The sequence below is a fragment of the Strix uralensis genome, chromosome 9 (genome assembly GCF_047716275.1).
Source record: "Strix uralensis isolate ZFMK-TIS-50842 chromosome 9, bStrUra1, whole genome shotgun sequence".
Lineage (NCBI taxonomy): Eukaryota > Metazoa > Chordata > Aves > Strigiformes > Strigidae > Strix > Strix uralensis.
In genome coordinates this window covers 26,645,763-26,894,649 of record NC_133980.1, presented here as the reverse complement: position 1 = coordinate 26,894,649, position 248,887 = coordinate 26,645,763, and the positions used below count along the sequence as shown (strand labels likewise).

Below are 248,887 nucleotides of genomic sequence, written 5' to 3'. Positions count from 1 at the left end.
TCATAGAAATCCAAAGCAGAACCAGAAGAGAAGGGAAAAAATTAATTCATCATCTAATTACAACACAACACGCAACCTTCTCTAACTAACCTAGTGGCAGGAGGCAAAGCGATCAGATAAGAACAAGCAGGACTGAATAGCAAAGATATAAAAACGATGCAGAGAAAACCACTGTGGACTCACGACCTGAAAGCAGATACATTATTTATTTCAACTATTTATGTCCTTTTTGATTCCCTCTTGGCTCTAATTTGCTGTCACTGGTGAGTTACGAGGTTATTAATAACGCATAGCAATGAATAATAACAGTCACACCAACTGAATTTTGTCTGTCTGTATGGCCCAGTGAGTATTTATAAATTTATTATACTTGGGGCTTTTTCTGAATGGTAGCTAAGACATAGACTAGTGCAAACCTATAAAACAATAAAAATATTTTGAAGTAATTTCTGGAGGAATAGCAAGCACAGTAGTAGTGAGTTGTCCATTTCAGTTCAGACAGCTGCCAGGAAGCATGAATCAAGACACCAGAGCTTTGGTTAGAAAGTCCCATACAGAATACCTCTTCTGTCATTCAAACAGTCTTTTGGAGCCACAACTTACAAAAACATTTTCAACTGTTTCGATTTATTACAAAAAATGAACACCCCCACAAACCATACAATCCACCACCTCTCATCTTCTGCAATTGAAAGGGAGTTTCACGGCAGCGAAAGAGCTTCTCAGGAATCCAAGAAGTACTATTCATTTAAAGGCTTGTTCCACATACTACCATCCAGCTTCATTGTGAAGCTTGGTGGAAAAGAACCCCCAAAAACATAGCCCAAGGACATGCTAGAGAGTGACCCTTAACAGCACAGTTACCTCCTGAGCTGCTCAGGATTCCTAAGCCCTTGTATAGGAGAAGATAAAATGCAATATGGACAATACCATATTCATTCATATAAAAGCAACATCATGTGACCATACTTACGTGTCCAGAACCAAATAAGAAGTATACAATAAGAACATAAAATAGAGACATCCTAGCTTTAGAAGGTGAAATTTGGGTTTAAAAAAACCTACCAACCTAGCACTGTACTAATGCTTTTTTTAATTATTAGCAAAGTTGTAAATCAATCCCTTCTGAACATCTCACTGTGAGTAAACTGCAGGATGGAGTAAAACAGGTGCAGTCTGACCTGTATCTAGCTCAAGCATAGTCCCAGAGAGGGCTGGTCCCAGCTCCCTTCCTATCACATACAGCATTAACTACACACCTTGAAAGCAAACAAACTCAGCAAGCAGATCTTATGAGAATAAATGCTTAGAGTTTTTTTGATGGGGTTGTTTTTTGCCAGATCAACTTTCCAAACAGTCTGATTCTAAGGCCATATCATCACTATGTGTAATGGAAAGAAAAGCAGTGAGAGCACACGAATTTAAAAAAAAAAAAAATCTATCTGTAGTGGAAGGGCAGTGAGGGGGCGGTGGGACGGGACTAAATTTATTTTCCACAGCTGCTGACAATTACATAAAATTAGATGCAATGTAGAAGCAAACCTTTAAAGTAAAAGTAAGGAATTAAATGAAGCAAGCCTGTAGTTGTTATTGAGAATACAAATGAACTTCTTGATGCCTGAGCCAAGTCACTGCATTAACAACTGTTAGTTCCATTAAATCTGTAAATAAGCAGTCTAGAAAAAATCCTTATGTATTCCTCTGGTGCCATGTGATATATTCACATTCTAATTATTTACTGAGCAGTCCACACCTATTATTTAAACATGTTTGAATATAGCACAGCAAAGTATGATCACATTCCAGAACTGCATCAACTCCCTCCTACGAAATGCAGAGAGAAAGACTCGTAAGCTAATTGTCATTGAACTGTGAGTTAATAAATGAGGAGAGGAGCAAATTATAAGATCAAGCACAACACTGACAACAAATTTCAAACTTAACAATTATGACGCAGCTGTTTCTGCATGTGCAGAAACAATATTTATTTGGACAGTTAAAAAGCAAAGGAAAGTAATTTAACAGAAATTCAGGGCCCCGCTGCTGCTTTAAGGTCAACAGAGAAACAATTTGTGACTGAACTAAATGTTGCTTACCTGCAAGGAGAAGACTGTTACATCAACAGGCACCAGCTTCCAAGCATTTTCTGAGACCAGATCCAGAAGAGGTGTCCACTTTCTCTGTCATCATAGAGCCTGTAATGAAAAACAGAGCTCAGTCTAATCAGCAGTTTCAAGGTAATACTTTCACACCACTCAGCTGAATCAGAACTTCACAGCTCATCAGGTAGCAAGTGGAAAAATGATTTTTGTTCTAAATTAGTTTCTGCTCCCCTAGTGAAGATACCAGCAAAACCCCTGTCATCAAGTTTTATTGGAGGCCTGTCTAGTGCACAGGCCGTGCACAGGAAAGGATTTCATCATGGAGCTCAACACTCACACTGACCAGTGACCACGAATTCTCACTTTCACTCATCAGTGCTCTGCAAGGTACTAAAATACGTCATTATGCATAACGGCCTGTGTATGTATGTTCTTAATACAGGACATATACATGGTCTGTGCACAATAAATGGAGCATGTGTTCAGTTGTAACACAGCAAATAAAAAGCCCGGATTACCTCTGACAGTCTATATCTCACAGTGCAGGCACTGAGACACCTTTCTAACAGCTGTGCTACCTGAAAACGTTCCCATCCTGTGTTTATTTTTTCTGCAGTTCAACTAACAAAGATGCTCACATAAAACACTTCAGGCAAAGCCTGCATGGTTAGGACGTTTCAAGCACTCCGTTAAGGCAGAGGCAGGTTAGGAAACTCCATGCAAACCACTCTAACCTATAGGGATGCCAACTCCTGCAATCACTCCCTTGGCAAACAGCATGGGGAAGCATGATCTGATCTGAAAATGGTTAAGTTAGCCACAGCCTTCAATAAAAATCATTACGCGTCCGTGATCGCTACAGCTGTCAGCAGTGATTTTTAAGAAATTGTTTTTATTTAAATCTAAACTGGTGACATTTAAACTGACCAGGGGTGGGGTTGTCACTTTAACAGATAATAAGCTTCTGGAATAAAAAGCTGCAAATAACAAAAAATTCAATCCTGCAAGGAGCTGCACGCTGCAGCTCAGTCATGGTAAAGCCATTCAGCGTGTACCACCACATGAACAGCTATATCAAAATTGAAATATCCTACTCTGTTATTCTGATCTGACAGCCTGCTTTATAAGCAGAATCCACAGACTCCGAGACTCGCAAAGTTAACCAACAAAACACAAGTCTGTTGCTTGTACAGTTAAAGCATGCCATAGAGTGGTAAACAACTATCTTGGAAAATAAGAATTATTAGCCTGCAAAAATAAAAAATTGAATACTACTGCTCTAGACCTTTCCCATACTTAAGGTAGCAGGCAAACTGTGGCTTTGCTTACATTTGTATCCCAAAACAGTAGGGAATATCCAGAAAAAAAGATGCGCAGTAAATTCCCTGAAAACTGACTGTAGTTCTACCTTGTCTCTGTAACACTGGCACTCTATTACCTCTTAAAATCTAGTGCAGCAACTCCAAAGCAACATGTTTGGTCAGACTCCTACAGACATCAACATCAACAATGGGGAGGGAAGTCAGGGCATTCTGGGCATCAGAGAAATCCCCAGATTCAAACTAAGAGAGAGGCTTTGCTAATTCCAGCCTCTTCCCACTCAGCAAAGATGGGAGCTTCGGTGCCCCTCATCCACTCTCTTGCAAATGCTGTAATCTCAACAGCATGACATGGGATTTGGCTCCAGGGGCAGAAAAGATGAAGGTAAGAGTCAAGCTTTCATGCACAGCCTGAAATATGGACCAGCTAGGAGACCTGTAGCACCTTTGGTGGTGCCCTGACAGCTGCTCTTGGCAGCCTGGGAAGGCATGTTTGTGAACTGCTCTGTTCTATCCCAGAGGTATGGGGAGACGGGCTTTGCACAGAGTGAAATCATTCCTGACAATTTAAATAGCTTTTGGATCAGGAACTTAGCTTCCAAAAAACACAAACACTTGTCTCAGACTGTTCAGGAGAGCAGAACCCAAAATTAAAAGAATGGGAGAGAAGAGCTTCCTAAAACCTAGTCCATAGGACCTGACACAATGCTTACGTGGTGTACAGAGACAGTAACTTTTCCAGCAGAGCTACAGAGAAAACTACCCAATTCTGTACTATACTGTGCATTGGCTGAATTGTATCTTTACTGGCTGAATTGTGTCTTTTTATGCAGAGCCTGAAATTGAAAGGGTTTACTCAGATTTTATGCCATGTACATTGCTCTATATGTAAGCATCTGACTACACTGACAAAGTTTTTCAGACACCCTCAACACTTAGATGGATTTAGGATCTAATTTTCAGTACTGGACTTGCACTTTCTTCCCTTACTGCGGGGCCAAGTTCACATGGCTCTGTGCACTTGAGTACTTTGAGAGCAGCAGCACAATCACTCAGCAGGATGGGCAGACAGGCTTCCAGCCAGGTTAGTTACTCAATCTACTTTTAAATACTCTTTTCCTTCTTCCCCCTCCCTCCTTTTTCAGAGCAGAGTTGTTTTTCTCCCTCTCGAAGTGAAGGGCAGGGAGGCAGTCATGCATGCACACATCTAGCAGCTAACTGTGCATGATTCCCTCTGGCAGCTCTGTCAGGACCTCGGCGTTTTCATGTATGAGATGTCACTCCAAGAAAGGTTCTTACACCTGTACTGAGCCCTTTCAAAATTCAAAACCAAGAAACAGTCATTACAAATCAAAAGCTTTTTCTTTTGTTTTCAGTTCTCATTCCTGGCTGGGGTTTTTTTGAGAGGAGCCCAAGATAAAAGTTGGGCCTGGTCTTCCACAAGATCACATGCAGATGTCCTGAAGATTTCTGAAAAAAATTCAAGTCGTCCAGCAAAATGCATCACCTCTCCCTCACCTCAGAAAACACACAGCTTAACACCATGCTCCATCCGGCTGCACCGGAGCAGCAGTCTACAAACTCCACCTTAGCATTACTGTGGGAAATGCCCTGATCTGTAAAGGAGATTACTCCTTGGAGCTCCAAACAGAGCAGATCACTTTCCTTCTCACCAGCACACTTGTAAACAGGGAAGCATGAGTAATTTCTCAGCTCTCTTTTCCTTTTTAAGCATACTTACTAATGACCCAGTTGGGCAAAAGGCTTTGAGGACTGAACACAAGCCTCTGTGTTTTCAAGTCTGGCAACAACTAGCAGGATACTTCCTCAGGGCTCCCAGGGAGAAGCCCTGAATTACTGGTTACCTTTGTGAGCCTGCAGCAGGAACAGCCTCGTGTGAAGCAAGTGGAACTGCTCTCAAATATATTCTGGAGTCCCACAAAACACTTTAAGTGCATGAGCACACGCTCTTGTCACCATGTCACTGATGAGATAGAAACATGGCAGGTATTGCACAGAGCAGCGCCAAAGGGAGAGGCAATCAGACAAGACAGCTTCTGCTGCCAAGGGTTTATGGATGGAGTAGTCCCTACTGAACTGTTGCCTCTGAGAGCAGGTACTGCCTAATCCTTACTTAAACCCTGGCTCCTTCCCTCTCCCACAGGATGCAGGCTCACTTTACCTTCCAGAAAATTCACTTATTCCCCTGCCTTCTGTATGGCCTTTGTCCAGGAGGGTCAATCTGGATTGGTAATACCTTCAATATTGTGTGCTACAATATAGTAAAGCATGGGGTAATTAAAAGGAGCAGATAATTTTGACTGACAGATAATGAAACCTGAGCTTTGAACAGAGCAAGGAAGGATTCATCTATAAGAAGCTCTGCTATGATAAAAACCTTTAAATAAGCAGGTAGCTTGCAATAGGATAATGTGCTGTTGAATAGACTGGTTACTCTGCATAGCATGCTGATAGCTGTAAAAGCTTTGGCTCCTCACACAGAACGTGCCTGTAACAGAACAGATTCATGTCCTATCACTTCTTCATTTGCAACTCAAAAGCTACACAGGTCTGGCTCCCCACACCTTTTATCAGCAGACACAAATGAACATGACTACTGAAAACAGTCCACGTGGACTTTAATTCTTGAATAAAAACGTGGAAGCAACCTGTTTTTCTCCAGCTTCACAACTAAAACTCCTGCAGCTGGGGTCGTCAGGACCTCCCAGCTTGATTACTACAGCCTCCCCTCCCCAGGCGCTCCCACACCTACACTGCCCTCCCCTGTCCATAGGGACAGCTGTACCATATTCAAACTTGTTGCTTTAAATCCCAGGACCAAGCACAATTTTACTTCCCTCAAAGGGTCCTCTGTCACATCCCACCCTCTGCCCAGCTAACAATATGCACCTTCCTTAAAGTCACCCAGGTCTCCTCCTGTCTTGCACAAAGCAATCCAGATGTACATTTTAAGAGCTGGTCCACAACAAGTTTCTTTGTAGTATCTTACTAAAATCACACCATAATGCTTATAAAGCAGACAGCTGGATTTGGGTGATTGTCTAACTATGCTATCTCCAATACTTTCAATCCCAGGATTTTAAAATTATGTAAAAAATATAAATTGAACCCTCACATTCTTCACCACCCCTCTACATTTTGCATCTTTAGGGTGTAAGAAATCCTCTGCAACCTAAGGATCTAAAATAACAAATAAATAAATAATTTTAAAGAAATCTGTTCTGCTTTAGGTAAATTATTTCAACTTCCTTTTATCATATGCTTCCACACACTGAAGTAGGAGAGAAAAAAAAAAAGACAAAAACTCCGGCCAAATCAGTGCCAGCAGCATTGTGAGAGGCACAGTCCCCCCCTACCTATCATTAAGATTTTACATCATACTCGTGCTTGTTCCTCAAACCTAGCTTGCTCTAGCACTGTTAAGAGATTTGGAAATGCAAACCAAGAAACTTCTGTGGTTGTTAGAGTGGGTCAGTATTTTTCAACTGCACACAGGATATGGAGATGGGGTGAGCCTCTGCAGACTTGGAAGGAAGATTTCTCTGTAGAGAGCAGCTGCTACAAGAAGTTAATTTCCAGCTCCCTGAGATATCCCACATTTTAAAAAAGACTCCATCAAAATAATGAAAACTTCCCTCCAACACTACCAGAACAAACAGTGGATGTCCCCACAGACAGAAGCCTTGCATCCAGTGCATCTGCTAGTAACGGAGATGACTTCTGATACTTCAGCCCAGCTCTCCCACCAATATCCAAGAAGAGTCTTGGCCATCCTCCCCCAGATTTCCCTGTGATCTAACAGCACAGCCAAAGAGCATGACTGGCCCCTGCACTGTGCATGTGCTCACAGCATATTCATAGCATGGAGGGGCTTTCCCAAGTGGAAGTCCCCAAATATATTACTGAGGCAGCTCTGTGGCTGGAGAAGAGACACCCACATCACCTCCAGCAAGCAGCACTGCAGAAGTGCAGGTGGGAGCCAGTGGCTCCAAGAGGGAGAAAGCACTGGGGCTCTCCACTAAATACCCAAATTCCCTCCCCTCTGCAATAAGCCCTGTGCTCCCTGCTTGGAAGGACATGTCAGTAGAACGCATGGTCCTAACCCTCCACAGCTCCTGCACTGCAGCACTCATTTGGCAGCACTGCTCAGTGAGTGGCAATTAGTGACATTCAAAATTAACTTCTGCTTTTAAGTCAGTAACTGATATTCAGTCAGGTTCTAATACCCTCTATCTAGTGCGTAAATCAGAACTCATCATTTTCTGTGTGTAATTGCCTATGAAGCTCCAAGCTGTAGTTTCAACTCTTTACTTGTGTGAAATAGAGTATAGCCTTAGAAAGTTTTTACTCAAAGAAAAGAAACTAATATTTTGTACACTTATAAAAACCTCGCCTCATAATATGAGAAAGTTTGGGGGGAGGAGAAAGAACAGTCCATCTGGAGATAATAAATCTGACAAGAGAGAAATTCTAGGATCAAAGACAGAACTTCATTATATTAGGAAAAATGACTAATTAACTTGTGATTCATGCACCCTGATGCAGTTTGAGAGTTCAGTCTTCCCCATCAGTGTCATCAAATCATTGTCCCCTCAAAAATTATGGCTCATTCCCTGCTCTGTAGATCAGGAAAGCATGATAGAGTAATCGGGTATTTAAACAGGGTGACAATAATTTTAAGGAGGAATGTTGTATTCTTACATGCCCCAATAGGACATTTTTAAAAATACCTAAGGAAAATCTTTTGAAGTTAGTAACATTCACTTTTGGTGGGATTAAATGTAGATCTGAAAAGAGCCAGCTTTTATTTATTCTTAACGGGACAAGTTTGCAGGGCCTCAACAGTGAAAATTCCTAATCTTACCTTACCTTTAATGCAAAGATTAGTGATTATGCCATAGGCCAGGGGTGAAGCCTATTCTCCTTTCTCATGATTTAAGTTACAGCATCCTGAGACAGGGTCTCACTGTGTCTGTGTTTTTATGGCACAGGGAGGGCATATTTGATCAACTAGGAGACACATGCTGCAGCATTTCAAAGTAATAAGACACCTGAAAACCCGCAGCATTTATTATATATCAAAAAACCCAGACAAGACAGGTCTTTTTGTTGTTTTTTGTTTGGTTGGTTGGTTTTTTTTAAAACCAGAAGCTCTGCAGAGAGGGGAAACAACTGAGTTCTTAAAGAGATGAGAAAAACACCCCTCCTACATCAGCAATTTAAGCATGTTTCCCTGCAATTCTTTATTACCATACACCACCATTTAACAACACGAAGGACCTTAAATATACAGTAGGAAGAGTAATTTGGCTTATTCTCAATATTTAAATGGAGGCTGCCTGACATGGCTGATGAGTTAGACGTGCCTGCAGTTATCAAGATGGCAGGGAGATGAAAATAGAGTAAGGGTGAGAAGAGGTGGGCAATTAATCAAGATGACCTTTCCATTTATTTTATCACAGAGCATCATCTCTGCCAGCAGTCTGTGTATCAGCCTGTTTTGGTGTATTTCCAATTAACTGTAGATAGACACTTCTCTGTATTACCTGTTTTATGAACAACATTGCAGATTGTCTAGAGCACAGCAACTATGGACACCTCTTGGCTTCTGCTCTTCTCCACTATTCCACACTGAAACCTGCATTGTGTCACTTTCATGTAATCCGCAGAAGAAAAGTAAAGGATTAATGTGTAATAAATGGTCTTTTATGACAATGACTGGATAGTGTGCTGCCTTTTTGTAAACCCCCTCCTTGTACAAGGTGAAGGAAATGGAATGGACACCTATGCTTTCTTGGCAGGAGCAAGGAAGAGCTCACGCTTACCGCAGCCTCACTCTCCGGGAGGTGGTAGCCATTTTTTGGATATGGTTCAGAGCATGGAAGAATCTATGTACTCCTCTTTAAGGGCATGTAAGAAAGGAAGGTCAATGATCTTGCTACAGTTATTAAAGCTGTGGTGTAACAGCCCCATTTGCAAGAAGGTGCTTGAAGTCAAGTTCCACCACAGAGCCTCTACACTGGCTCTGACACAGGGAACTTCCCGTACGAGGTCTGACACCAGGGTGAGGAAGTGGCAGCACATCGCACTGGGTTGCAGTGATGGTGCCTTTGCTGCCAGTACAAAAGAGTGGAAGATCTTTGGGTTCCATCCTACCCTTAAGAAGGATGACATGGTTTGGTGACCACCAGCTTGTCTGTCTTTATCCCCTTATGCTCATCCTCTCCAGTCTTCATCCTCCAGCTTTCCAAACATTTCAGTATCACTTCAGTTGCAGAAACTTCTGCTTTAATTACTGAAGCTAGTATATGAGTGAATATACGTAAGTGCAGAAAGCATCAGACACCTCACAGACAAAATCACTACTTCTTCCTATAAGGCATAAAAATAAATTAAAATTATTTTAATAAAACCCAAATATAATATCAGTATGAGAAGAGGGGCTCAGGGGAAAATACTACACACAACTTGAAAACAGACTTTGGAGAGGGAGAAACACACCTAACCCACTTTTAACACACAAAAGGCAGCTCTGGACTACCTAAGAAATGAATGATAGAGGCAAGGGCTGCTGTAAGGAACGTATCACTTCCCACCCACGATCTTCCTGTCCCCCTCCCCATCCAAGAAGATGACCAGAAGAGGTATCTGCTGCCTCACGTCCCCTCATTGCCAATTACTGTGGCTTTTGGCTAACCCAGGCCTGCAAGCTACCTTTACAAAGAATGAGGAAGAAAGACAAAGCAATTTGTTTTCACAAAGAAACTACATGAGGGTGGGGGGAACACAACCAACAACCCACAAACAAAAATGTAAGACGGTTAATGAGATTCCCAAACAGAGAGAAAACAAAAAAGTAAAATATGCTGATGTGCTTTGTAATTCTAGTCCTGCAACAGATGTTACAGGCATTGTGAATTGTAAGTCCTTCTACTTAATAGAGTTCTTTCCCTTGTCAAGATGACTAAAATATACACAAAACCAAAAATGCGCCTAGAGGAGAAAGACCCTAACAAGCAACTGCTAACAAATGGCAGATCACTTGATGAGGAGACAGTGAAGCCTGTTACATTGGCATGCAGGCAGAAAGCTTTATTTATTGCTGTAATTGTTCCTCCCAACACACTGTCCCTGCAGATGTATGGTTTGATTTTATTGTGAAAGTCCTTAAATGTACATACAAGAAGTCAAAGCTTACAGTCTCAAAGAACTAGAACCATTTCTTAACTTTAAGCATTGCTTAAAAATAACAGTGAAATAAAGACCAAGCAAAACCTTCATGCATAGGTCTCGTATGCACCTAGAATGAACTATTAATTTACAGGTGTTATTTGGTCTTACAATGGAGAACTGAGGGAGTACAAAATAAAGCCCAACATTCCAGAAAAATAAAATGCTTCTAGGGAAGGGAAAATCCTCTCCAGGCTTATTAGGGAATCACATGAACAACATCTGTAAAACTTAGCTGCCAGGCTAACAGCCATCTCTTCTGGAGGACATCACTGTACCACAAACAATCCACACCACAACTGCTCAGTTCGTCACTGTTTCGGACCCTCCTACACTTTTGCCCACTGAGGCATGCCCCTGTTTTAGCGTGCTGCCTTGGCACAGCTCATCTTAGGTTTGTCCCTGCATGGCAGAAGGCAGCCACGCTAGTGCCTTTCACTGCCTCACTAGCTGTGGCACACAGAGCAATGGCATGGCACATGGCACTCGCCGGGACAGAGGTAGACAGGCAGATGGACAGTTCAAATGACCTCCAAGTTATTAAGATGTCGCAAAGAAGAAACAAAAAGCCTTACCATTTGCTCAGATTGAATGCTGTTTCCAAAAAGGTTATTGATTTTTCTCCAAGGGTGACCATGGGAGAGGCCTAGAGACGAGGCCATGCCCAGCAGGGACAGGTCTTTAGCCAGGGAGTGCTCTGGCTCCCAATTTTACACACTTTCCTTTGACAAGTTTTCCAAGTGGAAGAGAAAAATAATTCACCTCACAAAAGCATTCAAAAATAAATGCATGAAAACAATGCAAAACAGTTGTGATAAAGGATCCCATGATAAGAACAGCTAGGTTCCTATCAAGAGTCTTCAAACAGGACCGTTGCCTGGACTCCCAGCCCCAAAAGAACTGAATGTCAGTCATTTTAGCTGCTTCAGAAGGCTAGATTGCCCTCAAAACAGATAACCATATACTCTTGAATTCTTTTTCTTGAATTCTCTCCCCACTTGATCTTGACCAAAACCTAAGACACTTTAACAGACCTACAGCAGGTTTCTCAGTGCAGAAGGTCTCTCAGTGCATCTCTCTCTGTGGCACTGTTCTCCAAGACCCAGTTCTCCAGTCTGGGAGCAAAGCCTCCATCATTCACCCCAGAGCCCAGTAAAGCCATCAGGGCTTTAGTATTTCCAGTAACACAAAAGGTTTGATCATGCATTAACGTGGTAAAATTTAATAGCCTACAAGAAGTTGTGGCTGATTGGTATAAGTTTAAAAATTCCCATTTAGCATCAAAATATTTGAGATTAAGAAAACTAAAGAACACATGATCAGTAGAAACATGTACTGATGGGGGCTGTTGTAGTATGCAAAACATCTGAGCACTCACTAATTTGGCTGCAAGCTCTTGTTCCCAAAACAATGTCTGGCAATAATAATATGATCCCAAAGAAAGGGCTCTACAGGGAAGTTATTTACTCTCTCACAAAGGCCGTATGATTTATACATGTTGTCACTGCCTATGCCAGAAAATTGATGACTGATTACCGCATATTCATTTCAGTATCAGGTATCCAGCCTGAATTAACTAGATTAGGTCACATGGAATTTCTTTACTATTTACAGCACAACTGAGTATAACATTTGGTTTAAGTCAATAAAAAGAAGGAGGTTTTAAATGGAATCCAGTAAGAACTAGAATATATTAAAGCTGCATGAATTAGATGTTTATTATTATTTATCACTATTACTCATTTATTGCACAAACATCTGGATTCCATAACCATAGCCTGATAGAATGATATTATTAGTGGGGAGAGCAATATAAATATATCAATAGCATCTAGTTTGTTAAACATCTGCAAAGCACTATCACTCATCCATTCCCAGCTCCTGGAGGACAGGTACTCAACTTTTCCCTTGTGTTGTTGACTGGATATTGATTAAAAAGTTTTGGTATCTCAGTTCTGCAGCTCCCTGTGCGAAGGGCACAAGATTGCCGCTTGAGATATTGCATGTCCTCCATCACTAGGGACAGACCTTCTGTGTAGCAGGACTAGGGAGCGGGCAAGAGTAAGGCAGGGACATGAAAACACTCAGAGTAAAAAAAGCTTTTGAGAAGAGCATCAACAAAGAGAGAAATGGGTAACCAAAGAGAGAAATGAGTCTAATCATGTCAGGCAAAGAATTTCTAAGACCTAAGAAGCAGTATCACATACCAAAGTACCTCAATATGCTACAGTATGGTCTGATTAATATTAATAGAGACTGATAATTTTATTCATTTTAGGCTTATAGATAGTGGTTGCAAAATATGAACATGTATGGTTTCTTTTCCAAACCGCTTACTTCTCAGATCAATTAAAGCATGCAGGGCCTTGCTAGCGAAGCCCTTCTCACTTGCAACCTCTGACTGCTTTAACAGATACATAGCAATGGTCTATTAAATACTGTTCAATTAATGAATATTTCATTGACTACCCCTTTTAATTTGAAGTTTATGAAATAATAACTATAGTAAAGCTCAAACTGCTTTACTGTTAAGTCTGTATTTTTTTTGAGTATACACATGCTCATCTTACTTTCCCTCTGCAGCAAAGAGGGTCTGAGCTGATGTACCTGAAAGTCACGAACATTTCCAGCCACAGAAAGCCCAGAATTTTATCTGTATATAAATTTATTCGCATCCCTACTGTAAGAGCCACTGAAGTACTGCATCGTAAATTGTTATGAACTGCAATGCATGGGGCTCTCCTAAAGTCTGCCCACTTTTACAAAATCCTTAGAAACATGCAGTCATTGCTAGATATACATTCAATTATGTAAGAATCTCCATCCCTCTTGCTGCTCTTTTTGACAAAGAGGCTGTTCAGCATTATGTGGACCCACACATGTTTCCTCAACAAGGAAAAAAGGAACCTGTACTACCCAAAGATCAATCAATGCAGAAAATCTTTGGTATTACAGTGTTAAAGCAGACTTGCTCAGCTTTTCCTCCTCCTGTAGACAGTGGCAAGAAAGATGTTATTAAAGTAACTCCGTGTGAGTGTGTGAGCCAGAGAAACAAAACAGAACCCTCTGACAAGAGCTCAGCACCACCTCCTCTGATATGGTACTGTCAGGATCAGCTTTTCCGTTCAGGAAGAGTGGGCTGTCACCTGGGGCAGCAGAGCAGCCAGGGGCTGCTTATTGTTAAGGTAACAGCAGGATGTAAAGGAGGGCACTTTCCAATTAACCTGAGGCAGCACATCCCCCAGAGGCAGTGCTGGATAGTGTAAAATGACCAAATATAATAAGAACAGGAACATCCTGGACTCAAGCATAAGGAACCTGAACAATCAACAGTGTAACCAAGAAAAAAAACCACTCTGGAGGCTCTCCCCTCAGTAACTAATTTCCCTGCTTCTTTTAACCCTCCTGCAGCATCCTTTCTGCTCCTTTCCCCTTCCTACACCAGTTCTTGCAATAAAAGGAGCCTTCCCTCCACGTGCTTGCTAGCCATCCTCCCTCCTTTTTCTGGAGGCTTCTAGCACTGATGGAGAGGAAGAACCATATTAAAGACGGTACAGAAAGAGCACATGCAAATGAAAGCATTTTGCCTGCACAGACTTCTGACAGAGTATCTTTCAGGCTTTTGGTAAAGGAGGTGAAAATCAGCGCTTTCTAACAGGAACACTGCTCCTGACAGGACCCTGTGTAGCAGAAGGAGCTGTGTCTGTACCTGGGCTGCCGCACCCCCGTAGAGCTCTGGAAGGTCCACGGGCCGCCCGTCCCTGGTGCTCCAAGCTCCTCATGGTCTGCACGCAGAAGCGCCCAGGTCTCAGCACCAGGAGTGCCCCGGCTCGTGGCACAACCTGCCCCAGTTAAGGTAGCCGGGCTCTTTGGTGCCCACTCTGCTCACTGGTAAAGTGATGCCGGCGGGTACCATCCCACGCGAGCAAACTGCAGGAGGGGGCTCAGCTGCTACCCAGAGCCCCTCAGAGAGGGGCAGCGGGGCTGCAGCCACCCGCAGAGGGCCCTGCAGAGCAGCCATGGGCACAAACCCCAGCAAGGTCTGGAGAGTACACCCCGGAGCCTCTGGGGAGCCCCTGCTCCAGCTCTGAGGGGACGCCGGGCCCTCCCCCCCGGTCCCACCCCGAGCGGGAGTTCATGGGGCGGGGGGTGCCGGTGCTCGGCCCTCCCTGCCCGTGCCTTCGCACCCGCCCGCCCTACGGGCCTGGGTGGCCCCTGCCAGAGAGACGGGACGATGCTTACTGGTGGGGCAGAGACGGCTGCCAGCATGGGGCCGGACCCCGAAGGAGGGAGATGAGGCCGCTGCGCCGCCGCCATTTTAGGGCTGAGGGGGCAGCGGCGTGTGGGGCTCCCAGCGCCTCAGGGAATTTCTGCCTGTGCGAGCAGGCGGCGCCGCCAGCAGAGAGCGGCTCTTGTTATTCTAAAGTAAATAAAATTAGGAGATTAATAAAATCCTGGTTCCTTTGGAGCGTGGCTCCTTTTTCAGGCAGTAACGGCTGGGAGAAGACGCCAATGAGAGGTGAAAACTGATGATTTGATCAAGGAACCGTTACCTCGCGGTTACAGCAAAAGGCTGCGAGCCAGAGGAGCGGGATGTGGAGGTGCCTCCTGCAACAGGTTCATGGCATGGCCTGGAGTAAATGGCTGCAAAGTTTTTGTGCATTTGCTTCCCCTTGAGATCACGATGTTACCCTCACCTGACACTTACCCGGACCTTCCACCAGCACCTGTGCTGCCCAGCAAGTAAAATGAGGAACGCCTCAGCAATACGGATTGATGCAGCATTGTGTTCCTGCTAGTTCATACATTTTACTTGGCAGGGCCTTCAGTAACTTGGGTGGGATTACTTTCACAGGTGGAAGAGAAAAAACACCCAGGCAGCCTAGCTGGGAAGGATCATATGCTGCCTCGGTTCATATGCTGCCTCCAGCATATATGGTGGAAAGTGTGAAGTGTAATGATGCTTGGGTAGAATAACAGTGGCATTATTCGCTACACTTGCATAAACATCGAGTTGTTCTCACTGAGGATACTGTAAAGCACTTGTATCATCATTTTCTTACTCCCTGACTAACTCTCAATGTATCAAAACCAGGTGCACACCTTATTTCAGTTCTGTAACTGGAGAACACTTTCACAGGTCACATTTGGTGAAAGCACTTCTGAACATGAAACAAAAAAATTTATTAATTATTCTGTAATATTTAGTATAACAACCATCATTTATTGCCTGCAAATCTGTTCCTTGCAATGACTCTGAAAAAAGAAAACTAAGAGGACTGTACAGTGTTAAAGGTAATTAATTTTTAAAATACGATAGGCTTTAGGTTTAAGGGCTTTTTGTACTGTTGGCTCGAATGTAACAATGGGAATAAACAGACTGCAGTTTCTACTTGAATATTTCTGTGTTAAGAGTATGTTTTTTTAGTAGAAAACAAATACCCTCCATCAACACCACTCTGTAATCCAAGAAGGCAAGACATATTACACTGAAACAGCATCCAGAAGCCAATGCAAGGACAACACACACGACAGATGCTCAGTTTTAGGGTTTATTTCATCTGCTAACACTCATTCTTGATCTAGACAAAAACAATTAGATGGGGTTTTTTTTAAATCCAATTTTTCTTGTGGAAGAAAAACCTTTTAACACTTTTTGTAAGATGCTATAAATAAATATATAAAGCTTTAAGTGTTACTTGGCTCAAGTTAAACAGTTGTCTTTTTATTTTTTGTTTTTAAGTTCCTGAAGTGAAAAAAAAAAGTGCAAACCATACACATTCAGCCCAATGGAATGACTCCAGCCACAATCACTTTCAGAGAAGCTGAATCTGTTTGATCTACAATACGGAGGATGGAAGGCGGGTGGGGGACAGTTGTATTTTTTTTACCCTCAGTCACACAACTCCTAGAAGATAAGAACTGAGTTCCTTGGTAGGTAAAGCACACAAGAAAGGGGAGAGGGAAGAAAAAGGAAATCCTGCCTGCATTGCCCTTTCCCTTCCCTGTGCAGACTGTGCAGCAAAGAGGAAAGAACGGACAATATAAGCAAAGCCTCAGACAAAAACATGACAATGAAAAATAAAATCGGATACCAATAGGGATGGTGAGAAATCCTGTGGCTGTTGTGTGTTTGCCTAGCAGACTACACACAAACACAGAGGAACCTCACATTGAGAGAGGGTGGGGATTTTTGTTTTCTCCTTATGAAAAAAAGATGAAAGGGGCAATAAAAATAAGTTAAATCATATTCCAATATGTACAAAACAAATCATGCTCAGTAAACCATTTGAATATAAAATTATTCATTATAGTACAACTCTCTCAATCCAGTCTGCAGAATTGACACCTGGGGGAAAACAGGGAGGGGGAATTGTGGGGCTTTGAGGGATGAGACAGACTCATTTAAATCTTGGGTTTTTTTCAGCTTGCATGGCTAAAAATTACAGAGAAAACCACCTGCAGCTGGGACAATACAGGCTTTAATACCCACGTGCTTATCAGGACTGCATTCACCTTGGCAGAACTCCTGTAGACCGGGCAAAACAAACAGCCACAGATAGCTCGGATTGTGTGCACGGACACAAGCTCCTGCTGCTCGCTGGTTTACCTGAACTGCTGCTAATTGACCTGTGTTTTAAAGGCTTGGCTCTACTGCTGATCAGGCAGCGAATCCTGCATTCGCTTCTGCCACTGGAACATGATTTGCTAATATTAGTGAAAACAAGAACAAAGAGGTAACGCAGCCAGCCCTGTGATTTGAATCCAGCAGATACTGAGTTGTTTTCCAAGCTATAGGCTTGGAAATACAACATTTAGCATAGTCTGTGTTGCGATTTCCTGTAGCACTACCCATTTTTGTGACACTTGGAAAATTCTACAGGACAGGAGGGGGTGTGAGTAACTCTAAATGCCAGTAAGAAGCTAGAGATGCTTTTAACCCCGGGATATAAATCTCAGTCAGGCCCTGTACTGTAATGTTAGTTGTTACCTTCTGTAGCTGTTCAGTGGTCTCTGTGAAGTGATTTGATGGTCTCAGAGTGAAAACTTTCTAATTGATATGTGTCTGTACTGCCACTGTGGTGGTCCTTCTGTCTTGCTCATACTCTCAGCAACTGCACTGACCTTTCTGCTCCTACAGGACAGCCCTGGGAGAGAAGATTCAAAAGCTCATTGGGATCTTCCTTATGCTGCTTCCATTGCCATCCCAGTTTTGTAAGCAAGTAAGGGACTATGGGGTGCAAAAACATCAACCTGAAGCACTCCCCATTTATTCCAAAATGGGGCACAAAGGAAGAAATTCAGGCAAGCCAGAAATTCACACTGATCCTTTGTTGAGGGGTTTTTTTTGTTGATGACTTTGGACCCCATGACAGCCTGGGTCTGCAACCTTACCAGTCAATCCTGCTTTTTGTGACCTGGGTGGGGTACAAGGTGGCATCTGACTGCCTGGAAAACTTTGGAGGAGGCAGACTCCTTCAACAGAGCAAGCTGGGATGGAACAAATGAGCAAAAAAGTTTTCTTCAGCAACAACACCCACCAAGCAGTGAAGTTAACACTGTTCAGGTGACTAAAAGCAAAAAAGATCTCCTTCTTAGCACTGCAGTGTGTCTTGGCCTTTCCACCCTCCCAGAGCAGGAATGGAGTGTGCTGGGAAATCCCTGCTCAGAGCATCACCCTCGTTTGTGGGTGTGCAAGGGTCAGCACAGTGTAAGATGGCAGAGGCTAAGAGGTAACAGGTACTGCCAGTCCAAAATGCTTGTTCACACTAGTACTGCTGACTGTATAAACCCTTAGAAATACCTTACACAGCCCCAGCTTTTGTAAAGGCTTTTCACAGGGTATCCCTGGCACCACGGCAGAAACACTGTGGGATGGACAAGCATCTGATTAGGTAAAATCTGAATTCGAGGGGAACTGCCTCACCAACTCCAGCAAGAGACAGGTCGCAATCCTGCATCTGCCCTCACCGTACCCAGCACTCACCTACCCTGACCTGGATCATGATGCATGGACAGGCCCCCTGAAGAAACACTTCATGTAGTGAAGAAGGTCTCAGTGCGTTTGGAAGTCACAGGAAAAACATTTTGGAAGAAAGGGGCAGATATTGAACAAGAATGTACTATCTGGCCACTACTTCTGCCGGAGTGCCTTAAAGCTGTTGTTCTCCACTAACTTTAAAAACACACATATTTTTCATGTTATTGTAGCATCAAATAATCAATCCTAAAAATAAAAGAAATTGTACCACTTCAAACTGTAGTACATAGAAATCACAAAAAAACTACATTCACATTATGTTAAAAAAGTTCCCTTAAACCCACTAAAGGAAGAAGGTAGTGCCAGGTACGTCCTGCAACCCGTGCTCTGGCACATGGCACTTACAATAAATTAACGCATGGCCTACAGCTGTAAACAGACCAGCAGAGCAGCCAGGGTGAGGGGTGGCTTTTGGGTCATTCTCATAATTTCTGATACTTAGAATCTGTTTCAAAGTGCCCTATACTTTCCATACCTTGGAGTACCTCTTTAGAGTGTGTAAATTTGTTATTCCCAATGTACAGGGGGAGGAACTGAGGGATTTGCCAGGCGCAGGATTCGGATTAAGAAATTTCTGCCTCAGTGCTAAACTGAGGTCAGCCCTCCTTTTGTGGGTTGAAGTGAAACTGTTAACAAGACAGTTTTCAAGATAGCTTCATTTCTTTTGCTTGTTACTGTAATATATTACAAAGCAAATGTTGGAACAAGGTCTTCTACTGACATGCTTCTATGGGTCAGAGGCTGCCTCTGATTTAGAGAACCCTGCAGATAGATCCATTAAAATCCAGCTGGTTACTCAGAGCCCATAACACAGAAACAACTCAGGCAAACCAGGCCAAATTATGCTGGTCCTAATCGTACACAGTCCCGTTTACTGTCACCCTTTGGTAGATGAGAGCAGAATTTGGCCTTCGGTACAGAACGGCTCTCCGAAGTCAGTGCCGGCATACGCAGACCTGCCTGGGCGCTCACCGCACGGCCCTGACGGAGCTGCGCCCATGTGCACCTCGAATATGGATTAGCTGCAGAAACCATTTGTGCATTATGGATCCATAACGCAGGATGCACAGTGAAAAGCCTTTGGGTAAAGCTGGAAACTGTGCATATAAAACAGTTGCTTTTTATATCCTGTGTATTGGTTTTGTGGGTAAACAGCCTGTAAAATTGCATTTTTTAAATATAAATGTTTTCTTTAGTTACAGCAACACATAAAAGCGCTGGGAACTAGCAGACATAGCTCCTCCCAGTCTTGGAATTCAGAGATGAGCAAATGGATTTGTAATACCTTCTGCCCCCAAGCCAACGACTGAAATCGCTTAATTTTGCTTCCCACTTTTCAGCTAGGAGGAAATGCTTATGGCGAAGATACACATCTCTGGGAACAGTGGCCATTTTGTGGCAGAACCTTAAAGACAGCAACACCACTAGTATATATTGGTACCAGCCAAATGCATGGGTTACAACGTCCCACTGTGCTTGTAGATGGATGAGCGTGTGCATGGGCACCTTGCAGCACCAAGATGCAGACCCGATCAAAATTCATCTGAAATCAATAGGAAAGACATCCTTCGACTTCGGTGGACTTTGGATCGGGGCTGTAACAGGGTTGTATTTGAGCACAAAGTGCTGTTTGTATTTTCTGTTCTTAAGTTTTCAGTCATCTTCACTCTTCTGGAGAAAAACATCTCCAAAAGCAAGGTGTATCCCCCAGGGTGTACACAGAAGAAACAAGGCAGCTCCTCTGCTTAAGGCAGCCACCTCCTTTGCAAAACTTAGCCTCAGTCTGAATTTGAAACTGTTGGAAACTGTACAGAGGCAGAGAGAGCGAATTAAAATACAAAACAAGCAGCACTCCAGTGGATTCGTGTGATGGGAAAGGGACACCGTAAAAACGACATGCTAAAGCTGAATGCATCAGCTCTCTGCCTCTCCTCTGGTGATTTCAATGCCATATTTGATCTGCAGTTAACATGGCCTTTGAAAATCAAATCATATTCCATTTGGTTCATAGTTTACTCTAAACAATAGCTGTTTCAGGTCTTACAGGCTGAGTAATAACGGGGTGAGACATGAAACAGGCAGAAACTGCTTCATTTTTATGCTTCCAGCAAAACAAAGAAGTGCTTGCAACAGCAAGAAAATAAGCCATACTTTAATTTGGTGAGTGGGAAGAGGAATTAGAGAAGTCATTGTTGTTCTATGACTCAAAAGTCAGTAAGCAGAACCTGGTTAGACTGTCACCACACTGGAGGATTAAACTTACATGAGTCCTTAAAAAACATCATTGAAAGAGAAAGAGTTCTGCTTTGAAAGTCGTCTGAGACTAAAAAAACATTATCCATGATTCCCCTTTCCAGTTTTATGAACACAGCTTGTTCATTTAAAGTAAGAGCTGCAGAACAGGCACTCTGCCAAAAGACAATGCGCACTGTCTCATAATTAATTCAGACCCATAGTCAGAAATTTCACAGCTCTGGAAGAGAGCCCCATCCTGTTCCCACTTAAATCAGTTCTAGTGACTTCACTGGAAGCAGGCTGATGCCCATTATTTCTTGATAAACACAAGTAAAAATAACTGAAAAAATACAGATAGGGGTATGTCTGTATGCTTGTTCTAGTTCAGTGTTTCACACAGCTACAAACAAAACAAAATCGCCCCCTCATCATGTTCCCATTAATGACTGATTATTTGCAGGGTCTTCCTGGAACTTGCTGTGCAGATTTATGAGGGAGTATTGCTATTTAACGTCTTCCTTTATTTTAGCATGTAGGATAGGGATTTCATGTGCTGTTAACACATAATACTGATGAAGGCATAAGCGGCAGTTGTGTAGGGTGACAGGATGGCATGTGAATGCACGTTTGAGCCTATGTGGAATTCAGTTGGCTTTTAATTTGTTTTGGGACCTGCCTCTGAAACAAATCTGGAAGGTCTGTATACGAATTCCCTATTATTTTTGTGATGAAGCTGCGTATGTATATGTGATACCAGTGCAATGTATCAAAACCACTGTGCTAAGTACATATCCTAGGCCATAATCAATTTGCTTTAATGTTTCTCATCCTCTGATGTTTTTCTTCTTTTATTTTTATGGTGCTCTACTTTCTGGCAGTGGCTGCCAGCTGAAACAAACTGGCCACCCTCGTGCTCAGATCACAGCCTGACAGGATAGCACATCCTCAACTTGGTCACGTTATCATTTACTTGCAAGCATTGCAAGTCCCATCCCACCTTCAAAAACACCCACAAAAGAAAGCCTCAATGTCCTTGTTTTTTAATTATGTATCTTTATATCATTATGCTCAAGGGATAAACAGATTTTAAAAATCCTACTTCTGCCATTTGTGTTCGAATTGTGAGGATAAGAAACATTCTTCTGTATTTGGCCTTAAGAGTGGGTAACTGCATTTGTGCATTTTTCACCTCTGCATTATAATGTTGACCCTTTTTTTATTTTTATGTATTTATTTATTTTTTTTAAGAATCTCATCGGTCTTGTAAGAAACAGTAAAAAGACCCTATGCTTAAGGAAGCAATCTATCTTCTGTTTTACAGACTTGCTTTTAAATAAAATATTTTTTGTTGTTTTTGTAATTTTACTTCCATGATCTTTTAAATGGAAACCCTAGAATATCATTAATATAAAAGTCTGCCTAGGCTACCACTTCTCTATAATATGGCTCATGTAGTCCTCAGTGGGCAAGCGTCCTTGCTCTTCGGTCTCTTCCTTGGGAAGTGCTTCATTGGACCGGTGAAGAAGCCTCTCTTCCCGATTCTTTATCCTCTGCTCCATCCTCTCTAGCTGCCGTTTGTACTGGTAGCGCTGTTGGAAGAGGTCCTTTGCATAGTCATAGAGCTGCATGTCCAAGTCATTGAGCTCCTCAATCCGCCGGATGGTGTCATTATCCACCTCCACCCCTCCGGCCCTGGTACTGTTGTACTGCATAAAGGGCCGGATGAATTTCAGATTAAAAGTTCTCTCAAACAGGTACTGAGTCTTTCTCTGGAACTCCGTCAGGCCAAAGAAGGCCATGTCTTTGAGGTTCTTTTTTGCGCTCTCCAGCAGGATCTGTGCTCGCTTGTTCTCTGGGATGAAAGACATGTTGTAGCAGCCCACTAAGCTCAAGTCAGCCAACATCCTCACTTGGCGGTTGTTGGCCAAATTATACGGGCAATCCATGAACTCCTGCAGCGTGCAGCCTGACCAGTCCGTGCCTTCATAGCACGACGGCAGCTCTTCAGGAGTTGGTGTCCTGCCATCACACATATGCAAGGAGGTCTTCCAAGTAGCTCCTCGTTGAACATGACGCCATTCGCTGAGGTAACGAGATACAGGGTCTCTCAGCAGTGTGATGTAGTAAAATTTTCTACAAGAAGAAGAGAAAATAAAATAAATACTCTGATAATAACAAGAAAGATGCTTGGCAAGCTGACATTTAGTGCAGATATCAGAAAGATAAATCAATGTCACAGCATCCATTCCACTGTACTCTTGGATTATTTTCTTCTTGCAATATCTCATGCAAAGTAGTTTGTGCAACATCAGACACATGTTTCTCTTTCTCATTGCCCACCATTTCAGTCTTGCGAAGTACCAGCGATTTCACCGAGACATTCATTTCCAGCAACAGACTGCAATGTCAGAACAAATCATCAGGATTCAACCGATCTACCAGCTTCAGAGGGCAACTGTGACTTCAGGGACTGCCTGGCCTTTCACACGACTGTGCGCCCTCTGAATCAGCCAGGACTTGCTCTGCAGGACAGCCCAGCAACTGGTCTGTTTATGAGCTGGGCCTATCATTTTCACTTCATGCAGATGCTGACCAGGACACCTACTGCTTGATTGATCTGGCTGCTGAGCTGAAATTTGGGAGTCTGCAGTGAGTAGCAGGATAACACCACAGGAACATAAGTGAAAAATAATGGGAAATCAAGAATACAATATGCTTTGTAGAAAGAGAAGGCATGAGTTGACAACCAGCGATAGTAGCAATAGGTTATTCTTATTTCAGCTAATCTGCTATCAATTCAAACAAATTTAAGGCACACTTTTGATACAAGAGAATAAAAAGGAGGAAAAAGCAAGACAATTAGGAGGAACACACATAGTGACATGGGGCATTCTTGCTCTTCCAAGTACAATGAAGTCCCCAACAATACAAGCTGTCCCTTGAACTGAAAACATGACAACTATCTTGTCCAAAGAGACTCTCCAGCTTCAGTCCACCTTGAGCCTGGATAAAGTTTTGGGATTGACAGCGATTGCAGTCTGCAACAGCCCTCTCCGGACAGAGGGAAACAGGCCTTTCCCCCCCAGCTTCCAGTAGCTTGGGACTATGGTGTCTCTGAGTGTTTCTAGAACAAGGAAATACCTTCTCTAGTTGTTAAAGCTGGCAGGGAATTAAATACACATGTGCTGCCTGCACATGGGGCTGTGTGACACTGTGTACAAACGGGAACACCTGGCAGGGTAACACACACACGCTACTGGAAATGTTTCATATAGGGGTGGTGGTGGATTCACTTCCCCATCAGAAATGTGTCTTTGGAATGCTGCTGTGGCTCACTGCCCTGCCGGCACGGCTTGGGAGAGCGGAATGGGATGGCCATTGTGAGGGCACTGCACAATTTTTTGGGGGGGGGGGGGGGGGGGGGGAAGTAAAAAAATTCTGCTTTGGCTAATATTAACACACCCATGTTTTCCTAGCACCTTCAGTATTACTCTTCCTAGCAGTAATCTAAATTACTGCAATAAGAGTAATTTAATTTTAAGAAAATACATCAAACACATTGCCTGGGAAGTCTGATTTTAAGGAATGTTTGCCTTCCCAATTTATTACTAACTTGCTGAAGGGTTGTTCCAAAACAGTAAATTTTGGTCTTTCCAACAATGGCAATGAGTGTCCCCTCTGGCTCCAACTCCTCTCCTGCTTTTTGCCTTCAGAACTAGGGCTGGTAAAAACATTTGCTATTTTCAGAAACTTTTCCATCTCTCTTCATAGCAAGGGTATCACGCTGTCTAGTAGTCCTGTCTAGTAACATCTGTGTACAGGGAGAGGGGAGAAGGAAGGGGAGCAGAGTGCATAAGAGAAAAACTTCCCTTAAATTTACCTCTTTTTCCTTCATTTACATTGCAGCCTGTAATGATTCAACTACCCAGACTGAGATGCAGCTATGATTTATATAGACAGTGCTAAGAAACCTCTAACAGATGGGGATAAAATATGACAGTGGAAGGAAAAGGAAAGCAATGATGAATGCCAGATGTTCAAGTGACAGACATTGATGCTAAACACTACCAGCATTTTTTGACTTGTGAACTGTAGCGGACTTTTTATTTACACCAATTTAATCCAAAGGTTTCATTTTTTCCTGAAGCAGGTTGAAGGCAATTTTTATTATGTGGCTTACAGAAGCAACTACAAGTTTCACCTAAGATCAGGGACTCAATTGTGAGGTATCCAAAGACAGGAGGAGCTGATTCCTGTCCAAAGCTGCAGTCTATACAAGTATGGATAGGGAAAAAAAGAAGAATTAGTATCTGCATTTTGTAGACGAGGGGAAACACAAATATTATATGATGTGCATAAAGTCAAATGGGTGTCTGTGGCAGAGCTGGCATGAATTGGATTCCAAGTCTGAGTCCAGTTTATCTTCTCTCTCTCTGTTTAAACTTTAGGAGTCTATTAGTAAATCAGATTCATAAATATCATGCAAAGCTTCTAGGGTCCATTGAAACAGAGACAGCTTGAACAGGACATGGATTGTAAAAAGGTTATGAAGCAAGTATTTCTTTCTTCACACCTGCACTATAAGAGCTATTATCTTAGTTGAGTTGATACAGTGGTAAATATTTTACCATGAGCGATCTCTCTCTAAGATTCATCTCAGTGAATAGAAAGCATAGGAAAATAGGTTACATTTTTTGAAATTATACTGAATTTGACGTGCCCCTTTCTAGGTCTGTCACATAGAAGAGTGTTTGAAGGAGGGAGCTTGCCTCCTAATACAGAAATAAGATGTATCTTTGGAAAGTGGAATACAGGCAGTGGAACCAGGCCCTTGGAAGCTGCCCCGATGGGGCATAAATAAAAAACCAACCCCAAACCAAAGACTGCAATGCAAAAGAATAGTTTAAACCACCTAAGTTAAGATGCACCACTGACATACTGAAAGTTAGGCTCCCAAACACGTATTTAGCTTTCTGGAAGGGTATTAGTTTCAGAAGTGCAGATTCCCTCAGCTCTTAGGGAAGTGAGCAGCACACCTTTAGGAAGACCAGGGCCTCAGGAAGCAGAGAGGTGAGCCACTTTTGTATTAAATAAATGACCACGGCCATTTTCACCCAAGGTACTTAAGATACTGAAGTTTCCATTCTCAAACTGTAACAGAGATTGCCTTTAAGTTCAGAGAAAAGTTAGGTATCTCTCTAAAGCATCATCCATTAGCAGTATCATTATTAACATTGCGAGCCAGAAAGTCGGGGGAACTTTGTGCCAGCATGGTTGAGAACACAGGCAGTGCCACTTGTCAGCAGTGGCTTGAAATTTATGAGGAACCACATGACTAGTAAGTTCTCTTTTGTCATCAGAGATAAAATAAACCCATAAAATACATGCAGCTGTGAGTGCCCTTCCTTTCAGCATGGTGCCCCAGACAGCTACTTAAGTATTCTGAAAGGCTCATTTCAGAAGTGTGGTCTTCTCCTAGCCCAGATGGTTCCACTCACTACTGCCTCATAAAAAACCCAAATAGCCCCAGTTTGGTCATGCAATGCCAAGTCTCACTGGCCTTCCTGGAGTTAACAAGCTTGATCAAGAAAAATGGACCTTCTAGTTAGTAAGGTATTTCTTTGCTTTTTCTTCCCATGTGAAGCTGGGCAGAACAGCATTACTACTCTTGTAGGCTCCCCTTCTACATATCCATGGGGATGGGATCCCCAGGAGGTCAAAGAAAAGCAGAAGCTGAAGTCACACCTCTGCCTTTTCTGCAGTCCCAATGTGAAAATCCACCTGAAGGTCCCTGAGGAATTTGCAACTTCAGCATTGCAACTTGGATCTGCATGCAAGCTGCACAGTTTTGTCTGAGGAAAGAATCACGAGCATATTTATAAAACAGAGCAAAATGAAATCATGTTTTTGATAAAGAACCCTGTGTTAGAACTGAAGTTTCAGGGAGAAAAAAATCCAACACTAGAAAGGAAGGGCAATCTTGTGGTTGTAGTACACAAATGAATTCAGGAAACTTGAGTGTAAGTACCCCTTCTGTCAAAATTAGCCTATGTGCCCCAGACAAATCTCTCTCTCTGCCTCTGTTTCCCATGTGTGAACGGCTGACAATGTCTCCTTTGTCTATTTTGGCAATTCAAAACATAACATCTTTTGGAGCAGGAACCGTCTCCTTCAATGATTATGCAAAGCCCCTGTTTCAGCATAGATTGAGGTCAGAGGACAATAGTTAACTTGAGGCATATTTTCATGACACAGGCATCAGGGGCACTGTTGCCCTACAGGATTTCCACCCCGGACCTCTCCTTCCCATTCTCACATAGCACAAAGCAGCCTTAGTTTTGCCAGCAGAGGTTTTTTTTTTTTTTTTCTGCGAGGCCATGCTGCAAAAGCAGTCACTGAGCAGATCTGGGTTAAAAATAACCCTTTCTTGCAGACATGAGGGAGTGGCTGAAGCCCCCATTTAGTAATACTCTGCCTTAATTCCTGTCAGCAGGTTCCTCAGCTAATGAAGGGGAAATGAAACCCTTCTTCCTCTAAAAAACCAATTCCTTCTCTTTTGCTAATACCCAGTCAACATAATTGTGATAAAGTGACAGATTCTAAATATTATGCTATTATCTCTCTTGAGTTCATTTCCCTTTATGCTTTCCTATACTCCTATTCGATACACCCTTCTTACTTCCCACTGTTGATCTCTAAAATCTGCCAAGAACTGCTTCTTTGACTGTGCAACCCCCTATTCTTTGCTGTGATTAAATACTTCCCTCCCACACAACCAAAATATCTTAATTTTTACTTCTACAGGTTCTTCACTGAGCTTTCAAGTGTCCCTCACAGGAAAAGCAAAATCTATAACAAGTTCTTCTTGACAACTGTGGTGGCCTTCCATCAGATAAAGAACAAAATAAGGATAGCCACTTCCAATCATACATGCTTCATCCCGCCTGCCAGGAGGGGGAAGGGGAAGAAAGCTGCATAGGTCAACTTCAACCATATAACCCCAATCTGTCAAAGCAACATGCCCTCAGGCTACAATTTTTCTATTGCTAACGAAAAAAAAAATAAAAAAAATCTTTCTATGTCCTTGCTAAATTAACTGAACTGAACAGGGTGTCTGCCAGCTTGCAGGAATGAGAAACATTCTGTTTTGTTTAAAAGAAATAGTAATGTCAAATTTGTGGCTGATTTAAGGCATCTTTGCAAGCCAAGCCTATGTATTATGCACTCCTCAAATAATTTGTGAGGGTTCTTATTCAATTCATACTGGCTCTCACTGTTTAGTTTATCACTAAAACAAGTAGTGATTTTGCCTCCCACCAGCGAAATGAAAACCTGCACCTACCCTGCCATTAGTCTGCAGGGAAAGACGATCTGGAGCTGCCAGCACCCCTACCGCGATCACGTAAACCCTCACCTTATAGAGACAATTAAGGGGATTATTAGGTAACGGTTATCTCCACTGAAAATGGACAGTGTAGCCTAAAGGAGCAGTTCCAGCAATGACTTACAGGTAAATATTAAGTAAAGGTGAGTCAGGTGTCTCTAATGACGGGTGAGCTGGGAATGTGGCAGATGAAAGTTTCTAAGGAATTTATATTCTCATTATAAAGTCATACTAAATGTTACCTACAACTAACAGATGCATGAAAAACTGTCTTACCCTTCTGCACAGAGCCACAAAATGACCTTCTGCTATGGTGGGAAACTCTGGGGTGCAGACCACTCTCCAGCCAAACCCTTCCAGACTTCCTTCAGTGAAAGTTGCCTCCTGCCTTATTTATCATCAGTACATCAAACCCAGCTTACCACTTTTAAACCCCAAAACTGGGAAGACTCCACATATTTCCCCCTTTACTTTACAGCCAGATTTCTTGCATAACAAAACACACTCTCAGTTAGAGATTGGAATTTAATATATGTACAATGATTACTTCCTTTGGTAGCAAATAGCCCTAATTTTCCTCAGTCTATTTCCTCTCATCTGGTGTTCATTTAGACTCTTCCTGCATTTCACACACAATAAACTCTTCAGCCCTTTAAAAGTCATAGAAAAAGAAAGAAAACCCCAAACAAACAAATAAACAAAATAAACAGGTCTCTTCTGTCCCCTATGTTTAAATAAAGGTTGCCACACAAAACAGCAGAAGCCAAGAAACTTAATAGTAAAGCCAATCCTCCAGTACTCAGACTGTGTAAACACCTACATGAATGTTTTTCTTTTTCAGTAAACGAGGGGGGTGTCTTTACAGCGAGTCAGTGCTTGCTTTGGCAACTGAGTTTGTTTTGCACAGTTGTGTTTGTTTTGCCTGATGGTCTCCGCTCTTGGGACTCTGCTGCACTAAAAGATAGGATGTTTTGAAATGTAACAACCAACCATTACACAGGCTCTGCTCACCCTCCAGATCTTCACTCAGGGACTCTTCCTAGGGTCTGATTTCACCATGGGCCAATTCCTGATGCAGCGATGCCTGGGCCAGGCCGCTGACAGCCCCCTGAGAGCTCGCCCCTAAAAACAACCCTCAGGCTGCTGCAGGAGTTGGAGGCAGAAGAGAATACTCTTGTACTACAGACAAATTGACATGCTTTTCTTCCAAATGGAAAAACTGAATTCTCACAAGACTCTCTTGGCTGGATGCAATCCAAAGCACAGGTTTCTAAATACACAAGGGTGGGTTTCAGCAGGTAAAATCGGGTGTTTCAGTCCAGCTACCCCTTCTTGAAAAGGAAGCTGAGTTTTGGGGAGGCTACACCCTTTAACAATTGGGCTGTATTTTTCAGAGTGTTTAAACAAAAAGCTGCTATATGAATGCCTGTCCAGAAACCACTCGCCTGCTTATTCTAATCTCAGGCATATGCAAAGTGGAGTCTCAGATATCACACCAGCTCCAAGAAACCACTAATAATTGATTGGCACCCCCTGCTCCTGTTAAGGTAACGAGGGAGTAAGAAGGGCCATTCTTCCAGCATAGCTTAAATGCAGTTTAATACAAACACACATTCCTCCATTCCCAAGAAAGGGGTTTCAAAGCAGATTCTGGAGTCTGTGGAACACCCTGGCCTAGCAACCCAGCATCTGAGTGCCTGCTGGGTGCCTGGAGCTTTGGATCCTCGCTGACATGACATGTCTAACTCCCTCTGAAACACAGGGTGGGGTACGAGCATCAGCAGCCCCTGAAAAAATAGCATTTCCATAGCTGGCAACATTTATATGGCTTTTGGGGCTGCAGCCTTACCTGCTGCCCTTCCAGTTCACAGTTACTGCCCACGAGAATTGCAGTTGGACTAGATGATTGTTGTAGGTCCTTTCCAACGGAACTATTCTATTCTATTCTATTCTATTCTATTCTATTCTATTCTATTCTATTCTATTCTATTCTATTCTATAAAACTCTTGGGGAAGAATAGATTAAAAATGGAAAAACAGAGTAGCTACAACAATACTGACTGAGGGTGTAAATAGATCTGTACCAGATTTCAGAGTGTAAATGAACCTGAGATTACTTAGGTCTGGTCTTTTGGATTTAAATACCTGTAGAGTCAGAATCCAGTACCTGCTTCTATCTTTTAGGAGGAATTAAATTGTTTTATATTCATTAAATATACACTTAAAAATACCAGTACTATTCAACCCAAAAAAAATTAACTGTGAGTAAGCATGCATGAAAAGCCACACCTCTTTTCTTCCTTGTGTATTTCACAAAACGTGGAGGATTTTGATGCTTCACAATTCTGGTGATGCATCATACCATGAACGATCACGCCGCAGTGCCAGCCAGGCAGTGTGAAGCTTGTGCGTGTGTGTACCCGTTTCTACCAAACACAACACATCTTTCTTGAGAAGGCAGTAGAAAAGATAACAGAAGCTAACAGTGAAGAAGGAAACAAGAGAGCAAGCTGCAGCTCAGGCATTTCACAAGAGGAACAACCACCCCTCCATCCACTCAGAAGAACTTTAAACAAAAGCTCTCCTTTTGGTGTTCGCAAGACACACGCAGGCTCTGAGTCATAGCTTTAAAAACACTGGATAGAGTCTAACACCATTGCAAGGGCCTTCTCCAGCCTGGTGGTGAAGAAACCCACAGACATGAAACCACAGAAAAGATCCATCCGTGTGCTCAATCCAGACATGCTGCAGCAATCCAGCCTTCATTTTGGAAGCTGTAGGAGCAACAAGGCAGTGTGGCTGCACGTGCCTCTGCACACATGGTGGCTGCAGTGCAGGAACAGCTCAATATGAGACGTCTCTATTTAAAGCTGACCTACAAAGAAAGGTGGGTCTGCAAAACAATAGTTGGAATACTATTACGTATATATTCCTTTTACATAGATAGTCTGAATTGTACTGGCAAAGGCTGCAGAGCTGGAGTAGAAGTACAAAGGATGTAAGTCAGCCTCAAGGGCAGATGGGTGAAACCATGGTTTGTTAGAAAGCTGGGAGGACACATGTGGCCTTGATACCAACACTGGGAGTGGCAGTATGATACAGACTATTCCATACCGATGAGATATGTATGTTAATACAAGGGAGCATTGCATGTCTGGAATCAAATGAATCAAGATAGATATGGTTGGGTATTAATTCCTCTGAAACCACCAGAAATGGACAATTTCAGTATCATTATCTCTATACATGAAATGAGGGTAAGCTTGTACCTTAGATCTCAGTGTTGTGCACTACTGACACTTGCTGTGTTCATAATAACACACGTGCAGCCCCAGTTCAGATTTGTTAGCAATATACTACTGATAGGCTTTTACCCAGGAACCAAGTATGGTCCTATCACCCTTATGTCTCATGACTGTTTTATATCCAATTAGTAGAATAGACACAGACTATGAGTTTTAACAACATCTCTGCTTTTCAAGAAAATTGAGCTGCTGTGTAAACACAAGAATTTCCTGTTGCACTGTCTCTTGCAAACAAGTTAATCTAAAAAAAGATACAAGACATGTTATGAACCTTAGGAGTGAACTGCCAGCTCATTTTTCAAAATGACAGATGTGATGAAAATTGGCCAAAGGCTTGGGAAAAAAAAGTGGGGGTCAGGGTGAGGGGAGCAGATGGGGGCGGAGAGGAAGGCATTCCAGAGCCCTCCGGAGCCTTGGACTCCTCTAGGACCCATTAAAAGCTTATGTTACTTGCACCGTTTATAAACAAGTGCTTTCTTTTGCCATCATAACCTTCCTCATATCAAGTGCTTAGGAAATGTTGACTGCTGTCTTCTACTGAAGCAAGGCACCAAAAATGACGGCAAGTTACAAATCAAATACCTTTGATTTATTACCTTTCCCAAGTTTCAGGAGGTTTGTTGTGATTCCTTAGTGACCTTAGTAAACTGACTAATCAATAGCACATCTGAATGCTGACAGACTGCAATGGAAAGTTTCACTGCCAGAAGGATTACATCAGTGCTGGCAGAGGACAGACGGTAGAAATGTGGCCTGCAACCCATGCCTATTCTTTGCATTCTTTTGCTTTTATTATTGCCCCTGCTGTCATCAAGGTAGGAAATTTCAGGATGAAAAAACACTGCCATTCTCCTTAGAAAAATTTTCACTCCCTTTGCTTATTTGCTCTATTGCAGAGACTTCCATTTTTATTGGTTTTAGCATTATACAAAATACAGATTTTAGTAACACATTACAGCCATGTTTACTGTAAATATTTGCCAGAAGGGTAATGTATCCTATTTTCTGAGTTTCTCCCTGTATGTTAGACATATTAGAATGAAGCAAGGAACAAATCAACCCCTGAAGAGTCATGAGACATTTGCAATGAGACGCTGAACTTTTCATCTCTGTGTCGGAGACCAATTTGTGCTGGGTAGGTAGCATAAGAGAGCAGTTGTCACCCTATCACTAGATAATATAAGTGAAAGCATTTGGGGTCTCATTCTAGCTCCAGGAGGTAAAGTGCTGTCCCCTAATAAACTGCCAGTGCAGGATGCCATGTTATCAAAGAGGCTGAAATTTAAGTCTCTCACTTGTCATCAGGACTGAGATGCACAGAAATCTACACAGCTTCGTACTGTCTTTGCCCTGGGAAGAGAGAGAATGCCAGGGATTCAGCCTCCCCAGGTGTCAAGATGGATACAATGAATAAAACAAGTGCATATTTTACCTAATAAAGCAGGATTTCTGCATATGATTCCTGCACACTTCAGGATGCAGAAGAACGAACCATTGGGATATTGCCACACAGAAAAAAGAAAAACGAGAAGCAAGCTGAAATAGTGCAAAGACGAAGCAGAAGTAGCTATGCAATATGCAAAGTTATTTATCCAAATCAGCTGCAAACAAAGTAGATAGGCTGAATTTGCATTTTCTTTTGAACTGTAAGCCAGCTTCTCTTGCAAATCACAGGATCTCCACTGGCACTGAGATTCAAGAAAGATTCAAGAAAAGGGTAACAGCATGATAGATAGGAAGCATGTCTCCTTGAAGAAGATTAAATTATAAAGAAACCATACAGGAAGATTAAGGGAGTAAGAGTAGTCAGAGGAGCAGATATTGATCGCTTATGCAGGACAATTGAATTCTTTGGCAACTGCCTGCCTCTGCCGAAAGGGATGCAGTATTTGTGTCAGGCAGCTGCAACTGCAACACAGAGACCCGTGAGTTGCTCATGGATCAATCTTGTTCCAATCGAAAACTGATGAATAGCTACTTTTATTGATCAGAGTGGGAAGACTCAGGAAACAGAATCAAGATGCACAGAATTTTGGAACTAGATTGACATGTCCTGGTCATACAAGTCAACATTATAACTTTCAGCCAGCCAGGGTACATGAAGAAACAAAGACATCCCAAGGAAGAAAAACACAAAGAGCAGCACAACCCGTTCCTGGAAGCAGCCACAGCATGAGCTGTTGCAAGGACTGGTTTCCAACGAGCTCCTCTGTGAGCCACGCAGGGCTGCTAGCTACTGCCCAGCAAAGCAAACTGATGTGAACTACGTACTGCGACACACCTAATGGCATGAGATAGGTGACTGGTCCTAATTCCATTTACCCAGTTCCTTCTTAAAATTAGTGCTGGGAGAGGTTCCCACATTGCTTCTTTTCTTGCAAGTAGTCATATTAGTGGCTTACAAAGCTCCCTCTTCTCAATTAACTGGCTCTCCTTTGCTCAGGGATAGCAGATCCTGTCAAGCAACAAATAGATAATCCTCAAGAAAGCAGAGCTACTAATCAGTCACTTTTACATTTAAGATCACTTGGAGTTGCCCCTGCCTTATACTGTTTTTCTAATTAATTGCACTGGAATGCACTTAAGCAAGCCCCAGATCAAAGAATCAACTGCAGAGATTGAAATAAATCCTGTCTGTGTTGTTAATGCCTTGGAAATGGATGACTTGCTAAGCATTCAAAATCCTGGGTACCAATGGTTTAAAACTACAGATAGTGTGAGACACTTTGAAAGGAATAGATTTGAGAATAAAAAGGAAAAAGCTCCCTTCATTTGCTTGTAAAAGACAATTAAACAAAGGCAATTGTTCAACTAATTTATTGTGAAGTTTGTGTATCTGAAGTTCCTTATTCTCCACTTTCCTATCACCAGAAATCACAGTGCAGGAGTGTCAATTTTCATTACAGTAAAACTTCATCATCATTAGAGATTTCTTTTTTTAATTTGCTTTTATGAAGGGTTGAAATCTTTTCAAAATAATGATAAATAAAAATGACTGGGGATGGATGTGTTACCAGTTGGTGCAATAAATCACTGTCTCTTCCTGCATGAGTTTCTCTCTCATGGTTTAGAATATCATCAGAATGCCTTTGATTGATTTACAATTTAGTAATCCAGCCATCATCATCCATAATTCTACAATAAACCACGCCACTTAATGTAGCTGTTACAGATGTTCAGAAGTTCATTCCCTGCCTTTTAGGAGGTGATATCTAGACAGCAGCTGCAGACACCAGGATTAGCTGGAGAAGAAAAATCTGTCTTCAGCCCAGGAAAACATCCCATTTTCCTATAACAATACCCTGTCTTTAAAGCTGAAAGACATCCTGCCAACCTCGATATATCCAGGTTCAATTATTAAACACCAAATATCTGTATGCATACATGCACCACCCTTGCCAGTTGGCAGGAGTAACAAGATGCCTGGCTTCTGTCTAAAACACATTATTTCCTGGGAAATCAAGACATTACTAAAAGCCGTATCCAACAAATCCGTCAAAGGTTATGCAGCAAAAAGCAACTGATCTCACACAGGCCATGCCAGCATTCAGAAACCCATGCTGCAGTGCATTCTGCATGTGGCACAGCACCCAGAGTCGGACCTAAGGAAGTGCTTAGAGTTTGCTCTTAAGAACACCACAGAAGTTGGGCTGAGGCAGGTGGGAAGGGCTGCAGCCTGATGAAGAGGGTGCTATTCATTGTGCTGTTACTGTAACCAATCCCAGCCCTTCCTGACAGCACAACTGGAGGCTTCATGGGCATCGTTACTCATTTTTTCACAAATTGCTGATCTGAAAACAGTAGGTTAATTCTTGGTTTCAACTTCTTTTGCTTGAGCCTGAAAACAACACAGCATGAGCTGGCCTGCAATTAACACTTTTGTTAACACTGTTTCTTAAAAAAAAAGAAAAGTATGTAACATGCACAGTACAAGGTGCAGGTATTTTATACCAAACAGCACTAGTACTCTGCCAAACTCAGCAGCCACATTTTTTCTAAAGCAGGCATACAGAAATACCCAACAGGAATTGTCAAAGTGATGGTCTAGGTCACAGAAACAATTTCTCTCCTAAGTTAATCACCATACTGAGGAAGCTAACAAAGACTGCAAAATTCATTAGCTGAGCAGTGCTGGAAAGGTCTGCTCCAAATCCATCACTGATGTGTCTAGGCCAGCCAGCATCCTGTCTCTGACAGTGACCTGTCCCAGGCGCTGTGGAGAGAGGTGCAAGGAATAGCAAAGCTATTTTGAATTACAGGAATACTCCTCTTTCCTCTTAGGTGCACTCACAGGAATCACAAATCAAACTTCTGGTTTGTGTCTTCAGAGGGACATTCGAGTCTTCAAAACTTCAACAACCACAGGATTGCTCTGTTGGGTGATCCCTCAGATCAACACTTTATGAGGCTGAAAGAGTTATCAAATCTGAGTGACTGCAAGGTCCAATGAAATACTAAGTGGCTACTTCACAGGGGCAGCACCCCTGGACTGTGAAGAAGGGATACTGTGCCATAACAAACCACAGGTTCTTCTGCTTTTAAGGGTGGTAAATGAGATCCCTTGCCCTGTGGCTAGCAGGAGCACTTAGCAGTAATGTGTTGAATGTGATTTTGAAAAGCAGCTTATGATTAATAAATCCTTGAGAGACAATTTTTTTTTTTTAAAAATACAGACCAATGTTACTGCCTCACCTTCCATTTGAAGGACTCTGGAGGTGTCCTAGCTGGCTGAAAGGCACCCAAGCTCCTCTGCCACTCTACTGCAGACAAGTCTAATTACATGCTTGAAAGTGTATGTTGCAATTCTCCAAAGCACTGCTTTCAATTCAGAAAAAGCCTTCGCATCTCTCCAAATAAGGTGCCCAGTGGGACTCTACCTCCTGCTTCTCTTGTGGCCTGGGACTACCCCACCGTGCCAGCGCAAAGGGACAACCCAGCTCTCCCCGAGCCCCCACCAGCTGTGGCCCCAGCTCCCACTGGTAGTGCCTGCCTGCCGGGGAGCCCTCCTCAGGGCAAGATTTCTCTTCCCTTCTTATGGGATTTGTTATATCGCACATATTAAGGCCACAAGTGCAATTTCATTTAATTGGGGGACACACACACACGGACAAATGACAACGGGAATTGGTAATTGTGACTATTTCCCTTTCCATACTGAGGCTGGAGACAGAGATGCCAATGTGCCACCTGACGGCACCCCACGCTACGCTGAAGTCACCACAACTGGGTACCAACCGCAGCCTCTGATGGGGTAGCATAACCAAGGATGAGAGTTGGCACAAGTGCATCCTCCCAAGGCAATTCTCTGCACAGGCAACTTTCCTTCCAGAGGGACTTACAGTACTTGCCACTGGTATTTACATTTCCAATTCAACGGCATATATTCACTGCTTACACAAACATTGCATACGAAGTGCCCCCTGGCCTGCAGGTGATGTTGCATACACAACCGTGGAGCGCTGGGTTTCGCGTTGTGAGATTACCATTCTGTATCTATAGAGCCTTTTACTTACGTCTCTGCCTCAGGCTTGACTACGAAACATCACCTCCAAAAAATTTACAGAGGAGTTTTCTCCCTTGTAGGCTTAGGTTACATGGCAAAGTTTTGCTGGCATAGCTGTACTGTGAGAAGTAAATAATAAAAGAACATTGTCAGCCAAATAGCAATGCCAGCAAAAAGTTGTGGGTAGCTCTATATACAGTTGTGGGTATAGCTTATTCTGTCCAGAGAAATGGGTTAACTTATAGAGGCAGAGGAATGCTTGCCAGTGTGAGTTCTCTTCCAGAACGGGTTTATCAGCACAGCTCTACTGAAATAATCACATTTTGAACGCAGGCATGTGCTTAGTCTCTCTGTCAAAACAATTATCACAGAGAAAACCTTTCTTGTGTTTGGTAAATTTCGAAATAAGAATGTGGCAACCCACATCCCTAGAGCATGCTGTGATAAGTCTCTGCCCACTGGGATCTGCTGGGCTGAGGCCATTAGTCCTTTCAGATACTCTGGCAAACTGCTGAGCCTGGAGAGGCTTTCAGTCACTACCAACCTGGGATGGATGAGAGCTGGTGATCTTGTTATATGAGGCTCCATATCTCACAGCCCTGAGTCATTCAATCTCTCAACTGTCTCTTCACATAAGAATTTATCTCTTCTTTGAGTATTTTGCCAATGGGAGCTGGATGGTAGCAGGGTCATTGCAATCCATTTCTTTGAATACTCTGTGGGATCTCAGCTTGGCATATTTAATTTTTTCATCCCAAAGAGAGGGTGTGTACAAAAGCAAGAGGTCTGCAAAGCTTTTAGCATCTCAGGAACTGCCAGCACTGTTTCCTTTGTTTGCTCCATTTAGCCTGATGACGTTTTTTATTATCAATTAGCTCAAACACAGAAAAGCTACATCTCTTAGTTGACTGTGGGACAGAGGTATTGGGGTTCAAATTCCTCTTGTCTTTCTGAGAAGCTGGGCTGATGCTTGTTGTGTATCCTGTTATTCCAGTCAGCCTAGAGACAAGTGCCAGAGCTGGCATGAAAGGCATGTATCAGAGACAGAGAAAACCAAAGGTAAATTCCTCCCACTCCACACTTGGGCTTGGTGTACCTGTTACTACATGTGTACCCTCCTTATGCCACAGATAACAAAGGCAGAATCAGTTGTAGAGAGGGACAGAAAAGGGATTGCTAATACAGAAAATTAATACTGAAAGAACCAGTACAGTGAAGACTCACAATGTTCACTCTGGGAAGACAAGGTCTTCCTTCTGGAGAATTCCCTGAAGGGAAGAACAGTAGCAATAGATTTGAAAAAGAAAAAGAAAAAAAAGAAAGAAAGAAATCCAATCACATACTTTATATTTAAAAATTAAAAAGACTACCAGATGCAATTACATTCATGATTAAAAGATCTAACAGAGGCATATTTAAATTCATTAACTTAGTCCACACTTTACTACCTCAGGAGACCAGCTGCTCCTGGAATACAGGGCAGCAAAATACAAACTACATCTTGCTCGTATTTGATCAAAACCTTTTGGAAGTTTCAATGATCTGGCTGTTAACATCTCTTAGGTGATAATTAGGCTCTTGGGGCAGCAAACATTGTTTGGGAGAGAAAATGCACTGTGGAAACATAAGCAGTGGAGCTTTCTGCCTTGCTGAAGCCAGTTATTTCACTATATAAAAAAAGGCAGGCAAGGGCAAAACGAGGCCATTTTCAAACAGAGACTCATTTTGCCTTTGTCTATCAGCCATCAGCAGATGCTCACCTCTGTGTAAACTGTTTACTGTATGTTTTGCTCATTTCTTGCAACATATGTTTTAAGCAAGAGATTTTAGCCCTTGTGCACTGCGACTCATGAGCATGGCTCTCCTCTGGAAAACAGATGCTGCGTGTTTTTTCCATCACTGCTTGACAGCTGTTTGGTAGCAGGTACCAGCTGGGGCTGAGCAGACACTTCTCCCAGTTCCTGTCCTCCCAGGCAGGGTCCCCCGTCCACCTCAGCCTCCTGGTTTCTCTGCTGAGGGGATGCTCCAGGGCCTCTGGCTGCGGGATGAGGCTTCAGGGCACCCTCAGAGGCGCTGGGAAGAGCCAGAACCTCTCCGTAGGATGAAATCTGTTAGCAGGGCAGATTCACAACAGTATTCCCCATCTGTCCCAGGAGGGCACTAAATTAACAGTGGATGCACTGGCTGACTTCCTTTCTGTTATTGCCAGGGGACCTATTTCCTTGTGACTGGACAGGAGGAGACTTAATTAAAGATAACTGGGAATTTCTGTTTATTGTTGGGTCCAACACGTATCTGTCCTCCTGAAGTCTTTCTCTCTCTCTATGTGCTGTGCCTGGTTTTGGTCTCCATCCTGCAAGGCAAAGCTCACCTCCTCTGGATAAAGACCTTCCTTCTCAAGAGTCTTTCCTCTCCTTCCTGCACAGTCCCCCATAAGAAACATCAAAGGACAGAGCTGACCTTTCAGACAGCCAGCGACACATGTGTCTGAACTGTCAGGCAGACAATTTTAGGGCGCATTTCAGGATTTTACTCTTGTGGGTTAGTTATGATCCACAGCAGAGAGCTCTGCATTATCAAAGCGTCTGCTCTCCCTCCGTGCCTCTGGGAAGTTGCACCATTCCTGAAGGGTTGTAATTCAGCTTGAAACCAGCAGATTTAGACTCCAGCTATTTGTGCCACATGAATGTTATTTCCTCACTGTCTGCAAAAGTAAATGAAGTGCCCGGCATCTTCCCATACCACCAAGGAAGCCCTGATGATATGCACAGGAACAGTCTCCTGCTGTCTGTGTCTCTTAATTCAAATGAAGTCAGTGGAGATGTGGCTACACTGGCAGTGAAACGTCCCACTCAACTTTATATCTCCTTTGTCACTGAAGGACTGGAGAGATCTATTTTATTTTGCTTTAAAAGCCAATATAAGGCAGCTGACCTCCCTTGACAAAAATCTGGAAGCCAAGAATAATTCAGGTATCAAAGTCACAGCTTCAGAATGTTCCCTGCTTGAGCACTAGCCTGGCAATACCTCACAGCTGAGGTTATGGAGGTGAGAGCTCCTGTAGGGGCTGGAGAAAGATGCTGTTCCATGACTCAACAGCCATCCCTCCAGTGAACAAGGACATAGTGACAGGATTAGTCAGAAAAATTGTAGCTGTAACCAAAAGCAAGAAGAAAATAGAGGAAAAAATAGGGAAGAGGATGGGAAATTGCACCGGTCTGAAACCACTCAACACCAACTTGCAATTCTAAAACTATTTGCTAGTAACTCAACTCTAGACATGTGATTCTGGACATGTTTCTATCTTATAATCGGAATTAAATGCAGTCTCAGATTCTCATTCTGATGACTAGTAACTACATTTTTTCTTGTTATATACGGGAACACATATCATACATATTATATTGTGTTTCCAATACATTGGAAGATTCCCCTTATTGATGTATTTTTGGGACAATGCTTAATAGTGCTCCAAGTCAAAAAAGTACATGCTTAAGTCCATTACAATATGAGATAGCTTTCCTGAATGGGACCTGGAATTCAACCTGAGCTGAAGTTACTTACAGCAAAACCCATACATATTTCATGCAATACCTGTGCTGTGCATGTGACTTGGAAAATAATGGGATTATATTTTGTGAGGAATTTATATTGTGAGTGGGTTTTTATCTTTCTAGAGTACTCAGTCTCAGAGAAAAGGGAAACTACTTGCATCCAAGAGCAAAATGCCCATTAATACCATGAACACACAAAACTACGAATGAGGCTTCTGATGGCACTTACAGAGATTGGGTGCCAGAAGTCCCTTACAAAGAGAGATGTGCTGTATATTGTTCTTATCATCTAGGAGCCTGTAAAGGCTTGAGATTGAAGTCTTGAGATTGGATAGTGAAGATGGTGGATGGCAGATTTACAAATCACATTCCAATTTTTTAACCCAAAGAAGCTTCAATACCTTTTACTACCCTCTCCCTTCATCAAAAAGTTACCGGTTATCCTTCACAACAGGTAACTCCATCTGCACTTCTATTCATCCCCAGTGAATACGCAGCGTTTCTTTAAACACAGATTCTCACGTGTCTAAACCTTAAGGAGTAGCAAAATATTCTGAGAGAAAAACTTGGAATGATTCACATGACAGTATAGGGAGGACAAGGAAGGAAGACAAGAAAAGAGGAGCTTGAGATGAGTTGTGCTTAAATTTGTTAAGTATAAATTTGATTAAATTTCTTTGATTAAATTTGCAAAATTACTTAAGAGTATTGAACATACCAGCCTTGAGTTCACCATCAGGTCAATCTGGTTGTAAAGCAAAAGGGCTTCCCTTTTGAAGAGGTAAAATAAAAAATATTAGACATTTTTAAAATCAGTTTGTGCAGGAGGATATGTTTTGGCTGCAAATGACATGATTAATTCCCTTTTTGGGGAATATTTGGGGTGAGGTTAGCTGTATATGTTATAATCCAAAAGGTTTATTTTAGACTCATATCTACTATAATCCTACCTTTCTTTTTTGTTTCTGTGGATAAGGTTTTCATAGGTCTTCTTTAAAAAACTGCATTAATTCCAAGTGAGAAACAAGAACTTTTCAAAAGATTACCATTAATACAGATGAATTACAAACATACCTGGCCTTGTCGCAGGCTGAAAGCTGAACACCTTAAGGGTCAACTGTCACTTTTAGTATGCTGAACGTGCCTGTACTTTGATGAAGAATTGCAGTCATGACAAGTGCCTTCCCCAGCACCAGTGCTGACCTCTCCCGTTCCGTCTGCCTTCCCATGCTCGGCCTGTTGCACTCATATTAAGCTGTTCCAGTCAGTCTTGGTTTGCTGAAATCTTTTTGCCTGACTCTTAAGTCACAACTACTCCATACACTCTTCTGCCAAATTTTCATTCCATAATGGCACGATCTAAAGCACACTGAACTCAAAGGAAAGATTTGCACTGGTTCCTAGGGATTTTGGATCATACTTTACCTGCCTGCCTACAACATGCTTTCCTTGAAGACAAAGCAAATGCTGCGTGTGAGCTCTCTTACGAAAGAGTGACAACTGCTAGGGGAGGACACGTGAGGAAAGATGTGGAGAGAAGCCTGAGGAGACATGGGGAGGGATAGACTGCTGAGGACACAGGGGGCTGGAGCCATGCTCTTGGAAGGAGGGACACCCCTGAGGAACTGTGGTGCATAGAGGACTTGGGCCAGGGCGGGAATTCTCCTGAGGGACAGCAGCCTGCTGGCAACCCATGCTGGAGCAGCAACAGTCAGAAGAGCAGAAGAGAAAAACAGTAAGAACTGTGGAAGAGGGGTAGACAGAAATGATAACACCACTACACATTACAACAATCACACACAATCCTGCCATTCATGCCCAAACTCTTAATTTAGAAGAATAATCTCTAGGTAAAGTAGGAACTTGCATCTCCATGTTGTTTCAATGCTAGGCCTTTCTCAGAAAGGGACAACTAGAACCCCAATGGTGATATCACCTTCCTGCAGACAGGTCAGATATGTTTTATTGAGGACCTGTAGACCCTTCCCAATTCATCTTCAAAGAAAGAGCTTTTGGAAACTATCAGCTGGAGCTACTTTGCTTTTTGTGCCTCCACTAGTTCTCTTAGGCTATGTCTGTGCCATCAGACCCAGGAACTCTCCAGGTGGGATAACCAGTTTGTCCTGACATCTAGGGGTGCCTCAGCCACCCTGTGCTGTGGTTTCGATGGGCTAGAGGAGAGCTATGGGCTGCTCCAGGCAGGTACTTTGTTAGCATGACAGAGGGATCACAGTCTAAGGGATTGCCACAAAACCCACATATCCCATACTTCAGACAGAAGCAGAGTGACCCACATCCTTTGGAAGAACAATTTGGGAAAAAAAGCGATTGTCAAGCCTTGTTTAGGGAGCCAAATACTGTTTTCTCTCCAGAATTATGTCTTATTTGTCATTATCACCATGTCAGCCTTCTGTGCCCAGTTTGGCACCAGGGACTCTGCTGATCTTATTGCCTTCAGCAGAAGCACTGGGGACTCCCAACTGTTCAACAACAGACAAGCTAACTGAATACTTCTCCCTTGCAAATTCACTAAGAAGCTAAAAGGTAGAAAATAAAAGTCACAGTATAAAGTTGAGGCCTCTTGGTTCGGTCAGTGCTCTGCCATGAAAACACCAGTCTCTCAGTCCATTCAACGGCACCTAAATTCCCTCCTGTCCACATGTACATGCAAAGCAGGTTTTATGCTGTGTGCGGCTGATGGTTATAAAAGCCAAAAGATTTACCAATTGCCAGATTCATGCATTCAGAAAATTTGACTCAGGCCCCTGGAAAACCACCGGACCAGCTGAAAAATTCCACCACATTAAGCTGACCTCATTCTGCTTAACTCCAAGTACTCTGGCAGCAGAGCTCAGGATCCTTCCAGCTCCAAGTCATTCGCTCTAGTAACTACACGAAAGCTGCAGGAGGTGTTCTCTGCCAAACCTCCTTCTCTCACAGCAGTGATGCCTCTGTTCATCAGCAAGCAGTCATGATTTCTGTTAGTTATGGCCCAGTTCTGGTCTATTTTAGGATTTCTAGAAGCTGTTAAAAACTAATATCCTCTCACTCGCTCCTCTTAGAATCTCATTTATCTCTCTGCCTCCTGCACAGTTACACTTCTCTCTCTTAGCTGGCAATTTCTTTTCTATGATATAAGTTTTGGATGACCCTAAGGTGTTGTAAGCACATGGATGCAGTGGACCAGACTACAAAGTGACAGGGAAAGATTTAAGCGATTGGGACTGCTAGGCAAGGAGGAATTGTGCTAATTAAAAGGAAAAGGCGCAGTAAATAGCCAGAGACAAAAAGCAAAGATCCTGAAGCAAGAGCGCTCTGGCAGTAGAGGATCTCCTTGTGATCTGTCCTGCTTACAGTGCAGCTCTCCTCCGAAACAGGGCTATGCATCAATTTAGTGGTAAATAGATTCACTCTCCAAGTGTATTCAGTGTCATGTCTGATGAGTTGAGGTATTTTCAGTACATTTTTACAATTGTTTGCACTACAGTCACCATATTTACAAGCATGTCACTTAAACTCAACTTTGTCTTGTGTCTCACAAATAGAACTATTGTTAATTAAGCTTGATAACCAAGTTCTGTCCCAAATGGCACTTGGTTAGCCACATGGTGGTACAGAGATGAAAACAGTGCATGCGGAGAGTTTGCAACTATGAAAAAAGTAGAATATTTTGGCTTACAGAATCTGCACAATAAGGAAGGATGCTTAAAGACAGTGTGGCTTGATGATCAAATACCAGGCTGCATTTGTTGGGCCAAGATAATAAGTTCTACCTGCAATCTCAGTGGATCCACACATGACTGCTAATCTCATTTATAGGTATTTTTAAATGTAAGCAAATGCTAACTACAAATAAAATGTGGAACTAAGAATAGGTGTCTAGAAAGGGAGTTAGCACAGGAGGAAAGGAAGCTTTCCAAAACCACTGGACTGATTAAACTATATTGTTTCTAAATGTCAACTAAAGTTACTGAACCTTCCCATATGAACAGCTCAACTTTGCACTAAAATATCTATTTACCTGTGTGCATGGGTATGAGTGTGCACGCACAAGGAGGAACTCAGAGAGCCTCTTCCAGGGCAGCTGCTTCTCAGGCTGGACTCTAGCAAGTAAATGAATCTCTCTCCAAATCTATCAGGGGCTTTTTCTCACAAGTGGCACCAGTCTTGATACACTGACAACCCACTGGTACAAAAAGTCAAGGAACACAACTGCTCATGGGACTGTCATGTGGTATAAAGCATCTGTACACTGTGAAACACAATGGATCACCAACCTGTTCTGCCTCCAAGCACTATAACACATCCGTGGCTACAATCAGGAAATGTGTAGTACAGGTCAAGAAAGGGCCAGAGGTAGCTGCTGAATGCCACTGATCCCAAATCTGCCTTAGGCCTAGTAGTAAATGGCAATTGTACAAAATTTGGCTTAAGTTTACAGGCTGTCAGTGGCTCCTGTGGGCCAATAAAGCACCAGGGGATCAGTGGTAGCACGTAGAGAAACCCACTCTGATTCCCTTAATTAACACTGGGGACCCACAGTAAAGACTCAAGCATGCAACAAGGTTCCCCTCTGCTGAGATGATAATTCAGTGATCAGCTGCACTGCTGTAAGTCCCTGACCTAGTACTAACGCAGATCAAAGTTAGCACTGCAAGATGTCTGTCTCCATCTGGAAGGGCAATGGAAGGTATATGCTACAGAGGCCACCTGGCGCTGAAACGCCGCGTAATGTCTGACACACTGATTATACCACCAAACATCACCAAGCATCCCATTTCATGCACAGCTCACTGTCTTGCTTTCAGACAATCAATATTCCTTCTGTTTTTTGTGCACATTCACACACACAAAGCAAACAGACAAAGCCAAATTTTCTCTGCTTCTCATCTCATTACTGAAATTTTCCTTGCAACTCACTAATTTTATTCTCTCTCAGGTATGAGCACTCCCAGCAGCAGGTTTCCAGCAGCAAATTAGGCAAGCTAAATTACTGGAAGTTTACCAAAGGAAAAGGAAATAAAGACCTCAAACACCTTGTGGACTTTTCTCTCCCTCAAATCAGTAGCTTGTTTATTCTAATAATAATAAAGCAGGCAGAAGGATGTAATTAATGTCAAGCACAATTCATTCCTGTTACTTTGAGGTAGTAAAATCAAAACCAGAAATCCTGACTTTGAAGCAACATACACACAAAAACACAAGAAAACTTTTATATGTATGATTTTCTAATTCAGGAACATCCATGTGCAATGTGAGCTGCTCAGCAAATTGAGACAGGAAATACATTAACTGGAAGCTAATTTAGGGCAGAACTATTTTACCTCATATTTCAAACTGTTTCACCAGGTTATTTCACTGCAGAAAAGCAGAACATTTTGGAGAGGAGCATGAGCGTGCTAAGGGGAAGAGAGAAGGGAGGAGATTTTGAACTGTGGGGTTTTGGCTAAAATGGAAAGGAAGCTATTTCTGGTGAAGTAGACTCTCTCCCACACCCGATTAATGGATAAATTGTGTAAGAAAAATGTCTCCATCCCAAGGCAGACCCAATTATGTTCTGCATTAACTGAAACATATGGGAACATTTCAGTATAAACAAAAACTTCACTGTATGAGCTTTTTTCTATGAGCTTTCCAGTTCATTTAACCCTTGCTATGGTGCACATTAAGTACAGCCTGAGATTACTGGTATAACACTCCACTGAGTATTTTTTGGCTCAGATAATGCAGCTGTAACTCCCAGCTTTTATATTGACAAACTGGAAGCCTACTTGCATTTCAAAAACACTGTGTGCCCTCTTTTTTATGCCAATTTTTTCAGCCGAAGGAGGTGGATGTTACAGTGAGCTTCCTGAGAGCACCCATGTTGAACAAAAGCCCATCTTTTGAACAGAAGGATGGCAACACTTTAAAATCATCTATGGGAAAGATGATCCTAAACACTATTCATGGGAGCTTGAGCTCCCAAATTACCTGACTGCTTTTGAAAATGCTGCCACTGAGTAATCCCTAGTTTTTGCTTCTTCAATTTCCTGACTGTGCCCTTATTCACCTTCATGTTGGGATTCCAGGAGCACTTTTTCCTGGTTGCAACAGTGAACACCAGCGGTCGTGGTGAATCACCGTAACCCAAACCTCTGCTAAAGTTCACGTCCCTCTGGGGTTCCAGAGCAGCCCAACCCGGCCGGGCAATGCAGCAAGGCAGCCTGCTTTTGGCTTGCCCTTTCATCTTCTTGCTTTCCTTGTTGAGATCTGCCCTGCTGAGATGATCAGCTGCACCATCACTTTTTTGTCAGGTAGATGAATATCTATCAAGATTTATAGACCATTTTCTTATGATAACTAGTCTACTTATGTTTCAATATCAATGGTTACTATGTCAACTAGTTTACTTTTTTCTTTTGAGAGCACGCTGACATTAAATTGGTAAATGTACTTCCAATCTCTCATATCTTCCTGACTGCTAAAACAAGCACACACCAGCAGCTTGGACATAGCTGTAATGAAAAGCTTCATTTTTATATTTTCATACTCTGTGTGTGCCAGGAAAGAAGCCTCCCAAATCAAAGTGGAAGGTCCTTCTGCCATGGAAAATAAGGGGAGATATCTCTCCAAGTCAATGCCATGGTATCAACTGACAGGATATACATACTGGTTTTCATTTCCTGACCAAATCTCAGCGAAACCAGGAATTTATTCATCGCACTGTCATTCCTAGAAAGCAAAACCACAAAAAACTATTGCAATTTTGACTTCTGAATTATAGGGATCACTGGGCTTCTATGACTTAGTTTTTCCTTGAATTCAGCATGTATTCTTGAAATAATCTTATTTCAACTTAACAATTGTCAGTAATGCTCAACCCAGTACAACCCAGTGAATTTTCCACAATCTTCAGTCTGAGTTTGTCTAGCTTCATGTTTCTTTTGTCAATTAGTCTACTGCCAGCTTGCTGTTCCCCTTACAGACTGCAAATCAATGGCCCTTTAGACTTAAGCCTGAACCCAACAGACTGTGCTCTGCAAGTTTCCTCTCAGGGCCTGGTTTCCAGTCTTTTTCCTTCACACAGTTTTTCAATGAATCCTCCTCTATTTATTTTCCGCCTTCTCCAGCTGTGGGCACCAGAACTGAGGATGGTGAATGTTACACTCTAAGCTGCAGGAGATGCAGTCACAGCTCCTGGGTGGATATCTGTTGTGTACCTGTAGTACAGCTCACACAGGAGGATCCCAGCAGCAGACCCCACTACAACCCCTGACCCACTTTAGATGTTGTTAGGATGAGCCTCATGCTGCTGTGTTTGGGTTATAAACAGTGCTCATAAATTGATTCCATCTCAGTGAACAGACTAACTTTCTCAAAAAAGAGGATAAATAAAGTAACCATCAAGAGGAAAATACTGACAGGGATATTCTGCACAAATTTCACATTCTGTTAACACTGAGAAACAAGGACCTGAAAATGAGATGTTACAGCATTTGATTTCTCGATCAGGAGTTCAAATCAGCAGGAGGAGGGTAATGAACAAAACCTCATTATCATCTAGCAGCCACTAATGAGTGTCAGTAGCTAGACAAATACAGGACTTGCTGACTGTCCATGGCAGCTCCTGTTTTAGAGAGAGATGTCTTTGTAAGAAGGTCTGGAAAAAATTCTGAAACCAAGTAATCCTGGGGTACAAAATGACTTGCAGGATGGTAAGTGAGGGGCAGAGACTTTACTTCTAGGTTACGTGCTTATAACCAGACTGGAAAAACAGTAATGGGAAGCAGTTAACGTTTAGTATCCTGTGTGTAAGTCATTTACTGCTTCGGTCCAGAGGGCAAATACCGAGGATGACTACCACCAGGAATGGTTTCACCAAAAGCGACAGAGGGGTAGATATGCCCAACTCCACACTGGAGTCAGCGGGGAGACACAGCAGTGGTACCTTCTGAGGAAACCTGTGGCACAACTGCTAGTGCTGCTCCAAGCCAGGAAGTCCAGAAGCCCGCAGGCCTTTCAGGGTTTCACAACCATCAGCTTTTATGATTTTAATTTGGCTGGCTGAGAGGAGATGTCAGTATGTACCTGTCCTCCAAGCAACAGTTTCATAAAGATAATTGTATTCTTACTTTTAAAGAGTACTTTCATTCCATAAACAATGTCTTTCTCAAAGACCTGTGATACAAATGAGGAGGGTGCCCGTTCTCCCTCCAAAAGCTTGGACTGCTTTGACAGTGCTGTGACACAGCGCAAGACCCCTTCCCTCTCCCTCTGTGTGCTCTGCCCTCACTGTTCAACTGCCTGAGATATTTTCACCTTTTTTTTCCCGAACATGTTTTCCTCTTCGGCTACTTTTTCTTTCCTACATAAAGCAAAAGCCCAGTAATATTCAAGAAGATGACAACTGTCAGACCTACAGTGTTCGAGTCAGCTAAAGCTTTGATGAAATGATTTTGCTTGTCCCTGATCTCCACTGCTGTCAGTTCTGGTACTTTTCACACAGTCTAAGATTCACTTTCAAATGTGTCATCTTGGCTGAGGCAGGCTCTTTGGCCTCAAAATGACACCCAACCACATTAAATCCTCAAATCTTTGTACCCCAGAGTAAACTTGCTGCAATGGAAAAGCCTTGCCTGGTTTACAGACAGAAGGGCTGGCTGCCCTACTCCACCGAACTCCCACAGATACCCTCTGCACTGGGTTAACGGATGAAGGGACCACGCATTTCACTGCTCAGCCATGGCTGGCTGTTGACAGCAATAATAAACCAGGATAAAGAGAATCAGGAAAATTCCTGGGCAGAGGAGCCATGGCAGAAAGCGTGTGGGTGAGCCGCGTTGCAGAATTTGCAGGAGAGGATGTAAACTGGAGGGAGAGCGTACGCAATCCGTGTAACTCTGCTGGAGCACTGGGACAGCCTTGGAAAGAGGAGCAGAACTTTTTCTAGATACTAAAAATGCGTTAAGAATCTTCTCATAACCATTTCTCTATACTCCTTAGTTAAACTTTCCTTGATGACCTTTCCCACTCCTGAGACGTGGTGTAAATCAGAGACATAAAATTACATGCAGTTCTGTGTGAGCAAGCATTTCTCACTGCAAGTCCAACTCACTCCCAAGGTAACTGGAGATATTAAGAAGTTAAATCCTTCAAACTACTGTTGCGAACAGCAGCACTTGACATGGTGACCCGAGACCGGAATAATCTTGGACTCTGATCTAGTTAAACATCCTTGTCTAATAACCGCCTGAGGCTTTCAGACTGCAAAACCGGGAAAATAAAGCAGCATCACAATACCAAAAAATCTTACTCGTGAGATTCCTGGCTAAGAACCTGCTCACCTTGAGCTGCCAGGTCAAACAGGCAGGTAGGAAGAGCTGGGGGTATTGATGGCCAGGCAGGAATGGACAATTCAGGCTGCAGCTCAGCTCTGAATGAAAACAATTACCCTTCCAGTGCTCTCAGCACTTTTGTTTCAGCCCGTTACATCTGTTCTGTAAAGTGTGCTTCACTGTTCAGTGAGGTGGGCTTTACTGATGGGGGGAGGCAGGCTCTTTGTCTCAGGCCTGCCAGGCTTCACATCTACGCTCACAGCCTGTTTCTGAGATGAATTTAGATGAATTTTTCTGGAATATGTACAGGAAATCCCTGGATGGTGACATTTGGAAATGGGGTCAGGAAAGACTGTTATCTGCAGGTCTGGGAGCACACAGCCCTTTTTGGAAGCAGCATGCTGCCAGCACATTTGCGGAGAGAACTGCAGGATAAGCAAGAGCCTCCAAGCAGAGCTATGTTACACATCAAATGATCCACAGAGAGTATGAGAAAGCTTAAAAGCAGTTCTTAAATAAATAACAAAAAGAAATCTGGAGTAAATGAGTAAATAAACTGAGGCCACGCTCAAGGATGGAAAAAAATGCATGACAATAGGCCATATTTCCTATTGGTTGCGGCTGTCTCTCCCAGCTTGCTCTGCCTTTCAGAGCCAGAGCGCTTCTTCCTCTTTAAAATGCCATTTCAGCGGATTAGCCCTTTGATAGCCGCTCCCAGCCCTGCCAGCCTTGGTTAGTGTCCGCCTTGCTGTCAGGCAGAGATTTTCAAAACTGGAAAGCAACACTGGACCAGACACATGCCATCCCACCAAACTCCTGGGCCCCTCAGAGGGGGAGACTCCAGGACATCCCTTTCAGCTCCCAGTCCTGCTTCAGTCTGATGTGGATTACAGTACAGTGCCATGTCAACCACTGGGATAGGATGGAAAAATTAAGGCCTTTGAGGTCCATTTACCACATGACAGGTGTAATATTCAGCGTCGTTAAGAGACCTTTCTGTTGCTTTTCAGCAGTGGCAGCAGTTCAAAAAGACCCTTAAAATTCTTTTTTGTGCATGGTCCTAAAAGCTGCAACTATACACACCCGCTCCTGGACAGGATCCAGAAGTGTCAGCAACAGCCTAAGGGTTAAGTCCCTTCCCTTCTTATTGAAAACAATAGTCTAAAGCTCACCATGAAACTCTTTGTTCCGTATCCCCTACAATGAGGCCGAATGAGACCCCAGGGCATCCCACAGTGATAATTCAGCCTCATGTAACTTGCCTGAGGGTTTGTGAATTAACATTTGCAGTGACTGGGTAGGTAAAAACTTTCCTCACAGCCCTTTTTTGGCACTGCAACACCCATCGGAGCCTTGAGTATTCCTATGGTGGCCACACATTGTGTAATGTTTATTGTGGCCTCTTACAAATGTGCACACATTTTGGTAGATATCCAGTATGTGATTCCTCCTACTCCCTTCCATGTTTTTCTGGTCTTCTATCAATTAACTTTCTTATAGATACATATCCAGCTTCAAAGCACATTTTTAATGTAGAAAAAACAATATTCCTAACAAGTTTTTAGTCTGTAATGGGCATGAACAACCACTTCCTCACCACAACCCAGGAACCTTAATGTAGTTGATTTAATTTCTTGTGACACACTTGCAGTTTCTGTAATTTTGCCTCTAGTGCTGGCATCCAGCCACAGTGGTGAGTCATTGACAATTCCATTTCAAGGGTTAAATTTACATGTTTTACATAATGAGTACACACATTTTTCCTTTCCTACTAATTAAATTCATTGAGTCTTCTGCAACTCCACTGTCACTATGTAAATGGAGGCAACCTACCATTGTTGAGAGAGGCGCAAGGCGACCAGGTCCAACCCTCTCTGTCAGTCACTCTCTGGAACACAGCCAGGCCTTTGCAGGGCTGCAGAGATGACCCAGACACTACAGCATGTATTTCTGGACCTTTGAGAGGGGGGAAAGTATAAAGTCTGGAAAAATAATAGTATCTTCCAGATCTGTCAGAGACCAGGACTGTCTCCATGCAAGCTGGGAAGCATCAGGACTTGACTATTTACCACTTGCTGATTGCATAAAAAGTGGTCATTAAAACAAAATTCCCTACTTTAGTTTCTGTTGCTTGTCTTCAGCGAAATTCTGTACTCGGAAATTGTCAGAAAATACACAGTGCATCCTCCCAACATCTGCACATTTCTGAATTCCTCCTGCAAAAAACGGTTCTCACCCCTAAGTGTCCTGGTTCCTGAGGAACAGAAGGTACTGAAAAGGCATGAAAAGGCAGTAAGCTCTGGGAAGGAGTGGTTTGGAGGTATTTCACCTCAGACTTGGCAGACTCCTGAAAGCGCCAGAAAAATGCAGTCTAAACCAAAGACATACTTGTAACACAGCAATAGAAAGAAAACACTGCAAGCTTTCAGGGAAGAGACAATGTCTCTGCCTGTCTTTGTACACCTATCACTGTATATTCTGATCTTGATTGGCATCCTGTCTCTCTATTGTAATTTGAACAAGCAGATATATATGTATCTTTAAATTCACTGAGCCCCTTCTTGACAGCTGAAATTCTCTGGAACTCCTGAGTGAAGGGAAACTTCAAGTGACCTTGTTTTGCTCCTTGCAGTCCTGGGCAGATTTGCTGTGCCAAGGGTGCTCCAGTGCCCCTGCTAACCTTCCACTTGCTTCTCCATTGCAGTCAGGGAAGTGCTGGCAGAGCTGAGAAACAGCAGAAGGGAGACAAAGCCCAGTGTGGCACAGTGGCACCACGTACAACACGCTGTACCAGGAAAACCCGAGCCTCCTCTATTGAGAGCATCCCTACTTGCAGCCAATGGCTAGTGAAGACAAAATACAAAATGTGCTTCTTAATTGGGCTTCTTGCAATCCAAATGGCCACTAATTATTTTGCCTCCTTACTAACGTCTTCCCCAGATGGCTTTCAAGTTGTATTTCTGTACCTCTGATACCTGTAAAATACTGGCTGAGGAAATAATGATCTTACCTTTAAAGTAATGAAGAAGAAAGGATCACACAGGAATATCAAAGCCACCAAAAGACAAATCCAGGTTAAATGAGAAAAGGAAAAGAGAAAAAACACAGTTAGATTTGTATTTCACTGCAAGCACATCAGCTAAACAGGAAAAAAGACATTTTAATTCAATCTAGTTTGCTTTCTCCACGCAAATGCTAAAGTAAAAACAATGGAGCAAATGAGATAGAGTGACACAAAATGCTTTTGTCAGTGGATAAAGATTTCAAAGATTTATGCAAATAATTTTTAACCAGCATTCCTTCGTGACACTGATTTGCTGTCATCAAAGTAGTAACAGGAAGATCTTTTATGTACTACGAAATTTAACACAGACACATACCATTCCACTACACAAAGTATAAGTAATGGATGCAGATACAGAGAAAAGGTAGGGTATGTATCAATATATCTGTCTGCACGCACTTAACAATATTAACGCCTTGGCAAAACTCCAGCTCTCGGTGGTACCAGCCAAGCCCACTGCATTTGCCATGTTATCTCAAAGCCCCGGGCGCAGTTTTAATATCCAGTCACTTTTCTCTATATTAGCAGTATACTTCCGGCACTCAACCAAGGAGAATGCTTTGGAGACCTGTTAAAGCTAAAACAAAAATCCATAAAACAACAGAAGTTTGGTGCAACGAAGGGATAAAAAGGGGAGGGGAATAATTACTTGCAAGAAAAGAAACAAAGACTGTTCTGAAGTCAGAAATTCTGTGAGTTTCCTGGGGAATTCATCAGAGAGACAGAAAGATTTCTAGAGCTACCGAAGGAAGCAAGCAGGAGGCTGAAGCCCTTTAACTGTCTCTTCATTAGTGCTCTAACACTGTAGTAAAAGGTTTGACATAAGCGTCTGTGAATAAAGGAAAAAACCCAGAAAGAGGGGAAATTTGGTCTCATGTCTGTGTCCCCCCCATGCAAGCCTACAGGTTTCATGAATCTGGCATGGCATGTTTGAATTATTTTTACAATGCTTTCCATTTTCACTAATGATAAAATTACAACCATAGTTGGGTTTTTTTTTTTAATATGAAGAGGAACCTTTTTCAGGAGTTGCAAAATCAAGCTTGCGTTTATATGAAAAACTTTAACAAAATGGTGTCATAAGGTATCTCCATTTTTTCTACTCAAGCTCCAATGCTTGACCCTAAATGGCACATGTATAAAGAGATGTTCGTCCAGAGAAATTAAGATCACAATGTAAGAAAAAAGAACACAGACAGATACAGAAAGCAACTGTAATGTGCTGGGGTAGTACAGCAAACGCGTCTACCATGGTGGATGGAGGAAGGAAGACATGCACCCACTCTGTTCATCACAACCTTGCAGGAATAGGTTAACTATGTACCTGCTCCAGCTTGGTTAGTCAGGGTTGTGATTACTCAGTGCTGCCTCCCAGCTAATTAGCCCTACTGATGGCAACAGGCTGCTTCCTCCCTGGGTGTCTCTGCGCTGGCTCCAGTTCACAGGGTAGAAATACTCCGTGATAGCAATGAGCTTTGAAACTCCTCTCCTCCCCCAGGCCAGAGCTGGGTGCTGAGAAACCGGCCCTCCAGCCATGAAACACTTGTGAGGACAGGCAGCAGACAAGTTTCAGCTATGACACTTGCTCTCACTCATCGTGAGGCTATGATGAAAATAAGGGCCTTCCGCCAAAGCACTTCTGCCAAGCACTTCTTCCATCCACCTTATTTCTGTTTATGAAAAAGGGCAGGGAAGAAATGAAATCTTGGATAAAGTCACTCTGCTGATGGACCCAACAGGGTGGAGAGACCATAGCTCTAAATAAACTCCGATTATGACCTCACTCCTCAGTAACTACTGAGCAAAGATGAATGAGAAATGAGTAAGCACACGTGTCAGGAGACATATGTTTCACTGGGTTCATATGGTCACAGAAGTAAGTGGGAACATGAACTGTCTCTGACTTTCACCCCCAAACCATTACAGGCTGTCTGTTAATGCCTCGCTACTCATCAACGTACTGAATTCACTCGGTGAATTCCATTTTTGATAAGGAAAGCAGTGAGAATGGAGGAAAGTGGTTAAAAAAACCTTGTGTAAGTGGAAGAGCGAGCTCTGTAAGGCAGGAGAACCCAAAGGATCTGGAGTTTGGGCAGAGGCTTGGTCTGAGGGCTCTTCCCTCTCACTGAGATCTGCCCCCAGGAGATTTCTTGTCTCTGGGTTGGGGGGGTGAAACTGCTGGTTCAGGTGGTCCTCTGAAAGCAACAGGGAGTTTTCCAAGAACTTCTTCAACAAAATTATTTATCTTTTCTTCTGTCTCAACAGGGCCCTGTAGCTCCATTTCCCCAAGGAGAGTTGGAATAAACTATAAAGCACATGTCCTGCTGCTGCAGGGGACTGGCACACTGCGCAGAAATCAAGGACATTTACTCTCTGTATTTCTAAGATACTCTGATGCCCTGAGGTGCAATATTAAGGCTGCACTACACAATAAGCAGAAGAGTCCTGCACAACTAACTCCAGAAAAAGATACTCTTTTCTAGGTGCATGCATAATGCTTTGCATCGTACCAGTTTGGCTTTGAACTGTGGGCAATATTACACTATTGGAAGATTAAACAGAAAGACAAAATGGATTTACTAGCCCCTACTCCTGTGTCAAATGCTAGATGAGCTGTATGCACATACTTGTTTATAAAGGTAACAATATAAATGACAACTTCATGACACTGAAGAGCACCTACCAGTGTAGAGTCAAAATGAACCTCATAAACATCAGTAAATAGAGCCCTGAAGCATCCCTGAGAAACTGGCAAAGACTAATAATTCCAGTAGGCAGGCAGGAAAAATGAAACGTAAGAGAGCCATAATTAATAATACATAGAGGCAGGTGTCATAGAGCTATATCGTCGGCAGTAAAGCCCCTAGCCCCAGCCCTGGCTTCTGTCAGGCTCCCGGGGCTGGTGCTGGTGGGTGCTAACGCCCTGTGCCAAGCAGGGGAGGGGCAGTCGGATCGTGGGGAGGGGCGAGGGATGGAGGGAGGGATAAGACACGGTGGCAGGTGAGACCTGTCGCTGTGACCACTCCTGCTGCCTGCGTGCCCACCACACACAGCTTCCTCTGGCTGCTTCCACCCTTGCGATGATGGCTGGAAGAGGCCAGAGGGGACGGGGGAGCTGGGAGCCCTTGGGACAGGAATACTGCTCTCATAGCGTCCTTGCTGCTGTTCTGGGAGCCCCTCCCACGTTGTAAATGAGTAGCTGAGATATAGGAAAAGGGGTGACCCTTGCCATGACAGCAGTTCAGTTCAGGCTATTTTAAGCATCATCATTGCGTTTGTCTGGTCCTGCCACACAAGCCAGCACAGGTATTTATACCGCAGCCTTGATCTCAAGAGGACTGTAGCATGACCGTAAAGATGGCTGAGGTATCAAAGAGACTTTTAACTTTTTTTATCTTGAATGGCACCGTACTGATGGAAATATGTTCTGTTACTAGAGATGAACTGAAGATAACATTGTTTGTATGGAACTGGACATGTACTCTGTCTTCAGTGCTTGCTCTTAACAAAGCACTGCTCTCTGTCTGCTGCACTTCGTTCCCTGCTGAGCCCAGGGCAGATTCCAGTCATTCCAAACTTAAAGACAGTTTTAAGGGCCTAAGATGCAAGCACATCAAAACTCAGATTTCCTTTTATTTTATTTCCTTTTACCCTGTACTTATGGGCACAGTGTCTGCTATCAGCAAAAACAAGAGCATCACCCAGTAAATCTCTTTTCAGGGGTCAACATGAGAGCACAGAACAATTGTCTAGGGAGAGCAAGATTCTGTGCTTAATTCAAAACCACTTTTTTCTCATTAGCTGGCAGAGAAAGGGAAGGCAGTAGAAAAATCAATAAATATAATAACTTTAATAATAATCACATAGGGAAAAGTTGAAATGAAGTTAAATAAATGAAGTTTAATAATGATTTTTAATTACAGGGGCTTTCATTTCACTTTTCAAATGGATCTTAAAAACCTTGCCCTTGGAAGCCTCACTGTATTTATGAAATAATGAATAATTCAACACAGCTGCAGTTGACACTTTACACACCACTGATGGTAATAGCATTACTGTGATCAATCTGCAGAATGCCTTACTTTAAAGTTCCTACATCTGGCTGTTAATACAGCTCTGAATCACAATGCCTTTTGCAGTCCCTAATTTTGTGAAGAGATGCACGCAAGCAGAACTGAACTACTTCCTAAGCTTCTGCGTGCCAACTTACAAAGGCTGGATTGCTCCATACAACATCTCATTCAGGGCTGGAGTCAGAAGCATGAAAGAGTGGTCTTGGAAATTACAGCAGGATGGTATCCTGGCCGTTAGCATCGGGAAGGGAGATGAGAACGCTCAAGAATGTGTCTGCAGGAGAAAAGAGCTTAGATGTGCCCTGGCACGCCACCTGAACAAGGCAGAATTTTGTCTCTCCAAAGACAATAATTTCTGGAATCTTACAAATGGCAAATTGTTCTTAAGATCTGAACAGGAGAGTAAAGCAAGAGAAACTGCCCGCTCATTTACCATACAAGAAGTCTGCCCCAGCCCCTTTTCCTGGAATATCCCTCCACCATCAATACCCTGAAGTACTGCTTGTTTGCATTCAACAGGGAGAAAGCTACATACTGCTGAAGTGAGCTTCTCACAGGCTGCTGGGATTGTCAGCAAAGCCCCAGGGATGTACAAATCCAGAAGCATGAAAGAAATGAAAATAGTACCATTAAAAAAACCACAACAACAGCAAAGCAACCTCCAAAAAACAACAAAGACGTTCAAACGTCAGAAGGAAGTTTTGCAGTGAGTGACAGAGCTGTCACTATGTTTCATGACAGTGAGATAGGATATGGCTTTAAAATTCTGCCTTAATCTGAGCGAAGCAATGACTTGAGAGAGTATCATCTGCACTTCATGATACTGTTTTTAAGGGACTGCAAAATTATTAAGAAATTGTGTCATGTTACGTATTAATGCAGTTTTTCAGATGTTGGACTTGGAACTCTGGGGGAGTACATTCAGGGGACAAACTCAAGCCACTTAAATCATTTACGCACATCAATTTCTGGACTTTTGAATCTGTGGACACTTGGAAACTCAAATGTACATGTGATGCAGACAGAGTTCTGCAAATAGCCATGTGGTTGAGTAACTTCATTCACATGATTTGTTTCACTACCAAGTTAATGTGCAAAATAGTCTCATTCATTTTGACTGGCAGGATAGGGGTGCCTTGATGTAGACACTGGGGGAAACAGGGTGTGATTATAGTTCCGGGGGTTCAGAAAACTACTCACAGCTTATTAGCAAAATCTGTGGTTTTTATTCTCATTCTCCTTTGAAATTATGTTTGACTCTAAAATGTTGTTTGCCATGCAGAAGTGCCAGAAGCTGTGCTGTCTGTACATACATCATTTTGTGAGCCCCTTCCAAAACCGCATCCTGCAAGTACCAGGTTGAGGAGGAGTTCAGATTTCTTTCAGATCCCACTTGCGTGGGAAATCCCACAAGTCTTCAGTTCTGCTGAAATTTGGTCACTTATTCCTTTCAACTCACTTTCTTGACAACTAAACAGAAAGGGCCTTCAAAATAACTTGTACACTTAACTTTCAATCAAAATTTTAAAAGATATCTAGAATATACTTAGGAAATAGTCAAACAGTAATGGCCTTTTCATTTGGGGCCAATCCTAGGAAAAAGCCCTAGGTCTCTCGGGAGATTTCAGGTTTTATTAGTCATTTGGAAATTTAGACATTTTAATGTAATTCATAAAAAAAATTTGGAAGCTTGTGCTCTCATTACCTGCCAAACCTAAGAAAGAAGTAGTATTAAAGCTTAGCAGGCAGCAGAAAAAAAATATCCTTAACAGCTATAGGAAAGAAATCTGTGCTGAGAGCCCTTAGGCATGCTGGAGGGGGATGAGAAGAACCTGCTTTGTGGTGATATCTATCAAGATGTCCCTGTGGTGGACTCAGAGGCTTCTGTAATGTTTCCCTGTACTGAGCTCAGAGCTATCCACTCATACGGCAGGAGGAGAGATTGTGCCTTTGGATCCTTCCCTAAAGCCACCTACATTGGACCACCAACTCCAGCAGGCCAGTGGGAGGGAGAACAAACTGTACTCCCCACAAAGATTTTGGATTTAACCATTTCTGTTACTTTTTGCAGTGTCTCATGCCAGCAAAACAGGATTTCCTCTGTTACAGGGCGGGAATACAGTCTTAGTCCTAAGGTTTGGCAGGTGAACATAGGAAAAGGTTGGAAATGCTCTATTTTCCTTTCAAAATTAAAAAAAGAAACAACAAAAAGCCCAACAAGGTGAGATTTAAAAATTAGTCCTGCTTTAGGTGTTAGACCTGCTATTGGCCGTACTTGTCTTCTGTGTGAAGTCACTGTTAAACCCTGGGGGAATGCTTTCAAAGCATGGAAGACTACATGCTAACTGATAATTCTGTCATTAACTAGGGATCTTATTGTTACAGTTTGGGTTTGATATTTAGAAAATACCTTTGAAACCAATCTTAAATGTTAAGAAGATAAATAGCTCCATAGAAAGCCTTCCATGTTGAAGATACTGTATCAGTTTTGCTACAGCTCCCCTCAAGAGCCAATACAATAGTCTCTTTCAGCCAGGGTTTTTATCTTACAAAACACAGATGTGCTGTTCCATTTGCTAAGTTATTTACTTAGTGATGCAAAACCTGGGCACAAAACTGCCATCCTACTGCGTTTAGGCAGACCCATGTATTAAGCAAATCGTCCCTGAAGTCACTGAGATAGTGCAAAGCACTGAGGTCCTGTGAAAGCTGAAGTGCTGTATCTCTTACAAAGAAAACACTCACTTTAAAAGAGTGCAAATACCTGTAAAACTGCCTTTAGATGGAAGCTGAGTACATGAAAACTCCTGCTTGGGAGGCAAGCTTTGGTTCTGCAGCACTAGCTTCTCTGCAACCTGATTTTTCTTAGCCAAAGAGAACAAAAAGCAGAAAATCTTGATTGAACAGATTTTGTTTTGTTTCTTTTTTCTCCGTCCTTCAAAAGAACTGCTGATGTCAAAAAGTGTCAAAACACAATTAGGGAGGCCTTTCCCCCTCTTCTGTATGCTTTCTGACAGTATTTAATCATTACCTTCCAAATTAGTTTCAGAATGATGGCAAATAAATGGAAAAAAGAAAATACAACCAGGGATACGGAGCTGACAGGGCTAATGCTTAAGTTTGAGCCTGTGCCTCACGTTCACTGATTTCAGCCAGTCTTTTGCACATACTTTGGCATTTTCCTGAGAGGTGATGGACTGCTCGCTTCAGATCTCATCTAATTTTGGTATTTCAGTAGAGCCTATCATTATACAAGCTAAATGGATGTTGAACCAATCTACAAATAGCAAACCTAATCCTGCAAACCCCTTGTATTTTGAGAAAGACAGATGTTGTCTTTAAGGAAACCCTGCAGGTTTCAGCCCAAAGGTAGTAGCACTAGTGCAGCAAAGATCAAAACGCAAGCCTAACCTATTGCAATGTCTGACCTTTGATTATAAGGACTCTGACAAAGGCTACCATCACAAGAAGATCTGCCATACAATAGAGTTTCAAGAAAAGCTAAAATAAATAAGTAGGAAAGCACTGACAGGAATTTGGGGCTGGAGCCAGCATGGTGTGATTGATGTGGCTTTGCCCACGTGCAGCAGACTAAGAAACTGTATTTTGAAAAAAATCGACAGAGGGTTGAGAGCCACATAGTGCTCTGTTTTGGGTTCAGCATCAGGACTGAGAGTCAGGCCAAACCACACTCTGCATCAAATCTGAGTGAAAAAGAAGTTGGCTTTCACCCACTTTTATTTTTCCCACCTGCAGGCTTAGTCTGCTGCAGACAGTTGCAATGAGCCACCACTTGAGGGATTAATTTCTGGCAGATAGGAATCCCTGACAGCACTGAGCTGCTTTCCAGCTATGCCTCCTTCCCCACCTGGAAGGTCCCTGCAGTCCATCCTCTGGGCTAGCAGAGCTTGTCACATCTCATGCATCTCGTTAGGCTGTAAGCAGTTGGATGTGGAATAGTGCTACATGTCTTCTAAAGTACCTAGTTCATCCAGGTTGCCATATAAATCAAAACAATCACTTCATTTGGTGTAACTTTGTCTTTCTGTTGCTAAATGGAAATGTCAGGGAGAAAATGGCGGGGGGGGGAAGAGTGCTGCTTTTTTTTAACACCATTCAAATTGCTTGGGTCTACAGGAGGGCACATAGCTTACGCAGGGGTTGCAGAAACTGTTTTCTTTCCTCCTATCCCTTTAGGAAGTCTTTCTTCCAACACTTGCAGCTCCAGCTTCACAAATGCATTAGCCTTCTTCTATGTTCCTGTCTCTGAAATCCTAGTTAGAGGAGAGAAACCTACCCAAAGACAGAGCAAAGTGTGCAGCTGGAGGGGAGAGAAGCAGACAAGCATCTCCCCAAAGCTGCCTGCCCTGCCACCCTGTGTCTGCTGCCTCTTGGCCTAGAAGAGGGCTGCCTACAAAGCTGAGCTTGCAGTACAGGTGATGACAGTAGTGCTGCTGATAATAGATTTGGTGTTAAGGAGCTCTGTCACTTAGCTCTCAAAACCTCTTAATTTTACAGAGCGGGAAATAGATAAAATCTGATCAGCTGGATAGTGGGCCTTCTGCACACCACTGGGAAGAGTGGTGCATGAGCAGTGACTGGATTTTTTTCCCCTCACGTTACTCTACCATATAGATTTCAGTGAGAATTTAGGCAGATTAGATTCCCCCACTGTCTCCTCTTTGCACACCCAGGTACAATAGTGCCAGGCCAAGTACAGAAAAAGTGAATGAGTTAGGACCTGCCACCTACAGACATGCATGCACACAGTCATAGCTTTTATGAAGTATTAAGTTCTGAATTTTGAAACTGTTCCTTCCTCGCTATAGGAGGAATCAAAGGTGATCATGTAATTTCAGCAGCTGAGATAGAAGAAAAAACACTACAGTAGTACTACTTAAAAAGCTTCCAGTTAGCAATATTGCTATAAACACACATACTAGTTCCTGATTCTTGTACATACTTCAACTATTCCGACTCAGTTTACTGAAATTCAACATAACTCCCCTGTCCGTGTACAGTATATAGCAATATAAGCATTACTTCTTACAGGTGAACTCAGTGTAGTGAATAATTAAATAAATATCTATCTCTCCCCTCCCCCCTCACTTATAAAAGGCTTATGAATTTAATTTTGTTTTACCGATAACTCACAGCTGTTTTCTTCACAAAAATCACTGGCAGGATAAGGTGACTGTTTTTAAAGCTGAGCTGTAACCTGCAGTAACAGAGTTTCTCCGAGTTGGTTCTTTAGTCAATTCAGCTGCAATGCTGAAACACTCACTCACCTGCAGAGCTCAAGACCAGCCTCGACCTACACTCCTAGGGCCTCTTCTTCCTTCCATGAAAAAGGCAGAAGTTTCCTTGGAATTCACAATCTCTGTTGCTGAGGATTTCAGAGAGGGAGGAAAGGCATTTGGGTCAGCAGGTCTACCTTTGCTGAAATAACTCCAAAGAGGTATTACCCTACAATACCCAGGGATGTAAACTCTGGCATGTAGTACCTTACAAGAAGAAATCTTCTCTTTGGAGAGTGGGAAAGAGAAATATCAGCTCTGTCAGTCAGACTGACTGAAGCATGGCTCTTCCAAATGTAGCATCTGACCTGGCTGCCGTATGTAGTATGCGGTGCTTAACAAAGGTCAGGAGTTTGCTGCACATACCTGCTGACCAGATCGCAAAGACTGGTGTGTTTCTGAAGCAGACAGGAGATGCTGTCTGTCTTTCCAAGGAAAGCATTCCAACATTCAGAGAGAAGGGCTTGCCAGCCAGCTGACAGCACTGTAAAAGAAACCTTGGGATCCATTTTGAGATTCTCCAGGATAGGACTGTTTGACTTTCCAATTTCCAGATACAACCAAAAGGCAGGGAAAAGACTGACCTGTTGAAGCAACAGGGCAAAGTTTGGGATATGTCCTGACAAAATGCTTAGGAATGATAACTGATGAAATGACAGACTGCTCAGGTGGAATTTCCCCTTGCGGGTCAATTTTTTGGCAGTTTCATCACTAACTGGTCCCTGCAGAAAGATATAATTAAATCATTTTTAGGGACGGAGGACACAGAAATTGTTTAGCTGCTTGATGGGATGCTGAAATGTGCTTAACCACCAGGAGAATTCAGGAGTTGGGGTCTATTTTCATGTATTGTTCCTAGATCTGCAACTGCATTCTTCTATCTCTGACAAATTACAGGTGTATTATGCATCTCTTGTTTCAAATCCAGGAATCCTGCAGGTAGAAGAGGCACTGAGAGTTCCCGTTCTTCCATGTATTGTGAGACAGTAAGCAAGCCCCAAAATCTGCATGTTTAGAGACCACTGCTGGGGAATGCGGAGCAGCAGAAGTGGCCAACACACATCACAACAGGAGAGTGAGAATGTCCCAAGGATTCTCAAAAGAAATTTTGAAGGAATTTGGGCAAACATATATAAAAGTTAGATATCAGTGAGGCTCTGTTCTGAGCTCTAGAAGAAAGAGAAAGCATAGATAGAAACAGTCAAAGCTGCCTTGCACTTTACGACCTCATTTAGAATCATGTTTTCTTATGCACCAGAAAATATTGGTCCTGCTAAGGACTCACAAAACCACTTTCCTGAAGAGCTTCCCATTTGTTTGCTAAAGGACTTCTATCCACCTCTTTCTGTAACTCTGCAGCATTGAGAGGAGATGAGCACATTGTATTATAGCTTCTTCTTTTCCCTAGAGACACTTTTGGGGTTAGTGAATGATGACACTACAAAATATATGGAAAGGAAGAGTGATCTGCTGGCACCGAAACATGATTTTTCTGGCAAGTTTTGATGAAAATTAATGAGAAATACATGCAGTCATGGCCATATTAGCCAATATTGACTCTCTTGGACTAGTTACCAGATTAAATCATGCCCTGGAATGCAGTCTGCTTTGCCAGAAGCATCATTTCTTTCTGGAATTCAATTTTTCAACCCAAGAAACAACCACGTTTTGTCTAAACTAAAAATACCAGACAAGAGTGTCACATTTTAAGTGTGTACTGGAAGTTTGAGTAAAAAGGAAAACAAACAACCCTTCTGCCTCTTTACCTAGCTCTGTCACTTAATTCAAATACTCCTTTCTGGTTGCAAAGAAAAAGACGAACACTTCAACGATCTGGGTGGCTTCCAGCACTGTCAAAAGTCAGTGGCAATGACTATTCTGCTGCCACATTTCCCTCAAAATGAGAGGTCTTCTGGCGTGGGACCAGTTGGGGACACACTAAAAAGTGAATTCTCTTGACCCTGATTCAGAGAAACACTCAAGCTCACCCTAGATCCATTCCCAGTTGGGGTAGGAAGCCTTTAAGTGGATATTTAATTTCAGGCATGTGTTTAAGCCATTTGCTGTCCAAGAGTGAACTGCCGAAGTGGGAGAACGCACCTCCACATGTGCACAGGGTGGTGGACAGTGCCAGAGCTGGCATCTTAAAGTCCTGGCCAGAGGACTGGCATAGACCTACACTGCCAGGTCTGGGAGAGGCAGCTCTGGGGTGTCCTGTATCAAACCCAGGGTATAGCCACAGCTGCCGTTTAGCAAAGACCTTGGAGTGTCTGGAAACCAAGACATCAACAGGGTGTCACCTAAAGGTGTAATAGAGTAGTTTATCTCTAAAAACTGTACGGTTATATAAGGATATATGTTTGCCCAGGGAATGACTGAATATAGGCGGGTAAGAACTAGTGTATCATTTTGCGAATTGTAGAACAGAGACATATGAGTGAAAGCTGTGATGCTGGACTTTCTTTTAAAAAGACTGCTGGTAAACTGCCTGTGAACCACACTGTGAACAACAGTAAGCTGTTTCTGGTCGCTTCATCAGGAAAATCAAAGCCCTAATGTTTGCAGGTTATTCTGCATCTATTTGCACGAATGGGAATAAACTTACAGGTCAGAGAACGAGCGAGCTAAGAAGCAAAGCAGAGAACAACCAGGCTGCTGAAGGATGTGCCAATCCATGCACCGTGAGTGTGTCTGCAAAAATGAACGTGCTTTAGTTCTTGTCTTAAATTTACAATTTTGTTGGCTTGTCCCATACCTGAAAGCTACTAGAACACGAACAGAGCAGGGAAATCACTGATATTGGCCCTACATCTGCATTCAAACCAGTATTTGCTTTCTTTGAATGTAGTCGCTGCATGCAAGTAAAAATAGGACACTTTTCAGTGGGGATGCAGTATTCAGAGACTGCCACGGAAAGACTGAGAGCATGAGGCACACCTGCCTTACACTTATTTAGACTGAGTACAGGGACGTGAAGAGCAGCAGTATCGCTGGGCTGCGGAGGGGAATGCTCTCTGCAGGAGCTGTTTGCTGGAAGGTTGTGCTGTGGGAGCCAGGGTGAAAGAGGGTTTTGGGTTTCCACTGAGGTAGGTGGCTGGCACTGACTTGAGAATACGAGAAAATTTGCAGTTCTTCTTGCGAGATTTGCTTGAAGTGAGTGAAAAATGGGAGTGGGGATAGGACAGCCTAATGCGGAATTCAGAAGTGCTCTGCCCTGGCCCAATTCAGTTACTGCTGAACTCAGTGGAGTTTTATCAGTTAATTCAGTGAGAGTGAAGCCAGTACTGAATGTTACTTTATTTGTGGCTGTGCCTTAGGAGGGACAGGTCATCCTTTACATTTACCTCTCTGTATTACAATAAAGCACCACACAAAGGCACTTAATCTTCACTTGGGCCAGCAGGAGCTTTTTTGCACTGATTGGTATGTCAGAAATGTGCTGTCTTTGAAACTGAAAGGGCAGCGATTTCCTTGCAACAAATATGCATATATGTCATGGAGGTGATGTGTTCAGAATAGGGAGACAGGAAAGAAGGAGAAAAGGGAGCCAGCAGCAATCTTGCTTATCTGTGCCTTGCTGTGTTCACAGTCCAAGAGAGCTGATATCTGTATCACTGAGATATGGCCTTGTTCCTCTTGGGACTGCAGTAACCATCTTCACATGGAAAATAGCTAACAACATGCTACATATAAAAGAGCTTGCCACAACTGATACTCAACTGCTCCACTTGAAGACTATTAATCTAATTTCTTTATGATTATCTTTTCAGAAATTGGATCCAGCTGTTCAGCAATCTTCAGCGGGAGGTTAATGAATATTGCTGAGCTTGCAGAACAAAATGTTGAGCTTCAAAAAACTTCTGGGTTCATTTTTAATGAAACGTTTTAAATTATTGGCTTTTATCTATTTTGCAAGCTTCAGAAGTATCCCTGGCACTCTTTTAACTTGCTTACTTGATATTTTTTGTTAGAAGAAATTCAAAATGCGTGTATCAAAATGTATCGTATTGTTGCCCTTTTAGCCCAAACAGTATGCAAAATTCAAAGCCTTTCTGTCTTGTTTCCATGAAAAATTTATATGGCTCCAATATTTCTTTGTAAATAAGTAAGACTGTACAAGAATCTATAAAAAGTCTTTTTTTTTCTTTTTTCTGAACACAAAAGGGGAAAAAAAGGAATAAAACTACTCTTGGAGGGTATTAGGGGCAGATATTCTACATGCCTGACATATTCCTGGCCATCCCACTTCTAACTACACTACTAGGAGAAGGTGGATTTGGCTTGGCCCAGTGTGGGTCTCCTTCGCCTTCTCCAGAACTCACCCTTTTACCTGCGCTCTGTCTCAGGAAGCCCTGCCTTACCATCCTTCACAACCAAACTTATCCTGTTTTCCTTCTCCCTTTCCTTCATGGTTGCTTTCACAGGAGCAGCCAAAGAGAAGCTGAGAACTCACTAACTTAGTGGCCCTGTCCTGCTAAGCAACACCCACAGAAAACATTTAGCTTTGGTTCTGGCCTTCCTTGCTGGATTGCATTGTTGGCAGGGCCTTCTCATATTAAACTGTTACCAAGAAAGGAGCATTAAATGACCTCATTATTTAGGCTCAATGTAGAATGCTTACTACATACACAGATGTTTGCCAGGTCTGTGACTGATGGCTATTTTTATCTTTCACCACTGCAATGTATTTTTTCCCCCAGGAAAAAGAGAACGCAGCAGCATAACCACCTCTTTGTGAAGCATTTTGCTTCTTGTCAAGTACTGCATGCCTGCCTTCCTCAATGCCCAGGTGAGATGAACAGCACAAACACACAGAAAGGTGGTCCCTGGCTCTGGGAACTTCTCACCTTAACACACAACACAGCACAGCAAGATCTCTTCTGAAGATGTCAGAAAGAAACTTCTGTCTGAGGCCCCAGACCAGATGATATATATAGGCTCTACCTCCACGAAGCCCTCCATTAGTGTGGGTTATTTTGCTTCTTATTTTATGGGTGGCTTCTGCTTCACATCTACTGTGTATACTCAAGCTACACAATTCTAGCACCCAAATATTTACCAGTAGGGTCTAGTTATTCACCTGTATATCCACTGTGGTATTTCACCCCGTTCATCTCCTCCAGGAAAAGACTGGTTGGGCGACTTATTACTATACACCCTCAGTACAACTCTGTTTTAACTCTATATTCTCCTTCTCATTTGCATCACTATCTGTGAAGTTCAAAGGAAACTCTTAAGGGTGGAGACAAACTTTTATACAAGGAGCATCACTCCCTTGCTCACCTTCGGGACCACTCCAGGTACAGCAATACAAATGGCCGTGCTGTCTGTTCTCTCAGGCCAATTTTTCACGTAGCCGTCTTGCCAGCCTTACAAAACCATTTTGCCAAAGAAGCCAGGAACAAATCCAAACTATGCTCACATGTATTGCTTTTGTATTTTCCAGCATTAGGCATTTACTGACGGACCTTTGTGACAAGTTTATGAATCCCCATGTTTATGTCCTAGGCAAATGCTAGCAGGATAAGCATGCCATTTGCTTCAGTCCCCACTTGTCTACTTCTCGCCAAAATAGTTTTGCAGGATCTGAATGCCTTTGGGTCAGCTCCACACTCTCTATGGCAAGCTGGTTCTCTTGCCTGTTTATCCCCTAACTAAACACTGGCAAATACAAAAATGACATGCCACCTTTTTGAGGGAAGAAATAAACTGGCCTTCAGTCTGGCCTCGCCCTTTGCTGTATAAAATACTAAAAAGAGTAAGAAAAAATATGTACTTGGTGCACAGTCCCAGTGACCTTTAGGCAAACCTTAAGCAGATCTGTAGTGCATGAGTAGACATAGTTTATTACAACTCTGGCATTTTTACATCAGTTTACTATCAACAGGAAGCAAACTGTTTGAGAAATGCCAGACAAATGGCTTTGTGAAATCTTGCAGCCTCCTAAAGTAATGCTTTTAAGCAGCTAAACTGAGGAAATCTCTCAAATGAAACTAAGCAATAGCTTGCCGTCAGATGTGCTGACAGAAGGACAGAGCACTGTTTCAACCACAAGAAAATCCACTGTACTATTGAGTTAAATGCTGCACTATGCTAATTATGAATCTGGGTAATAATCGTGAGAGGAAGCGGGAGAAACTGTTCCTTACAAGTTGTAAAATGCATTTATCCTGCATAAAGCTCCTCTTGCAGCTCTATAGGCACATGGGCTTGCATTCAAATGGCCTGTATTCCAGCTTAGGCTCTGGGGCTAGTGCTTCTTTGCTGGCTCACTCACCTCTAACTTGTACCCCATCAAATCACTGTTTAGGGGTATAGCTTTCACCACCAAAACCAAGATGAAAGCAGAAATTCAGGCCGCCCCAATAAAAGGCCCAGCTCAAGAACCAGCTTTACATAATTGCCTTTGAAAGGTACAATAGCCCTCATATTCAGACTACAAGTTTCATGCTTTGCTGGGAATATGCTGCATAACACCCTGATGGATCTCATATACAGAGATGTAACATCCTTTTCTGAGATTGCAAAAGTCACATTTTTGTAACCTCTTTTCTCTTTGACTTGGACTGTTGGACAGCAACTGTGGGAAAGGGTGAGCTTTAAAATATTGTAAAGATTTGCAATGGGAAGGTATCATTAACTTGCATTTCTTTCTTGCAAATTGAGAAATCCAGTTCAAAACGCCCCTGTATGTAATGTTCTCCTCCTTTGTAATACCCAGGATATCTCTACTGACTGCTGTAACAGTACTGGGCACTGCAAATTAATTACAGGTAGACTCCAATCTTTCAGTATAATTGCTGGATATTGTGGTATTATAAACATTGGCAAGGACATCACAAGTGGAAAAAGCTTCCACATATATAAGGCTTAAAAAGATCTTACTCTAAATTGAATTTAACTCCTTCATAATGTTAATAAAAAGCTTCACAAGCAGTATCGTTTTAACACCAGCTCTGATACGCAAGAGTAGGCGCACACATTTAGAAAGATATAATTTACACTTTGATTCTGAGTACATGCAACACTTACTGTGTAAAAGAGTTGACTTGTCCTCTATAAATATTTTTGAGGTAACTTCAAAGGCCAACTGGAATCTCTTTTATGGAAAATATGCAAACTCTAGGATTACACACATAGGGAGGGAGACTCAGCTCAGGGGAAAGATATTGAACAGCCAGGCTCTCCTTCCAAGGTCACAGCCTCATGTCCAGCCCTGATAGATGTTTCTACCTAGAGACTGATCAGTGCTTGTCATGAACTGGGGCACTCCTAATCCAGTCCCTAGGCAACAGATATCTAGAGTAAAAAACAAACCCTTATGCAACTTTGTGGACAGTAACTGGCAAGGCCAGGAGAGATGCAAAGGAATGAGGACATGCGAATTAATGACCACTTTGACCTATATGCATCCTCATCATTGTAATAGCTCAGCTAATGTTCTTAAAAGAGTTTCTTCATGCTAGAGAGGAGATGCTGTGCTTGAGAACTGCAGGGAAAACTCTTCTTCTCTCCATAATGAGTCTAGATGGTGAAGAGGGGAGCCCCACACACCAGTGTTTTCAAGGCAGCACTTCTCAGCTGTGCTGCATTTAGGTGGAAGAATGATCTCCACTTCTTTTGTCAGCAAGGTCAACTGAAGTAGCTCCTGCCCTCCCTCCTTGCCCCACACAGCTCTTTTCCACCCCCAAAGCACTCACTTATGTGATGCCAGAACAACTGCTTCATGGGGCTGAATGCTGATCAGGCAACTGAGCCAAGTTAAAAATAACCCAGCAAAGAAACGAGCCCTGACCGCTTTCCTGATCCAGTTCAGCATGCAGCCCCTGAGCCAGCAGCCGCAGCAGGCTGGGGAGAAAGGATGGGATAGCAAAGGAGCTGTTAGCCAGTGAAGCCACCAATAATCAGATTTCCCAACCATGCTCTAATTTGATCCCCGCATCCTCCAACCTCATGGAATTGCACTATTTTTTGCCTCATTTTATATATTAAGAAAAGAATGAGCTAGTGAAATAGCCCAGTGTGAGTGCCCTGCCTGCATAACTGGAGAGCTGGGAGCTGATGGGGCCAATATCAAACATCTGTATACACCCAGAAGTGCCAAGAGTCCTGGAGAAGTGGAGAGATGGCACAGGAAGGAAGAGACATCACAGCTGATCCTTAGCACTGGGCCCAGACACTGGAGAACAGCTCTGATGGGGCCGCACACCAGCAGTGAGCTTGGATCAGGGACGGGATGCTGCAGTACTGGGCCCTACTCCACAGGGCCTCAGCACATCCCTGAGCACCTCTGAGTCTTCCTCACATTGCCTCTTTAGCAAAAAAACGCTCCTGTCAGCTGCCTGCTATCTGACTGTACTTCAAACAGGTGATTTCTCCATTAGGCCTTCACCAATCTCAGACATGCTGATGAGAAACTGCCTCTGCAGCGCTCCTGTGGTGTGCAGTGCCATGGGTGTAGGGGACAGAGCGGCTCCTGCCCTAACAAGGGACCAAACACGGAATTATAAAATTAAATTCACCTTGTGCAGCTCCAACTTACTAACCAGAAGATAACTCCACAAACATATGAAACTATAGGCTACTTCTTTTCACACTTTTTTGGGTTTCTCTCAGTCAGGAGAACTGTGTATCTCTCCTTGCAGTTCAGTTGTACTTCCCCTATATGTGAGCTTCCCCTGAGTCCAACAGAACTCATGGGACAGTCACATTATAAACATTTACCAAAAAGATACAGAACTTCCAGCAAACTCTACTGTCAGCCTGCTATAGCAGTACATCCCTTTTCTAGATTAAAAAAAAAAGGCTCAGAATTGTTAAACAGATACCCAAGAGACTGTTAAGTAGCAAAGACTCAGAAATACCACAACACGGAGTATCACAGTCCATCTCAACACAGAAAAAGTCTGTTAAACATCTAGGGCTACATGCCAAAACACAGACACCCACCCAACCCATGCTCCCACTGTGCCCCGTATTTCTGAGGTTTGCTATGAAATCCTGTGCATAGCAAAGCAACACCCAGTGACATGACGGTCTGTTGTGGGCAAATATCCAACTAGCAGTCAAAGTGACCAACCACAGGACCTCAGCAATCTCCATTGTTAGAGGTTTTAAGAAGTTAGCTAAATATCTGTCAGGAGAAGTTTAGTTGGAATTGATCCTGCCTGGGGGCAGCAGGATGGAGTAGATGACCTCTTGTCCTTCCTAGGTCGATCTTATGCAATTCTGATGAAAGCAGAGAGAGCAGAAGCCTGCCTGATTCCAATTCTGTCTCTGACAATGACTTTTCATTCATCATTGCAATTACCATTAGCTTCTCAGACTGCTCCGCTTGCCATAAAACTCTGATTAAAGCACTTCCTAATTCATAGGAACATGTAAAGTGCATATACACACAGACAGAAATGCATACATGATGTACATCTCTAGCTATATTTTTATCTATAACCCTTTATCTACAAAGCATACATCAACTGTTTCTATAAACAAGAGTCGTTCCAGATAATCACGAAAACAGTAGACAAGAATGAAAAAGCAAAAGCAAAGCATTAAGGCTAAAGATATCATAACAGTAATTCCAAAGCTGCTACTCATGACTGCTATTTTTAAAGCAAAAAGAGTTTACATGTCAGACTAGTTGAACTTTTCATATAATATAAATGAGTGATTACAACTCCTGAAGCCAGAACAAATAACTGACTACCATGGTATGCTGTAACTATCGTATTCCAAAACATCATGTGTATCAGTAATATCTCCCTTTTGTGCCAGTATGTGCCAAACTGAGTAAAACGTAGGCTCTAAGATAGAGGAATATTCTCCAGCTCATGTCATACTGAGAGAAGCCATAGGAGAGGGACAGACTTATATGACAAAACTTCTATGTGAAGGCCCCAGAAGGCAGAAGAAGCTAGCTGCATTTTAGTGGTTGCTTTTCAGTTAATGCCTGAGCAGAGTGGTGGTTTAAACTTCACTAAACCACACCAGAGAACAGAAATCAAAACCAGAAGAATCTTTCTTGACTTATCTGTTGAGCTATTGCTTCAATGTGCTCCATGCCAGCAGCTGAACTATAATATATGGTCTTGCATCTTACATATAAAATACGGTTTACTAAAATATATTTTGCAGGTAAGCGTACACAATATAGGATTCATACATAATAACCAGCCTCCACTTAGGTTTCTACAAAATGCAGGGCAGCCAAACCTAATTGCTGCTTGTTGAATCACATTCATTTTATCTCAAAATATGCTTCTGCTCTTTGAAGAGGATGCATACACAGATACTGCAGGCACATTCATCAGGGCCAGCTGAGATATATGGTGTCCTGCGTGCATCTACATACATTATCTATGACTGTGCAATAGCTGAATATGTATAGACAAGTTTTAAACACTATGTAACTATTACACACACACATTTCTGCAGAGATTAGACGTCTGTTCTCAAGAAATGACAGGAAATGACTGGGGAAAATTTATGAAAACTGAAATAATCACCATGCAAATCACCAAAGTGGGTTTGAGATGCAAAGGGATTTAATTCATCAATTTGCACAGATTAGGCAAAACTGAAATTCACTGCATTAAGAGCTCCTATTTATTTCTTAAAACCTTTCTTGGCTGGAAGCCATTAGGTACTTGTAAAAGATTAGAATTATTGGTGTTTGATGGGCTCTCCTAAAAGGAATGGAAGGGAGAAAATGGCAGATTTCAGTCATTAGGATCATCTTCTGTTAACTCACGTATTTTACAAAAATATACTTTTAAAAGCATAAATAGATGACAAATTGCCTAACTATCACCTAGCATGATTCCCGGCCATTTCCACTCTCGGTAAGCACACTTCCAGGCAAACTGCCTGCACTTTGCAAGTGTTCCTCCTTACTCACGCTGACACATACCATAGGCTGAAAGATTCATATTACAGGACATTTTGTTTAGTCCTGCCACGTGAATGCTCAACAACTCTTCCGTAATAGCAAACCAGCTATTACAGACCGTTAAGCTAGATCTCTCTTCCTTTTAAATAATGTAAGTGGACTGACTTTATTCAAGATGAAGGACAAGCTATCCTGACAGCAAGACACCATTCATTAGGATGTCTGCAAATCTTCCTCACACAACATCTGTCAATTTATCTCCAAAGTAAACATCAAATCTTCCCTGCTCTTCTTATCCCAGACTCATTGCTATCCTCCTCCTAGACATCCCTTGTTTGGATGATGCTGCCTGTCCCAAACCCAGCCTGTCCCAAACCCAGCGTGGTTTTGGTATGCTTCTGGGAAAGAACTACAATCGGTTGAGCCAATTTGATTCACAAGCTAGGACTTAACCTCAGTTTTTTACCGAGGAAGAGATTAGTACCTAATGCATTTCATTAACTGTGTATCAGCAGACCCGATTTGTTGATTGACTGATTTGATTTGCAAGGCTTTTGGAAAGAAAAGCTTATATTGAACTTGTAGTCCAATAAAGAAGAAAAACAGCAATCTATAAGACAGTTCTACAACATAAAAATATGCCCAGAGTAGATGTAGCAATAATTTGTGGTTTTAAAGGTAATTAGTTTTCAAAATTACATTTATATAGACCTGCTTTATCTTATACTTTAAAAAGTCCTTTAACTTGCCTTTAGGACTGTTTCTGCATAGTGACAAATGGAACTCGAGAAGTAGCCAGAACTCAAAGGGTTCAATCCTGAGAAAACTGATTTTGGTAGATGAGACACCTGCTTGACTTCAGCACATATGGGACTGTGTGTGAAACTGGGGTTACTGCTTATTCCAGAAAAGTCTAGTTAGTCTAGCCCAAGTCTAGTTTCTTACACTGTTTTTTCCTTTCCATTAATTTGTCTGTAAGCCTGAAAAATGGTTTAAATTTTTGTTATCCCCACTTATTTTGTCTGAATTTTGTAAAAGAATCTGAATGTTTGGTATGTCCAGATTAGGGTGAAAGCCACCACATCCCAACAGAACAAATTTTAAAATTCTACTGCAAACAGATTACATGGCATTTTAAGATGTGAACTCCTCTAGAGTTCACCCATCTATCTATGATGCCTTAAAAATGCACTGCTTATCATAGGTCACACAGGCACTTTTAAGAGAACTGGCTAAAAATCTGGGTGAGACAAAATGTGTTTGTCAAGAGTAATGTTAACCACAGACATGTGGCTGCTTAATTCCAGTGTTTTGCAAAAATTAACTGTATGTTAGCCTTTCCTCCAAATTTTATAATTTTTATCAGTTGCTAATAGTGACTAAACTATAAGTAAAATTGGTTTCGGTCTTTAAGGGATGGGATAAAATGTGGCACATGAAGAGGAGATTTGGCAGCCACGCAGAGTGCATTCAGCAGTAATCGGCTAAGGACCAGTTCTGTGCAATTTGTTGCGCTGCTGGAGGCTCAAACCTGCAGCTCTTTTAGAGACTGACAAGACTTTTAGTCTTGTCATCCATGTGCTTTTTATAAGATCAGTCAATAACACTGAGCATGAAGGAATCTTGCATGAATTACAAAGACGTTTTCTTTCTTACCTTGAGAAGTTGTGAAGAAACCACATGGGGCTTGTACTTTGTAGGATGAATAAACAAAGCTTAGATGATAGGGGTTTCTGAGCTTTTCTTTTTCGTTTTTCTAAGTTTTCTTCCCTGATTCTTATGGATAATACAGATTTACGTCTTGCCTACTCTGAAAGACCATGCTAATGCCAAAAATTATGACAGCACAAGAATCAAGAGAATGAAAGCTGCATAACTGAGAAGACCTTCCAATTTAGGCTCCTTAAAAGCTCCAATATTTTGTTTAAAATTCCAACTGTTAACAAGCATTTTTCAGAAGGGATGTCCTTGTTAGCAATTCAATAGCTCTACTCTTTCAATTATCAAGTAGGATCACACTCATGCTTGAATACCTAGGAGCAAAAATGGGTACAAGCCCTGAGCACAAGAACATCCTTTGAAAAGGTCACTTTTAAAAGACATTCCAGAATGCAATATAGGGCAGCTGTGTTACCTCCCCCAAGAGCCTAGCATGTTTTCACTCCTTTTAAATATAATTCTGGGGAAACGAACAGGTCTCATTTTTCTCCTCAGCTTTGCAGAGACCTGCACGTAGTACTTAGCTCTTGGTACACAGGTACTCCTGTTTTATGGCACGCACAGCATCCAAATTTTGACATTTATTCTAATTGCCTCTGTTAGGAGTACAGCCTCCCTAGCCAGTCAAAGGAGAGAAAGGCTCCCCTGGATGGTCATACAAAGCATGTGAAACAGAAGCCTATCTCTGTTAACAATCTTAAAAGCTTTAAGTTAGATGCTGTGCTGTTATTCTAGCTGTGATGGTCTAAAGTTACACATCAGCCCTGATTAAGAGCGAATTAGTATGAATATACATCCCTGTGGTTAGACACCTTCAAAACCAAGGACATTTTGGAAAACGCTAGCTAAAATTCAGTTATGATTTACAGATTGTTCTTATGCCTTATGTTCATACATATAAACATGCATAGCCTCTGTGTGTGTTTGAAAGTTTTGACTATTTCATTTGCTCCTGAGTGTAATCAAAGTTGCCGGCTGAGACTTTACAAGGACCCAGGGAGGGAAGGAGCCAGGTAGCCATGGGATGGGCTCACTCCTCCAGACCCTGTGCTGCTGGGCTGGGAGCAGTGCAGGGCTCGCACGCCTCTGGTAGTCGCTCTGCTTGGCAGCTTGCCGGAACCTCTACCTACTTACTGAGCTCCAGAGTGGGATGCTGTACATTTCTCTTTAAATTTGGCTTTGCATTTGTTCTTACCTTTTCGTTTTCTTCCTAACAAGTTATCAGTGCTGTTACTAACACTTGGCAGCCAGCAGGGATGGCTTGTGGGTTTGCCCCTCTCCCTCTCATCTAGATCCCAGCCCTGGCAGAAAATATATATTTTTATTATTGCTTAAATCCTCTTCCCCAAACTCCTCTTTACTTGGTGCACTAGTAATATTAAAACTATTAACAGCAGTAGTTCAAGGTAGAAGTTTGCTGTGCACTGCAACTCCTCTGCTCTACAATTATGTAAAAGGGAAGAAAAGAAACACTTCTTTTGTTAGAGGGAGGTGACAGTGAGGTTGGGAGGCACAGGGATTGTTCATTTCAGCTATTATCTGTATTTTGGAGTTTGTTTCTATAAACTGTCACAACAGCTAATGTATGAGACACAGAGGGAAAAATCACAGTATTTTGAAACTACACACGTTTAGGAAAAGTCACAAGTATGACTGGTACCTAACTGGATCACAACTTAGGAAGAAAAAAGCACAGGACTTGGAAACCAACGTTTCACATTAGGACTAGATTTCAGACAGCAGGACAATCAACCACCACTGCTTCCTACAGGGTACTCCTGAGAAACTGCCCTCATTGCTCTGAGTGATGACAGGAAATTAAAAAACAGATGATGGGGGGATGTTAGTTTACGCTGTGATAATGTATAGACTCAGCATATAAGCCGGATATTTTGTTTACACTCATTGTGGGATAGCTGGAAAGAAGAATAAAAAACAAGCAAAGGTTTTCTGGATTAGAGAACCCTCTGGTGTCTCTCTGCAAGCTCACTTGCTGCTTCTCACTCTGAAATGCGGGATAAAATTGATCCAATTCAAAAGGAATAAACTAATGGAAAACAATGTCCAAAGAAACAAAGCCAAAGGATGCTCGTTAGCCAAGCAGGTCCCTCTCCACATTATTTCAATGCCATATCCCACTGGGGGAAACTTGCTTCTGCCTTGTGCTGCAGAGCTTCGTCTGCATGGGGCTCTCGCGTGGGCCCTCAGGGTCTGCTCCGAGTGAAACCTTTAGAAGGAGCTGGCAGATCTTCCCTTCACTTCTCCTCAGGAAGAAGGAAACAAACCACCACATTTATTTGTTGTTCCTTTGCCAAAGTGTGACATGCAAACAAGCACACTGGGGAAAGGAGGCCTTGCCAGAAAACTAGCTGTCACTGCTTTTCTCTGCTGTAAAAGAAAGCATGTGTATTTGTGCATATGTGTATGCATGGACTTGGATGGAGAGAGAAGATGAAGTAATGATTTCCTGTCCCCCCACAGGCCAATTAACATTCCCTTGGAGGTTTTTAATTAAAGCAAATGTCTGCCCAACAAAGAAGGCAAGTCTGGGAGGTTGACATCACACCTTCTCAAAAAACACACACAGACACACCTCCCAGATAAAGGCTATTTATTATCTGCTGAAGAGACTTTCTGGGATTCATTCTCCTCTTTTGGCCTCACTGTGGTCAAAGAGTCCCTTTCTTATCTGTCTGACAGGTCCATACAAAGCTTAATTGACTTGCCTGGGGTCTTGGGTTTTCTTTCTTTAGGGGAAGCAGGGCTTCAGGGTGGTGATGGAGAGAGATTCCATCCTTTTGGCTTTTAATGAAAAGACTCCCATAATAATGCATCCATTTGCAACCATGACCCCCTAGAAGATACTGTGTGGACAACTGTTTTCCTCACACAGTTAGTGGGAGTTGGGAAAAACACAGTGCTGAATTCTCAACTACTTTGGCTTTTATTTTTCTAATACTATAAAAAATACAGCATTCAAGATACGAAACTTCCCTTATGCTGAAGCTGGATTTCACGAACACCAAAAACGTCAAGTAAGTCAGTCTTGCTCAGATATAAGCATGGCTGACTGCAAACACATTTCTGACACGTAAGGAATTTTGAGAAAGGTCCCATATTGCTGAAAATCCATAGAAATCCTAAATAATGGCCTGAAGGTGGCTGAGATGAGTACTGGACATTCATAGACCCGCAGGTATGACCACAAGAGCACTCACTCAGCCCCAAGTGGCGGTATCACTGCTGTTATTAACGGCTAGGAGATACTCAACTGTCCATGGAGTTTGGGATTAACTACATTTTTCCCCAGCAGCACTGGATGGCAGCATGGACCCTGTGAACGTGGTCTGATGAGTGGAGCCAAGCCTCTTTAACAGCCTGCTGCTGCCTGCAGGAGCCATGCTGCTCACCCCTCACCATTTTGGAGGACACGGTCTCGCCCTCTCCTTTGGCCCTGCTCTGGCACTCATCTGATGACTCCTTAAGCCAAGTCAGCACATCAAGCTTTTATGCATAAAAGCACATCAAGTCAGCGCACAGTTTGCACCCCCACCTTTTTTTCAGCATTGTTTTTTTGCAAGTTTATTGAGGCAAGTCCACTAACAGGCCAATCACACCCCAAAGCCAAAAGAAAAGGCATTCATGAAGTGGAGAAGGGAAGACAGATGACCGTGCCTGTCCCTTTGGCAGTTGTTAGTTGTCATTTCAGTTCAGACTTTCTGTAAATGAGTCCCAAGCAGTGAAGGGGGGTGGGATGGGGCAGGGGGCAGGGTTTGAATACACTTCTTTCACATGAAAGAGCACTGGAATATATCTTTGTTAGGGATCAAATGTATCAGTAAGTGTTCCCAAACAGTTTACCTGCCACAGTAGTGACATCCAAAACTTTGCCATAAATCTAGTCTCAGTAGCTGTAGATGAGAACATACACTTATAAACCAATCAAGGCTGGCACATCAAGTGTCTGCACAGCAGGTAGCTGCCTGGAGCGGCAGATGCCATGGACAGCCACGCCGCCCAGCTGACGCAGGCCTGTGTGGCTCCCGGCTCACTCTGCTCCCAATCCTTCCAGTACAGCAGGGCAACAGCCAGGAGACACTGCTGTTACCCTGAGCAGACCAATCTGCTGCTGCTTCCATCCCTGACCTGGGCCAGAGTGGGGAAGAAGTGAGGAGACGATGGCATTTGCATCCTTTACCTTTTTTGGCTGCTGCTGTAGCCAGACCTTAGTGAACTCACTGCACTTGGTGAAATCTGGCTGCTAAAAATCTGTTTCTCTTTCCCAGAAGAAGAGGGAGGTGGCTAGCCCTGCTGGATGGGACTGAAGGTGGGGAGCAGCCCACCTCATTCACACCTTGCCCCAAGAAATGATTTCATCTTTGACCCTGTGGTTGTGAAATTCAATTTTTCCTTACTGATGGATCTGTGAGAGGATGTGGAAATGGTGCAGCAGAGGAATGGTGAACGAGCAAGGAGGGAGTGCTCGAGGGAGCCTTCCCCTTCTTACCCCTCACAGCTTTAGGGCAGCACTTTGCAGAGGCTGCTGACAGCACAGGGAATGAGCCATGTGTTGCCACAGGGAAGGTGATGGCAGAGCACTTGCCATCTGTGAGATTCATGGGCCTTCAATACACCCTTGGGCTGGGTGAGGTCTGCACAGGCTGCCAACTGTATGGAATAAAGTGCAGGAAATTCTCAATAGAAAATGGGGAAAACTGGGATTCTTATAGCTACCTACAGTTCAGAGAACTGGCCCATCACTAGTAGTCTGTACTGGAGAGTAAGAAACTGTCCCTGAGACTCACGTTCACTAAATATACTTAGTGTCTATTTGTTGTATTAATATCAATTTCCATAATTAGATAACCAAAAAAGAGAAAACTGAGAGAGACAGGAACTGCCTGAGTGCATGCTAGGGAAGCATCCAGGTAATGTAATAAAAATGAAAGGAAATCTGCAATTAAGAACTACAACTTTCCATAAACTGTTTCTCTAATTCAACAGCTTAGTATCTCTTCTATCTTGCATGCTGACATTAAAAGATGCTGCTTCTGCATCCTACCAGTGCTTTCACTGCTGTTCTCACGCAGCAGTGTAATTCAATACCCTAGAACTCTGTCCCATGCTCTCAGCTGTTTGTTGCATACATACACCAAGCAATATGTTCCCAAGGTATTAAAATATAGCAGAGGCTTCCTAAAGGTCCCCATCTGCACACAGTATTTTGCACATACCTAAAGGTAGGCAAAGTATACCGAGATCCTCATGTGGAAGTACTCAAATGCAAAGAAGAATAATTATAAACAAAGTTAATGAACAAGTCCCTTTCAAGAGATAAATGCACCATATACTCTACATTTATATATTAATATATTATAATTAATTCTCTCTAGCACTAATGCTGGCTTGGCCTGGAACCAAAGCAGCTGTCTTGGGGGATTCTCTGCATGGTACTCCCTCTTAAATACACTAGAAGCAGACACTTATCCACTTTTAGGCCTTTTATAATGTTTGCATGGACAAAAATAGAGAAAGAAGCAAAGACGGGAGGCGCGGGGAGAAAAGAATAAAAACAAAAAAAGAAATGCAGCCTGGAAGTCAGGAAAAGCGAGTTTCCCGCAGCACAGCTCCGGGGGTGCTTTCTAAGTCTCTCAATAGTCATTCAGAGAGCCAACGCTTACTGGAGGAAACCAGGCTAAAGAGATTATCTGAGTTTGCAATTGTATATTGGTTTGGTTATTTTACAAGCAGCTTCTGATGTCCATTTCTATTCCAGAGACAGAGCTAAAAAGCTTGGCTTTGTTAGCTACAGCTCAGAAAAGGGGATGCGGGGAGGCAGCTTTCATCAATGCTGCAATGCAAAAAGAGTCCATAATCTCTCCAAAGTCCAGTGTTACTTTTCTTTGTAATTTGGCCTTTGTCTGCTGGTATATCAAATCTACAAATTTCAAAATGGTTTCCAATGTATTCCAGTGACCTACTGGGATCTGACACTCTGCGTTAGCAGAAAGTCCCGTTATTTAACCTCCTCAGCTGCGCCTTGACCTGAGCCGGAGGCTAGGAGAGTGCAAGGCTCCAGCGACAGCGAAAACAAGTACTTCAAAGAAAGACCAAATGATCTTTGCATAAAATACAGAAAAAATACAGCAAATGAATCATGAATAATGCATTACTAATTTTGCATCAAATAATGTATGCAGCCCTGTATTCATAAACTTTGCAGAAGGAAGGAATCTTAACACCAAAAATGTTGAATTTCTCAAGCTTTAAGGAACATTAACAGATTGGCTGGTCTGTTACAAATAATCGTAACCTAAGTTTAAGAAAATAAATTGCTCAGATAGAAAGGGTCTCATTACAGGTGGAACTGAGAACTGCCTCCCGCAAAAAGATTTCTGTGTCAGAGAAGCATCCTCTCACCATCTAACGACTAAGGTACATCTGCACAAAGTACAACAAAGGGACATTCCTAACTTTATCACCTTGTCTTCAGATGGATCAGACCTATCTTTAGTCTGATGTTGTGATTCTGTGGGTAACTTAATCTGACTGATTATGTATCCTGTGGTTAAACTAGTTTCTTTGGAGGTGAAGATTTCACCATTTCTAAAGCTTCTCACCTGCGACCATTTCCAACTCTCCCTGACCTACTTCTAAAAGCCTCAATTTATAAAGTATAAAACTTACTTCCTTATAAAGCATCCAAAACCCTACTAAAAGGATCTACAAGCTCTGTTGGCATTACTATAGACCCCTGGCTTTTGTAATGGCTTTCCTTGCTCTGCTGGATGGGTCTGGGTTTATCCACTCCGATGTGGAGAAGGTCTGGCCTGTAGCTGAAAATACTACTTATTACTAAATGTCAACATTATTTTTCATATCATTCTGGACTGTCAAAGTATTTTTAAGTATGTAAAATATCAGTACTTGAGCGAGGGATTTCATGGACTGTCCTGTCATATTGTTTTATATAAATGGATTAAATTAGTGCAAGCTGACTCTGTCAGTGAGATGTTAGTCTGCAAGCTTCATCTGTATGTGTAGCAGAGCACAGGAAGATACAGAGAGATTAAGGTCACATCGAATAAACAAGAATAAGCACAAAGTCCATAAACCTCTCTTTGTCTGTGGATGGCAATTTACAACACTGCAAATTGAAGCAGCCGTGTTAAGAACCTCCTGATACTTGGAAAGTCAGGCACAGCCCCAAGTGCAACACAGAGAGTGCCCAAAGGAGGTGAGGTGATGATTTCATCTTGGCTATTGGGGAAGATGAGGTGTCCCTGCATATACAGCTAGTTTTAGCACTGCCTCGAGACTGCTAACCATGCCAGTCTCACAATTTCTCTTAAGGTCCATAGCAGGACATTTTGCTTCTATTTTAGCACGTTCCCCAAACCTGGGTTTGAATGGTGCTGAAGGAGAGATGTGCCAACATTGCTGGTTGTCCCCTACAGCACTGGATCCAGCCAGGTCTTTGAAGTACCTTGCTCAGCATTTGGAAGAAAACGAGGCATTGATGAGAACTACTTGGTTAAAACAGGATCATGGACAGCAACATGGCAGCAACAAAAGACACAGCAAAAATAGCTACCAACTTTTCCTCTCAGAGCATTTACCATTCACTGGACAGCAGAGCTGTGATGTAGAGCTGTTGTCACCCCCAGATAGCAGCAGATACCAGATAAGTCTATAGCAACAGCAGTGGGGAAGGCATTTTTCTGCCAGACACCAAAGTTTCTGCATGAGAGAGGCTTGTTATGAATGTCAGTTTAAGGCAAAGCTTTCCAAATCTTGCTACACCAAAAAAAATCAATCCACAGGACACAACTCTTTAAGAAACCAGGGTTCATCGGTTCTGCTGCTCACAAAGTCACTTCTGTGCAAAAGCACATAGTCTGGGACAAGACTTTGACTCACATAACATCCTCTAATGCCACCATAGCTTCTGCTGAAAATGGCAGTGTTTTGTTGCATCTTCTTCACCACACAGGAAAAAATACTAACTTCCACTGAAGTCACTGTTCCTGGAATCTGAATTTCCTTTGCCTAGCATGCACTGTAGATTAAGCAAGAGTGACAGTATGGTGTGTCAAACTAAACTAAACTAACACAGCTCAATTCTTTTTGGGTATTTTACTGTAGCTGCAACTAAAAATAAATGTCAGTCAGCGACATACACTAATCAGAGCTTTCCCTTTTTCATTTTAGGAGACCTTACAGTATTTTGTTTATTTTTTTGTCAGGAAATTTCCAATCTTAAATCTTACATCTGCTAAGGTTAATAAATCTCCTCGTGTCATCCTGTTCTGCTCCTTATTTCTCCTTTTCTCTCTGTGCTCACGCATGTTCGAAGAGCAATGCCGTTATTATTTATGACACTACCAACCCTCTTGCCTGTTCAGACATTTTTATGACTCGTGGCCACATTCCAAAGCACAGTGTTAAGGGGCTTAATGGCTGTGGCAGAAAACTTTTCAGATATCACATATGTGTCAGCCTAATACTTTAATCATTCTCGGCTTCAGGTACAACACTTTGCCCTCCGGGGCTTGCCAGGTTACAGCATACTGATGTGTGTTTCAACAACGCTTTGCCTCAGGAAGGCTTCATCAAAATTTATAGCAGGGCAGTGCATTCTGTACAAGGGCATGAGCCGGCATGAATCTTGCACCTCGATCTGCATCATCTTCCCTGGCTTGTAGTTGGCTTTTTTTCATATGGAAACACTGTACCGAGCAGTTGTTTGTGAACTTGCTCCCATTCCCAGCACTCCTTATTCAAGTGTGTTTACTAATTCACTTGCAGCCGGTGTGACAGGGACTAGTTGTCCTCAACTCAAGCAGTGTGTGGGTCTCCTTGTGCTGGGAGCGTGGGGGTCAGGGGAAGAGGCGGCAGAGAGGTGATGGGGCTCTTGGTACATCAAAGGAATGGGTTTCTAGGACTTTTCGTTTAGGTGATTCTGCACTTGTCTCCAGTACTTAATAAGACATTAAAATATAAGGAGACTAGATTAAAAGTGTGTCAGTTCAAATAGAAATACAAAACACAGCCTGAGTGGGATGCCCTGGAGCTGCAGGCAAGGCCATGACTTGACCCTTTCAGTGCCATCTGGCCATTTCTAAGCACTAGCGCCAGAGAGTTTTCAAAAAGTCCCTTTTACAAGGCAACTGAAACTGTGGAAGGCCTTGAGGCACAGATACATACCCCAGTTACTGCCCCTTCAGCGAACTGAAGGCATGGCTCAAATTATACCAACCATCTTTTAGATGATAGGGGTTGTTCCCCAGAAGTAACCAAAATACCTCACAGGCATTTTTACCCTGCCATCTGCCCAGCCTGCCACACTAAATAATTATGCTCTCTCCTCAAAGGCTGGCCTTGATTGTGCAGAGGTGAGGCATGAAAAGGAGGATTAAGTCTCCTGACTCGAAAGCTTTGTAGGAAGGACTGATCCAAGGTCAGGCGCACACATCTCTTTCCCACAATGCCCAACGGAAAAAACTCAATTGCAGATGAAGAGGAATGGCCAAGAGAACTGTTCTTCTCTTTTTTTCAATCTTTTAAAAATAAAACTTGCAACAAAATTAAAATAAAATATGCAAGCAGGATAAAAATGTCTCTGGAGCATCGGGAATCATTTGAACGTATGCTTCAATATCTAAACTCAGACTAGCCTGGAGGAGAAGCCTGAGTACAAAACACAGCCCTAAGAGAAAAGACAAGCATGCTAAGACAGACTGCATTTGGAGAAGACCTTTCCAGAAACTAGTTCCTGGGGCTGCATTTAAACCAAATACGATGACAAAAACTTGTACTCACAAAAATATTTTCTGCCTCAGGATGCAAACACACCTGTCTACAAGCTCCCATGACTATCAAAGCCCAAACCTGCCGTTCTTTCTACTGTAGAGTCCAGTGCAAATTCACATTTCTTAAGAGTATTTAAGAGACAAGCTCCTGAGAACTGTACTACTTACTTCAAAACTAAATTAATATACCCTTCAATACAAAATAAACAAAATCAAAAGAGCACTGCTTAAATATTACAAAGAAGTCCCTGTTCTACCTGTCTTCTATTTTTAACACCCCTCAAATTAAAAAATTACTACAAGAATACGATAATGACCATGTTGGCTCCTTGTGCCCTTGCATGTCAGCCTCCATCTGCAACTGCAGATCTTACACTTAAATCAGAAACCCTGCAGGACCAAAAATACTGGATGTCTTTCTGCTATGTTTGTCCAGCACGCAGCACAGTAAGAGCCTTGTTCTGCTACCTGGGCTCGTGTGTAGAGCTGGACTGTGAATGTGAAACAAGACTAAAGCCAAAATGCAGCTCATGTCAGCACGTACCTCAGTGTCTTCCTGACCCAGAACCTCTCACAGCGCAAAAAGAATATAGCAAAAATAAATATAATGTAATGTGCTCTCTGCATTTGTGATATTAGGAACATGCAATTAATGCTCCAGACTTTCTGAGGAATGATTATTCCTCAAGGGGAAGGAGGCGTTAGAGGCAAGGACTAGGAAAGGCTGGGAAAGAAGGAAGCCTCAAAAGCAGCACTCTCTGTTGGGTACCTGCTTGGCACCAAGGCAGCATTTAGCACAGCTTGAGTGCAACCACCCCTTCAACTCTGAATATGACAGAGAAAGACATTCTGGTCTTCATGGGGGAAACAAAGCAGCACCTCCAGCCTTGAAAGGACAGAGAAAGGAGTGCTCCAGCCCTCAAAAGAAAATCAGAAACAGGCCGTTGATCAGTGCTGCTCTCTGCAATGCTTGTAGTCCTTACGAAAAACTCTGCAGGAAAAATAATTTTTGCAGCATGAAGACTTAAAGAAATGCGGCATTGCAAAACCAGACTCCCCCCCCTCCAGAAAGAAGCCTGCCATTCTTAGTCTCATCTCAGATATGCCCTTTCCTTGTGCTGCCTCTGAGACGAGATGCTTCTGCCACCATCGTCTTGATGCAGAGAAACTATCTCTGCCAACAAATTGACAGAGAATTTCAGTCTTAATAATCATCCTGCCCTGCACTTCAGCCTGATCCACATCCCAGAAGGAAGATTAATCCGCTAAGCCTCTCAGCTCCTAGAAACGATACTTACAGGCAAACAACTATCCTCACTCATTCTCTTCCTCAGATGATAATCAGAAAAATGTCTGTATTTGGCTCACTATGACAAGCTGATTTTAAACCTTCTAAGGAGCTCAAGCTTGTTGGCTCTAGGGATAACCCTACTCGCCCCTCTGCTTTAGCCTAGCAGCCTGGGAGAGGACAAGGCAGGCCATCTATGGAAGGGTTAACACAAGCTGGTTACATAGGCAAATCCTGAGCACTGTGCACATCGGCAGCACAGAGAGGAAGAAGGCACAGTAATCCTTGAGCTCTTTTCTTCTCCCAGACAGTACAATCACAGGTGCTGTTCAACTTGACTTCAGTGTATTCATCACTATTAATGCATTCTTTTGATTTGCAAAACAACAAGTAGATATGGAGACATTATGGACATCTTGGCACCTTGGTGAACCAGAATCCATTTACAATTAAGTTTGAAGCTAGATGGCTTGTTAGGAAGACAGCTAAAACTTGCCCTATAAAGAAATCAATACCTTTGAAGCTTCATCCTGCCACAACTTAGTTTAGAATAGGTATTTTGCAGTCTTTGCAATGATAAGAAAAGCAGTGCATAAAGACATGAAACATCATGGTCACAGCATTTAAGAAAGAATTAGGTACAATTTTTTTGTTTAAGTTTTCCATTTTGAGGCAGTTCTCTACAAATTATGCTTTATCCTACAAACTTTACATTTGTTTTTCTTATTTGGTCTGTAAATCATTTCAGTGATGAACCTTAATTTTCTATGTAATTATAATACAATCTACAAAGATATCACAGAAACTGGAGATAGTAAATTATACATTTTTTTTCAGATGTAGATAACATACACAATTTCTGGCTGAAGAAAATTGCCTTTCGGTATTTTATTCTCCCCCAGAATCAAAGAGGCTAGAGAAAGACAGGACAGTCAATAAAATATATGCAACAGCTTGTGATAGTCTATGGCTGCTTCGCATTAAGAAGAATTTAATTAAAAGTAGAGATATAAAGGAGGCAGCAGTAGAAACCACAAGTAGTCCTGCAGGGAGAAGAAATAACTTGCACAGCGCTGCTAAGCACTCACCAGGCACCAAGGTAAGCAGAGAGGCTGCACAGCATAGAACAGACAGCAAGGAGTTATGTCCTCTTAAGTCTTAGTAAATCTTCTCTAGCTTTGGCTTCAAATGCACAGTATGACAGGTCAAAGTAAACACTGCATTTCTGGGAGGGAAGGTGAATTTGAAAGGCACGGGTAGCTCAAATCTTCCATGGAAAGTAATTTGGTTGCTCAGCATCACCTACATCTAACACTGGATTTAGAGTCTGTGTGCCATTTCATTCTGGATTCAGGAATTTTCTAGATTTTGGCCCACTAATGAAGGTCATCGCTACACTGGCCACTGTTTCTAGGAGATTCGGCAAACACGACATCTACATGGAACCACAACTTTGGAGGAAGCTCCATTTGACACATGTTAAGAGAAGCACTAGGAAGAAACTGTAGGCACCTCACTGCAGCAAAATGAAAATGAAAGCAGATGTACATGGGAACGATAGGAGCAGAAGAAGAATTTATTGTTAATGTTTAATTATTTGACAGCTAAGCAATTTGGGAAAACCGCACAGATATAACAGGTCTTCATCTAAATGTCTGCGAAAAGAAACACTTTTCTTTCATCAGCTCCATATTTTGTTCTCGCTCTTTTGGCAAAGTGCTTAAAATGTTTAGGGATCATATATTGTCTGAAGGCCTCAGAGCATACAAGCCCGGCAGGTCATTCAAGAAAACTGTGAATTCACAATTTTCTCTAATTAATTCATTTCTTTGTAAATCACTCTGAGGAGCCGTGATTACTTCAACACCTTCCTAATCCTGCTCTCAGGCAGCTTTCGCAAACTCACACCTACATTTTGTAGTCTTAACAATGATCCATTCTGCAGTGAGCTGGTTAGTTTCTAACACATTCTCCCACTCAAATTGGGCTCTTTTAAGGATAAGGAATCAAATCAAAGGGCTGTGCTGTAACTAATCCTTCTACCCTTCAAAAAATAAAAATCAACTCAGCAAGCTCAATAAAACTAATGGTAAAAAAACATAAGCCTGGAACAACTGAGTTAAACAGAAGATTTTATAACAAACCCTCAGCCCTCCAGTGTTGAAATTCAACTACACAGGAGGGCTCCTTTTTTCTCCTTGCTTTTCTGAAGGCTTTCTTGATAAAGTTCTGTGACAGGACTAATTCTGTGTAACCCAAGTGTGCTAATTGAAATGCAACCCATCATTTCCTTCTAGGTGATTTGTTCTTAATATCTGTTCTGCATCAGGGTTTTGATACTTAGATGCACCCACTGTGCCATTGGGAGGGAGGAAAAAACCCTATTAGATGATGAAAAGCAGAGAAATCAAAGGGGAAAGGAGACAGAAGGCTTTCTCTCTTTAGTCAAGGCCGTTCCATATTCCCCATGACTCTCCAAAGCTGGGCCAGCACAGACAAGTTGGCACTTGGTGCCCTGAAGGAACAGGCTGGCAGTTTGGCATGAGGCTTTGAAAGCCAGCCTGGGTTTGGATCCCATCCTTGCTCTCCAGCTGACACCTGACTTTGGACAGAGCTCAACAGGAAGCAAGGCATCTGGAAAAAAGCCTGTGATTCCTTATCTAGGGAACAATGAGAAGCTAATACAGCAGCCTAAATGAGACATGACTCAATTAATGAGAGCTGATGGGGCTAATGACTAAACAGATGGTATTCCTAAAAAAAGACGAGGGAGGGGAAATATAGCTGTGATAATCGACCTGCTGCAGTGTACATGGCAACTCTAACGTTGTCTCTTGCAGAGCATCGAAACCACTCAGAAAAAAAGAGTGCTGTTCACCTCAAAAGCAACACAGAGCAACTGCAAAAGGAAGCTACTCTGCATACCTGGACTAAGGCATGGCATCCCTCCTTCTAGCAGGCAGAAGATGATTTTATTAAAAAAGCCTCCTACTACAGTCATCAATATGCTGGTACACCCATTTTTTTTTTTTTTTAACAGACTACAGTAGAAACACTTTGACAAAGTCTTTCAAAGACAGAAGTGCTTAGAGCTGAGACACGGCATGAAATGAAGGAGCTTCTAATTGCAGAGTACTATACAGTGCTGTTGTCAGCATCTTTGTGCAATGGTAACTCAAGGACAGACAGACCGTCCCCTCTTGAGACACTCTCACACATTCCTGGAGCAGCCTTGCGAAGGTTTGACTGGACTTGATCCCACTTACTGTTGTAACTCTGTTGAGATTACAGGTCAAATGTTATGGGCCACTGGACTGTCAAGGCGAGTCAACATTAGGGCAAAGAGTAGCCTCTCTCCTTTTTGATGATATGTCAACTACAATTATATTTGTGACATTTTATCATAGGCCTGAGAAACTGTAATGAGCACAAACCTACAAATCTGATCAAAATACAATGCTTCCAGCTCCAACTAGCAGTCTCCTTTTAAGCGTTACCCATATGTTCATTCATCAGCTATTCTTCGATTAAGCTGCTGTAATCAATACATACAGTGTTGCTAAAGCTTCCTGTGGATTAAATATGCCACTGTAGCATGTCTGTTCTGATAACAGGTTTTGCAACAATGGGCCCCTCTATGGTGTTTGCCAGCAGGAGGGAGGAGGGAAGGTTCATCTTGCTCAGCAATGCATTATGACTGGCAGGAGTGTCTGCTCTCGGGTGAACTTTTGATTTTCTCCCCTATATATGGAGGTAGCACACAGCTGTCTCCCCCCACGACAATCAGCCTAATGCAGCAAGCATTAGAGGCACTCGCATCTCATCAGATTTTTGACATTTAGAAACAGGCTAGAGGAAAAAAAAGAAAAATAAATTAAGAAAATGAAATTTTCTATTCCTGAACCTATAAAAACACTTTCCTAAAAATGGTAGTGCCCAATGCATCCCTTTTCCTACTTACGGGCATCTCCGAATTTGACACTTTCATGTATCACTTTTCACACAGGTTTTGGTGCTGCCATCAGAGGGCACCTTGCTGGGACACCCAGCAACCCCAAAGAGCCCATTCATGGAATAATCAGCACCACCAGTAAACCTGCCCATTACGTGAGGTACTTTTTCCAGAAGAGGAGTCAGCAACAGTTAACAGTTAACCTAGCCAACAAGTTCAGGATGTTTCTGTCTCTGTAACAGGGGGACTAGGATGTTTGTGAGATTTATAGTTGAGCCATATAATAACATTTTTACAAGGAATATTTGAACAGCTGCCATCCATGCCCATTTCTAAATGCAATCATCTTGATATGCCTCCTGAATAAAGACAGCCCGTGACAGAAAACTGTTTTGAACACAAACGGCCTCACCGATTGCCACTAACATACTGGACACAGTATGAGTAATTTTATGGTTAAGATGGGGAAAAGAGTTGCTCCTCAGGACTGATTCTGGGATGATCTGTCGGGTGGCATGACGTGCCAAGGAGACAGGGGTGAGATTCTGCCCTCTTAGCTCTCCTCAGTTCTGACCACTGTGATGAGGCAAACGGGGAGCTCAGCGTGCAGATTCTGCCCATCTTTGTATTGTCCAGTGTGGACTTTCAGCCTCCTCTTTCAGCAACACAAGTATGTCTAGTCTTGACTTCTTTCTGACAAAAGAACATTAAAATGTGCTCATTAAATTCAGAAATATTCAGGGACTGATGTAGATACAATTTAAGAAAGAACAAAACCTATCAAATAAACCAAAACTCTCTACTTCTGTTTGATACTTGCTTTTGAATGAGTGCCCAAATCCAGATGAGGCTGACTTGGTTGAACCTTTCTGCTGATGCTGGCAATAAGCAGCAGGGCCCGCCTGCCTCCCAGTGAAAGAACAAGTCCATAGAAATTAAAAATGATTGTTTGTGGGGGAAGGAGAGGGAAAATAAAGCTCTCACGTGATAGTCTGAAATTACAGACAATAATGCAGGATTCATTATTGTTTCAGCCTTAGTTACACTAAATAATTACATCAAAATGATTTTTTTTTTTAAAAATAGAATATTTTCTTTGTTTCTTTGTCCCTATTCAGACTACAGAAAAAGGTTCTTCCATCTCCACTCCCACAAAGCACATGGTAGCATGGAGTATGCCAAGACTAGTTCAGATCAGCTTCAACAGTTCAAAGCAAGAAAGCATCCCTGTAAGGTAGGCGAACCATTCTCCTAAATTAAACTGCAAAACCCTTCTGAAATAAACAGTGCTGTTCCTTGCACTGCAATGGAAAGAACAATTTACAAATACAGAAAATCTTGGGCAAAAAGCATAGAGGGGGTATTCTTAGGCAGAAGCACAAGAGAATTAAACTGAACATACTGGCACAGCATCAACAAATCTTTCAGAGAAAGGCTGACAGTCCTGCACAATAAATCTGCTCCCTCTTCGTTACAAGCCTGTCTGCGAGAACACTCTCCACTAAAAGCATTGCTATAGCAAAGTTCTATTTATAGCAATCCTCATGGCAATTCCCTACTTCTCCCCCTTCCTACCCCTTTTCAACAATCACAGTGATTATCTCTCTTGGATGGTATTAAAACAAGGGTGAAGCTTGTGTTTCCTAATTTTAAGAAATAGCATGTATTACACAGAAGGGCCAAAGAAAAGGTATTAAAACAGTGATGTTCAGGTTTTACTAGTGTGAAGTCAGTTCATACGCATATGACTTTTCTTGATATTGCCTCCCTCTCCTCTTCTGATATCCTTCCTGGAGCAGAACCAGCCACAAGGCTGCTTATCACACTCTAGGGAGAATACATGCAAGTACACGTCATCTTGCGTGTGTGCTTTCAAGTGAGTTTTAAAGCAGAGGTTTCTGAGGGACTCATTCAAAGTCCCTGATCAACAGCTGCAAAATCTGTGCTCCTACATCATGCAGGGGCAAGTACAGCAAAGACAACGGCAGCACAGCATCATCTCCCCAACTTTACTTGAGCTGATGAAAGTCGGGCCATTAGTTCCATCTATATAAGTTAGTCCAACAAAACATACTAACTACTCCTACAATCCTTTTTTCTCTTAAATCTTTTGATCATTATGGCCATAACATTACCACTGTTATGACTGATGCTGCAACATTAGAGATTGCATCACATCAAGGGAAGGTGGTCTGTGTTCCTTATTTGTTCACTCCTTGATCTCTGAAAGAGAGCGACAGTTGTGAGAGTGGCAGGTGGCAGGGGAGCTGCATGCAATTCCCACAGTTGATACAAAATGGAGCACTTCTTGATCACTGTCTTTTTAACGAGCAACGAATCATCCAGGAGTGAGGCTGTACGTATGCAGTGAGATTCTCTGGGTTTCCTCTCTTTAGTCTCCTATTTTCAAAATCAAAGATCCTTCCTTGCAGTCATATTCTCCACATGTGGTTTGAATTTTTGGGCCAGGACTGCCTACATTTGACGATTACAAAGACAAAACCAGGGCAGGGACACCATTCTTGTGGTTCTGACCCTTAGGCATGGGTTATTCAATTGCTGGGAGAGAAAACAGTGGAAACAGAATACTCGTTATTTTTGTTCCCAGGAATTTATACTTCTGAACAAAGATTCTGCTGACACAGACAGGTTGCTAAGCTTTCCGTTTGCTGGGTGCAGCTCCAGTTTTAGTACTCCAACAAAAGCAGCTGTGTCTAAACATCTTCTTTCAGACACTAGCTGTTTCCCCCAATCGCTCTCCACGGGATGAGTGCTGTCCCCCTTACCTCTGCTTCCAAGCATGTTCAGGGACCTAAAAGCCATCACAAACAGCACTGCAAGCTCAGAGCAACACAAAACCAATGGGCGCAGTGTAGGAGCTAATCAGGGTCCTGATTAGCCAAAGGGCAACCCAAGAACCAGAAGCCTCTGTGAGAAAGGTTAGTGAGAGATTTTAAAGGTGTCTAAATCATCAATACATTGAGACAAACCAGGGCATAGCTGCACTATCTATATATCCCTCCTGATTAAATTTTCACAATGCTATTCCAATTCAATTAGGATTTTCATAATTTTCCACGTTACATTAAAATTTACCAATATCCTTTAAAAATATTTAAAACAAGCGACGTTTCAACTTTCTTCACAGTCTGATACAGGCAGGTATTTGCTTTTATCTTACAGCTACATTTCCAGTCTGATACTTTCATTAAGTAACTTGAAACCGTGAACTATTTAAGTTTCACTGTAAACAGCAGAAATGAGGTGGTGACACCTCCCTCACCGACTCCAGCTGAAGTGTCAGTTTATTCTTAAGATAGGGATTACAAAGACCCAACCAGGTGAGTTATGTGTTATTAAAAGGAAACTGGCCAAATGCCGAGTAGACCAGCTTTCAATGTCTTTTTCCATCCATCTTTAATGTTGTTTTACCTCAGACCTGTAAATTTTCCAAACACTTTTGTGGTCTTACGAGTTTTCAATTATTAAACCATAACTGAAGTCCACAGAAACAGGCACGTGATATTCACAATAAAACTCCAGCACCTTCTGGAGTGTGAACAATTTGCCTTGGGGAGCACTGCTGTTACTATAATGTGGATTTATTCTCCATTTATAAATAAGAGTGAACAAATGCTAGTGCAAAATTCCTTCTTGTCATCACAGTTAACAGAAAACAAACTCTCACGAAGGAATGAGATGTCTCTGGATACTGATTATACACAAAATTACATCCATTTGAGTTTTGTTTTGGAGTTTGAATGAGAAATTATTTAACAATACCAATGATTTTCAGTAACCCCCTGGCAAGCACTTTTGAATTTCTTATCTTTCTTACAGTAAATTAGACTACTCAAAATTACCTGCTTGTGTTTTTTTACCAAATGACAGTATTTGGTACTCCTGTTTACAGATGATAGAATCTGAAAAGTAATTTCTTCCACTTTCCTGACTCTTTATGGGAAAAGTGGTCTTTTGTGCTTGTACTCAGTAAAGCACGCAGCGCCGGTCCAACTGTAACTGACACATGAGCCTCCAGCTGTGAATTCCTATATTACAAATTTTCACTTACAGCTTCAAATGCTGAGTTTAACAATCACAGATTTAAAATAGGATCTCAGAAAATGAACAGATATACCCAGAACAACAACATACAGGATTAATGAACATGAAAATGCTCCATTTTTGGATTTCCTTTCATGCTCAGCAATTGCATATTTGCAATCAGAAAGAAAGGTGCAATACAGGATGTTACACCTTCCTTTATGTATTGTATCTTCTACATACATAAGAAATTAATCTTCATTCTTTTATTTCAAAATACTATTTTTTTCCATTTAGGACCTTAATTCTCAAAAGGTTTTTGTAACATTTTTAGTGGGAAAAAACCCCACCCCAAAGTCACATTTCTACTGCCAGCAATCACTGTAACGAGCTCTCTAGCCAAAGCAGGGGGATGCAAGGGGCAGGAGAGCTGCCAAACCTGGCAGCCCCAAGTACCTGTGGCACCTTCCTGACCCCCAGCAGGTACTGAACTTGGGCAGGTGTGAATGAAACCTTCTGAAACATTAATAAAAAAACCAGGGTTGTATTTTAGTCTCTACAGTGCTTCAAAGCCTGAAAAAAAAAAAAATAATCGGAATCCCAGACAGTAAAACCTGTTAAGGCAATGAAGGATTAAGATCACTAATACACTGAGGCTGCCCACAGCTACTTGGCACACAACCCGATCCGCTGGGTTAAATGCCCCATCTCAACGGGGCAGCAGATGTGAAAATGAGCAGTGTTAACGACAAGGCCAGCTAATGTTGCTCCCTCACAAAAACTGCTGTATTTTAGCATGGAAGGTTGACTTCTTGTATTTAATCTCTAACCAATTTTATTTCCTGAAGAGTTCCTTTGAGAGAGATGGTTAATAAGAAAGCCGCTATAGAAATAAAGAATACAGTTGATTGCATATGCAAATCTGTGTGTGAATTTTCTTTGGGGAGGGGGATTTGCAGCTGAATGGGTTAATGATAAAAGCGATTGCTGTTTTTTTCCTTTTTTTCTCTCCCAAGCTCCACAGCTGAACACGATGGGATGTGAGAGGGGAGAAGGATGGTTAAGGACAGAGAGATTAAAAAGTACAAAGCCATTTTGCCTGCTTAAAATATTTCTGGCAAGCCTGATAGCGCCGGTGGCAGAGGAACTCAGCATTGCCTTGCGGGAGGACTTGCCTTCAGACGTGACTCTGAGACAACCTTTTGCCTCAGAGCCCCCACTTTTCATTATTTGGAAATCAGACAAAGAGCAAGAGAGGAGCAAGCTAGCAGAGGGAGCAGAGCAGTTATTCTTCTCTCAGGTGCTGGAGCGCTAACGGGAAGGATGCCTATGTTGTGAAAGGCTATGTTGGAAAGGAATAAAGAAACAGAGAAATAAACAGAGAAATAAAAAGGCAGGAGCCTGAGCCCTCCAGAAGCAGTAAACCTTCCCTATTCTTTTCCATGATATCTTTGGAAGCGGCTGCTAAGGCATACTGAAAGGGGTTTTTGTCAGAAGCCCTCTCTGCAGATGTCTTCTGATCCCTTTGGAGGCATTTCAGCCCCTAATACAGCTGTCACTTTCTCCCCGCTGCTCTAACAAAAAAATGGGGGAAAATATAATACTAATAAATTTCTGCCTAACCGACCGAACTGCCACTGACAGCCACCCACTGGGGACTTTGGCCGGCACGGGACACCCTGCTGACTGAGAGAGAGGCCCAGGGCTTTAAACTGCTTTCACGCCACATTAACACCCTGCCTGGCAGAGGCAGGATAGAAGAATCCAGGGCTGGCTGATCCCCTGAGCTACCGGGAGCTGCTGCTCTCTCCCACCCTCCGTCCCTCCTGCCCGTCTCTGTGCGAGTGGAAGCGAACAATACTTTGCTCTCGATGCAAATGCGAGGGAGAGGGAGGAGAGGAAGCACCTTACCCTCGCCCCCTTCCCTCCCTCTCCTCCCCTTTGTGAGTTTAAGCAGATAATAGTGAAAGCCAAGGCCCATCTGTGGCTTCTGAGCAGACTTTGTCCCAGTTACTTAGGCTCATCTCTAAGCCTACTTTAGGCTCCCTGCAGTTTAATACATCTTGAAGAATTGTCATTCCATCGCTCCCTCGCTCTGCCCCCTCCTTGCTCTCTCCCCTCTTCCAGTCCCGCCTGCTCTCAGCCTTCCTCTCCCCCAATTAAAAATTCTTCACATTTGAATGAGCGTATTTTCACCATCGCTTAGCTTGGAAGTGGGCCCTCCCCCCTCTCCCTCTCATCCATCCTCCTGATGAATAAAAACTGGGCTGGAGGAGCTCTTTTCACATATTACTTGTTTAAAAGCTCTCCCTTGCATTTCATACCGAGCCATCAGTGTGTCAGGCTGCCTTGGGACAGCATCTCAATGCTTACAAAACTGCCACGTTAAAATTTTCAATGCATTTGATCATCTTCAAAATTCAATTCTTCTGCCTTTATTCCCTCACTTCATGCTGTATAGAAGGGCGAGGATCAGGTAGGAAAGATGAAAAAGTGAATTTTCTTGAGATTTATTCACTTATTTTACTTTTTTTTTCCCCCCAGTGCGAGTTGGAGAACGTTGAAGGTCTGATAATTATGAAAAGCACTGAACACATGAAATTACCAATGGTTCAGCATCTCTGAGTTCAGCATCTCAGCACCTCTCACAAGTTCAGCATGAAAAAAAATCCTGAATTACTTTTATCTACACTTATTAATATTTATTTGTAGTAGGACAGCACCAAGACATACACAAACCCTGCCACAAACAGAATATATAATGCCCATCCCACTGGTCCCTGATGGGGGCAGGGACAAAGCTTGTCATGGCTGAGACCAGGCTTTTTCCTTTGTTCTGCCCTTCTCTGTAGCAGGGGCACAGTCCCCTTTTACAGTGACCTAGGGTTTTACTGGACAAAACTCCGCTTGTTCACAGACTCAAAAATCCGGTGATGCCTACAGTTTCAGGTTTTGTTCTTCAGGGAACCTGAAAGTGTTTGGCAGCACATAGATATGTGTACATCGGAAGCAGGTGTTTTATGACTCTTCTCTACTAAATATTTAGTGTATGACTGCCTGCACCTATAGCTGAGGGGATAATTTTCAGCCTTAGGTTCCTAAACAGATAAAGCAGGAAGAGGACAGGAAGGAAAACAGCAACTTAAGGATGTAAAGTGACTTGCTGAAAGACATGGCAGATCAGGGGCAGGGCAGGGAATGAAAGTCCCGGTCCTGTTTTTGAAGATTTCCCCTCCGATCAGGATCACTTCAGTTTCAATGGAAGGAGGCTGGGAGGGCTCAAGCACAAAGGCATCAGATCCTTCAAGGGCAAAAGCTCCACTATATGTGAAAAAGCCTTATTTCTTGAAGCATTAGAAACGTGTGAAGGAAAAGGCCTTTCTCTGAGGCATGAAAATCCTTTGAATTGTTACACGGATGGCAGATCCACTTAATTCTGAAAGCTGGAGAGCCAACTCCAGCCAACATCTGACCACCACCTCTGATCTTCCCTCCCTCACATGGAGTCAGACCCCTGATTTCATGCCCTGGTAAGTGACAGTGGCCTAGAGCTGAATCTGGCATGGAATTAAAGACAGTAGTAGTTTTTCTAATTAAATATCGCAGGGTCCATTCCAAAGTTGGGGAGCACAGTGGAGCAGAAACAGTGCTCAAAACCTAACGTTTGGATTTACTTTAGCTAACAAGTCACTCAAGTAGGAAAAGAAACAGAGACATTTGTCTCCCTCCCTCCTGCTGCCCAACTGCCTGCCTGACACTGATACAAAGCACCAGCGACTCTGACAAGTCTTAGGTAAATCCCAGATTGGATTTCTCGACTTCCTCAGCGCTATGATTTTGACAAACTTCCCATGACACTGGCAAGACACATTTGCAGAAACCCCGGCACAGCATATTTCTCTACACAAATGAAAAATGTAATACTTGGATCAGAGAGAATGACTCTGTATTGGCATGGAATAGTACAGCTTTCTCCGGATGGACTGATAACGCTGTCTGATGCACGGAAGAAATCCTGCTGGAAATGCACTGGATTTGCTCATAGACCTGATACTTAAGTCCTAAGACCTCTTTGTATTCAGGACAGATATGAGCAAAATAATATTCTTCTGAAAATAAAGCCATTTATAACATTTCTTGCACACAGAACAAGACCGACAAAAAGTGGAAAGATCCATAACTGTTTTGACAGAATTGGGAAAATTTATTCTGTGCTGTTACCGAGGTGGAAGAGGGAACCTGTGTGATAGCCTGTACGCTCACTGTCAGAACATGCAATAACAATGATCTGGTTTCTGTCCCCCATTTCTGGGCTGACTGAAGAGCAAGTAACTACCAATAACAAATTACAAGCAGCATTACGGCTGCCTCGAACATACATGGAATCAGGCTGCTCTCTGTAATTCACTCATATTTTGTATTGCACGTATCATATGACATACACTTATGCTGTAAGAAGGAAAGCCATCTGAGGCTGCAGTTTCTGAAACATGGCAGCGTGACAGACTCTCTGAAGAGAGTTTAGGGGTTCAAATGCTCTGTATAGATGTTTTCCCTGGTGAGCCCAGTTATAAAGCACCAAATCCTCAGTGTGGTGCAAATGAGCTCGTTTCACTGAAATTTATGTGGTGATGTTGATTCATATCAGTGATGATTTGGCTCACTCCATCTGCAAACAATGCAATGAGGATTACCTACCTGTACAAGTGATCAGTCAATATAAATACAAGACTGCAGACCTTGAATGAAGCTAAGAGCTACACAGAGTAAGACTCCCAAGAGCCCAAGTCACTAAGTTCACTCAGACACTTGTGAAAATTTCATCTGCTGAGCTATATACTCTCGCATTGTCCCTAACAACATGCACTGTGGAGTGAAGCAGGTGGGAAGTGTATTAAGAGGCAGGGTTTAATAGGTTTAGCAAGGATTAATAGACAGGCTGACAGTGAGAGGCTGGGGTTCATGAACAGCACTGTGCCACACTATACTCAACATCACAAGGACTTTTACAAAAGCGAATGAATAAACAAGCTCAGCTAAAATAAGGCCATGTATATACCATAGGCTTCTGCTGGCACAGCCCTCCCTGTGAAGGGTGAGAAGAGGTGGGTCTTCGCGGGACAGTGCTGTGCCAGCAGAAGCCCCTCCGTGCAGACATGTTTATACTGGCAGCACATGCTTTTGGTTGGAAAGCTTATTTCATGTGTGCGCACTCCAGGGAGAAGTGTTACTAAAACAGTACAAAGAACAGCTTTGCCAGTACAGCTGATTCCATAGCAAGCGCACTTTGTCAGTACGGAGGTTTTTTCCCTGAAAAAGCCCTTCTAGTGTAGCTTTCCTAGCATTTCTTAGGTTAAGCTTAGTATTGACTCCAGCTTTCACCCAGGAGTCAGAACTTGAATTTGGAAAGTTAGAAGAAACTCCTTTAAAATAAACCACCTCAAACAATTTTGCCTTCAGGTAGAGCTCTGTATCTTTGACATGTTACATTGCTGGCTGATCCTCAGCAGCTGTGTGATGTAATTAGTACTTAACTGTTCAGATACTCATAGTGACAAACTACAAGCACAAAACCAAGAATATCTGTATCATGGAAGTACCAAAGGCAAATAAATGAGGCATAGGATTTAGCTACGGCAAAGGAAGGACTGCTGTCAAGACATCAACCCTACTTTGCAGATGAGAATGTCTGGGCAAGCACTGAATAAGGCTGCTGTGCTGCCTTGTCCAACGCTAATTATAATCATACTTCCAGTTCCCCACCCTGGCAGCAACCACTTTTGATGGGTTTTAGGCCAGAGAATGGATTAAAGTTGATGCTGAAATGTAATATTTTGTTGTCTAAACCCCCAATTTCCTCGTAAATAAAATCACAGGAACTCTAAATAATGTATTTCAGATGCTAACCCTTTGAAATGGGAGGCACCCTTCAGTCCAGCCTCAAGATGGAGGAAGAAGGAACAGCTTCTAAAGAGGGGCTCTCTGTGGACTACTCTAAACACTCTCCCGGTCTCATTACCTCTCCTGGATTGAAGAGAAAAATGCAATTGGCCATCAATTAGGAAGAGTTCCCACTGAACATGCAGAAACTCAAATTCATTGTTAGCTCATTAAATGTGCTAACATTTGTAAAGGTTCAAATGGGCTTTTCAGGCTTCAGCCCAGCAAGAGATCTGTTCCTATAGCTTGTTAGATAATTGTCAATTAATGAGTTTAAATGCTATGTGGCAGTCTAAATGAGAAACTAACAGCTCTTCACAATCTAATAAAATCAGGTGACATTACGATAAATCAAAATGTTTTACACACTATCCCAAATAAATGACACTTGGGAGAGCACATGTGTATTAAAAATACATGATTTCAGAGTCTTTGCATGGGCCCACTTCATGGCTATAGCCACCAAAAAAGTGTCTTGTGAGATGGCACACAACATTTCAAAGTGGCAATGCATCAAGCAAGACTTTCTAAACCTCTGGCAGCTCCTTAATCTTGTTCTAACACTGTTTTAAGGACAGAGTTATAGCCAAATCATTTACAATCCAAATCACATGCACGTTTCCCTATATTTTTCTTCTTGTTTTCACAAACTGTTACTAACAAGAGGCATTTATTCAGAACTAGTCAGCACAGGTCTGAAAAGACCATGCTGTATCTGCCACACATCCCTGTTCTTTCATTCAGTGATCACCTCCCCTGCCTGCATTCACCTAAGGATCCAATGCCAGGGCAGGAGTAAGATGCACAGAATGGGGGAAAGCAGACTATAGTGTTTATTTAGAAACAACCATCTTTGTAACAAGAAGAAAGGTAAATATTTTGCCTGGGGTCCTGGCAGAATACACATAACTTCCCTAAGTACATCAAGGACTCCAACTTCTACAGGAGAAGGTGCTGTAGTTTAAATGTGCATAATTACCATCTGTTCCGCTGCACTGCTCACCCTGATTGACAGCTGTCTGGAGAATGCTGGAAAAGGGTGAAGGGGAGCTTGACTCCTTGCCTCTCCCTCCCTAACAGAGATCCCTACTATGCAAAGAGGGATGTATTCTGTACTACCCAGACACTCTTCATGGTGAATTTAACTACCTGACAATCAAAAAGGAAAGGACTTAACAATGGGTGAAGCATAGTAAAAGATGGAGAGATGGGGTAGAAGAGGAAGGAGGGGGAACATGCTTGGGCTTCCGTTACTTAAAAAAGGTTAGTTCTGTTAGATTTTAGATTTTTAACCATTCTTAGGTAGTTTCAAAGAGTAGCAGAGCAGCATATTTGGGGATAGAGAAACAGAAAAGCAAAAGGGCAGCTGCAGCACTCTGTGATAACTTAAACTCATACAACAAAAAGCTTAGATGGTTTAGCTAGTAAAGATACAAGAAACTTCTGGGAAAAAGTAGGCTAGTTCCTATCCCTGAATCGGACCTTATCTAAAGGTAAACTGAGTTCTCAAACCAGCCTGCAAGGTTACCAGAAATTCAGTAGTTTCCCTCATATATGGTATCCCCTGTGTTCCCACAGCATATTCCATATTTCACACCACTTGTAATTTGGAGAGAAAATGGAGTGTAAAGAGAAACCAGCTGCAAAAGCATCAATGGCTGAAGAGAACTAGAGACTATGCTGAACTTCTGCCTAAGCAGATGTGGGTAAAAATTCAGCAATCCTGTCCTAAAGATTTTTAACCACAAAGGATACCTCTGCCTCCACCATTTCATGTAGTCAAGTCTCAAGACCACCAGTTACTGTTCCTGTTTGGAATGGCCACAAGATGCCACATCAGCAGCATCATGGAGAGATGGGTTGGCAGAGAGGACAGGCACCGTTCCAAACTCTCACACATTTTTTCCTGGTATCATCACCCCAGGCAGATGTCTCTGTGTAACACGAACAGGTCTGTGGTTGCCAGTTTTCAACTACTACTGTCCTCCAGGACCCAGGCATGTCTGTCACCTTAAGCAAATAATTGCATGTTCCAGCAGTCTCCTCTGCCTCAAATGCTGTAAAAAAGCCAGCTATCTGCCTGGTGAACTTGAAATGAAGATGTATGATTAAAGTCCTAACAGCCAGTCAGGAGCTATAACAGCAGGCTCTGATGGACAAAGGACTTGTGATACCTTCTTTTGCACAACTTGCACTTCAGCAGCGGTGATAGGGGTGAATTAATTATTTGAGTTAATTTGATTTCTAGCATTTAACATGCAACAGCTCTTCAGTCTGGACTCCTTGCTTTTTGCCTACCATATATGAGATTGCCAAGCAGTCTCTCATCCCTGTACTGGACAAGCCCAAGACAGTTTAGTTTCCACGATCAGCAGGCGCGTTGAGCCCACTATAATCAGAACAGGTTTGGGCTATGCCCCCAAAACCACCTGAAGCTACAGCGCTGTAATGGGGCCCTTCACACAGTATACTTTGCTTCCTTACAGACAGCTGCTACTATATGCTATTACTGATATTATTAACACTGAAACTTTACTCTGTTGTGCAGTTTATAAGCAGATCAATACACCATTTTCCCTCCCACCAGAGTACCATGCTGCTCATCCACTGCCTCTAATGCATGGTTTGGCTTTAGTTATATGTCACAAAGGCAGGGAAAATAGGGAAAAAAGATCAAGAATCTGCTTGATGAAAACCACTCGTTAATTGGTACTACCATACCTCCAATACTCATGCAAATGAAGAGATAACAGTGAGTGCCTAATAGTAATTTTTTGTTTTCCTCTCGTAAGCACCTATGAGCTTACTTCTCTTGCAGGCTGGAGTGGGCCCACCAGGGGTATCAGTAACTCAGACTGTGCTGCAGCGGTGGCAGAAGACTGGCAACTGAGGCAGGCGCCCGAGCCGCACAAAGCTGCTAAGGTGGCACAGCACATTCACTGCTACGAACGAATGCTGGATTAGTCCTGCCATCTGTTCTTACAGAAAGGTGAACGTGCTTATCGAGGAAAAGTTCTTGATTTTAATGCTGGCTGAGTCGCTGACTGCTGTGACCTGAGACGAGCTGTGTGATTGATGCAGTTGACAAGGCTGTAAAACTGGCAAAAAGCCCATCTCAGAAACAGTTGCTGAGATAAGGCTATCAAGCCAATATGATTTAAAAAATAAATAAATCAAGGAACCAGAAGCAATTCCATATACATTTCCCAGTCCAAGTATACATTCTTAAAAACAAAGTTGCCAACTCACTCAGGATGGACAGAGCAGAATTCTGCGCTGTGGTATTTTCAAATCCCAGTTTGTTTATCTTTTTGGCCCCAGCAGCTAATATGGAATCCATGGGATAAAACCCCAAAGACCCTCCTGCACACGGTGGTACATCCCTCGGACACGGCGACTGCTCAGAGTAAATGAAAGTGCTGCAAACATAGGCTCGCAATCCCACACAGCTACACCAGTGGGTGTCCACATCGGGGTGGGACCGCAGGTCTGACTCCGCTACACTGAAATCAAGCACGGCACTGAAAGGCTGGCTAGTGGCCAGGGGGGTCAAACAACATCTGACTGACCCAGGCCTAGGTTAGAGTCTGTGACAAATGAACAGTATTTTGATGTAGAAATTAACAGCAGTTTCTAATATTCTCACTTGCAGAATGGCACCAGCCACTGCAGTTTACATATTTTGATGGAGAACATCTAGGAACTCCCTGGGCCTGGTGAAAAGGGTTTTGTCAGCAATAGATTAAAACAGTTTACTTGGAAACTCTGAGCAGCAACATTAATTTGTGTTGTCTCACAACATCTACTCCACTAAAAACATTTCCTTACTGGATTTTTAGAGCAGGCTGCACAGAGAACACTGAGCGTGACAGCAATTCGAGGGGGAGGCAGGGGAATTGCGGCCCACGTCAGTTCAAAGCTAAGTCTAAGGGTATGGCTGAAGAAACCCCAAAGTGAAATGCTTGCTCTCAAGTACACTGTATTCCTGCCTAAGTGACTTTTGAACCAATTAGCTGAAACCTGTGACTAGAAACTCGAATTTCCTTACTCTACATGGAACTGGTTATCAGTTTCTGTCCCCTACTAATGGCAATAAAGACCTTGGAGTGCTGATGCATCATGACTAGCATTTTAAATGCCAAAGCAGACATAATCTGAAATTAAACTGTGGCTTTGTACTCAGCTTTAACAGCTACGGCTAATTCTCAGCAGCAACCTTACACGACAAACAGGGGAGGATGTCTCGCACTATTTGCCATCAGGATTCGATTTTGTAGCACGCTCTTTCTCCTTCATATTTTTGGACATACTGATTTAGAGCCTTAGAAGACATGTCACAATCTTCCTAAAAGTGTCTTGAATTAAATACAATTCTGCTGCAGATACTTCACAAAGGCAATTTTTTTAGCCTTTGCAACAAAAACCCAACTAAATATTCTATGAACTGCCTTTGCTATTACTCTCCGGCAGGTAACTGCTGAGAGAAACAGATGATGCTTATACTTGCGTAGATCATTTCTGTACTAGACTTAAGTCAGGAGCTCCCTTGAAGAACTGAACTGGTCCTACACAAGAAACTATTTAACCTTATCAGAAGGTTGAAGGTGAAAGACTGTAAGTAAACTACAGGTCTAATAAGTTCAGGCAAAGGCTTCTGCACCCCCATTCAAACCAGTCAAATTTCTATGCAAAAACTCCCTGCAAAACAGGACCTACTGTCAGTGTCGCAAAATTCCACCTTTCCTAAAGACTAAAAAAAATTAACCAATTCACCATGTTTTTTTACTTGTCCAGCTACTCTTCAGAAGAAATGAAACTCAAAGGGGGAAAGTCCAACAATTAATTTTCATGTTGGTACCAGTAAATCATTATGTGAACAGAAGATATTTCTGCAGTGTCTAGATGTTCTGTATCTTCTTTCATCCTGAGAAACTTACCAGTCTTTATAGAACAACAATACAGTAAAATTCAACACGGCAACTCACCAGGTGGTTTTACTAATTTTTTACATTTTCAGTCTTTATGACTAAATCGAAACATTGTAAAATCAAGCTAACCTGAGTAATAAAGACTCAACTGCACCGCCAGTCACATTTGCTTCTAAGAACCTTAGTGAGATCTGTTTCACCATCCTTAAAACCATAAATATTTGCCAGTTTATATCTGCTAATCAAGTTCCTTCCTACATTAAATTACTTACTTAGAAAGATGGAACAACACCCCAGGTCAGGAAGGTATTCATAAGAAACTACTGAGTAGTAGCAGGAAAATGAGACAAAAATATGTTTGGGGCTGGAGCAAGACAAAATGGGTCACATTCCTGTCAACTTCTTGCTAAAAAAGCCTGGGAAAATTGCAGCAGTGCAGCTTGGTACTATTTTGCTGATGATGGATGTAATAGAAAAAGAGGTTTTAGAGGGAACTGGGAAATAAAATGATTAAAAAGGTGTATGTTGGTAAAATCAGATCTGTGAACAAATTTTGAGAGTAGGTCAGTGCTTTGGCATGGCAATTCTCGAACCTTTTGACAGCCCTCCACCCTTACAATATACTGGGGGCAGAATGCTCTTTCACCTTCTGACTTGTTTGGCATCTGCTCAGAAACACACTCTCCAGGGGAAGAATACATGGGCTAGAGATGCAATATCAGAATAATTTAAGCCTTTGAGAATTGTAAGTAATGGGTGTGATTTTCTATGAGTTAGCATAGTTTATCTCAGCTGATGTCAAGGGAGTTATACTGGTGAAAAAGGGTAAGATGCTGAGTCCAGTGTTTTATTCTGATGGCTTACATTGCTCATCTGTTCTCTCTGAACATTTGAACTCCCAATATATCTAGCAGGAAACTCTAGATTTTGGTTTGTTGTTCCCTTCCCTTTCTTTTTTCTTTGGAAAGAGATGGATCACTTCTTTGCTTGTCTGACTGGACCATCTGCTGATGTTGCAGGAGGATGTGTGTTGGTATTAATAAACTGTACATTTTAATGTAATAATTTTGCTTGGGAACCTATCTGAATTGGTTTAGTATGTTCTCAATATGATGCTGCCAGCCATTGATATTCTGAAGGGAAAGCCATAAATACTTTTCTGAATCTGGTTCATGAAATTCCTTTTTATATTTTTAATCAGAATGATTGCCATGGTTTTGCCTGGGAAATAGCAACTTGCAAAAATGCATTCTAGAGAGATGTAGGAGATTTAAGCAATGCCAGATGTGAATGCCTCGTTTTAGCCAGTGTACTGCCCAGGCACTTCCCAATCTCAGTAATTACCTTCAGGACCACAAAACCCACAGGACGAGGAAAAAATTACATTGCACATTTCTGTGAGACACACAAATGCAAACCAATGTCTGTGGCTCATTCATTGATGCAAGTCTGAAGAGTTCTCATTTTCTTTTCTCTTAAAATCTTCTATCCCTCCAGATCCAAGGCCAGCTCAAGTCTCTCCAAAAATTAATTATAAAAAAGGAAATAATTTTGGAGTCTAGACAAAAACGGCAAGCTAAGAAATAGGTAAAACTGTATCTCCACCTATTTTTAATTCAGCAGAGTGTCTTGAAGAACTGAGAAACAATCTGACAAAATATGGCAAAGCGTTCACCACCCAGGCTCAGCTTCACTGGGACTTAATCCGGCTTCCAGTTGCCTACTTTTCTAAGTAAATACCTATAAATGGAGCAACTGTGACATTTGGGTGTCCTGTACCTGTTCTGGCGGGACAGCAATATGCCTTCTTCAGCTGGATTCCCAAAGCACAAAACTGTGCTGTGGTTGAGCTTTGCAAGCTGTGCGTGATGGTACTTTCTCGGGAAAGTGGCAAGGGAAGCCGGCAGGACGAGGGGGAAGAGGGCCAGTCAAAGACCAACGTTGCTAACCTGCAGCTTGGCAGTGTTTCTCTGCTTGGGCCTTTTCTAGATGCAAAACTTTCTACACTGAGGCTTGTGGAAAGAAAGCAACCTTCCTTTGAAAAGGCAAGAGGCTCTCCCCTCTGTAGGACTGGTGGACACCCACCAGTCTCCCAGCAAGTGGGATTTAAGTGCTGCTTTTTGCAGAGACCACAGTCACTGAACTGAAGTAGCAGTCTCTGAAACGGCAGCTGAACCCACAGCAGTAACTTTTACTCAAGCATTATGGTTTTCTTCTTTAACCTAACAAAGCACTTGGATAATCACATAAACAGTATAGGAAAAACAAAATCACCCCGCAACAGTGTCTACCACATTATCCATCAGATACACGTTCAAGTATGCAGACTGAAGAGGTATTTGCAACTTCTCTCCCTCCCACCACAACATCCATCATCAGGATAAAAGGACCAAAACCAGGGAGCAAACCACCTTGCTCTACAGGCTACGTAGGAAAGGCCACTCGCCAGCATCTCCAGACTCACACTGAGCCACCTGGGTCTTCAGAGAAACAAGCTCAGTAAGAAAGCCTGCTCTGTCTTTTAGGCATCTTTTCAACATACCATTCCTTTTTTCCTTTACCCTGTATCATCACAAGCTTTACAAGCCCCTATGCTTCTTCCTCCTGTGCGTTCTTTTATTTCTGCAGTTTGCAGCCAAGTTAAATGTCAGAATAAAAGCAGGGAACAGAAAATACAGAGGTGATACAACAGCATGAAGCCAGTTTACCCGTTCTTATCTCATTGTGCTCAAAATCATAGCTCTGTATCTGTTTGCAACAATGCCACGAGAAACTAAGAAAACCAGGAATAATTCTGCCAATAAATTTTTGGACAATTTCATGTAAAAGATAAGGCAATTCAATTTATAGAAGCAATTTTTTTCAGTAATGTTCGTATTTTGAGTCAAGGCTATGAAACAAAACATATTAAGAAAGCATTACTGTTGTATAATCAATGTTCCAAAGAAGAAAAATATTTATGCTAAGGAATGACGTTAACTGCATTCCCCTTTGAGTTTGTGTTATAGTACAATATTTAATTACATGCTTGCGTTTCTGAAATACCTATTACAACGTATCTTCTGTTGGACATGATGCATGTGTATTATTTGGCTGAACAGCATGATAATATATCAAAAGAAATTGCAAGAATTGTTTTCCACTTTTCATAACAGAACGTCAATTCCCTTCCACCACAGACTTGCATCCAAACTGATGAACCATGGCAGTCCTCCCTCCCACACAAGCCAGCTTTGAGCAGGAATACCTTAGCCTGAGAGATTACATTTTCAGAATGCTACAAGCAACAGAAAAAAGGAAAATATCAGAACTACTACGCAACTTTTAACAAGAGGACTTGCTACTGATACAACCATATCATAGCTGCAATGCAGGCAGTGATTCATATGCCACTTTGAAGTAAATAAAACAGAAGAAAATCCAGGGTCTTCTGTAACTGATATATGCTTCCTCTCCACTCCTCATATCAACTCCACAGACTTAAGCCAACTACACATAATTCACTTGAGAATATATGCAACGTTCAGCTGAGCTTTCAGACATATTCAGGTTTAGTAAACCACACATTCTGGTTGAATTTTCCTGTGAAAGAGTATTTAACATTTCTGTGAGCCCTCATATACACAATTACATACATATCTCAAATTTTAATGTCTAAACCAGCAAGCCTAATATTTCACTTCAAAGAGGTGTTAGTACCTTTGAATGTGGCTTTAAACCAAGACAGCTGACACTGTGCTACTCTATCACTGTAGACAATGTAGGCTAACACCCAATGATATTACATACTAGATTGGGAAAGCTATACTTGCTTATAACAAAAGAAAAGAAGAGTTAAATAAATACAAGAGATAGAAAACACCTTTGATACATCTTCTCTCTCTTTTATGCTAAATTTCATTCAGATCTGCAGGATTCATGCACAGTCTTCATTCTGCTGTAATCTGACTTGATTTCGTCCACCTTGAGATTTCTGTTTATCTCAGGATCTGCCGTTCCTTACTAATTGCCAAGTGTGGAAAAGTTTGCTTCAGTTTGATATGTTTCAATAGAAAATGTGTTAAAACACCAGAGACTGAAGAGTGTTCAGGAACTGAAGAAAAGGAGGACAGGGAAAATTTCAAGGTCATTAAACTATCTGAGAGTCAGTGGATTTCTAGTGAGGCAGAAATAGAACCTGGTTTAATTTTTTTATGAAAAAGTTTGTTATAAATAGGGACTGTTCCTTCTAAACAGGACTTTTATGTATTTAAACCTCCCAATCACAGCTGACAACACCCCGAGGGCACAGTTTGCCAAAAGTGGCAGACAAAATTTCTGGAAATCTTCCATGTGTTACAGCTGGCCAATTGACACTTCACATCTCATTCAACCCCCAGCAATGAATTCTTATTCTGACATCACCCAAAAGTAAACTAGAGCTCTGTTCTTTTCAAATGTGTTACCTTCCCAAATTTCTGTGCATATACACACACATTTTGTAAGAAGAATAATGGTACTGTTAGTAATATTGCTACTTGATCTTTCCTGCACTTAAAAACTGTTACCTTTACTGTTTCTCTGAAGAAGCCTTTAGTGAGTATTGTCTTTGCAAGAACACACCCCTCAACTACTGTATTGCAAAACCTGGTCTTTCATTTTCAAGAATTAGAAAAAGGCAACAAAAAAAAATCTACCATATAAGCCCACAAATTACCATTGTGACTTGGTACACAACAGGCAAGCTGCACATGAAAGAAGCCTCCTTTGGGAGAGTGCAAATCCAGTGATTTCATTTCCCAGTATTTCTGTAATACCATAAGCACGTCCAGCTCTACCCCTCCAACGCGTGCATGTCGCCTGCCTTCAGCTACATTTCAAAATATCATATTTTGTATCCAAACTGAATATTTTCTCTAAAGGACAACAAATTATTTCTGAAATAAGTCATTTCACAATGACAACCAATTATTGTTCTTCTGAAGGGAAAGTAAAGGCCAGCTGTTCATGCTGGCTACGGGCTTGAGAACGTCACCGGCACTGGAGGATTAAACTAGGGCTCACTATATCCCTTGTGCACTGGTGAGGACAGCGGGTAGATACTCCTAAGACATTTACCTTCAGTGATAAATTAGCCACCCATACTCACAAAGACTTTAGTATAGACACAGATTCCAACTGTAACTAAACATACCCAGAAGGAGTATTCGTTAATGGCAAGACCGGAAGATAATATGTAAAAACCATGGAGAAGGAAAGCAGTGACCTCTCACACAGCCCTGTGTAATACCTTTGACGTGAGCAAGAGAAAAGCCTCCCTCTTCTCCAGATACAGAAGAACTGATTTCATCTGATAACTATCACTTACACTGAAATAATTTTAAGAGTGTTACATCAAAGGAACCTGTAAACTGATGCATATTATTTATTTGCCCTCTGGGAGAAAGCTAACACTGGTGGGTGACAGGGAGTGCAGCGCTGGTAACAGAATGGGAGACTTGGGGAGGAAAGTCCTATGTTGTCATAAGCAGTGTTTAAATCCTTAAATCAGAAACTCCACATTCTGCCCCATATTTGGTAAGTTTAATTTTTACTCTGTATGTCCTACTTCTGCGATGCTCAGGAAGTCACTAAACTGAAAATAATTGGAAGCTGGAGAACTATTAGGGGGAAGTATCACATATGCTCGCCCTGTTTTATGTTTCCCCAGGCTGTCACATTAGATGGATTTTTCTCCTGCTCCAGTATAGTTGTTCTTATTTTTTTTTTTCTTTCAAAAAGGGGTAACATCCCACACAAACACAACTTAAGGTCAATATATACTTGTGCAAGTGTATTAAGATTACATATGCATATGTGCACGAGTTTACATAGCTGGATCGCTTCAAACTCTGCTTTTATAGACACAGTTCAGATCTACAGCTTAGATATTTGTATGCTCCATATGTGGTACATGCAATATTGATAGTATTTTGTTGTTACATTTCAAATGTTAAAACCGTAACACACACACACAGCTTTTAAAACATCCAGTTTACATGAGTGCTTTTATACTTGTAATTACCCTTTGCTTAGCAGTTCGCTTCCACAGCAAAACAGCTTCTCAAATAATGGGAATTTCTAAGTGCTTTGGCTGTTGCATCATTTTGCAGTACTGTAATAGCCAAATGTTTGAAAATAAACACATTTGAAACAAGATTTAATCCAACTTAGACAAAATTATGTCCAGTGACTGAGGAGCGGCACAAAGACAGCTACTCTGCCTTTGTAACATCAGCAGAGTCACGGAAATCTAGGGGAGGAAGGATGCAGAAAACACAAGGTTGAGAACAAAGCTGAATTTTCAGCAGTTGCCTACAAATTGCTGTGAAAATAAATTGCAGTGCTGGCAAGAGCTGTGGTGTGGGAAGATACCTGCAACATCTTCCAAATGATGCAGTCATCACTAGGGAGCTCCAGAGCAAATTATACAGCTCTTGGAGAAAGTATGTAGCTTGGGTCACACAGAGGATGGGAGAGGCTCGGGATGCAGCCTGTGCTACTGAACTCAGGTGCAATAGCTCAGGCTTCAAACGCCTTTCAAAGCTCCACTTTTAGATCTCACAGACCCTTTTGGCTCTCCACATATCTTCAAAGGTGGGAGAAAAGTTTTCCAAGACTCCAGAAATTAAATATTTCTTATTCCCTTTTATGTGCTTGGTAATTAGAGACGGGTTGGGGGAAAGGATTTGGAACAGGTTTTGAATTACAATAGACTTACAGCAAACTTGTCAGCAAACACTTTGTGCACGTGTGCAAAGAGTTTTGAGCTCAAAGCTAAAATTAAATGTACATGTAGGTTTTCGTACATTTAAAATCCCACTCCCATTTTGAATTACACTTGGAAATTATTTTGTGACTTCCTATGGAGGCCTACCTCACTGAAGGGAAGTAAAAGAGTTTCTTCATACAGAGTTCTGATTTCCAATGCTTTTCATTACAACATTGGCATAAAGTGTGGGGGGGTAGCAATTTCATTGTCAAGAGACTTGTGTTGCCTCACTTTATACTGTTTCTGGGTTAAATGGGAACTTTGGATTTTATTTTCTTTTTGTGAAATGGCTCATTGATTTGGAACATGTATTTATAGAGCACTGGGGATCACAGCATATCTTTCTCACTACTATTTCTCTCTCTGTGCAATACACTCCTCAAAAGTCACTTGCAATGTAGCAGACAATTGGGGGGAAAGGCGAAGAAGAAAGAAATATTGATAATGGAGATTTGTAAAAAAAGATTTTACACTTACCTGTATGTTTCAGTTCATGAATGAAGAGAAGAAGAAGATCCAACAGCAGCGAAAACATGGAAGAGAAAAAAAATGAAAAGACAGACTGTTAATTCAGAAAAGGAATAGTCTGTTATAGCAGCAGATTTATAGAACACATACAATTTAGTCCTGTAGGAGCAGAGGCCTGAAGATCTTGTCCACCATCTCTTCAAAAACTAGATCCCATACACTGGATCTCACAAGGTGTAAACTCATGATGGCAGAACGCTCCACACCCCCCCCCCCCCCCCCAAGTTTGGACAGCGAGTTTGTTTTATGTCTGAAGACACAGTTTGTTGAAATGAGCTTAAATTGTGGAGTGTGGCAATTTCTTTCTTATATAACAATGAAAGCCTGGTCAAAGTATTTACTTTCCTGAGTACATTTTAGATCAGCAGTATCCTCAAGATGATGAGATTTTTGGCATATCTTTTTGTGTGTTCTAGTCATTTTAAGAAAAATAGCAGAACAAAACACTTTGCCAGAAAAAAAGCACTGTTTTTCAACCCTGAAGAGGGCCCTTACTTGTCTGTTTAAAGGGCTCTTTGCTCAGAGAGAATTAACACCATCAGAGTGTTTTCAAGGAGTCTGAAGTTCAGAGAATTTCTCCTTTTTCCACATGATGAATCAAAAACACTGGACAAAACCAGGCAGACAGGACTCTGTCTTTCCTAGAAAATCCTCTTCTCCCTCCGTCTATCCCGCCCTCCCACCATAACCGAGGAAAATGCCAAGATGAAAGACTACACTTTAACTAAGTCCTCTGTCTCCAAGACTGAGGCTGAGTTTCAGTTCCTGCACTGTACACAAAGAGAAGCCATTAGAAGCCCGAGGGTTACGGGAAAGGCACTGACAGGTTCCCTTTAATTAGGCTGAAAACTAACTTGGTGAGAATAGCTTGTCTGTATCAATAGCTCTAATTGACTGTTCTGAAGACAGACAGAGCGAATAAAGCAGGGGGTAATTATTGTCTGTGACAATTTGATTGACAAGCTTGTCCCCTGGAGGAATCCAGAAAGCCTATTGTCTAGTGGAGCCCCCAAAATAAAGCATTCACTTTCAGAGGGCTCCATTAAAAAACACACTGGAGGGCTGGGAGATTTGGCATTTGTGCTAATGGGCTAACAGTAATTTCAGACAGGGAGTCTCTGATCAAATAGCTCAGGTGTATTCACTGGGGACAGAGGGGGAACAGGCTGAGGAGCAGAGGTGTGGTTCTGCCCTGGGCAAGAGAAGGAAAATGAGAACAGATGACAAAGGTGCTGTCTTACGCTCCCTGCAATACACCCAGTGCTTATAAGGCAGCAGATTGTCAATTCGGCATCATGGCCTGTCTTGAAAGAGAGCACTGCTTGAGGTCAGCCAGAAATAAATAGAAAGCAATTGAAAGGGATGATGTTGTCCAATCTAACTTATCAAACACAGAAGAGCTGCTACCCATGTTTGTTTTCCAGACCACCAATCACAACCTCAGGTGAATGCAGGCCATGTTTTTAAATAGCATCTTAGAAACTCTATTTCAGCAGCAGCTAAAAGCTCCCCAAAGCACTGCACTACCTCCCAGGCATCCAGTAGCAGAGCTAAGGGCTCCCCAAAAGACAATGAAAAGTTGGCAAGACAGAAACAGGAGTGAGAAAGCATCAATTAGAAACCAGCTTGACAGTTAAGTTGGAAAGCACTTAATACAGACATCTCAGTGCTGCCCACTAGTTCATCTGCTTTCTATTTTCTTTTACACATAATGAAACAATACTATGGAAAATTTTCTCTACCAGCTGCTGGCCACACTTGTTTCCTTCCTTTGAAGACTCTCTGAATGTGTGAGTTTAGGGAACAGCAGTGAAAATGAAAAGTCAGTATTACTGAAGGTATGAATTTAATTTTGATTTGCTTACCTATTTAACCAGTTACTCCTGCTTTTTATAGAAACTTGGGGATTTTTTAATTTTTGATGACAGACTAATTTCATTAGAGGGTCCCAATCACTTTGGTAAGAATACTCCTGTTCTCAGTGAAGAAAAAAAAAAAAAATTAGTTGGGCAGTTTTATTCAAGAATGAGCCTTCAAACCACCAGCTTGTTCTTTCATTCAGAATCACAGAGCATGGGAAAGTCCCAAAATGGAGAAACAGTCTGCAGCCAGGACTGGTGCTAGGGGGTCTCAGGCATGTGGTATGGGGCCAAATCTCACTAAAGTCAAGGGGAACAAAAGATATTCATCAGTTCCAGAGTGTCACTCTGTATGACAGCAGCAGCCACACCACAAACAGTGCTTAGTACTGGTAGGTACCACATATTTCTGCAGTGAGAGAGGCAGTGTCTTCAAGAGCTTGTAATTTAAATGTCTGAGGCAAAAGATGAATGGGAAACTGAGCCATGGGGTGAAGCAGGCTGCCCAAGGGCTCAAAAGCAGCATGGAGCAAAACCTGTGAAACCCCCTAGATCTCTTGACCGCAGGTTCGGTGTCTAACCACCAGCTCGGGGGTCAGCAGTCCATCAAGTGTCACATGGCAGATAGCTTCCATTTTGTGAAGGAAAAATACAAAGTACGCTGGTTTCATTTCTCTCTTGCAACAGAGGCAAATTGTGCCTGTGAGTGGCGATGCTCCTGACTCCTGCAAACTCTACTTCATTGGGAGTTTGGAGTTTCCCTCTTTCAGAGGCAGACACATCAACGACTGCTGGTAGCAGTTTGAGAGAGGTAGTGATCTCTCACTCCCGGCTCCATACTCCTACTCAGTCCCCATCCAGCTGTGGGCAGGCACCTGCCTCCCACATACCTTGGCTGGCACGAAGCAGGGCTGGTACACATCTTGAGGGGCTCTGCAAGAGTTCAGATTTGGGAGGTATATCCTCTGGCATATGCAAACAAGGCTTATTTTATGCCAAACAGTCTGCCTTCTTACTGTCTTTAGAAAGAGTGCCACAGGTCAGCAGGCCCCAGACTAGATACCAGCCTCCCAGGACATGGTCCCAGAAGAGTTAAGAATTACTGAGTCATGAACATAGGTCACTTTATAAAGTTCAATCTGTTGCTCTGCCTGGAAGGTCAAAGACATTAGTTCAAGTGCTGGAACTGTGCTTAGAGGTCATTGCCCAAGCACGAACTGCAACAGCACAACCACATAAACCTCAAAATCTCAAGAGAAGTAGCTGGAAATGTCAAAGGGTTAGCAAGCATTGCAGACTGGGCCTTGAGAAATACAGAAACCTTGAGACATCCTAGGTCTCTGCTCTGGAGAGTATCCTTAGTTGGCAGAGTGCAGGCTGAACTCAAAGAAAATTTAAACTTTGAGCTACATGAAAGAATTTTTTTGAAAGTCAGTGACTAAATCCATCTAGAAGTTTCATTTTTGCTATACCAAAACAATTTCATTTTCTGGATCTTAGACCTTTGCCCCACACACATAGAAAAAAAAATATTTTTTTTGGCTGAAGTTGTTTGCCAAATGTAACCAGAGTTCGTAAGTAATATGGATTACCGCCACCGTTAATCATATTTCTTGGCCAGTTTACCGTTCACTGAATATTTTGCTGCCATCTGCATATGAACAACTTGAAAGTAGAAGCTCACCATACTGAAGATGCCAAAGTGAGAAAACACACCTCAAAATAAATCACAGGCTGGATTTCTACAGGAAAAAAAGTTTAAGAAACAATTTGAGCAATGCAATCAAGAGAACCACCCAGCAGGTACTTGACAAAAGGCTTACAATATGCAGATAGGACTTACTGACCACTGCCATGAAAACATAAGCCATGCCTAAATCCACAATTAGGCCCACAGCAGCAGCTTAAAAATGTAGCCAGGTCATTATACCCCAAGTCAGATGAGCCAGGCTACTAAACAATCTGGACTAAAGCCAAACCAAAAATCAGTCTTTAAGCTGTAGAAATATTAAGACAAAAATCCAAGACTGATAGCAAATCCACTGTTGACTTCTTCCTACCTTCCAGGTGAGGTAGATACAATTCAGCCCCCTTACAAATTGCATTTTTGAAACTAATACAATGTAAGTGAAGTCTTATTTAAAAACCCTCCTGTTGAAAGGTACTTTGCTGTCAGCTGAGAACTGTTCAACGAACAGAGGCTGGTTTTAGGCATTCAGTTGTAAGCAGTTAGCACCATGAGTTACCACTTGTCCCAGGCAGGACTGGGAGGCCAGTGTTTTTCCCTTCACACAGGCTGCATGCCACCCATCACTCGAGGTACATATTCTCACTGAATCTGTAGTTCTAGAAGCACCTCAGATTTTAAAGTGTTACTCAATATGCTAACTCACTCAGCAACCACAAGACAATAGATGGACCTGAGATATTTTTGTGTCCCAAACCCTGGCTTGGGTTAAATGTCTGCAGTTTGGTATGATGGTGGACATTTTAGCTGATTAAATGGACTGAGGCAGCTGCTCCTGGAGCCATGAGCCTTGTTTTTGTCTATAGTTGGAGCTAAAGAGCCAGGCTCTAAAAAAAAAAACCAACAAAACCAAAGCTCACATCCCTTAGAAAGGGTACAGGACACATCTAATACATTCACTGCCTAGGCAAAGGATACTGGCGTCTGCGTGTTGGAAGGCTGTGAATATGGATCAAAAAGCTGCTTTGAAATGGTGGATAAGCCTCGATGTTGCAGTTTTTCAGACGGAGGGGGTGGGGGGAACAACAGATGGCTGGGCAAAGGATGAGCCTCCTACTCTGGAGAAATGAAGAGATTTTTTCCAGAGTGGACCAGGCAAACCTTTATCTATCAAAGAAAGCAAGTGAGCAGTGGGACTTACAAAGACTGATTTCCCAGGGCTTGGGGTTTGATTATCCCATGTCTAACAAAAGTGGGAGCTCTGCTCAGAGCTTCTCCTGAAGCAGAGGCATGTGTCCCGTGTGGATTCATTAATGTCTAATAATGTAGCTGAGCTTACCTCTAACCCTCCCCTCAAGGGGGGAATTAATTTGTGTCTCTGCTTTGCCTGGCCACTTATTTTCATTGAACTTTTTGGCTGAAATTGCCCAGTGGATTCAAAAGCTTTTAGAACAGGAGTGACAAGCATGAAAACAGCTGATACAATCACATACGCCTCATTCCCTTAAGAAACCAGGCTAAAAGTGGCTTAGGATCTTTTTCAGCATGAAACTCCTAATGGCTAATCATTTCAGAATGAAGATTTTTATTACTTTTTTTTTTTATACTGTTATGATAAGTAGGGATAATTAAGGGATCTGGGATTGAAATGTGGCGCACACACCAGACGCCTGAACTTGTGGGTGACCTGGGCAGAAAGCATTTCAAATATGAAGGCTACGCTAATTGGAACCACACTGCCACAAGCAAAGTAAGGCATGGCAGCTCTTCCTCCTGCCACCAAAGTTACCAGGAAATACTTTCTTCCTTAACTGTTTCTGAAAGGACACACTACTAATGACTAGTGCTAATTTGTATTGTAAACACCCAGCTCTCAGACCTAGAAAAGTATTAGGTGACTCTGCCCGTAACTGGGACCCAATTATTCCTCCAGGTCTTGTGCTGGGATGCAGGTTTCCAAGTATGACACAATGACTGACCCTGTAAATAAAGAGTCACTGCTGTCTTGCATGTGCTTCATGCTTTGAATCTATTTGCGTTTTTTAGCTGCCGGCACCATTAAGGGAGATGCTGTTCTCAATTAAAACCAGCCCATTGCTTCCCTAGGCTTAATTAGGAGCAGGGCTGTACATTCTGGCACCAGCAGTATTTTCTTTTCAATTAATGGACTTAACAGGCAGCAGATGCCACTGTCTTCCTCTCTCCCCTCTCCAGCAAGCACCCCCACCCCTATTTTCAAATCACTGACAATGATTTTTAAAGAGAAAACTGCTTCTAGAATGAGAATAGTTGTTAAAAAAATTTTTTTTTTAAATCCCATGTACATTTCAATGCTGAAAGCCAACAGTAATCTTCCCTCTTCTCTATACTACAGAACTATAGTATAAAGGATTAAAAGGGAGAATAGCAAATTAGGTAACAGTGCAAACCACAATAATCTAGAACTAAACTTTGTGTGCGATTTACCGTCATGTCCAATGGTAAGGCTAGCAGGGAATGGGACATGCAAAAAGACTGCAGTTCATTTTTCTTACTGAGAGCATTCACACATTTCAACTTCCTTGCATTGTTTCCTTGAACTTAAGATGCAAAGAGCAAACAGTTATTCCTCTTACCGGAAAACCGTAAAATTCCAATTAAAAATACACCAACTGTATTTTAGACTTTTCTACAGTTGTTCCCTTACAGCAGGACGTTAACCTATGTCTGTCACTTCAGCTAAACCTCAGTGCTATAAGTGTAGACTTTGAAATAGGATTTTTATTTGATTAATAGTGTATTCAAGAGTGTAGAAAGATGAAAATTAAAACTAAAGGTAAGCTTTTTTGTGGACAGTTTCAACTTCTAGGTGGATTTCTCACCCAGAAAACCGTCTTCACCTGCCTTCTTGTATAGCCCTTTCTTGTATAGCCTTATCCTCAGGCAGTAATTGTAACGATTAGGCTAACGAACATGACACAATCTTTCCTCCTAGCTTGGGATCCAGGTACCAGTGCACAAGCCCAGGCAGGAGGATGCATCTTCTATTCATAAAGGGATGTAAACCATGCCTGAATTGAGCAGATTATCACCAGCATACACATAGTCCTGGCCAACCAGGTGAGATTTGTCAAATTCCAGATAAATGTTCTTTTCCTGGTATTGACACAAACCAATGAACTATATAGTTAGGGGGTTTCTTCTGTGGAAGAATAAAATTGAAGCAGCTCCAAAAACTGAGCCTTATCCTAACTTAAAATTACTACAGAAATGAACATTTTAAACCATAAATGCAGTGTGGTGGTTAAAAAGCATCAAACAGGCAACCCTGAAGACATGGCTCTTTGTTCAGCTGTGTGATAGCCTTCACAAAAATAAAATGAGATCTTTCTCCATCTTGTAACGTCATGCATCACAGGTAGCTGTCTGAGGCTGCCACTAGGAAGTGTCACCTCCATCTCTGCATTTACTTCAAGTTCAGCTGTCATATTTGCTGCGAATAAAGTGCCACCTGTATCTTGATCATGTACCTGAACAGCAGCACAATGGTTGGACTCTCCACTGCTACGCACTGCAGACAGGAGTGAGACAGCATCTGCTTCTCAGACATTAACATCTAAATTACATTTAATCTCTACCTGCAAATCATCGTGTCTACCTACACTTCACAAAAATCCTTCTGTGGGTAACGGACCAAAGAAGTCTGGTTTACAATACATTTGAGTATCAGTTTTATGAGCTGGTGTTGATTCTCAGATGTGTAGTAAGAGATTATTGGCTCTCTCCCCTCTACGTTGTTGCCTGATCTCATTAAACTTTCTAGACCTTCGTCTCCAAGATGACTACTCCTCTTTGGCCGGAATTTGTCAGACTTCTCTACTCCAGAAACTTTGGTGGGGGATTCAACAGCACACTCACACAAACCTTGTTTGTTTGGAAATTTAGTTAAAGACAGTGTTGGGGGAATAATTTACAGCTCAGGATGATAAGCACTCTGTCCAGTCAACAGGGACTACAAGCAGGTTTCAGATACACCCAATAACAACACTGCCTTTTTGTCAGGCCTGGGCAGGAGTGCATGGATGAAGCACATGTAAAATCCTGCCTATAGTCTATCAGACACAACCTTCTTTTAAATCTTAGGGGCTAACAGTCATGAGGTTAAAGGTTGTTTTCATAGTACAATCTGATAGCTGTCCTATTCCTGGTTTTCCCCTTACTTATAAGGAAGGAAGAATGTATCGCCACAGCATAGAAGCATCAAAATCTATGCATCGGACTGCAGTGCCCTAAATCAGGGCTTCCGTTTTACAACAGTGGGCCACCACTACTTAACAAAGCAATCTTGAAACCTGACCACACTTAATGCTCAAGAACATCTATCTGTTCCAATTGCCATGATGAATTTTGTGATGCAGAGATCCTTCTTTTACTAAGACTTCTGAGCACTCACCTCTCTCTAAATTGGCTACCCCGTCGCTTTCAGACAGCAATTCTCAGTCACTGTCCCCTACAGTCAACTGTATCTGGAAATAAATGTCAACATATGGCAATATTCAACAGGCTGGCCTACCTTGTTCAGTGTTCTGAACATTTAAAATCTACAAAATCTCAGAGATTTCATTTTCAGCACTGTAGTACAAAAGGTCCGATGTCTCCCTTTTCCTGTCTCTACAACCCAGATCAGTATTGGTGCTCATTTCATGGCAGAAAGCCAGAAGAAAGAGGAAAGGAATAGTTTGCTTTCCTTTAGTCTAACAAAACTAACTTGTCTTTCCATTAGGCAGCTGGATCAGATCAGGTTTAAGAGAAACTATCCTTAATTAATTTGATAAGATTAAATTTAATTTAGAAAAAGCATACAAACTGCCCAAGGGAAAATCTCCCTCTCCACTCTATAACCCAAACTGGTTCCAACACTGTATTCTCTTTCATGGAAACTGTGAGTGTGAAAGATAGGGTCACGCATAGTATTTAAAAGGGTAATATAACATAATTGTTGCTGACATCAAAATCATTACTCTTATTCAAGGAAAGTACTGAGCAATTAGAAAAAGAATAACCAAAGAGAAGGGGATAGGGAAAGCAGATGAGGATGCTGATTTTATGTGGATTCCTACGTCTGCTTTTTGGAAACTGAAAGGAATCTGGGATAGTTTTGCAATCTGAAAGTATTGTTTACATCAGAACTATGCCCTTCTAATGCTTATTTCTACATTTGTTTTTTTACTGAAAAGAAAGCAGAGTATGTAATTATATCCTTGTATGAGCAAAGCAAAAGAAATATATACAAAAGAGCATTTCTCATACAGAGAAAAGAGCCCAGAATTGTCCCACCCAACTTTTAGACATTTATGTGAGATGCCTAACTTGGAAACTTGTTTGATGCCTACAATCTGATGTACACTCTGGAGGTGTCATTCTGTTTCTGTGGACTATATTCACAATCTATATAGTGAATACTTCTTAACAAGGACACTCAAGATAGAGCTCTCTGCTTAGCTTGTATGGACCTCTCAATGAAGTGGACTGAACCAGGCACTGTATGGAGAGAACGATGCTGTACTGGATCAAGAGTCGTTTCTGGTTCTCTCACCCAGAACCTAACTAATCCAACTATTTTCCTACCACTTGTATGATAGAAACCAGAATATGTAAGTTCTGCCTACTGTGACAATATGAGAAAAGTCTTTAAGAACGATTAGTGCAGATAGTAGATACAGAGACTATTTGATTTGCCTGTTTTTAATGATCCCTTTACAGGACTGTTTGTCCCAGCTTCCTCAAACTCCTTTTCCAAGTTGGAAAACTAAGAAATGAATGGTATATGCAGTAAGCTTTCTGACCAGCACACCAAGAATCAAATGAGGCAGTATAACTGAAGGAGCCTATTTTGAGGGAGACAATAAAAGGCTCCTTGTGCAAGATTTAAGGGAACTGAGGAAGGAGAAGAGGAACTACTGTAACACCAGGTTGGAGAAGATGGGATTCTGCCCAGGAAATCACACTACATCAGCTTATGATAAGTCTGGCTCAGGCATCCTAACTCAAGGACTTTTATTTGATGAAATCCATTTGACATGTGCTGGCTTGATTTAGAAAACACAACTTTGTCTAGATGAGATTTACTGATATTTTGCCTGACATCCCCTAAGAGTCCCTGTTTCAGAGCTGTCTGATGTGCACAGAGATGCTAGAAGAGATCCTGTGACTTATAGCCCAGTCTCAAAGCCAAAAGCTTTAAATAAAATCCCCTTCAAGGCCCCCACTGCCAGAAGCATGAGAGAAAGGTCTTGAGAAAGACCCTTTGGCAAAAATCCACTTCACCAGGCCAAAGTGACTTCTGCGCGAGCAAGATTAAAGAAAGCGTTCACTAGAGCATTTTTGGGTTTGTTTGAAGGGAGTGAGATGGACCTTACCTTCTGCCATCACTATTACCACAGACTGGGAACAGGTCAGCAATTCTCACCAACCTCTGTTTTTCATAAAGGCTGGTTTCATGGGCTCAGGCTGGCAAGCAGTCTTTCTCCCTCCATTCTACCTCTACCATAGGCAGGCAAGCAGGGATGGACAGTTATCCTACAGTTTTTGGGGGTGGGAGGATATAAAATAACAGTGATGAGGAAGGACAAAGGGGTACCATAACAATGCAACCACATGGTGAAACCACATGTAGATGAAACCACATGTAGATGAAGCCACATGTAGATGAAGCCACATGTTCATTTGGATAGTATCATTGTGGTTTTATTTATTAAAGAAGTTACAGTAACTCCCTTAGATAATTATAAATAAAAGGCCAGGGACAAAACCCATGTATTCTTCCCCTACTCAGTGAATTTCTTTTAAAGTAAAAATGCATAGAGACCCAGCAGAGGACAAACATTGCTGTGAAGCCCCACTGCAGCACCAGTTAGAGACCATAAAAGAAGCTTACATGGAGATTGGCTCATTACACCCCTGTTAATTCTGGGTATTGTGCATTGAACAGTTTCTGGTTTTTACAGTCTCCCAGTTTTGCTGTTTGTACAGATAGTTTATGCACCAGAGAAAAAGGGTTTTAAGACGGGAAAACAAGTACAAAACCATAAAGGCTAACAAAGAGAAGCTCTACAAGAGACTTGAGACAGACTGGTTCCAAGTTGCTGATGTTCCTTTAAAATACTGGTGTGAAGAATGAGGAGCTTTGGGATTTGAGCGAGGTTAGACTGTCCTGCTCCAAGCTAATAACATTCTTCCTATTACAATTCTCATCTCAGTGATAATAAGTCAACTCAATTTCCTAGCTTAAACAGGACCTTCTGGGATCCAATATTTATATGCCATCCAAACACAAAGCAAAAGAAAGATGAATGTATGCAATGAAATATAGGACTGCTTAAATATTATGTATTTATATATACTTCAGAGTTCTCAAACAATCAGTGTTGTTCCTAAGAAGAACTAAATTTGAAAAGAAGAAAAGGCACATTACAAATTGCTGCTAATCGTGCCATCACTTTATCAAACACTAAACATTCCTGCCAGAGAGATACTGCCTCTTTTCTGCCATAGATCTAACAGCAGGGAGTCCTCGTAATAATACAGAAATACAGCCCGAGTGAACTCCCTAGATGGGAATATACTATACATCCTGTTGCCAACCAGGGGAAATGCATTTGGCAGCTGACTCATACTGCTTGCCATTAAAAGAAAGGCCAAACATCCGAGGGCAGGCAGAAGAGCTCTTCATGGAGTGAGCAATTTCTTTCCCCCGTACATGATACCACATTTACGTTGTTCTCATTGAGTCCATTCATCAACTCGAAACGAGCACATCACTGCAGTACCCCAGTATATGAAGGACTGCTGAATTTCAACTAGTTTCTCTAGCAATACTCCAAAAACACATACTGAAGAAACCTTTCAGACATCTCCAAGGCACTCATAGTGAGTCTGTTCTTAATACTCACCTTGTGGTAAAAACTGTAATTCTTCATTCCCGCTGGTTGATTTAAACAGACCTTAAGAGGAGCATTTAAAGAACTACTGAATCATCATGAAAATCTTAGAAAATATGATCTCCACACTGTACAGATAAGAAAATGTGCTTTGATATTTCAGCCGATTAAATGACTGTCATCAAAAGCTTCTCCTGCTTTCCCATGCATATCAGTTAAGGTAACAAAAGATACCATCTGTCTTTGAAACTCATACACCCTTAGACTTTCATCACTGTAAGGCTGCTGCTATTTCAATATATTGTCTTTCAGTTACCTAAAAAAATTAAAAAAGGCATTTGAATGAATGCAGACTAATCTACCATGTCATCTGTCTGCTCCTCAGTTGTAAAAAAAATTCCCTGCAACATTAGCTTAAAAGTTGAGTAACCAACTCTGAGCTTGACTATTTATCGTGCCCCAAATGAAAAGCAGTAACTGACTGAGTGCATGCTCTGAGCTCTTGGCAAACACAGTACAAGTTTAGTTAATTCTCAGGAAAGAGGTAATATTTAACTGCTTAGAATATAGAAAACAGGTGATTATATGAATTTTCTGAAAACAAAACCACCACAAACCAAAACCCCTCTGGATTAGGTTTTTAAAACAAGTCAGTACCCAAAAGCTCTTAAGACTTTTCTGAAAGATAAGATTTTATTTTCCTAACTAAATCTAAGTGTTGCTTTAATATACTCTGCTTATGATCTTGTTCTTTGTCCTCTCCCTCACATATAAGAATGGACATTTATCCTAAGACAAGTATGACAATTTATGTGAAGTTCATTCATCTCTTGTGTTTGATATAGATGTGATTTAGATACGGAACACAAACATGCATGATTACTAACTTACTGTTACAGGTGACATTAAATGAAATACATTATCCTGAGGAGAGTAAGTTAGAAAAGCTAATACAACAAAGCTCGTGTTTTTGAAAAGTTTCTATTACTAAAAGAAAACAACAAAAACCCAACAAAGCAGCATGGCAGTGAAACAGTGTGTTTTAGCGTATCTATCTGCTTAGAAATTGAAGATCTGCATTTTCAAAAGATAAAGGCATATTAGAAAGCTTCACCCAGACTTTTAAAATATAACATCAGCAGTATCCTAAGGGTTAGGTGTTCAGGTAGTTAAATACTACAGGTACTAGGAAAAAAAATCCATATTGCCTAGCTAATAACGCAGATACACCTCTCAAATAGCATGCCGTGGGATGAAAGAAATATGGACTCACTTTTCAGTGTAGCCCTTGCAGCCGTATCCTGATGTTGTAACAGAAAGCAGCTCGAGGCACAGTAGCAATGCACCTGGCTGAAGTTTGTCGAGAATGTAAGGTCTGGACTTGCTAAGTTCAAAGCTAGGCCAGGCAGGTGCTGATTTTTGTTCTTTCTGTAAGTTTTGTAGCAATTCCTTCTAAGATTTCTTCAAGACTGATATATGCTCTGGCCATGACCAGAGCATCATCTTGGATTAAAAACATGCTTACCACTCTGTGTAACCATCCTGAGTCTTTCATTTTACTCCCCACATTGGATAAACAGAGTAATGTAGCATGTAATGTGTGAAAATTGTCACCCCATCAAGTTAAGTGAGTGCTTGTTTTGGCTGGACAGATGAAACAGGAACTGCTTTCCTTTTTGTTGATCAGAGCCTATTTTTTGGTCAGTAACTGTGCTTTCACAAGTTAACAGTTAGCCAGCAAAAATTTTTGGGAAAAAACCCCACAAACCCTGTGCAAAACAATGGTTACACATTAAACAGGCTAAATCAGTTTATACTGTCTGTGTCACTCCCATTACAAATCTGTTCCCTACAGTGTAAGTATTATTTGTATCAGTCGAGCTTTATGCATCCATTGGGAGAACTATTCAAAAATTAATCGATTTGCCAGGCTGTTTCCCTTCCTTCCTCCTGATATCCTCTCAAGCTTTCCTATTCCTCGATTTCCTGTTCTAGCTCTATAAATCACTCTCCTTGTGTATCTCACGTTTGCCTTGAAACTGCATTCCTCTCAGCCACTAATTTTGTAAATTAGCAAATGAAACAATAGGATTTCTCTGGCAAGAGTTAATCTACATAAACTCTGGCTGTTGACTGTTTGTGGTTTTGCTGCTCATTAGGAGCAAAGCGCTGGCAGTACGTGCACCACATTCACGTCTATGTGTTCTTTCCCTCAAAGAGCAGCATCGTCTTCCAGCTTCCTCAAGCCAAGCCAAACCAGAAAATATATCCTTCATGTAAGGTGACTAACTGAAGCCAAAGCCTGCGGAGATACGGTAACCTGCATAAAGAAATTCTTCTACAACATCCCTCACCATGCAGGTGCAATATTCTTTTAATTGTTAAATATGATAGTTGAATTTGAGTCCACTACAGAGTAGCTACTCTTTACCTGAAAGAACATTTGAGCTCCGTTATCACAATCTGCCTTGTGACAACCAGTAAGGTGTGACTAATTCGTGCGAGAGGATTCTTCATAGGAGGTAGAGCTAATTAAAATATTAAGAGATATTACTAGATAAAGAGCTACAGAAGGTAAGTTGATAACAGGTCTAGAACAAAACCTGCTAAAACACAAAATCTACTGCACAGACCTTCAGTCAGCTGGGGTTATTCGGGACATGCTGACTCACAGTGAGCACTGGAACCCCACTTACACGTACTCTGGGTTAGATACAAATGTGGAAGAGAAGCAATCCCATTTGGCACTGCCACTATAACATGAATTGCTCTGACAGTGGAGATCGCTACAGAGGCTTATTTCTCTCTGTTCCCGTGCAAGTATATTCCTCGAGCAAGCAGGGAAAAATAAATGGTTCTTGATAGACATAATCGCTGCCAAATCTATTCTTTGGAGGAATCAGAAACCCAACTTTACCTTATGTGAAGAAATGCATACACATGCTTTATTAGCCATCCACATAAGGACAAAATAGACAGACTGAATTTCATTTGGTTTTCATTTTAAGCCCTGTATGTTGAGCACTATTCTTCATCTTGGTTCAACTGACCTTGACACTTTTGTATTCATGATGGAGTTTAAGTAGACTCTAAAGATAAAACGATCTCTTTGGTTTCCTGCTCCCTATTCCTGTGAGACTTACAATCGGTGAGTACAAAGTATCTCTATGGTAAAGTCTTACAAACAACCTGTGTGACAGTTTTTAGATAGCAAGCCAGTATAAATGTGTACATCATAATCTGCTTCTATTTTAGAGATGCAAGTCATATGTATGCTTTGGGCTTAATGCCCCAATATTTTACTTTTACCAGTATTAACTGTATGGCAGATAAATAAGCACAAGAGGATATAATTCATCTACATTTTCAGTGAAAGTTTCATGAAGTCCCCACTAAGAGGCCATTAAAGTAACACAGAACTAAGAATTAGAAGATCCTGTCACAAACTAAGCAATGGGAGGCATAAAACAGGAGAGAAAACGTATTGAATGAGCTTTCCACAGCACAGAAAGGATACTGGGCTCAACCCCTGTATTCTTCTAGGTTAAGTGATAAAATTCTCATGGGGTTCAATAGTGTTCTGCCTGACATTTGAAGATCTGGAAGTGAGGAGGAATACGGTAGCATACCTTCACTTATGACCAACTGACTTAGAAAGCCTCCCGAGTGAAAAAGAAAAAAAAGGAAGCTTCAGGAAAAGAGCTAGCTAACCAGACAAAACTCAACAAAACCTGACCTCTTGAAAACACATTACTAGCAGACAAGCATCGAAATACCCGCAAGGATCTTTGACTCCTGGCTTATGCTGTGATGGATTAGCCTTCCAGAAACAAGATCTGGGCATCGTGATGGGCAGTGCTCTGCTCAGTTTGCAGAGACAGAGTGAACACAACTAAAATTGATAGCAATGAAATTGAAAATGCTATACTGGGTATGTCAGTGGCATGTCCTCTACATAATTACTACTGTCCGATAGGATCTTATCATCTACATACCAAAAAACACCTAGAAAAGCTCAATGAGAAAGACAAACCTGACTTTAGTGAAGACCTGAAACATGTACAAACAAATGCATTCAATAATACAGTATATGATTATGTAATCCATTCCAGAGTTGAACAGGGCCTATAGCAATGAAGCAGAGCAGGCTATGCCTTTTCCATGTATGATCCTACAGTTTAGGGAAAACTCCATGAAACATCACAGCAACAACCAAGATGAAGAAGAGTTTGACACTCAAACCCTGCCTCTTCTTCATTGCAAATAGGTACTAAAAAGATTTTTCAAAAGAAGCATTTGAATTATTGAAAGACACAAAGAATATAATTAATTTACTGTCTCAGTATAAAAGGATAGATGAGGCATCTGACTAATTAAGCAGCACCACCTCTACAAAGAAAGAAAAGCTAGATCAGAGAAGTGACAGGAGCCAGGACAGTATTCTCTAAACTTTCTGGTGAAATGAACTGTCATGTACAATCAGAGGTTAATAAATATATACGAAGCCTCAGATGTGACCATAATTTGCCAAAACAATATTTTTACCAAATGTTATATCCAATACAGGGAAGTCCCTCCGTGTGAAAGAGCAGAACCTGGCCTACGTGTCTGATGGAGCTGGGACTGACTGCACAAGTGCAAGAGTTCAAGGATACCTTGACTAAAGCCTGCAACAGACTTCCCCGAGAGCTGGTGAAATCCAATAAAGAATGGGTAATGAGAGTCCCTTGATACATCCTTTAAAACAGGACAACCTACCTACCTGCAAGCAATCATCTGTAGCTCTCAAAGAAAGCAAGCAGTGCGTGTCTTCAATCCAGCAATCTACCCACCTCATCTATGTGCCCGGTAGGGTTATAATGCTCAGCTCTGCTTCTCCTTCTTAAATGAGGAAAGCAGTCTAGAATCTGTGCGAGATGAGAATCTGTATGTTTAAACTGCCTAAAGGTTATCACAGACATTTGGAAGAACTGGCCAGATCCTAACCATACATCACACTACAGACAACTACTTTTCTTTTTTTAAAGAAATGTATAGACTTGAGATAGTAGCTATTACTGGTCCCTGACAGGCAAGCACTGATAATAGCAGCACCTTGCTCTACCATTGTATTGTCACGCAAAACCATCACTTGCAGGGAGATTGAATACTTCACTTGACATTTATATGTCTCAGATTTATAGATCTATAAATTAAGAAACTACCTGCAGCCAAAATGTGATTCTCTACAATTAAGAAAGAAGTCTCCTGTAAATGCACTGTGATGTCAACAGCAACACTGACTGCATAAATGTAGCCAAAGGATTACTAAATATGCTTCATGACAGCATGAAAAAAGCCAAGAAATTCCAGGCCACAGCTCATCTCCTCTTTATTTCAAAAGGACTCAGTAGCTTACATGGTTTCTACCTGCCTTGCCCTGTCAAGGATTTTTCAGCCAACACAAGGACTTTTGAGAGCCATGGGTAGGATCTTACTGCTCAGTTCAGTACCTAGAGGCTAATAAAAGCTTGGAGGAAGAGGCAGCTGGTCTTTGGTATATATTTATACAGTGACTTACAGAAGGGATTCCTGGTCCACAGGCACTATGGGAAGCACCTACTGAAGTGAAGTAAGGTCACAGATTTCTCACCAGTGTGCCTCAGGGATGATATAGGGCACACATTGCGTGTATATCCTCAAGACTGTAGCCCTAAACTAAAACATTCATAAGGAATTATTTTTCCTTAATGTTTATACTGCAGGAAAAAGAAAAAAAAAAAATGCATGAACAGTAGCATACTTCAGCCTTGAACTTAAAAAGACCTTTTTCTCTGGCTAAGAGGGAATTCCTTCAAACAAGATGAGCAGACTGATCCAACTCTGAAACTTCCTCTCATTAGCCACTGTGATTTCCTATTTCCGTGAGTAATGTATTTCCCACAAAGATCAGACTGTTTTTCAGAGCAATGCTATTAACAGCCATCCTCTGGGGTTTTGGTTTTGTTTTGTGGTTTTTTTTTTTTTTTTGGTGTGCTTTTCATTGTTATCCTTAACAGTAACAAAGCTAATTTCAAAGCATTAGGATACATTGTCTTCATAGCACAAAACTGACAGATGTTCCACAGGCTAAAAATAGATCTTAATGCTATTCTTGTGCTGCTCTCAATAGATTTTTTCTTTTATTTTTCATATTTTTGGAACTTATACGATATTAAACTAGGATAAGTAGTTCTTTTAATAAGGCATGGGAAAAACCTGGGTTGAGGTGCAGGTTTAGAGGATTCAGCAGATACTGTTCTTCTAGTCTACAGTCTATAAAATGCTCATCTGGCTATGCTCTTGAGTTGGGATTGCTCAAAGTGCAGTGTATCAGCAAATAACTGAAAAGGTGCTGGACAGACATTTGTCATATGAAGTGACATCCCAAAGTGACATGAGAGTAAAAAATACCTGCTTGCTCTGACGACTGAGCAAAAACCAGGCAAATAAAACACCTGCATCTATATATCTGAAGATATGATTGGTGATGAGCAAGATTCAAAGCAACAGATAAGGCTGTGCTTTGCCTTTTGTGGCACCTGGAGGGCCTGTGGGTGAGCAAACACCACCAAGCTACAGACATCACTCAAATACTTCTAGTTTTGATGTTAGACACAACTTGAGGTTGTCACATTTAATAGAACTGCAAGACAAGCTCTATATAGTTCCAGTAACATATTTCTGGAGCTCAAGATCAGCTACCCTACGCAGCACTTCCCCAGGATGGCACATGATCAGCTCCACATGGGTACAAGCCAACACGTTGCTCCATGAAGTGAGACCACCTGGTGCCCACAGATCACACTTGCAGACATGGAAGCTGGCAGCTTCCTTCAGCCAGCTGTTGGCCAGACACTTGGAAGAAACTGAGGAGCTGAGGATGAGGTAAGCAAAAGCATGGCTTGCATCCAGCCATGCAAACATGTGTTCAGCTGGAACACACTCTCTTGCCACGCCAGGGTAATGCAATCAGCAGGGCAAAGCACATCGCTTGGAAACTCACAGAAAGACTCAAAAGGAATTACTTTCCCAAATTTATCTCAAGGCAGCACACAAAACCTAAGGCCCAGGACACCATTTTTCCATTCAGCAATTAAACAATGTTAAGGGGAGATTGTATCAAAGACAGCCAAACCAGTTTTAGAAATTTTGTGCCATCCATGCTCAAGCATGGATGATAACGGCAAAAAGGTCATCCCTACCTGGATTCAGTTCTTCCCAAATATGTCAACAAAGTAGGGACAAGCACAAAGATTCATGTTCATGGGCAGGAAACAAGCACACACGTGCTATACCTTCCAAGAACAGTCACCCTGCAATTCATTAGTCTGCAGATCCTTTGTTCAGCAGAAGTAGCTCAAAAACAGCTCTACAAAAACCTCACTAAATCTCACCTTTAAAACAGATGGGAATTTTCTTCCATCAAACTGAGAACATATAATTTTAAAAGTTACAAAAACTAGTGGCTTGTCCCACAGGAGAGCCCAAATTCCAGTATTCTTAAGCGACAATGTCAAAAACAGTAAAATCTATTTTTACTGGAAAGTTCTAGTTTTTACTGGAACTGGTTAGTTCCTGGAGGAACTAACTACATTTTGCAATGCAAGTCTTGATGAGATTATTCTTGCCAACATGGAGCTTGACACCAACTGCTCATGCCAGTCTGTGCCCATAATCTCTATCTGCATAAATATCCAGATAATACTATTTCTACTATTAATAATGATAATAAAAATACCTCCCCCACATCAGGCCCAGTGAGAAATCACAATCTGAAAGCATTTCAAATGCTGTCAACCATGAAAATCAATCAGCGCTGACAACCTCAGCTGAAACGGGGCTCACTGAGGCCGTTTTCAGCATCACTGGAGAGCTGCCAGCCTAATCCCCTTGCCGTAAATACAGCACTGCGAGCGCCGCCTGACAAGGGAAAATGAGCAGATTACATGGGGAGGTAATAAGCTTGAACTGCACCACGTAACGAATGGGGGCATGGAGGGGAGAAATCAGCCTCCCTTTGTACTCCCAAATTATTTGCTTTTGACAAACCTTTCGAATAAATCTTCCAGAATGAGAAGTTACCCCTACAAGCATTACTACAGTCTTACCCTGAAAATAAGGTGGCAGTTGTAAGAGGCAAACTCTTTTGCCCCGTCAAACAGAAAATAAGCAATTTGCAAGTTCTCAGCTTCTCTCAACTTTACAACACCACCCTGATGCACGCACCTGATAGCTACCAGAAGGTAGGTTTGTTACATGAGCCCAGGAACCGCTCTGTTCCCAACACAACACTGCACCCGGGGGTCTGCAGGTTCTGCCCTGTTCTCCGACACAGAGGAGGATGCTGGGCGGCTGCGCTGCAGCATCCTCTGGGCTCTCACTTTGGCCCTCCAGAAAACAGTATTTAAAGGGAGTAGATGGCCACTGAAATGGACATGCAATCAAACTGATTACTTGCCCACAGCCTTCAATATTCAAGGTGCCCTTAAATGAAACTGGCATTTCTAAGTCCCATTTGTTCACCTTTTCTTATGCTTGTGACTCCTTTGAAATGGTGCTCGTTTGCTACAGCGAGAAACTAAATCCAAAACCAATAATGAAAATCCCATTGATGATTCACAGATTTGTGTCACTCCTTAAATCCCATCCAGGACTGCTTAAACATTTCTTGGCCCTTCAGCTTTACCAGTGCTATGACCAGAGTCAGTTAGTGCTCTCTGTCGCACACATGCAGTCTTTGATCTGTTGTGCAAACAGCTGGCAGTTCTCTGAGAATTATCCCACCAGCTAGAAATTGCAAATATTTTACAAAGCTTCCTCCTTGCTTTAAGAGCATCACCGAAGTAGTCTGTGCAGAGGTCTATATGCTACTGAAATCAGCTGTGTGTGTGCACGGGTGTGCATGCTCCCATGGGTTACTGGAGAGAGTGCATAAATTAAAGTAAATATCAAAATCCTCAAATATTCTTCGAGTTTTTGTCTTTGTTGTTGGACACCAGGGTTTTATGATTTTAATGGTTGTATTTTTTCAAAAACTTCATGCTCTTGAACAAAGAGGTGAACCCTTCAAAACACTGTTTTTCATGTTAGTTCTCACCAAACAGCTGTTACAGATAATATTCATGCCTTATTATTATTCATGAACGTTCAACTGAACCATTTTTTTGTTTCCACGAATGTTAGGGAAATGGCTGCTTTCTCCAGAGCTGAAAGGGTGTTTGTGCAAGAACAAGAATCCCCATTATTACCTTGATGTTCATTATTCTCAGTTGTTCATTTCCTCCCTTTAGAAATTTAAATCACGCAACCAGAACAGAGCAACAACGTCACCTAACTGGTAAGACCACTCACCCACTACCGTTCCAAAGAGAAAATAATTCAAACAAGCTATTTCTAAATAACTGTTTATCCAAACTACTCTGTGAATTAATGTCATGTTTGCTGAAATTGGAAGGAGTAAAATGGCTTGTAAAACAGTGAACACTGGCAGTATTTTTTAGCAGTAAGCCACTGATCAGCTTTACTTCTGAACAGCTCTACACAACTAGCCAGTATGCATGTGGATTCTGGTGATGAAAGCAAGAGGATCATAAACTCCTTGAGAAGTTTAAGAAAATCCTAACACTTTTAGCTATAAATATTTCCTTTTCTACTGCACCTTTAGTGAACATTACCCATCTTAGGGAGTTTAAATTAAATTTAGTAGTATATTTTGATACAATAAGTTGGCATTCTCCAATCTACTTACATGGCAAATGGATTTATGTGATCTATATACAGCAGATAAAAGTATAGACAACCTGTAAACCTGTAAAACATCAGTATGAGAAACATTTATTTTTCACCTCTTCTTCAAACTTGTTTTCATGCTTGACAAACTAAAGGCCTCCCTATTTGGAAAGCTTCTTTAGCATAGCATCTGAGCAACTAAGTTGATCGTTGCTCTGCCTGCATGTCTGGAAACAAAATCTTACAATTAATGCTGAAACTGAAAGAGGGCAGATTTAGATTAGAGATAAGGAAGAAATTCTTCCCTGTGAGGGTGGTGAGACACTGGCACAGGTTGCCCAGAGAAGCTGTGGTTGCCCCCTCCCCGGCAGTGTTCAAGGCCAGGTTGGATGGGGCTTTGGGCAACCTGGGCTAGTGGAAGGTGTCCCTGCCCATGGCAGGGGGGTGGGACTAGAGGATCTTTAAGGTCCCTTCCAACCCAAACCATTCTATGAATTTGTAGTCTCTCACCTGTGTCACTGAGCACCTTGGTGTTTTCAAAATGGAAAGTGCAGATTCAGAAGAAAATCTGTCTCAAAAAAGAAGCTTCACTGTGTGCAGGGGAGGAAGGATAACTACTTTAAACACAGGTAACAAAAGATCAGAATAGTAATTTTTCTTAAGAGTACAAAGGCACACAGAAAACTGCACAAGGGTCTGTGCTGGGGTCTCTCCTGGGCAACATATTCCCAGATGATATGGAAATAGGTGACTAATGACACAAAGTTCACAGGTACCAGTATATCAAGACAGGAAAGACAGAGAATTTCAAATAGTTGCAGAAAGACCTCACCAAGCGTGTGATGAATAAAAGGGCATATGAAACTTTGGTAGAAAAATGTTAAATCATGCACACAGGAGAACGTAATCCTAACTTTACATATGCAGTGATGGGCTACAAATTGGTCATTTCAGAACCCAACCTTGGGAGTTAACGAGACTGCTGAATAAAAATGCCAGCTCAGTGCTCCCTGCCAAAAAAGCAAAGAGAGTGACAGAAATTAAGCATAAAAAAGCAAACCTGGTATAGTAACTATGACGGATTTATATACAGAATAAGATTGTATTTTCTTACCATCTGAAAAAGGATGCAACTGAACTAGAAAATACTTTCAGCCTGAAACAGAGATGCCTATGTAGGCATGTGGACAAGGGCTATTGAAAGTCAAGTGACAGAGAAGATGCCTGGAGATTAGCTGTCCACTGTGCCTTCTAGAAAAGGAACTGGGAGCAACAAATGAAACTTGCAAGTGGCAAATTCACAAGCAGCAGAGGAAGTGATGCTTCACACAATACCTAGTTAGGCAGTGAAACTCGCCTTCACAGAATGCTGTAAATGCTAGGAGGAGTACAGGTTCAAAAGCAATTGGAAAAATTAATGGAAGTAATATCTGAAGATGTTACCTCTGACTCAGGGAGGTCTTTGAGGTTGGAACGCCACTAATATAATTATATTCTTTCCCTGTTCTGGTGCTATTTTCCAGGCTTTCAGTCTAGTTGCTCTTGGATACAGGGGGCTAGGTGGTCATTTTTGGTCTGACATGACACATCATTCTTTAAAAGACAACCCAAACAACCCATAAACAAAAAACCCCAGAAATTAGTCAAAACAGATTTAAATTGGCTTTTAGTATGTTATCTGTGTACCACTCAAGAATCCTTCAGTGGAGTTCCTGTAGTGAAAGGCCTCTAGAAGGAAAAATATGACAGGTCCTTTCAACACGTTTATAGATCTGTTCTGTTGCACTTGGATACAGAAAGGGTCTTACTTTCAGAATGAGAAAAATGCTCTTACGTAACATAAAGTCAAGTCAAAACATAAGCCTAGAGAAAAATAAAATATACCCCCAATTAAGTCCATTACAATATTATTGCTACAGTAAGCTGTCTGAAGCACTTAGCAGCTTTGGTTGGCTGGCTCAAAAAAGAGGATTTTTTTTTTTTTTTTTAAAATACACGTAGGAGAGATGAAGCACAGTTTCACTGTTCTCAACTGTGTGACCTGATGATCACCTTCCTTAAGTTATTACCCACCCATACACCTTTCACTATCCCTTCATTAGCCATGTCATAAGGATACACGCTTATTCTGGCTGGAAAATCCTATCCACAAAACATACTTCTATTCTTCCTACAATAACCCGAACAAGAGTCCTGACCACAATCAAACAAGAAGCTTGTACTAACACGATTTCACATAGTCTGCAAGTGCAAACGGCTATGATAAAAATGAAATTCAGAATGAAAAAGCCAACCCCTAGGACACTGCTGGTAGAAATGACAAAGGAAATTGAGCACTAGAAATCAGGAGAAATACCTCTGTGATTCAGAGAAAATACATAATTAAAAAAAATTGGGAGAACCCCATGCAATCAAGGCAAGAATCAATTGTGTGTGCATTGGGCAGCTTCTCAATTCACAGGAGGATTGGAGCTGCCATTCATATGCTGAAGAGATTTCCAAGAACCAATTAAACCCTACCGGAGGGAGGGAAACAGAAAAAGGAAGAAAAGGAAGCTAATACCCTGAAACTCTTCTGCAGTTTTCAGCTGCAGGCTACTGCACACCTGCAAAGGTGGCTGCAGCCAGGGAGCCGGGCAGGGAGTGGGGGCAAGGCAGCCCAGTTTTAGGCTCAGGCTGAGGACTGGGCAGCCGGGCTGCGTGGCTCAGGCTGTGGCTGGAGAGCGGGAGCTTGGCGGGACCCGTCAGCCCAAGCGTGCTGCTCCCCATTAATCATCTGGGGCAAACCTGGGTTTCAGCAGCGGGCCTGACAAGAGAGCCAGGATCTAATAAAACCCTGACAGACTGAAAGTGAAACAGCCTCCTGCCTGTCTCTTGCTTTCCCTTTGAAATGTGGGGTAAAGGTTGGGGGAGAAGAAAAAGACACTGATGATTGATAACAACTTAATATCTTTGTGCAGTTTTATCAGGCTTTTTAACTAATGACTAAAGCAACTCCAGCTCTACAAAATCAATCATCATGTCATAAAACTCTGAAACACTACAAAATTAAGTGCCTGCCCTAGGGATATAGAGCATGTGTCATGTTTAAAGTGAACCTAATTCTGCTGGGGGTCCCTGGATGTTATTTTTTACCTTCATTTCCCTTGAAGATATTCAGAGTTCGGGAGAGACATGGCAAGAGAATCCAGAATGAGTGCATCCCCTTAAAGGATTACTTGCATCATTCCTTTAACTCGCTTATCAGAGCCATGTCCTTATCAGAGAAGTGAACTCAATGATCTAAATAATTTAACCACAAATACATCAGCGGGAACAACTCTGCAGCAGTTGAACAGGATATACAATATAAACTTGTTCTTCCCCAAGATGCTCAGTCTTCAACAGAAAGGCAAACAAACCCCACGTATTAGATTCTGTGTCCTCACTGTAAGCACTACAAACTGCCTCTTCTTTCTAACTTTAAAAAATGTCTGGAAAGCATCCATTTTGAGCCACCATCCTCAAATAAAGACAAAGGCAAGCAGGTGGAGATGAGCACGTGGAGTATTTAACACGTACAGTACACCTGTTTAAGGGCAGACAAGAAGAATCAAGACTGTGCTTCTCCAACAGAGCCCTCCTTGAACTTCACTGGGAAGTTTTCATCTTCCCCATGAGATTGCACTGTGTCACCAATAGTCTGTCAAGTTATTTTTGACATCAATACCAATACATTACTCTGGATTGATCTGGTAAAATGGTTTAGTCTTTGACATTCAAAGATACACAATCAGAAGATACTGAAACTCGATATCCATTTTTAAGGGGGAAATAGCTAGGAAATCTTAAGGAAGTGATTCTCAGGAAAGAGAAAGAGCCAATTAAAAATAAGTAAGTTCCTAATTTAAGACTCAGGAACTCTTTTCCCTGCTAGCAGAGAAAAAAAAAAAATTATACTTTCTATCTCCTCCTCTTCCGTACAGCAAAAAGGAAAACAAGAACTCCTCCTACATTTTACCTCACATTCTCTGCAGCCTCTTCTGGCTGGCAGAACCTGAGTGAGAGCTACCAAGAGCACACAGCCCTTGGCCTGCTTGCTTGTGCAGATGCATCTGTATCACTGCTGCTCTCCTCCTGCACCACTGAACTTAATTACATCTTTCCTTCCCCTGCCACTTAGGCAAAAAAACGTTCTTCTAATTCATGAAAAGGAAGATTTTTCTCAAAGTGGGTCAGACACCTAAAAGTGTGATCAAGGCTTAATTTCCTAAGCAATTTAAATGTTTCAGGAAGAAAAATGACATCATAGTCTAGTTCAAGCTTTTGTAATCCCTGTCTGGATATTTATGTGACAATGACTTAAATCGTCATTATCAACAGCTGTTGCACACTGCCAGGTGAGATCATGAGAGCTTTTCTCTATGGTCAGAAGAGGAGATATCTGTACAGTGCTTGAGTTTTAAACTCAAAAAAACCTGTTTGTAACCGTACTAACCTTTTAACAGGTGGGGCTCCTGCCAGGCATGAATTACTTGCCAGGAGATTTTTTTTTTTAAAGCTCAAATTTGATACAAGCATTGGGATTCTTTTTTCTCCTTTCATGCAGTACATTATTCCAACTCCTTCCTGTTCATAAACTTTCCAAGAACTCTATTTAGACAAAATCTAAACTGGCATATTTTTCATACACTTCATGGAAATATTCCCAACTACTTTTGGAAGCAGATGAAGATGTGCTTTTATCTTTCCGTGAAGTCATAAAGTTTAATTTGCAACATCACAGTTGCTTCTATGGCAACAGATGGTGACATCAAACACAGGATCATGACTTCACTATAGGATCAAGAAGGATTAGCTTTGCACTGAGGAAGTTAAGATCTAATACAAACAAATAGCTACAACAACTGAAAAGAGAATTTACAGCAGGATAGTTCACTCGTTGTGTAAATGTTCTTCTTGTTTACTCCAGTATGAAAATCCCTTTAAATCAACCAGCTGTTTGTAAATTAAGCACAAATGGATTAGCTTTAAAACAAGCTCAAAGGTAGGGTTTGCACACGTACCCAGTTATCAGCACACTTGGGCCTACGAGTTCCACCTATACTAGGAAAGGAAAGAGGCCAGAATTACAGTATCATTCCCTCACCATAACCTCAAGGACTTTTAGCTCCCTCAAACTTTCACCTGCCTTAAGCAGGTTACAGTATGAGCGCAGCATACCTGCGTATCATTTTTATTGAAGTGGCTGCTTTGAGCACTGCTTGTTATCCCTGAAAACCTTGTGGGGACAGTTATTTAATTACATGATATATTCTCTTTCCTAAGAGAATCCTTAAATGGATGAATTCCCTGGCCTTTCACCTTTATGTTACCAAAAAAGGACCAAACAGAGGGTCCCTAGCTTTAAAGGCCCCTCTAGAGACACCTATTTATTATTAACTGTCCCTAGCAAGAGCCAGCCCTCGGTGGGACAGCACATGCAATCAAAGAATCAGCTTCCCCTAAGGAGAAATATGGAGATGGATCTTCCCAGGACACAGCTGAGTCTGCTGGTGGGATATGGAAATCCACATTCTGCAGCTGTTCCAAGGGCTCTCGCAGGTGGGAGAAGAGACAAAAGCCTTACTAGCAGCAGCACAAGAGGGAACTGCCCCTTGGGAACCACCTTTACAAAAAGCTCTGAACCAATTCTCCTCTTCTTTGTTAGGTTCCCGGGTGCAGGCACTCAGTACATTGATTCTACTACGTATTTAAACCTGATAAACATACACGCACTGGACTGTGCAACTCCTCAGTTACTGATACACATTTTTTCACCACAGTAGATGCCAAGTCCTTTCAACAAGTGGCATTTAACTTTCTGGTAAGTGTTCAAAGGAATTCTGCTGGACTACAGCATTTGCTGTGTCTCCACAGACAATTTTTATTTTGAAACTGTGCCAGCTTTGACAGCTTTTCTGCCTCCAGAAGCAGTAAGTTCGCAACTGCAAGCATGCCCCACCGTTGCATGGCCATGCCCTGAGAGAACCACCATCACAGGGTATAAAGGTAATTCTGATTTCACGCCCAGTCAGTCTCATGCCTCTTTGTTGAGATGCCAACTAGGGTATGAAATTCTGTTCCACTATCAGAGTTTTCTTTTATATGAACACATCAATTAGACTACCAGTCCTGTTGCATAAAGCAGATTATGTTGATTAGCAGGGCCCTCGAGGAAGGGAAGACTTTGAGCAGTTCTCTCAAGAATTAAAGCTAGGCAATAGCTGAACCACACAGCATAGCAGGAGAGTCGTTTTAAATCTCACGATCCATTTTCACAGGTTTGTAAAGGCTCTCTACTTCTATTGTTAGAGGACTCATCAGACTTTGTTGGACTATCCTTATCAGTGTTAACAAGCATTAACTTATAGTGAGTAAGGGACTCACCTAAGTAAATAAATTCACTTTGCATATGCACAATTAATATAACATCAAAGTAAATCAGGAAAACAATAGCATGAGGGGCACTATGAATACTGACGTAGCAGGACACATCACAGTTACATTCACTTCCAGACACATGTAGTTTGAAGCGACAGATTTTTTGACCTTCTTCCACACACAGTTATGTGTGAGAAATCTTTCAGACTGTTTTGTCACCTCTGCTCCTCTTTTCCTGTCACTTCTCAATTCCAACTACCTTCCCTCATGTTCCTATCTCCTATCTCAGTAACACTATTGGATACTGTTTCCTTCCCAAATACTTCTAAAAGGAAGCCAAAAGCTTTTCATTTCTGAAAACTTATGGGCCAGAACTAAAAGCATTTTGACTCAAACCAATAATCATTTAGTGAAAGAAAAGACTGAATATAGAGAAAGGAAAAAAACCAACCACCTCAATGCCGCAGACATCTGACAAGCCATTTAGATTCTGTGCATCAGCCACAAGAGGCAAACCATGGTGGTGACACACCCCTCTCCCTGGCTCCTTGTCTGTTCAGTTATTAAACAGGGTGCTTGCTATGTGATATACAGAGCAGACTGCTCTTGCCCAAAGAACCCAGTAATTCCTCTCCCAGCTATGTGTAGGGTCATGAAGCAGAGCAGTGGCTCCATCTAACACTGCCTTTGAGACCAGAAGTAGCGGTGAGAGTCCAGAAGCGTATGTGGTTCATCAGTGTGAAGGAAGAAAAGATGAGCAGATATATGTATTTGGATCTTCTAGCAACTGCCCCAGCAACAGGAGGAAGTCACCAAGTACACAGTTAACAGCTGCTGAAGGCTGTCTCCAGAAAGAGCCAACTTGCAGGAAAATATTTTGCAGTCAGTTGAGTAGCTGCAAGACCCAGAAGCATTAAAACAAACATGTAAGTGTTGCCCAAATGGTGAGCAGGTTCTGGGGTGAGCTGTGTGCAGGAGTCTCTGGTCCAATCTATCTCTAGGGCTGAAGAAAAAGAGCGATCCTCCTTCCCCACCAAAGATAGAGCAGGAAAAATGACAGTTCCTGCACAGAAAGCTAGGAGGGGCAAAGGACAAACTCTTCTAGGGGGAGGTTAAAAAAATACACTACTGAAACCTCTTCCTAATGGAAACCAGGACTGAGCTATTTGAGGAAAAAGCATAGCATTTCATCTGTGAGATGCTGCTGTTGATGAGTAATGGTCAGTAGTAGTGCTACTTTGGCTGTGTTTAAACACACTCTCGTAAAAATTATTAGGATGGTTTGTGGCCTTTGGTCTTGCTAAAAAGACGTGCTGAAGATCCAAGTTCTTTCAGCCTTCCCAAAATGGCTTTTAATGGATCAGGCGGCCTGCATTTGACCCACTTCTACTCACTGTGCTCAAAAAACCAATGCTTTCTCTGAGTCCCAACCAGCAGATGAACCCAGCGCTGAGGCTCGCGTGGATCCACCTTGTACAACGCTGCCTATTCGAGCATGACCTCCAGAGGCTCAGATCCCCATTCATATTTCATATTCCACTGCTGTGTTTCCCCCCACTTTTGCTGCCTGTTTTTAACGCACCACCGGGTCTCTGTACAACCCCCACTTTAAATATATCTTATTTTTTGTTGTAAGAAAGCAACGAGGCGAGAAGCAAAACTGAAAGGCCTGACAGTCCCAGCTTCCCACTGACATACTCCCTTGTTTACGTCAAAAACCAGGGGCTGTAAGTGACAAGAAAGCAGCAGAGAGCGGAGGATGCACAGAATCATTTAAAAGACAGTAGTGACATGACAACCTTCAAAAGGCCAGAGTCGGTGTTTGTCAGGCCAGGAGGGTGGGATTGCATTAAGCTGCATTTCATTAAGAAAAAATAATACTCAGAAACTATTAAGGGGTCCCATGTGGCTGCTTCACCACATTTAATTTAATATCTTTCCTCTCCAGTGACCAATCCACCCCCCGCTTTCCTACAAACGATGACTTGTGGGTCTTAACCTTACAAGCGAAGATACGTTTGACCCATTAGTTACTCTATTTAAAGGCTTTTGTTAACCTATAGCATAGAGCTTGAGCCATGATTTTACATTGAGGCTCCAGATCACAGAAGCAGATGGTGTCATAAAAATCCACCTCCCCCTACCCTACTTATTCAACTTCTGTTGTGTAATCGACATTCATTCTTTATGTACCATTTTCTAGGCAACATGTTGTCCCCACAGATCTCAAGCTGGGGCAGTGGGTATCTGGTTATCTGAAATGCTGGTCATGGGGAATGCCTCGGGCAGTGTATGCGTTTGAAGCTGGTGTTTCTGGCCTATTTCTTGGGAAGAATGCCCCAAACATCAAAACCCAGGCTCCAGATGCAAAAGCCTTTCTGAATATGTAAAAACTCCATTTGCATTTGGGGAATTAGAAATGAAATAAAAGACAGAAACTATTTCATCTAAAATACAGCCTTGATGCTACAGTGCCTTCTATGTTCATTTTAATTTTTTAAGCTTCCCATTCTCATTGCCCAGAACCAGTTTCTCCACCAAACATATTTATTTTCTCCTTCCAGAAAGAACTGCAGGAAAGATAATAAATCCTGACTCTGTTGGCTATAGAAGAGGTTTTCCCAGTAAGCTACAAAGTTCACAACCTTCAAAATTCATCTCCCAGGAGAGATAGATGACTCAAAAATAAAGTATGCAGAATTAAGGAATGGAAAAAAACCCCAAACACAAGGAAGTCTCTCTTTTACATTACTTTTCTGAAAAGAAACTGGAAGGCTAAAGGAGAAAAAAAACAAACCCCAAGCACTCAGTACTGAGGAACTGTCAAGAAGCATCATACATGTGCATTAATAATAATAATTAATGAACGATCTGTTTAGATAGCCTGTCTCACAGTCAATAAGTGAAATCCCTGCAGAAAAGATTTCTGAAGTCTGCTCTGTTTGATTTTCAGAAGGAAAGGAGAAAGATTAGTATTGTGACTTGACAGTAAAACATCTAAATTACAAAGCAATGTTAATTCCATTGCTACTTAGCACCAGCAGAACATCACTTTTCCTTCTGTGCTGTGGGGTACTGGCCTCAGACCCAAGGAGCATGGCGGCTGTCTGATGATGGGCTAGAAGCAAAGCTCCTTCCCACCAGAGCCTCACTTGCTGAGCTCTAATACCATGACATGTATGGCAATGAGCTTTTATTGATTTTGCATTTGGACCTGGCTCAAACACTCAGGCAGTCTCTCTACAGGAAAAAAAGATTGTGTGGGAGTGTAGGAAGGACAAATCTGGTACTAAAAGTAGCAGAAACTGAACAAATACTATTTTAACTCTCCAAAATGAGTTGTTTCTCTAAAAACAGGAAAAAAAGCTATAAAAAAATAAAATATACAGAAGAACTAAGAGAAAGTAGAGATACTGCAACGCAGAAAGAGCTACTGAAAAAGGTTATTGCCTCAAATTTTCAGTTGAATCTGTTCCAACAACTACCTTCCTTTGATCAACTCTTTGTATCCATAGTCAATTTGGCTGGGCTGTGGGTATGCGTTTTCACCAGCTCATTCTGCTACGTTGCTCTGTGGAAACCGGTTACTTTGGACAACTAACAGGCAGCTAAATGTCCACAGGTGGACAGACACATTCGTGGACCCTGTTCTTGCCGTGACTGTCAGGAGTCCTGCATTCCCCCTGGCTCCTGGTGTTCGCAAAGCCAGGCCTGGATCCTGCAGAAGCAGCTACAGCTGTGGCAGGCGCAGAGCAATGGCAGAGCACTCATATGGAAGGCTCAGAGCCAGGCAGAGATTAATGACCCACAGTGACAGTGTAATCAGCAGCAGAGGTATCATAATCTCTGCCTCTTTTCTGCACACCATTTATAAAAGCCAGGCCAAGGTATTGAACAGCACGTGGGCTCAAAGGGCTGTAAGATTTGCAGTGCAGCTGGGACAACAAGCAGTGTCACCTGAGGCTGCAATTTACACTAGGCCAGTGAACCACACTGAAGTGTGTACACTTTGCACAACTGCACAGTGAGATGGAAAGAACCAAGGCCTGAAACAGGCTGTATTCAGCATCTGTATTTCTCAAGAATCATTGTGATCTTGAGGTCAGATTTCACCTTTTCCAAAAATGCAATCTTTCTCACCCCTTCTTGCTCTAATTTGTTTCAGTTCATGTGAACTTGTGAGAAGAAGTTCAGTAATTTGTGAAATGGTGATGTATAGAGAACATGCTGCAGGCTACTAATAGGTTATTAATAGAGCAAAAATTGCTGTAGAGTACATAAGCATACTGCCTAATTGCAAAGCAAAATGTGTATTACACTAAGCATGTGGCACTTGAAGTGAAATACATGTCCTGAAATCATGGTTTTCTTTGCTCTGCTTATCAACTTGGTGAAGCGTCATGGTAATCCATGGAAGGAATCAGGCAACAGTGGGGAAATTCAATGAGAAGGTTTTAGAGAAGAGGTAACACACTAATAACATAATCCTGTTTCTATTCTGTCAGGTAATCTGGAAATGTGTTTCATGCTAAGCAAATGTTTGACATTCCCCCCTGCTCTGCAAAATTAAAAAAAAAAAAAAGATGGATTCAGGTCACAACTGATAAAGCTCACCGGAACTGATCAAGCTAGCAGAGGACTCTGCTTTGACTTCAAAGCTGAAGTGATCAGATAGAGAGAGGCTGTTTCCTCTCTCAGGACTGTGTTTTGTCTTTTTGCACAAGCAGAAGTGGTTGGGGAAAAAGACTTAGGGAAGAGGATAGGACAAAAGTATGAAGAGTGCTTAAAGACCCTGAAGAGATCCTGCTCCCAAAACAGATTCAACTCTATCTAAAACTTTTTGATGAAATGTTTGCCCAGCCAGTCCTTAAACTTTGAGCAAATTTCCCACACACCCTCAAGAAACCTATTTCTGTGTTTGCCTAAACTCACCATTTTTTCTAGTACCAGCACAAGCTCCCTGGCTGAAATTTAAGACCATTAATTCTCAGGTCATGTTTCCCAAGAAACAGAACATACAACACCAGCCCCTCACACCACCAGCTAAAGCCGCGATGACTGAGCTGAAAGCAGTTGCTGATGTCTGTGGATAGTCTGCATGTTACCTCTCCTCCTTCATTGCAGCCCTTGCCTGTTTGTGTCATCCTTGAATGAGATGACAAGCTTAAGCTGAGGCAATCATTAATTACATGTTTTTTTCTGAATCTAGCACAACACAGGAGTTAAAATGATCATTTCAGCACTACTACCACATAAATGATGTGTAGCCCCCTTCAGAGCTGTCTCCTGCTCAAATGTTCCTCCTCACTGTCTCTGCAGACATAGCCCCTGAGCAGGGTTATGAGACCCCAGGATGGGTTAAGGCACAACTGCTCTGACGCTGGGCAGTATGGCTGATGACCTCTTCATTCTGGTCCCTTGCCAGACTGGCGCCCAGCTCCTCAGAGCTGCTCCACACACAGGACAGGCAACTATAAGGTGATTCAGTTCTTTTAAAAGGGAGTGTCTTTTCTTTAAAATAACCTAGAGTAGCTTCTGCTCTTCCTAGCCACCCTGTTAATAGGAGCAACAGATCTTCCTTTCTCCCTGGCAACGACTTTTAGAGCTGTTGATACACCATGGGTAGTTAAACTGGCTGCCACAGAACAGGGTGTTTCAAATTACAGGAGACGGCTGTGCTCAATCTCCCCTTCTCTCCATATGCTCACAAGTAGCCAACCCACAGTCACCCGAAATCCTTCCCTGCAAGGCAGCTTCTGAGAGATGGGCTCCAAAGAGGCTTTCTAAAAGAGCATACAACAACAGGTAATAAGTTGGAGCTGTCAAGAAAGTCCAGGTAATGAAATATTGTTCGTTTAATGACACAAGTATATGCGGGGACAGAAATTCAACAAGCTATGTAACCTCAGCTGTGGCTGGGGAACTTGGGACTGTGGGAGTTGGACAGCTGAGACAAATGAGCAGAATCTGCTGCTACTGCTTGGGTAGAAAATGACACGATAGCGTGTGACATCGCATTTAGCTTTGCTGAAGCAAGTACAGTCCCTGCAGAAGTACTGCGTAAATGAGCGTGGTTAGTGATACATTTTTCCATGCGTCAGTGTGATGTGTTGGGGTCCAACTGGCAAACTTTCTGCGGTGAAGACAAAGCCCTTCTGCTTTTGCTGTTTCTCTGAGCACAGAGAGACAGATGTGGTTAGTGTTATGCCTTCTGCAGAAAACTCTTCTTTAGTTGGACCAACTATCTTTGAAAAGAACCATAGCAATGCTCACAGAGCTGCTGAAAGAGTCAGTTGTTTCTCTGCAGGCAGCCAGTAGCCAGCTCATGTTTGGTTTTCCAGCTGAACCGGTACAGAGAGGCAGAGCATCCCATTTGCCCCTTGTAAGAGGGCATGGGCAGGCACACATCTGCCTCCAGAGCTGAGCTCTCCTCCTCTCCTCTCCCTCCCCACCGGCTGCCCCAGCCCTGCGCCCATGCCAGCACACAGACACATGGGGCGTGGGGAGATGTCAGTCGGCTCCTGGGCAGCCTTGCTGGCTCCCAAGCAGCTTTGCCATCTGGGTCTGTGAGCAGCCGCTTTGCTGATGGACCGGGATTTCTGGAACATGAATTCTAAACTGGTCTGTCCTGATTTGCCCATAAAGACAACGCTTACAGTCGAGAACCTGGCCCATGGGGAGTAAGTATTTTCTTCTTCACTTCTTTTTTTCCTCACCTTGCAGCCTCACAGAAGTGAGCAGGATAACTAGCTAGCTTTGCTGTGCACATAAGATCTCAATGGTAAATCCACAAGGTATCTGTTTCCTACACAGGAAATTTAACAAGTAGGCTGGCCTCTATACTTTATCTTTTGTCAGGCATATGGGATCCCACATTATGCATGCAGGCTTTCCATAACTGCATGTAAAGTGATATTTCTCACACATAAATACTCATGAAGGAAAGACAGTTCATGCATCCTTATTCTGCAATTCAAATTATCCCTCATTTGTATCAGTGAAAATCCACTGTGGTTCAGTGAAGTCAATAAGTACTCTGTTACATCATGTAAGAGAATAATGTTGCCCTGGTATGTATCTCTACATTCTGTATTTTTCTTACAAAAAAAAAAATCCCATTAAAAAGTTGCACACTGATCACAATTAAAGCTGCTATCATCAGTACATTACAAGTACGTACATCAGTTCCCCACCCATAGCAAGTGCTTCACTTGTCTCAGTCACATGGCTATATTAACATTCTCAATAGATGCCAGCATATTCTATATGTCTAGACACATTTAAAACATAAAAAAGCACTTCATTTTGAATGAAAAAAATAACAGCTATGTGTAACAATGTTTTAGAGTCATTATCAGATGGTAGCCCTACCACTCAATAGGAAAATTATTTCTGTCTGCATTTATGGTGATATGGATTTATCTCTTCAAAAGTATATTAATACATTTCTTAAAGGGTGAGATTTTCAAGAATCCCTTCAAGGAAGCTTCATGAACCACTATTTATTTTTAAGATTTAAGTTTCTGGAGAATTAAAAAAAAATCTCCAGCTCCTATCTAGCTTGCAAGTGATGTAGACTGAATACATGTGAAGGTCCCATACTGAACAACCTGCATCTTCGATTTGTAGGCACAAAAAAGGGGAAAACAAATGACAAAACTGGAATTTCAGGTACGAGAAGGTGGCTTTTACATAGCAGTCACTAAGGTAACATCATAAAGCTTTTCTCATCGGCTGTCAGTGTGCTAACCCTGTATGATATCGCTTCCATATTACTGTGAGTCTTTTATCTAGAGATGCTCTCCTTGTGGCAGCAGGGAGCTGCTACCATCACTGAGGCTGAAGGCCTAATGATGGCATCATCATAAAGAGCTTGTGAGGTCATCTTCCTTTCCACGCCTGGAGCTGAAGGGACCCAGAGGGCATAGCATCGCAGCTCAGCCCATGGAACAATAATGTGACAGACTGCAAAATCTGCTTCCTAACCGTGGGAGAAACAGTCAGAAAATGCTGTGTGATGTACAAAAGGGGAGAGGAAGGGAATAAAAAAATCCCACAACAAAACAACACTCCTTTAGAGCATATACACTTACCTAAACCACATCAAATGGTGAAACAGGTTCAGGTCAGAAGACATCAAGGAAACATGAAAAAAAGAAAAAAAAAGAGGGAATAAATTAGTTCAAAGATACACAATTTCAGTGAGCTTGATAATAGGAGCTAAGAGCACCCCAAACAAATCAGACCCAACCTTTATTTCAGTGAACAAAGTTTAACAAATTAATTCTACTCAAGTGCAGCCTTTTTGCTGTGTGTTGGTTTACCAGCTGCATGAGGCATGCAGATGAGTTGATACAGAAAGCAGAGAAATAAAACCAAATCCTTAGGGTGTCACAGACAGAACACAATTCCACCTGCAAGGCTCACAGGGGCTGCCCACCTATGACTGTTTCTGCACAGACTCAACACAGGTGGCCTGGGCACACAAAGGCCTGACTTTGCCTTCAGGTCTCATTGACTTTGGCTAAACACTTTTAGGAACTTGATTCCTATTGAGCCCATTAATTCTTAGCTCTGCTAAGCCTGGAGCAAATTTCAAGAGCAGATAATCATCAGGGGAAAAAACTGCTTTAGGAGGAAAGGAAAAAAGACAGGAAAATGAGTAATCTTTAAAATATCTTTATTTTGCACATTTTTTTTTTATTGAGGCTCTTGTTACAATGATATTTAATAGGATATAACCTTATTCTTTTATCCCATTGCATGACGAAAATCTTAATTCTAAACAAAGATTTTGTAGGGGAACAGCCATCACTCAGTTCCACTAGATGTAGTAACTCACAATAACCTACATTTCTGTTGCAACCAACATCAACTGGAAAAAGGATGTATTTTATTTACCTCACTTCACCCAAATCTACATTTCTGCTTTCTTTCCCTAAATCAGGGATGGGCATTTCCAACAACGAGATGACCATACCATTGACCCCAATGCCTTCTCTTCTAAAGTCTTTCATTTTCATCTTCTTATTCCTGCCAAATCTTACTATGATTTTATCTTTAGTCTTGCCATTGTTTTATACAAAACTTCCCTGTAACCTCTCTGTTAGCTCAAACAACTTAAATCATCCTTGTTAAAAAATGGCCACCAACTCCCATCATGTTCATCTAGACCTTCAGCAAACAGAGGAGGATCAACCGTTCTCCATCTTGTCCATTCCCAGAGTTGGGGCAGCAGATGAAGAGATTGCGAGCCAAATTCAAAATAAACAACAGTTAAGTAAACCCTTCATGCTGTGGGTAATACAGAAACATCAGAATCTACAGAAAGCACTGCCAAAGGATAGCCATACTAATAGCAGACTGGGCAAATTCAAAGAACAATCCATTGAGAATTACTAAATACAGTAGAAATTGCATCTACTTCAGAAAATCTCTTGAGCTGAAATAGTTGGGAGACTAGGAGAGTTTATTCAGGGGAAGGAGCATATACCCTAGCCTTGGTTTAGTTATCTGTAGAGATCTCTTTATGACCAGCATTGGAGACATTGTGTTAAGACGGGCTTTTAATCTGACCCAGGATAGCTATATCCTAGTATTCAAAGGTTCAAGCCTGGCTGTTTTCCAGGAAACATTTCTATGGCTAGAAACCAAGGCAGGTGCTCATAAGGACAAAAGGTGCTGAGGAAAAAGAAAAAGAAAAGATTAGGGAGGAAGGAAGAACATCTCCTCTTACTCCATGAGATTAATCAGAAAAAGATAAAAAAACCAACCCCCAAAACCAATTAAATAACCTCTGCATATTTGGCTTAATCATTAATATTTGAATTTTGAACCAGAGAGAACCCAGAACCCAAAGTACGACGCTTCTTCTATGTAACCACAAAGGCAAGATGGGAGCCTTGGCCCAGGATGAGTCTCTGGCTGCCTGAACGGCAGGGGCAGCAGTACAGCTTCAGTGCTCGCAGACGCCCAGCGCTGCCCGGGGAAGAGCACTTGCTTCCTAATCTGCCTTTCTGTGTAACTGGGGCCATAGCTTTAAAACCAACCAAGCAAATTATGACCCCCTCTTCCCCAATTTGAAGGACCTCCTCCCCTCACTACCAGCCCACATAATACTCTCTGTCACTCTGTGCTAGCAAAACCAATATTTTCTTTGCTTTTTTTCTTAATCTTAACATAATTTACAAATGAACATGAGCAACTCTTCAGGGCAAGCTATAGCTAAGTAAAATGCAGATGCTCCTTCAATACCACTTGGTCTTTATCAGCAATAACATTTTAGTCACTGTATGGTTCTGCTGACATAACTCAGTACCGATTTGCAGTTCCAGACCTGCTGCCTCATTAAGGAGGATAAATGTACCTTTATCTTTACAAGCGAGGACTTCTGCAGGATTAGAGCTGCAGAGGTATAAAGAAGAAAGATTGTTGCTGGCCACCTTCTGCAGAGAAACCTACATACGATCCCAGAGCCAGACAGTAATAGGCATTAAGATTAGAGGTATGTGGCCAAGGAAATCATGCAAACTCTCCAAGGTTGACAGATGCAGCAACAAGGAAAGAAGACAAAGCTATTGGTAAGACAAAGAGACAACAAAATTAAACATCTACAACGTGAATTTTTTCCCATCTTAGGTTCTGACTTTAATAATTACAGCATAACACAAAACTAACACAATTTAAAATCCTTATTTTGTATTTTTAAAATCCTAATTCCCACTGCCTGAGGACTAACAAGCCCTCACACCCAGACCAGATAATCAGCCACCTATAATATAAGGGAGAAAAACTCAGCTAGCGTTCTCCACTGCAAGGAATTTCCTATGGAAAAGAAATAAAAAGGCAACCCTTTCTGCACACCTGGGCCTTGGCAGGGTGTGGCAGGACAGGAGAGTTCCTTGTTTCAGCTTTTAAGCAGGGTTTGAGTTCAAAGCCTTGGGCATGGAGTGACAGAGGAATACAGCTCAAACAATTTCATAGCTCAGACTCAAATGATATCATCACTTGGCATTTATGCAGTGTCCCCTCAACCTCAAAAGACTTGTACAGCAATATTGCCTCCCTTCTATGGGCAGGGATGAATAAAACAGAATATGATATGATCTGGGCAAGATCTCACACAGCATCAGATGCAGATGCAGAAATTAGTGCAAGGCCAGCTGGCAGAGGGACCTGCTGAGACCTTATCCCAACAACCCTTGTGCAATCTGAAAAGAAGATGAGAAACAGTTCCACTAAAAAAACATTTTTCAAAAGCCTTGATGACTTTCACTGTTTCTAGAATAAGCTAACATTTCATTGAAATAAAACCATATGGTAAATGCTATGGGTTTTTTTTCAGATTACTCATAAAAAGGTTTGTGTGGAATGAAACTACACTGATTCCTCTTAATCGTCACTGAAGATTTTTCATTTTCTGTTACTGTATGAACTGGGATGATTTGATATTGGACACTGATGAAATTACAGTTTTCTACCCTATACACATTTAAAAAGCATTCAGTATTCCACTTTGGGAGTTACCATATTTAGTAAACTGAAAAACAGTAATCAGATGTCTCAAAAAATGTTAGTTTTTCAGGCAATAAAAGTGATACCTTTTTTCATGGAATTGCTTTTAAGTGCAATATTGAAATATTTGTGTTACTAAAGACTAAGTATTTTTCAGAACCTAGAAGAAAATCTACGGATCCATGACGACTCTGATACATCTGTCATTCCATTTGGTCTTTGATACCAACAGGCAGTTTTGGGGGACTGGAATTTTCTTTGTTTTCTCAATTAAAGCAAGCACGGACACAAACCTACTCTTATTGCAATCAGTAGTTTTGACTTTGGTGACCATAGAATTAGATCAATATCCCGCACTTTTCAGAACCCCACCCTGCGTTCAAGTGCAGCTTGATCTCAGGAGCAGGACAGAGCATGCCTCAGAGAGTTACTTCATTATAGAGATGCTTACTTTACAAAAACTAAAATATTTAGTGCTGTTTTTATCAACTTTTCTTTTAAACTGTTGTTCTTCCTTTCAGATATATATTATGATTAAGAAAACAGTTTTGCTATGAGAAAGGGGGACCGAGATGTTTGCTTTGAATGAAAAAGAAGTGGTACGGAGAGGCAAATGCAGTCCTGTCTAGTTGAGAGTGTGCTGGATCATAAAGCACAAGGGTTCCCAGATCCTTGTCCTGTTGTACAGCTATAGCAGCATCATTTCACCTTCCTGTGCCTGTTTTCCTCCCAGCTTTGACTGCAGGCATCTGAAAGCAGGAACGGTCTGTTACCATGAGCTTAAGTGATGCCCAGCAGAAAAAAGCACCCACATTTATGCCACTTTGTTCCACCAAATTACAATGGTTTTGCAGATTTCCCTCAGTATTTCTTCTCAGAACCTGTCTTGACTACAGCAGCAGACTTGCTCTGGCACAGCCGGAATGAACAAGCACTTCAGTCGCCAAAGTGCTGCCTTATTTCAGAGATTTTGTCACCGTCCATGAAATCATAATCTTACTTCAAGGGCAAGTAAACTGCATCCTATATAAGCTCTTCTCTGGTTTCTTCTCTGTTGCTGATGAGTCAAATGGGTGAAGCTGAGCTCTCAGCAAAGGTTCAGAAGAAGACCTCTCTGCTGCTGTCTACTCACACCACCTCACTGCCTGTCATCACCAGTTTAAAAGGTCAGCATTACCAGTGATCAATGCCAGCCAAACGCCCTTCGTTGTCTGTGCCATTTCTAAACTTTGGTGCCAGACTTGCTGATGAACACAGAAACAAAACCCACTGTGGGACAGCAGACATATGTGGAAAAACCTAACCAACCAGGTAAAGAAAAGATGATCTGAAGTTCACTTGCTCTTCCCTCCACCGTGGTACTAATGGATTAAAAATGACTCACACACAGAGTACACATGCATAACGTCTTAGCACAATTGTCAGGACAAAGACAATTCAGTGCTGAGAACATGACTCCCCCGCTCATGGCTTGTCCACAGTTACTCACAGCTCTTCCACACCTTCTGGTTGCAAGGCAGCTTGAACACCAGCCCGGTTTCTCCCCCAGCCCTATAAACTACATTAAAATAAAGCCTTTTTTTTTTTTTTTTTTTCCTTTTTGTTAACTCCAAAAGAAAGAAAAGTCTTAATTAACAAAGGAGTGTAAGCTCCTGAAAAGTATTTTCTCTGCAGATTCTGTGGTTACAAAAACCTTCCTAGAGTCTTTCAAAAGGTCTGCATGTGTTTTTCTCTCTTCTGCTTAGTCTTCACTCTACAAAGCCTTTTGGTGATGAAACCTGTATTCAGACACAATCGAGCCATAAAGTAGCATAAAAGGTTTAGAGGTCAGTAGGTATGAAACTCTAAACAGGCTGTAAACTTCCATGTCATGACACTTTCATCCAGCTCTAAAACTTGCAGTGCAGGGGAGGAGTCTTACCACTGTCAGTACAGAATTTCCTCAAGCTCACCTAGGTCTCACTCTCATTCTTGGTTAGAAATTAGAGAAATACAAGATAGTTGCAAATCCTCCAGCATCTTATCACAGTGAGAAACATGAACTTTACCATGTGCATTCAAAAAGCAAATAGAAACATTCTTCCCCCTTCTCTTTCTATGGCTTCCCTCTAAACTACTCCAGCTGTGACATAGGAGAGGTCTTTGCCCAGCACACACTTTCACAGTAAAAAAAAACCCAAACATGGGACTACTGTGACATTATTATCCTGTTCACTTGATCATGCAGCAGAGAAGGGTCTACTGGCCAATTATTCCAAGATGCAATACCAAAGCAGCTCACTGCTTCTTGTATCTAAAACACCATGACAAATCTTCAGTTATAAGCATGGTTGTTTCATTCAAGACACTTTTTATGTCAGGAAAAGAGAAGAGGAAGGGAGTTAAAAACAAAAATTCTATTGGGAGTCACTCAACTTGCAGACAGCACAGGAGACATCGCTGCTGGTGGAACCAGAAGAAAATGGAAACTTTGGGGACCAGTAATGTTCACGACACGCTGAAGGAAGCAGGAAGGACAGCTCAGTCAAAGTCAGTATCTAATGGGCTGTGGTGGCTGTCTGTAAAAATACCTGACCTGTAGTCTCCAAGGAAGTTTTCTACTCAGACTAAGCACAACCCTGAACCAATTAAATGCGTGTATCAGCTCTGCCAAGGGAGAAGGATAGTGAGGAGGGACAGAAATGCTGAACAGAGGTGAAAACACTAAAGGCCTGTGCTGGTTTTGACTGGGATGGATTTATTTTTTTCCAGAGTAGCTAGTATGGGACTATGTTTTGGATTTGTGCTCAAAACAGTGTTGATGATACAGGGATGTTTTCCTTATTGCTGAGCAGTGCTTACACAGAGCCAAGGCTTTTCTGCTCCTCACCCCCACCACCAGGGAGGAGGCTGGGGGTGCACAAGGAGCTGGGAGGGGATACAGCAGGGACAGCTGACCCCAACTGACCCCAGGGATATCCCAGACCGTATGGCGTCACGCTCAGCATAGAAAGCTGGGGAAGAAGGAAGGGGGGCACGTTTGGAGTGATGGCGTTTGTCTTCCCAAGTCACTGTTACGTGTGATGGAGCCCGGCTGTCCTGGAGATGGCTGAGCCTCTGGAATGAATTCCTTGTTTTGCTTTGCTCGAGTGCCTGACTTTTGCTTTACCTATTAAACTGTCTTTATCTCAGCCCATGAGTTTTCTCACTTTTACTCTTCCAATTCTCTTCCCCACCCCACCAGGGTGGGGGGAGCGAGCGAGTGGCTGTGGGGTGCTTAGTTGCCACCTGGATAAGGCACAGTTATGGTGAAATGGGAAACACATACAAACATGAGCCCTTCATGAATAATCTGCAAGGACACCAATGCCTGTGGTAGCACTAAGGCAAGAAAACAGACACATAACAAGACCAACACATGGACACCTGTGAACAAGAAAAAAAAGTACTGTTTCTTTCATGTGTATATAAAACAGTCTGAGCAGCCCTCAGACTTTTTGTGCATACATTCCTGACCGGATGGCAGGTGCACAGTTAGGTAAGATACACGTGATTCTCAGATTCCAAATGATAGTTTTATACCAAAGTGATTTATAGGCCAGCTACTGTCAGAAATGAAAATGCTGCTCATCAAAATATTGTCCTGTGCATCACAAACAAAAGGAATAAAACAATCTTGCAATAATTTCCCTAGGGCTGGAAAAAAACACAGCTAACTGTTCTCTATACCGTGGTAAACTAATTTTGAACACTCCATATTGATAGAGTGAAGCATAACATGCCTCCAATTAAACTCAATACAAACTTGAGGGACATTGATCTTGTCCTTCAGCCAACAGGGACAAATAGGATATTTAAAGGTCTGCATTTATACCTCAGCCAAGTTAAAAAGAACATCACTATCCTACTTATTGCAATAAGCTTTTATCAGAAGATAGAAGTGGTTGTGGAAGCCCATCTTTGCCTGTTGAACCGGAGTATAATTTTAGCACCTCCTCAAATTTAGGAAGATTGTCTCCACCAGCACATCTAAACCATCTCAAGCTCAGCTGCTCCATATGGGAGCATGGCAACTGTCTGTAAAGAGTAGCACATCTTTATGCTACTGTGTAAACAAAGAGACATCAATTTTTCTGAACATCGGTGCAAGTCAGTAGATCGTATTTCAGCAGAGCTCAAAGCAACAGCAAAATGACAGCTGCCACCTTTGTTGTGAAAAAGCACTCCAAAAGCAAGATTCTGCATTGTTTTCAGGCATGTTGGAGGGCTACACGGACACCCGTTTCCCTCTCGGTGATCCAGCTCTTTCAGATTCTGTTAGGGTAAGTCCACTCTCCCCTATATAAACATAAAAGGATTTAGATTTGGAGATGCAGTTTGCTGCAAGATCAGACTGTAGGTAGAGACACCTTTCTCTAAAGAATAAATTTTCATAAACCCACTCTTGGGGTTTTGTTTGTTTTGCCAATCATAGCTTGACATTTATTGGGTTTGAAAAAATATGCTTGTGGTATAGGAATACCAGTTGCATAAGAAACTTCAAAACACATACAATTCTTTGACAACTGAAATGAGCAGAGAGGTATTTCTTCCCCTGGGATTTCACTTGCTGAATTTAAGGGTAGGAAGCTCCCATGTTTGACCTTGCTTCCCAGCCCAGGCTGTTGAAGGCATTCCTTCACACCCTCTCCGTATGCTACCATGGAACACAATCTGGCAACACAGAGCTCTGGATCCCAGCACAGAGGAGAAGCTACAGAATAAACTTTTGCCCAGATGTGCGCATTTGTCCCAGGGAACCTTTACCGAATTGTTATCCTTCTAGGAGGAACCTGAGACTGACACAAGGGAGTTACGCCATGGCTGTAAAAACTGTAAAATGGAAAAACAGTTTTCAGCTCACGGCCACAGTGCAGGAGGGCAAGGACACGGCGATGCTGGGTCCATTCCCCATGCTCTGCGCTCAGCAGCAGGGCTAAGGGGAGAGTGCTTTACTTTTCCCGTGAGGATTTCACGAGCCCTGAGACATGCTATAGCTTCCCTCCCCTGACCAGTCAGAAAGGTAGACATCTAATATCCAGCCTCATTACTCGTCCTAATGAAATGTCAGCAGCAAATGCACAGGTGTTTAACTGCTGCTGGAATGCCTGCAGATGCCAGCGATCCCTCAGGCAGGGAAATCATTGCAGTCAACAGACTTAAAAAGGTCACAAAGGCAATGCAAGGTCATAGGAGACCTCTGACCTTCATTTGCTGCACTCGAGGAGCTTTAGCTCTCCCTCCCCTTGCTTTCCCAAGCCCCAAATGCATTCCCTGCTCTCCCCCAGCCCTCTTTGGCAATGCAGCCTCTTGAGAGTTCTTCTACCTTATTCAAACCAAGTGCAAATGTGTGACCTATGGGAGAGACCTGACGGGACTCGACAAAGGCGACTTACAAACAGCTAGACGGCTCCTGAATGGAGACACAGCTCTGCCTCCCTCCCTCTAGCTGCTCTCCCCAGCATTCCGGGGAGAGGCTGAAACGCTGATCTGCATTACAAGCCCCGGGCTCACAGAAAGCATCCTTCTTCCCAGCCCACAGCAGCGGGCATGAATTATTGCTGCGCTCGGCCCTGGCTTGGGACCCACAGCACTGGCTGTAGGCAGTGAAACGGTACAGAAACTACTTGACAGGAATCCAAGGGGAAAGGACGTATGAAAACCAGGAATAGAAGGAGGGCAAAGGAAGAGGAGACCAATGGACTGATTTAGTCAGGTTTTTTCCACCGCCAGCTTAAAAATTAAAGATCTTAAGAGTGCCAAATCTTCTACCTGGCTTGCCCTTCCTGAAAGAGGGAATGGGGGTGGGGAAAGGACTGAATTTCTGCACAGATTCCCCCCCCCCCCACCACTATAAGCCATGCAACAAAAAAAGCCTGTAGATATTTGGACAGCTAGAGGCTGCCATTGCAACTGTGAGACATTGTTAGAAAGCAAGACAAAAAGAAAGGAAAAATACAAAGCAACATTTTCAACAAGGCAGCCAGAGCCGCTGGGGTTTTTTTGCTCTGGCATCAGTTGCAAGCGTACAAGTATTTGGCAAGTCCCATCCTGCTCCTTGGTTGCTGCAAAATCACACCACCTTTTGGCACATTTGGCAGCGTCTGATCAGAGCTTGATTGGAAAGAATATGGCAGGTCACAGAAAGAGCTTGTTAATCTGCGCTTACCTAGCTTGGCTCAAATCAGTTCCTTGTAAAACCATATTAAAATGTAACCATTAGATGACAGGTTTTTTTGTTTACTTCAATAACACCTGCACTATCTTGGGCTCTCAGAGAAAACACTATAGTTAAAGCTATGAATTCCAGTTTCTGCTCATTTATGTCTGACTGAAGAATTCTGTACTTTCTGTGTTCAGTGTCACCTACAAAGTGGGATGAGGAATTGCAGAAGTTTATGAAATCAACTATCCTTTTTCCAAAGTAGAGGGAGACCAATATCTATAAAGTCACAAAACTCAAAACTAGGCACAAAAATCAAGTTCTTGTTTTGGAATAAACACACAATAAAACCTGAAGAAGAAAAAAAAAAATAAAAAGATTGTGATATAAGGCATTTAAAAACAAATATGTCAATGAAAAGCCTTTCTGGTTCACATGGACTTGGTTTTTTCTGTTCAAGCTTTTGCTTGGAAGTGTTTTTACCTCATTCATGGTGCACTGTAAAGTAACCCACTCTCCTTTACAAACAAAATGTAACTTCTTTGGGTCTTTCCCTCTTCTTTGCCCTCTTCTCCTACCGAAGAGCCACATGTCAAATGTTTTAACACATGGTGAAATCCTTACCAACTCTTCCTACTTCTCCCTTCCTAAAGCCAGAAGAATATGCTGTGCTGCTGGTGAAGCTGCATCTTTACAGGATCTAAGTAAAAAGATCTCTGCCAAACTTCTTGGAAACAAGGGATGAACACTGAGGGACTGCTCCAGCCACACAACATTTGAGCACGTCTTGGAGTTCCCCAGAACTCTTGAGAATAAACAGTGCGCTGTGCTTCTGCCCACCTCTCCCCAAAACAGACCACGATGATCCCCTGGTATGAGGAGTGGCTCCCTGTCCTGGAATGGCCAAGGATCAGGATCTCAGAAAAACATCTTTGTTTTGTGCTTGCTGTTGCACAGCCATAAGAAAATTGAAAAACCTCTTGCCCAGCTGGGGCACTGGAGCTGCCCAGGCGTGAGCACAGCGGGGCTGGCACTCCTTTCTGCCCTGGCTGCACAGGGTGCAGGCACAGTTGTGGTGAAAACTGAGATTTATACAAATAAATAGATGAAATCTCACATGCATGCTCAAGTATGTCCACAAATTGAAACCTATTTGGGCAACTGCTCAAAGAACAACTAAGGATTATACTAAAAACACTCCTGTAATGCCAGGGCTTTCACTCACATTCCGCCTCCAAGAGCTTAATTAACAGTTTAGTTACCCAGGGCAGGTTGTTACATACTCTTCACACAAGAACCACGTCAGGACCAAGCCATCCATGTACATGGCTGCTGGACACAGGATTTCCCAAGTAAATGGGGCTGCCAGAACTGTTTTAAAATTCTCCCCTCCTCCCCCATTAATCCTTTATACAACTCCTTTTCCCCCCTTTAAACTTCACCATCTTAGTCATTCATCAGCAGGCAGAAAGTGGCTCAGTAAATTATTCTCAGCTCAAAACACTGAGCTTTCAAATGTGAGCAAATTCCACACCGGTCCTGAACTCCCCACAAGTTTATCAGAGGTCAGGGCAGCACCAGGCAAAGCAGGGAAGAAAAAGGTTTAACCCCACATTCCTAGCTAAGAATACTCTTCCTTCCTCCTTCCAGCCCACAGCACTCACCCTGAAAAAAACTATTTCAGGAGCAGAGATAATAGAATAATTAGCAGTTAAGTTGAACAGTGATGAGAACTGTAAGCTGTGCTCTGTAAAAATCCAGTCGGGCCCTTCCTAGTCCTTTTGGGAATAAGAAACACAGGTGACAAAACACAGTGAGTGTAAACCCTGGGCAACTAAGTTCAGACTATACTGCATAGTTAGATTGTCTCATATGCAAGCAAAGCAACAGAAAATGGTAAGTGAATACAAGAGGAAGTTTTTACCTCTTTAGTGAGCTGCTTTTTTTTTTCTTCTCAGTTTGAAAGAGCATAACAAATTATCTGTTCACTTTGCCTTTATTTCAGATTTTTGAATAGTTCAACATATCATTCACCAAACTCTGGTATGAAATAGCAAATTCATTTCTAGAGCAGAGAGTAGCAGGTGGTTGTGTTGAGCTGTGCACACTTCTGAGATATGCAAAGTTTACTTTTAAGATTTGAGGTTTCAAACTAAGGAAAAAAACAGGAAGCGGTTACCTACAGCTAGCTGAAGCCCGGGGGATGAGCAGTGATGAACTGCAAGGTGAAAAGTTTGAGTTTCTAAATGTAAAGATTCTCTCTTCAGACCAAATTCATATTTTCTGTAGTTGTACAAAAGACATCACAATGAAGATTATGTGCAGCCCTTACACTTGTGACCATTTAGCTTTTAGAGGTCTAATCATTTATTTGTTGCCATCCCTGTTTACAGTGTTACCTTGTCTTTACATGATTTAAACAGACAGCATGGCCAAGTGGAGAGAAATGCAGATCTGGCCATGTCTTGGATTGTCACTAACTTCTTCCATAGCACTCTACAAGCCGTATCACTTTATGTCTCTGAGTAATTTGGAAAGTCTGCAGGTCTTGGGCCACAGCTCACCATTTATATAGTACCCAGTGAGATCCCACCGTCACATGTAACTCCCTACCAACCTAAGAAATAAAGTCTTCAAAAGTTCAGCATATAAATCACTGCTTTATCATTAAGATCTTAAAATACTGCAACTCCTGAGCCAGCTCGGTGAAGACTGAGGAGCCCAAGGGAGGTAAGCACTGGAGGACTCCTGGGCAACTCATGTTTTTCTTTCATTAAGATTCTGCTCCCTGGCCTGAGGCTGTACAAGATGGTTCCCAGTCTCTAACCGAGGTCTCCCCTCCCCTTCTCCCTTTCTGTGGGTACTACAAAATCACACTTGCTAAAGACAAACCTCATGAAAATGTTTCTTGAACACATTTTCTCTCTTTGCCATGTACCAGACCGCACCACTTTCCAAGGATTTCTTTTCCCAAAATTTTAAGTGTCCATAGACAGGCTAAATCCAGCTCTTCCACAAAATGTCCACAGATGTCTCAGGTAAATCCCAGCTGGACATCAGCTGGCACTACACTATTTTGTTCTGCATACTTATTTACAACTTTGATAGATAAAATTAATTTTTTCAGAAATCCACAGTATAACTTAAAAAGCGCAAGGGTACGTCACTTTCTTTTTTCATTCAAAATCCAGTGGGGCAGTTGTAGGGGAAGTGTATCCCTCATCATTATGTTCCCTCTCTTAGCATGTATTAAGGGATTTATACTAGCATTTCCCTGATAACACAATATGGACTGCATTTCAACAGGGACAAAAATTCCCTACACAGACCGAGCCACTGCTTTTCATTCCAGTATCTTCAGCACTGTTCGTCCAGCTAATGGCATCTGCTGAACAGGATCCAAACATCAGATCATGTGGTCATTGTGAAAGTTGACTCACATGTTAAGGAACAGAGATGAAGCTCAAAAATACTCTGTTTTGGCCTGAGAACTGTGATAGGACCTGAAATAACGTGTCTAGGAGCAAAAGCTTATGTATCAGGGAAAGAAGAGTACGAAAGTATTTTTAAATCCCATCACTGTACCCTGTTTCATACTTCCTGCAGAAAAATTAGACCCTTCTTCAAGGTACTGATGGTGATTTGTCTGCATCGGCAACTAGCACAACTCTTCAAACCTAAGAAAAGGAACAGATATGGCAGTACCCTGAATAAATATGAAATAAAGGAGATAAATTATTTGCTAAAAATGGCAATTATATCAATTCTAGCCAGCAGGTGCTGCTCTGGCAATAGAAAGTGAAGTTAAGAGTTACAAAAGCTACATAAAAACAACTGAACCACATGAAGACAAAGAATCATATGAATGTGTAAAAATGAACAATTAAACCATTACCTGGAAAAGAAAACCATAAATATTTCACCACTATTATTACTGATGCTTCATGTCACAGTCACATTCTGTCATATATCATTACATACTCACTGGCTATTTACACAAATAACATCATATTAATAACAAGATGACTTCAAACCTTTGTTATCCCCCCTCCTCCTGTTCTCTGATACTTGACACTAAAATTGTTCCAAGGAAATTAGAAGTGTCAGGAACTAAATAATAAAATAGTTTCTTGCCCCACTCCAGTGCAAAAAGCAGACCAAACATGATGTAAGTAGAGGAGGAAGGAAGAAGAAAGACATGAAGTTTTTTTAATATTTTTTTAAAGAATTAACTGAAGAATTGCTTAGCATTTGCCCCATCCCCTTACTTCCATAACCTCTGCTCTTTCTCAACCACTTCCAGTCCAGAGGGGAAGCATAAGGGGCTTTCTATTCATGGAATATTTATGGACCTGGAGACCTAGGGGCCTTGAAAAGAAGGAAGATTCATGCATAATACAAAGACAGGACTTGCCATATGAAAGGATGAATTTACCACACTGGCAAGCCGAACTAAGAGGCAGAAAACCCATTAGAAACAAAAAAGATGGCTCACAAGTTGTGAATAGTGGATAAGAAAGACCTGTCAGAACAGATAACCAGCATACACTGTAACAGTTACAGTTAAAATTACAATTTATTAGCTGATAAATGATCAAGCTTATTAAATTTACCTTTCCCCACTAGTAGTTGATTGAAAAGTTCCATCCACTCTTACTTACAAGTAATTAGGAGAAACTAAAAAATAATCAGAAGTAATTTATACAATGGAAGAACCCTCAACTCCTCAATATTACATACTGAGGAAAAAAGATCAGTCAGCAGGCATTGTTCACTACCTCCGAGTAATGAATGATACAGGACCTGATCCACAGACTGCTAAAAAAACAAAAGAAATGTTTTCATACCATCCTTTTTATCTTCCTGAGCTTTCAGTCGCCATTTGCTTACTCCTGTGGTCTTTATCAAGGCATTCAAAGAGCCTCTTGCATAATTCCAGTCTTATAACGAAAAGGTATACAAGCAATATATTTTTTTTTTAACCTCAGCAAATAAGAAAATGATAAACTTCAAACAGAACAGGGGGTGTTTCATATGACAGAAATAGGAGTGTGTATTACAGACCAACTATAAAGCCAGTCTACAAGAAAAAGAACAGACGTGAAGGTATGATGACTTCCTTTAGCAGTCACAAGCAAAGAAACGGGGAAGGAAAACCTACTCCTTCTCTACAAAAAAGGACAAGCTCCTTCAGATCCCCAACTCCTTTCATCTATTAATTGTCTCTGGAGGTCCAAAAGGAAGAGAATAAAGAATTAAAACCACAAAAATCCCCACATGACCATAAAATGTGCATAAGACTCTCTGCTGCATGAATGCAACCTGATGTTCTTCAATATTGCTTTAAAGCAACCATTACAATATCACACATTTTTCCCCAAGTACATCATCCAGTGTCTTCAACTTGTGCATCAGCATTTTATGGGGAAGGTTTCTAGAAAACTTGTGTAAAGAAACAGCTGTGGTATTTCACCTAGTTGCTATTTCCTTAATCAATTGCTAAAGACATTTTTAAAACTATATGCAAACTCCTCCATAGCATAGTCAACCTCACTTTTCTGTGTCTTTCACAGACCCCTCTGAAGCAGGCCGTGGTATACAACAGGAACAGACAAAGCAAAGGCTGAAATAAGACTTGAAACAGCAGTTGTGGTGATGTTTGAGAGAGATTCACCACTGCAGATGCAACAGGAAACTGCAGAGTCGCCAGTCGTGGTTCCATCCTTCATAGGCTTCTGAGTCCCAGTTCTGTGAAAGCTACAGAGCGAGCAGCATGGGCTGTCCCCCCGTGGTTCGTGCCATGGAGATACAGCACCCTTGTGCTGAATTCCGTGTCGCTTTACGAGAGGGCAGGGAAGTACAAACAGACTTAACAAAAACACCCTGTCACCAGGCCTGGGAACAGGGAGCAGACAGGGTGGGTTTTTTCTGCTTTGTTCCTGCTTTTTTTCCAATTCTGAAGCAGCACTGAGAACATGAAGGCAACATCATCATTTCAACTTTCTCTGAGAAATAAAATTAGAGCATGCCCTTCAATTCTCTTTGAAAAGCATCTGAGTTCAATAAACTCTTTTATCAGGATTAGAGGTGACGCTGAAAGCAAATGGTCTCTTTTAGCTGATAAAAAAACGCATTCCATTTCTCAACCTCCCCACCCCCTGGGCCGAGAGTTTCATGCATATTTGACATGTTTTCCATCTAGACAGCAATACAGCATTTCTACCCACTTTCTTTTTTTCTTTCAAGTGACTCAAGTGCACAGTGTTTCTTCGTGAGAGCCAACTTATTTTTTAATTGTATCTTAGTACTCTGGGATTTTTATCTTGACTTCACATGTTTTAATTCATTTTTAAAAAAGCAAGGTATATAGTATGAAGAAAAGCTGTTTGTGGTAAACTAGAAAGTGCTTATGGGGTTGTTATTTACTATTTATGATTTTCATTACTATTACAGTAGAACCCAGAGGTTTTTAAGCAAGATTGGTCGCTCTACCATGCTAGGACATACACAAAGCAGACAGACTCTTTCTGCTGCTCCCAAGGCACCTACAATACTTACTAAAAAAAAAGAGGGTGAGAGGACAAGCATGCTTGTAAGAAAAACACGGGAAGAGGATGAAGTGGCTTACCCCATGCCATAAGACAAGTCAGAAGAAGAGAGCTGGAATAAGATGTAACATGCAACACTGTAAACTTACACTGTGATTTCAAACAACCCTAACTGAAGTCCTAGTGACAACCTTGCGGATACAGTAGAAGTTCCCCTGAACAAATCTATAATGCAATAAAGAAAACTTTTAAATACTTTTAATAAACCACAGATCAACTTTAGTACATTTCTGCAGTATTTAATCATGTGGGTACTACCAAATTTTATTTTTAAAAAGTATTTAAAAAATTTAGGCTCAAAAGAATTCATTTACCTAAGGGAAGTGAACACTGGTTTACAGATGCTATCCTGCTACTCAAAGTATATTTACTGGTTATAAAAAACATTGTATTTTTGTTTTCCTTTTAAAAGTTTGAATGTTTAGGTTGATGCTTGCAATGATTGCTTATGGTCAGTAATGAAATACAAGGTTAATTACAACATATGTGTGGTAATGACAGCAAACACTGATCTAAGTGCAAAGAAAGCAACCGCAATAAATGCTTAGAAAAAGGGTGAAGTAGGCAGGAAAATGCTTGTTAGATATTTCCACTGTGATGTTTGCATTCAAAATTTCATCTTCTATTTTAATATGGTCCAGCAAAAAAAAAAAACCCACAACTCTTAGTTGTTCAACGTATACTGTTGTCATCATCTTTTATATCTCCCCTAAATACACCTATAGTTTTCTACAATACTTTCTGTAGAAATGGAAAGAAACATAGCAAAGTAACAATGTGTTATCTGAGACCCATTTAATCTTAACCGAGATTGGTGCTCCATTAATGTAAATGGCTCGTAAGGTCTATGAAAACACTAGGTCCCTTGCTTTCACCCAAAGCCTTTTGCTTATCAGTCAGTATGTAGGGTAGGCAATTATCAACCCAACTGCTACACACGGATGCTGGTTAGGTCATTCTTTCCCCGGACCAGGACTATCTGGCAATTCTAAAAGGCACAAGTGACTATGTGCCTGTGAAATCATATGTGTCTCCTCCTCCTCTAAAGCTACTTTTTTTACCCTCCATTGCTAGAGCAGAGTGTAACAGCACTTAAAAATTAATGTGGAAAAAGCAGAGTGCTATATTTTAACACAAATTCAAAGGCGGCACTTGGAATTACTAGATTTACCCTGCCCCTCCACCAAATTTTAGGGTAGAAACTCTAAATGAAAATGAAACTCCTGCTGCAAGTGAAGTTTCCCGAAGTCTCTCAAATGAAACAGTAATCTAGATTGAAGGAACTATATTCTAAAGTGCAGAGTTGGAAAACAGATTAAATCACTTGAAAATGTATTCCATAACCATGGCAAAGTCTCTTATTTTCCTCCTAATACAGCTGTGGAGCTCACAGGGCCACCAAATGGTACATTAAGATGACACAACATAAATAATACCACCCCCAGCAGGTGCCAATTCATTCTCTATTTCTTTTTTACCCCCAGGTGAACATGCAAAAAGTATAAGGCACATACAGTCTAGCCTCAATAGGCTATACCAAATTTCAAGACAGCTCGCTGCCAAAACTTGGCTTCTGCATGCTGAGGCTTGGGAAGAAAACAGTTTGTACCTTGCAAACAGGCAAATGCAATGCAACAATTTTAGAAAGATGCTAAATCATGCACAGATAGAAATGTAGCTGTTGTTCACACCAGTTCTACCTTTCTTGTTTTTCTCTCTCACATATTTTATCCCCCTGCCCCATCTTTCTCTAAGAAGGATTTTGGATCCTGCTGTGAGTGACTTTTCAAGGGAACTATAACAGATGCAGACAGAAAGCAAGTGGTGTGTTTCCCTGATCAACAACAGTCAGATGTGTTAATTGGTTGCTTTGGCTTTACATTTTCACAGCATGTGTAGGAGTCAATGCACTGACTCCAGTCTACTGTTTGAATTAGTGACCTTGTGTCTAAGAAAGGTGGTCTCCCTTTTCTACAGTTAATTTGTCTCTGAGAGCTAAAGTGCTGTATTCTGGTCTAAAATTTCTTTTTGCCTATCCATTTAGCACTGTTGCCCTCTCCTATTATAGTAATCGGCAAACCTACTGTCACAAGCAAACATTACTTACACAAACAGCCTGACACCCTCTCCACCCCGTAAGGCAACACAGAACCCTTTAAATGACTGGCTTTTTCAAATTGCGCTACCTTACACTGTTAAAGGTCTAGCATGTTCAAAACTAGATTTGTATTAACAGACTTCAGAAATAATTACATTTGTATTGGGTTTGTGTGGCAATGTTTTGGCAGTGGGAGGGCTACAGGGGTGGCTTCTGTGACAAGATGCCAGAAGCCTCCCCCATGTCTGACAGAGCCAAAGACAGCCGCTACAAGGTGGACCTGCCACTGGCCAAGGCTGAGCCCGTCAATGACAGGGGTAGTGCCTCTGTGATAACCTATTTAAGAAGGGGGGGGGGGGGGGGGGGGAAACTGCACAATGGCAACCGCAGCCAGAGAGAGGAGTGAGAATACGTGAGAGAACAACGGGTGATGAAGTGACCACAACCCCCATCCCCTGACCTCTGAGCTGCTGTGGGGGAGGAGGGAAAGAAATCGGGACCAAAGCTGAGCCCAGGAAGAAGGGAGGGGTGGGGGGAAGGTTTTTTAAAGATGTGGTTGTATTTCTCATTATCTTACTCTGATTTGATTGGTAATAAAATAAACTAATTTCCTCAAGTTGAGTCTGTTTTGCCCGTGACAGGAATTGGTGAGTGATCTCTCCCTGTCCTTATCTCAACCTACAAGCCTTTCATCGTATTTTTCTCTCCCCTGTCCAGCTGAGGAGGGGAGTGACAGAGCAGCTTTGGTGGGCACCTGGTGTCCAGACAGGGTCAACCCACCACAACCTCAAAGAAATAGGTAGTGGGAAGTGAAGGAAGAATGTCACAGGAATAAAGGGACACCTTGGGCATTGTGGGGCCCTTCACCAAATTAACAAAGTTAAAGAGATTTGAGCTAATATATTCCATGCTAATCTTGCCCCACAGTTTTACAAAGCCTATGCATTTATGTCAAAGTGGCATCTAATCACATTCTACACCTATTGCACAATTATTTTAATATACATAAAGTATACATATGCCCTGTCTTCCATCACTAGCATAGCAGGAGCACTTAGTGTATGTTTCTATTTGCAGAGGAATTCATTATGGAAAATGGAAGGCTTTTCTCTGCAAGGAAATTTGTCTTAATGGATGCAGGAGTGGGTTTCTCTCCCCTCTCCCCTTCTTTTGCTATTACTCATTAAACGGATAATTTCCTTTTATAAACAATGGAGTCCATATAATACACAGGCATATTTGGATAGATGATTAATGAAATAATAGTTTCCTGGTTTCCCAACTTGAGAGATGAAACCTAAAACCAGGGGTCCCAAGAGCCAACCCTTTCTCAGGTCCCCAGAGGAGGTGGCTGGACTGCAACAGCCCCCAGCCCCTCCCTGCCCAACCTGCAGAGCTCCACTCTTCTGAGCTTGACTGACTGACCTCTTCTTTTGAATGCCTGTTAGCCAGAGTGATGATCTCATCAGAAGCTGCTTATATGTGGGTCTAGAGAACATAAATCTTTCCCATTTCACTGTTATAAGTATATTTGGAGACCTCCAAAGAGATCCAGAGAATATTCCCCCTACAGTTTACCTCAGTCTTACTGTTTCTTGTGGAAGCTTGCCATGGACAGATTGTGTCAAAGAGAATTCCTTAGAAATCTATTGTGGTTTCTGAAACATCAAGCTCCCAAAGAGTAAGCCAGGAATTTCAGTCAGCCTTGCAATAACTAGTTTTTTGTATAGAGAAACAATGAAGTGGGTGCTAAAACGTTGGCTAGGAGAAACAAAAGAAAAGCAAGCAACTTGGCATTTTGGGAAGTATTCATACCACATGGCTCATTATCAGGGCAACTCCCAGATTGAAAACGTACACTATCTTTGGGAATCTCTTACTGAGTTTCAATATTCTTCAATTAGAAAGGGCACTCAGTGTTGTCAGAATCCCATACTGTGTTGTTCTACAAACATGCTTTGATTTAGTTTTCAATATGAACTAAGAATTAAACCATTCCAATATTCAAAGGTGCTCAGAAATCACCAAATCAGGTGAGACAAGTGCCCAAAGATAAGACATTTAAAATACAAGGGTATATTATATGCAGTTTCTCTTCTACAAACTTGCTCTTTGCTGGGAAAGCTATCACAAAATACAGGACTCCTTCCAGCTTCTGTTTATTTTTAACCTGGGATTATCCTCTCAAAAAAATGACTATTACAAATTGCCAATTGCTATCAACTCAAACCACAGAAGGGTAGATTGTGCCCAGCCCCCCCAAAGGATAAGGGGAGCTTTTCTTCCCACCTTTGAGTGGGTCACATACAGCTTGGGTCGTTTTAGCTCTATGATCTTTTTCTGCAGAGTGTTACTACTAATCCTTTTTATTTCACACATACATACACTTTCCCACCAGGACAGAGTTCAGATAATTGCAATCCAATCAGGGTTTTGATTTTTTCTTTAAATCACTACCAAATGCAAGTGCTGGAGTTCAGCTCCTCTGAGAGGCAGAGAGAAGGCCTCAGCTCATTGTGGCCACTAAAAGGGGTGTGTTGAAGGGTCCCAGTAGCTAACTGCTCCCTCTCACCAGACATCTCTGGCCAAAATCCTCAAGTGGAGACTTAGATGCCCACACCAAAATCCTACCTCTACTCTGCCTTCTTTTTTACTCTTGAGATAGGGCGTGCTTATTCCCACTTCACTATCCTGTGAATAACCAAATCCATCAGGCCCTGGCTGACCTCTGAAAGGGAGGAGGAGGAAGATTCACTGAAAGGGGTGAAAAAGCTGGTGTGCTCTTTCCCATGTCCAGGGATGCTGGAGGGTGCTCCTCAAGACAAAAATATCTTTTAGGGCCTTTGACAGGCAAAATGAGGCTCCAGCATTCCTGTTCCAATACTCTTTTTTGGTTTTATTTTCTTCTTTTTTCTCTTTTACTTTGAATGGAATCTTAGACATTTTTAAAAAATGTAAATCTCAAAATCAAGGAATTCCTAGCTGCGGTTAGGAATGATGAAATCTCCTGCCTTTAGCAGCAGATTCTATAGTATCAAGGATCCAAACTCATTCCTACCTGTGTTCTTAGAAGGTATCTTCATTGCTGCCATGCAGAGAATAGCACTTAAGACTAGGTCTAAACTCAGACTTATCCAATAAGCTTTCAGGCAGAAAATTCCCAAGAAAATTATGATGGATGATGCAAAACACAAGATCTGTGAACAGAAATAGGTAATGAAGTGCACTGTTTTCTGGCTTTTGGAGTATTTTCCATTGTATTTTATGTGAATTTCTCTCTCCACACCTATTTCTTTTATTTATGCATATATATACACACATGTGTATATCTGTATTTGTCCAATAATGTGAAATTTTGGAATATAACATGGACCACAGCAAGCTAGCTGGTTTGTGCAGGGACAGAGCTAGTGCAAGGTAATACCTCAGAGGCTTTAAGGTTCTCCAGGTGCTTCTGTCTTTGAATCCCTTTGGCTCTAAACTTGCAAATGGGTCCATGCAGCTAGGACCTAAAAATACATATCACAGCCTGTGTTAGCACCAAGATCCTTAGATACGATGACGGGAAAGATGATGGATTCTGCCAGTTCCTTGAAGTCCCCAGTCGGAACACTAGCTGACTGTCAGCAGTTTGAAGGGCAACCCCTGCACCTCCAGTGCACAGTAGGGAACACAGGGACAACACCCGAGTTGTTTACACTGGAAAATGATCATCAGCACGAGTAGAATTAGATCACTCCCCTATTTATGCAAAGTATTTACAATATCTATTCTCAGGAATGATGCTGACCATGTTTGGAAAAAACAACAAAAGCTGTTTTCCCAAAAGGTCTATAACAGCTTCAAGCATTATGCAGGGAATGCTGCTGTCTAAAGAAGTGTATCTGGGCAGGCTCTCAAGGGGTTAAGTCTCCCAGCAAATTACCAAAATAACAATCAAAATTCACAAAAAGGTGAGGCCCAAGAGTTCTAAATGTACATATGAAAAACTGTGATTTTAAAGAAGGATAACAAGTTAAAAAAGGAATTGTGAAACCAGGGTCATTCCTTCAGGGCAGTTTCTGGTTTCTGTTGTCCAGTTCTTCATCTCTCAATACAATTTAAATGTTTTGGCTGGCTGCTTAACAGACTCTGATAAACAACATTATCAGCTAAAGATCTTTGTCTCATGCACTTAAAAGCTTAAGCCAGCAGAAACAGAGAACTTCAAGAAAGAAAAAGCATGTGTGAGCTTATTTAAAATACCACTTAACCAGAAAACTTGGTTTTGCCCCAATATCCCTAGAAGTTTTTGCTAAAAACTAGTTTTTGCTGAAAAACTAGACCAAAGCCTAAGAGGTCTAACAGGCCCTGACCTTCAGGGCTCAGAGTCACATAAACATGGCAACAACATAAAACTACATTTGGAGCCTACTGAGTTTCTAAAACTCAGGTTCATGGCACAACCATCTTTCAATAAATAATTTCTGCATTCAAAGCTGCATGTATCACTGCATCAACACTTCCATGTCTACCATGTGGAACACTTTCTTTGAAGATGATTTCTACAGTTCTAGTAAAGAAGTGAAAATTGACCATAAAGATGGTACTTTTCCTCTTTTAAATACATTCTTTGGGAATAATGAGTAATTTGTCCACACATCAATCAATTGCTATGAAAAAATTCATTCCCTGGGTGGGGGGGAGGGTAGGAGGGGCTGCATGTGTCCATCCACATCCCCATCCCAGTAACTTATCATTCAGTAAGCTAAAATTTCTGAAAATGAAAACTGTCAGGATTGGAGGATGGGTGGGGATGTGCAGTACACAAACAACGCACAAACAGAATTTTTTTTTCCTATTTACTCTTCTTCCCCTCCTCTGAAAATAAATAATTTAATCTATCAGCCTATTAAGCTTATATATAAAAAAAGGAGGAGCTGCCAACTTCTGATCCTGGTAAAAAATAGGTGTCTCTCCATTCTGTGCAGAAACAGAGCTGGGTGCTCATTGCAGAGTTACTTACAGAACTCTGAGCACCTTCCCTTGCTTGTATTAGACCTACAGACCCCAGATATGCTTCTTACAGTCAGACTTCTTTTTCCATGCAGTACTTCGGCTGTATCTTTCACACTGATTCAATTACAAGAGTAGTCCTAGCAGATGCAAGGAGGCATGGTTTCCTGGATGGATCCACAGTGTGCAGCAGTATGCAAGATTAACTCAAAGGCTTATTTTTAGAGTGTAATTCTTACAGAGAAATAATATCACCCACTATGTTTTTACTTTACTTTCATGCTTTGCTGACATTAATTCATTTGTTAATAATGTCTATCTGTGATGGTCCATTTTTATATTCATAGATTTCATGGCAGATTACAGGCTTTTAGGGAGCTCTCTAAACTTCAGCTTCCTTACAGAGCAAAGTTTTACCTGTACTCTGACATCACTTGCACTGTGACAACATGCAAAGCTGCAGCATGTGAAATTGTTTTGCATCTGTGTGCCCCAAGCAGAAAAGAGCAGCCAGGGCCTTCTGAAGCCCTGGGAATGCAGCCCCAGCCATGGCAGGGCAGTGCTGCCAGAGCAGCTGACGCTCACCACAGCGAAGCCAAGGGTAAGAAAGCATGCTCCTGCTTACTGCGTGCTAGCTGTTGCATGGATGTGAAGAGAATAAAGGTTGCAGAACCGTCAGTCCCATACCTTTCAGGATCTCTAGATACAATAAGCAGCAGTTTTAAACAGAGTGACAAGGAAGGGGAGAAAAGCAGGTAGAAGCAGGCAAATTACAAAGCAGGAACAAATGGAAACTTTGTATAAGGAAATTTTAGGGTCTTCATGCTCTGAGAAGTGCCATTTGTGCATGCCTTAGCTCAACTACCAAAACAGATTATCTGATCAACAAGGATGGAACAACAATAGAAAATCTATTAGCTGGTGGCTGTGGAGCATCACAGGTCTATTAGCAATTGACTGATTAGCCTGTCAGAGTCAGACTTTCTCAAATCTCCTTTTCAATAAACTGTTAAAAGTCAATACGACAGAGTGAAAATTCAATTCAGGGTAATGGGGAAAAAATAGCTAATTATTCTTTTACAGCATCATTGATCCTTCCAGGTCTCCTTTAACAAAGGATTAGACATTATAATAGACCATTTATATATAGATTGCAAACAAAGATAATCTGGGAAATAATAATAAAAAAATAATAATAAAAGCACTTAAAGAACAATTCTACATGCCAAAGTTCACAGAACTTTAAATACTAAGTTACAAACAAATGACTCTCATGCTACAGAATCTCTGTGGAAGACCAAAAAGAATACAGAGTCAGCAGAAAAAAGATCTCCTTTCAAAAAAGTTATTTAGACAATTTATCATCTTAAAATTGCAGAACACCAACTGTGGAATGCAATGATCATTATTATTTCAGTCCTTTACATATAAAATAAAACCAAGAATATAAAAAACTATGCACACACAAGGAACTAAGAATGCAACAGTTATGACCATCTGAGAAGAAATTTTTCGAATGAAACAGTAAGAAAAAAAGTATTCACAGGGGTTTAGACCAGAAGTTGGAGCTGTAGATAAAAATCTGCCTACACTGTGAACAAGCATCCTTCAGCACAATTCTGAAGGTTAGAACTCCTTACGATACACCACAAGTTTGAGATGATGTTCATCAGCTCCTTTACATTAACATACTGCTAGAAATAACCCTCCAGTTTTACCTGCTGTGCTAATGATACTATTGCGTGCAGCGGCAGGCCCAGCTTGGGAGGCTCCAGATATATTGCAGATGGCGTGAACAACAGAATGGCCAGAGGGTGTATACATTTTAAATGGCATGGGCAAATGAATAAAGCAAAAAGGGGCAGCATTTCCAGGTATGACAGCCACCTGCCACACCACTGCCTGCCATCACAAAGGTAGATTAAACAGAGCTTGGAAAGGTAACAAAAAATACACATTGACAAAGCCAAGCACCTTACAGACACCACTGGGTTCACAGGTTTGGTTTTGCTATGGTAAGTGACTGTGTGCAGGTGAAAAAGGCAAAGCAAACTTTAAATGCTGTTGATTTTCTGCAAAGGTTGGTAACAGTAGCAAAGACCACATCCAGGGAGAGAACAGTCTGTGTTTGGCTTGTGTGCACTGTGGCACTCTTTACTCTCGCAGAGCCAAACGTTGGTACTGCATTGCACCAACTCCTGTTACGCTGGTTTTGAACAAACAGCTGTGTTAGCGGTCTTGGGACCTAACAACTACACAGCAACTGAAAACACTGCGTATAGGATGAGAAAAAACCAAACCAAGATTTTGTCCATGCTTCAACATCATACTCTGGCCTTTCTCTCAGGTGCTTGAGGCAGACACTTGCAGGACTTTGTGTAAAAATCAAAGTGATGTGGATTAGAGAAAAATCTATTTAAATCAGCTTCGTTCAGCAATACTGTTTTAAAGTCTGGCCCCCAAACACTTGCATAAGTACAACCAAGACAGTGGTGATATGGCACAGGATAAAACCAAAATACAACGAGAACCGACCTTAGTCAACTGAAGAATATATGTAGTGTTGCTTGGTCTGCAGTTAAAGCAAACTGTAAACTGGGAAGTAGAGGATATCAGTAACAGCACAATCCTGACTGCAGACACCTCAGCGTGAGCTGTAAAATCTATTCATGCTAGTAGACAAGATACAGGTACTTTGTGCCAGGCAACATGAGGTCCTACCAATACCAAAAATAAGGTACTACATAGAGGCAGCTCAGCTTTGGACCGAGCAGCTGTGACCATGGTGGCTGCAGTGCAGATTTACCTGTAGCCTGTGTCTTTGACCACAGCATTTCACCTCACCCTCTCATCCGAAGGGCTGCCGGTGGAAAGAACAGAAAAGGAGGAGGAATATTGAACGCCAGTCCAGAACTTGCATATTTTGCAGCTTTTACTGTCTCACCTTTGACACAGTAGAGATTGCTTATCATTGGCATGCTAAAGACTAACACGCCCTGATACTAACTCATCCTAACTGAAAGGAATGTGAAAGCATATAATTAGGCAGAAAAAGTGAATGAAGAAAAGAATCCAATATTGATTACAGGCAGTACCATAGATTCAGTGGAGTAAAGTGGGCAATGCACATTTTTAAAATTACACCAGGATTAAATAGAGGGGTATGGGGCCTGAAATCTCCCCAGCTCTATAAACTCAGTTAAAGACATCAGGCCTGGATGACTTTTTTTCTGATGTCACAGAAACACTGAGGGATCTTTAGAGATCTATTTTTTTTGAGAAAAATCCAGTGAAAAGCAAATTAAAGTAATGCAAATACTTGTTTTCTAAGATGAAGGTAAAGACCACAGTGCTCCTTCTCTTCTCCCAACTCTTTCAAGCAGTTGGGAAACAACAGGCCTGCAAGACAAAAGCCTTCCAAAAGAAACTCCCTGCCAAACAGGGTTTTACTTCCAAATTCCTCAAATCAGATTTTCTTCAGAACAGAAATAGATTTCTAGAACCATGCCACAAATTTGCAGGCTGATGACAGGAGAAAAAAAATAAATCATATCAGCCCAGGTTTGGGTTTATACCGTGGTAACTGGTATGTTTTATTCTGAATGACTTCTCAGTCTGAGAACTCTGTAGTCTACACACAGCCATGGCCATCCCTTGTCTAGGGAAAGGCCTGCAGAAATCTGGCCAAGGGTAGGGAAATCACATGATGATGCATTACAGAGATATAAAGTCCTTCAGCTGGTCAGAATTTCATTGCCTCATCTTCTGGCACCACTCTTTTTCATTGAGACTGAGATTGTATAGGATGATACACATTCCTGTCTTACAGACACACCCTTCTCTGTGGAAGGGAAAAATTGTCTTGGAAAGAATCAAAACTTGCAGATGGCAGCACTTCATAGTGAGCCAGACAGGGCTATAATCAAAACGAAATAAAAAGAACAGTAGATAAAATACAGGGAGAAACCTCTTGAGCCTGGGATCACCCCCGCAAACACTGAAAGGGAAGTCCAGTCATCAGAAGTTCATTAATTTGAAAATAGGAAAAAGCACGAGAAGAAAATCTTTAAGATCCAAAAAGCCCAGTCCTGTAGGTTGTCTGCAGCTGTACAGATCTACTTAAACTTCCAAGACCAAGAAGCTGAACAAGAATCTGAAATTGTAGCACTAGGATTCTTACAGCAACTGGAGATAAGGAAGATCAGAAACAGAATCATTTCAGTGTTTGCTGGCAATTCCTCCTCTCTTCCCTCCCCCCAAAAAACAGTTTAAATGACATGGTGTTTAACTTAGCTGGATAAATAATTTTAACTTTTTTTTTTTTTTTTTAAAGACAGGGATGTGCCATTTGGGTAGCAATCAATTAAGCTACCCAGTCTAACAATCAGCAATAATGATATTTCCGCTGTGTGAAATGCTTTTTCTTCAGAACATGCACAGTGTTGAAAACAAAACAAAACAAGAAAAACTAAAAAAAACCGAAACCAATCCAAACCAATTCTTCTGCTCATTTTTGCCAACATCTACTTCATGGTCTTTTCCACCACCTCCAAACGCACAACAAGCAGGGAGCAATTGCATTCCCATCTGCATAGGACCAGCATGGAGAAGACAGTGAATTACTAAGTATCAAGCTGTTTCTAATAATGAGTAACATGAATCCTGGCTGCACCCAAGGGAAAGGAAGAGCAGCTGCCGAAGCCAGGGGATACTGACTCTTGCACTAGAACAAGGGCGGGGAGCTGGGATTTAAACCAATTTGTTTCCTCTCAGCTCTCCAAGAACCACCAACTCCCACTTCACAGCCCAATATCTGTGTGTGGCTAACAGAGTTATTTCCCTCTCTATTCTTTTTAGAAGAATGGAAAGTTTTCAGATCTAAGGGAAAAGCAAGTCCCAGGGTGGCCCCAGCCCACTGAAAAGGGAATTGGTCTGTGAGACCATTAAGTTCCTCCTGGGTGCAAGGAGCTCTCCAAAAACCAGTGCAGCTTGTGCTGTCAGGTAGGTGCTGTTCAAAGACCTGCCATAACCCATACCGTCCCTTGATGCGCCAGTGCAGTGACAAAATGAAGCCAGGGTTTCATTAACCCAATCATGAGTAAGTACTGAAGGTTTGGGTTTGTAAATATAAACACCAGACAAGAAATAAGTTAGCTCCACTGGAGAATTATCACTGCTCTGCTCAAGTTTATTCTCAAGAGAAAGCAAATGCATCAAAAGCTTTAGAGTGAAACACACATCTAAGTCATTTTTCATCACTTTAAAACTGTTATTTAAATTTAAAAGCTTTCTACTTACAGCAAAGCCTTAACAATTAAAAAAAAAAAATTGTGTTCCTTTTTTCACACATATTCTCATGTCTTTTATTTCAAGGGTGCTCATAATGACTTTTTGTTGTTTTTTAACAAAAAGAGACACAGACTGATTACTTTTGGCAATTACTTACCAAACAGAAGAGACATGGACTACAGAAACTTTGGCTCAGATACTGTAAAACTCGAACAGAATTAGCTCTACTTCCTGCCTGCCAGCATGAGAAGCAAGCACAAATTTAAAATGCATTAGTTACTCTCAGTTTCCTACTCCGCACAGGCAAGCCTTAAGATAACTAACCCCATTTAAAACCAGTGAGCTTTGAGCACAAAACAGCATAGGCAGGTTGCTGAGATTGGGGCCCCAGTACCTGGGCCTCCTCCACATCTGGAGTGAGCTGCACTAACGTCCTTTTTCCCCCTTCATGCTGCACGTCTGCAAACATGTGCAGGCAACTGTGCTTGCCAAGCTGGGACAGCCACAAAGCTTATCTAAAGACAAATTAAACTATACCATACCAAATCCCCACACCTCTCATTTTGTGCTTCAGAGTTTAATTTTAAGATGTTTGCTATCTTTGTTTTGAAATAATTCTTTTCAAAAGAGACTTCTTCCCTCAGGGAAGAATTTTCCAACAATCTGGTATTTTTTAACTGATCACTGCATGTTTTCAGAGTCCACTGCCATTGTTTACTTCCCCTAAAATTATTACCAGGCCCACAGATATGATAGTTGGATTTTTTGGTAATATTTTCCCACGTTTTTATGGGTTGTTTTTCAGTCCCTTGGCTCTGAACACTCTTTTCACTGTCACAAATCAAGCTGATCACAGTATCTCCTGTCCCAGCAAGAGGACAACCCAGTTCTCGTTGAAATCAATAGGAGCTTTGCCACTGATGTCAATGCAAGTGGGATCATGCACTCAACCTCTGTAAGTAAATAAAAGTAAATAAACATTTTCACTTTCATGTCTGAATTGATAATGCTGGAATAAGAAATAGGGGTTTTTTTCCTCCTAATAATATGAAAAAAAGTCTAATTGCAATTCAGCTGCTGCCTGGAGGAAGGAAAACAAAACCCAATGAAGCTTTTTATTTCATTTGCTGTTTGCAGAAAGGATGAATGAACTATTTGCATCTTCCCACTCCATTTAGGAAAGGTGCCCAACTCTAGTAGAACATCCATGAAATTCCTCTATTCACTGTGGACATTACTGCCCAAGATCTTACCCAGGTCTCCTCCACGCTTTCCAGCGTGGACACTGCCTTGTTTCACTAGCACTGAAACCATTTTACAATGGATTTTGTTTATAACCCTAAATACCAGATCTTACTGTCAAGTTTTGACTTCAACAGTCACAGCACTGCCCTGGGTAGAACAGGTATCTTTGATCAGAAATCCAGGAGTTAACAGTGATGTTAAGGGCAAAGGAAATAGGTTAATATGGTCAATCTGTCTTTCTCTTCATCAGCACCTCCACAGCCCTTGTTTGCACCAGACCTCTGTCTTTCTAGCTGCTGGAGGCTAAACACACTAATTATGTACTGAAATAGAGGCTGGGATATTTTTTTTTTTTGCTCAGGTAAGACCCTGGCTCCAGGATATCCAGTACCAACACTGTTTCACTGACTTGTAGTATTAGTTTGCTTCAAACAAGAAATGCAGCTGCAAGAAGCATTCTCTCTCACTCTTTTATTTCTGTAAGCGTACAACAGTCAAAAGCAGTGAAGTTACACACTATTTTGTAAGATAATGATAAAGTCTTCTTTATTCTTTCTTTTAAAACAAAGAAGACAGGAGACAGCCTCAGATCCTATGCACTGCAGCGCTACTACTCCCTATTAACTTAGAGGATACAAGTCTCAGTGAGCCTGACTGCTCACCCTTTCACTAAGAATACTACACAGACAAATGACCACCCCTGCCAGCTAAACTATGCCGAGTCTGCCTTCACCCAACACAACAGCGTGCAGGCACCAGGCACGGGGCAGAGGAGCACTCAGCCTTTGCTACAGGAAAGCTCGCAGGCTCAGTCTTCAGCTGCAAGCCCTCAGCTCAGCAGTAAGCCAGAGTAACTTTGGTTATGATGGGATACCTACATCAATTTATAACAACTGAGGAAATAACTGGTTTTCTCTTTTCTTTCTTATCCTTTTTCTCTTTGAAGCATCAGCTGTTCAGCTGCAAATACAAATACCTGTTAAGCAAAGTGTTTAAGAGAAAGTAGAAAACCAACCAATCTGTAAAATAGCCCCGTTCAAACCCAACTTCCAAAGACACTCAGCTCTTTCAGAAAAGCAGACATCTCTCTTTACATTAACAACAGACAGGACAATCTGTGATCAAGCAATGAATCAGATAGGAATGAAAGGTATCAATTCTTTTGTGCCTTCAATTCTATTTAGTATCTGATGAGGCTGACTATGCATTTTCCCAGTGCCACCCAATCATAACCTCTAGCAGCACAACACCTTTCTCTACATCCAAGATAGGGGAAGTATTTGGTTTAGACTGCAAGATACAAACTTTGCTTCTTTCTAGATATTTGGTAACCTGTAAAAAGAATGAACAGCAGTAATACAAACAATAGGCTTTTATGGTTCATGATTTCAAAGATCACCATCACAGATTTTCTCACCTTGAGACACCTTCTGCTGGGTCCTTAACAAGACACCAACAAACACAACTGCGTAACAAGATGAAAAGGATACGCTCAAAATAAACCAGCCACATCTGTTAATAATACCGTGCAGACCCTGCGTTCAAGTCACAAGTACCATTGCTCCTTCTTGCAGTCACTTTAGGTGTGTTTGAGGCCATGTTTCCTTTCGGAACAGATAGTTACTAATCACAAGGGCTGGCTGTTTCGTAACTAAAACATCTGCTTGTTGAACTATTTCTTATAATTTAAGGGGCAAGGAGCCAGTTGGGATTTTTCTGAATCAATGCAAGTCTCTTATCCGCTTTACAAAGAGACTCGAGTTTATAAAAAACAGGGAGCAACTTCTAAAACTTTGCCTTCAGCCTATTATTTTTCACTTCCAAGAGAACGTCATTCCCAGTCCAGTGAAGAAGATTCACTGCAGAACTACAGCAGCAAGTGAACTACCAAAACATGTTAATTCAGCACTCACAGCTAGATACCCAACCAGGGGGAAGAAGGGGTAACAAGAAAAAGTCAAGACAACAAAACACAGAAAATTTAAAGACAGACAGGCCATCACCATTTTTTATCATAAAAAAAAAAATCCAAACAAAAAGGTCAGTGGGATAATCAGATGCTGAAGAGAAAACTTCCTGCATAAGCAAAATGACAGACTGTTCCATCATTTGAAGTACTGCAATGAATAGAGAAATCAAAGATGAACCCTCTGTCATTTACTCCCACTTGTATGGCTTCTATTATGTGCATTCACTCTTACAGATATGTAAGAGACACAGAGTTAAAATACTGGACATTACAGCATCTAAAAATACAAGGCAAACAAAACCTTAAGGACTCTTAAAGCTTTAACTCTGCATTTCTCAACTTCTATGAGTTGACATAAAGCTTTTAATGTAATTTCCAGTGCAAGCATCTAATGTTTATTCCTAAAACATTGTATATATTGTTTCTACCCCAAAAAGCATTACTACATTCATCCATGCCAACATGTATCTACTAACATCCACCAACTAAATACGCTGTTGACTGACTGGAAGCATATTGTTTCTACTGCTCTGCACCAAGCACCAGGTGCATGTGGCTTATTTATCTCAGAGTTATTGAAGGCTGAGCATTGACCACACAAATTATTAAAACCACTTTTTTCTAAGCACCATATCCATGTACCAATAGGCAAAGAAATCGATTGTTTCATCCCGTTACACAAAACAGTCCCTTTCTCTTTCAGAAGCTGCCTCGCTCACAGCACTCAGAAAGGGAACAAGCTGTATATAGTTCTCCAAGTGCACAGTGTGGCACAATTGTGCTGAACTGTAATTTTTCATCAACAAATTTTTAATAGTCAGTTTGCATAGGAGAGCTTGATTTTCTTCATAAAGTCTGTGTTTTTTCCTGTCCCAGTGAATGTTTAACAAACCCCTGATAATACTGTGTTAAGAACTCACGCATGGTACGTTGGTTTAATAACTCTGTCTTTGGGACATGAGATGGCATGTTATACTCAGTCTACCACAGAAGCCACTCCAGTCAGGTGGAAACAGTCATTGATGGGAGTGTTAATTGGTAAAATGATTGCACTATTTCACTGTGTCTCATTTGACTGCTTTATCGAACTCCAAGTCTCCTACCAAGTAGCCTGGACTTCAATTATCTATACCAAGAGAAATGGCTACCCATCAATAAAAAGGCAGGCAAAGAAAAAGCAGGAATCATACAGTCCACAGTACAGGACTTAAGGTTTTACTCTTACTTTAATATGCTGCTTCATTTCCCTTCCTTACTGTTTCAAAGTGCCACATTTGGGGCAGGGTGTTCATTGCCTGTACTTTTGTCCAGAAGACAAGCAGTAATAAGGGCTAGTACAGAAAGGTTGCCTTGTTCCCTTGCAGGATAAGGCACTGCATGACTGATTCCCCAACCTCCGCTCTGAATTAAATTACTTTTGCAGTGCCAAGAGCTTTATGCATTATTTTTCAAAGTCTTATGTTCAAGATAGTACAGAAATGTTTGGACACCATCCACCCTTAGCGTCCTCTCGCTACCATCACCAAGCTTTACAAAGAAATAAACACTATACCTTGTGCTTCCTAAGTTTAGTCACAAAGAGGAAGCAAGGTATCACCACCTCCTCTAAGGTCCTTGCCTCTCCACACTCCCTTTTCCCAATTTCTTCCAACTCACAGCAGTATTTCTCTCTGCATAACACACTTAACGTTAAACATGACAGGTATAGCAGAATAAGCTGTGCAACATTATTATAATGCTGCTGACAAGACCAAAATTAAAAACAGACTTTAAATATATCATATGCCACATGAAGTATATCAACTATATTCATCCAGTACATGCTCTCAGTATAAACCAGCACCTCCTTAAAAGGGTGAACTTCAATTGATCATTCAAGTATTTCTGCTCAGCAAGCAAACATAGCTAAACCAATCCCTCCTTATTGGGAATGGGAAATTAAAGGACTAATAATGAAAATTTTCTAACACACAAATTGGCAAATTGTCAAGAAATACATCTATTGTATGTTCAGGGTAATTTTATCAAATTAGTCTTACTTCACCATTTCCTCTTTCCCTACTCATGTAATTACAAACATCACAGAGCAGACATTAAAACTTTCTTCTGGAGTAAATTCAAAGCAAAACCAACACAACCACTGAAAATGCCATACATCACTATAAAAACCTCAACCACTCCAAAACTATTTTTACAGACAGTATTTTTACCATCTGGATGGGCTTACCACCCCCACCCCAGTTTGGCGTAACTCTACTTTTATAGAGCAAATCCTACCTCATACACTGTTTTTAGAATTACATTTGCCAATTTCAAGTAAAATCTCTATTTAACTCTGTTTCAACAGAGTTGCCTATCCAGTGTCAGGGTCAATACAAACTTACAGAGCTCAGCTTTAAACTCCTCAAAAGAGAACATTGAAAAATCAAGCTGCAGAAAAATTAAGCGAAAACATACATCCAGTAAGACCCTACATGAGTATTTAAGAAGTATCTCTGCCCTGCAGCTCCAATCTACTTTGACAGGAATGAGGGGTTTAGCTAAGGGATGGTACCTACGTTCTCTGCTCATTCCCTGCTCTTTTCTGCTTCCTTTTTGTTCTCATCTCCTATGTATGCAGTAAGAGCTGAAAAATATCTCATATGGAATTGATAACGGACCTACTGGAATTCAAATATTTACCATAGGGGAATCAGTTATGCAGTGCTTTTTCCTGTAAGCAACTGTATATTCCCGGCACAGATAATATTTTCACATATAAATAAGGCCACGTATGATTCCTGCTTCTACTTGGAAAGTATCAAACTTTCAGCTATGGAAAAAAATACACTCAGAGTGCATCAAAACCCACCCAAACCTTCAGACTTTCGTGCTAAAGTTTAAGCACGTGTATCATCTCTTAAGTTAAAAGTCAGGCTTGTGCAGTAGTATCTACAGATTTAAAATCTCATTCAGTACTACTGTAAAACACATAAGATACTACCACCTATAAGCACTGAGGCTGCAAAGCCAATTTCTATTAGTTCTGGTTCTGACCAAGCCACTCCATGGAAATACTCCAATTGTTTGTACCACGCAAATTATCTCAGTCAGTACCTAAATGCATTTGTTGTTCACCCCATTTCAGCATAAGGTGTCATGCTACATCAACACAACGTTGGTCCTTACAGAGCGAAATGGCGTAACAGTGACTATTTCCTTCAGCATGGAACAAGCAATAGTGGAAAGTGCAAACCAATTTAATTTAACAGAAGGGATTCACATCATGGCACGCAGTTGTCCATTAACAGAACAAACCCCTGTCCCCCTCCCTTTCTCCAGTTGGCAATTGCAGCAAATCTTCCATGAAAATACATTTCCTGTAATGTTCTGGTCATGGTCGGCAAGAGCTGCAACCCATTTCCATAAAGCCACCATGTGGAAAATTGCCTTGGCTGTTAAGATGGACTAATGCAAAGGAATTTTTTTTTAACACTGAAGGCATCAATCCTTTCTAAAAAACTCCAGTTTCCAGAATATTAACAGGTCACCTACCAGCAATCGGCAGAGCCCTCAAACTAGAAAGAGAGCAAATCAAAGAGCTTTAAAGAAAATAAGAAAATAACCCCTTCATCCAAGTATCACTTACAGACTGTTAACCCAGCAAACATAATGAGAAGACTGAAGGAACTTAGCAACAGCAACTCTGCTCTCACCAAAGTATAATCCTCGTGCTGCAACTACTAATCAGCAACCTTCTGCAGCACTAGTTCGCCCCCCAAAAGTTAAATCCTGAGTCTGCAGAAAAGCAATGGTGTATCACAGGACAAGTCAGATTGTTAAAACAAAGCAGATGTATTAAGGTTTCCACGACTGAAGTCTCACTCTCTGATGCTGTCCTTACCTGGTGCGATTTACTCTTTAGCTCTCAGTGGACTCGCACAGATCCTGTTCCTCACTCTTGCCCTATGGGGCTGATGCAAGTCCACGATGCTCACTTAAACCTATCAAAGTCCTCTCCTACACTGTTTCTGCATATATGAGCAAAACAGATCTCTCTTGCACACTTCCCTCCCTCAACTTTTCAGCTGTGCTGGACCAAGGAGGAGACACACAAATTTGGTGCACGCGGTGAGGGCTGGCACCTTGCACTGTCCAGGCGCATTATACAGCATTGAAGGACCTTTGCATTCTTTCTCTGACTCTGGAAAACCCCTTGAAATTTGGGGTGTTGCAAGACTAGAAGCTGACAAATGAGATTACCTGTGTCTCATCCCACAGTCACTTCTGTAAAATCTACCTGTAATTTCTCCAGAGAAATTTCAGGCAGAGAAGGCACCTCTTGCTGGAAAGGGAAAACTCTCAATATGCAAGACTTCAGTGGCACTGACTGATCTCAAAGCAGTTTCTAAAATGGTACATGTAAACTTGGAGGCACAGCCCTGCGCTGATACCTGGTTCTGTTTTAAAAGGGACACAACCAAACTAGCTACCAGCAAAAAATGAAACTGTTGGCTACAATATTTTTACATGTCAAAAGCATACCAAATGAACTGCCACCATTGTGTAGAGTTATAAAAAAAAGCTCACAAAGCTTATGCGGAGAACCTTGAAGTGCAGGACAGCAGTGGTATTACTGATACCATCTGCAAAACTGGGAAGTGAGACAGGGAAACTTTCAGGAAAACATTCAGGAAGTTCTATATAATGAAACTGAAAAACTAAAATCTCTGGACATGCACTGCTTGCAATGCATCTGCTGGAAGCTTGGGAACTTCTCAAAATCAGGCCAAAAGGTGTCTCAAGTTGGGTGCTATATTATAGAATATGAAAAATAAGGACTTTTTTGAAGATAAGGCTTATCTCAGATGCCCAAGGCTTCGCAAAACTAAAATAGAACAGAAAATAGGTCCTAGGAATCTTTAATCTCCAGGTGCTATTATAGCAGTAGGTCAATTTTGGATTACTCTACAAGAAGGAAAGGTAAAGATCATTGTAAGCCTTAAGAAAGCATCATCAAAGAAAGGGAGGAAAGATTTTTAAGGAAAATAAATATCTATGATTAAAATAACTGCTAGAGCATAGAAAAATACAAGTTCCTGAGCACATAAGTTCTCTGAAATATAAAAATTTTTGTGATATATTCCTTTACTACTAAATTCTCAGGGCTGTAGTTCCAGGCTCAAAGCTGTGTCTTAGGCAACAGATCTAGAAATACAACAGCGAGCTTTCCAATTTTGTCCTTGCTTGCCAAAGTAAGAAATGAAGAGGTATCTCAACTGTATCTACATGAACAAAAAAGCTACTTTAGAATATTCTTCTGTCACTTTAAACTTCATTGGTTTCTTTTCTGGAAAAAGAACTCCATCATATTATAACCTTTTTTCATTCCTGAGAGGCAGGAAGAGAAAGAAACACATGAGGAAAGAAACAGAGGAGCACCCTGTGCGCATGCTTATTGTATGTGCAATCAGAAGGGTGTAGTGTTTCATTACTGTATGTGGTTAAAAGATGCATACAGATTTCAGAGTATGGAAGATGCAGTTAGAAGGGTGCATGAGGAAATCTACACGATGCCGACTTCTTTCTGTATTATCTTGTTTTCTATTTCTCATTCTCCCCATGCAGAAATTTAGCACATCCAGGGTCAGTGAAAAGCTAAAGTATCTTCAAAGAGAAGTCTAACCTTTCCTACTCACCTGTGCATCCTGTAACTACTCTGTTAGCCATCCCACTGATTTATGGTTCCCACACTGCCTCTGTGATTAAAAGCATGATGGTTTCTTTGCATTTCTCCTCAGGCTGATTATTTTTTGCCCTTCCTCCAACTTCAGACAAAACCCTGCAGATGACAAGTCTTAGGGTCCAATACTCATGCCAGAAAGATACGTACCACGAACAGGAAGCTGCCCTGCAGTAAGAGGTCCCCTACTCACCCACTCCTTTCATTTCCACCATACTACAGAGCTGAGAGAATAAGCACTCTGTAACTGTCTTGAGAGTTTCAGCACTGGCCACTGGGTTTTACTGTAACTACAAGCTGGATTCAATTTCTTCTCTGTCTAGACGCAAAAATGTAAAGTCTCCAGAAATAATAGTTAAGCTAAAATCAGAGACATTTTTAGATTCAGGTCCTTATAAACTCCAACCTGAAAACAGTCATGGGTATTTGCCCAACTGACAAAGTAGCCACTAGGTACTTTTAAAAGACTGCCTCCCAGTCGTGCTGGCAACTCCTGCGGGGCAGAGGAGTAACTTGCTGGTCAGAAAGTTACTTAATACCACAACGGTAGAAGAAGAGCAACTACAGTTTAATGGAAGTGAGGTCCCATGATATTTGCAAAGGAGAACAGCCACACTAACAATAGGAAGGTTCAGCCTGAAAAACAGTATTCATATTATGGAAGAGACAGACAGCTAAGAAATTCATGTGCATCCCAACAAGCAACACAATGTATTTACTGCTGTGAAAACCCAAACCAGGGAGCTAGATGTCATGACCAAGATCAGCACCTCAGTTCACTATAGCATGCGTTTCTCCCCTCATTTCTTTTTTGGCCTAGGCAGGAACCCCTGGAAAAAAGTCAGCCCACTGCTCAGCCAGCATCTGTTCCCTCCTGGTTAGCTGGGTCCAGCAGAATGGTTGAGATTTTTGGTTCAAAGGGATGCTTCAGTTGTGGAACTCAGAACTTTTAACCCTCTGTAAACAACACCTCAGCTCTCAATGCATCAATAGACTCTAGCTTGGTATTTAAAGCAGTTTTGCAAATGGTCTGTGCTACATTCCGAAAATTTGTGACTCCAGGATTCTTGTCTCTCGCTTACCTTCCAGTGCTCATAAACAAGCAGTCATCGAAGTAGGTTAAAGCTGTATTAGGCTACAGCAGTTTAAGAATTCAAGTCAAGAGACACTTCTTGCCTCCACAGTTATGCACACACACTTTCTATAAGCTTTTACTGGCAAACCTGCTGAACTTCTCTTCAAAACCAAAGCATTTTGCAAGAAAGTCTCTGAAACAAGACATTACTTTGTTAATGAAACTGGTTGGGTTTGGTTTTGTTTTGGTTTTTTTTAAAAAAAAAAGCTATAAAATTAGGCATATCACATTCAGTTTCACTCAACATTCTAGCAACCCAAAACTTAGCCAGGACTCATTTCAGTTTGACACATGCAGGACAGAGCAAAAGAGTAGGTTGGACAGTGGAGATTACAGTTTCTTCAGCAGCTGCTCAAAGTTTTTATTGCATTTAGGAAAATACTTACCATGCAGAAAATGTTAAGCCCAATGGGTGCTTAGATTCCTGTCTTTTCTGCCCACTCTGCCAAATCTTTTGCAGCTATACGGTTATCGAAGATGAACCACACTTCCGGGGAGGCTAAAAGACCATGGTAAACTTGCTACTGGCTGGCTGCTGTTTTGTTACGATCATCTTTGTAGCACCATGAGTGTACATCTGTTACTGCACTGCTGGAAAATGCCAGTGCTTCCATGCAGGATGCAGCTCCCCCAGAGCCAAGTGCATTCTCCAGACAGGTAGCTTGTGGGTCCAGAATGAGTGCCTTAGCTCATCTAGGTTTAGTGCCAACATTTGTTACAAATATTTGTATACAGAAGTGTCTTTATAGCCTTGCAAAGTGCACCCATTTTTGGACAGTCAAAAAGAAATTACCATGCATGAAAAATGAATATCAATCTGACTGAGTCTTGACAAACTTTTATAATGCTGAATAACACAGTAAAAATGCATACTTTCTTGTTCAGACATGTCTACAAACTGGCTTAATATAATCTGCTGAAGGTAACAAGGAAACACATCGATGAGGTTTTGTTAACAGTTCGGCTACACCAACAGCGTTATCTTCTCTCACACAATCTCTGGAATCACAGAAGTCTTCCTTTGTTTAGAAAAGTGGCTGCCTGTATAAGTAACTTTGCAAAGAGGTGTTTTCTTCATCAGAAGTCTCAGTCATTTTTACTGTGCTTCATCGATGTATCATCCCACCCAGTTTTGCTTTGAATTTCCTCCCCCCCGCAAGTCGAGTAAGACACTACAAAGAATTTTCCCTTTCTTTGACGTTTTATATTCAAAACCCAAACTGACAACAATCCTTTGCTATCATCATGACATGCCAAAATAACAACACATCTCCTCCCATGACCATTGTCTTTCTCTCCTACAACTGGATTATTACCAGGTGGCACATCAAGTGTTAGAAAAATGCCATAGTTAGTGTCTGCCAAGTTCCATGATCTTATTTCCCTTGCATTAGAAGAGTATGATGAACTTTAGCTCATACCGTATTAGAAATTTTTTTGCAGTCACAGAATTCCCATGTATTTACAGTTCATGGCATTTCATGAACTTGAAGTCTTTTGTGTGCCTTTCTAAAGTGAAATACAATAATTTCAGCAGAAACAGGAATTTCATTATGTTTGACTGACAAGCTCAGGCCACATAACTGACTTAACATACACAAGGCATGCTTCCTTTTCTCTTGATTTATGAGTCTCCACTATAGTTATTTTTTTCAGTAGAAACAGAAGCAGAGTATATTTCTATAGTTATATTTCTATTTTTCCCCCCACTACTTTTAATCTGAAACCTTCATATAGAAGGTCTGTTGTTGCTAAAGTAACTGAAAGTTACTGTGAATGTGCTGTAGCAACAAACCTCACAGCAGTCTAATACCACTACCAAAAAACCCAACCCTTCACAAGCAGGATTTGTGACAAACACCAACACCTTTGAAAAGGTAATGACAACTGTAATAACACTATTTTCTATATTGACCTGACACCTCTTACATTTCATTTCAGAACAACTGCCAGAAAGAGAAGATTATGGTGGTTTTTTTGAATAGTCAGTAAATGAATATTTCAACTATGTATTTCGTTGTTCTATGATTTAACTTTAGACCATCTTTTTCATTAGAGAATCTACACCTAATACAGAGCAAAACAAGGCTCTATCCTGACTTAGTTCTAACCTTAATTCTATCTAATAAAATATCCGGTCAGTCACTTCTGCTCATTGACCTTACATGCAATGATTTAAAAGTCCATTTAAAAAAATCACTTTAAAAAGATAACAAATTTAACTACATGAAACACACAACAGTGGTGCAATAACCTAGGGTTGAATCCCTTTAAAGCAACAACACAAACAGTGGCAATTACATCACACAGCTTTCCATGCAAACAACTACTTTGAAAGGAAGCTGACACAACAGCCAAGTACTGAAAACCAAACATGGAATTTTCACTTCCTCTACACAGGGTTTCAGCATAGAAAAGGACACGGTCAACAAAATAACATGCTCTAGGTACCTTCTGCTTGTGAAACAGGCTCTAATGAAATAAAACAGACCTCAAAGACCTGATCACATCCTCCCTTCTCTGCCTTCTCCCTGCACATCTGAGAGGTGGCACCAGTCATGTCTGACAGGGTGGCCCTTGGATATACAACTGCTAATGCAACCCAAATAAAACTTCAGACTCGACATTTTCAACATATTATCAAAAACATACTTGCAAGAATTTGTTAAACGCTTCTGATTTTTCATATACCAATGTGAAAATCCTTGAAACAGCAACTGGCAATGTTTCATGGACGTAAAAATCAGGTTTTGTAACTCTGAGGTGAGGAAACAATGGCAGCTGTAAAGGGTTTACTGTACAACACTGAACTAGCTTATTAAGATAATAAGTTGCTTCTCCTATTACTGTTCAAATAAAACAAACAAAATGAATCACTGAGGCTTTCTTTCCTAATGCAGCTGTATGGCATATTCACATTTTGCAGTTTTTTTGGGTAGTGAATCAGTGGGGAATAAACAACATCTCCCTTAAATGCTTCCCTTCCCTCTCTCACTTCGCTGTCCCTCCCCAACTCCCTTAAAAATAATCACAGATGAAAGCGTTCTGACTATATATACACACGTCTCTCTCTCTAAATATATATATGTACTCACACACACTTTATCCATTTCTTTAAACCACTTTGCTTTAGAGTTACTGGGAGACTTCTCTTCAATACAAGTCCCCCAGTAACCATTGGTACAGAGGGGAAATCAGACAGAAGAAGGTGCCATGACAGACGAAGATATGCCAAATTTTGGGTATGAGCTGCAAGGTATCCACTTTCAATTACTCTATTTTCTCTGCCAGCCTTTTTCTCTTGACCTCCTCCCATTTCTTACCCCAACTCATTCTGTATTTAATTCTTGAAACACTATTTCAAAAGGACCACATTCACAGTTCCCAGTCTATACTCAACTGCCTTACACTACTGCTGAATTTCAACTATCAACCCATAAACCAGATCTTTAAAGGACCATTCAACAGTACCAAGTGCAAAGATTTTCATAGGACATCTAGGGCCAAGATCACCAAATTGCATGGAAGTGAAGTTTTATAAATAAAAGAACTTCAACTTTTCCCTCTCCTAGCAGCTGATGCATCTGTCCAACCAGCAAACTTAAGCAAAATAAAGCAAAATTGCCTTTACAAATCTGCCGGTGACTCAGCTACAGCTCAAACACTTTTTGTACAAAGACAGGGCAATCAGTGACCTAATTAAAAAGAGGAAATAATGCCTACCTTTTCTCCCCATCTTCCCCACAGCAGTCTGGGAACTCAAATGAAAAAGCTAGAAAGAACCTTTCTCCTTGATCTTTTAGCTGTAGAAAAATCAGATGTCTTAAGAACAAAGGCCTGTAGAAGATGCAGCAGGCAAATAAGAATCAGCTGTGAGTTATCTATCCTATCCTTTCATAGAAGAGCTCCCAATCTTTCCTATTAGCATTACTCACTACTTGGAGGGCATCTGTCAAAAACCTCAAGGGTTAACCCAGGGCTTTATTGGAATGGGGAAGACATGGGTCCTGTTCCCTTCTGATTATTCTACATAAGAAGCAGCGGTATTTCACACTTTCATATGTAAAAATTGATTGACAAAAGATAAACCAGACAATAAGAAGTGGCAACCTCAGACAGCAAAATGAAAAAGGAAATTAAAGCAAGGAAAAGAAAAAAAATTGACCTATGTATCCAGGATTTTCAATTATTAAAGGCTTGGCCCTGTGAGATATGCAGCAGTCTTCCAAGGCAGGAAAAAACATGAGCTTACTGTGATTTCAGTGGCATAAGTTCAAGCCTATTCTCAGCTGTAATTCTGCCTAAAAACATATCACCAAGTTAAACTGCATATTTTATGATATTCTATGAATAGCAAAGAAAAATGTAGTAAATATACAAATTAAATTATTCCTTACAACTCACTACTACTGTATCTGTTTCCAAACTGCAAATACTCCAGAAATCCACAGGAAAGTAAGGATAGGAGAAGTTTAGGAGAGTTTTAACTCACTTCCAAGTTATTAACTTGAAAAAGTGCCCACTATGCTCTTATGCCCCTTTTCAAGAAATTGTCACTTTATTGCCATTACCAAATGGTACTTCTTAGCTCTTCCAATTTATTTTTCTACATTAGACGTATTACTTCTTAAGAAACCAAGATGAAACACATTAATTTTTAATATTGTATGCAAAGCTTAAAAAAGTGAAATAGACCCAGACTTAATCTCTTTAATATTAAAGACCTGTCTGAGCCGCTGTGACTATTATTCTCTGCAATACCTTATTTGTTGTCTCACACAACAGAGACCTCCATTTAACAATCTATAAATTGTCATAAACTCTTGGAGACATCAGAGCTATTTCTGATAGGCAGTATGACTTCTGTTCATCTTCAGGAACAAAATGCTATTGCTTGCAATGTCACAAATTAATACCCAAGCCTTCAGGAGCCTCGTTTTGCCACTTCTGAAAGCGGACAAATGGAGCACTGCAGCACAGAGCTACAGAGTAGGACCCAGCATGCAGTCTTGGTACACTTTGAGAGCAACAGTTCTTGACTCAGACTTTCAAAATGAGGTAGGAAATACACAATTACTTTCATTCTGCTCACCATCACCTTGTCTTGATAGATGGAGAAAGGAAGCACTGAATTTTTAATAAACTGAGGAAGACGCACTGTTTAAAAGGTTGCCACTGACACAGGCTTGGAAAATACCCCCAGACAGACAGACAGCAGTTTCTGCCTACAAGTAGTATGAAAAACTCCCCACTAGACCATACAGGAGGTGACAACATCCACAGGAGAAGAAATAGTTCTGTCTTGCCGATGCAGCTTACCACTCTCAGGTGAATCCCACCAAAGCACTCAGGGTTTGTATCAGGTCCTGTATAGTCTGTTCAAGTCTGAATTAGGCTTCCTGCTTCTATTCTCTCCAGAAGGGAACTTGTAGATGTTTTAACTCATTTCATAGCCTGCATACATTCACTCTTTTGGTTATCGAAGTATTAGCCAAGGGTGATATGATAATTTTGTTCCACTGACAACAAATGAGTAGATTACATTTAAAACAAGACATGGCTGCAGGCACCAAATGCTGCTACTTCTATTAGGAAGGCTTTTCCTCCTGCCCCCTCCTTGCTTGTTTCAGGACCTTTGGTCTTTTGGAAGTAAAGAGTGAACAACCCATAATACACTAGGAAAGATGAGGAAAGCTGCTTGTTTCCCATTTAAACCCAATTTTATATATGTTATATGTATGCATAGCATATAATGTGCCTATTTTTCTTTTTATGACTTAGAAATAAAAATAAATGTAGGGGATTTTTACTGTGTACTTGCACTGATGATTGGATGTCATAAAATATTTTGTTAGGCACAGCTTTGGAAAAATCAATAACTAGGCAGGTGCCAGCTGTGCAGCTCCATGGTGCCAGGCAGTCATGCTCCTTATTGCCTCCTAAACTAGAGGGGCAGAAAAGGATGGCTCCAGAATTGAACTCCATGAATTTTACACTGGGACAAATGGAATTTAGTGCAATCAAGTGTCCTAGAAAAATTAACTCCTTTTATATCAACTCCTTTCCTTATTTGCTGCAAGATTACATCACTGGCTTCAGCTAAAATACATTCAGTTTGGGCTAGTTAAAGGTGAAGTTGAATCAAACCTATTCTGTAAATACTAGTGTCTCAAGGAAGTCTAAACAGACACAGAACCCATACCAAATCGTTTGCTATCCTCACAAACATAGAATCACGGAATGGTTTGGGTCAGAAGGGACCTTAAAGATCCTCCAGTCCCACCCCCCTGCCCTGTGCAGGAGCACCTTCTACTAGCCCAGGTTGCCCAAAGCCCCGTCCAACCTGGCCTTGAACCCTTCCAGGGAGGGGGCAGCCACAGCTTCTCTGGGCAACCTGTGCCAGGGCCTCACCACCCTCACAGGAAATTTCTTCCTTATCTCTAACCTAAATCAACCCGCTTTCAGTTTAAAATCATTACCCCTCGTCCTATCCCTACATCACCACCACCACCACCACCCCCCTCCCCCCGATCAAGAGTCCCTCCCCATCTATCCTGTAGTCCCTTTCAGTACTGGGAGGCCACTGTAAGGTCTCCCTGGAGCCTTCTCTTCTCCAGGCTGAACATCCCCAACTCTCTCAGCCTGTCCTCACAGGGGAGCTGCTCCAGCCCCTGATCATCTTTGTGACCTCCTCTGGACCTGCTTGAACAGGTCCGTGTCCTTCTGATGTTGGTGCCCCCAGAGCTGGACACAGCACTGCAGGGGAGGACTTATGAGAGTGGAGTAGAGGGGGAGAATCTCCTCCTCGCCCTGCTGGCCACGCTTCCCTTGATGCAGCCCAGGACATGGTTGGCGTTCTGGGCTGTGAGCGCACATTGCTGGCTCATAGTCAGTTTTCCATCCACTAATACCACCAAGTCCTTCTCCTTGGGGCTGCTCTCCATCCACTCATCGTCCCCCCTGTGTTTCTGCTTGGGACTCGACTCATGTGCAGGATCATGCTGCACTGTATCTTATTAAAACACTTGTGAGAGAAGCAGCTCTTTGCTTACCAACACACCAATGCTGCTTGGACAGGCTTGCATAAAATAAAAGTTATTTCCAAAACAAATACCAAAATACAGGTATTAAAATAGTGAGAAAAAGGCAGGGGTAACATTATCCTTCCTGATGCTGGAGTTCTCATTCTGGGATAATGATGTGATAATTTGTTTCTGCCTCCCGAGAGGCCAAAGGATGGGGCAGGAAGGGGCCTTCCACTGCCTTGCACGTGATATGGGGTTACTCGGTGCTTGTGAGGTGCCTTACGGGTCTACTCTCCACTGAGAACTCTGTGTACCCACCATACAGATGCTGCCCACAAAGCTGAACATAAAGTGTTTCTCTTCCGACTCAAAATGGGAGAACAAACAAACAAAAACCAAGGAAACTACAGGCCAGCTTCCTACCTTGAGTGTTGCAAACAGTTTGAATGCTTGCAAACAACCTTCCAGTTCCTCTTTCCCTGTTCCAAAATCAAAAGCATTTCAGCAAAGGAAGAAGCAGGCATGCCTGCTTGAGAGTTAAGAGGTAAAAAGTGGTGATCAAGCAACTCTGTTATCATCCTGGGTTCATGCCCTATTATCGTTTTACTTGAAGACTGTATTACTGTACTGTTTTTCAATAAGATCAAGACAGCTCAATTCATTTGTGATTTGGACATGGAGAAGGCCTTGTCTGCCCCTTCTTTACCTGGATAAGGAAGAGCAGCAAGGAGTCATTCAAAGTCAGGGAAAATACATTCATTCCCAAACCTCAGAAATGGTGCTGGACTGCGAAAGCTAATGCTAACTTTGCCCCTTTGTGCAGCATTTACTTCCTCTACAATCAAACCGCAAATACCACTCTCAGAGTTTTCTAGAATTGCTACAATCTTTTAATTTTCCTTCTAAGGAAAGGTACAGCCAGAAAAAGAGAGGCAATACTAATCCCAGCTTCCACTTCAGTTACTGTTCTCCAGTTTCCAACAGATGGTTGCTTCCTTCATTGACTAGTTTCTCTGCAGATTCCGAGTTAGGTATGGGACAGCCACATGGCAGTGTGGGATACAGAGAAGATAATAGGGCACTTCCCTTCTAAATCCCTTAAATATGCACTGCACATGATGGACACTATAAAGCGAGGAGAAGGAGGGGGAAAAAAACTACACACTTAGATTATGCCACCCGAAGAACATTCCCTGTTAATTGCTGGTCCTTGGTGTGATTTTGGTCCAGGCCAGTCAGTGATCTCACAAAGAAATTCTGGGCATAGCTCAGGAATTAGCAAGGGCCTGCGACCACTGCCAACAGTCAGTTTGCACACGGTCACTCTATTTTGAAGGGTGGCAAGAGTTGAACATTACAGACTTGGGCTGTTTCATGTCAATTTACTATATTGCAAAAGAAAGATCTGGGAACTTGTAATTCACTGTTAGATACTTATAGTTAATAGTCTTACGAAGTCTCCATCTTTAGACCATGACTAGTTTAGGTCAGCTCTGAGGACCTTAACTCATGTCTAATAGGAAAAGCAGCAGAGGGATCAGGTCTGCTCTACAGTGATGTCCCCCGAGAGTCTTGTAGAACGACCCCTTTTTGAGGGTGAAGTTACAACCTGTAGCAAGAGAAACATTTCAAAGTAGGAGAGTAGCACTGAAAAATGGAATTGTGTAATACAGGTAAGGAGAGAAAGAACATTCTAGAGAACACAGGGAGCAACAACTCTTAATTCCTAACTGGCAGGTTACCTGCTGAAAAGATATCAATGCATCTAGATACCTCGGACGAAATTACATGTCTGATTTCTGTTTAGCCTGGTAGGTTTATCTGTAGTGTTTATATGTAATGTTCAAATGGCACTCACTCAAACTAAATCCCAGGTCTGCATTTCTTGTTAACAGCCTAGCAACAACAGAGATAAACGTTTATAACTGAGGAGAAGTCAGGACCAGACTCAAATTTATGAGATTCCTGCCAATTTAATTTGAGGTACCTTTGAAGCAGTTTGTGCCCTTGGTTCTGAAAGGACAACTGATACCAGGTGAGGACTCAGCAGAAGAACGTGAATGTTATCACAGCACTGGTGACGCCTTCTGTACATAGTCTGAACTGTTCATAGAGGAGAGCATGCAGAAAAGCTTCAGAACAATATGAGTCATTACACACATATCTATACAGGTAAATGGACTTATACAACGGACACTACAATTAATGTTGCAAATGCTTAATTTCAGTCCAGTCCAGTCCACTCCACAGAGCACACAAATCCCTGGGGAAAAGGCAGTGTGCTGCACACCAAAGTAGACTATGCTGGAGGTGAAAATGTTGCTCTGTTTCCACATCCGTTCTCCCATTCAGCAAACACTGACTGTTCTCTTGAAATGTCAGTGTGCAGGGCAAGAGGCAACAACTGGCAAAACATACAGATATGTTGTCACTCCCTGATGGAAGCTCGAGCACCTACCTTTCCAGAGTCCCTTGCCAACATAATTAAATTGTGCCATTATAGATTCTTTGGACAAGGTTTCTAATAAAGCATTTCCTGCCTCATTTCCTGCCAAAATTCAGAAATGCAAGTCAACATTCTGCAGTAATTTATATGTGCTTTGTGGCATGGCGTAAAACTTTTCATTCTTTTTCTTTTCTTGCAGTAACACTGCTGCTGAAGTCAAGGCAAGTATTTAGCACTGAAATGACATAAACATAACTCCAACATCTGTTCTCTGAAGGAGAGCAAAATGAAACAAAAGAATAAACCATGCTCTTTTACTCCACTCCTTCAAATTTCTCAAATAAAAAAGCAGGAATCTTTCTCACAGCTGAGAGCATTGCTATCTCTTCCTTTACTCAAAAAAACAATGAACAGAAAACCAAACTCCTGAAGTCTGAAGTACACCTTTGTTGTTCCCACAGGGTAAAAAGGCATCAGAGCTGCTAAACCTGATCATGCTAAGCTTTACGCCTATATACCATAAAATAACAGGGCTAAAAGGCTTAGAAATTGAGCAGCGGTCTGCTCATGTACAGCAATTCTCATAAAGAAGTTCAACCAATTGCTAGAAGGTTTTTCCTCAAAGCCATTGTTCCAAATCTGCTTTTTCAGAACCTTTGGCATGTGCATGGTGCCTGTCAAAGCTTCCCACAATCTAAATCTTTCACACCTCTCTGATCATAGAAACAAAGTTGCATGTGCCTTAGCCAAACCCAGGAAACAACCTGAGACTGCACCCTACAAATTAACTGAGTAACAGCACAACCTCACTGAAGCCATGCAAAATTAAGCCAGAAAAAGCCTGAAGGCAAATGGAGATTCTTGGCCAGTGAACTAAGGTATCTTCCAGTGTCCCCTTGCTGCCTCCCTTTACTACCAGGATGCAATCGGATGCAGCACATAAACCCAAGTAGTGTTGCCACACAAGGCCAGACAAAGACTAATTGCACCAGAGCCTCTGTCCTGTTGCGGGTGAAACCAACTGCTCTGAGCTACAAGTTTTTCTGTCACAGACATGAGTCCTCTTTTGTCCACTCCAGACTAGATCAGTACCATAACAGCCTCTTCAGCATGACACCCAATCTCCTGACAGCTGGATGAGCCACAGCCCCACTCCAAGCTCTCCCACTGCCACAAGAGCTCCGAGGAGAGCGCTGGGATGAAGGCCTTTAGTGTACCTCTCCTGAGACTCTGAACCGCAACAGTTAGCCATGCTTGAATTTCATTACTAAGTTGTTGAAACTAAATCCAGACTTTTCTCATAAGTGGCTAAGAATCCTATGACAGGTTCACTTAGTTCTGTGGCTTCCAGCCAAATAAACCAATTCCATCTTTCTCAGGTTGAGAGTTAGCTGAGTGCCTGCATTTACAATTTTTTTTACTGATACAGAGAAATAGAGATGAAGATGAAGGGGGTGGTGACACAAAATGGTTAAAAGAAAAAAAATAAATTGCAAAAGGATGTTTGCTCCAGTGTGGGAGAAACAGAGTTAATGCATGGAGTCTCTGTACAACATTTGTACCCAACCTCCTGACGCTACGATGGCACAGTTCCTACCTCAGGTAGAGACTACTGCAGCAAGCAAAAGAAACAGCAAATGCTTTTGACACAAGAACATGGCAGAGGTGCTCACTAACCTTCCCCTCTGAGGCAGGCAACCAGTTGTAGTACTGTAGTTCCTCTCAAGCCAAACACAACAGGTTTTACATCGTAATATTTGAATGTTATCATGTAAATTTATAGCATGCCACTTAGGTCACGAAAGCCGTGGGCACGTTTTTGTTGCCCAGCAGGCATGGAGCAGCTTCCCCATTTCTACTGAGGCTGCAGCACTGCACTTACCCTGGGCAAAGAGCACACACCAGCCTGGTCCAGCAGAGCCATGATCCGTCGGCAGCCCACACCCTCCCCAGGCACCAACTTGTTAACGGAGCCATACCCCTAACACATCGTACTTCAGAGACACCACCCTTCTCCCAAACATGAGGAACTCTGATCAGATATAAACAGGAACCAAAACTACAGAACTGTATGACTGTTGAGAAAGCTAAACTCCATATTTAAAGCCTAGATCCATGTTTGTTTCTGGTACTAATGCAGTCTCTCTTTCTGTCTTCCTGCCAACTTATATCAGAAAGCTGCTCCTGTCTCCTGGGCTAGCTTACAATTCACCGTCTTTCTTCAGAGTTGTATAGTGCCACTACAAAGGAAAGGAAAAATAAGAGCACCCAGTACCTGCCCCAGCTCCTGAAACGACTCCCACTGTGACTATGCCCAAAAACCTCATTTCAAAGGCTGGGTTCCTCCTAGTCCCCATTTTGTGTGACTTTGAGGCAACTCTTCTAATATGAGTAAGTTGAAGTTAAATATTTTTGGTCCTTATGTCCAAGGATCACTTGGATACAAGTTTGGATACTCCTCATATCACAGAACTGAAGTGAGACGATTCATGCAGGTCAGGACTGCAGCTCTGACACTGCTCTAGATATGCTCCAACAGCAGTGACATACGCTGCACCTGTGTCCCATTCTACCATCACTGATTTATTTACAAAGAGCAGAAGAGCACTCCAGTACGACAGGGAGGCTAGCTGACGAAATCAGAAATCATCAGAAGAAGCCTTACGACATCATGAATGACTTGGTCGTTCACGTAGCTCAGTTCCTCCATTTAATTCAATCTTACATGCTCAACTAAGACTGCAAAAGAAATAGGAGTCCATTTAGTGCCATATAGATAGGTGCATTTGTAGAGAGGACATCTGTCACCTAAGAGCAGCTTTGAAAGTAGGACCAGATGGATATGAGCTTTTAGCACATTGAGCATGTTCTCCATTGATCTAGTGACCTGGGGGCAAAAAGCTCCAGATATCTCCTTACATGCCCTCAAGGGACTGGTCCCACCTCCATCTCTAACCAAGTAGAGTACATACAAGTCCTGTGAGAACATCAGCTGTGTGCTGAACAGAATGAAGAATAAATTTCTCAAAATTTGCCTGTAGCTTTCCCATACAGGCTCAGAGGTGTGATTTAAAGGCATGGCTTAGAAGCATGTGAACTTTTGTGGAGTTTAAAGGGAGCTTAAACAACTAGGCCTTTGTTTCAACTTGCATCATCAAGCAGGGTGGGAAAAAAAAAAGATTATGTGACATGTAGTGTAGTTCTAGGTTTAGGCATTAGTCACGTTTAAATTAGTTATGAATAGGAAGGGGGAAGAAAGGCCAATAACCAGAATGAATTGGTATAACCAGCTCCTACTCTGAGTTCCCTTACCACTATAAACACTTGCTTAATTATTTTCTGGAACATGAGGCCTGTATTCTTAATTGCAGAAATCCACTAAGATTCAGAGTTCCTCCTCACACCCAGTAACTGGATTTGTTTGAAGGGAGGACTGTTTGTGCTTTATCCTGTGGGAAGTTGTTAACGCCCAGTCATTTCCCCCTCGTATTCTCTCCTCACTGACCCCAGAGAGACCACTTCACATGAAAGAAATTTTTCTTTTTGAGACAGGGATATTACAGCAGTATGCACTATACAGTAAATCCTGAAATATCCAAGAACTTAATAGCTGACACCTTTGGAATTCACTAGCTCTGGTTCCGATCTGTACTAGGGGTTTTTTGCACAGATTACAAAATTATTTTCAGAATAGTTCAAGATGTCATGGTTCATACTGATATAGCATTCTGCTTGAGTTTAATGCATCTATTTTAACTTGGTTTGGTTTAAACTTTCACAAACATCCCAACACAAACACATAAGCCCATGAAAAGAAGGAATAATGAGCCATATAAATTCCTCAGTACGTAAGTAATCCTACTGACTTCCATAAGAGAAAGCTGTTCACAGATCCCGTCTGCACTAGGCAAGAGTCTCTAAATCTCGCTTACCCACAGTAGTATGGTTGATAAATATAACTGGTTTTTGTTCTCATGAGCAGTTATTTCCAGATTTGGGATTGGCTAGGCTTCAATCCAGAAAATAGACTTTTCATGACAATCCCCAAATAACTTCAGAAGTCAGGAAATATCCTAGTTAGGAAAGGGGTGGATTCATCCTGCCTGAAGTATTTGGCAGACCAAGCATCCCACATCTCCCAAATGTTCAAAGAATCTATCTTTCAATTTCTGCAAAATTTCCAGCTGGGTGTTACACTGACAACCAGTTCTTTATCATGGCCAACTGCTATCCACACAGTATACAGGAGAAACTATTGATCATCCAGCAAGTTTTATAAATTGCAGTTGCACCCTTCTGACTGTGATTTATATATTGTCATTGTAGTCCAACTACACCTCAAGTGTCAAGTCCTCTCTCTCCAACACTCGCTAGAGCACAAGGAAGAAAACGCTCTCACCAAGAAGGCCTTTTGAGAGAAAGCCTCAGGGGGAAGTTGTTTCCAAATGGAAATAGTCATGCTGTGGACAGTCTGCAAGAAGATTTACTTCTGCATTTGTTTCGGGATATTTAGAAAACTGATTTAGAAGATCTTGACTTATAGCATCCGATTAAGTGACACGAAATCTTCTCACAGTGACCTTGTTACTCAGTCCAATCCAAGCTCGCTCCTTTGGCAGACCCTGTGACAGGAGAGACTGTACTGTACAACCCTCCTTGTGGTGAGGCAGAACCTACCGGTGTAAGCACATGGATGAGCACTCAACAGGTACATATTGTAATCCTAGATTTGGTGTCCTGACATATCCCATGGCAAGCAATTTAGTCTCTCGTCTACCTTTCTGTGTTTATAAAAAGAATACATAATATCCCAGCTCAGCATGGCATAGGGATTAACAGTTACGCTGTAGAGGAATTTGAAGAAACAGAGTACACACACATGCACATCCCATGTATATGCTCTTCAAGAACAATAGCCCTCACATACCTTTGCTAGGTAACAGCTTTGTCATCTGTGGTTTCAAGACTGGGAAACTAATGGGATACAAACACTTCTCCATTTTTGTGCAGGCAGCCTATTTCAAAAGAGCTCCAAGGTGATACATGCAACAGATAATACAATAAAAAATAACTATTGTTAAAATACTCCAGGTCAGGTGGCAAGTAGCACTCTCCCTGGATATGAGAAGTAGACAAAGTTCTCTGCTGCCTTTTAGAGATGATGCTCAGGCTATTCACAAATACAAACTGACATCTAAGCAGAGCAAGAATATTCCCTTTTTATGCACCAAAAGAGTTTGCTGCCATTGCTGCTTCCTTCATGTGCTGCTGTCCTGGGCCAGTCACAAGGGAGAAGCTCTTGTAACGGCTTTGGTGACAGGGGGTGAGGGACAATCCGTGGTTCCCCCAGGCATCACGAGAGAAGCAGTCCCTACACCTGAGAGCTCAACTGTTTGAAAGGAATATAAAACCTGTGCTGAACAGTTACAAAACCCAGCACGCCCCTGCCCCCCCGCACGTATCCCCTTCCAGTTTAGCAACATAAAGCTGGCTGCGCATAACCCAGTCTTAGCATTGTCAAACAAACATAAAAACTTGCCTGAGCAAGCTGGGACAGACAGCTGGGTTAAGAACAGTTTCTACGAGCTTCCCTGAAGTACTGAATAATATGGGCAACAATCCAGCTTTTGTAATACATAACTTCCACACCCCTGGCTGGGCCTTTTGCTGGGTTGGAAGCGGGATGGACAATTTCCTACTGCTTTCTAGCTGGTGAAATCCTATTAAACAAAACTGTTTTCATCAACCAATTTCAAACATTCAGACAAAACAAGGTATTTCTCCTACTGACAGTTACTGTTATAAGCACCGTGGAAACATTTCAGCTAACTACAGGAGTATTTCTTACTAGGAACTGCTGTCATAGGCAGATCAACACCTTGATAAAAACCGCTGGCATAAGCATAATCCAGAGAAATCTTCAGTAATGTTTCCGAGAAAAGACAGTTCAAGGAAGACCTGACAGATACAAACACCGGACCAACAGGCCCATGAAAGTGATACGGCTTCAGCCACTGCTTGCGCAAGCAGGATACTCCAGGACGTGCAAAGCCAGCCACCTCCAGGCAGCAAGGATACTCGTTCCTTTTCCCTCATGCAACACCATGTTTGGCCACACCGATCCAATCACTACCACACTGCTAGCTTATCACACAGGAACCTGTTTCCCAAACTGAGAAAACTGGAAGGACTGTGTAAAACTTCTATATCACAGCCACCACAAGTTAATCCATTTCAAAGCATTAATCCTGATTTTTGAGACCTCCTTTGAGCTTTGATTAGTCTTTCAGGGAAAGACACCTTTCTTCTTTAATGCATCGCTACCTCACAGAAGCTGCTATAAAGCAGCATGTCACAGCATGGAAAACCTTCACACTAGCTGAAGGCAAATCCACGACCTTTTCAGTTGTCTCAAGGCAGCTAATACACTGAGGAAAAAGTTAAGAAGTTACACAGAACTTGCCAAATTATTCTTTCAAGGAGCTGCCTAAATCATGTTATAAAAATATATTCCTAGCAGTTGCCAGTTAAAAATCTAAATATGTTTTAGAAGCCAGGGACAAATGCCTTTAAAATTTACTAAGCTAGTTGTCTCACATACCATATTTATTCACACTAGACTTGTCAAGTATTTTTCTTGCATATCGTAGTCCAATATTATTCCTTTCAACAATTACACACAGTTTCAGCACCAAATTCTACAGAACTCCCAAGACAAAGAAATTTGGTGGAAAGAAAGGCAAGAAATTCAAACTATGTCTCCACTAAGATTAAAGACTTTATGATTATTTAACAAAAAGCTTTACTGGTAACTAATAAACCATCAAATACCTGAAAATCCTAGTCAACACAAGGTATGCATGGTTTCTTCTTTTTTCCTTATCCTCAGTTATGGACTGATTATCTCGTTTTTCTTCTATCCCCAACCTCAGATGCTTATTTTACAAGCCGAAGTTAAGTACAACTCCTCCTGCCATTGAACAACTTCCTGATACTCCCTTTTTGGTGGGAGTCACATCAATCCTTATGACATACAACCAAATCCAAGCTCATGCTAACAGAACTGTGGCAGTTGTTTTTCAGTCCCTTCTTGATGTGCCCAAGTCACAAGTAAGAGATCACCTATAGCTAGCCCCCTCTTATTAGAAACAGAGAACAACAGGCTTATTTTTCTAAATCAAAACTCATGTATCATTCAGTGATTTTTGTTTTATCATTTCAATATTTAGAAGCTGTCATTTTCTTAAGAGAATGACTCTCTTGTATAAACTGATAGCACACTTGTCTGCTTGAAGTCTGACTTTTGAACACTTGGGGTTGAAGACTGGTAACTGGCTATTACAGTGTAACTGCTGAAAATCGTAATTGGCTAATTTTGAGTTTCTGCAATACACGTTTGCTACTTATGACTGGCTGCATAAACAGGTGTCAGCTTCATCCAAATAAGTGAAAGTCATGAAAACAACCCTTTCTGAGTAGTGCTAAGAGGCTCATCCTAAAATAACAATACCTCACTCAAAAGATTTAAGAGTATTGACTGTATTAAATTTGACTATTGAGATCAACAGTTGTTTCTGATGTTGGCATAGTTACATTTTGTAAGCCTAAAATTTTCTGACCAGTTAAAAAAGGATCTCTTCAAGACACAACCAGCATTTCAAAATAGACACATGGATTTTCTTTTCATATTCTGGAATACATGGGGTTCACAGTCCTGGAGTATGACCATCCTCTCCATCATAAGAAGTCTGCAAATTAAATATAAAAAATATGGGGCATTTTTGTAGTTACTTCCTGCCATGTTAGGCCTCAAGCTGCTAGTATACTCAGCTTAAGAAACTCTTAAATGCATGTGAATGGTAAATGAACTACATTCACATCATGACTAAGAAAGGTGGAAGAAGGTGATCACACAGCATTATGTGGAGAAACCTTAGTTAAAAGAAAAAAAAAAAAACCACAAAAACAAGCACAGGTTTAAGTAAACGATTTCACCTTCCTTTGACTTACCCTAATTTAACAAAGCACGTGATGTCTTGCAAGAGTATAAAGCATTCAAAGAGTAAAACATCCTATCAAACACATTTTCCAAGAAAATGTAGCTGATTTCACTTCTTTATTAAGCAATTACTTTAGAAGCACCCAAACAGTGATCAGATGGTTTGGACCACATTGTAGGACCTTCTGGGCATAGGCAACTGCTTTGACCATGGCTTGCACACCACACAGGATGAAGAGTCAAGTCATGGGCATCTAAGCAAAGATGACACAGCCTTCAAGTAAAGGAAGCATATGACAGAAAAGAACCCTAGCATTTCAACTCCTGCTTCAGCACCAAACACTTCTGAGGATGCCTAATCAAAATACCAACGCTAAACCTTTCCCCTGACAATAGCATTCATCATGTGTATAACAGCGCAGGCCTGTGAGCTCTCAGTCATAACAACTAAGGAACTTTGCATTTCAACACGGAAAGCTTTTCCCTTGATAAGCAGATTGGGCGTATTAGAAAATATGACTGAATTTGGCTGAAAATTCAAGATGTGATAGAAGCAGAGAATACTGGCTGACTCACGAGTTCAAGTCCTACTTCTAGTAACTTACAAGAGTGAGAAGGGTTAGGCAGTAAGAGATCCCTAAAGTGAAAGAGGAAGATTTAATTTATCAAGTTTAGGAAGATAGTATTGAAGTAATCAAGACGCAAGAAGATGGCAGCCTGGAGGAAAGTGTTAGTTCAGGGAATGGAAAATAAGGGTTGTTCAGATATTATGAAAAACAACACTGCTCATACAAAGCCTGTTTGCAAAGCACGAGAGAAAGAGCAGGATTAAATGCTGTGCCCAAATAATGGCTTGAATAAAGCAGGGCAATATGGAGTCGTTAGTTTTTAGTGTAACATTACATTTTAAAATCAAAGCTACTGGCAGCAACAGTAGGAATCCTGATATATGTAACACAATATGCTTGTTAAAAATACAGGACCTCACTTCAATAATGGTGAAATTAATGGTGAAGTCTTTGGCCAGGTCTAAGGCTCTACTGGAGTCAGGCTACGTACACACTAGAAAGACGCTGTAATTTTTAAACATATACGGAAATCTGGTCAAATAAAGGGAAACTTCAAGGTAAAAAAAGGCTAAAGATGATTTATTTTGGATGTGCTGCAAATAATAACACAAACCACAGCAGTATAATTAGTGATGGCAACTCCATTCAGATGCTTGGAACAAGAAGTTCCAGTTTTGTCCCCCTAGAAAAGATGCTAAGGCATTTCCTTATCTGAAAGGGCTCCTATGCATATGTACCAGCTTTCCTGCACAGTACACAATGGATGAAGTATTTCCCTTAATGGGGCTTTTCATCTAAATGACCCCTACTGTACTTGCTTCAGCAGCCAGGATAAATCTGCTCAATCTTCCTCCTTGCAGAACTACTCAAGTCACATCTGTCTTTTCTCTTTCAAAGATCTAAAAAAAGGTACAGGTGGCAAGAAAAAGAGGAGAAGAGAAAGAGGCAAAGAACAGAAGAGGGTAATCCTGCCTTTTATGATTTAAGCCATGTTAACAGAAGGGATGGTTGACTGATTATGATTATACTCTGCGATTCTTGTGCTCCTTGTTCTTTCCCCATCTCCACTAGGAAAGCAAAACCTGTCAGGAAACTGGTGAGTCAGCATGCTGCTGCTGTTTGTCTTAGCTATGAGCCATTGATTTTTTTTCCCAACACTTTGATATAGGGTCACAAAATCTTTACTGAGAGCAAGGGGGTCACGGCAGCAAGAGCTGTTAGTTTAAACAAAAGAGTCAATTCTATTTTTTACAGTATTTGTTTGGACACTTAAATTTTCTGAGAGACCTGAGAGGAAAAAATACAAAAAACTTTTTTCTTTAAGCTGTTTAAGATAAAAAAGAACAACGCATGCTCTTCACAAAATCTTCTTTCAAAAGTCACCTGATTACAGGGAAATATTCAGTATCTCATACACATGTATGTCTAATTAACACAAGAACTAAGGCTAAAATGTAGAGTAACTCCAATACGTGGAAAGAGGTTTTAGAAGGCAGCATTTTTACTTCTTTAGCACTTGTCCAGAAAACAGGCCGCTTTCAATGTATCTGAAATTAGAGAATGAGAAGTCACCAGGCATTTTGAAACTCTAAGCAATGCTATTTGGCCAGAAAATCTTAAAACGGCCTTGTTAGTACTTCAAGATTAACATTAATGAAAAAGGAAATTTGGCATATTTTAAAAACAAAAATGCAAAGGCAGCTCAGGAAGCTCAGAGGTCTCCCCCCTCACACAGAAGAGCTCCATAAAAAGGAATGATAATACTTCAATCTGCAGTGAGGTATAATCAAAGAATCTCTGCTTAATAGGCTGGAGATTAGTTATGAAGCAAAACACAGAGTCAGACCATAAAAAAGTTAATTGCAAATCACTGTTTTCTAGTTTAGATTGGCAGGAAATTGTGAAATATTTCCTCTATAAAACCATAGGTGAGCTATTATGTAGAATTTGCCATTAATAGGGTGGAAGGAAGGGAAGTAGTGAGCAAAGCAGTAATAACATGCTAAGAAACTAGTTGCTTCTGAAAGAGACAAAGTCACTGGGCAAGAAAGTTCTGTACATTAACATATAAGTCTGAGATTTATGGTCAAAGACAGATTTAAGACAGACCACTTAAAAGTTGGTTTAGGTTGCGAATGAATATAACACCAGGTGCTATTTACTATACACTTTGTAAGAGGCTTTGAGAAACACAGGTGAAAGAGCTATATAATTAGTACTGCTAATAAAGTCAGCTGTTAGTTAGAGGTGGACAACAGGAGTTTCTTTGTCCTTTCTGGATGCATCATTGGAACAGAGATGCCCCAGAATATTTCACATCCTTAGCTCTACTCAGCAGTTTGTAGGGATTAGGCAGCATTCAGTATAGGATATCATAGTTCTGAGGCTAAGCACAGAAATGGGAATGCATGTATGCCATTTAATACTAGTAGAAACAACTAAACCCTATTAAGTATACGATGTGTTTTTCATCTGATGACCTCTCTTTGCATGGACCTTTTCTGAAAACACTTTTTCCAGTCATGAGATCTCTCAGGCTCCAACAGCCATGCACTGGTAAATAGCTCCTCCTTTGGCAGGAACACACAAGACTATCTGAAGCATCCTCTTCAGATCTGAAACTTGACATGCTACAGTACAGAGGTGTTTAAGGTTCTTTGTGTCTTCGTGGCAATAATCTCCAAAGGACTCTTCAGAGAGATTCTCAGACTGGATTTTCAGCAGCGTACTCTGTTACAGAAATAGAAGGGTGAACAAAAATACATCAAACAGTGATTACAGAAACTGTGTCGCCTTGAATCTATGCTAGGGTGGTGGGGTTTTATTTCCCTTCATCAATTCTACTGTAATTCCTTTAGAAAAAGTAGATTTTTTTTTGTTTGTTTTTAAGGTCAACCACCATTTTAGAAACAAGAGAATTTGTAATGGACTACTTCAGCTCCGTGTTCCTCCTGTGCTTCACATGCTCTTTAAACACACTATCACTAACATCTTTGTTTAGGAAGACATTTGTTTCTGATGTTTAAGTATCATTCCCTTCGCCCACATCAAGCAAGACTCCATCAAAAATCTTGACTTGGCAACTATCGCAATTGTGATTATTAGGCATTAAAGATCATGCTTCATCTTTGCTTGACAAAGCACAATTTCAGCCAATAATGGAAAATTTCTCTCTGCTCTAATACTTTCTGGAAATACGAGCATAAACAAAGATAAGCTTTGTGGAGTTAGACTATGCCGCTTTGGCTTTCTAGAGCAACCACAAGCCCAAGCATTCACTGACCTATATTACCTATTTAAACCATTACTACCACAAATTTGGTAAAGCTGCTGCCAAATAACCAGAAGTTTAAAATAAAGAGACACAAAGCAGTGACCTTGGTTCTATGACTGACTGAAGGCAATTGTCCATGCTGCTTTTCCACTTTTTGAGATGTACAAAAGCCATAACCTGTAAGAAACAGCAGGATGTACAGTAGGGAGACTCAGAACACGTGCGATGCATTCGGTAAGTCAGATATTCCTAACTGAATTTAAGATCAGGTGTGTTCCATCTGTACAGTCACTCTTTGCTTCAAGGTCAAAGTAACTAGAATACCACAGCCACAACCACAACCCCTTTGACTAATCTCTATCATGATTCTTCTGTGGCTCTGCTTGTTGCTCTTGTGACTAACATTTGGGTTCGGAATGGTGGCAAGGAGTCATCTTAGGTCTCTGAGGAGAGCCAGAAGCGTGGGCACTGCGTACAAATATGACTCAGATAAGGCACATCAATTTCACCTATAAAACCAACTCACAAAGAAGTTTTCTTAAATAACTCCGGGCCTGCATATCCTGAATTATTTTCTAGAGAACAGGTCCCAGGTTACACTCCTCCAATTTCTCCAACAGGCAGCCAAAAGCTTCTGCTGAATGCTGAACAAACCCATTAAGTCTAACCTTGCAAATCAATGAAGGAAGAGGCCACAAGAGAAGGCTAATCTCCTCCTCCTTCCTAGAACAAACAGATGGCCCAGAGGGAAGGCAGTATTGTAATAATCTCCAAATTATAACATAATCTCCTCTAGTAGTGCCTTCTTAAGAGGTAATATGACCTCCTCCAGCTCACATTGTAATACCCAACTACACCAGCCTCCTGCAGGGAAGAGGCCTCACCACACATCCCCAGGCACGTCCCATCCAGCCACACCAGCTAAGGCTCCAGCTGTTCTTTTGGACTACAGCAAATTCAAATACTTGCAGATCACACGTTATTTTTAACCTAAAGCCCCTACAGCACTAATGAACCCCAATTTTCTTAAATCACAGTTTTCTTTCAAGATGCAACAAAGTTCGGTAGGTGGCATTGCTCAGGATCACATTAGTTTGGAAGAGACATATGCACACTAAAATTGCTCGGTGAGTGATGGAGAACAGGCCCTCTGTTTGGCATTTCAAACTGACAAAACAGGACCATTCAACAGAACCTCGAAGCTAGGGCATGGCATTGCTTTGGCCGAGATGCTTCACACAAAGTGTTACAAACTGTAATCTCCAAGTAATTAACCTCAACAAATTTGCATGCATGTGGTGGAATGTATCAACTGTGCATTTACAGTGGACCATTCCTGAAAGACTGTCCTTATACTATATATCAAAGCATTCAGTTCAGTTATTAATAAAATTCAAGCCAGCTCTCTTAAAAGTAATTATTTCTGAACTGTTGTTTAAAAAAAAAAAAAGAAAAGGTCATTATCAAAGGTTTTACTGAGAATAGCATACATTTTTATTTGTAGAGTGAGAAATGATAAAGGCAAAAAGGCAAAATCTAGGGTCTAGGTAAAGAATGTTTGCAAACTTCTAAGCAGAAAAACAAAATTAGCATGTTATGATGCAACTTTTGTTTAAAGATTAATGAAAAACAGCCAAATGCATAGTTCTGCAAAATCAGGTTAGTGTAAGTATACACTCAGGCAGGAATCCATCTGAGGACACATCCTTTTGCTTTGCCAACAAAGGAAAAAAACAGTAAGAGTAATTAAACCTGGTATACTAGCCAAAAGTCTTAAGCTTAGATAAATACACTACTCAAACTTAAGGCAGCTATTTGAAGAGTTCCAGCTTTCAGCTATTTTTAGTTACTATATCAAATTTTAAGATTTTCCCCTACAAAACTATCCAGCCCTTCTGAATTGATTGAAAGACCAACCTGGCTTTACAGGTGAATACAATCAGGTGCAAAAGGTTTCATATCAGGCTAGCAGGCTTTAAAATACTCCACATGCTAAGGATTTGAGAGAAGAATCAGATTACTGAAAATAGCTTTATATTGATATTTCCCCACCAGTCTTAAAGAAACTAGTCTGAGTCGAACTGGTGAATGGAAAAAGTGCCCCTTGCTCCCTGCAGACAGGTATTTCACAACCCCCAGCACACACAGATCCACAAAGAACGATAAGCCTAAGCTTTTAAAAAGTGCTAATATTATAAAGATGATTTGGTAAAGCCTTTCATTCTCAAACAGTTGGTCTCTTGACAATGTGTCTCTGCAGCTCCTAAGCACACATATAATAAAAACCTCATCAAGAACAGATCCCTGCAAAGGGACAGATATGTGGTTGGAAGCTGTGAAAGTTCACACTTCAGAAAAATCAAACTAACAAACTGCTGAGCCCTGTTAATTGTTTCTTTTTAAAAAAACCACAACCCAAAACGTAAGCTGTAAATAGCTTATCAGAGAGATTCTAAAACTTGGACTGATCTGTTTAACAGCAGGTTTTACTAACCTGCCATAGATTTCTTACATAAAAGTATGTGGATTTTATTTCTAAAGCATATGAAATCTTGAGGAAAAAATACTGAAATTGGAAGCATGCACGTGCTCTTAAAAATCACTAAGAAATACTTCATTCGATCTTTTTGTCCACAGATGAACTCAGAAACCAAACTTCTATGTTGGACAGAAGACACAAACACATACACAAAGCCAAGACTAAGCTAGTGTCTTGAGGTGGCTCATTAAAAAAAAAAAAAAAATAAAAATCTACCTGGTACTTGAAACAGCATAACAGAAGGCAGAGCATGCGTGTGAGCTGGGGAGCACAGAGCCAGCAATGCCCTTCCAACGCTCTACGAAGTACATGGGTTCTCCACAGCAACAGGCAGCTTGCACGAAACGTAGTTTTAAAGGAGCTGTAAGCCTTAAAATCCTTTCCACATGAATAATGTGTCTTCGGGAAAATGCCAGCTTAGATGGTCTTGTTTTCATGAGGCAGAAGAAACCAGTAGGATAGCAACAAAGGCTGGGTTTATTTGGGGTTTTGGGGTTTTTCTGAGAAGAGGTAGGAGAGGAAGCATGAATTCCCTCAGCATAGTTTATTTGTTGTATTGTTCCTGCATCACATTACACGAAAGTCAAGCTCACGCATGAAGTGTCCTTCAAGGACAATTTGAGAACAGCCAGCTCTGCTCTTGGGTTGGGAGCACGAAAGGAGACAGCAGCCAGAAGGGCACTGAATCCACCCGGGACTAACAAGGGAACCTTCCCAACACCTCTGAGGGCTTTCATTCAGTCCTTCAGCAGAGACGGACCAGTTACTAGGGGATCACTTAATAGATTTTTCTAATTCTGGAAGTCAACCGAAAGAACTGAGTTTGGCCTTTTTTTCAGAATCAACTGAAGAGATTAAATCTCTTGCAGTTTTATGTGAGACAAATTTAAGGGAGCAGCTCACAGAAACAGCTTAGCCTCTGCTTTCTGAAATATCATTATGATGACTCAAAGCACGCATCCTAGTATTACTGCTTTTTTAAAAAAAAGTCTCTTCCAGCAGTTATTTACGCCTAATAATACAAGGAATGAAGAGGCCTCCATTCCCAAAAACTTGGAATTTGCCCTCTACTAAAGCCATGAAGAGAACTGCAGCTAAGTGACTTCACTGATAAACAGAGCCAGCTTCAGAGTTCCTTGGAGTCCCAAGTTTTACAGCCCCCAAACAAATCAATCTCTTTCTTTTACCAGCTGTGTATAAAACATAACATTTGCTTCAAGAAGTGCTTGTCCAGAAGTCTTTTGAATACAAAACAGGGAAAGTCACTAGCAGGGTGGGAGGGGGATGAGAACCAGTAGTTTGTTGGGTTTTTTAAGAGTGCTGACCCATTAGAGCTAAAACACCCATTTCCAACTGCTTACTATAACAATGCAAAAGACAGAAAAAGAAGAAAAAAAATCTGCAATCTTTGGCAATCTAGGGCTCCTAATCATTAAGCCTAACACAGAACAGCAGAACAATAAAAAGAGCAATTGCATTGTAAATTTATGTACCATGCACAGGTTATGGAATGTAGTGCAAGAGGGCACTGCGCAGTGACAAAACTGCCTTTCTTACAAAGTTAAGAGCTTTAAGCTCATGATTTGTATATATGGGCAATACTGAATGACCTTCATGCTTTCCAACATTCACTAGAAGGCAGATTTATTTGTAATCACAAGTCAGCTGTTTTGTTTTGGGGGATAAACATATAGGTGGAAGAACAAAGGTTTAAACTTCTCATTAAGTAGCAAATGCAGAGGCCAGTACATTAGCTTTACAAGCCGAATTTGAAGATTGTACTCCAAAACCCAGACTGGAGAATATTAGAATCTGAGCGAACCCTGACGGAATGGTTGTTTGCTGCTACTTTTTTTTTTTTCTTTTGAAAGAGAGATATGTTTTTGTAGTTCAGTTCCATTATAAAACAGTAGCCTCTTTAGCATATGCCTTATGTAAAAATATGTCCTGTTTCAACATAAGAGATCCAACGTTCACAATGGAGAAATAAAGTTATATTGCTCTTAGTGTTACAGACATAATACAAGACCATCCTTTTTCTAACAAAGAAAATCCATCAAATTTTTATTTTAAACAAGCATTGCCTGTCTCTTATTCCCAGTTTTCTTAGACATGAAACAAATAATAGCTTGGAGAAGGTGCCTACTAAACTGGACTACCTTACAACGGAGCAGCATCCTAGGACGGTATTATTAAGATAACCATCAGCCGTTCATTGCACCAAAACCATCCCCAAGATACAATGAACAGTAAATTTTGGTTTTTGTTTAACAGACCAAGGCAATAAACCTTAGATAGTTCTCAGACTGCTGAAAGCGAAGTCCTAATTTACATTTAAGGGAAGAAGAAAGACCACATTAAGCAGAATTATTTCTGGATATGCAAAGACATGAGGGAATGGGACAAGATTAATTATTTTTCCTGCACACCAAAAATCAAGACAGTTATAAGAAGCATATAGAAGCATCTAGTTCCTGATGTTCCAAAACAAATGGCAAAGAAAATCTTATTTACAAGCATTTGAGATGAGGGAATAGGCTTCTGGTTCTCAACTTCCTATGAGTTGCAGTAAGGAATTTAATTGCTACTTCACAACCTGAAGTGCCCTGTTCTCAGGTGCCTATACAAAAAATCAACTGCTAAATAGGATGAGACAATTAAATACTGAACACATAGCAGATTGCCAACGGAAGCACATAAGGCTGAGACAAGTCATAAAATCACACAGGTCTTTATATAAGGTTAATGGTTTGCTAGCCAAGTGCCAAGGTTCACAAAACGGGTAATTTTTTTGTTTCTTTTTTAAAATCAGATTTGAACTTGGTGCATTTTTCCTTACTACACTTCACTAAAATCTCACGAGCAACTAGATGGGCTGAGGATATTTTACTTGCAGGTGTTTTCAAGCCCCTTATTAATAAAATGAGACCACAGGAAAGCCTTAATACTCAGCCCTTTAGATAGAGACTTCAGTTTGCTGCTCCTGGGTCAGGCAGCATGACAGCAATCTGAGCATGGTACTTGGATGACTAACACTGAAACGGGTTGAAAACAGCAGCAATCATGACAGAGACAATAAAGAACCCCGGCAACCGCACACAGCTCCGATAGAAGAAAAATGATTAAAAATCGTTTTTAAAAAACACAGAGAAAAAACAGTTATGATGCTAAAACATACTTTCTTACAGGCCACTTTTGACTAAAGGGATTGTGTGTGGTATTAACAATATGCATATAAATCATACGGCATACGCAAATGTTAGCATAAGATCTTGGACACCTTTAAGAATGAAACTTTAAGGCAAACAGATTACAAAGTGTCATAATAAAAACACCGACATGTCAAAGAAGGTGTGCGTGATGTTAAAAAATAGCAATCAATTAAAAGAAACCTATCTCCTGAAATGAAAGACACAAAGGTATATTGAGCTAAAAGAACATAATCTTTGGAGATCTTAATATAAGCTGCTGTCTTTACCGGAGCACTTCAAACAGAAAATTCCTCTGAAGCTTATAATTTATAGAGAACAAGGTAGAGAAACAATGGGATAAGAGGGCAGAAATACCCTGGGTGTCGAACGGGGATGCACTGAGGGTGCTTTAGGGCGGCTCTCCCTCGCTCCTGGTGCACAGATGAGGGAGACACGAGGAACAGGTACAGGGGAGCTCCTTTCCCCGCAGGATTTCACCTCAGGTCTCCCATCAAGATAAACAGCAAGGGACATGGGAAAGGGTGCTTAAGGGATGTTTTCTGCAACGGGCACAAAACTGTCAGGCGGACTAGGGGGGGTGAAGCAAGGAGGTTAGCGTGAGGACGGGCGGGCGTGAGGAGAGCCTCAGCTGCACCGGGGAACAATTTCAGCTGGAGGAAAAGGGGTGCACAGGTTGGGGCAACGGCGCTTAGAAAGGCAAGCGCGAGGCTAGGGCACGGCGTGAGGGGTACTGAGAGGTAGCAGGCGAGGTCCGAGATAACGACTGAATGTTTAGAACAGTCAACAGCACAAACCCACGGGCGTGCTGCGGGGTCGGCGGAGCTGCCAGCGCGGCCGAGCAGGGCGGAGGGCGCGGGCGGGCAGCGCCGGGGGGAGCCCGGGAGGGCTGGGGGGGGGTCGGGGCACAGCGCTTTAGCAGCGCACGGGGAGGGGGCTCGGGCCAGCGGCGGCAGAGCCCGGGGGACAGCGGGGAAGGGTGGTGGGGGGGCTGGTACCTGGGCGTCTTGGCGGCGGCGCTCTCCCGGCGGTCCAGCACCCCGGGCACGCAGTTGGTGAGCTCGGTCCAGTCGGCGTGCAGCCCGCAGCTCCAGCCGGTGGAGAAGCGGGAGAAGAGCCAGGTCTCCCGGCGGTTGGGGCGGTAGCAGGTGCACTTCTTCTGCCCGGGCCGGCAGTCGCAGGGCACCTCCAGCCGCACGTTTTGCACCAGGTGGCGGCCGAAGGTGGTGCCGCCCGTCTTCTGGATGTGCAGGAAGACGATCACGTCCTCGCCCTTCATGTCGAAGGCGAGCTCCCGCTCCAGCTCCCGCACGGGGAAGTAGTACTTCTTCACGTAGTGCGGGTCCGGCGTGGGAAAGAGGTCCAGCTCCTCCGAGTAGGAGCGGCCGCTGGGGGAACCCAGGCTCAGCCCCGGCCCCACGTACTGGTACAGGATAAGCATGAAGCACACCGAGACGGCCACGATCAGCAAGAACTTGCTGGTCCTCTCAACCATGGTCCTTCCCGCACGCTTCATGTGTCACCATCTCCCGGGGCTGCCAGCGCTGGGCAGACGGCGGCGGTGCCGGGGGGCGGGCGGCGGAGCCCGGCGCCTGTGCCAGCCGCCTCCCCCCCCACCCCCCACCCCCCCCTTCCTCCGCCGCTGCTCCCCGGAGCAGAGCCTCCCCAGGGGGCGGCGGGCCGCTCCCCGGCTCGCCTCGGCTCCCCGCGGTTCCCCGCCCGCCCCGCCGCCGAGCAGCGCCGGGCGCGGGGCAGGGAGCAGCCCCGCAGCCAGCCGCTCCGGAGGGGCCGCGGCAGCGCCGCGAACTTGGGAGAGAGGGGGCAGGAGGGGGGCGGAGAGGGACCGAAATGCAAAACCAGCCCCCTCCCGCCCTCCTCCTCCTCCTCCTCCTCCCCGCTTCAGGAAGCCACCCCCATCCCGCCGCTGCCTCCGCCGTGCCCCAGCGGCAGCGCCGCGGCAGAGCCCGCCCCCCCGCTCCGCTCCCCGCCTGCCCAGGGGCTCGGCCCGGCCGGCCGCCAGCGCTTCCTGCCCGCGCCGCCCCGCGCGCGCCGCGCCCGGCATGCACAGCGCCGCCGCGCCCGCGCCGCCACGCGCCCGCCGCCGCGCACCGCCCGGCCCCGGCCCCGCGGGGCTCCCGGGGGTGGGGGCTGCGGCTCCCCGGGGGGGGTCTGAGGCTCCCTGCGAAGCCCTCGGCTCTCGCCGCGCCCAGGGGCAGCCCTGACGTGCCGCCTTCAAGGGAATCCCCCCCCTCCCCCCCCCGGAGCCCGCCTGGGCGCTCCGCGGGGGCTAAATCGCGACTCCCGTCTTGACAATTCCTAGGAACAGGAAAACGTGCGTGGGGTGGGAGCGGGAAGACCCGCTCCCCGGCGGCCGCCGCGTGGGACACCGCAAGCCTTTAGTTGCGGTGTCGCAACTGGATGCAACAGGGAAATGCTCTGGTCACCCAGAGGAGGAGGCTGGCTGCGAGCAGGAAGGAGCCTGTGCGCACCATCAGCCGCATCGCTCGGAAATAACAGTAATAGTTGGTGAAATTGAGGCAAAAATCAACAGAGGTGTGATGTACGGAAAACTTTCCCAGCGAAATGCTTCCTGCCGCTCGGCGGGCAGCGGGGCCGCTGCAGCACTCCTCTGCAACACAGGAGTCGCAAAAACCACGGGAGCGGGCGGGAGCGCGGCCGGCTGGCAGCGGCCTCCGCGGCACGGCAGCGGGGAGCGGGGAGAGAGGCTGCTGCTGCCAGGGACAGCACGATGGGGACCTTCCAGAGGACCCTCAGAAGCCCCTTACAGCTGGGCTTCATCACCACCTCCCCACGCCGAGTCCTGCCCCGGAGGTGCGAGGAGCACCCCGCGGCCGCGCTGGCTCCCGCGGAGGGGCCGGGCAGCCCCCGCAAGTCACCGTCTGGAGCCTCCCTCCGCTGCCCGCGAATGGAGGGTGAAGCGTGGCCCCGTGTCAAGGAGCAGGGCGAGGCTCGGTGTCGTGGCATCATCTAGACATGAGTTACTCTCTATGCAGAGTTCATAGTATGAACCATTGTTAAATTTCTGGCAAAAAATCTCTAACCAAAATACCGTACCTCCTGTAATTACTGCTGTTGGTGAGAGTTTTCTTAAGTTTTCAGTGCTCTTTAAAAATAAAGGTTATGACTAGATTTTAGTGCTCCAGCAGTAAAAAATTCCCCTCAGATTACAGTTTTTAATCCAAGTTATGTCTTAGAACAACTGTCAGTAAACACATGCAGATGAACCATTGTTAAACACTGGCTCAAATTTATAAGAGCTTAGGAGGAAATGAGATCCTGGATTTTCATTTGAACACCACGACTGATAAATCTGCTAGATTTTGAGATGGCTGCATTACTCACAAGTTGTGGAGCCCCAGTGAGTTATGCAGTTCTTCCCAAACAAGTAACAATAAAATGTTTATAGTGCCCAAAAGCATCATATATTGCATTCAAACCATTTATTTTGTTTGATATTTTCCTCTTAAAAGTCTGCTTCTGATTTTCCTCTTTTCATGTAGGCTAGTAACTCCAGAAACAATGATGTCATTCTTATACACAAAGTTCAGCTACATGCAGAAGCATAGTACAAACCCAATCTAAAGGTTTGAATTTTATATTATAGTTTGGGAAATACAGGCATATACGTGATATTTACATACGTGGTTGGACTATACACCACAGCATAAAAAAAGCAGAGCAGATTTTAGGATTGCAATGTGTTTGCTTGCGGTTATAAACATATAAATATTTAGAAATGACAGAACTATGAAGAGATCGGCCATTAAGTTAATTCCAGTTACAGAATCACAGAATCATCTCAGTTGGAAAGGACCTTGAATATCATCCAGTCCAACCATTGACCTAGCACTGACAGTTCTCAACTCCACCAGATCCCTCAGCGCTATGTCGACCCGACTCTTAAACACCTCCAGGGATGGGGACTCCACCACTGCCCTGGGCAGCCCATTCCAACGCCTGACTACCCGGTCTGTAAATAAATGCTTCCTAATATCTAGTCTAAACCTTCCCTGGCGCAACTTGAGGCCATTCCCTCTTGTCCTATTGCTTGTTTCTTGGTTAAAGAGACTCATCCCCAGTTCTCTGCAACCTCCTTTCAGGTAGTTGTAGAGGGTGATGAGGTCTCCCCTCAGTCTCCTCTTCTTCAGACTAAACACCCCCAAGTTCCCTCAGCCGCTCCTCGTACGACATGTGATCCAGACGCTTCACCAGCTTCGTTGCCCTTCTCTGGACATCCTCAAGTCATTCAATGTCCTTTTTGTAGTGAGGGGCCCAAAACTGAACACAGTCATCGAGGTGCGGCCTCACCAGTGCCAAGTACAGGGGTAAGATCCCTTCCCTGTCCCTGCTGGCCACGCTATTGCTGATGCAAGCCAGGATGCCATTGGCCTTCTTGGCCACCTGGGCACACTGCTGGCTCATGTTCAGCCGGCTGTCAATCAACACCCCAGGTCCCTCTCTGACTGGCAGCTCTCCAGCCACTCCTCTCCAAGCCTGTAGCGCTGCTGGGGGTTGTTGTGACCCAAGTGCAGCACCCGGCATTTGGCCTTATTGAAACTCCTACAGTTGGCCTCAGCCCATCGCTCCAGCCTGTCCAGATCCCTCTGCAGAGCCTCCCTACCCTCGAGCAGATCAACACTCCCACCCAACTTACATAACCTAGTTACATGAGCTATTTATTGTTAATGAATTGTTTTAACTGTAAGATATAAAATATGTTGGCCTTTTTATTTAGTTATACAGATGGAAATATTCCAGTGGATTTCGTTACTGATTTATATTTGTGGTAAGTATAGTGCCTGTTAGTTTGTAAAAGAACATACTAAAATACAATCCATGAAAGATAAAAAGACTGCAAAGGAAAATACAGAGTTATGGCTGAAAATCTGCTGGTTTCCTTACTGCAGCACCTTCCATCTAGAGGTGGGGGGTGGCGAACATGCTGGAAATGTAAGGAAGGCCTGTGCCCTCTGATCTACACCCACCCATGCAAGTACATGACAGCTTTCCTAGGAGACACGCAAAACCAAAGCACTGGTGTCAACACTTTTATTTTTACTGAAATGTTGTGGAATCCTTCCCTGCTAATTCTATATGCTGCTCCGAAATGCTGGTATTTCAGAGGTGCTCACAGGTATGACTCACCTAAGATGACCACTTAAGCAAATCAATTCCTGTTTATACTCAAAATTCCACTGAGGACAATGATAGAGTAGTTCTTTGCTGCACAGGGAGTTAAACATCAAGCACTGCATCAGTGCTAGTTTAGACCAGCATGTTTCTTAGATCAGAGAAGATCTGAGTGGAGTTAAAATAACATGATCCACACTTTCCCTGGCCTTTCCACTGGAAACGACAGTGGAAAGAGATGAGAAATACGAAAAATACAAGTTGTTACTGCTTCCTCCTGTTACCTACTGCTACTGCCCACTTATTCTCTGAGTTCACCTAGACCATTCATGTAGCTGTTATCCATCTTTCCAAGTTGAATCTTCCACTCTCAGGGCAGACCTCCCTCGGCTTTCCTACGTCTCATCTGGGATTCATCACAGTAGGTCTGACTAGCTCCAGGAGCAAAACCCTGTTTCCCGTGAGGCAGTGAGAGTGACAATCTGCAATCACCAACTTGCCTAAAAACTAAATGTTTATCGAGAACAAAAGCATTATAGAGGAAAAAAAAATTGTATTTTTATCTCTAACCTGTGGACTGGGGGAGATGCATTTCAGATTTCCTCTCTGCATTCTTCTAGGCACATGCAAACAGAAGACTCCCCCCTTAGCCCACTGAAAAAGTTCTTTGACACTTTGGTGTCTATCTGATCCTTTGCATCCTAGTTTGGAAAAATAAATTTTGCAATCCATTTCTGGCATAAATCCTACCCTCAGTTGTCTAATGGCTTAACTTGTAGTCATACAAGTGTATGCTGGGATCTGCTGTCTCTCCCGTTTGTTCAGCTCTCAGTAAGTCACACGGAAACTCTCGTACTGCACTCGGCCAAATGTCCCTTGTTCCACTACTGAGCCTCAGAATGCAATACTCCCATCTCTGAACTCGTAACATTTTACATCACCTTCACGTCCAGCGCAAAGGAGGTTACAAAGCCACACAGTTAACAATCACAAGCAGTTTGGGTATCCATTTAAAAATCATACTAAAAGCTGCAGGAACTCCAAAATCAACTGATTGAAGGTCATGTTCTATTGAAATCTGCATTGATGCAAGCTAGGGCTTAAAAAAGTGCTGGGAAAAATAAACCACATCTTAGGTGCTAGGAGATTAAACCTTAACATGGACTCCACGTGTTTTATTTTTTCAATATAATTTCCTTTATTCTGTGCTTGACACTAGACAGAAGACCAGTTCTAGCAGTGGCTCAAATTCTGCGCGTTTATACTAATGTAAAAGTGAAATAACTAGTGACTTGCCACTCCAGATCTATGTCAGACTGAGCAGAACCTCTCCTAATACAAGCAAATTAAAAGATTATGTTTGGCATTTTCACAGGAATCCAGTTGATCTAGGAGTATGAGTTCTATTGGTTTTCACATGACTAAGTCACTTCAGGTACATTTGAAAGGTCTATTGTTTTTGTACATTCCCTCACACTAGCCTGTATCTGTGGATGCATTCATTTTGAATTCTCACTACAAAATAAATTAGACTGAGGTCAGGCTTATGCTAGCTAAGTTACCTAAGCTTGATCTACACTCAACCACTTTCCTAGTCAAGAGAAACCTAGATAGCTAAGCCAGCGCTCATGATGTATTCATGGTACAACATTGCTAGGAGTGAGATACAAAGATTAGAGATCCTCTTACAGATAACAAGAAATAAACACAAATTTTGCAAATGCAGTTGAAAAGTATTTTGTCATTGCTTGCTGCTGGCCATTGGATGCCTAAGTATCTACCTTAAGATCTAACAAAATATTCTGCTTTATATCCCACAGGGGCTATGTCTTCCCTGCAGAGAGGCTGAGAGTAGCGGCTTTGGTCTGACTTGGAGCAAGCCGTCCCATTAAGAAGTCATACTGGCTTACAGCAAGGTGCAGTACTCTGTGTTCACCTGGGACTGCCAAGGGCCTCGCTTGGGCAAAACCAGCCCAAAACCAAACCTCGCAAGGCAGCCCGTCCCTTTCCCACTCTTTCCAAGTAATTGCAGAATGCAGTCACTAAGGGACTAAGAGCTTCAGACAGTTCAGCCTGCACCCACACGCTTACCAACAGTGAGAGCAAACAGCACTTAAGCTTAGCTCTTAGACCTGTATGACAGGGTGGGTCCACTAGTTTGGGTGTAAATTACTAAGACATGCCTGAGCTCAAGGTTTATGTATTTGCGGTTAGAACTCAGATGAAGAGCAACATCTGAGTTAATACTGAAGTGAGGACAAACTCAGATGTAGTGAGAGTACAGCTTATTACAGAAAGGCTCCCATGAGAGAACAGCAGCAGGAAACATGTAAACCACATACCACCTCTGCCACCAAAACCTCAGTGAAATACTTATCTCAAAGCCTAATAAATAAATAGTAGCTTTATTAGGCAGGGGAAGTCTAAAGGCTTCTCAGCACAGAAGTTACACTAGTTTGCTGTGAACTAGTATAACTTAGTTAACCAAAGCAGTAAAAAAGTCCTCTTAAACACTTGCAGACCCTAAGAAATATCTCAATAAAGGCACCTTAAATAAAGTTCTACTACTCACAATTAAGAAAAAAGAGTGTATTTACTTTGTTTCCCAAGGATGAGCTCCTTTGTTCCCACAAATAGGGTGGAACAAACCACTTACCTTGTTTACTTTTTTTCTGCTGCTTTAGGAAGAGTGGGCATGCAATACTCTCATTTGCTTTGGTGATATGTGTATCTGTACACCACATACCAAGTGAACGGTGAGGAGTCACAAATGATAGCATTCAGCAGTTGACCTGTAATGTCAATGCTCAGACCTGTAGCAAAGTGTAGAACAGGGGTTTCTAAACTTACTTTGTTCATCTACTGCTGTTGCAGCATCAGTAGCAGTTCCCAGCCACACACATTTGCACATCACACACCATTTTCTTGTGATACTTGTACTCCAAGCTGGAAACCCATAGCAGTTTGGAAGCACTGGTGTGAAGACTCTATGACTTCCGTACTAATGCTGTAGGTTAGCCACAACACCACAGAGCTTTCACAGCCACTGAGGTGATCACCGCTCCCCGAGTACAACACAGTTCCATTTCAGTCAGGGAAGCAGGTATTGAAGATACCAAAATTTATCAGACCTGGCAAGCCTGGTTCTGATTTCAGGCTCTTGCACTCCTTTTTTAGGGCCACTGGAAAGGTCTGCTGTTTGGCAGGTACCAAAGACAGTCTTAGAAACCTTGGCAGGAATCAAAACAGTGAAGCCACTAACAGCTGTCTTAAACAAAGGCTAACTTCAGCAGCTACAGAGATCCAATCCAAGTTTTAGAACTACCTTCACAGACCACATGGTTATGATATCATCTCACTCCCTCTTCTCAGGCGGAACATCTGTTCTTAGCAGAAGGTCAGCGTATCACTGGTAAGACAGAGCTAGTTACCTAATGATTGTCTTTTCTCTCTTGCAGAGGGAAGATGGTTGAAGTAAATCTGCCCCATGAACCTCCGCTTGCAACTCACTGCTTTGAGACTCCCATGGACAGACATAAGCAAAAGTTGAACTTACCAAAGCTGCATGTATGTGCTGCCATATAACAACTGCAGATGGCAGACCCAAATGTCTGTCAGGACCTTGAAACATTGGAAAGACCTTAGCTGATCTCTCAAAATATACAAATGCCTACCAGTTTAAACAGGGAGTTGGGACTGCAGCTGAAGCATATATAGTTTCTATGGTATTAATTCATCTAAGGGAGGAGTTTGTGGGTCCACAAAGAAGGCATGAGGTGCCAGCTGCTCCTTATTCAAGCTCTTTTTTTCCTCCTCGCGCTGCAACAGCTGCAAGATGATGCTATCTGGGCTCAATAGAAAGGACAAGCCTATTTGTTGGTGGCATATCATTACCCAGTTGTACACGGGGATTAAATAAACGTAAGGGGAGCTTGGGTTCTACAAGATTTCACTTCCTGCCATGCTTTCTCACGCAGCAGCTGTCCACTGTGATATGCCTGTTAGCAGGGAGCAAGTGTAGCCCTTTCAGCCTTGCTCTGTAAAACCCCTCAGAACACAACCAGGACACAAACATTTGGCTGCTGGTAGGGACATTAGCATGACATGTACCTAGAAACACCAAGATGGTGGTCTCATTGTGGAAGGAAGTCAGTGCAGCCAGCAAAGTTTCTGCATGTTGACTCTATCCACACCCATAACAGGTATCTAGACAGACAGAAAATGGTGCTGGAATAATTTCTGTATGAACAGCTTAGTAACTTTCTGCAGTGACCTGAAGCTTAAGATTGGCTTATGGCCAAGCTTGCTGGCATGGATTTTTTGTGCCATATATATTAATCTAAATATTATTGGAAATACAATTTCATTTTATTTTTATGCTCTTCAGTAAATGCTACAATGCATGAGGAAGATCCTTGTCTCTTTGCCATTGGGACTTACATAAACATATAAATGTCCTGTTAACACATGCACTGTTTCTTAATGTTTTGTACCATTGTTTCCTTGATCTTGATCAAAAACCTGACAACTCAGTTTGGAAATTACATTCTAAAGCAAATGTGCTTACAGGATTTTGACTTGAGATCTCTGTGTGATCCTCCAGGGAAAGAACTAATTAGAACAGGCATTCATCGTTCCTTGCTGGTATTGTAACATAAATGGTGAACAGACAAAGCAGGGATGCTAAAGTTCATGGGAGCTGAGATACACACACAAAAGTAACTAATCACTTTCCCCTTTAAGCCCCAAATTAAGAAGCTATGTAATGAAGTGAATAAGCTGAAAACTATAAAATACACTGGCTATATAGCAATCATATGCTTAGAGATGCACAGCTAAACTGGAAATGTGCACAATTCAGTTCTTTGAAGGCTTTTAGACAAGTCAACCACCTGAAAAGTGCAAGGAATTTGAAGCGTACTGCTTAATGGGATTTTTAAAAAAAGAAATTGACTGGCAAAGCCAAGCTGTGGATAATCACAGCCTCTGTCTTGTGTCCACAGGATCAGCTCTTTCAATTATGCTGCTTCTACAAGCAATGTAGCAGAAGAGCTGTAGTCACGACCAACAAAAGTCTGAATACTTTCTGAACAAATAAAAGCTGCTGCTGGTTTAAAAATCCCCTAATGTGAAAAAAAGTTTAGAAATAAAAAAATTCCTCCATTTCACAATATTTGGAGCACCATAAAATTAGCTCAGTGATAAAGGCAATGGGAAGAGGCTTTCATTCTAGGTGCCTCTGTGTGGCAGGAGCACGGAGACATCAAGGGTTTCCCCGCACTGCCCACTGCCGCACGCCTGTGCCCGGTGCCGGGCAGCGCGCTCCACCATGGCTCCTGGCGCTCCCAGACCTGTTGGCCCTGCAAACCGAAGGGATTTTCCACAGTTGGTTTTATTGCAGCCATTGCGATAGTCAGCATCTTATCAAAACTGTCTTTATAAAAGATACCAAGTCAACACTTGAGAGAGCAAGGAAAAGGGATTTCATGAAGATTGCAAGACCAAAATTAGGTCCACAACATTTATAATTAAAGAAAAGCTACCATAAAAGGAGCCCTTCAGTGTGAAACATTTTTAGGACACAGCAACAAGAAAATTGGAAGAAAAGGCTAAAATGCCAGCAGGCAAACAGATTTTTGGTTAAAATGAAAACAGTGGGGCCAGTGTAGCATACTAGGGCTGTAGTGTGCGGCTGCTTTCCTGGACTGAATTTCAAGTTTACTTTTCTGGGCTGTTCAGTCCTAGGTGGCACTTCAATCCCTTTTTGAACCTTGCCACAGGGTAACTTACCAGAGAGATAAGTCCAGTGATCTACTCAAACCGTACCCATAGTGGTGACTTAAAGTTGCATCAGATAACGCTCCAGCGTGGATCATCAGTTAAGCCTGATACAGGCACATAGGGGAAATAACTGTAGACCCAGCACAGTCTCTGGAGTGAGGGCTTACGTATTTCAAGCTTGATCTACTTAAGGCATTATCCACAGTATATCAATCTCTTAATTCTTTTTTTGATTTGTACACTGAGCATCAATGATACGTGGTAGCACAGAATTTTCTGCCTCTTCAATTTTTATATAAATAAAAAGTCCTAGAAATAAACCTAATACATACAAATGTAGTACACTGGTATTACAGTTGGTTGGGATGAAGAGCTTATAAGAGGAAAAGCAAAATAAATTTGAGCCTACTAGTCTATACATAGCAGAAATAGAGAATTAAACTTTAAAACACCATAAAAATGTATTATTTTATTGTAGTGGAAACATAGAAGTCCCAACTACCCTTTCACCGAGACTCACAAGGCAGGTAAGCATAAAACTCCCTGTGGTTGAAAAAAAGCCAAACAGAGCCACACTGAACTTGTGTTGAATTTTGTCCTAGATTTGACTCATAGACACTGACAATTTCAGTTAACTGATTCCTCCCTTTGTCACCACAATTCATCCAGCTTCATACCTCCATTAAAAAATTTCCTGCCTCGTTCTCCTTTGTCAGGAGGAAGAAAGATTATGGTCAACAACTGCTCACAGCCAGAATTACTGGAGAGAATTCCACATCATTCCCTGAGAGGATGCAGTGCTAGCTACCTTCTTTATTGTAGTACTTTCTGTGTTTCGCAGAAACATGGTTGTGTTTTTCATAGGAGCTGGACAAGGTATGGTTTAAGCACTTCCTAGCAGTACGTAAGATTCTGCTGTGGACCAAACAGACTTAAGGGAAAAGTATGCTGTCTAAGAAATGGAAGAAGAAAGATTTATCTTTTCAGCCTGAATATTAAAGCTTTCCACATATCTGCCATTTTGGTAACCTCTTGGAAAACAGCTTTTGAGAACACTGAGATAAGAATCTCTGAACAGAAACAGGCTGTCTAATACCATTCTTACAATGAAAATAGCCTTAAATAAAGGAGTTCACACAGGCTAGGTATTGTTTAAAATAAAAGTATTGTTCTTTCTAGTTTGTGCTTGGCAGTATAGTGAAATGTATTACAACAGTGCCCAGTGTGGACACTTCTATAATAAAAGTGATTTATTTTGGAATAATCAGTTTACTTCAAATGCAGAGTAGTCTGTTTTGGTACAAACTCCCCTCCCCAGGCTATTTTTCTAGAGCCATGTCCATACAGAGAACTATTCCGGAATTCTTACTGTGGTCATTTACTACTTACATAGACATGCTGTTAGCTTATTTAGGAATTGGAAGAGATTGTAAAAGTGCTCCATTTTGAGGGAGAACCACTTCATGAGTGACACATGTCTTCTGTTTTAAGGAGTATAGCCCACAGTTTGGGGCTTTGTATCAATTTTAAACTATTGCATCACTTCAGAAAAGAGACTGGCAGTTGGCTAGATATTTGCATTACTAAACATTGAAATGCAAAACAACAGGCAAAATTAGGGCTGTTGGAAAGCAAAAGCCAAGTTGAGTAATTGTAATGCATTGGAGCAGAGTAGAGCTTCCTCTGCTCCTGCTGCTGGCTTGCCAGTTTAACAGTCGGCTTTTTCTTGAGGGAAAAGGGTATAGGAAGGAAGGGGTTTTAACTTTATCCATGACAGAGAAATGGAAATTGGAAAAATGTGTGTTGTATTGAAGCAAAAGCTATAATGAGGCAGTACAAATGCCCTTGTCCACAGCATTCCTTGGAGAAATAAGTGAATCTTGCTGATAACTACTGCTGCCACCTATGAAAAGAATCTGAATGTCCTCAGTGAAGCAGAAACCAAAAGAGGTTGTAAGTACTTCATTATTGTTCTTCAGATAATCCAGCAAAACCTACCAGAAAAAATTCCACAGCATTCCTGGAGATAAATCCAGGAGAAGGTTTTGTATTGGTTTTGCAGAAAGTTAAGTAAATTGTGGTTAGCACTTCACTCTTCATAGCTGCAAGGAGCAGACAATTGCCTGCTGATAAGGTCAAGCCTCTGTATAATGTTTGTTGCCACTGAACTGGCAAGAATTCCCTCAGATAACTTCAAGAGAGTCAACAATTCCATATGTGGAATTCTAGAAACCATACAAGAAGCGGATCTGCATCAAGCTCGACTGTAAACCGCTCTGGTTTGGATATACAACAAATTCTGATCAGCAGAGAATGAAAAGCGTGCGCTGTTTTGTTACCACAGCTTTTTATACAGACATGCAAAAAAATGGGTGAAGTAACTCGGTACAGTCCAGCCTCCCATTGTCTGCACGAAGCACGCAAGGTCACAGCTGACACACAGATACCAAGGAAGTGCCAAAGTGGATGCACTCCAGCAGCACAGCCGCGTCAGCAGCTGTAAACCCTGGACTGACAGTGCCTGATGTCTTTTGCCAACACAACCTCTGACAAAGATGTTCAGCTTTAGAAAAAGTAGCTAAAAGCACACATATTCCAGCAACAGACCAACAACAGCAACTGGAAATCAGCAAAACAGATGTGGTCTCTTTGCTAACAATATTGGTTATACCATGAAAATTCCACCTTTACTAGCATTCATGTAGGCACAATGGGAGCCTGAGTAGATGAGTGTCTCTGGCTTGACAGCAACACTCAGAGTAGTTTTTATAGCAATTGTACTGAATACAGCTGTGGAAGGCTAGCTCTCAGGCACAGATTGGTCCAGCAGCAGTCAGAGGGCAGCATATGTGCATACTGACCAGCAGCGTTCTCTGGCAGTAGCCACAGGAGGAAGATGTACTATTTTCTGGTACTCTTGCACTGCTGAACTGCAAGATGCTGTGGAGGGGAAGGTCAAAATAGGAAAAGCAAAATACTCTTTCATTATCTCCCCTCTTAGGTCCCTCAAGACTATTTTCTAGAAATGACTGTCATTCTGGGAAAGAGCCTGGTGCAAGAAACACATATAACTGACTGGTAGGAATAGCTGTTATGGTTTCCATACCAGCTGCCTGTATCACTGTTCCCTTAGATTTTTTAAGAGATATGAGTGAACTGTAATAACTTACAGAATGGTAAACTGACATTGATTTTAGCTATCCCTATTATTTCAGCTATAATTTGCAATGGTTTGGGAGCTCTGCAAATAACTGAGCCTTCCCACACTGGGGTGGAGCAGGAACCTCTGTGGAAAAGATAATGAGGGCAAGCTGAGAGTAGAAATTATCAGACCTCTCCCCAGGTAGGCCCAAAAGACAAGCCTAAAAAGTACAGTCATTTGTCTCTAGGGAAAAAGATTTCAGACACCATTTTTGTGGCATGTTGGAGAAAAGAGATGGTAAGGAAAATGAGCACCTTCCTCTCACTTCAGGTAATCTGTGGAGACAAAGAAATAGGATCTTGGTCCTGGACACTAGCCTCCGTGAGATGAAGAACTTGTGCCTGTTCTGTGCCACTCTGTCCTCAGACCAAGATGAGGATATTGATGCTCTGCAACACATTTCCATTCTCACAGTACTTCTGAGGCAGATAGCTACACGTTAAACTATAAAAAGATCTTTCTGTATATCCACATACTAACAGTTCTCAGCAGTAAACTTCACCATATACTTTTTAAAAAATACAACTTGAGTAATGCACATATAGGAACATTTCTAAATGTATTGATATGAGAGTGTCCAACCCCTAATAAGTGATCAAAAAGCCTGTTTTCTGAAATGGGTTTGGAAAAATATGTGTTCCTGAGAACAGAAATCTGTTATCAGTGCCTTATGACCTTGGCTAAAGAATGATAATCACAGTAAGAGACAGGGAAGTTTTGAGAAAGTATCATATTCAGAAAAATATTTGAACTAAAGCCATACCACAGTGTACTGCCATATCCTGTATGACTCCCTTTTTCTCACTGTGGTATGTTTGATAATCACTGGACATCATGCTCTTAAGTTTACTAACTCAGGGTAAATTTTATGAACTTCAGGACATGAGGCATGATACTTACCAACAGTGTTTAGTCCAAGCAACTGCTTAAGTCCCAGAATTTGTGCCATCTTGCCCTAGTCCTACACAAAGCACAAGCCCTTGCTCCCTGCTCTGTAGCAGCTGTGTGGATGGAAAAATGAAGACACATATACACAGATGTGGCTTAGCTTTAGACATTTGAATATCCAATTTTGATCATATTTTACTCAAATTTACTTTTGTCTTCTTACAGAGGCTATAATGGAAGAGAATAATCATAGAATCACAGAATGGTTTGGGTTGGAAGGGAGTCCCAACCCCCTGCCATGGGCAGGGACACCTTCCACTAGCCCAGGTTGCCCAAAGCCCCGTCCAACCTGGCCTTGAACACTGCCAGGGAGGGGGCAGCCACAGATTCTCTGGACAACCTGTGCCAGTGTCTCACCACCCTCACAGGAAAGAATTTCTTCCTTATATCTAATCTAAATCAACCCTGGTTTAGTCTAAAGCCATTACCCCTTGTCCTATCACTACATGCCCAGTAGTCTCTTTCCAGCTCAAAGTCCCTCCCCATCTTTCCTGTAGCCCCCTTTCAGTACTGGGAGGCTGCTATAAGGTCTCCCCACAGCCTTCCCTTTTCTGGGCTGAACAACCCCAACTCTCTCAGCCTGTCCTCACAGGGGAGCTGCTCCAGCCCCTGATCATCTTTGCGACCTCCTCTGGACCCGCTTGAGCAGGTCCGTGTCCTTCTGACATTGGTGCCCCCAGAGCTGGACACAGCACTGCAGGGGGGGTGTCATGAGAGCAGAGTAGAGGTGGAGAATCCCCTCCCTTGACCTGCTGGCCACACTTCTCTGGATGCAGCCCAGGACACAGTTGGCTTTCTGGGCTGCGAGCGCACATTGCTGGCTCACAGTCAGTTTCCCATCCACTACTACCCCCAAGTCCTTCTCCTCAGGTCTGCTCTCCATCCACTCATCGACCAGCCTGTGTTTGTACATGGGATTGCCTTGACCCATGTGCAGGAAGGGAAGGTTAGTTAGTATTTAATGTTTTTCTCCAAAAGCTACCTCTAAACAGACAAAAGCTGTTACTGTATTCAAAAAATACAAGGCAATCCAGTTCACTCAACTTTGAGCTCATCCCATCTTTTGAGTTGGCAACTAATGTAACTCACCGAAGAAAGTGACAGTGGAAGATTCTCAGGGGTTACTTGAAGAGAAGAATTAATACCAGTGAAAACAGAGTTCTGTGCCAAAGCCTACACTGAGCACACATGAAATTTAGGCTATAACAAGACAGATTAGAGTTCTATAAATTGCCCTGATCTTTACAGTATGGTGAACTAAACCATTAGAGGCAAATGCTGTCTGATCTGGTGTTCTTGAAGATAAATTTATTTTTCCTGTGTCTAATTGAGATGCAGCAAGCTTGTTTCCCCTTTCAGCTCTTAATATTATCATACCAACCATCTTTTTTCCTGAAAAAGAAAATGAAGCTATCCCAAATTAACAGATCTGTGTGAATACAGCCAAAAACATATTTATGTTAAGCAACTTGGCAATCATACAAGTTTAGCAAATTTGTTATTATTCTTGCTTTGTAAGTAGTAATGCTTCACTCCTTAAAACCTCATCATCTTTTGATCTTGTTCTAAATTGTCTTCAACTATACCTCTTAAAATAACAGAGTTCTCTTTTGTTATCTGGAATTTTGTATCACTACTCATTTTTAATAGTACATCCTGCTGATATATTAAGTCGAGATCATGAATCAGTTAGTTTTCTATCTGAATATTCTTAGCATTTTCTTAGCAGCTCATATAAGTTTAGACACTGATCTAAGTCACTGATACCAAGATTTTATATCTTGTTTATTTTTAATATGTTTTGTATTTCATTAAAATTATAAGCCCTCTTGCCATGGACCTCAAATAAAGATGTCACGCTGATACTATAAGTAAATGCATTTAACTGTTTCAAAATATTATGTGTTGTTGTTGAACACTTAACAGGCTATTGTGTCAGGGACTCATCACATTGAATCCCTGGGCCCTTAAGCTTTCCTCAGTTGCTATAGGTTGTGTTACCAGCCTCTTCCTTAAACTCTGTCTAGCACCCTGGGCACAACTCTTTCCCTTACCTTCACAGTGGTAGGACCCTCCTGCCTAGGCGGAACCGCATTTCCCAGGACTCTAACCCTGGGAGCACTTCAGGTTTTCTGTTAACCTCTTCGGGAACATGTCGACACCAAAGCAAAAGGGCACCCAAGATTTGAGAGGGCTCCAAAATACCACCACATTCACTTATTTAAAACTGTATACCTAACCTGTCACTAGTGGCTTGCATTCATTTACATACAGCTACTTCCTTCCTGCTCTTCAGTATTCCTGGCTTTGAACAGTCAGGGCCCTTTGCCACCAGTTTTTTCAAGCTTTTGTTAATCAAACAGTACTTTTTCACCACGAATGCATAACTCTTACATCCCTCCCCTCTGCACAGGCTTCCTGTATATGTGATTCTTTTGATACCAGGTCTTTATGGTTACCATAATTACCCAGATAACTTGCTTGGATATGGCCAATTTACCAAACTCCATCCTCCATGTTACATTCCCTCCATTCTTGCATCTGACTGCGTTAGTTCAGCCTCAGTCATTCCTTGCTCACTTTGAAAGGGAATCAGTCTGAGGCTGGCCTTTTAGCAGTGTTTTGATGAATGGAATATGACTTGCATTTCACACTTAATGCAATTTAGGAGGCAGCAGTTTGAGATACTAGAAAACTTGGCAATAAAATGCCAATTAGCTGTGACTTAACACAGTGTATTAACACAGTGTTTGAAATACCCAGTATTCTCCTACTATTCCCTATTATTGAATTGTATCCGTTTAGTCCCATTATGCCCTCTTGATAAATAGATTATGCAGTCCTTTCCCTGCCTTTCCGCTCCATGGTTCTCAGGTGGATTTTGCAGCTCCACACTGCTGTAACCAGCTGCTGTGATACCAAACCCAGCTCATTTAAAGCAAACTCTGATACAGATATACTGTAGGTATACCGTAGCACTACGGCTATGAATGAAGCTGAGATGTATCTGTTGATGAAAGAAAGTTGCAAGAAGGGAGATTCCAATTGGATATTATAAAATATTGAAAAGTCCATGGTAAAATACTAGAACAGGCTGATGGTTGTGGAATCTCCATCCTTGGAGCTACACAAAACTTGACTGGACTGACCCTGAACAAACAGATCTAACTTTGAGGTTGGTCCTGCTTTGGGCAGGAGGTTGAACTGGATGACCTCCAGAGGTCCCTTTCAGCCTAAATTATATGATTCTACTGTTAAAATAGTATAAACCCACCATGAAGACAGTTATATGATCTTTTTTTCCTATTTGCCTGTCTTTTAGAACTTTTTTCAAGTAAAATATACTGAAGTAGGAAAGATTTAGTGTCTCTAACTAGACATCTATTTAAGGCATGCTGCATCAACCTCTGGAGTTTCTATTTTGACCATATCATAAACTTAGGTGTCTGAACATAGATGCTGCCAACTGCTGCTGAGATACATTAACAGCCTAAAGCAGATAGGAAAATTACTCCACCTTTCCTTCATACTAAACAGTCATATTTCAGACTACATCTATAACAACACCAATTTGAAACTGTACCTGACATTATAACAGCCTGAAGTACACCTATAGCCAAGCCCCCTTGCATGGAATATGGAAAAGGCCCTAGACACAAGATACTTAAAGGCATGGCCATGATGTTCCTAAGTAGTAAGCAAAATAAAATTCTTGTTCTCCCTTTTTATTACATTTCCACAGATAAAAGAGTCAATGCAAAGCAACATACTCTTTGACCGTAGTACTCCACTTCTGTGGACTGCCTTTATCTCTAAGGAGTAGTTCACACAATACTGAGACACTTCTCTGTTAGTAAATCCACACTCATTTCATTTGTTGAAATTCCCTTCTTCTGTGCTTCTCCTCCTCTAACTCACCCTATTCCTCAAACTGCTCTTGAATATGTTTTGTATCAATCTACCCCACTTAGTGTTACCATAATAGTACCGTTTAGAGGTAAAGCCTTAGAGGAGTACCGCAGTGCACTAGACAACAGATGGATACCTAGGGATGGCTGCTGGTACAGTGTGCTTGCAGACTTTCTAGAAAAAAACACACAAACTTGTGGATTTTCTAGAAAAAAAGCACCAAGCATGTGCTAGTTGTACTCTCTAACTGAGGAACCAAGGCCCAGAGATGTGCTCCTCTTAGTAAAGACATACTGCTGTTATCATCCCATTTTTGGTTCCCTCCTACTTTCTCCAATGCCTTTTTCCTGTTTCCTATTTCCAAAAGACACTCCTGCTGAAAAATGAAAATGACAACACAGGACCTTTTCTTTTGAGACAGAAATCTCTCCTTCATACTTGGCACAGCCTTTAATATTAAATATTGCTGCCATAAAGAAGGTGGTAAAATTCTTCATTCATGGGAGTTTTGTTGATTTAATATCAGTTTTAAAAGCATAGAATTTCCTTATGCTTAAGCCATGGCTTGCATGCAAGGTTTCTTCCTCACCCCCACCACTGCCTCACAAGCTTATTTTTGGTTTAAATCAAAGGCTTTTTTGTACATATAAGCCAGAGCTCTGGGAAGTGTTTTACATGGGCATAAATACTTAATTGGGCTCCAGTGCCAAGCTAACTGTTTGGCAACAGCTGGTATGTTTGCATAATTTGAACCAGCTCACAGCACAGTGGTTTGTTACACTGCATTTTAGCACTTGGGATTTGGAGTTATCCTATTGAGTGCTAATACTGGAAGACAATTAAAAAGACTGTAACTGGAAGTTTGGTGAAAGACAAGAAAGAAAGCCAGTACAGCATTCTTTACATGTGAATAATTTGCTATTGGAGGGAAAAACACACTATTTTTATCACGCTCATTTAATGAATTTTGAATAAGAGTGCCCTGGAGTTTTAGGAGGTGTCTTTCCTAATGCATGGAAAACACTTCAGTTAAGAAGGAAATACTTTTGACTTGTAACTGGATCTTTGTAGCAAGGGGACAGCTTAAAAACTAGGTTACCTTTTAATTTATCAGAGTTTACACTGGATTGTGCCTTTGTAAATCACTTTAGAAAACAGTCTCTACATCTGTGCTAACTGCCTTTATTCAAAGGCACTACAATTTGTCAAGTTCATTTCTTAATTGTGACCATTACATACTTATGCTCACTAGTTTATGAATAATAATCCACTTGTCTGTCCCCTAAAATTACCATGCTGTTGCTGGAGAAGAAAACAGAAATGAGTGAAAGTCACAACACAAGGTGTCAGTGGCGCCAGATTTTAGAAGATACAGTTCCTGATGATTCCTTCCTCCCTGATCATGCTCAAACCACTCTCAACTCCCTGTATTGATCTGATTCAAGGGCCACCCTCACAGAAAAAGACATAGACTGAGGAGAGCAAGGCAGCAGAACAGCACAGGCTTGGAGCCTAGTGACAAGAGTGACTGAGTGTCATGGTTTGAGCCCAGAGGGCAACTGAGAACCAGCAGCCACTCACTCACTCCTTCACCCTCAGGGATGGGGAGGAGAAAAAATACAACAAAAGGTTCAGGATTGAGACAAGGACAGGGAGGGATGAGTCACCCATTATGGTTGGGGCAAAAGACAGACTTGTTAGGAGAAGGAAAAGAACATCAATTTAATTTAACCACCACCACCACCACCACCACTTAATTTTCCAATCAGAGTAGGACAGTGAGAAATACAACCACATTTTTAAAACACCTTTCCCCCAGCCCTCCCTTCTTCCCAGGCTCAGCTTTGCTCCCAATTTCTCTCCCTCCTCCCCCCTCAGTGGTGCACGGGGGCAGGGGATGGGGGTTGTGGTCAGTTCATCACCCGTTGTTTCTGCTGCTCCTTCCTCCTCAGGGGAAGGACTCCTCACACTCTTCCCCTGCTTCAGTGTGGGGTCCCTCCCATGGGAGACAGACCTCCATGAACGTCCTCCAATGTGAGTCCTTCCCAGGGGCTGCAGCTCTTCCCAAACTGCTCCAGCATGGGGTGCTCCCCGCTGTGGGGTGCAGCCTTCCCAGCACCAGACTGCTCCAGCAGGGGCTGCCCTCAGAGTTCTCCCGACCTTCTTCGGGCGCAGCCCCCTGCTCCGGTGTGGGGTCCCCCATGGGCTGCAGGTCAGCATCTGCTCCCCTGGTGACCTCCATGGGTGCAGGACACAGCCTGTCCTCTCACCACAGGCTGCAGGGGGGTCTCTGCTCCAACGCATCTCCCCCCCCTCGCCCTTTCTTCTACTGACCTTGGTGTTTGCAGAGGTCTCTTCCTTACAACTCCTCCTTCTCTCAAGTTCCCCTTCTTAAATACATTATCGCAGAGGTGCAGCCACCATCACTAATTGGCTCGGCCTTGGCCAGAGGTGGGTCCGACTTGGAGCTGGGGGAGCTTCGAGAAGTTTCTCACAGGGGCCACTGCTGTAACCCCCTCCCCTGCTACCAAAACCTCACTACGCACAAACCTAACACACTGAGACAGGCTGGAAATTGGACAACAACAGGTTTGAGAAGATGAAGGAAAAGTTGCTTAGGTGTCTGTGCTCACAAAAGCAGAGCTTTCCAGAGCTTTTCCAGAGTCTGGAACAACACCTGATATTTTCTTAAACGACATTTCCTTTTTGACAGCAAAAATTTCTAAAGGTAAGACAAAACCCCTTCCTCTCCTGTACTGTCTGGCTATATAGGAAATGCTACTGTAAAGTACTGGCTCAAGCGATAAACTTCCTAATGGTGCTTGTCGATTATGTCAATACTCAGATGATGGAATCTGAGGAGGGAGAGGACAAGGGGTCACTTTATTATTTTGTAAATTTCCTCATTTAAAACTGCATTTAAGAAAGAAAAGGACTTTATGTTTATAAAGTTGAACATTTGAAACTTGAAAAAGACCAGAAATAAAGGTTGCTTGTGTAACTGCATTTTGGCCCTTTTTTGCTGTGAGGATACAATATTGAACTACATCATTACCCAAGTGCTTTTTACCACAGAGCCACATTTTATCCAGTAGACAGAATGGACAGTGGCTAGGAACACATATCTCTTTAATGGTTTCAATCTTCGTTATTATGGTGAAAGACCTTATTTACCGAACATTACTCCCATTTCGATCCGAAGAGAAAAATAAAAATGCTCTTTTGAAATTTCTGTTATTTATTATTTTCAAATAATAAAAAGCATTTGTGTACATGACCAAAATACAGCTTCACATGCCCATCTGAGATGACTGGGGACATTACCTACATTAGAGAGAAAGGGTCTGAGAAACATCCAGATTAAAGTAAAAACCACCTCACCTAATATTAAATGTCCAATTTGTTATGACAAAAACCTATCTTTAGAAATATTTCTGTGTTACAAATACATTTGATAGTAATACTAGTATAGCTGCTAAGGCTTAATAACAGACTAAGTTAGTATAGTTGCTAAGGCTTAATAATTTGTAATTATGCCTCAATATCTCAGCTAGCCACCTAGAAAGAGTGGAATATACGTTTAGTTATTACCTAAAGGATTAGGTCAAGCAGTGATTTGTACAGTTTCTAACACTAAAGTGTTTGACTTCTCAACCTTACTAATATTTTTGATTAGGCATGTGCATATCATCACAGAAGATCTATTGCTGACCAATTACATGATGCTACCAAACATCCACTATCCAGAAAAATTTTGAAATAATATCCAGAGACCTCAGTGCAAAAAGTTTGTGGTGTTCTCATTCAAACTCTTCATCAGGATTAGAGTGCATCTCTTTTAGGAAACTGCAGGACCTACGAAGATGGATCTGTGACTCTTGAAGTATTATGCAAAGGCTTCCTACAATATTCATCAATAAGAAAATAACTCTCAAAATGTCCTGTGCAACTAATGTCTATGTTTATATAACTATTAAAGAGTGCTCTGGGAACAGTCACGCAAGTGATTTATTTCTGATGCACAGTCCTCGTGTGGCCATCATTCTGACTGCCACAATCCAGTTCCTAGGTGAGGTCCTGGTTGAATTACTGAGTACCTTCAGTGACCCTGGGTCCTGGGGTCCCTAGCACACCACTGTTTGTTGGTCAGGCCTCAGGTTTTGCTGCCTGAAGAGAAAACAAATCTAGCCTCAAGGGTCTAGGTAAAAAAAATTAACTACATTACTCAATGGCTGAGCAGATTCATGCAGTTGTTCACAATTGACAGCCTCCTGACTTAATATCTTCCATGAGTTTGTGGACTTCATGGCCCAGGTCCTGATTAGCAGTGGTTAAGAGTATCAATAACAACAGCATCATCAATAAAAGAACAACAATAATGTTGGCCATCTATTACCTATTGAGTCTGACCTGTATGAATTTCCTTCCTACTGTGAGAACTTTGTAAGAATGCTCCTTAAAATCATTTGCCTTAGCTTCCTTATGAATGAGACTCCAGGTCAACAGCTACCTCAGAAGGTGAAAATGAATATGCTTGAGCAAAGTACTAGATTAATGACATCCAGATGCAAGGGCCACAGGAAAAAATTCTCTGTACTATTACCACAGATTATGAATCAGCTGTCTATCAGTATACAAGACATGAATCCAAATCAGAACCCAGATGTAATGTTCTGCCTTCAGGATGGGCAGAGGTCAGCGATCTCACTAAATCTGGGGTGTCCCTCACACTTTGAGTACTACAGAAAAATGATTCCAATAGGTTTTAGACACTAAGAGAATACAAGATGAGGCTAGCATGCCAAATCCCTCTAAGGCTACAAATTCAGAGAGTCATATTTCCTTTCTCTGAACACTTTTGATATTAGAGAATTAGTATTGATTCAGCAACAAAATAAGATGAAAGTTTGTTTAACTCACAGACCAAAAGACCCCATAGTATTTGTTGCAAATGTGACCCATAAAAGTTTTACTTCCACTTGGTGTAGGCCTGTGAGTTTAGCAATTACAAATATTGCACTCCTGCTCAAAAATGCGTGAAATAATACAGATTCTGGGCCCAAAAATATATCACAGAAATTTGTTAAATAAAAAATTCAAATGAAGAATGCAGATTTTTGCACCTGGAGCTCATCAACTCTGGGATGCCAGACAGACTTTAGTATTATTTGGATTATCAGGAAAACTTTAGAGGGTTTGGATATTTTAATACAGCATGAATCTTAAAGAAATACAAATCAAATATATCAGTACTGTGAATATTAGTTTTTTTGGTTTTGGGCATATTATGAAAGATTTAAATACTACAAAAACATAACATTGACACAGATTTTTAAGTGCTTTTCTTCAGATGAGTGGATTTATAGAAAAGCATGTGTGTGGAAAATCTTCCCACTGTCCTTGAAACAATCAGTAAATTAATGTAACAAAAAAAGAGGAGTATACTTGTAATTCGGAGTACAAAAAAAGGCATTGGAATTCAGAAATTTGGTTACGTTTTTGCCTTGAGCAAGTAATTTAAGCTCCTTCCCTTCTTAGTTTTCCTATTGGTAAAATAGGAAGAGCTTACTTCAAAAACATGTTGCAAGCATTATCAAGAAGAAATTTTATCACAATTATTGAGGTAGGCAAGTTCCTGTCAGTACATAGTAAAACATCCCCACAGCGAGCGGCGCTGTGACAACCTGGCAATCATGAAATTGAAGATTCAGCATTGTTAATATAGTGAGGTTAGAAAGGTCATAACACTGCAAGCTGGCATTATTTTCATATTTGGCATGAGGAAAGATTGCCTCCATAGCACATTTGCCTAGCTGAATATTGATTTGGCTTCTCTGATTACAAATGGATCCTAAACTGATTAGAAACCAATTAGGAGTAAATCTATATGAAAGGGTTTAATTTTTCTCTTTTTTCTTCCTGGCCAGTTAACTTGATGTGGCATGAATTAATTTGACTGTTACTTTGCCACTGACTTGCAAAAGCAGGCAACAAAACCATAAGTTATTGCTGATTCAACTATGAACTGTGAAAATAAAAGTCTTTATTCACTCTGTTTCTCAAGCATGAACACCTCTGCCATCTTTAGTCGCCTTACAAAGGAATAAGAAAAACCTAGGTATGGCTTCTTAAGAAAATACTCCCTTATTACATCTGACCTTTGTGCAGTCTTGCTGAAGCTGGACTGCTTAATGCAGTCTCTTGTTTGTCCCTTTAATCGCTCACTTAAATACTAACCTAACAGTCTAATGGAAAAGTTGCTGTGGATTTGCAATAACTGCCTGATCTGAACAAGAGTCTAATAATGATGAATACTAAAAAAAGATTGGCTTTTAAATTTTATCACCAGGGACTAATGCTTAGTGCTGTTCCACTCACAGCTTGTATGTACTCCTATGCTACGTGAACAATTTTTCTGGACAAATAACACTTTTTTGTTCTGTTAACAGTAAAACTAACAAAGTCTGGGTTTGTACAGATTTGTACACTACGTTCCTGAATTCACCCCCTGCTCCACATAACTAACTCCCGTGTTTATACCATGCTCCCAATTCTAACTGCCTCCCTCACATCCTGTATCTGCAGTTGTACAACACTCAAGCTATACCAGGGATGACTCATCATCTCTAAATACTATATATATATCAGAATAGATAAGAATATGTGTGTGTATATCTATATATAACTGTATATATCAGAATATTTAACGTTCTATTTAAGAATCTGCATATATCAGAATGGTAAAATTTAACCTACCTAGCTTCCTCACAGAAGTCAGTAGCTTGTCTCTTTCCTATATACAACTAAAGATTTTTCACAAAACCTGTAGGAACTTCATGTCTTTGGAAATACCACTCATCTGTAGAAGTTAACTGAAATTGCAAAGAAGGCAACAGAGGCACAAAGAAACAGCCTAATGTTAAAAAACATGCTGTAGACACACATGTGACATAGCTGGCTTATTCTGCTGTTACAGCTCAAAACAGACACAAACCCAGACAAACTGGTCTGTTACTAGATGATGTTGCAGCTGCTACTTTATCACTAGGCCATGAATACTATGTGCTATTACCTGGATATTTGGCACCAGTATTTCCTTTACCTTGAAGAACTGCTAAGTTATACTGCTACAACCGAGATAAGGAGAGGCAAATGAAATCCTTTGGTTGCTACATGAAGGAGCTACTAGCATCTAGCTCTCACTCCTTTTCCTTCCTTTGCTAGTCAGTATTTAGGCTTCATTTTTTTAGAGGTATCTTGAAAGGAAAGCTTGGTGGTTCTCATGATGTCAAGGACTGAAGGATAACTTCAGAAGGCCAATAAAAGGGGTAATCCTGTCTCTCTAATCCAGAAGAATTAAAAAAAAAAAACATATTTGGCATGGTAGGAGGGCTCTTCTTCAAGAGACACAAGAATCTAAAAATCTTAAAGAGTCCACTACTTTTTAACTTGATTATGGGAGTAAAACCCCCCATTTTATAATTTATGGCTCTCTACTTGTTATGAATTAGCTTTTTACCCTGTATTTGCTCCATAAATTGATAAGATCATCCTTCAAATGTTATGAAAAGCTGGTAGTTTTTGCATAGCTAACACTATAAACCAATTCCCTCAAAAAGCTGGACTCACATGCTTAGCTGCAGTAAACCAGGATATGGCCTCCACATGTCACACATTCTCCTAAGCAATGCTCATAAGCAATGAAAGAAGAGGGGCCTCAAGTTTCACATTTGGCAATGTAAGTATTTTTAGATTAAAAATATTTTATAATTACTACTTTGTTAGAGCTTTATGTACCACTAATGTTTATGCTGTGATGAAAGACCTTTCTTCCTATTTGATTGAAGAACCATTTGTTGCATGAGAAGCTTAGATTTGTGATGTCCTTGGTTATTTCTTTACTTTTATGTTCCTAGGTTTTGTGAATGATAGAAGTACATAACTGTCACTTACCAACCTTGAAAAATTCTCAAGACAAAGTATTAGCTTGTGATTATAGACAATGGTCCTTACTCCCTTTATCCCTTTTGATTAGCATTTATTCATTCTGCCTCCATCTAATGTATCCCTAAAACTACCAATTTAGGCTTTCTAGATCATCTCCCTATGTATGCCACTGGGGTTTTTTTTTTCCTTTTAATTTTGATTTTCTAGAACAAACATCTCCAAACCACATTCTTGATCTCTACTGAGAGTCACTCACAGAGCAAAGTTCAGTCACACTACAATTTTCTTTATCACTGCTTTTTTTAAGTGGAAGAAAAGTGAGACAGCATTGAATTAAAAATATACTTAAGAGTATTTAGAGATCAGAGGCCAAGATTTCTTGAAGTTACAGTACTCCAAGCCACTACTGACAAATATTCTTTGGACCAACGTTTCTTTAATTCTCGCAGGGCATGCAGCCCTGAAAAAGGGGAAAGAACATGGCCAAGAAAAAACAGCACTCCTGGCTGTTGCAAATAACTTAGGATGGTAGCTTACAGAAAATGAAGGAGAAGGAGCACAGTGGGAAAAACGAGAGACAGGAAACATTAACATTTTTGTGATTTAGGTGGATTAAACCTTTACCTTGAAGATTTAAATTTTCCACTAATCATGGAGAAAAATGGAAGCTATTTTGACTAAAAGAAAACACAGTCACATAATGAATTGCTACTTAAGGATAATGGTAGTACCGCAATGTGTGTTCCATAAAGTATTCTCCAGTTAAACAAAGACATATCATTCCTCCTCCCACCAAACACAGAATAAAAAGTAGACACAAAAAAAATTGCTTGTCCTTGTCTAACCTGGACCTAGATCTAAAGTGTGTATGTAATCTAAAAACTCTAATCAACATAATACAGTCAGGAAGTGCTGACATAGAACACTGGCATGAAAAACTTCTCTTGGCCTTTTAGGTTGTCCAGATTTAAAGTCAACAGATGACACATTCCTTCCTTTCTAAATAAGAACAGTTTTCTTGAATGAAAGAATCTTTCTATCTTAACTGTTATTTCTATAAGGGGAGCTCAGGCAGGCAGACACCATTTTTCAAACTCAGGTAATTATGGTGCAGGTCCTGCTGTGTTATAGTATGGTTCTAGTACTCTTCCAGAATTTATTTTTTGCAAAAAAGTCACTGAAATGGCAAGTGGAAAAGAAGAATGAAAACAGTTCTGGGATACCTTTTTAAAGCCAGTTAGATGAAAACTCAAGCTTTAATTATTTCTAAGCCTAAATATTTTTTCCTTTTGGTTCACCTCTTAGAATGGTGTCACGTGTATTTGAACATATCCCTTGGTCATGCTATGCTGTTCTCATCCTGGTTTCCAGAATGTAAGAGGTGGTGTTGAAAGTATTTTACCCAGAACTGAAAATGTAGCCTGAGGAGAACACACTAAATATTTGAGCATGCTAAATTTGCTGCTGTGTACCTTCAGCCACTTCTGGAGAGGCTTGAGAGGCCTAACAGTAACTATGACCTCTGCAGTAAAGACTTAATTGAACATACAGAACTTGTAATGCTCTGATATATTGGTGTAAAAGCACATCATCACTATGAAATATTTCCTGTTAGATTTCCAGGTTAAAACAAGAGTAGCATTACTTCTTTGGATATTTATTGGAGATGTAAGAGCAATAGCAGAATACAGAAGTGGTAATACTTTTGTAAGCATGTGAAAGAACAAGGGAAGACATAAACTCCAGTAACTGATGTCCCTGCCTCCAAATGTTTGGGTATGTGAGATGTGTCCTGCAATTTTGCTGAACTTAGCTTGCTTCGTAAGTTTTATTTACTAACAATCCTTAGAGAGGAATTCAAATGTGAATCTTCTCAATATATCAGAAATTGAGGCTCGTTTTGGTTTATCTACATCTCCTTTCATTTTGTGAGCATTCAAGTAAGTCTTGACTGCCGACATGTTCAAATTTCATGTGTGTAGCAGAGAAATATTCAACTCCTTTATGGAAAAAGAAATTAACAACAAAACCCAAATAGAAAACACAGCAGCTAATGGAAATAGAACTGAAAGTCATTATCCCAAATCCTCACAGGGACAGTAAACTGTAGGACTACAGGAGCCAAGGAATTCCTGCATGATGTTTGCTTACGTTATTCTTGGGAAAATGCCTTTGGTTTGCCAAAAGGTTCCATTTTATGAGATGTGGTATGAGCTTTACCTCAAAGGGCTGCTGTAAGGTACCAGCTTGCAAAAATTAGATAAGTATATAGAATAAATGATCTTGACCTAGTTCTGCAGCCTTGAACCTCCAATGACAGCCTCTATGGAGCACTACTTGTTTTCTCATGGGGACAATCTGGGCTTTTAAGCTCTTCAGTGTATTTCCATCCATGAGATTGCCTTGCTGCTTAGTTTTGAGGCTTTTTGGGGTAGGCATAACACTGAACTGCAGACTACATATACAGATCTACTTCTGTCCTAATACTGGGATTACCTTCCATAGCTGAATGCAGAATACCAACATTAAGCATTTGGTCCCATTCTCTCTCCCTCCAAAGCACATAGCCTCTTTGATGGCAATTCTGTATGTCTGCCTGATCCCTACCGACACATGGAAGAAGCATTTGTGAATCCCAGTACGGGATTTAGGATTAAGAGACAAATAGCTTTGTGTGTGCAGAGCAGTGAAAACTGGCAGCAGGCAATGTCTGAGGAGCCAAGAAAATAAATGTTTCATAGACACCTATTCTTCCCCTCCTCCTTATCTTAAAGACTTTCAGGGACTTTGGATGCTCTGCAGTCTAAGTGATTAGTTAAAAGTCCCAAATCCAGCATCCGAGGGGGAAAATATTCAAATTGTTTACATGCTCTTTCATCACTCAAGTAGCTCACATGCTCTTTCATCACTCAAATAGCTCTTGTATTTGCTGTAGAGCCCGAGTGGTGTTCACCAAATCATATAATACATGACACATACACATTTGAAACACCCTACTAACTGCCAGACTGTGTGGCTTACGTGGTCTCTTTAAATCAACTTCTGCAACTATTCTCTCAGTATCTAAGTAGAGGTGGAAGTTCATAAACTGTTCCAGCCTTTCAGAGTTGTAGTATAGGTTAATAAAACTTGAGTAAATCTTCTTACTATAGCTGTTACCCAGAGAGTAGCTAGTCTGTGCAGTCTGAAAATCTTGAGGGCAAACAGCTGTGGGCAACAGCAAAGTGCTTGAGAGCCTGATGAAGCCTACAGGAAGTGGTATTGGTATTTTGGTACAATGCTCTCCCTCTCTTCATTCAGTAATGGACCTGTGCTGTCTCCCTTCTATGAAGCACTGTGACCATTTGTGGTTCTTGAAATTACCATAAAGTAACCAAAAGATGCTATAATGTCATAAGCAAACTCTAGGTCAGGGAAATGCACTTGGCACTCTTCCATTTTCCTTCCCACAGCTCAAGGCATTCAAGTTCCTTTGCTGTTCCGTGATACACTACTGTGTGTTACAGCTGACTACTCCATCCCCAGACAGCTTTTTTAAGACTGACTTCCCCAGAGTGACCTTGTGAGGGTGCACACAATGTTTGCCATTTCTTCTCTGAGCCAAAGATCAAAGATACTAAGTAGGTATTTCATTCATATTGCACAGAAACTAATTCTGCTTACAAACTTACAAAGAAGTTAGCTAGAAAGAATCACTGGACTGACTTAATACTGCCACAGACATGCCCATGATTAGTGTCAGTTATTGTCTTGAGAGGAAAGACTCCACCTTTATCACACTCTTCCACCTTACCTTTGCTTTTTAAATTTGTGTTCTCAGAAACTCTTCACTACCCCCATCTTAGCTGAGAAACATGGGACAACTGAGCCATGACACTTTGGAAAAGGTCTAAAAATTCTGGCTTCCTCCTCCCCAGCGCTCTTGACCACTCAGACAAGTACTCGTTGGTCATACTGTATGGAGCGAGTGATGGGGCCTGCTAGCTGAAGCAGGAAGACTGCCTGAAGTGTCTGAACAGCCTGGAGGCCTGTTCATACATTTCCCTCTTGGCTGAAGGCAGAATTTTGCTTTCAGATGGCTTTGACATGTCTCTGATATTTACAAATAACTCCATGTAGATTGGTTTCTGGCTGTTCTACAGCACCTAGTCCAATGCATTATGCTATTTAAATGTATGACCTTGAGCTGAAAGGAATATCTGCTCTCTCCATACCAAGAGAGCAGGGCGAGTGGGAAGTGTACGTACAGGGAACTGCTCTTTATCCTGAACACACACAACCACCCCAGCACGGTTCACAGGCATCTCTGCTTCTACTGGATCTAAAAAAGTCTGGAGTGAAGGCATCTGGGGCATTTAGGGACCCTATTCTACCAGCTCCTCCCGGTGGTGAAAAGGAAGTAGAGCACGACACAACTTGCTTTTAACGTCTACATTGTGCTCTGAGGAGAATGTAACCAAACCTACTCCCCACAAGCTTTTCTGGACAGTATCTCAAACACCTGAGCTGCCCCTTCACCTGACCCTTCTGACTGTAGCCTCAGTCTAGCATACGAGGTGCTCAAGACAAAGACTTGTAAAACCTCATATATCCACGTGCATTCCACCACAACTTGTCAAATCTCATTCAGCACAGGCACATACAGCTCACCGTGGCGGTTTCTTTCCTTAACCTGTGATGCTACACACTGAATAGGACCAGCCAGCCTGATCTCTCACTTGTGGCATGTTCTTTGCAAAATCTTGAAGGAGGGAAATGAAAATACTACCACACTCCTGGATGTTGTGCTGCCCAAGGAATATCAAGAGACTGTACTGGAAGGTACCGTCTGCACTAACAATATAGCCCTTCCATTTTCAAATGACTGAAAGTACAGGACAGGTTCCTCCACCATGGCAATGAATATATTTGAGAGGTCTGCTGACAGAATATGCTTCCACTGCAGGCAGCCAGCAAATTTGGCAGCAATGAAGTGACCGCACTGTCCCCACACATTTTTCCTATGCAAAATCATCCTTTCCACCTCTGCAAAGAGTATATTTTCTGCCAGCCATTCAGCCTCATGCTGCTGCAGTGCAAAAGTGAAACTGCTACTGAATGGAAGAGGTAGGTGATTTATGAGAGGTTTTCCTATGAAAAAACAATAATCCAATTAAAAAGACCAGTGATGGATGTGTGGTTAAAGATATTTCCAAACTTAGCGTCCTTTGACTTCTCTTGGCTACCACATTTGGCAGCTAAACAACAAAAACAAACCCTTCATCCAGGCTAATGGCTTTAGTGGTCAAAAGTTAAAGAGCATCCCCCACCTTCTCCGTGGGATTCTAACTCCCAGCACAGACCATGAAGGATTGCTCAGCGCAGCCCTGCTCACTGGCTTGCAATCCCAGGTGTCTGAGGCTGAAGGGGACCTTGCACAGGGGAATGTTGCAATTAGCAATAGAAAACCTCTTCGAGATGATGGTTCTTAGTGTATTTCATAGCAAATTTAGAAATTGTTCTGATTTGAAACCACTGGCAGCCTCATCTGCAGTACAAATAACACAAGAGCACCATCCACTTTTGCCTTGGCCTGTCTGTAACCTGGAATCTGAATTTGTTAGGAACTGATGCCATTCAGTTCTCATAGAAGTGACCTTAGGTGGGGTTGTAAGTTTATGAGAGGGGGAAATTTTTTCTTTACATTAATTTGAAAAGATTCAAATTCACTCAACATGCCATGCTTGCAAAGGTCTTATCCCGCTACTGAGGAGAGGGAAGAAGTGCATTAGTAGTAAATCCATATGACAGTATGTATGGTGGGAGCCAACCTAGTCTTCATACCTGGTACAGTAATGTTGTGCAGTCAAGGGAAACTCCACTACTTCATATTTCCTCTTCCTTGCCTACTAGGGAAATGACCGAGATGAATTATTTCCTAGTGCATGTTACTGTAACTGCTGAAACTGTTGGTGTTGCACCAATCCCTTTAGTTTAGAGATGCTTACTTCAACAGTCCACTAAGGATGCTGGGGCCTGCACTCACCCTTTATTGCTTCATTGAGAGCGGATAGAGAAAGAAAATAAAGGCGAAAAGGAACGAGGTGAGGTAAGCAAGAAAGAGACAGCCAGGCGTCTTTACTGTGATGCTGTATTAATGATAAATAGATTCTCCTTAACAAGCTTGACTTGTAGTTTTGCATTATCTCCTTCTCCACCTGCGTGGCTCTCTGCACCACCTACGTGAATCTAAACTTGTCAGCTAATCAAAGCTGGGGACAGTTATTCCAACCAAATCCCTTCAGAATGGAAAAGGGAGGTTGTAGCACTGGCCAATAGTTGCAGACAGCATGGAGGTTGTGTGAAAGCTCTGTTTTTGTTCACTGAGAGCAACATCATCTCAGCTCTTGACATTTCTGACATATTGCAATAAGTTCTGCTGGTATTACACACTTTAGCGCTCTACTCAGCAGAGAAATAAGGTCTTTCATGCCATCACAGGGGTATGCTGAATTTCCATGAGAATGTGGAGAAAATGCATTCCAAACCAAGTATTTAGGAGTGTGGAAAAGACTGAGGTCTGTAAAATAGTCGGAGAAACATGCTGTTCCATTCAGCAGAGTAGAGCGAGATTTCACAGCAAGTCTGGAGAGGTCTTCTGAGGGAGATACTTTATCTGTTGTGGGGCAGGGGATGCTGGAAACCTTGTGAGAGCAAAGCAAAACAAACACCACATTTACTACAGCTTCACAAAACATCAGAGACACTGAACACTGGACATAGAGAGAACTGGTGGAACGCAGTGAAACCGGTAAGGTGGGGAAAAGTAGTGGTCTTGTTTTTCTTCACACCTTTCCTATAACTTTATCTCTTCCTTACTGTTTTTCTATATAGCTAGGTTTCATAATCCTGCTTGCCATTTCTGCATTTACCACTGCCTCAGTAAGGGAGTAGTTTCCTGCAATCTTACTTCTTGAGAACAGGGAGGCAGCAAGTCACCATCAGCATTTCCTCAAGTGTTAATTTAACAGAATGGAGAAAAAGAAAGGGACTTCAAGCTATGCTGCTCCAAAAGGACCAATTTTCAGTGATCCCTTTTCTTTGTTCAAGGGGGTAAACTAAGAGTCTGTGGAAGGAAAGTCAGGTGTTCCTTGATTACTTTCTCTAGCAATGCAGCCTGCTGGTGCTTCTGCCTGTTTCCCCCTTACTCAGATCAGGCTCCAAACCATTCTGCTGAGTTGACTAAATCCTCCACTGAGGTAAAAGACTTCCTATCATTTTAAGAAGATGGTACTAAAGGCCCAAAATAGAGACCGAGACATGTATACTCTGCCCATCCTGAGTTCTGGCCTTGGCAGGCACTTTCACCCTCACTGGAATTACAGTGTCAAAAAAGGCGATGGAACCTTGTTGTCAGCAAGGCTAAGGTAGCTGTTGGCCAACAAACCAGTCAATCATTTTCTCACAGCCCTACTTTGTGGGGAGGAGAGGAAGCTTTGGGAAAAGCAGGATTGCTTGGCCCTAAGTCCAGCCCAGCTGCTGTTCTCCCCCAGTGAGAGCTGAGTGGCTCTGCTGCCTTGGATGGCTCCCAGGGAGGAAAGCTCTCCCAGCCTGGGCACTGTTAAGTGCTCTTCCCAGGAGATAGCTACAGCCTCAGCTGCTACACCAGCCCTTTCATGGCTGTGCTCTAATGCAAAATGTACCACGTTTAATCGGTATTCCACAAGAGTAGCATTACCAGATTGCACCCTGCTAAAGTGAGAAAAAGGGAAAAACACAGATTTGTAAAAGGATGATGATCCTTGCCTGAAGGCAAGGCAACTCTCAGGGTAATAATAAAAGAAACACAGGTGCCAGCTTGGACAGGTAGGACCAGGAGTGCATCACAACTGTGCTTCTTGCTAGGGTAAGGCAAATTGGGCAGAAACTTTTTTTTTTTTTTTTTAGCAAGGTGGCAATTTACCTTAATTTGTGCAACACCTTATATACAATATGCTGACTGTAGGTTTGTGCCCAACTTGAAGTGAATTCCTCACGCTGAGAGTGAGCAGATGCAGTAAGAGATTAAAACTGCAGAAAAAACAACTTTACTGAAATCAGGTGGCACAATGCCTCCTGGTAAAACTTTTTACTTGCTCCCAGTAGAGTGGCTGAACATGTCAGAGGAGTGAGTTTGGGGTTTTTTTTGCAAGACAATGAAAA

General features: G+C 41.8%; 1 protein-coding gene across 1 annotated transcript; it reads right to left on the bottom strand.

The window, feature by feature from the left end:
- Positions 1-16,211: 16,211 nt before the first annotated feature.
- HS6ST1 (heparan sulfate 6-O-sulfotransferase 1) lies at positions 16,212-215,363 on the bottom strand. Its single transcript, XM_074877806.1, has 2 exons — positions 214,767-215,363; positions 16,212-23,081 (listed from the first exon to the last, which is right to left on the bottom strand). Exons 1-2 carry the CDS (start codon positions 215,282-215,284, stop codon positions 22,373-22,375), a joined length of 1,227 nt encoding a protein of 408 aa, XP_074733907.1. The 5' UTR covers positions 215,285-215,363; the 3' UTR covers positions 16,212-22,372.
- Positions 215,364-248,887: the final 33,524 nt, after the last annotated feature.

What these genes read in the sequence shown, in the direction of transcription:
- HS6ST1 (XM_074877806.1), bottom strand. Translation starts at nt 215,284, where the DNA reads ATGAAGCGTGCGGGAAGGACCATGGTTGAGAGGACCAGCAAGTTCTTG. An exon ending in GCCGCCGCCAAGACGCCCAG is followed by an intron (nt 23,082 to 214,766) that starts GTACCAGCCCCC and finishes TTCTTCTTGTAG; the next exon opens with AAAATTTTACTACATCACAC.